At 41.2% G+C, this 288,358-nt stretch overlaps 1 protein-coding gene across 14 annotated transcripts; it reads right to left on the bottom strand.

Annotated features, from left to right (window-relative positions):
* Positions 1-50,650: 50,650 nt before the first annotated feature.
* On the bottom strand, positions 50,651-247,002 carry CCDC85A (coiled-coil domain containing 85A). Of its 14 annotated transcripts, XR_008749107.1 has the most exons (15): positions 241,842-246,999; positions 238,265-239,180; positions 180,986-181,062; positions 108,945-109,118; positions 100,919-100,991; positions 98,318-98,397; positions 95,910-95,970; positions 94,591-94,763; positions 94,225-94,317; positions 92,235-92,427; positions 87,842-87,970; positions 61,482-61,565; positions 56,895-57,681; positions 54,450-54,579; positions 50,651-50,988 (listed from the first exon to the last, which is right to left on the bottom strand). XR_008749107.1 is itself a non-coding variant. In XM_005238581.3 (5 exons), exons 1-5 carry the CDS (start codon positions 242,058-242,060, stop codon positions 163,158-163,160), a joined length of 1,422 nt encoding a protein of 473 aa, XP_005238638.3. In that variant the 5' UTR covers positions 242,061-247,002; the 3' UTR covers positions 161,234-163,157. The 14 variants fall into 14 exon arrangements, 5 of the variants coding, with proteins under 5 accessions (XP_005238638.3, XP_027644216.2, XP_055671902.1 ...); XR_008749106.1 differs by lacking the exon at positions 54,450-54,579; XR_008749111.1 differs by lacking the exons at positions 54,450-54,579; positions 180,986-181,062 and having other exon boundaries at positions 241,842-247,000.
* Between the last annotated feature and the right edge of the window lie 41,356 nt (positions 247,003-288,358).

The raw sequence follows: 288,358 nt of genomic DNA, 5'->3' as shown, positions 1-288,358 counted from the left end.
GGGAAAGATAAGTCCATTCATGGTCAATGCCTAATCAAAGATGAGAGAGGCAAAGCAAGCGTTAAAGGGCAGGTAAATCACAAGGTGAGAACTGAGTCCACACTTTCTACAATTTTGTCAGTTTTTAAATTACGAGGTCACTGTAAGTTTCTAAACAAGAAAGATTTTCATGTTGAGCAGCTAACTCAACTCCATCTCTTTCCATCTAATATTCCGTAATGTTAACAGTGTAAAAGGTTGTCCGTTAATTATGAATGCTGTAAGTCAATCAGGCAGGTAGGCAAAGCATTCTGAATAAATAAAAATTCCTAGCACAGATAAAAGTTAATTTTCATTATGTCAGTGAATGACTGGCGTTAGAATGACCAACTAGTTCTATCTCCGGAGTGAAATATTGGCAGTCAACATATAGAAGTTCTGCCTGTGGACTCCAACATGGAATGGAAGCATAAGCTGGTTGGATTCAATGATCTTAAGGGTCTTTTCAAACCTCAGTGATCCTGAATGATGCTCTGAAATAGGTGGTATACTGAGATGCAGTATTTATGGGGCTAAAAACATTACCATGATTTGTTTCAGTGAACAACAGAACCAACACTTACTCTGACGACATAAAAAGCAGTCTGTCCTAAGCTGATTTTTGTGGCTGTACTCATAAGTTCAAGGAGGGATGTACTAAAGCCTCTGAATCCCACATGAACATAATTCCTGGGAGAATCCCCTGAGGGACAGGAGGCACTGAGGCATATCTTTGCACACAACTTTCCATATTTTGCTCCAGGGTTGGATTTTCAGCATGTATCTGGAAGAACAGCTCTTCAGAGGCTGAACTCTGACTTTAAAGTCAGTGGCTATGTTAAGCAGTCCCTAAGGACAGAGAGAAATCACCTTAATTTTAAAAGGTGATGCTTTACAGCTGTGTAGGTGGGCTTTCACTCAAACATGCTCACAGGCACCTGTCTGATGAAGACTTGTCTGTTGTCCTATAAAGTGCTTGACATGCTAGTGTTTTCTTTCAGTAGCTGTACAGAGAATATCAAAAAGACCTAAGTGGAAGCAGCTGGGATCCTTCTCCCTATGGCGAATGCGTCCAGCCCCATGGCACACGAGAGCTGGCATCCCTTAGGAATTCTGGTGGTGCATATCATGTAGCAGCATTTGTAAAATGAGGGACCCTCACAGATCCTTACTAATCTGTTGAAGTGAATTAGCCTCCTCATTCATAGACCCTTACTAATTATTTCAGCCCTGGGCTTGAGCACAGAGTTCCTATCAATAAAGCTTGATATACAAATGCAATACTTTGACTCTAAGAACAGGGCATCAGTTTTGTGGCTGTGAATTTCATTGACTTTCTAAGCAAAATTGAACTTTTTTTCAGTAATTAATTCAAAGCAAGTAGCCAGTGTATAAATCCTTAGTTCTGTGGGAATGCCTGTGCATACAAAACTAAACGGGCTAAAATCTGTAAGCCTGAGGGTGTTTTGGGTGAGTTTCCAGCCTTTATACTCAGCCTTTCTTCTGATGGTATTAATAAATGTTTGGGATTATTGCAGCTGCACTCCACTCCTGTAACATACTGATTAGTAGTATATTGACAAAAATTGGTCTCTCTGTTAATAAGAAACAACACAATGATTAATAGGTTACATAAGCTATACTGAGTGTACAGCCAGCTATTTCAAGAATATGTGAAACATCCCACACAATCAATAATAATGGGCATCAGAGGAGAGTGCTCTAGCTCAGTCTTGATCGTCTAGCAGGAGGTGATCCTACTGTTTTAGGGAAGCACTAACTTATTTTAATTCTGTTGCTGTTATTGCATGGATTTGCTGAGTGGATTTTCTAGCCTGTAAGCAAGCATCAGGGCAACAGAAGTGGTGTTCTCAGATTGTACTGTCAAGAATTTCTGATTCCAGACAAACCTAGTTTGGCAGAGCAAGCACTGAAACTGCCCCCAGCTCTCTAATATGATTCAACTCAAATCCATGTTTGATGAGACTTCAGCATGACACAGGAGAAGGAAATCTGTTTTAAACATAGGAAAATTACTTCAGAATATATTCCATAAGATAAACTTTATTTATGATGAGTTATAATTTTGGGTGGGTTGGTACTTGTTTTTTTTTTTAATGAGTTCACATGAGAAAGGGATGTTAGTGACACAGGCTATTCTCACACCTTTTTAAATCTGTTGGATAATACCACAAAGTTTGTCTTGCTTAGATTTCCAGTTTGTTTTCTCAATTTGCAGATGTCATTCAGATTAAGAAACTGTTTACAAACATGGGAGTTGAGCCCAATTATTAAACTTGCTCAGTTCCACTCATCTCTTTTTTTTTTTTTTAACTTTCCTTAGCATAGAAAGTATGAGGCAGAATCAACAGAAAGGAGTTAGAGCCCATGCGAGAGAAGGAGAAATGAAGGAATACTTTTTTTTTAGCTGAAACCTTCAGCAAAGCATTTACTTTCTTAACACTAGTTAGCACTGAAAAGATCTATTCATAATAAATTTAGGCCCAGAAAAAGATTTTTTTAACTCTTTGGCTTTTAAGGCCTATTTTTGATCTTCCTTTTGTTCTGTGGCAGTGTGTGTATTCAACCCTTTGCACAGAAGTTTCTCCTGTTCATGATACCATCCTCATGTATGGGTAAGGCACTGAATGGGCATTTTTTTCCCCCAAGACAGAATTAAAAAAAAAAAAAAACCTACAATACAGAGTTCAGCAGTTGAGGCTTGGCATCGCATTGCCAAAACCCTGTATAATTTTTGCTTTCAGTGAGCGATTACATTCATGTGGGTTTCCCCCTAAATCACTGCAAATGCAGCAGCCACAATACTACACATGAGTAAGGGCAGGGAAAACTTCTCTGAGATGGCTCAAGGAAGACAGCTGTATTTCTTCTGAGCCATACTGAAGGACCGAAAAAACTCCCGCTGACTTAAGCAGAGTAGATCAAGGTCTAAGGTTTGTCCCTTGTTCAGGAACTGGTCAGTGACATTTTTTTAAACTAAGGATGGAAAATATTAGCTGTACACTGAATGAGCTTTCTGTATTCAAGGATGAAAGGCAAACAGTGACACAGAGAATGGGTTTGCAACACAAATTGCAAATTGGTTTGAAACCACCATTGCCTTTAGTTTTTATTTTGTGTGGTTTTCTACCAGAAATAGGAGAAAATGCAGAGGAGGCATAAACACCTCTGCCCCTAAATTCATGGTTATTTGGCACATGTGGCTCTATGTGACTTTCATAAACCTATGCTTACTTGTCTCACTTGGTCACAGTCCTGCCCAATCCATTTGGGATATATACATAAGGGACTCCATAAAATCCTTGCAGTGCTTCGTTGATCTTTCCCCCATTTCTATTTAATCACTTCTGTTAACTTATGTGATGACAATTCTCAGATATGGACAATTGCTCCCTACCTGCCATTACTCATTGCAAGGGTATTTGAATGTCTGGTCAGCCTTGAGTGTATGGCTAAGAGGACAGAGTGGTCTTTGGGGCATTCCCGTCTTTCTAGACTCACTGCTTTTCACAGGTACCTTCGTCAGCCTGTGGTTCAGTTGCAGACAAGGGATTGTGTCCTGTATTTGTTGAAGTCAGTTGGTAAATCTTTTGTCTAGAGTGATGTGAAAGACAAATAACACTTGAAGAAGCTCTGTTGGGTCTAAGAGGATACAGCACTGTGTGCATTGTTAGAGCTAATTTTAGTCCACGCCAAACTGGACCAAAGTGGAAATTTGGAATAAAGCAATCCTTTGTTCCCACTCACTAATATTGTGCAACTCCTCTGACATTCACTACAAGGATCATACTATAGAAAACAGAATATTATCTCCTTCATGGTCATAGGAAACAATCAACATAATGGGAATTCTTCACATAGTCTGGATTAAACCAAACATACAAGAGATGGTACAGAGGCTTTATAAAATCACAGTATAAAAACAGGTGAACAAAGCCAAGAGGATGCTGTTTTTTTCTGATTGCCATCCAGCATTTCCAATCAAATAAATCAATTCAGCTGTAGCATAACCCACTAAGAGCACTGCTGAGGCCTGCCCTGGAGCCTCACAGGTGTGATGCCCTGGGTATGCTGATGGGCTGGGTACGGCCTACAGCTGGCAGCCCTCACAGCCAGCCTGCCCTGTCTGGCTGTACTCGCCTGCCAGCAGTCCGGGAGGGCTTTTCTCCAGCCCAGCCCATGGGATATTCCTGTTCTGCACAAACTCTGCTCCTGCATGGCTGTGGGATGGCGGTTGCTCCTCTGTCAGGGCAGGAGCCAGGTAGGGGCCCGTGGGCTGAGCCCTTGTGTGTGTGGCAGGGGTTAGGGAGAGGGTGGGAAAATGGTGCTGTGTCCTTGACTTAGACATGAGAAAAGTTACGTTGACTGCATATGTTTATGTTTTGTGAGGTTTAATTTAACATGCTGGGTGTTGGGATGTGCCAAGTGTTATACCTATGCTATCAGGCTTGTAATTGTTTGATCTGATAAAATATTTAAATCTCTTTAGAGCAGCTATAAAAGACTTTCAGCTGAGCTGCTGTGGTGGTGTTTTAAACCCAAATCAGCATGCTCCAATGAACAACTTGTGTGGAAAAACTTGCATTTTCTTGGAGTACCCCTGAGAAGTGTGGCTTTTTAATGTGTATTAAGGAGGGTGGTGATGGTGTGTGTTTGTTAAGGGTTGTTTGGGTTTTTTTCCCCAAAAAAATGTTCATAATGGTGGACTGAGGGAAAGAGATCGGCTTGCAATGTGAGTTAGCTGTGGTTTGGGCAGAAAGGTCTCGTCTAATTGAATGACTATGGAAGCATTATGGCTCAAAATCCAGCTGTCGGTTATTCTTGGGTTCCATCTGAAGGTTTTTTCCTGCATAGTAACCATAAACAGAATTTGAAGTGGTTTAACTTGCTATTAAAACAAAATATGAACAGCTTGCATCTATCTATTTCTTGTATACTCACAAAAGTACTAGGCAGTAGCAATTATAGCGGAACAAGCTGGGCTAGGTATGATGGTGGATGGGTCTCTAGAGTAAGTTTTTGAATTGTTTTAATGGCTTTCTTGGCAAAATTTTTAAAATCTTCCTAAAATGTTTGTTGTATGTTGTTTGTAAATAAATAGTGAGTAAATAGATATAAGTACTTCTTAACATTTTCTTCTTATGTATGAATTGCTTATGAAACCAACCATTGCTGGTTTATTTTTGCATTCATTTTTAATATGAAAATCATTTCAATAGTCTGAAAATTAACAATAGCTTTAGTGAAGCTGTTTGAATGTGTGTAATGGTTAGTGGGGATCCAAGTCCGAACAACTGAAGCTTTGGTAGAGAAGTAATGCTAATGTGGATTTGTATTAAAACCTTCTTTTAAGACACCTATCAAAAATAACATGTTGTAAAAAGGAATTGGTAGGGGCATGGCTTGGTAAGACTTGAGCTTCAAACTTCAGTTTAACCTATAAAATGGGTCATTCTAATAGTAAACTGAGGTTTCTTTAAGAACAGAGATCTCTTACCATAATAAAAATATTCCTCATTAGTACTTTAACCTTACCTTCCTCCTGTGCTACAGGAATCACAATTCTAAGCTACTTCTGTTTTAAAAAATAAGCAAAGATCAGACTAAAAATACACTCCTAGTACCTTGTGCTAGTTCAAGACCTGTGGTTCTGTTGTTCCCTATTCTTTCCTTTCTGTGAGAATTAATGTAGAGCTTCCTTTTTGTAATTTTTCTTAACATAAATGTCTACCACCTTTTTTTTTTTTTTTTCCCCCCACTGGAGGAGAAGCCAAATGCCAAGCTGATGCGTAATTAAAAATATCCCTCGCAGTATTCCATTAAGACTGTATTTCATAGAAAAAAATCTCAAAATCCCAAAGCTATCACAGCTAATGATGTTTGACGCCTACTGATTGAAATTATGACTAACAGAATAATAACTGTTACATGTACTTATTTAGTTTGTCATCTCACGTAATCAGGTATGAGATATGCATTTAACTTTGACCACAGCAATTCAGTTTCTTGGTGATCGACTGTGTATGTTAGTCTCATGATATTTTGGGAAAAAACATTTGTAACAATCTTCTAAGATTAATTGCCCCATAGCTAATTATTGATTCCTATCCCTTCTTCCCTAGCACCCAGATTGAAAAGATACATAACCAAAGCGCTAAAGAAAAGAAACTAATGTGTATGTATAAGCAAAATAAGTCAAAACTAGTGCTACTTCTCATTTTGTTAATATGTATGAATGAACGTTGAATTTCTCTGGACAGGAGTGTGTCAGAGAAGTTCCCTGCTTCCCTCATGTGCTCAGGGACTTTGTCTCTGGCCCCTCTCAAACTTGACGGTATCCTTCTAATAACTTGCAGTTATTTTACTGTTGAGCCTCACTTAAACTAAAAATAGAGAAAGCTGAGCAAATGGGCAAATAGTGACTATTTGAGCAATACTCTGGGGGAAGGCAAGGTGAGCTTGTGTGGGATGCAGCTGTAGATTTTTCAGCACTTTCAAGAGGTGCAGTGTAAGGAACTGAGGTGTCCCCAACACTTAGTGATCCTGGAAATCCCTGTGATGCCATTTTAGACATCAGTGCTCAAATTCTGCTTAAAACTTACTTTAGTGATAGGTGTTCTACCTGCCTTTTGCTGCATTATGTTGTAAGTACCTCTGCGTTTTGGGATGTTCATGAAGCTTTGGTTGTGTGTGTTTATTTCTCTGCTAGAATTGGGCATTAGAGCACCTACCAAAGCAAGAAGAATGCATCTAGATGCTGACTGCTGTGGTATGAATCATAATAGTTTTGTTATCTGGTTACTAGAGCACCAAATGTTTTGGCTTCTGCCCTAAAATTTTTAATCATTGTTCACGCTTTGCTTTGGATGTCAGAAACGTGCCAGCATGTTAATATAGCCAACTCACTCTGTTAAGGCTTGACAAAGGCTTCTGAACATACCTGGCAAAGGGTGCCAGCCCACTTGCACCAGGAGGTATTTGTTAGAGGGAACCTGCCTGTGGTTCAGTGTTTTGAGTGCACAGAGGAGGGGTACGTGGGACTAAATAGGGATCGCCTGAATTGCTGATCTCAGGCCCTAAAAATTACAGACAACCATGCAGTTGATGTCTGTAATACAGACAGAAGGGCAAATTAATGCTGTGCTTTTTCTTTGCGTTTACATAATTGCTTACAAAAATAGATTCATCTTTGTCTTGATGACCTCTTATGATGGTGAAACAGGGTTAACGCACAAGATCCCACCGCTGCACAGGCACCACTTAAGGATAAAAGAACACTGTAATGAATGGTGGAAATAGCTGAAAGAAGGGGTTGCTAGAGAATAATTTCAAAGGCTGCATTTATTCTGTTTGGTAGGAGACAAGAAACAGTCAAAATGGACAATGCAAAACAATGAAGGTCAGAGAAGAGCATTTTGCTGTATCAGCACCCTTTGATGTTTTAATGAGCATTTTTTGATTATTCATCCAATTATATAATACCTTAAACTGATTTTACTTGCAAATATAGTGCCCATTCCCAAGTCAAATGCGCCAGAGGACTCTGCAGTTCTTCATTTCCACAATATTTCATGACTCTTAATGAAGTCATTATAATAGTGGCCTTTACTTTTACAATAAATCCCAGGCATCAATTATACACTTAGAAATGTAAGAGATATTATTTGTGAATATGGAGATCATAAGACAGACATTTCCCTCCCCCCCTCCAGAAAGAACTTCGTATGCAGGTATGAGTAGTGACTTTCAGAAGACTTAATTAATGAAGTACTTGAATTTCTACTGGATCAGGATCTAGTCTGGTGTTGCCCATTACCCACACGAGATTTAAGGTGTACAAGGAGCTTGCTTTTCCTCAGTGCCCCTGGCATTGCTTGTAGTCAAGCTCAGCATTTCCCAAGTGGGAGCTTGGTTCTTAGCTCATCTTAATTTCTACTACTACCCCCTCATCCCAGGCTTGAGGACGTAACTCTCTTCACACAACGTAAAATGCTGTTCTGCATGAGCTTGGCTAGGCCTTAGATCTGAAGATCCACCTCAGAAATTAAAGAGCATTTGGCACTTGATCTCAGGAATATGCCTGTCTTGAGAGAGGATAAAATGTGCTACTTCTGTCTGGTGTTGATGGTGCTCTGTTTTAACTATATCTGGCAGCTGAAATTCAGCCATCTCTAGTCTCTTTCTTACAAATTAATTCTGGGCTATCGTCCTCGCTGGTATTTTCTTTTTTTAATCCAGAATTACTACCTTGGCTAACATTCTTTCCCAGGTTAGAAAAATCTCAACTAGCCTGATTATCTAGTTGTGTTAATTCTGGGCAGTGTCCTTTGTGCACAGCGAGCAAGAGGGTCATACTGAAGCTCTTTACCTGCAACCCAAAACAAGTCAGTGATTGAGAGCCAGTATCCTTGAAATCAGCCTTTCTGCTCCCTGAAATTGCAGTTTCCACGTTATATGCAGAGATGGAGGAGGCTAGGCCCCTTCAGCATCAATCACACCAGTGATTCAAGACATGGACTTGCAAGTGTAGCTAGTGATCTACATAATCTTTCTTCCTGAAATCATTACTGCTATGTTAGCTTTCTTTGATGGAAGACCAATATTTCGGCTTTCCTTCAGAAATTATTATCAGATAGAAGGAATAAATCACGAGAGAAATTTTTGCATCAAAGCTGGTGGAGCCAGCTGTTATCTGGAATTCAGAGAATATCTACTTCTGTGACATGGCAGCAAAAGCTGTTTGATCCAAATGTGGTGGCAGTTTGGAAAGAATTACAGAGTCATTAGTTCAGATTTTCAGCTGTTTGATTTATTTTTCTAGCAGCCAACACCCTTTTCCTTTTGTGTCACAGGGACAGTGGATTAATCTAGCCTTTATTTTTCCATGTATGGCAATTCTTTTCAGGCAAAATGATTTTAGGATCCTGAAGGTATTAGCTAGTAGACTGCAGTCTGCTATTAACAGTAGCTGCAGTATCTTGTATCCAGTGAGCAAGAACTGTGTATGCAGAGCAAGTTCTGCCAATTTGAGTTTATTATTGGGATTTAATAGAGGTGTCCCCCCCCCAAAAAAAAAAAAGTAGATGTCTTGGGCCTTGCACAGAATCATCCCACGTTTCACAGCGCTAGTCTTAGGCTCTCTAAAGACCTTGTAACCCTACAGAGCAAAACTGATATTGCAAGTCCTTTGTATGGATTGCTTGCTTTCACTGTGCTCCAAGGCTGCAGCCAACAGGTTTCAAGATTGGACCCTGCTGATTTCTTTCCAATTTCATGTGGTACAAATATAGACTTCCAAGTGTAGTAGTATAGGAGGAGGTATAAAAAATGCTGTCAGATTCCTGAAATATCCAAACTAAAGGAGTTAAATATTTCAGAATGAGGACTAAGAATGTTTTTCTTCATTAAACTGTATCCATTGTTGTTCTGTGGTGTAAACCATACCCCTGCATTTTGGTATGTTTAGTGTCAGTGTGTTTGTGTGCTCCTGATGTTTACTTTTGTCCCATCAAGTAAGAGCAGCTATAATCCAAAATATTGAAATATGCTCCCTGTTATCTTTAGCTAGTAGCTCACTTTATAGGGAATTTCTTGATTATGAGTTTAAAATCCATTATTTGGGTGAGTAGTATTAACCTGAGGATTGTGTTTGGGGTAAAAGTCTGTGTAGCAGTTGGCATGTGACTTCAAGTAATTCACTTTAAAATGATACATGGGTGTTTTTGTGGATTCTGTTGAGTGTTTTGTGTCTTATTTGGAGATCTGTATTCTCAGAAAAGTTACAATGCATGTGTTCTGTAGAATAAAATTATATCCACTTTAATGGTGGAAACTACCAGCAATGAGAATGACCCCTTTCCTCCAGCTGATACTAAAAATGTTCTTTGATATGATGGGGATTGCGCAAATACTGTGATTTTTATGAAAGGTTGAAAGTAGGTGAAAATGTTTTGCTGCTGTGGCAGAGAAAATACATTATTTAACTTAAACTATGCCTGGCACCATTAGGAGGGTTGGTTGGCTTGAATGATGTGAATTCTTTGCCATGACAGTTTGTGCTCCTGGTAAGGTGCTATTGGCAGTGAAAGCCATTTTGAAGACTTGCTTTGCCAGCCATTTTGCCTGGCAACGAATAATCCCCTTGGAGCTTGGGGCCACAGGATTGGCCTTTCCCCCTCTTGCGGTGCATGAGACCCTCATTCTGGCAGAAGCTGCAATTACAGAGCTTTGTCTGAAGGAACCCTTACTATACTGTACTTTTACCTCGTGGGTGTGGAATGGGAAGAAAGCCAGTTTGGGAGGAAAATGTATACACACTTTTGTTCTAAAGTTGCTCAGAAGAGGGTTTTTTAACCACCTAGCTTTAAAGCAAATGCAGGAGAAAATAGTATGTATCACGTGATATGTGCCATGCATGCCATGTCATCTTTTCTCCAAACCTGTGCTTCTCCTAGATGCACTCCCATGTGGCACATCCAGCATGTGGGGGTTCATAACCAGAGGCAGGCGTTACTCAGGAGGGATGTGAACCCAGCATTTCTCAGCTGTTTCCCTGAGGAGGGTTGCACAGTACAATGTGGCAGAATGTAGTGTCCTAAAAGAAAAGGATTTTCCCTACACCTCCACTCAGAACACCATGCGAAGAACAGCTAGACATTTAATCATTTGTCAAGCTTGTCTGGTAAGCTGTCACATTTAAATCTTAAATAAGAACTTTTTTTGTTTTTTTTTTATTCCCCCCCCCAACACCAACAAATCTCAGGCTTTGCAAGACAGGGGATATGTGACAGCTGTGCACAGCACTAGCAAAAGCAGCTCTCATTAATGTGAAAGAGAAAGATCTTTGGCATTGGATTACAGCAGCTCCATCACAGTGATCTGTATTACTTGTTATCTGTTTTAATATTCCCTCTGAATGCAGCAGACATGATAACTGAAAAGCAAAATGAGCACAAAGCAGCATCGCACCTGACAACAGCACTACACTGCCCGCAAGCACCAGCCTGAGCCTGCAAGCTGCTGTCTTTCCCTCCTGAGACATTAACATGAACTAACTGCAATGAGTATCAGGTCACTCAGCACCTGGTCATAGGCAGGCCACCTTTCCCCACGTCCCACCACTGTCCCACTGAAACCTGGGACGTGAATGATGCTGCTTGCCTTTCTTTGGGAACACAGACAGGACACAATTTTCAGTGTGTTTTTGTCTTGAGTGGGGCAACTACTTCTCGAGCTCAACTTGTGATGTGATTGGCAGGCTGATTAACTTGCTTCTATTTCTGTGTAAAAGATGTGCATGAACTACCTGGTATAACTAAGGTCTGGAGCATAATGTCTAGACTAAAGAGGCCTTCAGGGTTATTGCAGCTGAGCTTGTAGCATTCAGAGGGTGTTGTGCTGTGTCAGCACCTGAGACTTTACCCCAGCTGGTATCATTTGATTCAGCTACATTTATTTCACCAGGAGTGCAAACCCATACCTGGCCTTAGATATTAAACAAACAAAAATCTCCCTTCTGATCAGGATACGCTGCTGAAGTATTGCTCTAGGTTTGTTGGGGTTTTTTTGTTTTGTTTTGTTTTTAACTCCCACTTCCAATTTCCAAGGGTGTGTTTTCCTTAAAAAAATCTCATGGTAAATTTTCTCTCTACCTTTCTGCCCTTTCATGGAAGCAGGAACTTTATTTTTTATTTTTAAAGGTAGCTATCACATCACCTATATTAAAATGGGTTGATTAAAGAATGCTTTGAAAAAATCACTGTTTTCCTCTAAACAGGAAGCAGATCAAGGAACACGCAACTATTCTGTGCAAAAATCATTCAGCTGAAGTTAATGAACATGTGCACGGGGGGGGGGGGGGGGGGGGGGGGGGGGGGGCAGGGGGAGGGGACTCAATCAGCCATGCACAGTAAATGATACAGAAAGGCATGAACAACTTTCAACTCAGATGGCTGAACAAAGTCAAGCCATAATTTAGTCCCCAAATCTTATCAGATGTTGGTATAGATAAAAGTTGAACTAAATGCATCTATATAATCTGTACTTGAGTGGGGTAAGGTTTACAGCCAAAAACACAGTTTTGAGGTATGTTACAGGGAGGCTCCAAAAAGAGGCCTCTCACCTTCAGCTTTCTGTAGAAACCTTCTCAGTGCAAACTCAGTATCTGTTGAGCTGGAAGCTCAAAACATCTTAGGGCTGGCTGGTTGGTTTTCTCTAGCTAGAAATACCTTCTAGTGTTCCTTAAATCCTGGAAAAATTTAATGTGATTTCCATGGAGCAGAGGGGATTGTGATTAACTCTAGCAGAGACTTGCTTGCCCCTAACCCAAAAGCATTTGCCTTTAGCTTTTTTCCTTCCAAATAGTTGCTCTAAAATAAAATGCCAGATTTGGGTTAGGTTTGTTTTGGGGTTTGTTTGGGTTTGTTTTGGTTTTTTTGTTATGTGGGTTTATTGAGGGTTTTTTTTTTGGTGTGTGGTAAAAATTACTCTGATTTGCTTTGTGAATTGCTTTTAAATTTCTGTTGTTCACATTTTGGCCACATAGTACTAGATTTGAATTAGCATGTGCCCTTTGATAACAACAATAAGGGAAATTTTTATTCCTAGCTGCAAGTCCCTTCAGAAGTGCTTTTTAATTGTGAGGGTCTTCCATTAAAGGGAAGATAGCTGGTATTAATTTCTATGTGGAACAGCTAATCATGTTTAATATTCAACCTTGCCTACCATTCAACTACTGGAACCATCAGGGAGAAACATGTTGTTTAGCTCAGCTGCTTCAGCCAGACCTGGCAACCATTAGAAACCTAAAATAAATCCCCAAAATTAAGGGGGCAAGAACACTTCTACCTCCATAGCCTCTTCCTCAAAATGTAGGTGAAATTTCTGCCTGTGGTACAAAAACAACAATGCGGGCAGTAATCAAACATTGTGAAGCCATGGCTGATTTTCTTCCTAATTGAGGAACAGCAGGACTACAGTCATTTTTCCTAGTCCTGCTTGCCTTAGGCTGGAGGGGTAGAGTGGCTACTTGTTTCCATAGAGATGCTTTTTTAGCAGGAGGACATCAGCCTCGCATGTCTCTGAAACAGCAAAGAGGCCGATGTCCTTCACTGCTTTTGGAAAGACATAGTTGGTAAAGGGGTAGTTTTCATTCTAAAGCTTGGGGGGGAGTTTGGGGTGTTAAAGTCATTAGCAGATTGGGATTTTGCTGTTTAACTCACAGAAGTCAGAAACATCCTTTCGTATTTAAAGCTGAAAAAAAAAATCTAAAGATTTTTCTTGTAACAATCCTGTGGCTTTATAAAACAAGGGAGAAATGCAGCAGATGGGAAAAATCTTACTTGTGTATAATCAAAGCAGCTTGTTGGCTCCGGATTTCTGGGATCGGGTAGTCTTGAAGTCAAGGCCCTTTGCAGAAGAGAGAGAAACAGCAATGTAAAGGGTGGGTAAATTGTAGCAGCTTTTGTTAAAGGCATTGTTCATCTTGAAGTTTTAAGAAAACCTTTAGTCCTTGCATCTTACGAAACTAACAAGGCAATTGTGGCTTGTTAAAATGTGTTTAAACAAAAGGCAGATTTCCCATGTCATCTTTATGAAATACCTGTGGCTGTGATCTTTTTACAGTAAATTATTTCCAGTGAAAGGCTATTCTGGATGTGAGATGACAATATCAGTGAAACTTGAGAGTCTGCTCCCATGGAGATGAATGGAAGTCTCTCTGTGGGCATTAGGAAGAGAAAGATCAGGCTGATGAAACTAATAATTTGCCCTTATGTTTGCAAAATAAAAAAAGAAAAATCAAAGCCAAAATTTGGATGGATTTTTCAAGGGAATAGCATTCTGGATATCCACTGATCCTCAATGTTAAACCTGAAGATCTTTCCCCAAAATAGGTATAAGAGAAGTAAGGGGGGGAAAAATCACATTTATTTTGTTAGAGAAGCTGGGGCAGGGGTTGGAAGCAGTTTATAGTGACTGAGCTCTTTCATTGGCAACAGCTGCTTCCATCTTCCTTAAATATTTCTGATTGCGCTTGAAGCAGAAACTCCATGTGAGAATTTTCAGGCCAAATGGCTTAAATGAGGAAAATAGCAAACGTAGACAAATCTGATACAGCACTTTATCATGCCCGACAGCATTAATAACTGGCAGAAATATCTAGGCAGGGTTCTGTCTAAATATAGCAGCTCTTTAGTGCACGGTTTTCAGTGTCAGGATAAAACTAAACAAAAACTGCCCCCAAAGAAATCAGTTCAATTTCTAAATATTTATTTTACCTCTTGTACTAATTTATGTGGCCATATCTGTGCTGCTTTAAACATAAGTTCACTTTCAGCTCCCGAGTAACTGTCAAAATCCTTAGGTAGCATCTTTTTAAGGAAATTGTAGCAAGAATTAGTACTTTACAATGCTTCAGACTCCATCCACTGTCATCTTTTCTCAAGTAATAAGCCAGGTGTGCTTTCAAGGACCACGCTTCCAAATCTTCCATTTTTTAAAAGTAATTACCAACAGAGAAACTATAGCAGAGACTCATTCTTCATCTTTAATTATTTAGGAGAGAGACTATTATCAGCAGGAGCCTAAGCACAGACCTAGCAAATCACCTAGCAATTGTTAGGTCCAGTATCTACTGTGGTTTGTTCACAGTAAAACAAGGCTTGAACACTATCAATAACAGATGTGTCTGCAGGGTGTTCAGGACAGCTTTTAATAGGATGTGACCCCTTCTTCCTAGGCAATGAAGCTGTTTCAGTTGGCGTTAAGAAGAAAGCCACTCTTGGAATAAGGCATAATTTCCATTTTTCAGATGCAAGAAGCTTATTCTTGGTAGCTCCCTTGCCTTTTCTTTAAGTTCTTGCTAAACTACTTGACTTGTTATCTTTCTTTACAAACTATCCTATCCTGAGTCTCTGATCCCAATGAGGTCGCAAAATTGCAACTGTGATTCATATAGCTATCGAGCTGCAGTCACTTCAGGAGATGAATACACATAGCCCTTGTGGGGACTAACAACCCCAGGAAAAGGAGTGGGGTTTTATAAAAATCATGGCAGAGTTTGTATTTGGAAAACAGGTCAGAAATTTGTGATAAAAGTCTCTAAAAACAAACTATCAGAATGCCCTGATAATCTGAAGCGGCGGGTGAAGGGTGGGTGTTGCAGGTCTAAATTTTGTAATACAGACCAGTATCTAGTTGCTGCAGGGTTAGTAGCGTCAAGATGATATTTGCATTAGCTAGCGATTATTTAATTCATCTACATGTTAAATGTCTGATTTTTATGTTAATCGGGCATATTTCTGGCAATGGAGAAAAAATAACATCTGACAGTCACGTTTAGAGTCATTTGAATCTGGCTAATGTTGATTTCCAATCTTGTGTAGGACAGGCTGAAAAAATATTCAGACTTTACAGTTTGGTAGCGATTCATCCCTCTTCATCCACATCCCACAACCACAGGGCAGCGATGGGCAGAACTCACTTTGTTTCGTCTGGCAGCCCATGCCACCACTGCCTTTCATTCTCTTCTAATGCCTAAAAGATAAAAATACGCTCTTTTTTTTCTCGTCTTCCCCCATGTGCTACATTTTGTTCTCTTGTCAGCTAGAAGGGAAGGATAAAAAAAAAAATTATCAAAAATCCAGCTGTGTAGTTTGCCAAACCCATAACTTAATGATTGTGTTTTTTCTGCGTTATTAGTCTTGGGTTTTACATCACATTATTTTAAAGCAATTCCTCAGCATTTGTTAAAATGTTGATCTCTGAGATCTCAGGAAATAGAACTCCCTGATTTCAATAATTAAATAGCAACAAACCAAATGAAACCATTGCTATTGCTGACACTGTCGTAAGAAGAAAATACCAGATGGCGGCTAGCAAGTAGGTTGGTTGGTTTGCAGGACATGAGCTGCAGAGAAAGATTAGTTAATCTGAAAGCCTGAGACACATCAATGATGAATGCTTTGGTTCAGCAAGGGTGCTTACCCATGTGACTAACCTTAAACACCTTGGACAAAATCATTACTCCACGGAAGTCAATATAATTGAGCTCTGGTTCCTTCAGCACAGGCAGTATATCATCCATTGCACGCACTAGCGTTCCTCCCTGAACAGCAGCCTAAGTGTATCGCATTGGAAGAAGCGTACTTTGTGATGTAAATTGGCATTTACACGAGAGATTTATCTATGCTCTGACCTGTCAGCAGCACTCTCCAAACTATCAAGCTGCAGCAAGGCTTTTTACAACCACATACCAGCATACTTTTCATGCTAGTCCCTCTGTTGCCTTCTCCTCATCTCGCCACATCCAGGGCCCGCTCTCTCTTCCCTTGCTTCTTCCTCAGCTGCTCCCTCTTCATCGGCTCTCAACCTCTTAACAGAACAGCCACAGCTGGACCTTAGCTACATTGGCCAACCCCCACACCCACCCCTGAAGCCACCCCACAGCTGTATATTATCAAATGTTAATTAACCCAGCTTCATTCCTCTACACTGACCTATTGGAAGGGGAAAAAAATTGTAGTTTGATATCTTAGAAAGTTATGAGGAAGAGCTTTTGTACTTAATGATATCTTAGAAGGTTACAAATATTCATTCAGCAAATAGTAGGTACAAGCCTTCGGTACTGTAAATGGGCTTTTGTTCATTGATTTTGATGGGTCTACACCAGTTTGCTGAAGGACTGAGTTTTCCCCTGCCCCTTTATTTCCTATTGTTCCCAAAAGCTACTTGGAGCAATCAGTGGGAACAGTGGAGACTGCATTATGCCTCTGGCATAGAAAAGCAGCACCTGAGCTGCTGACAGCACAGCCCCCAGCCCCAGGGCTGAATAGGAGGGTGATGGTGGTGGTGTCTAAGAACCAAGCAGGGTCTTGGGAGGTCCGCAGACTACTTCTTTCTGTATCAACCAGTGCCACTGACTCAGCCATTGGTATCTTAGTCACAATACCAAGTTGGGCACCTATGTCTCCCGACTTGAAAAACTTGGGTTTCGTGGCAAAGAAGGCTCAAAATGTGTTTGAAATCCAAAGGCATGAGGTGTGTCCTAAGCATGCAAGATGATGCAAATACCAACATTCTTTCCTTAACCAAAAATATGTACTCCAGGAAAAGGATAAATGAAGCCTTACCTTCTCCCAGGTAGAAGTATTTACCTACAGCTTGGCTTAGATGAGTTGGAGAATTACAGTCTAGAGCTATTGCTTCTTAACACCTCATTTGTCTTTCTGGTTGCGGACAATTGGATTACTCTCTTGTGAAAGGGATAATGGCATTGTCTACTTATTATATAAGTAAGCCTAATCTTATTATACAAGTGACCTAAAGGATGCCCTGAGAAAGTGGAAGACTTGAAGCTATCTCTGTTTTTGGCATCTTCCAGAAGTATGACTTACAGGCACCATAATACATCACCTCTTGCCACTGTGCTGCAAGTACGAGAATTAAGAGGGCTGATGAGAAAGCTGGAGTAATACAGGGATGCAACTCTGTATTCCAATGACAAAGGTACTTGCCAGGAGGGAAGCAGTCCTGCATTCTGGGCTCTTCTAACAGTTAGCATTGGCCTAAGTGTACTTACAGAGAAACTTGGGTTAAAACTGGAATGACAGGACTTTTGGTAAAGTTATGTTGATGCTAGCAACTCTGGAAAACCCACCCAAACGTGACATTTGCATTACATGCAAAATATGCATAGTTTGAGACAGCGATTGAGACAACTAAGAAGCTTCACTTTTGAGCCAGCAATTACTGATGGGTTATTGACTGTATCTATACCTCACTGAATAGAGCTCCGGCTAGAATAATTTGTTTGCTATTGACAAATGCTAAGGTTGAAGTAAATTAATTTAGTCAAGGTCATTGATTTTTCACCACTTATGAAGAAGAGAGGTAACATTATCTAGATACTGCAATCACAAAGCTTCTCTCAAAGGGTCAAATTCTACTTTCTCTGAAAGTAATTCAAGAAAGATAGCTGTATGTGTGTTTGCTGACTTATTCCAAAGTGGAGCCAGATCTCACACTGCACTGAAATTAAGGGTGACTTTTCCCGAAAGCTTAAAGCTTTTTGAAAATCAGTGAGATCTAGTCCTGGAAGTCATAGAGATTACATAATTGCAGCAGAATAAACAGTAAGTGTGTAAAACATCAGGAGCAGATACTTTACAGTATCAAAGAGTGCTCGTGTTCTGTCTCTTGCCTAGAAATATGGTGTGATCAGAACTACAGGGTGGGATTAATCTCAACGTGTTTAAGAGAAACACTGCTCATAAATTGTGGCTTGTGATCCTATAATACATTTCTAGTTCGGACGTGCCTCAGGGCTGTAGGAGTTTAGATAAGGTACCTGTGGGTAGACGGGTCCAGCGGAGAAGGGAAATGGCTGGTGCTTCACTGAGTGCCTCTTCCTATGGGGCACTTAGCCTTAATTCTAAGGATGTGATATTCCCATCACTATCGGCTGCCGAATGATGCCACTGCCTCCTGCAGTTCACTTTGATATGCCAGAATAAGTGTCTTTCTGCTGTGATGGTGAAATGCAGTATTTTGTGTAAAGGCAATTGAATTCTCTGAGCAGAGTTCAGTAAATTGTTTTCCTGTTTTATTTATACCCCAGTGCTGCATAGCTGTTGCTCTCAGAAAGCCAGCCTCTTTCCCTCCTTCTACCCTGAAGCCCCCTAGCCAGCCAGTCATGCTGTTGTACTGATAAAATAGACCCGTTATTTAGCTATAGATATCTCAATTACTTTTTTTCTTGATTGGTGTAGTTCTTTTTGTTACTACTCTTCTGAGGGGGGTTAAAATTAGCCAGATATTGAATGGTTCCTGTATCAATAAAGATGGAAATGTATTTACGTACAGAATAAATGCAGCTTTGCCCAAATAATAAATCAGTGGAACAGCAAGTACATGAGAGCCAAGTATGTGTGAGTGGTTATTGCCAAGGACTTAGGGAGCCATTAGGACTGTGAGGGCTAACCCTAAGTGACTTTCTGATTGACATTCACGGATCATAAATAGTCAGTTTAATTTCCACACAATTAATTCAAGCTGATTTTTTTAAAAAAAAAAATGAACTAAAGCAGTTATTTATGTCGTTTGTATGGAACTTTGCTAAGAAAAATCAAACAACTGTAATTTGTACAGAGTATACAGGAAATGGTCTTGTTAATGACTTCATTTTATATTTGAGACATTATAAAAAAACATATGTTGCATCTGGAGAAAGGCCAGTCAGCCATCAGCCCCATTCATATACAAGTGTTTAGTACTTCGTGTGCTTTGTCAGCATTCCTATAGTGCTGGATGGTTTCATATTTTTATGACTACCTATGCCATAGATTTTTTTACATACTCTTTAGCCCTCATCTGTCAAATAAAATGGCCCATCTAGGCAGTCTGGTCATACTTTAATTGACATCATGAATTATTTCAAAAAATACCTCTTGTGAAAAGGGTGATGTAACTGCAATTACCTCTTAGTTAAGTGTTGAAAAGGTGTGATAACTTTAGCTACATGAACAAGTAGAGTTTAACACATAGCTAAAAATTATTACAGTGTGTGGTGTAATTGCAATGTCGTTAAGATGCATGGGTTTCTAATATGAAAAGTACTTCATATATCAAGTGGCAATAATAGATGAGTCAGTCATACTAGCTTTCCGATTTCATTGCCCATACTGTATCAAACCCCGGTGTGCCCAGCATTGTTACTGGTCAGTGCATAGTGCACAGCTTCTCTGTGTGCTCATCTGTTTAAACACAGAGCTCCTGTAGAACAAATGAATACACAGGGACACGAGATGCATTAATAGTTTCAGTGATATACATTTGAGGTGATTTGGGTGCTTCTGATAAAATGGTTATGTAAGAGTTTAGAAGCAAAAATCCCGGCTTCTTTTTTGAACATACCTACCACAGAATATGTACATTGTAATCTTTTTGCAGTTGCTTTCATCTTATGATAAAAGTGTGAATTTCTAGAGAAAACAAAAGCATCGGTCAGCTCAGATTTGTTCAAGGATGTTGTATTTGTGGTACAGAAAAACACAACTTCTACCTGTAGCTTTTGTGGAAGATACTAAGAAATGGTTTCCATTATGGGTGGGTTCAAAATGTTGTATAAGTTTAAATTTTGCAGCTAGGAAAACTAATTTTTTTTCATGAACAAAACCAATTCCCCGCAAGTGTGAAGGAAAAAGAATCCTGTCCTTTGGTGCTGAGGCTGGAAAGGAAATGAAAATGTTCTCCCTTTGCACAAGACAGTAAGCACTGGGTTATTGCCTGGTCTCATTGCTGGTGGGCAATCTTTTCTCTCGGCTCTCTTTGCAGGCTGCCAGTGTCACTGCTGTAGTAGCAAGGTATGGCCGTATTTATCCTGAAGGCAATTCACTCAGGTTGAACTTGACTCGAAGTCGAAGAGTATTGAAAGTTTTAATCTGAGAGCTTGCAGGATTAGGTATAAGGTTTTATATATCTATATATATATAACGCTCTAAGGCCTGGGGCTGGGAGGTGACTGTGCAAGGGACCACACGCATAACCTTCAGGTTTCCCTGAATCATAACTATCTAGGAAGATACATATTACAATTTGTGGTAATGTAGAAGCACTCTTCAGCCACCCTTTCTTCAGGGTTTCAGAGGCATTTTATAAACAAGTGATATCTGCTTGGCTGCCAGCAGTTGTCTTTGAAGTGATACAAAAACAATCAATTTATGCCAAGTTGAATTTGATAGTGTTGAATTTGGAGTACAAGGGCTCCAAATAATCAAGCAAATTAGAACAGTGATTAGAAAACAGACATGAGCAATCAGATCCAAATGCTCTCTGCTCAATGGGCAAAGAGATCAGATCAATAATACCATGCTGCAGGGGAAGAAAAAAAAAAAACCAAAAACAAAAACACCGAAAACTTGCCAGACTAATATTTCTTCATCATTTTTTGTCTGCCTCTGTAGTGGATAGGTACAGGGCAGAGATCCCATACCACAAACACCAATGTGCAGAGACAGGCTGAGAAGTGCACTGAATGGAAGCATGTATACAGAAGGGGAGTTACCCAGGTGTGGATGTCTACCAGAAGCTATGTGTTTTAGAGAGAATTTGTATGCTGTCAGGACCAAGTTCTTTACAGTTTTATTTGGAAAATGGCATGAACTGCTCTGTTCTTGCATTTGTGTTTGTAGATATAAATGTAGTAATCTTAGTCTGCTCCAGAGATTTTTCTGAACCTTAATAATGCTATTAGTTTTCTGGACAACAGCACCACATTCCTTCCATATGTGATGCATATAAATCTTCAAGGAGCTATTAGTGGACCAGTATACTAATTCAGTAGCTGTTGAAAGATGGAATGCGAGTAGTGTAGCTCCCTGCTACTCTAACTGGACATGAGCAGACACATTCCTTTTCCTTGAAGTCCCCATTAATTTCTTGATTTGTTTGGGTTCAACTGTGTCTTTTAGTCTCTAAACATCAGAAGAACTGACCTTTATATACAAAATAGGCACTTCAGTAATTTTTCCTCCTATTTTTCATGGCATGTTGTCATTTGTTGTTCAAAGTCTTTTAAACTTATTATATAAAACTTTAGAGCTCTAGCAAGGAATCAAGAGTAAATGCAATTAAAATACTACAGTATATTTGTTTTCAAAGGTGCATTATGAACTTTGCATTCTGGGGACTGTTGGAGGGATTTTTTGCAGCTTGTTATAACAAATTGTCAGCGCGGCCCAGAGCCGATGTAGTAGAGTCTCATTTTTTTTACTGGCTAAATTTTAGATTGGTGTCATCTTGTTTAGTAGTTGTCTGATTACTAGGTGAATCCAATTTTAAAGTGTTTGATTTTATAAGCTAATCATCCAAATGGGGATCACATATATTTAGAATAACCTTAGCATTGTAGAATATTGTAATTTGAATTTTGTCTGTTACGCTTGGAATAGAAACAAAAGCCATCTGCTTTTTGGCTCTCCAGAAGATACCCAACATCTCACTGGCAATTTTGTTCTATATGCTCCCAGCTGATGTGTTTTATCTCACTAAATTCTCTAGAAAAGCACAAAATCAGTTATGTTTTCTTGTCTTGGAAATAACAACGAGAAGCACAACATGATAGAGCAAAATAAATAAGTATTAAGCAAATAAGAGGGGAAAAACAAAGAAAAATAAACCCGAAGGATCTAGTCAAATTAATATGGTAACTTGAAAAAGCATAACTGTGCAATTCACAGTTATATACAGCTTACAGTAAGAGACTTGAAAACTAAGTTTCATTGCGTAGCAGGATGTGGGATTTTCTTTTTGAAAATCCTGCAAAATAACAAGGAAGATCTCTTCCTAGACAGACTTCCTCAGAGCTACCGAAGGCACTTTCTGTTCTGCATAGTTTGCTGTCAGGTCTAACTAGTCAAAGTGTCAACATTTTGCCTGGCTTGTAATAACACTTTATCATCACATAGCATTTCTTTGCCTTTTATTTCAGCTGTTCAGTTATCACTGTTCTCGATGACCATTTCTGGAGGTGGAAGCATCAGTGTTCGCTTAGATGCAGTTTAGTACATTTCAAAACAAGCGATGATGGGCTTTGCAGGGTGCTCTTATAATCACCCCCTATATCTTTCTTTTCCTTTCCTTTGTGCAGGTCCCCAAAGCTGGTTTCTTTTAAGCTGACCTGGAAACTGAATATCTGCACTTCTCAAATGAGTGCTATAGGATCCTGCCTGTTAACACTCTTGAGGGGTGTGGATGAGGGTAAAACTTGATTTCCATGACGTTCACAAGTTGACATCAGTGCCACGTTGTCCACAAATAACCCTGAGCCGCTTGTCAGTCTTCCCCTTTGATGTTAAACTGACTTGGAGCCCTCTCTCTGCATCACAGGGTTAAAGCCATGTACCCTTCCAGCCTCAACGTGGGCAAGTCTCTGTAGGGCTGTGCCCACGCTGAGGTTCACCTGCCAACTTCAGATCTCTGCCTGCAGAACGAAATAGCCCAGCAGTTAATGGATTGGGATGGGAGTCAGTCTTTCTGTCCAGTGAGAGGTTGTGGTTGTTTTGTTGGGGGGGTTTCCCCCTGGTTCCCCACGTTTTCTTCTATCCTGAATTCCAACAAAAAGCTGTCATCTCCAATACTGTCATAAACTGAAGAGAAAAATGAAAAATGCAGACAGGATCTGTCATTTATTGCTTGCATTTTGCATCTCTAACATCACTTTTAATGGAGTATTTATAAACAAAATGAAGTTCAGATGTTGAAATAAAACATAATTTCAAAGCCCTTTTTGTAAACCGGGCTAAAATATTTCTTATTCATCTATTTTCCTAGAAAAGATTTGAATTTCAGTAAGTTAGCCTCTCTTGACAAAAACAACAACAACAACAAAAAAAAAACCTCCAAAAAATATCTGACCACTTCTGATGGTGCATTTGTCACATACACAAAATTAGGACTATGGGCACACATGAAAGTGCTGCTATGAACTGACAGATTGTGTACAGCATAAATCAGTACATGTTTGCATGCTACACATCTTCAAAAAGTCTGTGACTGAAATTTAATATGTACAAAAGAGTAGATATCAGGATCTGTCTGTGTGCTTGCTGGTGTGGATTGTGGCCAGGGCCAGGCAAGTGATGCATGTAGCTCACAGCCAGCTGCTTGCCAGCTGCTAGCAAAGGTTTCAGATCTCCCTTTTTGGCATCTCCCTTTCTTCCTGGAGAGGAATTAAAGATCCCTTTCTCTGTTGTGAAAGACTATAGTTGCTGCTGTCCCTCGTTGTACGAACCTGTGCTTCTGGTCACCCTGATCCTGATGAGTGAGAGGTACAACCGGGGCACCTCTCCCTTCCAGTTCTGCCTGCAGTATAGGGGAGAAGTCATCCATGGTCAGACTTTGGTCTCGTTTTTTTCTCCTCCCACCCCCCACTCACTATAGTATAGTCAAACTGGTTATAATAGCTGTCTAAAACTGGGTGAGCCAATGCTTCTGAGCCCAATTCTCTTTCATTTGGCATAATTTACAGGGGTTTGTTGGTTGTTTGGAGGGGGGGTTGAGTGACTTGGAAATAAAATATCAGTTTAGAGTGGCATAGATGTGATCGCAATCTGCGTGGCTGGAAATGACCAGGTAAAGTAGCAGGCAGTGTTTTTTAAATGTGTTGATTCTTGGTTTTTTTTATACCTTATGTGATAGTTTAATATAGTAGTAATATATGGCTAATGTATTTTAATGAATGTCTTGGAGCAATAAAGTCACAAAATGGTTTCTATTAAACTTTCCTATTCTCAAACACTCAAAACTCTTCACTGTCAGCATAGATCTTTCTGGTTCTGATCTATGCCCAAAGCAGATTTATTGGTTTTTTTAGCTTAGTTTTATGCATTATTAAAAAAAAAAACAAAAACCAAACCTAAAAAAACCAACCAAAAGTACAACAAAACCCAAACAAACAAAAACACCACAAAAAAAGAAAACTTAGCTTTTCTGAGTCATGACCATCATAAAGATTACACTTTGTAAAGTAACATTGCAGGTTTCATCTTCTCAGCTCTCAGAGAGACCAGTTACCTTTGAACCTCCAGATCTGACACAGAGCCATGTCCTGTCTGTACTTTCATATGTTTTAACCAGCACATGCACTAGCAGAGGTTCTGAGAGCCATGAACCATCTCATCCCATATCTACACCTGTTAGTGATACTACTAAGCAGTGGCTAAGGCTCCCACGGTATTTATCTACTCACAGGATTTATCATCTTGCTCTATGGAAAGACAGGAGTTTGCTTCTGGAAAACTTTGCAGGGTATGAATTGCTTTTTACTGCATTTCTTGTCTATGTATTTATTATTGTTAACTTTCTGTGGAAAGGCAGCTTCATGTTAGTGAAGAGCTTGCCAGTAGGATGAGGATTTGAAGGTCTTACTATGTTTCAAACTCATATAACAATTTTCTGTTTTAATAGCTGCGAAGAATTATATGATCTTGTATATTCCATGTTTTGCTGATCCAGCGTTGTTGAGCGAAGGTGATTGGTTCTCTCTTTTTTCTTTTTCTAAAAAACAAATTGGATAGGATGCTTTTTTAAATAACTTCAGTGGTAGTCTGAAATTAGGTTAATGCTTTTCTTTACGGTGGCTGAAGGGCTGATTTCTCTTGTAGCTGTTTCTGGCCAGTTTATTCCACTTAATGTTAAAAAGATCCATTGTGTGAGACAAGAAAAAAAGTAATCTTAAATGGCATCTTTGAATTAGACAGTAAAATTAAATTTCTAAATGGCTGATATGAAGCTTGAAATGTCCCTTGAATAGAAGACTAGACGCAGTCACATCCTTTATGGAAGAAGCTTTTCTGCTTTTTTTTTCCCCTTAAATTTCCATGCAGCTATTTTATTGTCTAATTGCTGCCAGTAGAAGTTATTTCTTCTAACAGCCATTTCTCCAAGTTGAGCCCTTCTCTACCACAAAAAAACTTCTGCCCTTTTCGTTGCCTGTATTTTAAGCAGACTTAGTGTCTAACCTTTGTTTCCTTTACTGCTTAATTTTCATAATAAATATTGTCTTGAAGTTTAGATCTAATTATTTGAATGACTTGCAAATCTTCAACATACATAAAGGTGGTCAAAACTGCAGTGCTCAGTCTAATGCACAGAAAATACAGTATGTAGGATAGAGGTACCTGTGACATCACCTGACTCATAAAAATCGGCAAATGCTTGAATATTAGGTCTGTCACTTTGCCAGCAACCATGTAGTGAGCGGAGGGGAGTCTGGGAGTATGATCTGAAAAGCTACCTTGCATAGTGCTAATCACTTTATGGTCTTTCCTCACCATGTTTCCAGCGCCTAAGGTATAAATGTAACCTACCTCAGGGCAGTTACCTGTATTTCTTTCAGTATTTTAGCAAGAGGTTTGCCAAGCAACTTGTTCCTCTTAGGACACTAATTCTTGTCTATAGTCTCAGCTCTAATGAATGCACATCTTTATTTTCATGTCTGAGAATGATTATCTACTTTCTGATAATTTTTTTCCATGCTTTATAGTTCGGGATATTCTTTGTTTCTTTAATATACAATTTGATTTATCCTCCAGTTCATTATTAAAGATATTCAATTGTATCAGACAATGTGAGACACAACAATTTTTTGGTTCACACTTAAAGTCTATACACTTCTCCTTTTTAATTAAAAATTTCCAAATGTTTTTTCTACAACTAATACATTGATCAGGTATCATCTTGCCAGGTTTCTTACTTCACAATTTCATGGTTATAAGCAGCTGCCTTAATTTTAGTCAAATTAAGAGCATCTTTCTCCTTCTCCCTCTTTCCTCTCTGCCCCATCGAGCAATTTTTTCCTCATTTGTTTTTTTTTTGCCAAATAAAGCAATTTGGATTGTTGCCACAGTTGCTTCACTTTGAACTTATATTACTCAGAACTGAGCATTCCAAAACACTTCCACAAATATCTGCTGTTATTGATTTATTTGTATACAAATGTTCAGCTTCTGCCAAACACAAGAGGGACTTTAACTGGAACACAGAAGTGTTAGAGGTGGAAGTATCCATGGAAACAAACTTTACTGCAGATGTTCAGATATTTTTCAGCCTCACTAACCTGTCTTTGAAGACACAGCTGAACGTTGCAGCCTTAGCTCTGTTTAATGCCGATCTCTAAGCAAACTATTGGCAGATCCAACAGGTTCCTTTTACAGGACAAAGACTGTAGAATAATTGTGGTAAGCTAATGGATCCAATACCCTGATATTTTCTTTGTAGAAAAGACTAAACTTTTCCTAAAGGTGGTGTTTTCTTGAGTTGCATCATTAGCTCCATTGCCTCCCATTTGGCTATTTTTCTCTTTTTTATTATGTTTTTTTAAAGCAGCTGTGTTTAATACTTTCATTAAACTTCAGCATTTCACCCTCTCTTGAATCTGAGCTAACCCATAGCTGAGACTGCAGCCAAACCCTGTTGCCTGAGGCTTATTTCACAGCGATGTGCACTTAGGAATATCACAGATGGGATTAGATGGACAAACACATGAGAAGGAAGTAGGATTCAGCTGCTCAACATGTTTCTCATAATCCAGGCCTCATGTAATTCTCTCTGGATTTCTGAAAGAGATATGTAAAAGATCTTTTAGGATTTTTTTCTGTTTCCGTTTTTTGGGGTTTTTTTGTTTTTTTTCTTTCCCCTCAGTAGTTTTATTCAGGCATTTAGGATCTAAGCTGATTTGTAAAGATCTAACTGTCTACCAGGTGCCTCTCAGTGCACACTCCTGTGCTGCACTTGCCAGCCTACAAACAATTTCAAGTCCGAGTATTTGTTGTTGTTTTTTAAATCTGGTCAAAACCTAAACTTTTAATCTATCTCTTTGTTATTTTCCTTGTTGCTCTTCAAAATAAACCAACTCTGGAGCTCAGGTAGAGACTTCTCAAGTCGGTAAAAGTTGGCAAAGGGAAATGTGAGCTGTCAGCAGAATTGTTGGCCTGGTGTCCACCCCTTCATCCCATTCTGTGGTTCATTCCTCGTTTTTTGTAGCCAAAACAACCGACTTTTTATGAAGTAAGTTCTTATTTTAATAAGCAATAACCAGGCTACATGTAATTACAGATACAGTAGCTGAAAATAATAGATGCTATATTAAGGAATGTCAGTGTAACTATACTTAAAACTTCAGTTACTTTTTTTTTTTTTTTATAAAGCAATCAAATATGCTAAAGGCTTCTCAGACGATTCATGGGGTGGTGTTTTTTTTTCCTAATTCCCATCTTGTTTGCATCCTTCCTTAGTTTGGTTTTGTGCATAAGTCTAGATGATATGCATTTGTTATACAGTAATAGCCATAAGCTGGGTGAGGGATTCACCAGTGAGGTTCCTGTAATGCCACCAGTGTTTGCTTTTGGACCTCCCTAATTGCGTGTGGGTCGAGGCACAGAGACACATTAAACACCATCGCTTTCCAGCCATGCATTCTTCCAGAATATAATGAGAATTTCTTGGCAATTATAGTTGTTCTTTGTAAATGGGACAGCGAAAATTAATGGGATTTGCTTGACAACAGGTCAAAGATCCTTTTAACTTCTTTCTGTTAGCTTGATAATGCTGGAAATAAAATTATTTAGAGAGGTGTTCTGCATTGTGTCTTAATCTGTGGCAATTAGATCACATACACTGAAATAACTACAAAGAAATGAAGCTTTATTTGCCGTTTACTGAGTAAATATTCATGGTGTCTATCACAGAAACGCTTTTGGCACCAGTCTGAGGAAACAGAATTCTGTATTCACAATTCAGTCTTTTGCATGATGTTTAAAAACAAAACAAATTTTCTTTACAAAAAAAAACAAACCACCAAACAAAAGTGTCAAGACCCTGTTGATGAGTTCAAGGATTTTTTTTTCATTCAGTTTTTAAAATGTAACCACAGGCTTTTTATGCCAAAACTAAAAAACTAAACAACTGTTTTTCTATCGAAGAAGTCAGTCTCCCCCACAAAATTACTTTCATTTCACTTTGGAAATAAAATTGGTTTGGACGTGATCAGTTACAACTCTTTAATATTACTGAGACTACTGTAATCTTGTAATTGTCTTCAGTAATAGTGTCCCTGTTGGCCCTGATCACTCAACTGGTAAAGGAAACGTGCTCATTTCGATGTTGGGCATGAAATTACATTCCTGGGACTTCAGAGAGATTAAAAAAGTGACAACTGTGAGCAGCCAGGGAGTGCTGCACCTTCCTAACCACTTACAGTTGAAAACGAGTGGTATTCCCCTCAGGCGTGAACCTGCCTGGTGTGAGTGTTATGGACACCAGCGATGTGAGCTGTGTGGATTTAATTAGAGCATAGATTGGTACTTGGCGGAACCCAATACATCAGGGAGGGGGGGAGTGATTGCAGACCATGACAAACCCATGATAAACATAACGAATACTTACATGCATTCCTCCAGGACTGATTTAGACAGCTATAAAAATTGTTCCTAGATAATTGACAACAATTCTAGTTTTATTGATTTTCCTATAAATTAGTGGGATTGTGAGCAAGCAGCTTACATTACAAAGGACAGAGAAGTGTGTAGCCACTAGAGTCAATGTAATCATTAGTGATTATTGTAATTAGTAGTAATTTTCTGTACTGATGTATCCCATGTTCCCTTTCAATAAGCTGGGCATGAGATGAGGGTCTATTGGCAAAAAAAGGAAGGAGGAGTGCTCTTTGGTTTAGTTTGCTTATACCCAGCCCTAGAGAGGATAGGGAATTACGGCAGAAAGGAAGCCTCTGACAGACCGGTGATTGCTATCAGTCATTTGTAATTGGTGGTGTTGTTACTGTCTTATTTTTTCAGTACCAGTTGTATAATTGGTTGTCATCATTAGCTAGGAGAAGCTGTCTCTAACCTGCATTTTGTTTGAAGTTTGCAGTTGCTTTATCAGACAGAAGAAAGACTTCTGTTCCCAAAAGCCATATTTGCTAGTCTAATAGGGCCTTAGACTCTGCCTGCAAGCATGTTCATAACGGGAAAATTGATTAAAGAGATTTGTTCATGGGAAAAATCCATTCTACTTCTTTGGAAAGCAAGTATAAAGATGCATGTTTAATTTGCATGAGCTAACGCCTGAGGCCAAAGCAGAGGACAGCCAAATCGGATATCAGTCACATTGACCTGGGAGGGTACTGCCTGAAGTGACCTTCGGAATGTTAGTTTTATGGAAGATAATGCTCAAAGCCCTTAAAAAGGTGGGGCAAGGGGATGTTGAAGGTAGTAACTGCTAAGGTGGGCACAAAGAAGTGCCTGCAAATGCCTTTATAAAACTTAATGTGTTACGTGGTCTTCAGCCTCATCTGCTAGCGTTTTCATGGGTTCTCTAGTGTCAGTGAGAAAACTAACGTCACATCCTGCAAGGGGTTTCTCATGGGCACATGCTTGATGCCAACTGCAAATGCTACAAATGTCTTGTACGACACCCACCTCAAGACCTCCTGCTTTTGAGCAAATGCCTGTGAAGCTTCACCACTTGCATGCTCTGTGGTGTGCTTTCTTAATCATTATCTTACTGAATTAGAGTAGATGTGCTCCTGAAGCAGTAGCTTAGGTAATTCAAAAACCATAATTCATTTGATCTTGACTTCTTAGTTTTATATTCATCCTACCAAAAAAGAGCCAGAGCCTCTTCTCAGTGAATCAGTGTGAACTGTGATGGCACATATACAGAATGGGTTTTCTGAAGAGCTGTACTGTGCAGCAGGTAGGAGGATGCTGACTTCTGAATCATTTATCAGAGCATTAATCAGCCATGCAATAGTTTCCTGTTGCAAGTTCAGCCTTTGTCATCCTGAAATATTAAAACTGGGGAGATTTAAATACTCTGCAAATATATGCCCGGTCATGGAGAAAAATGAAAAATGCCAACCTCTGATTAATGACGTTGAAGGCATTTTGACAGTGTGGAGCTGATGCTCTCACCCTGAACTTTGTGCGTTTCAGTTGTGCTTCCTGGGAGCTGTTAGCAGTGTGCTGCGTTAAGGGACTTGGTGGAACGGCATTTTCAATTTCCTGCTGCTGCAGCTAGCATCCCGTTTAAATGGACTGCTTTTTAAAAGCAGTTAATGAGAGGAGGTTGTGTTTTGGGGGAGATTGGATGGGTTGTTGTTTTGGGGTTTTTTTTTTTTCTTTTAAATTTTTTCCTCTTTTCTTCTTCCTATAGCCCCCCTGGGAGGCCATCCCACAATGCGATTGCTGTAATGCAGCATTTGCTCTCGGGAAGTTTGGTAGCACTCATACTTTACCTTATGGAGCTGTTTTCCTTACCTCGGCCACACTGAGAGCAACTATCCCATTCACTTTTAATTTTGGCTAATCGAGCCACAAGTGTCTCCGTTCCCAGTTTGCTTCTGTTCCCCAATTACCCTGGTAATGCTTTTCAAATCAGTTTTGGTTTCTGACTTTTATACAGCTCTGGTAGCCTTTGTTCAGCATTTCAAATGAGGTAATTAGGCCCCTGTACAGCAGCTTGAATGTTAAAAATAATTCTCATAGTTTAATTTTTTTCCTTTTTTGTCACTGCATGGCAGCTTAAAGTCAGCAATTAGTTTTTCATTTGACAAGCTCACATCAGAAAACTTCGCAACTTCCTGAGCGTGAGTTTGCTTCTCATATTGTTGAGTTTTACCCCATTCTGGTTTCCTTCATCATTTATAAGCTTGGGTTTGCATAAACGAAATTGTAAATGGACTAATGTTAACTAATAAAAGGATTTTGAGAGCAGCTCAGAAAAAAAAAAAAAAGCACAGTTTCGATAATTCAGGGTAGCAAAAATAGATAAAACAGATAAATCTGAGAGTAGATTTTTACATTTGATTTTGAAGAACATTTTTGGTGATTATTTTACACTTATTTTCTGCTACAAAGCAGGGGAGGGGGCAGGACAGAAACCAAACCCCCAAGCTCCTGGACTATTAACCATGCACAAAAAGCCACCTTTCCAAACCGATTTAGGAATAATAATGCTTTGGCTTCTACCCTGCAAATCAACTACTTTAAACATGGTGAAGGTCCCACAAGTTTCTTTTGTAGTGAAGTCAATTACTTGGCATACAATTGTTTACTGCCCTGAATAGACTCTTTACAATCAGCTACTTGTCCAGCCTGATCGGTATAAAATTAACTATACTAAGTAGGACTGCAGAAGGCGTGTAACGAGGGGAGAATTGTTTGGGTGTTTGTGGTGGGTTTGGGGTTTCTCCCTTTGGTTGTTTGGAGTGCATTTTTCTTTCTGTGTTTTGTTTTGTTTGTTTGTTGGGGGTTGGGGTGGGGGTTTGCTCAAAATTAAACCCAAAATGTTTTCTCACATTTCAGCACTTTGGCTGAAATTTGGTATTAGACTTGAATCATCTACATAGTTAAATCCCATAAGCATTATTTCAAAAATAGCAGTGATAACCCTGGTTTCGATCACTCTATTTAATCAAGTAATACTTTGAGATTAGACTCAGAAGGTTGCTATTTTTTCCTGTTCGGGTTTTGGTTTTGCCCCTTTTCTACCAGCCTTGCCTGAGCTCCCCATGGAATTTCCTCTGAGGCAGAATTCATCCCAAAACATAGCCTGCAGATTGAAATAGAGAATTTGCTAGTTACTGCTACAACTCGAACAAGGTCCTCAAAGCAAAATACTTGAACCTGGGTGCTGCTGAGAAGACACCAGACACTTTTACCGTAGCATATACCAGGAAAACTGCATGTCATTAATTTGAATAAAATGTACCTTTTTTTTTTTTATAAATAATTTCCAAACTTGATTTCTTATCACAAAAATATGGAAGTGAGCAGAGTATGGGCAGAGGAAAATCCTGGTATTTATGAGCTACTTAAGCAATATACAATTTACGCTCTATCTGCCAAAACTTTGCTGCTACTTGCATGTCAACAAAATAAAATTAATATGGGAAGAAATAATTCTGCCAAAAAAAGTGGGTGAATTTAATAGGGGGAGCTGAACTTCATGCTTACCACATTATCCAGCAACTGAGGTTCTGTTTACATAAATTAACTTCAGATAAAATAGTGGTAAACCCTATACTCCTGTTTTGACTTCTGCACAGCATAAATGTTGCAGGAGATAACTTCAAATTCAATTTCCAGATGTGCTGTACAGCCAACAGAGTCCAAAAGGGATAACAAGAACTTTGCACTTGACCAAAATACTTTGCTCTATCTGATTTAATAACACAGTAGAGAGAATAAAATTTCCTCCCAGGTTCTGGCCTGGTATAAGTAGACATAAGTGACTTCTGTAGGCTATTTTTACTTAGAGTAGCTGAGACTGTCTCAAAGTTATATTTTTAATTAACTCTTTCTGCCACAAGTACTTTTTAATTGAAAGTGTGACCCTATTTAAAGTGGGGGGGGGGAAAGGCAAAGGTGGGGGGAATGTTTCCATTGTGCAGGGCAGGGGAAAAAAAAACCCACCATAAAACAGCAAACCCTTTCTCTTCCAAACCTTCATCACCTCAGAGGTAATTAACATGATTTTATAAGGAAAAAAGTATTTGTTGAAAAACTGGAGTATTTAAAATCTGTTTTTAACTTTTTCTGGGGGAGGGTGGGGAGATGCTATTACAGAGAGCTCATATAACCTTCTCCTGGTCTCATCCAAAATGTCTTCCACAGGCTAGATAGGATGTAGTATCATTGTCTTGTCCTCCTCACTAATCTCTCGTTCTGTTCTCCACCTCTCCATTTCTCATCCCCACTCCACCCCAGGAGTTCACCAGTACCTGACTCCTGAGCAACAGCAGAATTATAAAACACGGCCCTGAGATTGCTGATGTAAGCTCAGAGCTAAGGAGGAGCATCTACCCGTCAGCAAGGAGCTCTGGCCATGCTTCCCCATAGCACAACTGTTCCAATTCATACACAGCTGAAATTACAATTACACCTCTGAATACAATTTGTTGCTTGTGGTGCCTGAAGACTTTAAGAAAGAAGGTCCTCATAGGCAATGGTGCTGCAAAGACTTACTACTTACCTGGTTACAAATGATGTGTATCTGGATTACAAACCCCAGTATAATTTATGACCTGCCGTTATCAGAATTGGTTGTTCATTTTGGATGACTTTTGACAAGGTTTCCAGGGAGCATTCTGCATGTTAATTGCAATGGAACTTTCTGGATGAAAAAGTCCTCTCTGCATCCATGAGTATGCATTAAATCTAAGCTGTAGCTTTTTAAACAAGAAATACCAAAAATAGGAGCCAGGTCCTCAACTGGGGTTGGGGAAATGGTTAATTTGGAGTAATTTTTGTGAGGAGCCAGATTTTTTTGTCAATTTTTTTCTGGTCAGAGATGCTTCCTGACACGTGAAAAGTCTGTTTTCAAGAGGTCTGCATAACACATTTCACTGTGCTGGCAAATTAATATCTTTGTTTTAACAGTAAGTCTTAGAGCATAATTCTGCTTCACTAATACAGCAACTTTCTTGCGCAACCCACTTCCATCATGCTCAAGCACATAAATGGTGCCCTTGATATTCTGTAATGACTGCTTGTTTTCTGGCAGAGGAAGACGTGTGGCATTAACATGAAGAAATTAATCCTTCCTAATTTTTTATTTATTTTTACCATATTCAGCATAGACAGGATAATTAACATGCAGTGGGGTATGGTCTAGATGACCAATTAACTTCAAATAAATGTGTTCTGGTAATTGCTCCCCATACAGCAATGCATATATTAGATTAACTTTTAGGAGTGAATTTTATGGATCTTTGAGTTTGAGTAATTTAAGATCACGTAAATCGACTGAACTTCACCTGAAGTGTTTTTATAAATCCTCTAGACAGTTATCTTTCCCTTCTGCCTGAACACGGAACTGCACAAGTCAGTGCCACCTGTATGTAATCTGCAATTCCCACACAGAACCTTTTGCTCCTGAATTGCATACAAACCAGGATGAACGTTCAGCTAGACCCGTGTGCCTTTCTGAAGACAGTAGGTTAAGTTTGCTTTGTATTATTTCCACGTCGCATATATATCCGAACAAATACTTCTGAAAATTGTTCAAGGCCATCGAATTAATACTAGAATTGAACAACCTTTAAATTAATAGTGAGTAATTGGATGCATAGCAGACACTAATTAAATCTTTAAACAAAGCTGCACACACCTGCCTGCTGGCATCTGTCACCTAGAGACCACTTTCCACACGCGAGTGGCTGACTGGCTGACAGCACTGTCTCCAAGACCAAAATTTTGTATGAGGCGGCCTCATTTTTCTAGACATCCCTCTGAATTTCTCACGGCCTGAGAACCACCTTTGCCCATGCAAACCAATTAGCTAGACTGTAAGATTTCTGCTCGTACATCATCAGTTTATAAATGGGAAAGTTGATAAGTCTTATGATCCAGTCTGAGGAATAATATAATAGTAAAAGCAGTTGTGATTGTGTGTTCTCCAAGATCTTTACAATCGTGATCTACGAAACTGTTAGCTCCATGGCTCAGGAAATGCATGACCATTTTCCAGCTGGTCAGAGGAATATGAAGAAGGAATGAATAGTTAATTATACCCTTGCAGAGAGACAAGTTCCCAAAGTGCTGGCATGTCAGACTGTACAACTGCAGTAGAGAGAAACATATCTGGAAACCCTATGTAATAGGGCCCCTAACTCATGTAGTTCAGCTGTATGTTTACATTTCTAAGTAACCCCTTTTTAGCTCTGTATTCACTCAATTATTTCCACAGACATTAACTTCTGCATTTGTGGGAACTTAATTTGGGGGGCTGCAAGAAGCAGAGCACCTGAGCTCTGCCTGTGAGCAGATGCTGACCCCCCCATTCCAGCCCCTCACAGCAGGAACGTTGGTTAATAAGCATTGGTTGAGTCAAACGCAGTTTTTTGTAGCAAGTGATCCAACAGTGCAAAGGTGGTTAATCTCAATTACGTATGTTCACCTCTATCCTATGAAGTACACTTAGGCTAATACAAGTTGCTGTTGCAATGAGCTTTTTTTAATGGCACTGAAATTGAAAACTTAACAGGTTTCTGAATGCCGTTTAGGAAACTGTTTGCCTAAATAGCTAATTTAATTTATTTTTTTTCAGTCAAGATAGACACGTGTATGGGAAATTCTAGGTGAATGGATTTAATCCAAGTGACATTATGTAGAGATGTCAAAAAAACTGAACTCCATGAAGAAGGTTGGTTGTAAATTAATTTTGGTACTGAAGACTTGTCTGCATTTCCTCTATATGCTAGAAACTGTTTCATTTCTGAAAGAAAACAGCAGTCTTTCAGACCTCACAAAAGTCACTCAGGATAGGAATATGTCTGTGCTATGCCAGACTTCAGAGCCTGCAACATATCAGTGAAAACTTCTAAAATTAATTTTTCAGAAATTAAAACTTTTTTTAAAATACGGTATCCTATCTCTCAAAAATACCAAAGGATACAGAGGGCTGCCAGAATGTAACAAGCTGTTTTTAGGGGTACCAGCTCTCACCTTTATGCATATATGATGTGATTAAAAGCTGTGCTGAAAAAACTCTTTGATCAAAGAAACATGTTAGTCTTATATCTCTAAGTTTCTGCGTCCAGTTCATCAGTCTGTCATCATGCTCCACTTCCGACACTGTTCTGCTATTCCTGCATGCATCCAGCGTGCTGATCTGAAGCTCCCAAATCAAGTTGCCTATGGACTAGGTACTCTTCTGAAACTCGGGTTATGCTATGGTATTTAAAGGGGGTTTTCTGAAACACATCACAACTATTAAAAAAAAAAAAAAAAAAAAAAAAAAAGGAAATTAAACAACTGCAGAGTGGAATTTTTCCTTCAAACTTTGCAAAGGTTATTTGTTATGTGTGAGGGAAAAATTGCTATAATGAATGTCATGTGCCTATGATTTACCTGCTTGGTTTTAGTCTCTTACTATTGAATTACACCAAGAAAAGTCTGTTCAGGACAGCAAGCAGGAAATGAAGCAGCAACTAGTGATAAAAGAGTCTTTAGGGGAAAATATACCAAAGGCCCTTCATGAAATGAGATATTCTTGCTTAAGAAATGTTTACCTGCCTGGTTCCAGTGAGGTTAACAGCTTTGGTTTCGTTTGGTTTCTTGTGTGTTTTATTTCCCAGCCCCCTACAAGGCTGGAGCCCAGAGCCATCACGTGTCCTAAGCTAGCAGCTCAAGTGCAGCCAGGTTTCACGGAAGTTTGACAGACGTTGATAGGTGATGCCATTTACACAAACCCATGTTAGAAAACTTTGCAGCCCTAATCTTTCATTGATTTGCAGGGCGTTTTTAGATGATGGCATAAGCTCTCATTTTGTAAAGTGCAATTTTGAATCACATGAAGTAAATATAACAAGCAAAGATGCAAAATGTAAATATTTCTGGGTGGACTTAGTTTGCCAATGGCACAGAAATGAGTACAAGAAAATTAATTGCATGAGAAACCTAAAGACTTGGCAGAGGAATTGTGACGGTTGCTAATGATTTGGTGGCTTTCAGTTCATGCTGCATCTGAAGTGCAGCATGAATGGGCACCTTCCAAAAATGTTGAATATTAAGATCCTCAGTGGTTGATTTTAAAAGGATGCTCTATCTATTAAATCGGACCTTTACCTGCAGTGGTCTAAGTCTAGAGCCTCATCACAGCACAAAGGGGACAGCAGCATCTGTGAAGGCAGGATTTGGCCCTGTATGTTAAGAAAATGCTTTCATGTTCCCTGTTCGCAGTCGACCCCAAAATCTGCTGCTTTACAGCTGGGCAATCTCTATGAGCCACAAAGGACTTCAGAGGTGGTCCTTGTAGTTGGGAGCCAGGTCTGCTCTTTGGGACTTACTTTTGATAAGAAAGTGACTTAACAGTGCAGGCCACAGGAGTCAAAGGAGCAAGGGTAGCACCCACCAGCTAAGGACGTGTCCCACTGGGCTAAATTTGTGTGTTGGTTTTATATATGTTCCAGTGGTAACTTGGATGCTGCAGCAGTTGATAGTTCTCTCCCAAAGGTAAATTAGATTTCTCTTTGCACCGTGAAAGTAAATCTGAAGGAGAAAGGATGATGTCCAGGAGTGTTTCTTTGCTTAGTAACAGGTGATGGGGAGAAATGCCAGTTATATTAGCAATTTTGAAGTCTGTGAATCTGACACTTGATCAATGGCCTGTGTGACCACTGCCTGGGTTTCCCCTTCTCCGGTCAAAGATGCACTGACTTTTCTGTGGCATTTGCTTAAATCAGAGCAACCACTTTAAATAACATGCTGGGCGTTTGCATGCAAAGTAAATGATCTGAAGCGGATCAGAGAAGCTACAAAAGGGCAAAGTAGCATATTTCAAAGAGAGCTGGAACAGTAAAAATTTATTTAGTTGGAGCATCTGACTAGCAGATGGTAAGGAATAAATTGAAGAACGTGAAAACCATGTGAATGTGTCAGGGGAGCTAGTTACCAGCAGGTGAAGTGTGGGACTTGTGTAGCATAAACATAATCCAGTCTCCAAAATAGTAATGGTCGTGATGTTCTCATAAACGTGATGGTAATTATGAGCTCTGCAAGCGTGTGGCTACTGGAACCATCAGGACCTCACGCAGCTCTAGCAGCTCTCAGGTTTCCAAGGCTGGTAGGCCTGCAGCAGGGAATAATTGGGGCTTTTCCTATTGATACTCCTAATATATTCATTTTGACAGAGTGAGGAAAATGGTAGAGAAGCCTTGAAAGAAAGGTGCAAATGCATACTTGCTGCAGCTTTTTAAACCAGTCAGCAAGCTAGAACTACACTGAGCTGCAGAAATGGTGGAGATGTTGCACCGATGTGGTCATCCATGCCAGGCCTGGAGCATCCTTCCCCCAAAGTCCTTTCAAAGAGGTTTTGAGAAGTAGCTGGGAGAACAGAGGGTCATCAGTTTTTTTGATGGGAGAACATGCTCATTCTTTTCTTCAGTTCCAGGTAGCTTGGTGCTTTGCAGTCTTGTTCAATAGCTCAGCTGACCTGACTTTAATTCAAATCTGATGGAACTGTGACACTTTAAATGGACTTAAACTGGAGGAATTTATTTTGATTCTTGAAGACACTCTAGCATTTGGTCTTAGAACAGCAGTAGTAGTGACAAGCTTTCTGGCAAATATATATATATTAACCTGATAAGACATGAAAAGTGTGTTTATCATCACCTCCTGTTTAACCCAAGTAAGGTGGAACATAGGGAAACTTGCCGATTTTAGGTCTTACTTCTTCAGTGAACCTCACAGGACTGAGAACAGTGAAAGTGGCTGTAACATTTTTTTTTTTTTGTGAACAGGGGATACATTAACCTCGGGAACTGTGCTTTTATTAGTTTCAAACTGTACTTCCAAGAATGTTAAGAATTAGAGGAAAATTACACGTGCACAAAGTTGACAGCACTGCTTGCAGAGAAAGGAGCTTGTATAACTGGGCTGAGACAACAGAAAGCTGTCGTTAAAATAGAAGTTGCATGTTGCATATATTTTTCAGTAAAAGATGTAAATATATATCCCTCAATTAATGTAGGAGTCATTTTTACCTACTGCAGCTTCTTCAGGAGTTTTATGTGTGTTTCTTATAGACTGGGTGAATAACTTGCAATTAATAGTTTTTTCTGTTTCTGATCAGCCTGCATAGTTCACCACACCCGCATGTAGGCGGTCACCACCACAGGCTATGGAAATCCAGTTTAAGCCATACCTTGAAGCACTCGGTGGCTGCTGGAGTTGCTAGAGCCATTCTGCATCGGGACATCTTGGGAGTCAAGTGTGATGTGAGTGACTCAGCTTCTACTAGGGTAAGTTCAGGTTAATTGGGCTGTGATTGGTGACTTGACCATCTGTGTAATATCACTGTGTTAAGAACTTTAGGCTCAAATGTGGCACGTTCAGCTCATAACAGGAGGGATGTAATTCTTCATTAACCAAACATCACTTTATTTCCTAGGTTGTGGGTTGTTTGGGTTTTTTTATCTTCCCCCACAAACATAACAATCTGTTCTTTGCATGCCACCTGGTGCGACTTGCTGAGCTCCCCAGTCCACCAGCACCTATGCTGATAGCTCACACATACGTTTAGCAGACCTCAGTATGCAAGGAAGGGGTTAAAAAGTCACTTCTGTGAGTGTATATGGGAGGTTTCAGGGTCTTTCTGGCTTTCCACAGAGGAAAAAGAAGGCAGGATTTTAGACATAAGAAAACTTCAGGGAAAAATAAATGTCCAGAGTGCTGTTATAAAGAAGTGCTCCTGAGAATGAGTAAGGTGAGCCTTGGAAGGGAGTGGGCTAAAATGATACCAGCTGGGAAATTTTAGATAATTGTAATAGGAAAAGAAGAGATACTAAAGCCAATTCCAGGAAAAAAAAATAAAATTAGTTTTGTGCTTTAAAGCATGCCTATTATAAGATATATCCTTAGTTGCACTGGTTTTCATGAGACATAATCACACACTTGAAGCTTTTATAGTTTGTTCTTTGAAGTACTGTTCTGTACCAGGCTTTTAAAAAACCCTAACACTCATATTGCTAGATTTCTTTTCCTTCCAGCATTGCAGCATATTACTGTCCCATCCATCCTTAGGCTTTTTACTTACATCTGTGATGTTCTACAAGGATTTCATGGAAGTCAATTAAATTAGTCTGGATTTACACCCACACGGAGAGACTGCAGAACAAGAACTGCTATACCTTATTTCTGTTATCTCTTTTCCAAACACAGGCCTTGCCTTTAAAAGTGTGGGAGTGTCTTTCAGGAGGGTGTAGGCCTGCTGAGGTCCTGTCCAGCCTGAACTTTTCAGTGGATCCATGTTTCTTGCTCAGTGGATGGACTTGGCATTGGGACATTGCTACTTGCAAAAACCCAAATTAATTTCCCAGAGTAACGAGCAAAAGGGGGAATTCTGTCCTGGCACAGCCAGCATTACTAGTCCAACAGCCTTTCTCATCTTTTAGTCTTTCCTAGCTGAGCAATGGCAGCTTGTCTGTCTGGCATTGACTCAATGATTAGCGCAAAATAAATTTATTTCTGGTGTCCTCCAATAACAGTCCATCTCAAAGAAATGTCTGTTCTTACTACTGCAAACACTGAGTAAACAGCGCCTGGCTGGTTTATGAGCAAAAAGCTTTCATTTGCATCTCAGATATAGAAGCCTTGTATTTTTCTCAGTCATCTTTTGGGGAAATTGTCAGAGGAACACCCAAAGCAGCTTTTCTCATTACAATCTGAAAGGGTATTAGACGTGGGCCTACCAATTTAGATATGGGGATTTTATTGTATTGTATGGAGTAGTATTACATGTTCAGGACTAGTGTTGTTGGCTGGGAGAGGACATAAATCAACTTTATAATTCAGGGAGCTCAGGAGGCAGGATAAAAGCCGAGGACCTTTGAGGTGATGTTAAGGAGTGCATGTCTGACGCGGTATAGGAAAGGTGATAGACAGGATTGCTAAAAATATTTTCTTACAGATAAATGTGGAACAGACATCTTGTTAATTATGCATCTTTTAAGCCTGGTTTTCAAATTGACTTAATAGTGTATATAATCATGATTTATTTAAAGACAAATTATCATTTGACTTTGAATTTTCAGTTGGCTAAGTCATCTGTGTTTCCAGTGTGGTATTGTGATGGAGCTCTCATTTGATACTTCATGGTGCTTAGGTCACTAATGTGAGAATTTTGGACAGTTTGTTTGTTTTTTTCCTCTTTTGTAAAAAATTAACCTAAATCATGGTGTTAAATAACATCACTTTCATGCTGGTGAGAATGTTTCACTAATTATTAAAAGTATGTGGCACTTTCCTCTTTCCTTCAGGTACAGCCAGTCTGTTGTTGCTGAGTTTCTGGATTTGTGCCCACAGGGTCTGTATTATTTCCCCACATTGCTCAAGCTAATACGTGTTTGTGGTACAAGCAACTGATGTCAACGCTTTGGTACCAGACAAACTGGGGGTGCAGGGTGTGGAAATCTAACATTCTGAAATACAACTTTTTTCTTTTTTTTTTTTTAAACAAAAAAAACATTGGTTTTGAAAAGCTGAAACAAGTCTTAACTATCTGCTTCCACTGTGATCCATGTTCATTTATATCTCCATTTGCTTTCATGCAAAATATGTTGTAGTTGTAGCTATCAAAATTTCTTGTTAATCAGGCAGTCTCAAAAGACAAGGGTCTTTCAGACTGTCTGGGGAAACTTCGTATACTGACATCTTTAGGTTTTGCATGTTTCCAGTGCCACTTATTCTTAGAAGACAAATGATTATCAAAGATACATAGAACATTGGAATAGGAAAACACTATTATTTTTTTTTTAACCATTTGGAAACTGCATTAAATCCCATGGGTAACTCCTCATCGTTGTTGTGGTGGATTTGTCTGTGATGCTCCTGTAGAATATATACACATGTATGGAAGTCAAACAGTATTGTAGTGCAGAAAAGGTCCCTTGTCATTAGCATTTCCCTGGAAACAGCAGCTATAAGGCTGTAGGGTTGTCTAGGCTATATCTAGCATTAGTTATGGTTCCTTTTACATCTTTATAAACCCAGAGTGACTTTTGAATTACTGGTATACCTGCTGCTGGTTTGCTTATTGTGAAACCCATGGCTTATTCCTGTAAAATCTCCTACAATTTGCAGCAGTGAATTCATGGTACACAGGGCTGTCCTGATGGAAATGCTTTGTCAAATCTTACTCGCTAAGCATAGGTAGTAACCTGAAAAACACGTCCCTTTCTCATCTTTCTGCTTTTATTGTTGTCTTATAACAAGTCAAAGCAATGGCACTGGGTCTTCTCATTTTTACCCAAAACACTATAACAAGTGGAAATAAATTAAAAGCCCCTTTGACTCTTCAGTGAGTGCTACAGACAATGCAAATCCAAAGTACTTCCTTTTAAGCAGAATGCAGTAAATAAGTAAGCATAGGGGAAAACTGACTTTTCAGATCTACCCTTCACTACTGTAAATTGTTTGCAAATGGCTAACCACTGCTATAATGTTATATTGTTCAGAATTACTCACCAAAGACAGACCAAGAATCATATAGAAGGGGCATGTCATTCAGAAGTAGTTCAGCCAAGAATTTCAACAGTCCAGCTGGGTTCCCTGAACGCAGAAGTTACTTGATAGGTTTCCTACATGAACCACATAAATATAAGTCTTCAAACTTCCCTTTCTGGTGCCAGTATATGTTACAACCATGCAAAATGCAATTTTTCTAAATGTGTTCCAATATTTACTTAATGGCCTGGCATGCCTGACAATAAAGCTGCTCTGTTAGAACGCTTACAAGAAGTGAATGCAAAAAGGAGACAAGCTGCGGTGTGGCCATTTAATAATTGAAATGAACTGGTTGGAGCAGGAAAAGCACTTTCTGGGTGTTTTTCTGCTTTATTGTTTGCATGCTGCTACTGCTTCAATTCCACAAAACTTCTAGGATTCTGTGTAGTTACAGTATATGACTCATTGACCTTTTGACACTAAGCTATTTGACACATAAAGATTTTGATTTATACTTCCCTGGAGAAACGTATGTATAGATAAAGGTTACAGAGTGAGGTAAGTGGCCTTCAAATTGTATTACCTTTAAAAGTGAGAGAATGTCTCTTCTCACTTAAAATGTTGAATAATATAGCAATAATGCCAGTTACAGAAGTCTTCAGAGCATGCCACTCTGCAGTTTACATACATCCAGAATGAAGGTGGTGAAAGGTACTGTTTACAAGCTATTTACTTTCCACATAAGCAAAATGTCGGTGAAGCAACCCATATTTCAAAGTGCTTTATTTGTAGCATCTTATTGTAAAATGTGATTCCTGCTTCTCTTCAAATTTGGCTTAGCAAGCAGGTAGGAATATTAAGCAGGGGGATGTGGCCAAACTGTAATGTTCTTCCTTTTTTCCTTCCCTTTTCCAAATATTACTGTGGTGTCTGTGGCTTTCAGACCCCGGCCACTACCTTTTAAGAAGGGTTTGGTATTCATAGTGGTTAGTCTCCACAGCAACATTTAATGGGAAATGCCCCAAATAAATTCACAAATAAATAAGTTGAGCTCAGAGCAAACTCTCCCCAGGCTTTAAACATTCTATAGATTCAAAAATGGGAAAGGCAGGGGAGAAAATCCTGAGGATAACATGGGCACAGTCCCCTATATGTTACTTCTCCTAAGAGCTGCTGTGAAACAGGGAACAATTTTATCTCCTCACCACCCTCAGAAAGCTGACAACATTTCTGCTCTCTGTTTCATTAGCGGAGCACAAAAGGAGCCGCAGAGCTGGGCTGCGTGCAGGTTGTACAGTGGCCATCCTTTTCCTTTAAAGAAATGCATTCAACTGTGCACGATTAATTTTTTCCTCCAGTGCGTTACTTAGAGCCACTGAGAGTATTTTCCCCAGATACACAATACCTACTTTTTTAACTGCAGAAATCAGTGGGTATTTAAACTTCATGAAGCCCAAGTAGCCCACAGAACTTCAAAAGCCCGAAAGCAGTCATTCAGTGTGAAGTCTTTGCTTGTGCTCTTTCTAATACAGTGCACTTTGTATTATTGCACATCAATAGTTTATCTCAAATGGCAAGAAAGATGGTACTGTTCCATCTCTAGAAGAGTTCTGCTGATAGACAGCTAACAGTTTTTCCATTTCTCTCCAGGTGTTTCAAAATTTCAAAATTGCTGTGGAAAAGAATATAATTGTTTGGGCCAGAGATTGCTGAAATTCTGTCAAAATGAGATAATTTACATGAGTATGGAGAGATGGCTGCAGTGCAGTCTATATGAGTAAGTTTTGCTAACCTCAAATGTTTATAAATAGCCTTTTGATAAAGTGGTAGCTTCTCTCAGTTTTGTATTGCAGTTGTCTGTCTGACAGCAAAGAAGATAGTGTTTTGAATTCTAAAGTCATCGTTCTAGTTATCAATTTTTATGGTGAAATGGGATAGAGGAGAAAGGGGAAAGCTTACTGTTGATTCCCGTGGTTGCAAGGCAAGGTTCTATCCATACGTGATACTGAATATAAGGTCTGACCCTGTAGCCCTCAGAGTGAATAACAACATTTTTACCTATCTTGGAGGCACATGATTCAATCTCTAATGCTCAATCTAAAAGCACAGCATCTGGTCCTGCAAGCAAACCCTTCAGAGCAGTCTGACCAGTGTTGCAGTAAGAGCTGTCGGTCCACTCTACATGGGTTGACGTTGGAAACGCCTGATACTGTTCCAGGCACTCAGCAGTGGATGATCCCAGCCATTTTCCAGGTCTTTCTGGAAATTTAGTACCTTGTATGTGCCTCTGACTTTGAATCGCACTATGATCTGAATTTTTAAATCAGAGTGATATGTCTTTCCATGAGCGGGAAAGGAGGGTTGTTTAACATCTTGCTCTTGAAAGGTGGCACTGGGGGAATTTTCAGGAACTTCAGTACGATCATCATCTCTGGTTTAATATTCATTGCATAATGTCTCAGGCAAGAACTAGCTTACGGGTCAGCAGAAATATTTTAAAAGTATATACGTAAACGGATTACTGGATTGCAGTAACTGAGAGAAAAGCATGAGGATATTTCCGCGTACATTCCTACAAATTTGCTACCCATGTGCTGGCAGCAGTGTCTTCCTGGTTAGGTCAGCCTGGCTGACTCATTATCTTCCTTACTTGCTGAGATTTCCTTGGACACAGACAACTTGGCTGCTCTGCCCTGGGTGCTGGTGTCATTTGGTAGGGTTCCCTATTCACTCCTGTCCTCTCGCAGAAGAAGCCCCTGCTCAGTGTTTTGTCCCATCCCCCTGACCTTTGAATTCTTGGATGGGAAGCACAGCTGCCTCAAACTCTTGCAAAGCTTAAATACCTGATGTTGGGTTGCAGATTGTGGTGCACATTTGCCTCTGTATTTTAATTCCCACTGAGGAACTTGTCCAGCAGTGGAAGATCTAAAAAGCATGCCTGATTTTAGAGGACAGTGGCTTAGGGGGCTGATCTTCAGAATCGTTATAAAAAACCAAACTGGTCTGTTGCATCCCTGCACATTTTGTGATCCTAGAGCTTGCAAAGTTGTCAATAAAGTAGTCATGTTTTGGAAGGTGTCATAGGTATGGATTCTCTGGTATTTCCTAATGGTTAGAGCATGGCCCAGAGCATTTGGGCCTTTGGACTTCCATTCCAAACAGTACTATTTCATGCACGTCAGGTTTTGGCCAGGCAAATGTTTCTGATGGGCCTAATGCCATGGGATATGTATCTGACACTAACAGAGGTTTAAAGTCAAGTGTTTCCTCAGTAAGGTGCAAAACAATTTATTACACCCTCTTCAGAGGCTTAGAGAGTCAGAGAAAGCAAGCTAGCCTAGCAGGGCGCTGGAGCCAGAAGATTTATCATTTGTACTTTGTTCTGTTCAACTGCTACATTTTGGACAGGTCAAGCTGCCTCTCCGTGCCTCAGTGTCCCCTTATGGCATGTCTGTGTCACGATAAAGAGGAAGCTCTGGGAAGCATGAGAGCCTTTAGCCTGTCGCTGTGCGATGTGAAATGCAGAGGCGGTGGTATAAAAGGATAACTTACATGTGACATGGAACCTCTTATTTCATTAAATTTTCTGTTCTCTGAGGAAAACCCTTTTTAGAGGTTGGGAAATGGAGGCGGTAAAATGTTCCTAATTATATTTTACTCTAGTGGATGTACTTCAATATGGGCCTCCTTTGTTAGTCTGGAAAAGTTGAAAAGAGCCCACAGTTATTTTGAAATTAATTATCACTCTTCTGAAGTCACGCTGAAAAAGAACAGCTAGGCAAAAACAGGCAATAAAATTACTCGCAGACAAGGCAAAATATACCATATGTCAGCTATACCTTAAAGACAACGGGGTGCCACCTTTGTTTTTCTCAATTTGGTATTTTTGCTGAGGTATTACAGGACACCTTGTGCTTCCCACAGAAGCCCCGACATTTGGTTGGTGTCTGACACAACAGTAACAGTACTGTACTGCCTTTTCCATTTTAGCCTTAATTTCTTATTTAATAATTATTTGCTCAGGCCCTTGCAGAGCTTGATGTTGCAGGGTAAATATTTGAATTTTTATTTTTCATAATTGATTGCCTGACTTTAACATCTGCTGAGTACAGGAGATGCAGGAGCTGATGGAAAAAAAATGTATGGCTGTATCTCAGCAGGGCATTGGCTCAGCTTTCCTCAAATATTTTCTCCTGACTTGTTCAGTGCTGAACATAAGGGTGCTTATTCCCTGGTGACATCGAGCCCGTGGCTGCTGAGTGCTTCAGTATGCTCCAAGTCACTTACACCATTTAGAAAACAGGCAGCAAAGCTTGCTGAGAGCCCCGAGCTATTCTCCTGGCAGAAAACTGATGTGGCTCCAACAGGCACAGGGCAGGTGGAAATTTCCCTTGGGACTTCCCAGGAAAAGGGGATACTCAAAATCAGGCCTGGCACACGCTGTTGTAAATTTGATTGCATGTGTGTGATGGCTGTAGGCAACACTGTCCTCGACCATAATATGCTTAACCAAGAACAAATTACATGAACCGGTAGGGAGAAAAAGTTAATTAAAGTGGGTTTTTTGCCTTTCAGAGAGGAAAAGAATTCTGCCCTAAATCCCTTGGAATAGGGTGACTTGTCATTTTAGAAGCTCTGTTTCTGTTAGCTATTTATGTGATGCTGTCCCAACCGTTACACAAGCTGTTAAATTAAATGTGACATCTCAGGAGTTGCATTGTCTGGGAAGTTGTGTTGTAAAAAGATGCAGGTAAACATTGCAACTCAGCCTATAACCCAGCAATGTAGCTGCTTTAGTAATGACAGGGATATTTCTCTTTTTTCTTCTTTATCTTCTTTGCCCACATGGATAATAAACATAAGAGAAAGCAAACTGTTGCTGCCTCATGCAGATATATGACTTCTAGAAACAGCAAAACCACTTCAGTGTTACTATAGAGTTCTAATAAAATACTTGTTAGTGTTTTTTGCTATTTATGTGTTATATTGGAGTTGCAGTGGGGGTTTCCCTGTTGATCTGTGTTACAAAGAACTGTTTGTACCAGGGATGAGGAGCTAAACTTGTATTTTATAGTCTGGATCAGCAAATCTTTTCAAGTTCATTGATTAAAGCTCGGCAAAAAGTTATTCTTGGATGGCAAGCTAGGCAGTTACGACCTCTCCTTGACTTTGCAGACAAAGCTTAAAGAAACCCAAAGTTTTTGGATGACATAGCACTTCATTTTGTAACAAATGGCAAATGAGGATGGTGTTTTGCCTCCCAGGTAAGGCTGGGATGGCCGGCATGGAGGACACTGGGTAAAACACATCTGGGTGACTATTTCTGGAGCAGACAGATGTGCCTCTGTGTTGTCTGCAGGAACAAGAGGCTCCCAGCACCTCACAGAGGGAGGGAACGTCTCAGCCAGCACAGGCAGTGCTGAAAGGAAGTTCTTTGGCACTCACAGCATGTACTTTCCGGGTGTCTCCTTCCCTTACCCTTCTCCCTTGTCTTCCCTCACCTCTCTAGGGCAATTTCGCATGACTTGGCACTCATCTCAACAAAGACGAGCCAGCAGCCTTTCACGCCGGGCTGCAGTTTCCAGGGGGGCTGGCAGATATTCGATGCCCTTTTCGTCCTTGCCCTTGCTGCAGCTCTGGGTGGAGGGAGCAGCTCCCATACTCTTACTGAACAGACATCAAGACTGACCTTCCCATAACCGAGTATCAGAAGGAGAAACAGGGAGGGAAGTCTGTGCAGGCACCTAGTAGATCTCCCTTTTGCTCTCTTTGAATCCCCTGGGTAAAGAAGTGGTGGTGGGAAAACCCCGTGATTTAATAAATTAGGCTTCATTAGACTCCATGGAGGGTGTGGTCGCTGTGGTAAAAGAGAAACTGGAGTGCCCCTGTAGAAAGGCAGAATTTGTCTGAAATGTGCAGGTGTTAAATGCTGGTGCCAGCTGACACAAAAGTTAGATGCATCGTAAAAAAAATCAGCAAAAGTTGACGATAATGTTTTGAGTAGGAGCTAAGAGAGTAAAACATTTAAACTAAAGATACATTTCTGACACTGATTCTATCTATAAGCTGGAGAGGCAGACAAGGAGAGGGGCAGAGAAGAGGGTGAAAGTATTTTGTCAAGACTGGAAATGCCTTTGTAGAGTGAAGTTGCTCTATTGTTCGGTTCTTGCTTTGAGTAGGGACTCTAGACCATGCCTATTGCAGACCCTCTCTTTAGGATTGTCTCAGTCCAAATAGGATTTATAGCTGCTCTTGAAGTATTTATCTTCTGGCTTCAACTGACAGAGAATATTCTATGTGATTTAGGACATCAACACAATTAATTCGATTCACATAGCAGAAAAAGAAAAATCATGAAACATCACCTGTGATTAAATCAATCTGGTGACGTTATGTTCCACTCACAGACATTCTGCAATCAGAAAAAAAAACCCCTAAAATCTTCAAATAGGTTCTTCGCTGTACAAGCAGCTTGGGCTTTTTTTCACCATGGGGTAAATCAATGTACTGAAAGTGAAACTATGCATCAAAGCCTTAAAGTCAGTATCATTAAAGAAAAAACACAAAAACCACAAAACATCCACCACCTGCCAAGCCCCAAAACCCCACCAAAAAAACCCAGAAGTAATGGTAAATGTATTTTATTGGTGTTCTTAGAGAACTCCCACCTCTAAATGGTACTAGGTGGTGGTACAGAAAGGTTTTTATCATAAGCATCCTGTAAGAATGATTATTTGTCCTCATTTGCTGCCTGGTAAGAGTCCCCTTCCCTACACATTGTCCAGGAGCACGATGCACAGCTCCCTGGTATCAACCAGGGAACTTACTTTTCATTGTATTATTTACAGCACTATTATTTTCCAAAAAAAAAAAAAAAAAAAACCAAAAAACCCGTGGAGACATTTAACAAGATCAGTTACCCTTGAAGGTATTTTAAGATGATCTTCCTGTAGCTAATGAGCAAGTAGACAGGAATCTAAAGATGAAGCTAGTTATCCCAGTGCTCTTGAAAGCTACATGCGAATGACTGTCTAACACTAAAAGTAACTATATTCTATATAATTAACAAAAAAATCTCAAAAAAATGGTATTGATGTTCATAGGAAGACAATTTGGCTATTTATTTATTTGACTCTAGTCAATTTTTACATGGCTGAAGCAGAATCCCATAATAACGCAACTTTAAGTCACTGATTTCTACCTAAGAAGTTTCATTAGCACCACTAGTTTATGGAAATACGCACAGCCTTTGTATAACACAGTATTTGTGATTAATGGAAACAAGAACATTCATTATGTGGTTGCTTTTGTGTTGAAAAGAAATGCAAAGCTTCCGTTCAAAACTGCTGTTTATATACATTGTTAAATACAGTACCCCAAATCCCGAGACAGTTTTTTTCCAATATGTAATACTAGTAGCTACCTTCCAGTCTTTACCTGTTGGAGAAGATGCCTTCTTAGGTGTTTTCTATGCTGTATTAAACTTGGTAAATATTTTCATATTTGATGTCACTCTGTTTGGATGTTTAGAGCCTGTTCAACAACTTCTTGTCATGTGAACTATGGAACTTGCTTGTGACAGAGATCATCCTAATGATGATATCTGCATTTTAGACCAGCTTGATCATGGATTTTGGTTACTCAGCTGCCTCAGCATTGAGCTTTTGGGTAAGATGCTCCTTTTGCTGTGCCCACTGTTTTTTGGGGGTTTTATTGAGATGCTTTTATTGCAGTGGATTAGTTGGCAAGTTGCTATTTACTCGGCCCCTCTTCTTTGCATTGACAATCCTGCCATCTACAAACCAGCCCACAGGAGACTGATTTCTGAGATGAGCTATCCTGCACCAGTAAAATCTCTGATAAACCCCTTAATATTCACCATGTCATCCTGGAGAAGGAACAGGGTGATCCACTGGAACCCGTCCCTTCCTGACCACTGAAGGGCTGTTTCCCAGAAGATGGAGCTCTTTCCCCAAGACTGGTGATGGAGGCCTTGTAAGTTCAGTATTGTGTAAGATTTGGGAATTCTTCCGGATGTCAGTGAATTATTATTCTTAGTTGAGAGAAAGAAGACAAAATAAACATGTTGACCATAGATATTTTATTATAAAAGAAAATTCTTTATTTCTTTTCCCCAGTAAATGATACTTCAGTGAATGATTCATGTGTTATTTAGTTCACGTGAATAATACGTGAAAGTAAATTCAGTTATTAAAGAGTTCAGAGGCCAAACTTTTTTTTTTCCTTCCCTTTGAAGCAACATACAACTCCTTGGCAGACTTTGGTCTATAAAGCTTTGCAATTTTCTTGAGTTTATCATTTGATTAGGAAGATGGTGATTTGTCTTGTTGACAGCAGTCACTCCCTTTTTGCTGGAAGCAAATCCATTAAATACTGTCTGGACACAGAGGAGTATTTATTTCTGGTGTGCTTTGGTTTCCACCTGTGAATGATAAGATTGAGAGGGATTTAAAATTTCCGCATTGAAAACCAAGTGGAAAAGTAAAGTAAAAAATGTGGAAGATTGAAAGAAGAATATGGATGCTGGTTGTTGCTAAAGGAAGCATGGTTTGTGGGAACCCACAGATCATGCAGGTGTCCCTTGTGTTGGGACTGGAGCAACAGAGCCCTTCTGGAGCCAGGTGCTGAAGGAAACAGCAAGCACATCAGAATTTGAACATGATAATAGTACTCCTAGTGTCTGACCTTCTTCCCTAAAAGGCAGTGTTAACCCTCTCCTTCCTTCCTCTCCCTGCTCACCCCCAAATCTGGGATGAGGCTGTTGGTCCCTTTTAAGCCTGGACACGTTGAGGAGCCCCTACAGAAACTGGACAAAATTTTGTTGTTAATGATGCCAAACGACTGTCAGTGTGTCAGCTTCCAATATTTTGGTTTTGATGAGAATTTTATTTTTTTATTTTATTCCTGCAGAACAGATATTCATTTTTTACAGCTCATGTGTGTGTTATCTAAACTGCAAAAAAGATTATGAAGAAGGGAAGTTTTATAAGCACTGACATGGTTGTCATGACTACCTAAGCCACTTTGCTGCTACCCATACAAGTCTTTCACTTTATCTCTAGCTTTTACACAACATTTTTTTGCATAAGAGTCTTAAGAAGCAGGGCTCAAGAAGCATCTGTAAACCTATATTTGTGGGGGTGGGGTGGAGGGGTGTAGCATCCAGGTGAAGCTAACGAGGTAGTGTGCCCCTCCCCCATTAGATAGCATGTGTGAGTTATGTCTTGGACTGTGAGAGACAGGTCAAAGCTATTCTTTACTTTGGACTGAACTGACAAGATCCAAAGCTGTGGCAATCAGGGCTACAAATGATCGTGTGAAGTAAGCTGCTCTGACTTATTGTGAGGTGCAGGTGTCCTCCTCCATGAAGCTGTCAGTGTTATAAAGTTTGGGGTTTTATTTATTTATGGTTCCTGCCCATTTTCCCTATGCACTAATTGCAATATTTGCAAAGCCTCTCCGTCTCGTCAGCATCTGGTTTTCTCACTGGATGTGATGCAGGTGGATCCGCCTTTCTCTTTGGCCAGCTAGAGAAAGGAGGTTAAGGGACCGGAGGGACAGAGAGATCTCTGTGACGGGATAGTATAAAAGTTCCCATGCACATCATTAAAATAAAAAAGAAATCGTGAAACAGTATCAAGCTCCACTCAACAACCATTTCCGTGTCTTTGCACCTCTGTGACTGAAGTGTTTGACTGCACTGTCAGAGTGGCCTGGAAGAACCAGTAACCTAGACCAGAAGAGAGTTTTAGCTGCGTTGGTCCTTCACACGCAACTCGGGCCGGGGCTGTGTGTGTACAGGGCTTTTTGCGAGTCCCATGGTCTAGAGGAGGACCTAGACCACGCTGCTGTTTCCTTGCACAGTGACAGTCAGGCTCTCCTTTGTGTGTCTCTCCCACCTTGGTCACTGAAAGCAGGAGAGGTTGCAAGTTCCCTAGGAGCAAAGGAGCCCTTGTCCTGAGGAAACCAATACTCCAGTATAAAATGGCAGTTTCTAAGCCTCTTTCCACTGGCTCATAAGGTTGGGGCAGCTGGGACATGTGAATGCTCTTTGTGAGGCACTCAGAGTGCAGCTCAACCTCCAGAGCTATTTTTTGGGTTTGTCTGGGGTTGTTTTTTTCTTTTTTTAAGGGAAGGGTTTGCTAAGTGACAGACTTGTGAATCATTTGCAAGGGAACAACCAGAAGTAGGAGTAGTGTGAGTGTAAATGTTAGCATATTCCTGATGCTTTATTTCATGGCAGGGTGGTTGGAACTAGATGACCTCTAAGGTCCCTTGCAATGCAAACCATTCTGTGAGGAACATGGAGCTGATAGATAATCAAAAAGAGAACAAGGAAAGCACTAAGTGTGTTTGAGAAAAAGGAGAGCTGTAACATGTTCTGGGCACTGGGCCTCCAAAACAAGGGTCAGCTTAAGATAAAGTTTTGTTGCTAGGAGACTGTAACCATGGAATAGAAATGCTGATTAGTTGACATACTTGAGAGATGATGAAAAAAAGACGTCTCTGTGTCTGTGTTATGTCAAAATCATAAAACAGCACGGTTATTTTGGAAAAGCTAAATACAATGATACAAATCCAAACAGCAGTAAATCCAACCCAAGTGCAAATAGTCACAGGCTCTGATTCGAAGTTTAATTACAAGAATATGGCTGGAGTTAATCATTGAGATGACCCAGCAGTTAAATCATTTGAGGAGGAGGAAGACAAGAAAAGAGAGGTTAAACATATGCAGCTGTATTATTCTTTTAGCACTGAATCAACTCAAACCTGTTGCTGGAGAGTGTCCTGGGAGCTCAGGTGACAAGAGTTTATCTAACCTGTATGTATGGAGCTTTGTGCTTTCCTAAGGACCCAGAAACCAAACAGAATCGTTACAGTATAAAAGGCATTTTAAGTTCCAGGTGGGCATCAAAGAGAAAAAATTTAGAAGAAAATCTGAAACATTTCAGAAAAATCAGAAAGAAATCTAATTAAAGGAAATAAGGATAGAATTTCAGGAGATACAGGTCTGGTTATCAGGTTTGTTTAATGGTAGCAGGAAAGTAATAACTTGCAGAAAGGAAGCCTTCTGTTAAATATCCTCTTTCATGTTCCTCTGGAAAGGCTGTCATGGTCTGAGGAAAAAAGAATTAAATAGACCATGATGAAGTAGGTTTGAATTCTTCATCATTTTGTTCCTGGCAAAGCTGGCAAATACCAGTGTACAAGAAAGCATCTGCAAAATGCTTCTGTAGCTAGTGGGGATATGAAGGAAGTTTCAAGTTAAACAATTTTCATATGTTCGCAGGCTTTTAAATCGGGTGTGGTGAGAAACTGGTGTTGTGAAAGCTTTTTGAAACTCCTAAAAATTTGTAGACTGTTCAATAATGAAATTATAACAAAATCAATAATTTAAGATAAGCATACTTAAAAAATGAAAAAAATTAATTTTTTTGCTAGGGGGGAAATGGTGAAGAAATGTGCTTGCTTAACTTCAGTTTTGTTATAATTAAGCAAGTTATTTGTTTTCATTAGCAGTAATCGACCAGTAAACATGATAGTAACATTTTCTTTTGGAAAACTCTGCTAGTAAGTCTTTGTAGTTAAGAGCTCTGACCAAAAATACCACGTGGAGTGGATCTCAGATGTATCACCCCTGGGACCAGCCATCCTTAACACAATGTATCCATTACAGATTATCAAGTCCAGGTGCATGTGGGTTGGTGTCTTAATGCTGCATGCTGCAGAGATCCAAGTGTCAGCTTAGAAACGCACCCCCCCCAAGCTGTGCTTAGACATCTTCATAACACCCTGGCAACTGGAGAGGGTTTATTTATGTAAGTCATGTACTAAATTTGAAAAAAAGTAGCGTAGATCATCCTGCTTGCAAGTATCTCTCACCTGTGTCTCTTGAGTCAGCAAGTGCCTAGAGGAAATATTTCTGCTGATAATACCATGAATACAGGTATTAAATGCTTAGAGACATAAATATGTCCAGAGCAGAGATATACAGTCAGCTGCCATAGTGTCCCTTTAAAAAAAAAATAAAAAAAAAATCCGTGGCTTTAATCTTTCTTTACATATAGTTTTGAGAGCTGGCAGTCTACATAGTTCAGCAGCAATGGCAGATGCTTAGCATTCCCCCAATTACTCATTAGAGCTCAAATACTCATCCATACTTAGACACGGTATGGGTAGCAGTCCAGCCCCTTTTGTCTCCTGCCAGTACAGATATAAAATACAGACTCACTTAGAAGCAACACCCCTTATATCCTGAGTGAAAGCAGGTAATGTTATCAAGGAAATGCATTTTTATTGATATTTCTCATATAATCTGTTTTCATCGTGACTTTGGCTGCTCTGCAAGAAACAAAATTGGGTCTGAATCTCTGTTTTCTGTATCTGGGATAGCGAGATTGGAGCGTGTTCCTCAAGATACCAAATGGCTGCATGCAGTGCTTTCCTTCTGGGAGACTTCTGGTGACCTTGCACACAGCATTGCTATTCCCATCACATTGCTGGTACACACAGAAGGGGTATCGGACAAACGGTGTCTAGGAGCAGGAGGCTTCTGGTTCCTGCCCGAGCATCTTGGCTGTTAGGTCCCTCCGATGCTCCAAATTTTGCTCCCCAGCACTGTTCAGTAATGTGTGTGATTAGCTGCTGTGGCTGTTCTATTGATTGGTACCAGGTTAAGGATGACTTTTCAGATTTGGCTGCCTGCAAGAATGTATCTTAGAGGCTGGGTACTACCAGGAACTATTTGTCACTGGGTATTTGCTTATGTAAAAGACTGAGGATACCTGCCTCTTATTCAACTCCTGCAAATACTAAATAAAGTTGCAATTTCACCTGCCTTGGAAGGATCATACCATGTCCTCAAGAGAACCCAGAGGAATCGCTGGGATTGCCTTTACAACTAGGAAAATCCATCCTGTTGCAAAGTCAGTAGGGGGTGCGCAGTCATCTGCAGACCATGAGCAACATAATCAGCTCTGGAGTGACTCAAAGCAGAGAAATACCGCCTCAAAGTCATCAAGCGATTTTAAAACCCAAGAGTTCATAAGAATTGAAGTGGTTTTGTTCATATGCAAATATCAAATAGAGTGCATCTTAGAACATGCTCTGAGTAGCTCACTCCCAGCTAGCTAGGTAGCGAGAAACTATGGACAAAGCAAATTGGGGATACATGCAGTAATATCAAGGAATCACAGCTGTTTCCTTTACTCTCAATTCAGTTGTGTTTTGCCATGAGGAGACTACAGGAAAATAAACAAAATTATCACCCAGGAAGGGACAATGCCAATTGATTAGTACATTATGTTGCAGCAATATCTTCATTGCACAGGTAGATGACAAAAATCTTTCATAATGAGAGTTTTCAGGGAAACAGCATTATTTGCAAACTCAGAAATTACTGATCATTCACATGGTCAACAGATTAGCGATGTTAATGAGCAGCCAACTATCTGCAACAAATAAGTACATTTTCTCAGGATAGAACAGCAAGCTGAGGATTACAAGGACCCACGCTCTTTATCTCTAGACAATCCTCGTTTCAGGTTTCTTGCCTCTTCTTAAAGGCTTGGAATAAATAACATATTGATTTCCCTTAAAACTTAAGAATGTGTTCACTGTTAAACTGTTCATACTGCTTATAAAATAGTAGGGATTATTTTCTTTTAAGCCTTCCTGTACCGATGTGAAGAGATACCTATCCTGCCAAATTTGTCCATGATCTTAAAGATTTCAGACAGGAGTTATATATTTATATGTGTGTGCGTGTATGTATATATATATATATATGTATACTTATTTCTCCTGTTTCTACAGGGATTACTTCTCAGCTACTAACTAGAAGTGAAAATTTATTTGGAAACAGCTTGTTTCCAAATATCACTGTCTGTCAATGCATATGTGTAGATTCAGGGGAATCTACACAGCCCTTAGGTTAGGGTCAGTATAGAAGTTTGCTTGAGCTCTTTTTCCTGCCTAAGCTGCACTTTGAACTCTTTTCTGCTAGCGATACCTCTGAGACCAAAGGATATATCTGTGTGTGAAGGCATATAGCAAAGAGTTTCTCTCTCTCTAGATCATATTATTACGTAGTATGTAGCTTCTTAGTGCTGAACTCACAACCTGTCCATAATATCTTGCTGCATTTAGATGGCTGGCACATAAACTCTCTTTTAAGTGCTCTTTTTCAGCAGAGTCATGAAAGATATTCTCAGGAGCTGACCCGCAGCAAAATGTATCCTGAGAGAACAAAACAGATACAGGTCATCTGCTGGGGATTAACTGATCAAAAATACCTGCTTTACTGGAAGAGGTAGTTGAAGCACTTACCGCTTAGGCTTTGTCTGACTTCGGAGTTGTCTTTCTCTTAAAGCCATATTGCTGATGATCTGCTCCAAATCAGATTTACCTCACCCAGACCAAAGCAGGATGCACTCAGTGGGGAAAAAAGTAAACATTGGAAAGTATCATTAAGAGTATTTATCCTGTAAGTGAGATACTTGGTCTTCACATAGAGATAAGCATGACGCATGCTAATGCCTTGCTAGTTCTAGCATTTTGATTTTCAAAAATTCTCTTCTGCTGCCACATCTAGAGCTCAATTGTTGCTTGTAAGCTGCTTAACTATTAAATGGTTATTGATTTCTTATCCTGGGGAACTCAATAGTTTAAGCCAACTGAAACCTCTGTATAAAAGACTCGGTCCTTGACAAAACTGAAAGTGAAGGGGCTTGAAAAAAGAATATTGTAGAATGGCTTTGGGAGGTGGGAAGGAGGGGAGGAACGAACATTACTGCAATCAAGATGTTGCTTAACGCTAAGCAAAACAGCCTGGGAATCATAGCTTGACTTGGTCTGTATTCTTTTGGGACCAAATGCTGGTCTCACTGGCTGCAGCAGTAGAGGAGTTTGCATGGTTTTTTGTGCAAAAAGAATTTGCTCTACAGATAAGCAATTTGATGGATTTAGAAATAAGGTAGTTTCTAACTCAAAAGCTGGAGATAAAGGATGTTACCTTCTCCTGTGGTTCAGGTTGTCTCTCTTAGTGACTGTTGTACTAGCTGCAAAGGGTTTCCAGGAAAGGTTACGGAGTATTAAGTGCTTAGCCCTTGGAGACCTTCAGGGAAGAGACCAAGGAAGTAAAGCACATATTTCTGCAAATACAGAGTATTATTCTATCCAGCCGCGGCCCTTTGATCTGAAATGTGCAATCTGTCAAGTGTATTTCACAAGTCAACTGAATTGTCATTTGTCTATACTTACAGTGGGTCGGACTCACATACTATCGTTAAAGGAATTTTCCTCTCTGTAATGAGACTCGTGCCACAGCAGTTTATCTGAGCCCAAAGTTTTAAGTACAAGTGTTCAATTTCATTTCAATGGAGAACAGCCCAGTTTGCAAAGCAGATTTGAACTTCTTCAGTCTGAGAAGGGTCTGCTTTGAATTAATGTCACTATATGTTTCAGGTTACAAAAAATATGCTATATACTGTCATTTTCTCACATGACTTCAGTAGGGTCTTGGTTTGATATCACTCTCTAGGCTATATTTTTCCTTTATTTTAAAATGGTCAAATATTTTTAAATCAGCAAGCTCATGATTAATAATTAATTTGTTTTGGCAAACAGATCTTGCTGGGTCATTACCTTCAGCCAATTCTTATTAGTATTCTTACAAGCGCAGGAAGCGTTCTCCCTTTTTGGAGGTTGATGTTACATCTCTTTAGCCACTTATAAAATAAAGATAAGTGAATTAGTATTGATTCCCTTACTTGGAATAACAGGAATGCAACCTAACCACCTCTCCAAATCACCAAGGTATTCCTGACTGAGGATGGAACATACACTCAGCAACACAAAATTCCCATTCTCTCCATAAATGCTGTATCAGATGTGGCAGGCGCCTAGCCAGGCAAGCCCTGCTCCCCGCCTGGTGAATGAGAAATATTTTTAATATTCTAGTTGCTAGATAAAAATATTTTTTTCCTTCATGTTGCATGGTTTCTTGAATTATGTTTCTTTGTTATATTGACAACAAAGATTAATTAATATTTTACAAGTTTCATTCACAGAAGTTCAAAGTCTCGTAGCATTTCCCCCCTGTTTTGGTAAGCATGTCTGTTCACACTTTCATTCTCTTGGAAAGTGTTTCTTTTCTTTCCTTATTCAGCTGAGCAGGTCAGGAAATCAATTAATGTTGTTATGGGCTAAAGGCACTTAAATGCAGATATGTTTGAAGAGAAAGATAGATATAAAATCCTTCAGATTTTCTGAGTAGCTTCTTTCTTTTCCTACCTGAATAGTAATTCCCTCCCTCAGCCTTAAACAGGCTAAAGCCTCCTTTCTTCCTGCAAACAAATATTGAAACTCCAAAGCAGTACAGTATGCTTGCTGGACAATTTGCAGAAGTTATACTGTGCATACTGAAAATCCTCTTGCAAGGGCCTAAATACCTGTGCTGCTGTCAGAAATCAGTACATGAGAGTAGGATTTTTCGTTAAGGAATGCTGACCAGCTTTTCTTGTCAACCTACTTTGCACGCAGTATTTGACTAGCTACAGGAAACTATTCTTAGGTATACTTTTCCTGGTAAAGGTCACAGAAATATTCAAAAAATGTCATGCACAGCTTTTGTAGTGCGTTTAAGACCTAATGAAATTGCACCAAGGAAATTAACTACTTAAAAAGTAGATGAAATTAGTTTTGGAAATGTTTAGCTTAAAATACGGATGTTTACACACAGAGCTGAATTTTGAGAGAGATCTGTTCTTTATTGAGCGTTTCTAAGTACACTTCTTTCATACTTCATTGCCTCAGTTTTGCAAAACTTATGGAAGAATTGCATCTTCAATGTAGGTCGAATCTAATATCACCTGCTGTCTCCAGCATTTGTAAATTGTGTGTCACTCCAGCCGGTATGTGAGGCAGTGTGACACGAAGTGTATTTTCCATTCAGCTAGGCCCTGAGTGCTGCAGAGAACCGTACAGCTCACAGATTAGTGTCATTTACAGATATACTAAACCTCTTAAAAAAACCAACCCTCTATCAAATAATCTTTTTAGTTGCTGTTTGCGTGCAATGGGGTAGAGACAAAAAATTAGAATCTAATGTATTAGAATTTTGTGACTAAGGAATTCTGTAGGGGGACCGCTCTTTCACTAAGCAGTAACAAAGATATATTTCAGAGGACAGAGTGGGGGGAAAAAAAAAAAAAAAAAAGTTATTCAGAAAATCCTTGTATATCTTGAAACGTAATTCTGAAATTTGTGAAAACATTAAACTGATAATAATACAATATCCTTTTTTTTTATCCACAGTTATATGTAATCAACCATCTGTTACATTTTCCAGTGTGGCATTCCCCACCTGCTGTAGATGAGCCCTGAATATTTGCTGGTTTTATTCCAGAGTGCTTTCAAAATACAAGTCAAAACAAATTTATTCAATATTCTTTTTGTTGCTGTTGATTTTGGATGCTGACAAACTCTACAGCAATTTACAGTAAATGCAATGGTAGGTAAATGAATTTTCACAAAAAAAAAAAAACCCCAAGATAAAACAGCAAATTAAAACTAGTGGTCAGGATATAAATTGCTGATGTAGAAAATAGATATCTAAGGAATAGTTTAAACAATCTCAGCATATGTTATCAAAGAGTGATCTAAGAGATACCTGAACCTCAAGAGGGGAGCACCTTCCTGAGCAGGAGATAACTCATGGTATGCTCCTTTGTCTAACAAGAAAAGATCTGTCTAGAAGTTGAAGTCAGCAAACCTGTTCTCAGGGTGAAACTCTACGTTGTGTAGTTAAGAAGAAAGCTAGCTGACTATTGGAAAAGTTTACCATGGGAATACTACAGCTGTTATTTGGGACAAAGGCATGGTTGCTGGAAGTTAAGGGTTTAATGTAACCGTCTGTATTTGAAGTAGATATAAGAATTTTGCAGTCTCTCTGATCTGGAATTTCACTGTTTCCAGTGAAGTTACTGGTGTTGGTATGTAGGTCACACATGCAGTTACACGTAAAGTAACTTTTCATTTCTATATTCTTTCTTCATTGTGATTATGACGTGAAAGAAATTACTTTTAGTCTTAAGATTTATGATAAAACATATTTCACCGTGTACAAGAGCAGTGAAGTCCTTTGGGGCATCTTTATTGAGCATGAATTACTGCTAGGTTGTCTTGGAGGTTAAAAAAAAAGAAACTAACATCATTTTAAAAACCTCATCTTGAAAAGCCCCTTCCCAGCCATTTTTCACTTCAACTTTTGTTCCATTCCTTTTCCTGTCACTCGGTCATTCGTATTTGTTTAATATTCCTAAGTGGCAAATAATTTTTAAAATTAAAATGTTCATATTGTAGGATGAATAGTTACCCATTTAATTGCTGCCATTGCACAACAATAATCACTGACAGGAATTGTGGTACTCTTTAACCAGTGAGAATATGGAGAGGTTCAATTGGGAATATGAAGGTGGTTTTACAAATTCAAAGGGCAATTTGACAGGCCATGGTTCTGGTGATTCATACAAGTGAAAAATAAGAAATATTCCTCAGAAAATAAGAACTTTCTCCAAGTTTTTCATTGTTTTTAACCTGAGCTTCATTCTTCCCAGAGAGCCTTTTGAAAATACATATCTATTTGCCTTTTTCTCATCTGAAAATAACTATTTTCAAACAGAAAGTAATTTCCCTGCTTAATGTTTTCCTTCATTTTAAAGATGCTTTTTTTCCCCTAGAAGTAACAAATTTGTTTACTTCTGGATGTTAACATCACCTGCTAAATGAAATTAAAGCCACTGGACGGGATTCAGGTAAAACCATACTGAGGTCAACACTTCATTCAAGGAAAGGCTTTGATTAGCTAATATTTAAAGTTACTGCAGGGCAGCATTGAAGATAGCGGCCAATCACCCGAAGAGCTAGCTGTTATCGTTTTACAGTATAAACATGTTAAATATTCCAGGGCCATGGTGTGTTGAAGTAAGGTTTCCAATTCTGTAAAGTGGAGAGGTTTGAGTATTAGTAGAGAATGATGTTGCCTGAATTTGATCAGCTTTGACATTAATAATAAACCACAGTGTACCTCATAAAGAGTAAAATCACCTTTTATCTTTCAATTTTGTGTAGTTGCTAATACTTACATGCATTGGAAGATATCAGCAGTCTCTGTGGGCTTAATTACTGGGGGGGGACCTTGCATATTAAACTGAATAATTTTTAATATTAAAAAACCGCTTGAAACTCTTGTGCTACAGCACAGAAAGCTTTTTAGTCTTCATTTTGCTCCTTAATGGAGGATCAAATGCTATCTCTTTACTTGTTCCAGAAACAAATGCAACCAACGGCAACAAAAATATCCTTTATGTATTTTAAATTACGGGGGGAGGGGGGGATCATCACCATTTTATTCTTAATATTTTAAACATATCCACTGAATACATAATTCACTGCAAGCAATAATCTAGCTTGTTGTGTATGAGACTAGCTCTTCTGCTGGCATGAACAGGTGTAGTTTTATCATCATCTGAATTACCTCAGCTGTAAGTGGTTCCAGAAGTGGTGTTAAAAGTATCAGTGTACCCAGGAAACGCTAGAGCTTTGAGCATTTATTTGTTCTTCGATGGGGAAAATGCCATGAAATCTTGGCCATACTGGATCCGGGAATCAAACGTTTGCATGCTCACTAGCACTAGACTGGCATGTTTTTCTTTCCATGTAAATTGCAGAGTTCAGCAGCAACAGGTACCTTCGCTGCCCCGAGGTCCCCGCCTGAGTCCTGGGGCACTGGGCCCACCGGGCTTGGTGGGGGGAATGTCCCCCCTGCACCACCCGCCTGGCCAGCCCTCCAGGGCAGCCAGCACCTAGGCCGGGTTCGCACTGCTGCCCACCGGGCGTGCTGCGTGGTACGGCCCGTGTTGTCTGAATCTGTGACCTGAGACACTCACAGCAAGGATAGAGATGAACGCTGTGGCTAAAAATAATGATCTCTGTCCACAACAGTATCTTTTCGGGTTTTGTTTAGACCAGCTAAGCTGTTGTGATTGAACTGCAGTTATAATATTGACCATTGTAACATCAGTATAATTGACTTGTTCAGATTTTCCTCCTTTTTTTTTCCCTTCTATTAGCTTTCACTTCTTTTTCTCTCTCTTTTTTTTTTTTTTTTTTTTTAAGTAACTTATTCCAGGAACCTCTGTGCACTTCTGTAATTCTCTTTTCACAACTAGACGAACAGTAGGAATGCTTTCTTTCCATAGAGCAGTTTTAGTACTCGCCATGTGTGCTAGTCCTCCTGACCCACACAATTTTTTTCTTTTCTTACTATAGAGAAGGTAGCCAGCAAAGAGTTAGGAAATGGGGGTTGCTGAGCTTTTGTAGCTGATGCTAGGGGATGTAAAAGGAGGCTTTTCTTGCAGTTTGCCACCAATGTTATCTGCAAAAGCCAGGGACACTGGGCTAATTGCAAATGATAGATTATACGTAAAATTAGCTTTCCTTTGGAAAAAAATCCTCCTTTGTGTTGAGTAATGCAAATAATATTTTTCTGGTCAAGCTGAATATATTGATGATTAATATAAAATTAAGATAAATAATTTGTGAAAAGTGCACTATATATGTAGTGAGATCAATCAAGCGTACATCTATTAATCACCAGGTTTCTCTTCCGCCAGCCTGTGTTTTGTTGAGTTCACTGTGTTTTCATCCTTCTGTGCCACAGTCACCAGCCAGAGCCACTTCCGTGCTCACCCCTGAAGTGTCTTGCAACTGTGCAGCTCCTCAGCATCTCCTCATCTCTCAAAGGCTTTTTATTCCACTTGGTGTACCCATTCATGTCTTAGGAAATTAATCCTTATGTATTAAATAGTACGGCACTCTCACAAGGACATTCTGTACTGGAGGTGACAAGATACTCGTGGGTATTCAGAGCTGATTGTATTGCAGGATAATCAGTATTCTGCCCCGAACGTTAGCATGTTCGTTAATGAGCCGTTTACCTGCTGTTTGCATTCACGGCACACAGGCACGAAGGAAATGCTCTATACCATACCAGACTGTTCGCTTCAGTCCCCTCCAAAACTGCCTGCTAAGGCCACCAAGTGTCAGGCTTTGCACTGGACTTGTTGGTGTTCCACAGAACTGAGTGAGTGGGAGGTTCTGCACTCAGCCTGCGTACCACCAGCAGTCACTGGCAAGTTCTTAGCTTGTCTCACAAGACATTTTACCCATTCGTTCTCTGTCCTAAATATCCTCACGAACTTGTAAGCTGGCCTTCGCATAGCCTACTTTCCAGCTGGGTGGCAGCACCGTCCTCCAGGGAGCCCAGGCTGTGGGCTGCCAGTCCTGAAGCTGAAATAGTGGTCATATGGGACATCCACCCGGTGTCCCCTGCTCCAGCTCTGACCTCCTGGGCTGCTCTGCCCCAGGGAGGTGAAAGGACACCGGCAAAGGACCGGGGGGTGGGGGGGTGTTTCTTTTGAGCTGCCTCTGGGGCATGTCTGTGGAGAGAGAGAAAGTAATAGGAAGGGAGAGGAAGAACATTTACAGAATTTCCATCAACTTGTTTAGAGGAAGAACATTTACAGAATTTCCATCAACTTGTTTAGAGGAAGAACATTTACAGAATTTCCATCAACTTGTTTATGAGAACTCTGTGTTTTCCCTTCCATTTTTTATATAGGTTGTCTGTAATGCCCAAACCAGGAACACATGCCCTTGTGCAGCATGACTTTCACAGTTTGGGCTCTTACTTTTTTTGGTGCCAAGTCTGACAAGCTGGTGTTGCTCATTTTGCGTGAGTGACAGTAACCTGGAGATACGGCCCTCTCCACTGCATACATGCTGTCAGCTTGGGTTATTCATGTCCTGTGGTAGTCTTGAATTGCCCTTCTGATGTAGGCAGAAATCTTGTTTGTCTTTGTAGCCGGAGAACTGGCAGAGTTGCTGAAGTTTAACCAGAAGGCCTCTCAGGTCCCTACGGCTGATTCCGTTATGGCTTTTTTTCTTTTTCATTATGTTTGACATTTTGAAGGCTGAGCCTCATTATAGACAGGCAATCTCCAGCACCAGGCTGGGGAAATGAGTTCTCTGAGATGGAGAACATATGAAAAAAATGAAAAAGAATGACCACAAAATTAAAATAAGATTTGAGGCAGATTTTTGTTGTGTGATGTAGTCTTGTGTGATATCTGTTCAAAACAAGGAACGAGAAATGAGAGCAAAAGTGATTCCTCTTTACCAGGCATTCAAGACAGAGAAGTTCACTACGGTGTTTTTCACCTTCAGTGTATAAATACCCTTGCTAATGCAGCAGCATTAATATTTGCAAGGCTAATTCTGCTTTTGTTACTTTATTTTTTTAAAATCCAGCCTTCCTTCTATTTCACCATACTAAGTAAAGGCTTTTTATGCCAATATGAATCAGCTACTACAGCAACAAACCAGCTACCGCAGGCCAAGGGAAGGCTAAAGCAACACGTGGTTCCCATGCTTTAGAAAGCTATACCTCTGCAAAGTCCTAGAGCAAGGAGGCAGATGACACAATGTATTTGCTACTATATTAGCATATCAGTGACAAATCACATTTTGTTTGCAAGCTTGGTTTCTACCTTTCTCTGCCTCTTAATGAAGGTGATATATCTTCTGAGAATGTCAAACTGTGGTTCCAAAATAGAGTAATTTCTTAATAATGTGATCAGATAGTTAAACATTAGCACTTGCTACAATTTTGATAGTAAGTATTCTCATTAAAGTCAGTTTGTCCCTTCTTTATGGCAAATAGGAGTAGAAATGGCAGCAAGATCTGAGTCTCCTTCTTCAAAACCACTCTGTTCCCCAGGTCCAGGTTTTAAATTACCTAGCGATGCTGTAAGGACTTGAGGAAACCAAGCCCATATCTGTAATGGATGGGAGATGCTGTGTCTTGTCTTGATTGAGACTGAGCTGAAGAGTGCTCAGAAGGGTCTGCCACAGGTCAGGGCCTGTTTGTACCAGAAGCAAACAGTCAGCTGGCTTAAGGAAGGGGTACCTGTGTCTAGAAAAACCTGCACCTGAATTGGCTTAGACCATGTTGGGTAGATGGAAGCTGCAGAATAGTCCTTCCAGGCATGGAAAGCTGAGGCACAGAAAATTTTGCCTGCACTAGTGGAGATGTCGGGAAAAGCTGTCTCTATTTCAGCAGCTGGGGAGTTTTGTCACAAGATTGTGTTGCTACCTTGAAGCTTTTCTAAAAAGCAGTTTTCTGTAGGTTACTCTAACTGATGTCCTTGTCATAAACAAAGTCTCATGTATGGCTCTGTAGTTTGTGGGTTTATATTAAAACTTTATATATCGAGTGAAAATGTGAGAAGGGAGATCTTTTTGCCATAGTCAGTTGAGAAGGAGGCTAGAGAAGATCAACAGCAGTATGTAACATTTCTGTAAGGCTAGAGGCAAATCCAGGGATGTGGATTTGAGGATTAGAGGAGCGATTATATTTCCTTCTACTGAAAACTACTCCTCGATGTGAAAAAAAACCAACTTGGTCTCTCACGTGAAATATGGTGGGCCTTAAATCCATGGTTAAGGCTCCACATAATCATAATCATGGTAATGCAAAGATAATAGACATAAAGGAAGAAGACTTACTCGTAATCAGTTTAAAGGCTATGTCTTCATTACTAAAGAATTAGAGGTTATTTAGTCCTCATGTAACAACCACACAGAATTGAGATTTGTATCTGGAAATGTACAAGCTTTTGACTATTTTTTTTCCATTCCAGGAGGAAAAAAGATAATTATCGTCTTTTTGCTTATTCAGGATTATTTTTGAAAGGTTAAAATGTTAAGGAAATAAGGCTATTGAAGGCATGTTCTGAAAAATGAGCTAAAACCATTTTTTTACAAAGGAGTCAAACCTCACAGTGTAAGGTCCGCTCCTAGACTGTGTCAAAGCAAAGCGAGGCAATGCACAGCCTGACAATGCTGTGGCGCACCAGGCTGACCAAAGCTGCAGCGAGGGCATCTGGCAAACTAAAATGAAGTGATTCTACTGAACCTTACCAAAGTGATTTATTTATTTTTTAAAAAAAAATTCCCTATTAGAGAGAAATATTTAGAGGAAATTAAATTTCTCATGGGAAATTGACAGAACTTTAATTTCCCTCTGAAAGATTTCAATGGGAAAACCTCAAAGGAAGAATAGTTAACTTCTGTGGTTACGAACATAATTGCGTTTCCCAGTATATTACACTAGTAGTTACTTCCCCTATAAAAACCTGTCTTGAACGTATCCTGCAAGTAGGATGTAGAAACAATTTTCAGTGGAGAGTAGGTAATATTTTGGCTTAATCAAGAGGATAATTTTAGATGACTTGTAAAATAATTGGCCAGGCTGTAATAAACATAGCTGGGAAAATGACAGATATTTCCTTGGTTTCTCCTCCCCAGTGGTTCAAGGAATAAATCTTCAAAGCAAAACATTCTTCAGAAATATGTGATTGAAATAAAAAGATACCATCTACTGAAGTCTTAGAATGAGGTGAAATAATAGAAGCAGCAGAGGGATGTGATGTCTGAAAGCTTCAGCCTTGTAGGGAGAGAAGAATCATACGAGGGTCTGGTATTTTCATTTTGGAAATTGTCCCAAGTACTGCTGAAAATCTAGCTGGTTAAAGTAGATTTTGTTCCAGCTGTGCACAGCAAACAATGCAATTTCTGGTGTTGGTAGTCCAGTCCCTCTGCTTTGGAGTCTGAAACCCTAAAGCAGAAAGAGTGTAAGATGCCTCGGCCACCCCACCGGCCCCGCGCACGGCCCCCGCGGGAGGCAGCCGCCGCCAGCCCTGCAGTTCAGCTGCCCCCCGCAGCCGGACTCCGACATCCTGCAGAGCCGCTGAGCTGCCGCTCAGCCCCCCTCTTCCCAAGATCATTCCTCAAAAAGCAGCAGAGAAACACATGTGCATTTTGGTTTTCCTTCTCTTTGGTTTTTCTTCCATTGCATAGTCACACTGATCTTTCTTGCTGGATCTGCCTTTATCCGTTTCTTTCTGTTGATGCTTTGGAGAGTGAGTTTCTTGACTTGCCCCATCACAGTTTAATCTGACAGATTGGGAGCTCTCGTGGCTGTGGATCAGAGCTTCCCTGTCAGGGCAAGAGGAGTCTGTACACGCAGAAATCTTAGTTCGGAGGTGTAAACAAGAGAGAAGCAAAGGAAGGAAAAGTACGAGAGGGAGAAAGGAAGCATTCTCTTTAAAACAAACTGGAAGAAGAACCCCTCTTAAAATCAGGCTGCACAGCAAAATGTACTTGTGACTGTGATGGTGAATAAAAGGCCGTTTTGGAAACAATTTTAGTCCCTTTGGGATTTATTAAAAAAAAAAAAAAAGCTATGCCAGTAATGAGTTGTAGCATCCCAGCTTTGCATTGCCTTCACTAATTTGAATTCCAGTAGGTGGGTTTTTTTAATGAGCACTAGCTTTAGAGAAAAAAGTAGTCCAAGTGGCAATTAAGCATTTAATTTGCTGAGATGACCAAAATAAAGGCTGCAAAGTGTTTAAAAGACTGATAGGCTACCTCTTAGAAAAAATTATCCTGGGTGCCATGAGTTTCACTGTGCATACTGCATTCCTCCATCCTTTAATTTAAAATGGATTTTAATAAACACAGTATACATGAATGGATGCATGTATACATTGATGCTTTCTTATAACTTTATATATAATAAATGCTAACAATGCATGGAAGACCTTAAGAGTATTTGCTTTCCTGTGGCTATTTTCAAATGGTTTTGCCATATAAACATTGAGAATGAAGGCAGTTCTGAAAATGTTAGCTAAATACATAAACCTGTATGGATTATTACACTTTTTAATAGCACGTTATCTGTCTCCATTGCAAGAGCTGATCAGTTTCTCTGCAATGCTGAATTAGGCCAAACTGCTCTAACCTAAAAACTCGTTGCATTCTTAGAGGCATGAAAATCAACTGGCTGCTAAATGGGGGAATTGTGCCAGGAATTCAAGAATATGCTGATACCTATTTTTTATTTATTAATTGAACTTAATTCTCCTAAAGTATTTAGGTGGCAAACAGATCATTTTGTAGCTATGATAATTGCTGAATAGGGATAATCTGGCTGTTCCTTCTATTCCCTTCTAGGAATATACATTGAATCGTCTGGTTCACCAAATTTTGATCAGATGCCAGGATGAATTATTGTATAGCTGAATATCTTGCAGGTTAATAAAAAGCATACGTATCCTGCTTCCATGTGCAAAATACTTGCAGTGAAAATGTATGTGAGGAAAAGAAAGTATTGGAAAAATAAAGCCATCTGGTGCATGAACAGCAAAGCTTGTTGAAAAATTGTGTCTGCTCTGAAATGGGCATAAAACAAACAAACAAACCCCCTCCTGATGATACTAATTTCTTCCAGTTGCTTTAGTTCAATAAATATATTCCATTCTTTTCCCCTCTCCTCCACTAAAATGTAGTTTACAAGCTTTAGAAGGAAGAGCTGCTTTGAAATGAATAATTGAGCCATTTAATTTTCATTCCTGTAAGACAGACATAGAGGTTTTTTTCCTAAACGAAACACTTGAGCATAAGTTTTGTCTCCTGTGAAAGTCAAGCATAAAAAAATGCATAAATCTGGAGAAAGTTTAGATTTAGGGACGGCAGCATTTTTCAGTGAAAAACATTAAGTTGGAAAACATTAAATCCAAAAAGTTTCAGCCAGCTTTAGTGAACAGCGTCCAAAGGCAACTTCAGTCAATGTATTACTGAAGAAAAGCCATAAATGGCATAACATAAACCTGAAGTAGAATTTAAATGACAGCCCTAAGGCATGAAGATTGAGTTACAATTATAAAATCAGGCTGTCAATATTTTGATCCTCCAACAATGCAACTTTACCAAAGAAAATTTCGAAATTTCAGTCAGTCTCCAATTTCACACATCACTGGCAACAATAACAAACATAGAGCAGATAAGAAACACTTGGTGAACTAATGCACTAAAACATAAGCTGAAAGGAGCAATGAAACAATTGTCCAAAGTCAACCAAAATTGAGATACTATTATGTGCATGTCTGAGTAATTTTCAGAGCTGTTGATAATGGGCAATAGTCATCTATAAATTTCTATTATCATTAAGACTTCAAAATTTAAATATATTGATTTTTTTTCCACAAAGGCCCACTCTGAAAACAGTGGTTATTACTTTTTTGTACCATTTATGTTGTTTTATTCCAATGTAACATCATTAACATCACTCAAGTTGTTCATCTTCTGCAGAACTGAGAGAAGGATCTGTAAAACCACTTAGATTAATATATCTTCAGTGGGAGTGCTATATTCAGTAGAATACCCAGGGTCACAGGTCAAGAAATATTCCTCTCACAGATCTGAGAGAGGTATTGCAAGCTGCCCTGTGCTGGCCCATCAATTCATGTTGGCTTTGGCTTCATGAATCTGGCAAAGTAATGCGAATGTATGTGTATATATGTATATCTGCTGTCTTGGTTCAGTCTCAAGGGCCATCACGTTGCTGAGGCTGCCAACAAAGAAGTCAGTGCTGATGTGGGTATCTATTTGCTGCCTCATTTCTCTCTGCCTACCACATTTAAGTAATACTTTGAAGAACTGTCATCGTTGCTGACCTTACAGAATTCATACATAAAAGGAGAAAGCTCAGAATCCTGCTACTATTTAGTTCTGTTCTGAATTTTGTGTGTTCAATGTTGGCTCACAAAGTTAGTGAATTAAAGAGCACAAGATTTCCGAAGTAAACCAAAAATTTGACATCCTTTTCCTTTCCAGCTGCCACTATCATTCTATGTACTCCAAATAGCCTTGATTTATTAATGGCAAATCTGGAGGAAGGAAGATTAGAAAGACTGAAATAGCTGGCCAAAACCTGCCTAGATTTGGAAACGTAACTTTAGTTTGAATTTGCCAGTTGGAATGTAGCATGTTTTTGTGAAATAGACGTTGACAATATAAACAAATATTTCTCCTCCTTTAAAAAGCTTTTATTACAATATCCATTCTCATCTTCAGCTATTCAATGCCACATTTTTTGAACATTCACATGAATTGAATTTCAGATTTTATACGTAATATTTGTTTTTTTCCTTTCCTGAAGCGTCTTCCTTGACCTGTGACCCAGCACTGTCTTTACCAAATTGAATTTCCATTGTTTTAGGTAAGGAATGTTGTTACGTCTTATATTACTTGGACTGATAAAAGCTGAGTTCTGTGTTATCTTACAGTCTTTCAACCTATCGGACTGTCGTGTTTTGGACTAGATTGTTGTGTATCTCTGGGAGAGCTCTATAAGGCAACTCTATGAAAAAGTAATACAGCAATGAGCAAGGCTTAGCTGGCTTCCCGGCTGCTGAGCCTTTGCCAGAGACTTTGATCAGATTTAAAAGGATTTTAGTACCCTGTGGACAGGCACAAAGACTTTCACATTCCAAAAACCTGATTTAAAGGGGTTTGGGCTCTTCCCACCCACTTGAAAAGATGTTGACCTGCTGTTGTCCCTGATGACTGGGACCTGACTAGAGTAACAGTGAAATAAAAGAGGGAGGTTTTGAATCAGGTTGCGTATCTCAGGGGGTTGCATGTATGAAAGACTTCTGACCTCTGTAGCTGCAGCAAGTTAATACTCTGCATCCTGCACTGTCCGTGCTAACATGACTTGTAACAAAGTAGTTATTGCAGGTGCTGTAATTGGACAGCAGAATTAGGTATGTGCCTATACATCAGCAGCTTTACTTATCCATATATTATCTTAAACCAATGATTAATGCCAGTTTGCACCAAGTCCCTTGTTTTTTAATTGGCGTGAAGAAAGTGGATAGGTGGGGTAATAACTTTTTAAATTAACACTAACTTTCTAATGAGCTAAAGAAACTAATTTAGAGAGTCATTATAGCTAATATTATACCTACCTTTATTCAGGAAAGCAATTAACCAGTTCAGAGATCAACACGTCCCTAAATGTTCTTCCAAATCCAAGTATAGAAATCATAGAGATTAGTAATCATCATTCTGGGTTAGGTGATGGATTAAAAATTAGAAAAAAAAAAAGATACTTGGTCAGTAGAGTTTTGTCAAAAAAAGGAAATTATCCTATTTGATTGATGCACCCAATTAAAACTGTTTGAAAGACCTCAAATTTAATCACAGACACAGTGAAGTGCTCACAAATATTCTAAAGAGAATAATTGTTCATACAAATTATTTAGAAGAAATTTTGTAGAACAAATGTGCTGGAGAAAATCTAAACTGTGCACGACCAGTTCTGGAGTAGAAACTGCCAAAACTCATTAAATTATTCACTAACCATCATTTGTTCAGCTCGGTGTATTACAAAAGTTATTGATTAGATAGTTTATAGTAGTTGGATGTATTTACGGAAATGTCTCTTCCCTCCTGTAATTTTGTAGTACATTGGGTTTTTTTTTCAAAAAATGCAAAGGGATGAAGTTATGCATTATTTATAGCATATGCTTAGCACTCTGATAGTAAGCTAATGGGGATGGCATAGTTAGAAGAAGTCTCTAACCCTTTCAATATTGCATTTCACTTTTCCAAAATGAACAGCCTTTGCCTGAATAATATATTGTAGATAATGACAGAAAAGCCCAGCAAAATACCAAGTCATAATACATGTGAAAGACTAAAAGCTTTCTGGTGGATATCTATCAAACTCCTTCTTGTTTGAAAAGTGTGATTTATTTTATTTTTCTTCTTTCTCTACTTCAGCACAGCAGAACCTTCCCCAAGTGGTACTCGATAGCTTATTATTCTACAGTAGCACAAATTCTTGACTTCTGAGACTGGTCAGTATTGCATATAACATGTCATAAGTACTTGAAAGTCAGTTTGGCATCTTCAGAGGAATACAATTAGTCATTAATGTATTAATCTCTATAGCAGGTGATCAGAAGATACTTTCCACAGTTAACTGGGAGAGAAAACTATCGTATCAGCTTGAACTTCTAACTGTGAGCTTCAAGTGTTCGGGAGGAAATTTCCTCTAGGGCAGAGCAGGTATACAGACAGCCCCCTTTAACCCCCAGGCTGAGCTGCTGTATGATGCTGAAGGAAGATCTGGCCAGGGTAGCTGCACTAGCATTGCTTTTGAAGCATCACGCTGGGTTTCGCCACAGGGACATCTGCTTCCAGCAACGTAGAAGACAAAATGTAAATCCAGATTTCAAAATGTGCAAAGACGTGGAATTCCTGCAGCACTCGCTGAGATCAAGGAGAGGACAGAAGTGTGGCAAAGAATCTCATCCAACTTGCTTGCAGGTTACACGCTTCTAAGTGAGAGGAAAGAACATTCGGCCTTTAATTGCTCTGAATTGAAATATATTTTTAAATGTTTTGAAAGGAACAGGAGAGATTAAGACTAAAAAGTATTACTGTAATAGTTTAGTGTTACCTGTTTTTTATAAATGCAGGATTAATATTTTTGTGCTGTCTTACCACGTCCAAAATCTCCCTAAGTTTATCATAATGGTATTTCTGGATTTGGCCCACATATGAAATGAAAAGTAGAACCATTCCTTTAGAGTGTGGATGAAAACTCAGACCGTGGGTGCGGATATATAATATCCTTAGCTATGACTGTGATATTAAATATTCAGCAGTAAAGCATTTGTGTGGCTGTGGATCTTCAAGCAAGATGTGCAGACCTAAGTGCTAGACTATACTGTTCCTGACAAACCGTGACTGCTTCCAAATGTATATTGCCATGACAATAATCTGCACAAGAACTGAGACTAATTTCAGTATAACTTCTGGGAGTTTCCTTGTCATCGGCCACATATGTTTGATGCCTAATGCTAACATATGCTAATATAGAAAACGCCTATCGCTTTAATCCTAAAAGATTGTAAAGCTTTTATTTTCTATGGCTACTGCAGCCTGACAAGATACACTGTGGCAGCAAGAGGAGAGTATCAGGGGCTGGTCTAAGGAGACAAAGAGGGGCTGGGGAAAGGTGATGCCGGGAAATGAGGAAGCTCATGGCCCTTTCCAGGGCGAAGGGTTAACGTCCCTTTTCTGGTTGTTTTGTCAGGGCTATTATATTGTAATGCTAAACCCTTTTTCACCGGTGGTTTTAAAGCAACAAATGTTTGAGTATTGCAGATTACTTGGGCAATTGTTTCCTAGTTCAGAATTGTTCAAACACTGGCCACAAGGAAAATGCAAAGTTATGCTCACCCAGCTGGATATGTATCTTGACAGGAGCATCAGATCAACAAGGCTTATGTTTAAGATTTAACGTCTAGAATTTGAGTTGCTTTCAAAGCAGTTGCAGGAATTAAGCAGAAGTGATTTCTAATGAGGAACTTCAATTAGTTCCTTGCTCCCTGGCAAACCAAAGAAGACACAAAATCAATCAAAACTCAGTGTAAATTATTCATCTGACTTTACTATGCGTTTAGCAAAACACCCAACCCGGCAGCAACAAAAGGCCCTCATTGTGAGGGGCAGCAGAGCCCGGCTCAGGAGCCCAGAAAACAGATGGGGCTGTAGGAAGCACTGCTGAGCAGCCTCCTCCCGCTCGTCCCTGGTCCCTTTGTCAGGGCCACATTCCAGCTAGATGGACCTTTGCAGTTTTCCAGGCTCTGCAGGGAATACAGAGGTGGATTTAAACGTGGGGGAAGAGCTAGTGCAGGCAACACCAATATTTCACATCCAGTCTTAAAATCTGAGGTACCGTTTTGGATTAAGAGAATCATGAATCTTTCAGAAAAGCAAATATTCAGATCCTGGGGCAATGTGCTGGCGGGACTACAGGTTTCATGAGCTCTTTAGACGTGGCTCTTCAGCTGGTGTATGTTGGCACAGCTTCAGTGGAGCCCACAAATAACCTGGCCCTGGCATTATATAAATATACACCAATGACCTCTCCCTCTTTTGTTGGGAAGCTTTTATCCTCAAAAGCTGTGTTCCACACAGATTATCTTGATCATTTTTTCTCCTTTTTAAGGTATGGGCTACGGCCTCTATATTTAATTGTAGCACTTTCTATCAGAAAATAAGGCAGTACTTTCTAAAGGTAGCTCATGCATTGAACCCAGCTGTTAAAGCTGCTCATGCTGCCTTGGGTAATTGGCTACTCACAAGTCTTTATCTAAAATATAAAGGTAAATAATGATTAAAAACCCTAACTTAAACTGAAGTAGTAAATTATCCCAAAAATTCCTTTTACTGCTCTGTTTTGCTTGGATTTACTCAGCCTATGAAGCAGAGCTGAACAAGAAGCTTGCAGAATCATGGCCACAAGGATCCTTCTGAGGTCTGTAGCTACAAAAGCTGAAGAGGCTGAACCAGTTACCGCCCGAGCTCTCCTCAGCACACAGTACGCACGCTCGCTCAGTCCTGCCAGCTTCCTCAGTGTTACGTGAAAGGGATTCTGCCTCACTTTTTAAAAACTTGTGTCATTGTTTTGGGTTTCGTTTTTTAAGTGTGGGAGGGGTTTGATGGGTGCCCAGGTTTCTCTGCAGCAAGCAGTGGTTGGAGCAACCGCTCCAACCACAGGAAGGCAGGATTTGGCTTCCTCTTGAGCCTGTGTGGTTTGGACTCACGTGCCCGGAAAAGTGCTGGGAAGCAGGGTTGTAAAAGTAATCCAAATTTCATGGACCAGGAAGAGCAAAGGAAATGATGGCTGAAAGAACTGTGGGGAAATTTCAAGAAATAATCTTTGGGTCAGGGAAAAGGAGGGAGCCTTTCTGGACTGAGCCTCCTAATAAACATTTGCAGGGATCATCCTAGTTCCCAGGCTGTTAAACCTAGGGAAAGCAAACATTTGGGGTTTAAATAATTTGATGCAGCTAAGTTAGTGGTTCTGGCTTTGAAAACTGCTGTTTTACTTTTCCAGTCAGTAAGCTTGGTCCTCACCTATCGTGAATCTGATTAAAATTCATACCCTGGAGTCTGACAAACCAAATGATAAAATCCTGGGGCATCAGGGTTTGCCTTGTAAAGTTAAGTCTAGCTCCTGAGTGTTGCTTCAATCTACAAGGCAGAGGAAACTATGTACTAAAGATTTGCTTGTCTCTGGCCTCCTGTCCTTATGGCCACTGACTAAATGTGTTGGTCTGCTCGTGGAGCTGGGCTGCACAAGTGATGTCATGGGCTATGTTATTTATTTGCCTCTGGGTCCAATTCTCAAATCTGCAGCAGTCCTATAGATGTGTGGCATGGCTTTTGCCTGAATAAAATGCATAAATTTCTTTATCCGAGTACCGTAGAAATGTACAGTACAATACTGCCAAGATTTACAGCACCTAGCTCAACAGCTGGATTGAAGATAGTTGCAAGCAGGAGTAAGTCCTTGTTGGAATATCCCTGCATTTTTAAAATACTGCATTGTGCTTGTTTTCTCCGTTACAGAAGTAGGTCAAGGGGTTTGTTTTCTGGCATTTTCTCCTCTGTACCTATCAGGTATGTCTTTGCAGTCAGACTCTTCTTTAAAGTACACACCAGTTAAAAATTCAGGTCTTTTGTTCTTGTACTACACCAACATTTGGAGAACAGGGGTTTGGGATTAAGTCCTGATTATGTATTTCAATAACATTGCTTGAAGATGAACTTCAGAAAACCCATGTTTTTCTGGACCTGCAGGGCCTTGTTCTTCACAGCTGCTGTTCTGTAAATGCTGGGTTTTTTTTTACTTGTGTCTTGCAGTTAAATAAAACTTTAACATTTATACTAGTAATTAATAGCAGATTCTTAGGTTAATTCACCCATCTTAGCCAACAAACATTTTCTACTACCCACAGAGAGGATAAAATAACTGGATTTTTCACTAGGGTTGGATTTTGCCTCCCAATATTCTAAATATGCTTTCCCCAGAGGGAAGACCATGTTCTAGATTTCAGTGAAATCATGGCACTGGCTCTTTTAAACCTGCCTGACACCAGTTTATAGTCTTTCTTGTTGCAAACCTGGAATGCTCTAGACCGTGGTTTGTAATCTTGGTCACAGTCTCTAAATTCTTCTGTGATGTAGGTAAGTGTTTATTTGTTCATGTGTCTCCCATGTCATATATATGCTGTATAACATATAGTATTACATTAACTTTAAGCATAAATCATGTGAGTTACTATAGCTAAAGCATGAGAAGGAGTAGCTATTATTTAACTTCTTCACATTCCCCTGTCCTAAATGTAGAAAAGCTAAAATGATTTACACACAATCTCCCTGTCTGTCAAGTACTTGTGGCTTAGGTTCTGCATTTTTCCTTTTGTTTGGGTGTTCAATCCCCTCACACACCAAGCCTGTTCAATCTATATGATCTGTTATTTCTGCTAGCTGGACTCCCTAATATGGATTGCTCAGAAATTCTTGAGCAATCCCCTGTAAAAAGCTGATGCCCATCAACATCTGAAACATGTTGCTCTTCTTTCTCGAGTTATAAATACTTCCAAAAGCTACTTTGCCATTTATTTTCCATGTGTGCTTGTTCCGCTGCAGATCTGCTATTTGTCCTCTTCTCCAGGTCACTTCAGGTGGAGCTTTTGCTCTTGCAGCTCAAGTATCAGCAAAGCAGTTGTATCCTGTGGTCTCAGCCTCCAGGTCTGTTACAAATTCCTTTATGGCCTTGGCCAAATCACTTCATCTTTCAGTGTCCCATTTGCAAGCTGAGAACTGGCACCTGACATTTATCATTGTGCTTTTTACCTTTTCCAAACAGTGTGTTACTATTGCTGAATTACGAGCTGGAGTTCATCTGTTTAAAAACAGTAATCGTGGTCTGAAATTGCTTGTGATCATCAGATTCTACTGTATTTCATGCAGTGGGACAGGTCAAAACTACTCATCAGCTTTGTAGAATTTCCTGTAGGTTTAAGTCACATATTCACGTCCTTGGGTTATTTTGATTTTCTTTTCTTTTCCATGAATGACAGAACTAATGCAAGTCATATTGGGGCATTCTGTCTGCCACTGCCACAGTGCTGCAGCTTCGCTGGACGGTGCTGTACGTCTCTGGTCCCCGCCAGTCACCTCGGGGTATTTGTGGTGTGCTGGACAGACCGTGGTGGTGTCAGAAAGAGGTGAGCCATGACCAGCTGTCTGTACCGTGGTTCCTATCTGCAAAGTGAGTAGAAAATTGTTTCTTCCCCCTGTTCTTTGAGAGTATTGCAAATGTTTGAGGTTGGGTGGGGTTTTCTGGGGCATGGGGGTGGTTTGCTTGTGACAGTTTCACAGAGGTTTGTGCCCATACAGGGCTGTAGGAGGACGACTCCCTTACTATGTCTTAATGCCGTCCCTGCTCTAGGGGTTGTTGAAAATCCCTCGTTGCTTTACATCCTATCTAAAACTACTCTTTTTTTTTTTTTTTTTTTTTTTAAGTCCCTTTATGGCAGCAACTGGTGCTATTTGTGGACACCTTACCGTTTTAGCACCCTCTCTTCTGCATTTAAATTGACTTGCCTTTTTTTGGCACATGAGTTTTTTTCAGCAAGCCCTATTTACCTGTCACCCCAGCGCATGTGCTGGGGCAGACCAGGTTCAGCCCCCTGAACAGGGCAGCAGCCGCTGGATGGGCGCGGGAAGTGGTGTGTAGGCTTGGGAGCTCTTGAGGGAGACCTCAGTCTTTACATCAAAGAGAGTCCATCTAGCCTCGCCTGCCTTAAAATAATTAATTTAGTATTTACTACATAGAAAATTTCTAAGCAACTTTTAAATGCTGGTAAGGGTAGGGTGATTGGGTTTTTTCTGTATTTTTTCTGTGGAAGTATCAGGAATACTGTTAGACCCTTTTCCCTGTAAACACGTACTGAGTTGGATGCTGATTTGTGACACTTGATCCCACAGTCACTGCTGAGTTTAAGGAATGCCCACGTGGAAATCACCAGTACAGAAGAGAAAACGTACCCTGGCTCCTCAGATTAAGGTAGAGGCTGGCTCACAAGTAACCACGGCAACCAAGCTGTCACTGTGAACATCAAGACAGTTCTGTACCAAAAAATAAAAAAAGCCCAAACACACTACAACACGTGTTAGCACTCCAGCTCATTTGGAGCGCTGTCCCTTGGTTGCGTTCCTTATGGCTGCTGGCAGCTGTGGCTAGCACATGGAGGCAGGAATATTTTTCCCTGCTCTGTCTGCTGCATCAGCAGAAACAATTGTTCCTGGCGGTAAATGTAATGGCTTCCAACTAAACGGGGATATTTTAACTTAAAGTTGGAGAAACACTGAAGACAATTTTGTATTCACCTTAAAAAGTTTCATCTATCACACACTTCCAGCAGCAGTGTGCTCACATCAATATTTATAATGTTCAGCTCTGTGTTTTCACAAAAGAGCCATTAATACAACATATCAACTCTGGTGACAAGTTACATTTTATTGCTGTCAACAAAGATGTTCTTCCTTTGTCTGAAAACTCCTCTGTTTTTCTTTTTTTAATCGACCATTAGGTTTGAGTTTTGAAGGATACGTGTAGACGTGCTTTCCAGCATTTTCTAGAAGGGTACTAGAGGGGTGACAGCGTAAGCTCATAGGAGCTTACAGATAGCACTGATTAATAGCTTCCTATGAGATTAAATAGAGGCTGGGGGTAGGTTCTTTGCTTGGGATAGAATTACTCCGATTTCTGAACAGGACCAGAGAACCCCCAGTTCAGGAGTAGAAAGTCTGTGAAACAAAGATTTAATTTTGAAAACACCTCAGAATATTGATCACCACACCGTTCTTCTGACTTAAATGAATTTGTACTTTTCACTGCTGTAAAGGGGACGGGGAACAGATCTGATTTGTAATACTTATTCATCTCCTGTCACCCTATTGCATTATGTGATTTAGACACTTCATACCTTCAGTTACCGCTGTCCTGCTCAGGTGAGTGACCTCGACAAGCATCGCCTCCTGAGAGCAGGTCAGCCCTGCTGCAGCCCCTGACACCTCTCTTCACCCCGCACCTCTTGCAGGAGTCCTGTCAAAACCACTGGCAGCACCTCACTGACTTCACAGGCTGGATCCACTGCTTATTTCTCTCCCCATGCTAACTAGCCTCCTGAGAGGGTTAGCGGTGTGTATAGAGGTAAGAAATTTGATATGTGGCTCTACTTATATAGAGCCTTACATACTTATATATACTTCTACTTATATAAATCACTTTTAAAAAAGTTACTCCTGCAGGCTGGAACAAGTAGGCTTCAATCATTTTAGTTAAATTTAAGCAGCTGTAGGAAAAAAACAGAAGTATAAGAATATCTGTATTAAAACCTGTCAGCTCTCCAGCTAGCTAATCAAACTGAGAACTGTGCACTGATCACCTGCTAACAGTCAATTTTTAAAACCACTTAAAATCCAATGACCTATCTGAGTTCCACAAAACTATCTACATTAGTCAGCTCTGCCTTCCTGTTACAGAATTCAATTTTCCAATCCTTGTGTAGCTCTCCAGCTTCGTTCTAGCAGGTCAGATGACCTGCACGCACCTGCCACTATTCCTCGATATCTACCCAGAGGCTCGGTGGGACCGTGGGAAATGCACCTCCAGGACAGACTGTGCCACCACGTTCAGTTATTTTTTTCTGCCAATATTTATTTCTGCGTGCCAAACGAAGGGATGGTTCCTTTGCTTCACCACTCATGTTCCCAAAATGATCATGCTGCTTTTTTCCAGGTTTGTGACTCATGATCCTGGATAGGACAGCAGAATTCGAGTTACGTGATATAATTTCATTTTTGGGTTGAGCCATTTTTTAACCAGGGAGGAACTGAGGGGGAAAAGAATTTTTTTATTCCCCCCCCCCCCCCCCCCCGATCTACCTGTGTGTGCACGCACTGGTTTTGGAGGTGGGCAGGCATGCTGTTTGTCTGGCTGCATACTGCGCCAGCGTGAGACTGGGTTTAAGCTGTTTCTCTGAGTGCTCTCAACAGCTACTGATCACTATTATCAGACGTACAACACATTCTCAGCAGTGTGGATCCTTTTCCCACCAGCAGCCCATCAGAAAAAAGTACTTTCCTTGCATCTCGTTTGTCCTGTTCCAGTAAAGCCAGGGGGACGGCTGCCATGCGCCCTGGTGAAGGCGAGACACAGACTTGTGTTCTTACGGACACAGGTGGGTATCTCTGTATCTTTCTGCTTTAAAATGCAAAGAGGAGGAGGTCCCAAATGTACCCAAGTCCTGTCAGCCCCTGCTCCCACGGCCTTTCATTTTGTGTCCTCTATCTTGCTTTTGAGTATATTTAGAGTGCCTTTCAGACAGGTTACCCTGGACTTATTTCTGGGCCACTATTGATTTTTTGAGCTGGGGGGGGAGGATTTTGTATATTTAAAACTCTCTAAGTTGTAGTTAAGATAAATGCAAGCTGGTCTCCTCCTTGTGGTAAAATAGCTCATGCTTCTCATTTTCTATTAATTTAATTTCCTCCATCATTCTGTCATGTGGTATGTTTCTTGTATCGTTTGGAAAACAAGTGGAGAAATGAAAACGCACATAGGCATCAACAAAACTATTCTGACTACTACACTAATGGGAAAAATAATCACTCTCAGCTGTGCTAGCTCATTTGACTATCTCATCTGAATGTCATCGCTTTGAATCTCTCTGCAAATGATGCACAGTCCTATGACCAAGCTGGGCAGGAAAATAAATCTGGACTAAGATTAAATCTTGAAATCTTTTCATAATATTCAGTAAAACTCCAGATTCAAAAGCTGTCCATGTACGAACTCGGGAGCAGTTGTAATTTGTGTAGCCTGGAGACCTGGCCAAAAGCATAAGCTGTCACTCCGGCTAGCACAGACTGAAGGCATCTCACCAGTTCGACCGTGCAGGGACAACATAATCCAGCTCTGGTTGACTTTAAAGAGGGAGCTGGTGACCTCCCTAACATGCAGTTGAAATCCCAGCTTTACTGAGGTCAATATAATAAGATCTCCCACTGAATTTAAAGGGACTGGGATGGTGTAGCCAGTACCCAATATGTTGAGACTCATGAGTTGGGAAAACAGCAAGGGGAATAGCTTTCAAAATGTTTCCTTCTATACTTTCAGTTTTGCAGAGCAAGCACAGGCAAGGAATGCTGTATTTATGCATCTCAGCTAGAGCTGCCATTGAATATTTTTGCTATCAGTGTGGAAAAAAAAGGAATTTGAAGTAACCTACCAACAAAGTAATTCTGAAGATTTTTTTTGATGTCTTGCTTTGAAAATGAGAGCGGCTTAAGCTTCGATTTAGTTAGCAAGTTCATTTGCATGTCCTGAACAGCAATGCCACCGTGGTAATTAGACCATGAAGGGCAATACTAATTTTAAGGTATATGTGGGTGGAGAAAAATAAGCAGATTGCAATAATCAACACGTAGCATCAGAAGTGAATGCAGTTCCCTTGGCAACTTCTAGTCTGCGGTCTGTGTATCACTGAGAATTTTAGTTGTAAGCAGGTGGATAGTGGTTACTTATTTGAGATTAAAAAGTGCTTTAGAGCGAGACCAGTGAGAAACTTTTGGTCAAATCTCTTTTACATGTGTTTTTTTGTTCTTCCCATTGAACTCATTGAATTCTATGTGCTGTTTTCACTGCCATGAGGTACGTATTGCACAGTTAAGTACTATGGATGCGTTTGCTGCTGCTATTGAAGTCAATCACAACCATTCTATACGATTGCAAGGTGCTGCTCGCTGTGCCTTTGGCAGCAACTGTGTTTCATTCTCTAACTCTTCCCCAATTCGGGAGAACAGGCGAACCAATGGCTGAGCAACTGCGCTGGGACACGTGGGCAGGGAATTCTAGCCCCAAGTGCTCATGCTGTAGCACCTATCGCCAGAATAAGTCTTTAATTTGCCTTCTTTCCTCTGTGGTCTTTTTTTTCCCCTTGGGAAATGGAATGGTCGTTAAATTGTTAGTTGAATAGTTAGAGCGGAAGAGTTTTGGTTAAAAATACTTCCCCACCCCAAAATACACCAAAACCAGTTTAAAAACCAGGTAGAAAAGTACTTCCCTTCTGTGTTTTGGATATAGAAATCCTTAGAACTAGGGTCTGGCTTGATGTCTTCATCACCCTCTTCCAAGCATTAAATAATCATTATCATCATGATTGAAGCATGAAAAGCTCATGAGGCTTTAGGAAACAGTAACTGTAGGGACGTTTAGCTTTTCACATTCATCATTTCAATCTTTGCATGATATCTTCAAAGATTTTCTTTTTAATAAAAATGGAATTGCTCTGCAAGCCCATGATGTGCGATCCCATGGATGGTGCTTTCAGTGAGAAAGTAAAATTGCAAGACATTAAAAATCACAAGAAATGGCAACAATGAGGTCAGGTTAGAGACTTAATCTGCTTTAATTGGAAAATCATCTACTGGAAAAAAACAAATGTGGCTAAACGTACTGCACGTCACATGGAACTTCATGAGGAGAGTGGCTAGTGGTTGTCATGAGATCAGGACAAGAACATGGAGGCGTTTAACCCGAGGGAGTGCAGATGTGTGTGAAATTGAACATGTATGCCTTTTACAGCTCTGCAGACAGAAATAAAATTTTCCCTTGTAAATCTTTTCAGATTTTTCATGCAGTGCTCAGAAAGTCGTAGAACTTCTCCAGACTTTGGGGAGCGCTACTATGTTTTTCTTCAGTGAAGGATGATAGTTCTATGCAAAAAGTATATTATTATGTTTGATTCAGTGTAAACTTCTGCAGGCAGTTGAAGGTTGTAATAGCCACTGCTCTGGGCACAAGGCAGAGCAATCAGCAGGAACAGGTCGAGGACCATCCTTCCAGAAATCTGTGTTTTCTTGATTTATTTTTTTTGTTTAGGGGCTCATTCTGACTTTTTTCAAACAACAGCACAGAAAAAAGACAGAACTGGAAGGAAGGTCATTACTGGGAGAAAAAAAAAATCATTATTGCAATAAAAAATGTTTAAAAAAGCATTCTTTAATGCTAGCACTTTCCTTGCCTTTTCTCTCTCTGCGGTACTTGAAATCAAAATGGAGATAATTCTGTTTCATGTTTGGACACACCGCATGCTGCTTCAGAGTTTGATTTGACCCATTCACAGAAATTGCCTAACTATAAAATGTAAAGCAGAGATAGAAATGAGCTAACCACAGTTCAAGATTTAATTAGATTAAGAGTTTTGGATTTCAACATTCCGTATTTAAAGAGAAGGGAGAGTGGAGAGAAACTATGCTGGCGTGGAAAAGGTAGGTTCACCTTTTAGTGTTTGAAACACTTGAGCCTGAGTCAGTACTGACATTTGCCCCGAGCTAGTCTGCTTAAATGCCTGCGTAGAGGGAACCGCTGCAAAACTGTTGCTAGAGGGATCTGTGGACCAGTATCTCTGTGTACTTCCAGGGGGACAAATGCCCCCCGTAAGGTAACACGGTACACTTCCCACTTCAGCAGGTAGGCTGGTTTCTGACAACTGCAAACTTGGCGTGCGGTTTCAAAAGCACTTTTCTGTTGTGTGTGTTGACAGGTAGCAAAATCTCTGCAGAAACTGGGTGTGATTAAAATCACAATAAATTGTGATCATAGAGAACTATGGATCACGACTTAAAACTACAACGCATCTTTGATGTAAACAAATACACACAAGCAAATGTTAAATGAAGGAGCTTGTGGGGGGGGGGTGTGTTTTAGTTTCGGTACTAATACCAGATCTACTGCTAGCTGCTCATTTTAATATGAATGTTTCATGGTGTGGTAACTCCTAGACTAACCCACTAAAATAGCTAGTTACATTTATACTGTAATTTATATGTGACCTTTGTGATCAGAGTATCTGAGAACACTCAGAGGTTAATGAATTCTGTCTTTTCTCACCAGTGTGAAGTACTGCAGTAATAATCTCTTGTTACAGAAGGAAAAAGAGGGCACACATCATGTCCAATATTTTAGCCTGTGGCAGAGCTGTGAACTAAACCCAGCCCTCCAGAGCCAGGTCCAGTGCTGAAGCAGCTAGGTCATTCTTGCTCTCGCTAGACCATCCCTCGGATGAATTGCAATGTATATTTAAAAAGCATATTCAAGTTGTTTAGGCCAGGTTCAAATTTTCCTTTGCAAAATTTGCCTGTATGGCTCTGACACCAGCTCTCAGGAGTGGCTTTGACATGTTACAATGATTGCCGAAGTTCTGGTTTTGTTGGGGGAAAGTAATGCTTGTGGCACCGACAGCAAATTCTTTTTCTGGCTTGTTCTCTCCTGATCCCGTTTTTGTGTAGTGCTATACAAGAGGAAATGCGTGTCATATGACAGAGACAGTACTGAAACTACTCAGTGTTGAAACACGTTGTACAGCCTTCCCATTAACGCTGTGGCTTTGTTAATTTGTGAGAACATTTGTGAAGATAGAGAAGTTCAAATTATTCCTCTTGCCTGCTCAAAACACATGCTCCTCTTAGGTCACTTGTAACTAGAGTGTCTCCCATGCTGTCATTAGACTGGAGGGATGCAGGACGTACAGGGCTGACAAACCCACTGAACAGCAGTCTTCATCTCCCCTTCTTTCATTTTTCTTTTCCTATTTTTCTTTCCTTTCTTCCCTGCTTCCAGCCATCCTTTCATCCCTCCTTCTGTTCTTCTACCTGTCCTTCCTTCTTCCTTCCCTCCTGTCCATCCATCCTTCCCTCCTTCCATCTTTGCTCCACTCTTTCCACCCTTCCATCCATCTATTCTGTCCTTCCACCCGTCCTTAATTCCTTTTGTACATGCCTTTCATTTCATCTGGCCTTTCTTGCTTCAATCCTTCCTTCAATCTGTCCTTTCCTTCTGTTGTACTCGCCTTCCATTTTTCTGTCCTTCCCTCCACTCTCCATCCTCCCTTTCCTCCTCCTGTCCCTCCTTCCAACCTTCCATTGTTCCCTCCTTCTGTCCTTCCTCCCATTTGTCTGTCTTTCCATCACTGTCCTTCCTTCCATCCTTCTGTCCTCCTATCTCCTCTTCCATCTTTTAATCCACCTTCCCATCTGTCCTTCCACATATTCTGCCTTCCCTCTTTCTGTCCATACTTGATGTCCTTTTCTGTTCTTCCCTCCTTCTGTCCTTCCTTTTTTCTGCCCTTCAATTCTTCCTTCTATCCTCTCCTCTCTATCCTCCCTTCCTTTTCCTTCCAGCCCACCCTTCTGTTCCTCTCTTCTACCAGTATTACTTCCATTTTTTCTGTCCTTCCTTCCATCCTCGCATCCATCAATACCTCCATGCATCCTTCTGTCCTTCTTCATCCATCCATCCATCCCATCTGTCCTTCTTTCCATCTCTCTGTTCTTCCAACCTACCTTCTGTTTGTTCTTCCTTCAGCCTTTGTCTGTCTTTCAGTCTCCTCCATTCATCTTTCCATCTGTCCTACCTTACTTTCATCCGTCTTTGTATTTATGTATATATAAATTTTATGTTAAATATATCTATAAAAAAATATATAAATATGAAGTTTTCCTGGACAAAGCTGATGGCACAGGCCATCACCAGAATATTGCACTGTTCATGCTGTTTGGGTCTCCATTTAGGGGATGTTTAGTAGAGGGATTATGGCATCTTCAGGCAATTAAATTGCCTTTTTCAAAATGCTCTAAATAATATTAGCCATGCCGAATGAGTAATACCAGTCAGTGCTGTGCAAATTACCAACATACAAAGTGCAAATGGAGTAAGAAGGATTTTATTTTCATGCAGAGACAGAAGTTTTGTGCTACAATGAGATGGCCTTTTGCTCATTTCCCATTTAATTTCATATGCAACTCACTAATAGCATCCCAACATCCCTCTCCACATTTCTCCTCTTACAGTGTCTCTAATGCACCTTAAATGATGAGAGCACTACATCAATAGTCTCAATTTAGGCAATGTGTGCTTTTGGCAAAAAAGCAGCAAGTAGTGCTAGCATAAATCTCCCATTACTATAATGACACATTAAAATGGCACAGGGGTTTACAATCTGTGTTGAGAATTATCCATCCACCTGCTCTCTGAAATCATGTTCTATATGTTTATCTTTTCCTTCTTCCATCTTCGTACCAGCCTGACTTACGAAGAAGGAAAAAAAAAAAAAACCCCAACCTGGGCATTTATCAACACCCCACTGTTTTCTGCAGCATTCCAGCGTTTCTGGAATGGATCTGTTTGCATCAGATCCCTAACATCGTTCGTGTGAGATAAACAAGGAGAAAAGAACGTGGGTAACCAGTCAGTAATAGTTAATTGCAACACACACACCCCCCTCCTGCTTTTCCCCAGCCATAAATTGAAAATGACACTGGCAGGAGGAATAGGGTTTGAATCTAGATGAAACAGGTTTGAATGCCTTTTCTGAATTACAGGACGTACATTGATCTGTTCCATTTGGAGTGATAGATCTGCAGAAAACCACTTTTGTTTAATTGAGATATTGTATTTTTCCTGGGTCCTTTAGGAGAGAACTGATTTATGAGGAATGCTCTTTCTGAAACAAAGAGATGCTGCCATACAAAGTCCTGGAAGCAAAGGCCAAACTCAGAGATGGTGTAATACCACTGACTGAAGTCAGTGTGTGCATCTCTGCGAGCCAGCGCTGCTGGCAGCCCCTCTGTGAGGCCCCAACAGACCAAGAGCAGTATTTTTTCCCAAAATGGAAGTATTTAGGCGAGCTGGACACTACCACTTATTCAGAGGTGATGTAGGGCCCAGTGCAACTTACCTCACAGCTGAAGCAGTGTGAGCTACACCGTCTGTTCTGCACTGCTTTCGAAAGAAACTTTTTTTTTTTTTCCCTTTCAGCTCACCCTGACTGATAACTTGAAGCATTTATAGACAGTTTCTGCCCTTGCTTTAGGATACAGCAGTGCAGTGGCCAATCCATATGTTTGCCTCTTAGTGCTAAACATAGTTTCTTCTGCCGGGAAAGGGCAGCCAGCTGGTAGGAGCCAGCTGGTGAGGACACTTCCAGTCTGTAGGCACTGCCCGGCCTCAGGGTAAGGCATTTGTGCGCCAGATGTTTCATTAGCCCCAGCACTCCAGGTAACAGTTCAGGGCTAAGATGGCCTGGGAAATTATGCTGCTCTCCTTGCTGTGCCAACAGCAGAATTTAGCACTTCTAAAGAATTGACACAAAAATCAACTTGCACCATGAAAAGGGGGAAGCACCCATCCGTGCCCCTAAGGGACTACACACTAGGACCAGAAAGGACCGTTTTTGTTTTGCAGGTATTGCTGGTGCCAGCACCTTGGGTTTGTTCTGTGCTGGACTGAAAATGAATGTTTCTGATGTCTGCTCTCAGGTGGCAATCCCAGCACCTTGATTTGGTGAGAGCTTTGAGAAGCTTTTGTTACTGACCTGGACTGCGTTCACAGCTTGAAAATGCTGAAAATCTTGTGCTAAATGTGTCCCAGAGCACTGGTGACATACAGGCCTCGGCACTCTTGGGTTCCATACCTGCTTCTGCAGGTAGAACTTGCTGGTACCCTAAAATAAAAATAAAAAAATTAAACAAATTCAACAAAATATGCTTCATTTAGAACTGTAGCCTATTTCTTCAGGAAATATTGTATCTTTACCTGCACAAACCCATTATTTTGGAAAATATTTGGAACCCTGTTTCCTTAAGTACAAGGAACCTTTAGAGGGTTATGCATTGCCATTGGTGGGCTGCTTGCTGTGGCATGTGCCTGAGTGTGTTGCCTTTTCTGAGAGAATATTTTGGGGAAGGCATGTGGTCGGCATTTTCTCTTTTTTTTTTTTTTTTTTTTTTTTTGTGTCTTAGCCTGGCTGTTGCATTTCTTCCAGGATGGCAGACAACATAATCCTGTTCTGAGTATTATTAGAGCTATTTATGCTGAGCAGTGGATTTGTCTGGAAAAAAGGTATTCTAGCACATTTCTCGCTGTATAATTATTTGGTTTCCCATGTGACTCTGCAGAGGCTTTACACTACCCTCGCTTTTATTCAGGGTTTGCACTAGCATGAAGCAGACCCTTAATCACGTTCAAAGTTAAATCCCAAGGTCTCAAAACCACAGTGTTTTGTTCAGCTATACCTGATATCTTGCACGCATCCAGAGGTCAGCTCCTACCCTCCCTTCGCCACCGCCCCAGGGCACAGCTGACTTCTGGGGCTGTTAAAATAGAAGACTCATGAAGCAGTAGCCTACAAAAACCCACAACCCCAGTGAGCTTTCAGTTAATAACAGCGGTGGTGACTGAATTGCTGCATTGCCTTGATTTACCATCAGGAAGCTTTCTGGCAGTGCCACTTTGTACTGATTGAAGTCCTTGGTGGCACAGGGAGGCCTGTAATCATTTATTCTGGTCATGTTTTAGTGTAGTTTAGCAAGAAGTCTCTCCAGGAGGCAAACCAGTGTGTTCATCCCTGTGCTGAGGTACAGGAAAAAAAGGTCAGGAATTATTCACTGCATGCACTCATCTGAGAGCAGGAGGGTACCAGATCCACCTTGGCAACTCAGCCTGGGGCAAGCTTTGTCTTCCCTGGAAGTGTGAGAGAGGGATGTTTGGAGAATTGGCCCTAGAAAGTATTGGATCTTGGGCAAACAAGCATTAAAGCATGCAGCTCCTTCAACTTAAAGCCTGAGAGAAAGAAAGAAAACAGCACAAAAGAACAAATTCAAGAGCAGAGAGGACAAACCTGGTGGCACTCTCACTGGTTTTGCATAAGCATCTCTCCAGTTCTAGTGCCCAGCTGCACCAACATGGGCTTTTGACCTTTCTCCCATCCACAACTCTATTTCACACCCAGGGGATGGATGCAGTTCGAATGGGAACTCCCTTATGGGTAAACCAGAGCCCAGCTGTAAGTTTGGGGTTGGTTTGCCTTCTCACTTGTTTTACCCCTCGATGAGGACACTGGGGAAAAATACTCATTTCTGTGCTCATACAGTGCTTAATGCAAAGGAGCTACAGCTGACCTCTGGCAGAGGCAGCTACAGCAACAAAAATCAGAAACAGCAATAATGAGGAGATTGTCTGTGATTTTTACAGCAATGTGCAGAGCCTTCTTGAAGCAGCAGCTAATAGGAGTGGGAGCTTTAATCTGTACAACTTTTTTATGTAAGAGTCTACTTTTGTTTTGAGGCAAAAATTTCCTACCTTCCTTATTCTTTGGCTATGTTAAGGAGACAAGGAAAAGATAACTATCACTGCTTTTTCTGTACTGTCACCTCATCCTATAACCACAAGTTTTAATGATCAGCTCCACACACAGGAGACACTGCTAACAAATGGCATGGGATCCACGTTACCCTTAGCCACCACATTGCCAGGGACATATTTTGACTTAAAGAAATCAATTGGACTTAAGGAGAAAAGTCAATAAGAGTTAGAGGTTTATAGAAAGAAAATGTATCCAGAATATTTTTGTTAGTATCTTGTTTGCAAAATAAAGCTGATAAGAAGTGGTATTCAAAGTTAGAGTGGGAGTTCGGCTAGGAAGCAGGGGGTGCCCACGTTCTGTCCCATGCACCCCATACACATGACCAGTTATTTCTGCCACGTAGCTTGCTGATCTTAAATCAGGAGATATCCATCGCAATAAACTAACAATTCAAAAAAATATTACAGCATAGTGTAGCAAAAGAAATATTACAGCATTGGTTCCACGGTGACCTTGTCATTTAGGTGATAATCCAGCTCGCCCAGCTGAATCATGCCTGGGCTGGAGCACAGTGTGGTTTCACCTTCCTTCATAGCAATTTAGACTTGATAGGTTTCCTATATCTGGTCTTCAAAGCGAGGTATTTATTTTTTTTCCAGCATGCAGCAGTAACAACAAATATCTGCTGTGTGCAAGGCAGCAGGGCATATTTTATAAATAGATGATGGATAATAGGCGTTATAGACAGATAGTTAGATGGATAAATACATATATCATATGCAACAGCCCAAGCTGCTGCTGAGGAGCAGAGCTGCTGTTCTGGTGTCGGCACTTTCAGGCTCTCGGCTGCGCTATGTAACCTGTGGCTGGGGGCAGTACAAGGTGTTGTATGCTGTACTACACCCCCACCTACCCTGTTGTAGACAAGACAACTGGTTGATAAAGATTCTGGAGAACATGGTGACAGCCCTCCAGCCCCTTCCTCCCTCCCCTACCCCTCCAAAAAGAGGCTAAGCAAAGCAAGAAAATATTTTTGACTCCATACTCTCAAATTCTGTTTTAAAAACAGTACATAGCGTCTAGAGGAATAATGATTTCTTGACGGATTCTCATAAAGGGACTGTTTCCCCCATTATCTGAAATAATTGGTTCATAGCGACCACAAAATGAACAGCAGGTAGGAAATGAGTTTGCAGTTGCCAAAACATAATGGATCATTTAGTTATTCTCTGAAGGTTTTAACACTTCTTTGGCTATCAGAAGGCCTTCACCTAATTGTACTATTCTTATAAATCTGGCTGTTGGAATGAATTAATTTGCACCACTTCCATATCAGAATAAGGCCCACAGAAAATAAACATGAGAAAATAGACATATTCAAACCGTTCTTACAACTCACAGTTATTCCATCTTCTGTTTAAACTGATGAACATTAATTACAGTCAGGAATGTTCTTTTCCTCCTGTTTTTAGTACTGTCTGATAATGTTCTAGCTAAGGCTTCCACAAGCAGAAAACACAGATACTTAGCACAGCTGTGGCGGTGTGCCCTTCCTTGCACAAGGCCCGAGAGGCGCACCATCAATCCGTCAGTGGAAATGAGCGAAGATTTCAGAGTAACAGATTGAATGACAACACTAACAATGTCACCACAATTCTTATACGTATTTGGAGTTAAAACACTACCGACGAAGATATTTCCAGTGCTCCAAAATGTCTTCTTCCAGGGTTAATTTTTCTGTTTATGGTCTTAACATAAAAGCTGGGCTGTCATTTAACTAACAAGACAAGTAAAACACACAGGTGTGTGCACATTCCTACCCGCAGCCATACACCCAGAGCCCTCTGGCCCCTTCTGACCAATCTTTTCCTTTAAGCACCCTTTTTACACTTTTCTCTTTTATTTCCGCCCCCCCCCATCCATATTTTACATCTTCTTTTAATGTCTCCGACCTTTTTTTTTTATTATTTTTTCCTCAACATCATTTCCAGCCCTTCTTCCCTCAGCTACCAATACTGGCAAAATCCAACCATATAATCCCTTAATATCCCAAAGCCTTGAAGAGTTTTCATCTTTTTGCCATTAAAACCCTTGTGTGAAGCACTGGCTGCATACAGGTCTAGGGGAGACTTGTTTGAGCAGCGCCAGGAGGACATCTGTGGTTTTCCATTGATAAGCTCACGTCTGCCCTGTCAGTCTGTGTTTAGTATTTACTCTGGAATTTATTGGATCCTTTTTTCTCTTCTTTAAATAAAATAGTCCTTTTTTGGTGTGAGGTGTGTTATGAAAAGGACCTAGTCAAGCAATTTAAATATACATTTATTTTTTTTATTGTGTCCTGTAGTAGAAATTATATTCAAATTATACTCTTTGGTCTAGAGCTTTCAAAAGAGAAGTTTGAAAATACTCTAATATTGTGTGAATGTTTTAGTGTACTTACTTATAAAAGAAGATGTAATTAAAACTTAAAGAAAAGTTGTAAGCAGACCATGCCTTATCTTTGAATTGTCATTTCCATCAATTCAGGAAAATTGAATGGATCTAAAAACCTCCATTGCCTTGCGTCACCAGGTACATCCATCCCATAGCTCCCTCCCCACATCCCTGTGCCACCCCCTCATACCTGCATCCAAACGGGGTCCTCCTGCAGTCACAGAAGATCTTCTCCAAGTCTTCACACAAAAAAGGTTTTGGTGCATTTTCAGTCTTTTTTTGTGTGTCTCAGAAGAGTGTGTGATGCTTCTCAGTTCCCCACACAGTGTCTCAGCAAGGCAGGCTGGATCCGTGTATGCCAGTCAAGGTGTTCTTCATTGTGGCTACATAACAAAAAAGGTTAGGACTAGAAGAAACTATTTAGAAAGCATTTGGACTGATTTGTAGATATAACTACTATTTCTGTGAATGCAATCTGGATAATTATGCCCCTAAATAGCCAGACTATTTGTGTGGTGCTTCCTTCACAACTGTAATTACACTTGCGTTTTGCACATCCAATTAAGCCTGCATTGAAATGCTGTGAAAATTGTATGCAACTTTTTGCAATATAATGAAAATTTAGATCCGTTAAAGAAACTAGGGCCACACCTCCTAAAGTGGGCTCCACAGAGCACAGCAAAATATAATAAAATGTAATGAAGAGGTGCTAGATGCTGCCCACCAGAACAAGGGGGCTGCAAAGAGGGAAGGCTGCACTGACCGTGACTCACAGGTGACAACTGAATCCCCCATTGCAAGTAATAGGAGAAAATTTTCCTTTTCAGCAAGGCAGTCATTACAGCTGAGGACCTTCATCAGTTTAACAGGCATCATCTAGAAGAAGGATTACAGGAAAGGGAGTGGAAAATAGCCCAAGTTCAAAATTATACACAGGGCTTTCTAAGCAAAAACCCAAGTGAGTGTTTTTAGAATTGTGTTGGGTTGAGGCCAAGTTCACAATTTTTATTTTGTATAAATGAACAAATCAAGGTAGATCTGAATTTCCAAGCTGCTGCAGAAATAACAGACAGCTGATATTTGGGATCAGTTAAATTTGCTTTCACCTACCTTGCATCTACCTTACTGTCACCCATCCCTGGGTAAAGGCAATGAAGGGACACGTTCGTCCCGTTCAGGTCTCTATTTCAGAGACAGGAAACAGTGAGTCTGTTCTCTGTCACAGTTTGCCAAACAAATGTGTTTTCCTTTCCTTTGATAGTAAAAATCACCTGCACCAGAACCCAAAGCAGGACCCCAGAGCAGGTGAAAAATGGGGCCAAAACTCTGCTTGAAAGTTTCACCAGTTCAAACAGGCTGAGATAATCTCAGGTATGTTGGAAGCGCCATGTTCTAATTTTTGGATTGAGATTATCAGGATGGAAGTAACCAAAGTGTTTGATGTTACAACACATCTAAAGGAAGATTAATTTTTTAAATGATCTATGCCTGGGAGTTATGAATGCAGTACTGCCACTGATGACTGGCTATTTCAAAGAAGAAAAACCCACTGGATTCATTCCCCTGATTTCTGTCATTCTGACACGACGTACTGAGCTTGTGTTACAGAAAAAGTTATTTCTTCACTTTAATGTTTCTAATATTTACTAAAACCTCCCACCTTAACTCTTCAGTTCATCCACTTCGGGCAGATCAATCACAGTGAATGGGAAATTAATGTGTTCTTCTGGACTTACCTCATTTGTGCAATGTTGTTATTATGCAAGTAAAGAGTCAATGCAACATTTTGGGTATCACCAACAACTTTCCAAAAAATATGCAAAAAGAAATGCTCAAAAATTAGATGGGCTTGTAAATACCCTGGGAATTTCCCTGTCGAGAACCTCACACATCTTCATCTCAGTCTCACCAATACTGAGAACGCCAGAGGATGTAATTCTGGTAACTCCACCCAACAAACACTTCGGAGGCTTGCTTGGTAAAGATTTTTTGGTGAACACCTGCAATATTTTTACTCCAAATCCTAGATATTTTGATTAGGAAATGTTCTTACACTGTTTCATACTTGTTTGGCTGCTTCCTGCTCCTGTCCTAGCTAAACCTCATGTAAAATTGGAATGATACACTAATGTCTCCCTCCCTTTCCTAACCTTGGTATGAGCTTTAGGGGTTTTTCCTACCTGGGTAAGGCTTTTCACTCCAGACACACCTGTGGTGGGATGCTGCTTACTGGAGCACTGTGTTCAGCCCAGAACTGGTACCCTGAGGCCTTCCTACATGGGAGAAAGGAAATCATTCAGTCAGTTCACTCCTTTTTAAAATAATATGTCAAACTCTAATCCTCTAAAAATAAATTACTCTATCAAAGCACATGTGTGTTCCAGGAAGAAAAAGCCAATATTTATATTCTAGCTCCCAACTTGCTGTTCAACCACTGCACTAGCTGTAAAACTGAAGATAAACTATAGATAGCACACTTCATAGTTGCTGTAATTTGGGTTTGGATCTCCACTTGAAGCCCAGATGGTGTGGGGAATTATTCTCACCAGAAGCCACTTGCCGGGAGACTCCAGCCAGCACCTTTCACTGAAGAGTCATTGGTGGATGATGATAAGTTTTTTCTTCCCCATCAATGCTGCTCCCACAGTGGATGCCAGCAAGGAAGTAGATCTGGTCCTTCACAAGGCTGCGTGTCGAGTGAGATGAAGTTATGCAGAAGCTGTAAAATAAAACAAATCATAAGGGAAACTGGTGACTAAATTTTTACATTATTGTTTGCTATTACCACTTACGGTCTTAATGCTCTATACGATGATCCACTTCGGTTGCTAAATTAGTTTTTTCAAGGGGGATTTAATTTGTGGAAACCAAAACAAAACAGCAGCCTAACAGATCTTGAGGGCTTAAACATTTTAATGATATAAGCTGGAGTTACCATAGCTTGATATGCACAACTCACAAAGCTTCCAAAATAATTTGCAACAACTGGCAGTAACTATCTCAGATCAAAGGAGGCTTCTAGACTGATGTGAAATTGCATAACACTTTCTATTAAATATTTATATGATAAATAGGAATGCATCCTGGAGGTAGGTGTATACAGACATACATACACACAAACACACACATATATAGCTATTTATACATACATTTGCACATCACACCAAAATATCTACAGCTATATCTCTATGTACACAAACGTGTATGTATGTTTGTACACACAGAAACTTAAAAGTCTTATCAATTTGGGATCAAATTCTACTCGGCAACCAGTTGTTTTTTCCCCCAAGCAATACTGTAAGTATTAACGTGGTTTCTTTTTCCTAAAAGAAAAGACTGGCAACCACTTACAAAAGCTGCTAGCTAATTCAAAGGACAAGAAATGTGGCTTTTGAGGCATTGGTTACTTTCATTCCCATGATTGTCAACAGATAGGTATTGTATGACACACTTATTTCCAAGTCATAAGCCATAATTTTCAGCATACATTTGTTAATGTCAAGTTTCTGTGTTCAGAATATTGACGCTGCGCAGCATAGCAGTGCCGTCCGTGACTTACAACAAGCGACCAAGTTTTATCACAGACAGATTACATTTCAGACACTTAATAGCTACTAGAAATCATTACAAATCGCCATGTAAAGAAAATCAAAATGGGTCATAAACAAAGGTTTATATGCAACAGATATGTAAAGAGAACTTTCTGTTTATTCCAAGTCCTGTTTTAATTAACACTTACTCCTAATCTGGCTTTGTTTTTCATTTTCATCTCCTGCCTGTCATTTATTTGACATCTCTAGTGTGATGGGAGTGATACTTAAAATGAATGGGAAACACAGGAAAAGAAACCATTTCCAATACTCACTCCGGTTGAAAAGATTCTGCTGATTCATATTGGCATCTCTGTGAGGCCACTGGTCAAAATGCTTGACAGGGTGTTAGCCAAGGAACAGACAGGTCATTAGTTTATAATAAGAGACACATTCAAAGCATCTAATTCATCTTTAAATTTGATTCTTGCTACTTTAATTGTACATGTGGAAAGCTGTTGTTAACAGCACTGGACACAGTTTCACGAATTACTTCTGCTCCCCCTGGGCAGCACACACCCACCAGCTGACCCCGACCTTGCCTCAGCCTGTTCTCATCGACCTCCGCAGGGATGGGACCGCACCAGTGCTCCTGCAAAATCTGCTTTCCAGGATCACCAGCTTACATGAACCTTGTCATTAACCATAACAAACAGTACCAGGCTTCACGGGAGACATTTTCAGCACCAAACTGTTTGCATAAGAAAAAAAGGGAAATGAGACATGTACCAGAAAGGATGATGATTTTTCACGGGTGTGGGGTTTTTTTTAATTCTAAATCAGGTAGCCTTAAATGAAGCAGGAAAAAAAAAAAAAAAAAAAAAAAAAGTTGCCTTTCAGATTTGTTAGTCTTTCCAAAAGATGATTGCTAACCTATTGCTTTCCACTTAATCCCAGGCTAATACTATGATTCTAACAGAAATCACAACTTAAAATTTCAAGAAAAACAGCTTTTCCTCTCCACAGCACATTTTCCTATCACACACAGTTAGTTCCTTGGCTGCAAAATCCCTCCAAAATCAGCCTGATGCTGAAGCTTTTGAATTATGATGAAACAGAAAAGTAGGGCAGACAGGGAGAGGAAAGTTTTCACACACAGTCGTGATTGCCGTAAGTCCTGATTCCACTGCAGTCAGTATTGCAATATGCTCCCTTTCCAGTGCTAGCAGAGATGGGCTGCCACCCACCGTCAGAGCCCTGCTTGTTCTGAGCCTCATATGGGTCATCTCAACGCAGGATGGGTCAGCTCATGCAATGTGGAAAGTTGTTACAGATTTCTAAATCAAACATGCTAACAGTAGATGCAGTGACATCCATTTTCTTCATGTTTTCCTTACCTGGAGAATATTACTTCCTATGTAAAGCAAATTGTTAAATCTTGAATTACAAGTGATCTGACCTTAAGTCAGTGCCATGGGTTCACTTTGGGTCTACGCTACGAGACTAAATTTGGCTCCAAGGCTTCTAAGCTGGCCATGTATGCTTTATGGAATAAAAAGTCAACTTCTGCTACAAAATGGTAGATTTTTAAATTTTGTTTGGAATACAGAAGCAGATTGTAAGAACTCCTTTTTTTCTCTGGATTTACTCACTTTTTTCCCTTCAATGTGCTTTATGTCAGTAGACAATTACATTGTCAAATCTGTATGCAAATAGACACAAAGTACACAAAAAACAACAGCTGCTATAAGTTTGCAGTCAAACTGTGCTAATCAGTCCTGGCAGCTGGAAATTACATTTTCCCTGTTATTCAGAGAGGTAAAAAATAGAATTTACATTGTTCCTATTGCTATTCCAGATTCCTTTATAGTTACACCTGCACAGACTTGAGAGAGCAGGAAAAAAATCAAAGACAGACTGATTAAGCCCCAGTCAGTCAGCTCACACAGCAATATTATTTCTTTCAGTGAGTTAAGATGAAGATCTTCCAGCTGAAGAGCATATAGGCCTTCCTGTAAAGACAGTGAAAGACTGCCACTGACCTCCAGAATTTCTGATTTGGCAGATTTTTGTTGCCCGATTGTGCCTGAGGAGATAAGTCCAAATCCCTTGAACAGGCAGCTCCAGGTAGCTCCTAACTTTCAAGATGGATTTCCAGCAAACACGCTTTCCGCCACAACAGCTCCTCCAAGGACAATACCGGGACAGGGACAGGGGGTGACTCCCAGCTGCTTTAACATCCTGCCTGAGGAGGAGGCCAAGCTCCTCCTCAAAAATACAGTCACTTCAGCCAAAAATGTTTGTAACTTGGGGAATGGCTGACACAAATACGTGCTGACTGTCAGGTTCCACGTGAGGCAGAGAATAACTGCAGCTATTCTGATATGCCATCAGTCTATCTTATTACAGGATTGATTTTTGCTATGCCTGACATCCCCACACTTGCTCCTACAAGAGGCATGGTCTTTCTATTTTTAGATATACTGTCAATTTTTTTCCAATATAGTTTCTGCCTGGTTTGATCCTAATTAAGCACCTAAGGTGCACTTTCCAAGTTATGTCAAGGGGAAAATTCCCTTTGATCAATATTTTCTCTCTGCCTATTTTATTCTTGTCTGCAACTGCCAGATTTACCCTGAAATTCAAACAAGCCTCCAGCAACATACCACAATTTGGCATAGTTAGTGCACAGCTACATCCTTTGTGGTCTTCAAGACAGAGATGGTCATGAATTAGGAGTTACCTGGTTGTGGCACCGACAGCTGGCGTCTCCGCTCTTATGAATTATTTAGATCGTTGCATTTACAAAACAACTGCAAGGATCTACATAATGACAAACAAAAAAGCAAATTTGACCTTTTAACGTGTTAAAGTACATCTGCAGGGATGAAAGACACATAAACCATCTCGTGCTGTTAGAAGAAGCTATAATATTTACAGTAAGTGATACTCACTCTTGCAACGTTCACCAGCACTTGTATTTAACTGTGCTGGAGCTTTCATTCTTCTTTACAGAAGCCATGGATTTTTCTGAGATCATTTAAATAACACTTAACAGCTTATCTTGTTTAAAATATTTCCTTTTCCCTACGTGTACTGCACATCAAAAAGAGTTTAAAGCATTTTACTCTGCAACTTAGAGGCTAATTCCTCACTGTCTTGATCACATGCTTTAGTCAAAGGAAAGACTACCAAAATTCAGGGGCAGCCACTCCAGTCTGCCCAGCAGCGGTGTGTAGTAGGCATCAGCACTCGTCAGCCCAGAGGCTGAAAGGTAATAGACTGAAACTGAAAAAATTCAAGGGAGATATTAGGAAAAAAAACTTTTTAATTGTAACAACAGTGAACCACTGAGACAGAGAGCTGTGAAGTCTTTCTGTGTGTCTTTAACAGGCTAGACGGATGTCTGTCAGGATGACACTGCTACCAAGCCTCCCCAGGTCTTGGTAACACCCTGAGGTCTGTTCATACTGGATAGTTCCAAGATTTGTGTCAAAAAGATCAAGCTTACTCAAACTACATCCCTGTAGGAACTGGGATAGGAATTTTCCAACCATTTGGTTCATTCGTGGTAGCGGATAAATTCTTTAATGATCCCAAAAAGCAAGTTCCTGGGTCTCTTTGGTGTTTACTACAGCCTCAGCTATAAGTGCCTTCCTATTTGCAGGGCAGGCAATCCTTTACACTTGGAGCAATCCACCCACTAATAAAATCTGAAGGAGATAAAATTTGTTTGAGAAATGAAGATCGTTTTGCAGTTCCCCTTCATTGTTATGGTACATACAGATTGATATTTGCTTTACCACTTGTAGAGCACATCTTTGGTGATGCGCTTGAAGTATCTCCCACTCCACTCCATTCCTTGTCCCCCATCAGAATAGCGAGGGCCGACTGCTACGACCGTATGCTATTTATATTTTCCTAAGCACGTAGACACAATGCAGTGGAATTTATTCCAATATTTCATGAGCATCAAACAAAATCTTTTGCTTTACATTTCTCCCCTACTGCTTACATTTTCTGTTTTCTAATGACTGTCTCACTACAAACCACTAGCTCCAGGCTCTTTTCAATTGATGATGGGAATGGAAAAGAACCCAGACTCAGACGAGAATATTCTCAAGTATTCATAAATATTCCTCAGTCCTCATCTCCCATTCTGGCTGCCTCTGGCCACTCCATCTCTGCAAACAGCTTCCTGGCTTCCTCTCCAGACAACCTGGCAACTTTATAGATCTAAGCATGAAACAGCAAAAAGTCAAGTGCCATGTTTCTGCTGCAGTCAGGTTTGAGCACACAAAGCATGCAAGAAACACACCGTGACAGCTCTGGTTTGGCTGTTAAAGTGTGTAAAGGTTTAGGTGTGGGGCTATTGGGGTTTTATTTATTCAGAACATTTTTTTACTGTTCTGAAGGGCAAGTCACAGAGCTGGTATTGACATTTCTGTGAATGATCTGAGCATTAGTAACAAGATTGCTGAATCGTTACCAGTTAGTATAATTCAGACTCAGATGTCAAAGCTATCAATTTTTCAAACTAAAGAATGGGAAAAGCTCACATCCATGCAGCGCTATGAGGACTAAGGTGGAAATAGTGCTTTTAACTTTCATTAGGTGACCTCACGGCCAGGGAAAAAGAATTTGAACTGGCCATCCAAAAGACAAAGACCTTCTCAGAGCAGGGAGCTGTCACCATCATTCCAGGTCCGAGTTTTCCAAACCACTGGAAGGGCAGATCTCGAAATAGTTGCAAATGAGTATAACACTGAGGTAACAGGCCTCAGACCTTTGGGGGGTTTTGTCCTTTCTCGAGAATAATCAAATTTGTTCCTGGCATAACACTATGAAAGTCACCCCAGGGAAGAGTTTGGACTGTTGGCTGATCAAGGTTTTAATATAAAATGACATTTTTGCCTTTGAATTTACCATCTGAGACATCACAGTGAAGGGAACAGGCTCAAAAAATGCCAAGACAACAGTACTTAATAAAGGTCTTCCTTTTCCTAACCCAAGTTCTGTTAAAAACAAAGATATTGTAACTAAGTTTTGGAAACGTGTCGTCTATACAGATGGAGTTTTTTCTAGTTCTGCTGCTAAGTATTGTAGTGTCACAGCCCGATAGATCTTCCCCTCACTGAACCACTGCAAACCAGGATGAATCCCTGACCTTGAGATGGAACGCCATTAACTGGTGCTCAGCACCGTTTAAGGCCCTTTGTCCTCCCTGGGGGAAAGGGCATGAAGGCTCACTTGTGCTTTGTAAGGATTGAGGCAATTTTAGCCCTAAACTGAGGGTGGTTTAGATGTACATTATTAAACCAAGTGGTTTGATAGAAAAAAATACCTTAATGAGATTCAGTTGCTTCTTCATCCAACTTTGTTGTGGGTATTCATAATAAATTATGGTAGATGTCATTCTGATGAAGACAAAATGAAAAAACACTCGACATTATCACAAGTGAACAATGTTACCTTAGTCTTAGTCATGGCACCCATTGTTACTTTTCTTTGCTTTTTAACTAGTTCCAAGGTAACTATTCCCTGGTGTTGCTTGTGTTCATACTTTCCAATTTGTATTTTAGTCAGCATGATGCACATTAAATTTGCCAATGGGAAATTGCTGGACTACGATTACACAGCAGGTTAATAATACAGCTTCCATGTGCCTAAATCCATTCCTACTCCATACTCACAGGAACAAAAGTAGCACTGTTCAGTAACTTACTGTGCCAAAGACCGTGACCATTTGATATAGCTATGAAGGAAACAACCTTTCCTTGATGGCTACTTTGTGTGGCTCCTGTGGTATCTGGTAGTTTGCAATGAAATAAATAATTGCAAAAATGATAATGTAAAGTAAGACAGGTAGCAAAAATATTGAAAGCATACGTGTCTGTGTAGAAATATATATAGCAGGAGATCATCCACCAGATCCGGCAGTGCAGACTGTTTCTCATCACGTAGTCCAGTATAATAAGCGTTTGAGAGCCCCTATTGCGAGCAAGTATTTAAAGACTAACATTAAAGGAAGAATAAACCTTTCCAACCAATTGTTAAAGTAAAATCAGCAGTGAAGCAACAACAGAAATGGAAGCACAGCTAGAAGAAAATTAAAAACAGCTACCCCAGAATACCTGTCTTAATTAAATGTTAGCTGGGAATACGTGAATTAAAATAGGAATGACATCTGAATTCATAAAAGAGCAACAAAATAATTCAAGATTATTTTGCTGTGAATGATGGTATAATTTACCGAGATTCAAGGCATGTTTGCTGCCTAGACAGACCAGCTTCACACGGACACTTCCTGAGAACAGCTCTGTATGTAGCTGTAGGTAACGCAGCACCCTTTGTGAGCTGATTTACTTGGTCACACCAGAGTGTCTAACCAAGCTACCAGACACCTGTATGGTTTGGTTGCAAAAAAGAACGTGGATTTTTTTAGGCTGTAAAGAAATGTACAAAATTAATTGCAAGAATGTCTCAGTATCTGGAAAGCCAAAAGAAGATGCTGAAGTGCGTATGGTAGTCTGGAGAGAGGGAGAACCTCAAAAAGCAAAACATTTCTGCGCTGGGGAATTTTTCCAATGTTTTCTCCAATTCCAAGCGTGTGTACAAATTGAACACCTCAAAGCCCCACAAAACAGCAAGATACAGTGAGATGAAATACAATGTAAAAGCTATTTAAAATTATTAGAAAAACTAAAATTACAGATAGGGCCTTAAAAATCAAAGAATCAAGTTTATGTCAACCATATCTTTCCAGAGCTAGACAATTCACTAGAAAAGCGTGGAAAGTACTGCACCGGGCCACAAGTGCTATACCTCACATATGCATTCATTTATATTGCCGTAGCACCTGAGCTCTTTGGCTGCAAGGTGATAAACACAGACTTAGTATTTCTCATAAATATAGACTTAATATTTTTGCCCATGTGCTAATGCATAGTTAAGTGCCATTCACTGATATGTCATGTAAGAATAATGTAGCCCTTCTGGAACCACTTACCGGTTAATATTTCTACCCCTGCCCTCCTGATCCCTTCACACAGCTTTGAAACTACAGGCCCCTCTAAGAAATAGGCTCCAGCACACGCCCAGTGCTCAGTTTTGAATGCCTATTTTTCCTGTGCTGTATCATAGCCTACCTCCTTCAGTCTGTTTTCTGAATACACAACTGGGGTTTTAAGCACCAATTTTTTTTTCTTTTTTCTATACTTTGCTCCACTGGTACCACAAACTCATTTTTCTAAATGGATGTATTTGCTCCTGAGTGCCCCTCTGGGCAAGGCCATGTTTTAGCAGCACTGCAAGAGAAGAAATGCAGCCTGATACTCATTGAAAGTCTGTTGATGGTCTCAGACTCTCCTGGTATTGAAGATTCATCGGTTTCTTTTTCCGTGAGAATGTATTTGAATGCAGTATTTTGAAAGTAGAGCTATAGGTACCAATTATATCCTAGCAAAGTTTGTGTCTGCATACAAAATTTCTGTTGTGGTGAGATGGTATTAAATTCACTGGTACATTGCCAGAATTTGCAAATATTAACTATAAATTCTGACACAGTGACAAAAGCATGTTTTTGCGGTGTGTTGGAGCCTCAGAAGAGGATATTTGCACACTCACTTCTCCTTCATTGCACAGAAGGAAAGCACACCCTGCTCCACAGAACTGCATTTACGCAGGAGAGCTTGGGAACCAGCATTTAAAAACAAAACAAAACAAAACAGAAAACCCCACAAAATACCAAGGGATTTCTTTTTAGGGCTAGCAATACCTACTGCAATGTGTCACACCAAAACCAACTGGCCAGCTTGGACTCGCTCAGCACTGTCTACTTAGGCCCTTAGACCTGCTGCTTTGTCACCATTTCTTCTGATTCTGTGCTGATGTGGCGACAAATCAGGGCATATTTTCAGGCTCACATTAGGTTTTTCAAATGTGGATCATGAGTCTCTGATCTTGCTTAATTTTTAAGAATAATCAAGTACAAGCACCAAAGGCACATACGTGTTACTAACAGTTGAAAGTCAGAGGACTTCAGGCTTCCAAATATCTTCGAACACTGACATGAGCTGGTATATTAAGTCACACGGGCACTTTTAAAAAGTTTATTAGTCATCCTGCTCTTGTACAAATATGCCCTTGGTATCTGCTGCTTTAACATCAACCACCAACATGCTATTGCTTTGCACAAGGCATGGTTTCCCCTGCACTTGCAGCTCACCCACCACCTGGAGAGGAGTGCTGTAAAACAGTGAAGAGAAACACCACACAGAAGTAATAAACTGGGAAGAGCAAATACCTGAGGTGGGTGTGCCATACACCAAAACACGTCTATCAAAATAATAACAGGACACAAGTCAATAAATAAGTGCTGATCTATAATACAGTTCCCAGCTTCCAAATGTAAAGATGTGTGAAATGAATTGCCTGGAGGAGCAGGTTATGGGGAGTGAAAGAAATGGCAATTCATACCATATAACGAGAAAGAACCTGCATTTATTTACTATACGAGGCAGCTGGAGCCTGCAGCCAGCAGATCTGAACTCAAAAAGGAGAATATGAAACTCAGAAAACAGCAGTGTAATGGAGGGTGTTGAGTGAAATAAAATTATTCTGTTAGAGAACAAATAAGAAAAAAGAATAATTAAGGATGAATATTAAATAAAGGCTAGAGAAGTTGAAAAGGGTAAATTTAGCAAAAAAAGGTCGTAAGGATGGAGCAGTACATGGTCTGGTGGAAAGCAAGGACAGCAAGTCCATGCTGGTGCTGTTTCTACATTCTTCATACAGGAAAAAAACCTGGAAGCAAGCCTGAAGTAAAGCAAGAAAAATACTGTGTACAAGAAACAAGGCAAATCCTCTACGTTTAGTTTATTTCAGCATCACAGAGAATTTGCCCTAAAGATCAAAACGCCTGTGCCTTTTAAGGCAACACCAGAGGATAAAGCAATAACAGCAGGAAACAAAACAATAACCATACTAAAGCGACAGTAGAGACAGTTCATCCTCAGCCAAGGGAGGAGATCCACTTTCCTTATGTTACCATCTCTGCAACTCCATGGGTTCAAGCAGATTATTTTCAATTTTGAGCAGCTCTGCCGAGGGCATATTTGCAAGGACAGCAAGACAAGACACAGAGAAGGCGGCCACTTGGTTTTCCCCTCTGACCACTGTGGTCTTGGGTGCTCTCCCAGGCACACATCTTTCATGTTCACCCCTTTCAGTATCTGTAATGGGAACTTCATAAATTGTAGCAGTCCCACCTGATGTCTATGAGCTGGAGAATTTGTCCCTGCCTATTTTTCTAGGCAACTTTGGGGAGAAGGTCATAACTGGAGAGCCAAATACATTGCCCTGAGAAAAAAACGAGGTTAGTTATGGTATTTCAAAGAGAAATATTCAAAGCCTTTGCATATGAAAAATTAATAAGATGACCAAACATTTGAAAGCTGAATAAATAACATTTCCCTAGCAAAAATAATGCTGAATGATCTGAAACAAAATAAGGGCATCCATCCAGCAAGAAGGAAAAGATAAGCTGTTTTCCTCTCTAAACTTCCCCAGCTTTCATTAGAGATCACACAGTTCAAAGAGGATTGAGTTCAAAAAGGACTTTAGCATTTGAGTCCTACCTTGATCACAGCACATTTCCTTGGGAGACAGAAAGCAGGAAATATCAGTTACATTCCAAGATAAGGCGACACATCAGAAAGCACGGGACTCATCCTGCACCTTGGTGCACGAGTTTTTTGCCCAGGACCCTCTGGACTGCCACTCCCCACCCACTGCAGCTTGCGCAGGCAGCTTGCCTTTCCAGCCACCTCCATAATATTCCAAGTGGCAACAAAAATATACGTGATCCCCACCTGTCAATGGGAAATTTCACCTATCCCTTACAAAACTGGCCCTGCTGCTACCTGCACCTTGCAGCAATCTCCCATTTTCTTGCTCACTCTTGAGCAAGTCCTGTTACTCTCCAAGGGAAGGAGGTCTTCCCCTCCTGCCATAAGGTCCTCCTACCTGACCTCTGCTTTAATGTAAACCAACCCAACTGTCACAGTTATGTTTACTATCAAGTGGTTTCCCACATAAGAAGTAAAATAGTCAGAGGAGACGGAAAGACACATCCTACAATTCAGGTAGCTGGAAGTCCTGCCTTAGTGCTTGATTGGGAAGCAGATTTTGAGTTATTTATTCAAATTATTATTTTAATTTGAATTACAATTGAATTTTTCACATAACTGAGCTGAACCTGCACATTTAAGGCTGGAACATTCCTACTGAGTGAGGCCTGTCTATAAAAGCAGTGGATTGAATATTCTTATTAGGTTCTTAGGATACTTTTTTCTCCTGAGTTCAAACAGCAGCAACTTATTATGCGGCAGCTTCTCTCCTGAGCTACTGGAAGAATCTGCCTTTCTTCAGAACACAGTACCACCAGCATGCTCATTTTCCCCACAAAACTCCCTCGTTTCAAAATATCAGCTTGACTCACAACTGCATGCTAGATCTGGAAACTCCTTGTATGGCGATGGTAATGAATATACAATACATGCACAATAACAAACAGCTGATGAGTCATTCCCAAATTTGTCATATATTAACTTCACAGCCAGTCTCCACTGGAAGAGAAAGGTGGTGCTTTACAAGAGCTTTAGAAAAACTCAGGGGACACAATGAACTTTCAGCTTGTTCACCAAAAGGTATGATTTGGCAATATCAACAACGTTCAGAAAATGTCAGGTTAACACATTTAATTTCCTGAGGTTTTCTTTGCCATAGTCAGAAAATACACAGTCCTACCCAGTTTGCAAATAAAACAGTAGCTCAGATATGCCTATATAAAGCTGCCTGCAAAACTACCACAAAAACTGGAGAAGCCTACAGAAGATACTTTTGCAGTGGGTAGCTTTACTGTGATGTCTGATAGTAATAGCACAAACTAATTTTCTTATTCTTTCATTTAAAAAAACTTCTTTGGCCATAGCAAGCTGGCAAGTTGAAACCACTGAGACCGAAAGGGATAGGCAAGGAAGGAGAGGCAGTGGGTAGCCCTATATGTTGGATAGTTTTGATTGTCTATAGCTTAATGATGGTGACAATAGGGTTGACTGTTTATCGGTAAGAATCAGGGGGAAGGCAAACAAGGCAGATATTATGGTGGGAGTCTGTTATAGACCACCCAGCCGGGATGAGGAGGCAAGTAAAAAAATCTATAAGCAACTGGGATAAGTCTCACAATCGCTAGCCCCTGTTCTTGTGGGGGACTTGAACTTTCCAGATGTCTTCTGGAAATACAATACAGCAGAGAGGAAACACTCTGGGAGGTTCTTGGACTATACGGAAGAGAAACTGGCTGCTCATGGCTTGGACAGGTGTATGCTTTGCTGCATAAAAAATGTTTAGATGGCCAAGCCCAAAGAGCAGTGGTGAATGAAGTTACCTCCAGCTGGCAGCTGGGCACAAGTGGTGCTCCCCAGGGCTCAGTACTGGGGCCAGTCCTGTTTGCTCTCTTTATCAATGATCTGGACAAAGGGATCGAGTAAGTTTGTAGGCAACACCAACTTGGGTGGGAGTGTTGATCTGCTGGAGGGCAGGAAGGCTCTACAGAGGGATCTGGACAGGCTGGATCGATGGGCCAAGGCCAAGTGTATGAGGTTCAGCAAGGCTGAGTGCCGGGTCCTGCACCTGGGTCACAGCAACCCCACGCAACCTACAGTCCTGGGGAAGAGTGGCTGGAAGGAAAGCTGCCCCACAGAAAAGCACCTGGGAGTACTGGGCCACAGCCAGCTGAGTACGAGCCAGCAGCGTGCCCAGGTGGCCAAGAAGGCCAGTAGCTTCCTGGCTTGTGTCAGAAAAAGTGTGGCCAGAAGGACTAGGGAAGTGACCAGCCCCCTGCACTCAGCACCGGTGAGGCTGCCCCCCGAATGCCGTGCTCAGCTTTGGGCCCCTCACTGCAGGGCAGACACTGAGCTGCTGCAGCGTGTCCACAGAGCCACAAAGCTGGCGAAGGGGCTGGAGAACATGTCTCATGATGAGCAGCTGAGGGAGCTGGGGGTGTTCAGCCTGCAGAAAAGGAGGCTCAGGGGAGGCCTTATCGCTCGCTACAGCTGCCTGAGGGGAGGCTGTAGCGAGGTGGCAATCAGTCTCTTCTCCAAGTAACAAGTGATAGGGCAAGAGGAAATGGCCTCCAGTTGCACCAGGGGAGGTTTACATTGGTATTGGGGAAAACATCTTCACCAAAAGGCTGGTCAAGCACTGGAACAGGCTGCCCGGGGAGGTGGTCGAATCGCCATCCCTCAAAATATTTAATTAAGATGCATAGACATGGCACCTGGGGACATGGTTTAGTGGTGGATTTGGCAGTGCTAGGTAAATGATTGGACTTGATGATGTTAAAGGTCTTTTCCAACCTAAACAATTCCATGATTCTATGAAATACAGCCTGACAGACTGAATTCCCATATAAGACCCAGGCTTTGATAAAAATCAGAATATTCCCGTAATTCTGTGTGACAGTATTCTGGTTTAATCCTCACTTCCTCCATTGTCTGGGTGTCTGAGTAGGCGTGCACAGAAGTGATAATGACAGTATATTACTATTGCTTCATTTTTAGCCCCTTATCCTAAAGAAATAAAGGTAATGTAAATACATTCCGTGGAAAACTGGCTTATTTATTTTCCTCACCAAATTTTGAGCTCAGTGCTCAGCTTCAACAAAATCTGTCCAAACAGTGGCAGTCTTCAAGGTATCGGTTGCCAGAAGACTGGTAACAGAGAGCCGGCCCCTCCATGGGGCTGCAGGCAGCTAACAAATGCACTGGAAACAAGAAATCCTGTTATTTACATGATTTAATTGTCAGGTTGCTTTGTTCAGGGATGTTTGCAACTATTCCTGCTTTCCACTAGAAAAATGTTTTAACAAAGTAAAAACAGTATTTGACCTGTATCTGAAAGAAATCTGAAAGGAAAGCTTTCCCTTGCCCCCAAACCAGAGAACTGATAATAGCAATTAGTTAGAAATAGAGTTAGTTTATAATGTTTACATTTTTTTATAATTTTATATTATAAATGTTATAATTCTTTTATAATTTTAGTAGTGTTTATTGTTGCTGCTTTTTTTTTTTCCATAGAAACTCACCCATTGCAACTGGGCCTGATATTTACCTATGGGTGCACAGGCTGTCAGTGTGTTCAAACCCACAAAAGCTTCCTAGTGATGCTCCTCTGACTGAACTCATACAGGTTCTCTCATAGATGCTCTAGCAAGAGCCACGCTTTTGCCTTCTATCACCGTGTTTTCACCTTGTAAGTTGGTGTTGGACATGATATAGACTGTTCTTCCCCAAATCTTCCCCACATACCTTCTACCAGTACAGATTGCTGCTCCCTGCTGCATGCAGAAACAGGCCAGGCTCTGACTGCTTCTTGGACCCAGCTTTGAGGCACCAGAACAGGTCCCAGTACTTCTGCGTGTCCACTTTCACGCGGTGGAGCTGCTGCTATCTCCCCCACACAGGCTTCATTTATTCAGTGCCCTAGGATTAAAACAGCTTTATAGAAATAAAGGCTTTTTTTTCTGGAACAATTCAAATTAAGATGCTGGAGCATGTAATTATCCTACATGTGTCTGAAATCAAGGAGAGCCAGTCAGATGCCTATCTGTAATGGTATGTTATTTTCACAGCATGTAATTTTCAGATCACGCACATCAATATTATAATTGGGTTATGGAAGCAGAGGCTATCTTTATTTACATACATTTCTTTTAGCTCAGAGAAGTGCTACAATTTCCCTTCTCCTTGGTAAATATTTTTCTCTCAAAACCTGCATCATGTTATGATGACTGTATGGCTGCATTTTGTTTGAGATGGATGCCCCATGGCTGCGAAACCTCTGCTTGCTGCAGAGGTGATTTACTTGGTAAATTAATTCTAATTGCAGGCATATTTCCTGCAAAGCTGGTGGGACAGTAACCTTGGTAGATTGAAATTTTGTGATTTTGATCAGATAACACTCCAAACCTAAACATTCACAATTCCCAGAAATACAATGAGATTTGCTTAAAAAAACCCGTCTAATTTAAAAAAAAAAAAAAAAAAAAAAGGGAAAACCCACAAGCCTTGCAAAACAACAGCACACATTGTTTCCTGGACCATACCATTTCAAGACCGAATAAAGTTTTGTATCTTGGGGCAGATTAACACAGACATCAGTGGAACCTTTTCCCCAGCTGCACTGATCAAGCTTGCCAGAATAGGATTTTTGGTGTCTAGTACAAGCCCTTATCAGAGTCTTGTATTTGGGTTGAATTTTTTTAGCAGGTTACTGACTTCCATCTGCTTAGCTTCATGAAATTTGTATCAACATAATAATTTGTGGGACTTCTGCTCTTCTTTCTTGTGAGCTTCCATTGTAATTGGCCAATGAGTTTAAAAGTTATAAACCTATGGAGAAGCAGAAGAGAGGCAAAGAGTTTCCTTTAGAGAAAAGGTGACTAAGATAAGTGCACACTATGACTTTGTCCTCCAGTTTCAGAGTCGTTAGAAAGCACTCAGGTGATGTTATCAATTTGTTTTCAACATGAAGACTTTTTTTTTTTTTTTTCCTTGTGAAAAATGCCATCTTAGATCTAAAAGCCTCTGGAGCACGATTTCAAGGAAAACACACGAGAAGCTACAGAATGTTTGAGCTCATTATTAACACTAAAATTGGTATTGTGCTGGTAACAGTTGTGCATACTCTAATATAGCAGCCACTTTCCTAGCTAAAAGGTAAGTTTTATTTCTGGTTTTTTTCATGTCTTAGTGCTATGGAATCTGAGACTGTTAATGTCAGTGTCAGCTGAAATCACGTGCAGTTCTGGTACGATGAATAGTTGTTTATTTGGAACTGGTTTAATACAAAAACGGCCCGAGAAAGCATAATACAAAAAAAGGACAAAAAGTAAAGATCAGCAGAATGGATTTTTTTTTCCTTGGCAAAACAGCTATACTGAGATTTCTGTGTGATTTACTTTAAATATAGAGGGGTTTATAGGCTTGTCTTCAAGTTTTCATTCCAACACCTATGAAAACCACGTGTGCAGAGGAAAATATAATAAATATGAAGTTGGGGTTTCTTTTACAGAGTATCACGATGCATTAGTCACAACTCCAGATGACTCCATTATAGAAGATTTCCTAACCATTTTTTGTTTTTTCAGCTGTTCTGCTGATATTTTCATTGAAGTTTGCTCCTGACTTTTCTGCAATATATTCCTTGCCTAAGGAGCTTTCTGCTTACAGAGTTTTCTACACTGACCTTAGTACTGTCCTTGCCATAATGTGCATCTCACAGAGGAGCCCATTGCTCTGATAATGCCACTAAGTAGAACTGGGGGCTCATAAATTCATGTCTCTTTCACAGTGGGGTAACTCCATGGAAACTTGATCTAAACAAAGCTTTTGAGATTCAACCTATGCAAAGCATCTATTTGTTCACAAATGCAACTGTTTCCTTTCAAGACGTAATGACTAATAATAATAAAGTGAATCAGTGATCTCTGCTGGACTTTGGGAAGCAACATATTTTGGCAAGTTATCTGGTTTGTGCAGAATAAAGGTACTCAAATCATGTCCAGAAGCGTGCTTATAGTGCCAAGTCCCGTGTTGAAAATAAAAGCAAAAAACTCTTTTGAGTAATCTAAACACATCTAACAATGTTCTTAAATAAAGACTTGGATTTGTCTTTCATGTGGCTTTTCACTTAGAAATGTCCATTTTCTTTCCTTTTTAAAAAAATGTTCTTGCAATCAAACTGAGACCTTCCATTTTAGTTTGACTTGAAGCCATTTTTAAAAAATTTTGAAATTATTACTATAACATTCATAACTGCCAGTGAGCTGAAAAATAAGTTTCCAAACAGCTCTGATTCACTTATTGTTATTCTGCAAGTCTGGCTATTACAGATGTTTCAGAATTTTCCGCTGGGAGTCTCTGATCACCAGAATGAAATGATCAATTGCTCTAATTTAGCTTTTAAACTGAACTGAATCAGATTCTCTATGATGTCCTTGTTCATGGGTTTTCAAAACCCAGACTCTTAGAAGAGGAGGGGAAAGGTACTTATATTAAGAGGTGGCTGCAACACAGCAGGCCAATTTCCTGCCATTTAACATCACAATAATGGAGTCACTGCTAATAACAAATTCAATTTATAAATCCATTAAAACAACAAAACAGCCTTATCTGCTATATAAAAAGTAATGGGTTTGTCCTAGAAGAAAAGATGTTTGTTTCAACAAGACAGGAAAGAGAGTTGTTCTTGTGATTACTGTCCTTTTTGCCCTCTTTGCTTATACAATACACAAGATTTGTAAACCTTCTTACTTCAGAGGCCTGTTTCTGCCCTCAGCTGTTCTCATGAAAACCTGCTTAAAGCAAGAACTGAACCAACATCTAATTGAGGGCAGAGGCTGACCCAGATGTGTTCAAGCTGAAAGACTCAGGGGCTCTGCAGGAATTCAAGCAAAAATGGGAATAAGTAGCAAAGGAGGGACTGGCGTTGCTGTGTGCCTTGCACTCCCTGCTTGCCCAAACCCAGAGGGGTTTTGCCCCATCTGAACTGCCAATGCCACAAGCTGCAACCAGCACTGGACACACACAGCTCCCGCAGGTATCTCCACACCAGATTTTATTTATGGTGCCTAACACAGTAGTCCCCATAGGTAGGGCATGTAAATATTACTGCAATGCTGATAGTGGTGCTAATAGTACAACTGGTTAGAGTCAATTACAGCTACAGGTTTTGATTGCGCAGATTCTGTGTTCAAAACATCACAGTAAAGATTGTAAAGGCAAATACCAAAACCCTAGATCATTTTATACATCTTTCAGCAGAAATCTTTGAGCCTTGCCAACAAAATTACAGGAATGAATGATGCAGACATTTGATAGGGTAATTATTCTTAATTAGATTTTGACACCATTTTGGGGAGACAGGCATTTGAGTCATGAAGAGATGTTGTACCAAAATTCACAAAAATGGCAGTTATTGTGTTGAAAAGCCAAATACAGCAGTGTAGCAGTAAGACAGATGTTTCCACACAAGCAAGAGGTAAGGAGTCCTGAAGCCACCTCAGCTCTTTCCATCCCCAGGAGGCCTCTTCTGGCCCCCAAGGGGTACATGCCCAGTGCAGAAGTAGTGCTGTCTTGCAGACTCCTCCTTCCATACCCTCTGCTAAATACCCTACATCTAGATATTTCAGATTCGCATTCCCATTTTTCTCGCAAGCCTGTTTGCTGCTATATGCCCTCCTCATCACAGTTTTTGCCTCCGTCTGTACCTTACTCCACCTTAACAATGGTTGTATTTCCTGACACCAGGAATAAACCAACCCAAGTACTCAATAACATGGATGGAAAGAAGGAATAAGCTCCATAGTTATTCCAGGTGGGTGCCATGCCTTGTGCTGCTGCCCGTCCCACAGGCTGTAAGCTGTCTGCAAGGGCAATTGCCACTATAAAGAGTAGAGAAACCACTGTTGGCATGTAACGAAAAGCCAGCAGGTACTCATTTCTTAGATATGGGCTGACAGAGATGGGGAAAAACCGAAGGAAAAGGCAGATTTTAGTCTGAAAATGAGAATTAAGAAAGGTTTGACGTTTCTTTCCTTGCTGCCTGATGGTGAGGAAGAATTTACCACTTTTTCTTCCACTAAATAGAACCATAATTCTATGGAAACTAAAAATGGGATTTGACCTGTTCTTTGCTCTTTATGACTGCATATTCTAATTTCCAGCTTCCTTCCTTTGTGCCTTTCACTTGAATAATTGCGCAGAGTGGTTGGTGTAATGTGTAGTTTAGAGATGTTTTCTCTTCTTCAAGAAGATCCCTCCCCAGGGAATGCAGCCTCCTCATCTATTGCTTTTTTGGCTTTGAATAGCTGAGAGCCACATTAGCATCCCCTTGACTGGAGCATGGACTGGGGCATTGCTCTGCTGGTTTTCATTTTCTTTCATCTGCCTCCTGAACAGCCTTTGGTAATCCTTCTATTTGAAACTTCCTTTTCAAGTGGCTGAATTTCCCATTAACTCATTTACACTATCTGAGGAAGACTAGCACTGAGGAATCAGCCAGCTTGCTCTTTCTCTCTTTTCTCCTCTCTCCTTTTAGCACTCCTGAGTCTTAAATACCTGTCACTGGGTTTTTTTTACTTCTGAGTATTCCAATGGTGTCCATCACCTTCCTTCCACCTTCTGCACTAAGGAGGTGGCAGATACCTCATAAAACAGCACTTGTGCCATGGTTTTTATTCCAGTAAATGTGCTTTGACCAGACCAGAAGCACCAAACTATAACCCCGCAGTAAAGACAGCTCTAATTGAAAGGCTCCTTTATGCTGGAGAAGACCTGCAAGCAAAGCATACATCCAAAGCTGGGCTTCCCCTAGATCTGAAAGCAGTATAGCTATATGTTCGGAACACAGTTAAGTCAATAATGTGTGATCACTTAGTCCTTCCTTATTTAATAAGAATACACCTCTGTGTGTGTGTGCATGTGTGTATATATGTATTTGTTACCTAATAATTCTGTAGTGACTCCTGTGAGAGGCAAGGCCATCAAACACACAGAAATAGGAAAGAGAAAAGCAGGTCCCTTTGCTCTGCACTTGGTATGTAACAGAGGAAGCAAAAGTGAAATATTTGGAAATCTAGACCTTCACAAAACCAGCTCTGCCAAGGCCGCCTCTTGACGCAGACTGGGGATGGCTGCTTTCCTGAGCCACCTTCAGGCCTCTACCATGCAGCAAGTGCAAATATCCTGCTTGTAGGAAGTATCTGGAATATAAACTATGACCTATGCCTACACACTTAAGCCCTGAAATAAATGAGCCAGTAACCTTTCCATGTCCTGCAGTGAAAGAGGAGAAATTTTATCTCCCGTGATTAAATTAGTGCTTGGCCTGCAAAAAAGATGTAGCGTATGATTTCCCTGGATTACTTCTTTGTGAAATACTTCTCTTATTTTCTCTTTAATTCCTCAGTTACAAATAGATTCCCATTTTTGGAGATGACCATACACACTTACAGATTTCCCTTTGCAGATTACATCACCTCCAAGAGTTTTTAATTCGTTGCAGCTCTTGTATTTTTGTTTCCTAACACATTGTGCTGCTGCTACACCAACATATTAGAAACCAAATTATCAAAGGTAAGTGGCAAAGGGGACAGATTCAAGTGAGTGCATTTGCTCAGTTTCCTCATTTCACAGTAGGAGGTCCAGCAGATACATGCATTTTTCAAGGGATCAATAATCCTATTTTTGTCTACTTGCACCCCCAGTGCAGTACAGTATTTCTGTCTTATCGCCATCACATACAAAAGGTTCAATTCTTATCTAGGTACCACGAAGCAACAGGTGAATGTTTATGCACAGGCTTCAAGGAGGTTTAGAATAAGACAAAACAAACTCTTCTCTGACAGTAAACATGGAAACAATAAATTGTCTTAACACAGACCAGTGGTCATGGCCAGTGGAAAATAATGAGCACCCTTGTCTGGTTTCGAGGGATTCCCTAGGGATGCTATGTAACCAGCAAACATTTTTTTGTCTAACCAAGAAAACTCAAGCTGCAGCCCTGTCAGCCTTTCTTGTAGAATAAATGAGACAGAAATACTGAAATAGCAATTATCAGTAGACCCATGAATTATTTAAACAGCTGAATGTTGGCAAGTGCCCATTCACTGGACTGTTTTGAATGCACTACCTACCACAGCTGCCTCTGCATGTAACACATAGGATGAGCATCTTGATAGAGTCGGCCCGAAACTGCACCCTACACTGCTGCAAATGCAACCAGTCCCCCAGATCCAGTGTACCTGATGGTTGCAGCTGAAAATTGGCCCGTCATATTTAATGGGATTACACGTCTGTGACTGAGACTGCTATATGCAGTGCTAGCCAGGAAAAATGACAGACTCAATGGAGAGCTAGAAAAATTAGACTAATTATAGGGTGTGGTCTTTGAAACTCTGAAATGAAACTGCCCAGTTTAGTGCCAGACTGTCAGAAAGGGGCATAATTTAGCTCTTTCTGACCCATGGGTAAATCTACTGAAGTCATGGCAAGTTCATGAAAAGGCAGTAGCTTGAGAGCAGAGCAAAATCTTGAGGGAGCGGGGCCTGGAAGGAGCCTCATGCTCCCCATTTGTAAAGACCGCTCCAGAGGCAGCCCCTTCAGGTGAGAGCCCTACTGGAGCAGGGGCAAGGCCAGCCTGAGCAGGGCACCTCCCAGCACGCGCTTGCCCCAGAAACACCACACTCTTCTCACAGAGCCTAGTCACTGCTTTATTCTAATGCAATATTCAGATGCAAAACCAAAAGACCCAAACCCCACAACATTTTCCACCTTTGTCATCATGAAAAAAGAGATTCTGAGTGCAGTAGATTCAGAGTTAATAGTAGGACTTTCAACAGGATATAGGATAAGTGTGGCTGCAACTACACATCTAGACACCAGCTTTACCTCATTTCTATGTCCCAAAACTGAGTGCTGTGTCTTCCTGACTGTGCTGGCAAACCCCTGGCATGGCATACGATGCCAGCAGCTGCTTTTTACTGCATGATTGGCAGTTCAAAGGTGTAAAGCACTATTTCTGCACTAACCTGCTTTGTGGCTGGGATGAATTATATAACATTTGCAGATAGATATTCATCAGTGCAGGCTGACAACATTTGATCTTGTTTAATTCCATAGCAGAAACTAATGAGAAATTTATAAAAGAAGATGAAGAAAGAGGAGGAGATAAAAGACAAAAATGTATTGTTTCTTAAAAAAACCCACAATAAACAATAAGCAGAACTAGAAAGTAAAAGAAAGAACATTTTTCTGAAACCCTTCAGCTTTTTTGTTCCCAAGGTATATGTGATGGTATTTGTGTCTCCCCTGAGTTTCCTTACCCTTCTCGCTAACTCTGCATTATCAGTTCCTCTAACTGCAGAGAGAAAAAAACCAGAGTACATTAAATCTGATTTCTCCTTTTAGTCCATTTTCCCAGTATACTTTTGCAGACTGTATTATTTACCATTAAACAATTTTATATTCAACACTTCAGGAGACATTTTCTTCAGTAAGAGTTTTGTTTGTTACTCTAAGATGCAGCTGCTGACTTTAAAGCAGAGGGGATTTTAACAGCAGTCAGCAGAAATGTCACTAGGTATAAGTAACTCTTCCATAATAAATACAGAAAAGTCTATTTAATTGGCATAGCTCTGGTAGAATGGGAGAGGTGGCAGCTAAGGGCTGTTCTCTCCATGTAATACAGGGAACAGGGGAACACGTGGCAGCCAGTGGGAAGTGAAGGGAAGCTGCAGAGTACATGTCACATTGTTAATCTGTTACCCTATTGCACCTGTAACACAGATGGGGTGTGAAGGGCGTTATTGAGTTATTTTTCTAATATATCCTAAAGCTATCATTGAGCAGAGAAGAGAAAGAAGGCCATGTAGTTTTTCAGGTACGTTTCTTATGGTCAAAAGCTCAAGTTAATGATCTCAAATAGCAATACCTCAATATCTTCTGCAAACAAGTCTCATACTCTTGGCTGCACCTGTTTTACCTTTAGTAACCTTTTCTCAGGCTGACTTTAAGATGCAAAATACTGCCTAGTTTTGGCTCCCAGAGGACCAGAATGATAACAGTATCATAGAGAGTGGGAAGAGATCCTACAAGGTCAGTTACTCCCTTCTCTTCCTCAAGGCAGGATCATCTCTGCTAAATCAATTGTGGCACTATTTGTCTAAAGTGTACTGAAAAACCAAACTGCATACATTAAGTTTGCAATGCCAGCGTCTGATCTTTAATAACTCTCCTGTGAACAGCACTTTTCCCTGACCACTCGCTGTGTGCAGCCCCAGCGTTAGCCGAGCAGGACAGCAGTGGACCCCCTTGCAGCAGTAATTTTCATGTGTCTGAGACTTCAAAGCAGGATAACTACACGGTTCCCCTAAATACAGGTTAGAAATGAGGCTAGACATTGAGGACTTACTATTGGCATTCTGTAATTTACTTCCCATACTCTCAGAATGATTTTATCATTTCCCTGCTAAACGAGGAAATGCTTAATCCTTGTGTTAACCTTCTTTTGATATTCCAGGATTCTCATTTATTTCGGTCCCTCACAGCTTAAAGGCAACAGTGAATGAAAGCCCCATGGAATAATCTTAATGAAAGGCTAATGAGTTTAAACAAGCCTCTGTCCTACAAACACAACGTAAACCATAGGATTCATTTAAAATACCACCAGGCATATTCATACCAACAAATGGTTTTGCTTCATGCAACACTTTCACGCTACAACAAAACGTGTTCACATTGCAAAGCCAAAGGCAAGGGCTGACACACTGGAGCGTGAGAATAGTGTGTGCCAACCTCTCCCCTTTTCCACTTCTTGGTTTTCCTATCACAGCTACTAACTTGATTTGGAAAGAACTGAAAAACTCATCTATCCACCACACCACAGCAATGGCTCCTACCAGTGGCTGCACTCACAGAAGGTTTTCAGAGATCCTTAAATCCAAAGAAGACTTAAAGTAACATTAAAAACAGAGAGAAAGGTTCAAGTAATACTTTTCCATTGCTGTGTTACAGCGGTAATAACTATATATCTTCAAGGCTGCTAAAATAACAGCAATGTTTTTTCTTGAAAAAGAGTGGTGTTGAAATTTCATTTAAAATCATCCAAAACACACTCAGCTAGAGGTGATAAGAAGGTTAAAAAGCCAAAGCAGTAAGAAAAAAGCTGATGAAAAATGGAAAATTCAACCAGTTGTTAATAAAACAAATCAGTCATGGTATGTCCATGGACTGAGGAGAAATCTTGTGCACTTTTGAGAGAAATCATAATGTACAAATGTTTATGGACCATTTCAATGCTTTCTATTGCCCCTTTTCAGAGTCACTATGAACCAATGCCTGCCAGAACAGGTCAAATACATTCCTTTGCTCAACAGAAAGAAAAAGCAAAAGTACCAAACAAATTCTTGCTCCCCAGTGTTTACGCATTAAGCTCTTCAGTCACTTGGACATTCATGGATATGTTATCCCACTCTTTTATAACAATATATATTAAATTATCCCGCCTGGCCCTGTAAAGGAGAAAGCTTGGACAGAGGCCAGCAACCAGCTGAGAGGTCTCCTTGCCAAGTCTGTCAAGTAAATTGATTTTTCTCCAAGATCTTTGGGCTCCTTTGAGCAAAAAAAAAAAGGCCCATATTTCATCTCCTTTTTGCTGAAGGTCTTGGAGCAAAAGGACACAAAGTGCCACCCAGGGACCACTGATGACCTACAAAACTTTTGGATGTGGCCTAAGCTTGGGCCATCTTGACAACACATACCACTCACCCAGACAGTTGCACTGTCCTCTGCAGCTGGGCTGAGCTGTGGTATGTTGTCCAGTCACTCAAGGGACCGGAGGTGTCAATCAAAGTCCAAAAACCCAGCCCCTTCCTCAAAAATATAGTCAAGATCCAAAGGGCAGCATATTGCATGGCAGCAAGTCGGGAGCAAGGTGAGTCCCCCCCATGTATGCATCTCCTCATGCTGAAGATAAACTTTGCTATACAGCACCCACATCTGTTGCCCCAGCTGCTATCCAGCCCACTGTAAGCAGCATTTTGGGAATGTCCAGGGCACAGTGTTTGCTCCTGGAGCTGAAAGCTTACATAGACAGCAATGTAGTCTGGCACCAGCGGCAGCCAATGAAAGATCAGCTGTGAAGGATCTCATTCACTTCTGAGATACAAATGCATCGGGCTGCCTGCTTGTTTACTGCAGATATTTTTAAGGTACCGTGCTTGGTGGTTTTTTTATTTTCCTTTCCATCATACAGCTGTTCCTCAGTTCATAAACAGTTCTGGAAATCCATAAAAATTAGTAGGCTTGTAAAAAAGTAAATTGAAGATATTTGTTGCACCAGGGTAAGCTATAACATATCACTCTGGTGCATCATTGCCTCAAGTGAAAATAACTAGGAAAGATTTATTGTGTACCCTCAAGAGCAGTGGAGGAAATAAAATCTGAAGCCAAAGGCTTTCCACTGGAAATACCCACATTTCTGCTTTTGTCCAGGCAGCTCTTATCACTTCTGAGTTCTGCAGAGAAGCGAAGCATAATAAAGACAACAGCTTTCATAACACTAGACATGTCACGTTTCTGGTTTAAAGACATACAACACACCAGTGCTTCCACAAAAGCTGTGGGGAGCTAATGAATGCAATTTCTTTCATGTAATGGCTCTCAGTCCCATGTTTGCAATCACTCCTCACCCTGGCCAGGGAGCGACTCCGTTCCCCAGGTTTCAGCAAAATCCTCGCTCCAGCACAGCCCTTTGCTCAAAACAAGAAGCAGCCTCATAGCAATCCTGTTATTTTTACCATTTCAAAAGGTATTGTGTGCCTAGTCCTGGCACTGCTCAAACCTTGGAATAACCTTTTTAATCCTGAGATTTCACATACAGCTCTTCTTAGTGACTGATTGCTGTGAAAAAAATTTCTTCCTATAGTCTTAATGTCTTTTTAATGGAAGTCAATGCTAAACACATAACGTTTTAGCAGAAATATATCTGCAGCATAAGAAAGGAAGAAAACTAATGTCTGCAAACTGTGGTCAAACTCGAAATGGTTGTGTTTAAAACCTAAATGGTTTTGTTTTAATTACAATTATTGTTGCCAATTTCATTAGGACAATCCCTCTGCCATCCCTGACTTTCATCTTGATTTCCAGAAATGGAAGAAATAAACATATACTTCAGTGAACCACAGCATTTCTGTGGAGCTTTCTTCACTTTACACCGAGTTCTGCCTGAGAACTTCACTCTTGCCTCATTTATGCCAGGAGAATAAGCTACGATATAATTTACTGCACTTTCAATGCTGCCAAGTTTTGGATCCAAGATTTTGGTTTAGTCTATGCTAAAAACCAGCTGTAAAAAGCTAGGTTTGCATCTGGGTTTAAATGTAAATCATCTATAGGGAGAGGAGGGTTAAGTAATTTCTTCTCAGCATTTTATCTTGGATTTCCTACCCCCTCCTGCTAGGTGTGATCAGTGCAATCAAAGTCTTGTTTGGAAGCACTCATGTAAGAACAATCCATCACTCTTTGTGTTAACGGGCTTAAAATATGATAAAATGTATTGTGCCTTAAATATTTCCGTTACTGGTTGTAAACCCAATCCCTCTGACTTTGCCTTGCTAGGGATAGTTCAGAGTGCTTCAGGTCAAACAGTGTAATCGACCTCAGTAGCACGGTTGCTCCTGAACTCCAGCAAGTCCCTCAAAAAAGTGGCAGTGACAATGGTAAGAGAGCATTAGGGACCTATACCTCGGCTCTGCCCTTGCACAAGCACTGGCGAGAGCTGGTCATGCTTTGTGCATGTGTAATTTAGTGCATCGGCTCCCCAGGATTCACCCACTAAATACACTTTCATATAGACACAATATTTTCAGCTTTTCTATGTAAAAGCCAGGCTGATTCTTTACCCCCTCACACTTACATGTCTGTGCATGGTGGGCGTTGGGGAGAGGAGTAAATGGGAATGAATATAGAGAATGAAGATTGAGGAATGAAGATCTTTTTCACAACCACAGAAGGGAAAAAATCCACCGTAAAGGATGGATATAATGTTTCTCACAGCCAGTCAAAGCTCATGCAAATAGCCCTGCACATCCCTTCTGCACAGACACACAGCTCCACCCGGACACTCACCACTGGCTTTGGGCAGTGACTGCAGGCTTCTTTGAAGCCCCGTTCTCGTTCCTGGCCCAATACAGACCCTGGCAGGGAGCAGCAGAACTTGCCAACAGCACTGCTGAATCCATCCTATCTAATTTTGTAATTTTCTGGTTTACCTCTTGTGTTTTCAAAAGCCTTCATCAGAAGGATTTGTTAGCAATTAATATGAAGACACAAGGATGAAGGCCAGCACATTGTTGGTGCAGCCTAACACTCGCTGGTGCCCGCAGAATCTCTCCTTATGAGAAGATGCAGTAGGAGATGAATCTGTGATGCTCGACCACTACATAGAAGCTAAAGTCAATTACCAAAGTGCACAACCACATAAACAAAACTGCAACGTGAGCATTTGGTGGACAAAGCAACTCCAACCCTTCCTCCCACACTTGCGCACTGCTGTCACTCTTCCCAGTGATCTGCAGACCTACAGATCAAAGTGAGGGCAGTCTGAATCTGTTGCAACCATTCAGCTACTAATGAGATGCTTCCCAATTGCACGGTAACAAAGAGTAAGATACTACCAATAAAGCACAACATTTCCAGTCTTTCACATAGGCAAAAAAGGCTGCTAATGAAGCAGCAAAGTGCCATGAATTTTGTCTGTCTGAGAGCAAGAGGCACAACAAGCGTAGTGCATCCAAAAGGGATGAGAAGAAAAACTTAGGAAAAATGGTAAAAAATCCATGGGCCAGATCTGCAGTTAGCAGATGTGGACAGGTTTGTTTCCACCAACATACTTCAATGCACCATTACAACCTCGACAAAAGACGCGATGCACATGGTTGCTGTCTCCATTTTGGGAAACTAGTTGTGGACATAAATTAAAACCAGCACAGATGGAGTTCAGCCACCACCAAGTTCTGAAAAAGTGCCTTTAGGTAGGATTCATTGTGGCTTTCTGTAAACTGAGGGGGCAGGGATTGCATGCGGGGGTTGTGGCTGCTGCTGGCCCCATGTGATGAGCTGGACCGTGTCCCTCCCACCAAGGTAGCCCTGCTGAGCACTGGTGCAGGTCTTGCATCACACTCCAGTCTCCTGGTTTGCATTTTCTGGCATGAGTCTGCTCTGCTGCTGAATCCAGCCAAAGCACTACCTCTAACATATGTGTTGCCAGGTGTGTGGAGATTAACATTTTTTGTGATATGCTCGGTAAAATTAGGCTACATCATTGGGTGCATTTAATCATGTCTCACTTGAAAACAGCCACAGCTTTCACAGACTGTGGTCTATTCCCCAGCCTGGGAATCACCAGCTTTCTGTGCTCTTCTCGGGTAGAAAGCACCATTTCCATAATCACAAGAGTGACAAAGCAGCACGAAAAGCAGAGCACTTACATCTAAAATATAATCATCTGCAGGAAGAACAAATATCAATGGGTGTATCAAGTGATTTCAACCATAAAGGTTGGGTCTTTGCTCCCAGGCATGGCCCTTCCCTTATGGAAGCAAGCGTGTAGTCCCCTCCAAGAGTGTCACTTTAAAGCCACACACCTTGTGCAAGCCCGGCATCACTTCCTAAAACCCACCACACTGCCTGCCAGCAGCTCTGGAGTGTTAAAATCCACATACAAAATGTGGGGTTTGTATGTAGCTCCCTAAAAGACCTTATCAGCTCAGATCATCTCCTAGTTTGTATGTGGAGGGAGTTGACTCTTCCCACCTGAAGACTGGAAAAATCCCCAAATCTCCACTAACCTTATTTTTGTGTTGCATTGGTTGTATCTATCTGAGCACATACATTCATTTAGATGCAAGGCTGATGGCACTGGTTTGCCTTAAAAAAGAGAAGTGCCATAACAAGTCTTAAAAAACAACCATCTGAACTGTGAGAAAAAACTTGGCAGAGATATGGAAAGCTTGGCAGAGCACATTTGTACTCCTTCACAGCTGGAAACTGGGTGTGCTGCTAGCCTCAAATCCACTGGGAGTGTAGGTCAGCACACTGCAAACAGATTTCCTTGATACATCCTCTTTTCACTTGCAAAGGGAGAACATTTCTGCTGAAAAATAGGAGTGACATAATGCAACCAGTCAGGAGCAAGCAGCATCCCTCTCCCGCTGCCCCTTGCAGACACAGATCCAGGCAGAAAGTTGGTATTTACATTCGTCCAAGCTCACTTCCTTGACACGCCAATGCAAGCACAGTATATAACCCTGGTACAGAGATCCCTCTTACGTACACATTTTCCTGGAATCTACTGTTTGCAGTGCTCAAATCCTGAAAGCATGCTGCTGACAGCAAGAATCACAGCAAGACAAATGGTGAGAGAACAGGGACAGAGAGGATGATCCAAAGCCACAGAAATCTGTCGGGAAATCTCTGCTTCCTTCAGTGCACAAAGGGTACTCCAAAGGGGTGTGCAGGTAACACCTCGCTGTAATCCAACCAATCCCTCTACAGCACCTTCACTCTAAAAATGCAACTTCTAAATGACAAAAACGTTTCTGACATTTTAACAAGCGATCCACAAAAACAGGAAGGATTGAGGCAAACAAACCTATTTTATGCCTGCATTTGAATAAACATGCACAAATCTAAAAAGCATCCATTTGCTGGTCTTTAGTGCAAATGTTACATAGCCATTTGGTGGAATATACAAATTTCTTTTGCTTTCCATCTTAAGAAGCACCCTATAGTATACAAAGAAGGAGGTAAAATATTTATAAATCACCATCGATTTAACACTATCCAACAGGGAATGTTTGATTTGATGCAGTTTATAGTTTGCCTCATGGTTATTAAATATGAATATAAATAAATGTTCTTTATTTTCTGTTAGATAACAGCCTCTCTAGGGACAATCTTCATAAATCAAGGCGCAGTTTACCATACCTGGCACTGACATCTCAGTAAAGAATGAGATTTCATGGCCGTTCAAGCTGATGGCTGCACGTTTGCTGTCAGGAAGGCAGGAGCCAGCCCGGACCCACTCCCACCAGCCAGCGCCACACCGCTGACAACCACAGCAGGCACAAGTCTGCCTGGTGCTGGTTTACAAAGCAAAGTTTGCCAGCATGAAACACCAACTCACGGAGAATACCAACCAGCCAAAAGAAAACTTTTCCTTCACCACAGAACTTCACTGACCTCTAAAAATCAACTCCACAAGATAGCAGAGATCAGCAGTTGGTAGAAACAAGAAGTCATTTCATCTGATAGCAGCATCACACATGGACCAAAGCTGCTGCCCTACAGCACAGCACTTCTTCCCTGGAGATAAATAATGCACATATTTATGGGTGTATCAACAACTCATTCATTACATTATGGGTGTATCAACAACTGGCCTCACAGCCTAGGGTTCAAAGTGCCTGCTTGCTGCCATCCAGAAAGGCTGCAAGCAGCGTTTACACAACCATTTGGAGTCAAAAGGCAGATGAGGGAATTGGGCATGGAGGTGCAGAGCAGGGTACGATTGTTGATGCTGTTGTGCTGGTTTTTTGCCTGGTTGCTGTGAATCTGTGCACTGGCCTCAGGTCTCACAGGCACTTTCAGCTCAATGTCTTTCTTAGCTTTGGGGAATTACACAGTCCCATTAAGCAATACGAGGTACAGTACAGAAAAGTATTAAAATCCCAGAGCCAGGCAGCTGCTACCTGTCTGCATTGGTGTTTCTCACGCTGGCAAGTTGCAACATGACTGTGGTACAGCCAAGTTTTACAGAGCTTTCTCTTGAATCACCAGGTATGGCTGGTTTGGGGTGGACACAGCAGTCTGGGATCTGAGGAGGAGAAGGAGCAAGAGGGAAGCATCACGGAGTGGCTGCCATCAAGACTGCAGCCACTTCTTCTCACCCAGACTTGGAAACCAGCCTGTCCATTAGGCCTTCCCAGCTTAGGTAACTGCTTCTCATTTAGCTGTCCTTGCAAAGCCAAGCCCAGTGCAGTTGAAGATGTCTTTTGAACGTACCAAAGCTCCACTGATCTGCCATCCTGACAGCCTGGCATATTGTTCCCACTGCGTTCCCACTCAACAGTGTAGCTTCTACCATAGACTTTCAGCATAAGAGAAAAAGCTGGGCATCAGGTGCCCACCAAGCTGCTCCATCACTCCCTTCCTCAGCAGGACGGGGTCAGTGGGAGAAAATAAGATGGAAAAAAAAAACTTGTGGGTCAAGATAAAGGCAGTTTAATAAAGTATAAAGCAAAGATCATGTGCTCAAGCAAAGGAAAACAAAATATTTATTCTCTATTTCCCATCGGCAGGCCATGGCCAGCCACTTCCCGGGAACGTGTAGCAATTGCTCTGGAAAACAAACGTTGTAATAGCGAATGCGCCCCGGCCCTTTCTCCTATCTTTTATTGTTGAGCAGATATCATTTGGTATGGAATATTGCTTTGGTCAGTTTGGGTCAGCTGTCCCCTCCCAAAATCTTGCCCACCCCCAGCCTACTGGTGAAGGGAAATGCTGGACAGACAGCCCAGAGCACTGCTCACTGGTGTGTTATCAACAGCTTTCTAACTACCAACACAAAGCACAGCAGCTGCAGGAAAAATTAACTCCATCTCAGCTAGACCCAAATACAGTCCAGAAACTGAACTAATTTTTAAGAGGTATACATTTGGCTCGAAATTATTGTTTTATTAATGCACTTAATTTTGCATATCTGTGAGTGCCTAATGCATGTAACCTTTTGTGTTGAACAGTGAGAAAATAAAAAGTATAAAAACTTGAGCTTTGAGAATGCACCAAAAAAAAGTCAGTTGTCAAAACTCTACTCTTAGAGAAAGGTTTATTTTCATAGTCTGTCACTATAATCAGATCAGTTTCTTCATCTCACTGCACTATCCCTACATTTCAGTAGGGATAATCCCTAATCCTTAATCCCTACAACGGTAGTTATAATAATACCACCAGTCAGAAAGACATCAAAGACGACTCAGTGGTACAGCACAGAGTCCATCCCCAGCATACAGCTGTGCCCATCTGCTGCAACTTCAAACTTCCCTGGGAACTCCCGTGGAGGAGTGCCTGACCTACCAAGGCGCACAAACACATTTTAAAAATCTGGGCTTCATCCTGAAGTCCAAAATCCCTGGCTTTTGTGGATTTAGATTACTGACATTATCTTAATGCACTTACTGGTCTTGAAAATGTGTGGGAACCTCCTGAGAACATGGTGCAATGGATTGAATTTCCTTCAGGTGGGCTGTGCCCAGTCTATTCACCTTCTCTTTGGAATACATTGCTTTTCAATGGTTGCTAATATGGTTGTTGCTGCCAGGCCTAAAGTACCACAAAGCAAAAAAACCAGCACAAATAAAGCCAACGTGATACCTAGTGTTCCCGTTAATGGCACTTCAGTGAGGATTGCAAGGGAGGGCAATGCAAAAACACAGGGCACTGATTCCAGCTAAGGCACAAGTGTGTATTGAAACAGGCTCCAAAGTGACAGGTCAGGGTGTTTCTCTAACCTCACAGCTCTCATGCAGAATGACATAAAATCCTCCGGAGAGAAAAAACCCCACATTTCTTGCTCTAAAATACTTGAGCTCCAACAAGGATACCAGAAATAAACACATCAGGATTAGTCCCTTTAAAGTGGTGAGTTGCGGCTCCTCATCCCTGCCAAAAGCTTCACCAAGGAAATGGGCTTTCCAGGGCCAACACAAAAACATTTTGCTGTAAAGGGCCATGTCAAAACATTTTTCAAATCTCTTCCCAGATAAACTTTAACAGGTAGGCTGCAAATACTGCATGAAAAACATGGGCAAAGCTCCACCAGACTGCCAGTAGTGGCAGATCTGCCAGTTAAAGCCCTGGTAAAACACTTGACTAGTCATCAGTTGCAGCACTGCAAGAGGGGAGATTGGAATCAGATCCCATTTAACAAATAGCAAATATCCTTGAAAAGGGGGAAGAGGCCACTTCTTTGTTCACTGATAGCCAGTTGTTCACTAATAGTGAACAAAGTGGGTTTACTTATCAGAGACCCTTAAAAGAGCCATTTCTGTGCACTTCCCTCATACATTATCTTCTGCCTTCCAGGACAGCCAGGGCACACAGCATCTGCTTATACACCCTGGGACAGCTGTGGCCTGTAAGAAAAGAGCAGCCTGTAAATTTATTTTGTTGTTTCCATGAGGACTTCCAAAGAGAAAAAAAACCCCATCCACTCTGTTTTCTTATAAACCCTCCACCATTATAGTAGTTGCTGGCATCCAGCCATCCAGCATGCCTCCGAGAGGTGAAATCCCTATGGACAAGTCTGGAGCCATGCTAGAAGTCCGGTGCAGAGAAAGACTGAATTCCCCCAGCAGAGGATCACCCTGCCCGCCAGCTGTAAAAGCCCATGTTCTTCTGCAAGGTGTGTCCTTATTCTGCAAAGTGCAATAGAAGAATTAGGTCGGTTGTTCACATTTTATTGGCATTTTTTAGCATGCTGTGAGATATGCCTTCCTCTAGAAAGCATCTTCTTTTAAGAAAGACTATTCTCTAGCAGAGCTTTCCTCTGATTCATCATTTTCACCACCGCTTGTGGGTTTATAAAACCCATACTACCCTTTAAACGAACCTTTTGCCACCAGATCCCGAGAGTCTCAATCAATATTCCTCTAAGTCCCTTACACAACTATCTTTTTATTTTTTTAAAGCATAGACCTTGAGAAAAGTTTTTTTAGCTTAATGCCAGAATGGCTTGAGCTTTCCTTCAGCCTGGAGCCAGCTGATTTCCAGTGGCAGCTGGAGGAAACTGGGGAGGATATCAGCTATCCCTGCACTGAAATGAAGCTAACAGAGGCAGAGGTGCAACTCATTTAATCCAGCCTCCTTTCATCAGGGGTATTAAGGATTCATCTTCAAGCACTTATGCTCTTCTGTTTAATCTTCCCTTATCTCCCAAGTGGTCCTAGAGCAGCTTCTTTGAATTAATAGGGCTCACTGCTAATAAGCTCAGGAACAGCTCTGGAGCACACTGTTTTGGAAAGGCCACACAAGACACTCCTCAGCCCTCTCCCAAAGCACCTAATGCAATTGCCTCCCTTCACAATGCAATATCCACAGATTCATCTGCTACACACTCAATCACACTCAGATGATCAGCTGAAAGAAGAGGACAAACCAGCTTTCAGGGTGTGCAAAGGCAGGGAACACTGGTCCCACAGTTGGCCACTGCACCGAATGACAGCGAAGGCAGCACAGTCCGGTGCCAGAGGCTTGCAGGGAGGGAAGAGGCTGGGCGATCATACAAAAGCCAGTGTCTTAAAATGACACAGTTACTGGAGAGATTTTACTGATGCTTTCACTTCCTTCTGTTGCGGGGTGGAGCTGGGCTTGGTAGGGTTTTTTTAGCTCTATGCTTTAGTTAGGCTACAAGGCGGCAATGTTTCTCTGCACTCATGCTGGAGCTCAGAAGGAGATTTCCTGGAGACAAAGCTCTAGTCAAACCAATAAATCTCTCGTGCTGTTTGCTTGCCTCTGTTATTACAAGCCGGCTCTCTTACAGCTTGAGCAGGAGATCCTTTCGGTATTACTAAAGCAATAAAGAGACAGAAGAGAAAGACAAGAAAGGACAATCTGGATTTTTGCAAGGGGAGAAAGCAGGAAGGCAGTGCTGTTCCAGCAGTGCAATGAGACATGGGAGAGTGTCAGAAATGCCACAGAGGGACATTTCGGGTACGTCCTCACTGTGCATCTAGCTCAGGGCTGTGAGCCAGGTTTCATCCCAGTCCTGCCATCCACCTGGACACTCCCTACTGTGGGTTTGGTAGTGCCATGTCAGTGTACAAATATGACACCTGGGTCTGAAACTCTCCTTTTGCTCAGGAAGGGGGAACGTTTTTGTGAGTGGTTTTGTTTTGTTTTTTGCAAGTTAATGTGATTGAGTTGGGCAGGGTCCCGGATCCTTCCCCAGTAAGACACCATTATACCCTCCATCAATGCAACTGACAGAAAGAAGTCATAAATCACAAACAATCACAATGTATACCTCAAAAACTCTCAGACAACTGAAGAAATAGTGAGGACATGATAATTTAGGAAGGATGTTAGTACATTTACACTCACACACAGGCTACCTTCAGCAGTTGATCAGCGTGTCACATAACTGGAAAGAAGCCCTACCCACACACAGTAAAATATATTTATTCTTGGTTTAGGTTTCTACAAAACCTAGCACAAGAGAGTTGTGTTTCATGAGGGCTATTCTGTACTATTGCAAAAGAAGTACTTTAAAATAGATTTAAAACTCACTACCTACAAATAAAGGTGTGCAGAGCTGAGATTCCCAAGCAACACAGCCTTGTGCTCTTAGAAAGCCTTGTTATTCCCCTGAATGCAAATGATAAAGACATCACATAACACAGAAAGGAATGAAAAAAATCCCTTCACAACACAAAAAACCACCCCATCCAGTGACTTACTGGCAGACTCAAGAGATAAGAAACGGAAAAGAAATGAAGGCAAGCACCCCAGTAGTGTTTCGAAGTGTCAAATGCCATACCCAGACTAAAAGAAGAAAATCTATTACACTCCTTAGGAGAAAGAGTCACAGGCTCTCTGTTTTGTTCAAGCATGAAAACAATGAACAATATCTCAAGAAAGGGTTCATACTGCTTAGGAGACAGATGGGAGAGATGTTTTGTCATTTTTTTTGTTGAAATTTTCTCAGCAAAATCACTACTTCACCAATAATTCACTTTTCTCCTAGCATTTGTGCTCTGACCTAATACAAGCAAAGGAATTGTAGAAAATGTGAGAACACAGAGATTCCCTTCAAAAACAATCATGCACCATTTGACTGGGCATTGCATCTGCAAAGATTGCAGTAATAATAAAAATCAATGTAGCCAATGCTTTCTTCAGTGCCTTCCGAATATGTTCCTATACATATTAATGCTCCACGAATATCTCATTTAAGACAAGACTGTTTTAGTAAGTAAAGGTGCTAAGTACTTGTGAAGGGTGTCTGAATTCACTGCTGACCTGAACCACCCAGAGGCAGGGCTGTTCACGAGCCAGTGCAACAGGAAAAGGAAAGAAAAAGCTATCCAAATCTTCATTTTGAGACAAAAGCAATAAGTAAGTCATGTGGCAGAAATCCACAGGCTAGGATGGCCTTTGAACATGCCAAAAAAAAAAAAAAAAAAAAACCACTAAACTGAACCTTCTCCAGAAATATGTTATACTCCATGTCACATTGATTTTCTTAAGCAGAAATGGAAATAAACAGTTGACTAACCTCAGATTTTGTATAGTTTTAGTGAGGCTTCTCAGCCAAATTCCAAGGAAGAGAACCCTCAATCAAATGCCAGAAAATGTGATGGAAAAATTCCCATTACATTGAAAGGTCTATAGATATGGGCCATGTACTGTGCTCTCTTGGCAGAGCTATTCATATTTATACCAGTAAAAATACCCACAATTCGGGAAATACCCTTTTTGTGCCTGTCATACAGTTACCTTGTCCCAGATAGGCTCTAGAAATGCCCCATACTGACCACAAAGCATGTCCCTGAAACTGTAGTCATTTAGGCAAGTAATGTCACCATTTGGAGTCCAGAATAACTTCCTTTATCGGCTCCTTATCTACTCAATGAAGGAATTCACTCTCCAGCAAGTACATTATCACCTGCGTTTCCACATGCACCCTGGGCATTTGAATAGAAACCAATGTCATTCTGTAATTTATTCATCCACAGTACAGCTCATAAATTGGTTGTTTACTTTACAAGTATTTGCAATAAAAGCGCCTAACATTTACTAACAAGGATATCATAACCAACAAAAAATAACCTCCACACAAATACCCTGAAAGCTGGCGCCTTCAGTTGTTCCCATAATTTTTTGATGACCTGATTTTATTACCAGTTGAAATCATCATCCTTGCTGGTATTTATCTCCAAAGTGGAGCCACCAGTTCAGCCCAAGGCCAGCTCGTACACTTGGGACTGTCCTAGAGCTAGGAGAAAAACCTTGTCTCACTAGTGAATATAAGCAATGTCTTGAGCTTTAGGAAAAGAACACAGTGAAACGGGGCCAAAAATACATGATGGTGCCAAAGTAGGGATTCAAGCAGCAGGTTATGGAGAATCAATCTACAAAAGGGACTTTTATTTCACAAGCTATTTGGTAATTATGGCTGAATCAGCACTGAAGAGATGGGCGGTAGCGAGATGGAGCAACACACACAGTTGATTTTTATGACATTTCACCCCTCCTTTTTTGTTAGTTTCAAAATATTGATGAAAATGTCTATACGTTTGATTTTACCTATGGAAGTAGCCCAATATAATTCAGTCTCGTATAAAGTTAAGCACATATATGCAGGATCACTTTATCTTTATATAGGAACAATGTAATTGTCCATTTTTCAACCCAACATTAGATCTTCTCAGAAGATGGTTTCCTGAATGTTCACCACTAGAAAGCATAATATATCTTTATTTTCCTTTTCCCTAAAGAGATTAAATGCAATTATTGCTGGAATTTGTCCTACTTCTCTACTGAACTGTTACAGGAGACAAATAATATTTTCATTAGACTTCATTAAACTTATGTTAATAAGTTATAGTGAAACAAATACAGCAAATATTTTATTATAAGAAAAGATGTTACCTATTTTACTATATTTGCTATACTGTGTATTCACTATATATTTTTATATTTAATTTAAGCAAGAATGTATGGTTATTAAACATGTTCAGTGTATATATAATATGTGCAGCCTATATTATGTACTCTACATAATATAATATGTATAAAATATCTATACATTACATATATGTTAAATGTAAGAACATCAACACTAAGTTACATTGTTTGCCCTTATGGTAGCAAAATAAATTACTTATTAATTTATCATATGGCTAAAACCAATGAGTCAAGACTATTTCTGAAATCCCTGTGCTATCACTGGGTGCCCAGTGCAGCCTGCGCCCAACCACTGATTATTTCTGGCAGCACTCTGAAGGCAACTAAATCAGATTTATTTGAACCCCCTGAAATGTAAGGCCCTATAGAAGTACCACAAATTACTACTAAAAGTACAGCAAATTATTCTTGCTAAGTGATATACCTGGTTTGATCGGGACATGCACAGAATCACTCCCTTCTCAGAATTTGGCCCATTTTTCACCATGTGTACAACAAACATACTGACAGCTGGCAAAACTCTGCCTGGGTTGCAAACATATTTGCTTTTGAAGTCAGTACCTCATGCAGATACCATCTGCTCTGCTGCAAGGAGTAAGCAGCACACAATAAACAGGTCTGGGATAACCAGCCAAGCTCCTTCCCTGTGCCTATTAGCTGTGGTTTGAATTGCTCCTAGAAGCAATACTGTCCCTGGCTTTAAAACCTGGGGTTTTTTGAGCTAGTGTGGTGGCCGAAGGAGCAATCACTCCTCGGTCAGGTTTGTCAGCTCACCCTCCTCTTATCACCCAGGCAGAGAACTGCACATGACTTCTCTCTTTTTTGCATTTGTTTCCATTTGTCCTCCCTGTGTTTCTCCAGGTTCACTCTTCCCACAGTATCAAGATGCAGCTTCCCCCACAGTAAACAGGCACAAAACTTCATTTGCAGCATAGATGTATTTTCCTGGTCAAGCACAACCCACAGGAAGCCAGGTCTGGTTTATACCTTAGTCCAATTAAACACCGCAGGAAAACATGGATTACATGATATTTTATCATTTTGCTGATTTGGCATCACTAGCCATCAAGTTTGTAAGGCTCATTCCAACTCCCGCCCATCACAGGGACCAGTAAAACAAGCTAAAGCAAACACAGCCCTGTGGTATCCTGGTTTGAGGGATTATATTTGAGGCATATATTACACACTATGACAGAGGTGTATTGTCAAGAACATCTATATTGTTTTATTGGACATAAAGGAGAAAATGTGCTGTAATAAATTGTAAAAGTTACACCTTTTAGCATCTGGATGGCCACTTTAGAAATTTAAGACCTCACCTTTAAAAAGCGAAACAACTAAGCTATCATTCATATTTATTTCACTCTTCCACTTCCCCATCAAAGATTTTCACTCCATGTACAACACTTTCCCCCCCCTCACGCCCCGCCAAAGCTGTCAACAACATGAGAGGTTTTTGCCTTGAATGAAAACACACCACCATTTCTTGGTGTCCTAGAAAAACACGTGACCATTTTGTGGTGTCCTAGAAAAACACACAACCATTTTGTGATGTCCCAAGATATAACAGCATACCTTTCAATCCAGACAGGGTTGCAGCAATTATATCTATGCAGATTATATTTCATCAAGGCAGGGAACAATTGTTTTAGAAGCACTAAAGCTCCATTCTGTAAGGTAAATATTCCAGGAAAGACCCAAAGAGCCATCCCACACGTATCTCCTCTGTAAGGCTGAAGCAGCCTCAGGACTAAGCTTACCCACTTCAGCCTTTCCAAAGCATGATTTCACAGTTACAGAGCACACACATGTAGTATCTTATTCAACTAATTTCTGAGCACGCTGTGCTTCGGTTTAACATTGTGTTAATTTTGCCATTTCTATGCTTACATTTTTGGTTCTCCAAGCAGAGGAACATCTGAATTATGGACACCTCGAACCAGCAAAGTCACATTCTCTTGGACCATCCTCAATGCTTTTAATTTCTGCAACAGCTTGCTTTTATTGTGGGTTGGGTGAAAGGTGTTTTCTCACAACTCCGAGTATCCCCATTTCTCTACAGAGCTTATTTTTGTTAGTGCAAAGCAAATCAAAGGCAAGAGTACACGTCCTTCACCCTTCCTTTTTCTGGGAAAGCTGAATAACTTTGCAGTTTCTTCACATTGGATGATGCAATGTGTGTTTCTCCTGCTTCACCGAATTTAACCTCCACAGAAGTTTATTGCAATGTCTATCATGGGGTTTCATTCCTGTAAGCCTGCAAACTCCTGTGAAACGCTGACTGGTACCCATTTCTCCTGAATTAATCCAGAGTCAAGCATATCTTTATAGGAAAATTAAAGCTTTTTAAGACCCCAGCCCTTTGGGTTTTGCCTTGGGTAATGGAAACTGCCAAAGAGAGAATGGGTTTATGCAGTATTTTATGCTTCCTTTACCAATCAATACACTATAAAATACATACTGAGGTATACGCTGAGAGCCAAAGTTCACAAACAGTTACACTTGCACAGCCCCAAATGAGCCTCACAGCATTGAAGCAGAGGCTTTCAGCAGTACTTCAGCTTCCTTCGTGCCTTTTTCCTGCAGAGTTGGTTCCTGTCATGCTCTCAGCTGGAGGACAAAGCTAAGTCATTGCAGAGGGTTGCAAACAAGCGGCTGATTACAGTGCACAATTAAGAGGCAGCGTGCAGGTCCCTGCAGATTGGTGCATCGTGTAACTTTCCATGCTCAAAAGGTCAAAGAAAGTGAACAAGTTGAGAAGTTGCATTCCTGTCACCCAAGAAGGTCACTGTAAGCGGATTCTTGTCTTTTGGGGAATGCATGTATATACATTTAGATTTAATTGCAAACGGCAAACCAGTATGCCAACAAGATGACAGCAAGCTAGTCTACTGCAAGTATATGAGCTTCAGTCACCAGCTCAACCTAGGGGAAAAAACCCATAACCCGGGAAGGTGACAAACTTCTCTGCAAGGGTATAAGGATGTTCCTAAGCTGCAAGTGTGACTTGCATATATTCGTTGCCTTTGAGACATCTGTCTCACAAACACAGCCTTTACGCCATTAGTCTGATGTGGCTTTCACTTACACTACATTTGCAGCCCTTCTCTGCTGAATGTAATAATATTCTACTTTGGGGAAGCAAATCTCTGTGTGAATTTTCAGTTCTATGCAATTTAGGCATGTCCTTCCATATTTTAGATTACTACCTGAAATAGAGGCTTACCAGATTACAGCACTATGCAAGCAAACACAACTGAAGAGAATAAAAGCAAAATGGTGATCACACAGATTTCCCTAACAGAAGCCCAAGTGTATTTTCATTCCACCTGTACACCCCTGGTTCCAGCTATTACCACAAGTATGCACACTGAGGTTGATGCTACAAACCTCACAGGCTATGTTTTGTCACTATAAATAAAACCAGCGGTATTTTTTTCTCTGAACAACTTTTAGCTGCTTGATCTTGCCTCCAGGAATGATATTTCCCTTTCAGAAACCAGTCTGAAGGATAATTCACACAGAACCACTAAATGCCGAGGAAAACCATCAGAGTGCACAGATCCTCTTGTGCCGAGTCTGCCCTGAGAGGTGAACGCTGCTCACTTTGATCTGCAAATCCTTTGGCTACTGGTGAGATCCAACGTAACCTAAAATTTTTGCTCCATTTCTGCAGGAGGCCAGGGTCTGGCTTTTGCTAGATTCGTTGTACATTCACGTAGACTATTCAATGAATAAAGTTATATACAATTTCTATTCTTCCCTGTGTCTTCAAGGGGTCATTTTTCCTGGGTTTGCTGGAGTCTGTGCTGATATTTGGGCCATCTGTTGCCAGATGCTTAAAACTGCAGAGTAACCCACAAATCAGACTAGAAGTGGGTGGGTTTGCACACTGACCAGAGAATGACTGATTCTCTTAAAAATATTTCAGCTCAAACTTTTTCTGTCTCAGAGGAGTAAAGCTTTTTTCAGTACGGTTGAAATCCCCATTCCGTGATGCCTTCACTGCAGGGAACACACTCTCAGACTCCAGAGACAAAAGGTTTTTTTTTTAAAAAAATAATCATGTCTACTTTCAGTCTAATTTCTGTTATGACTCCCTGTCTCTGGCTCTATACCAGGATTTCCTTTGCCTTCTGAAGCAACAGTAAACTCAAGTATTAAATAAAAACTTATCTTTAAAAAGAAGATGACTGAACATTCAGTGTGCGAATGCACACATTTGTTCCAGAAATTTAAACTTAATCTACCATCTCTAACATTTCTATCAAAAAATCATACTGTATAAAACTGGGTTTTTTCCTACTCTCTTTGTCCCAGCTGTGAATAAATACAAAACAAGAGAAAACTAGGTACACACAATATAATAGAGTTATAGCAAGTGAAGAGTTAATACTGAAAAGCTGATTTTCTATTCATTTTCTGAGCCTGAGTTCTTCTCTGAAGCTTAAATATCTGTACTGCACTATTACTTCACAAAAACCAGAAAAGCAGTTGCAAACACCGATCCTTGCGGGGCAGGTAGGCAGGTCCTGTACAAGCACGACACGCTGAGACACCCTTTGGCCCAAACCATACAAAGACTGTTAAAAAGTCAACCTTCAGATTTAACAATGAGAAAATTGGGATCCAAAACAAAAATGAGAAGATTTAGAATGAAAAGATAAGCTGAGGACACAGCACAGCCTTGATCTATAGCTGATCACATGCCCTCAACACTGCTGGAAGCTCTGGAGCACAGCACACATACATATGCCAGTCCCAATTTCATTTACTTTGGCTCCACTGCTAGAAGAGACTTAATACAGAGCAAAAATCTTAGGAACATATTAAAGCCAGCTGAAGTACACCAGGGCAATGGAGATTTCGCCTTAAATACACTCAGATGCAGAGGCTGAGCTCCTTCCAGCCATGCTGAGAGCACTCCATGCCCATGGCAGGGATTTAGGCATAAAAGTAGCAGATCATAGAGGAACAGATACGTTGAAGTGGCCAGTGAGACATGCAACCACGATCAATCACTGTAGCTGCATTGCTGCTAAATCTGTTTAAAGGAGATACTATATCATACCCCATTAATTATTTTTTTTCCTGAAAGTTGCCAATATTGCCATTCATGTTTTGTAAAAATCATAACAACATACTTCCAGCAGGCATTTAAATATATATATATATATATATCTCACCCAGGACTTGTCCCATTTGCTCCTACCAGAATGATGCTCCAAATTCTCCAAGAAATGTATTTCCTTATAAAGCACAAGTGTTATTTTTAAGTGAGCTTAAAATCCCACCAGGACTCACCAGACACACATACGCTCACAGACACAGAGCCACATAACATCAGAGGAAACACCAGAAAGCTTTCCAGTACATTTTTGCTCACAGCATTGTATGCAAAGCCCACAGCCCATTTCCAATGGCACCTGTACAAGTGCGGAGCCCCATTCTCACACCCTTGTCCACAATGTGGCAAGTCTGACTTTAATGGAGTATTTAAGTTACTGCAGAAGCAAAAGCTCAACACCCCTAACAAGCTTCCTTCCAAGGCAGAAATCTGCTGTTATTCCATAAACCACCTTATTTGTTTAGGTAGTAACAAGTCCAGAGCCAAGCCCCCAGCACTGCACAGCCCCAAGAGCAAGGGCATTTTGGGAATACAGGGATATGGCATAAAAATGTAGTAACTTCTAGCTGTGTAATTATAAGCTGCATCATTATGCATGTGCACGGTGGAAGGAGAGGACACACTGAGGTCACCCAGGAAACTTGGATGCTGGCATTTCTTCACCTCCAAGTGTCTGACTTTGCAGCTTTAATAATATTCCTGTCATGAAGGGGTTTTGTTTAATTTATATATAGATTATGGGTTGCTGTCTATTGGCAGACACCTGCAGTATTGGCTGAATGCAGTTTCAGACGGCAAACCCTCCCTCTGTTGAAAACACCTGCTTTAGCTAGAAGACCATTTCATTGCAGGTGTTAACTACACTCTGAATGAAACAGGAGCCTAATTTTGATTCTGTGATATGCCCAGGGATGACAGCATCACTCAATGTATCCATCAAAAGTTACTAACTTGATCATAATTGAATGGGGAACGGTGCATCTGACCTTTCTTTTAAATTACCATCACAGACTTTTAATGGGCTTCTCAGGAGTTATTGTTATAACATGAATATTACAGGAGTGAAATCAGCCCATTAAAGCCAGTAATCACAATGCTTAAACAAAACTGATACCTGCAAATCATCTGCTGAGGTATCAAGAACTGTCTCGTCCCTAAAGAAAGACAAGATTGACACAAATATATTGACTGGTAGAGATAATGATATCAACGAGTTAATCAATTGTTTTACCAAAAGTAATAGAGACAGTGAATTAAACTGAAGTGGGGATATGAAGTTACTTTACAGCATGTCCTGTGGTTAATAGGCATAAACAGATCTTTTGTATCTTCCACACTTTGTTTGTTCATGATGGATATTAGCTGTATGGTGCAGGGTATTGGCCTGTTACATACGCTGCGAATCTGCAATTACCATCATGCAAGGTCCTGCAGCCACGTATTATTCTTATTATTGTCAGATTTGCAGGCAAGGTTAGTGAGCAACACAAAGGAACAAACTCCTAAGCCACTAATGGTAACTGAATCTTTTTGAAGATGCCCCTTTTTATTCTTATATCTAAATTAGGAGTGAATAAACTGTACAGTTATTTAGGAGTAAGTAAAAAAAACTCAATCATATTTAACTCTGTTAGTTTGCTATTAGTCTTTTTTTTTAGTGCTCCCAATCGTCAGGATCGGTGCCCCAACGGGTCTCAGCATCTGCTGTGTATATATATCGCTTTTTTTCCACACTGGAAGAAAAACTGCAGTAGTGGGTCTGCAAGATGTCTGCTTATTCATGGAAGAGGTGTAATACACACAGCAGTGATAAATACTTCCCTAACAATCTTCCCTCAAAGCATGTCTCAGTCCCAGGCCGAAGGGACCAGCTCGAGGTTCAAGACAAGCATTTGTGCTTTGGCCTTTTCTGCTAAGAAAGAGGCTAAGTTTTATGGTATGCAGATTTTTTTTGTAATCACCTCCATTTCTCACAGTCCTAGTAAAAAGTTATCAGATCACTGCCAGTAATGCCTAAGCAAGAACAGAGCCTTGACTGCCCTGTGTGGTCCAACAGCCCTTTATCCGATATTCCTCTTTACTTGATTTAATATGCTAAATGCCACTCTGTAAGCTAAAGTACCATTTACAGAAATCAATGTATAACTAAGTTACTAAGCATGTGAAATTGGCTACAAATAGAAAAGGCATTCTTCCAGTGAAGATTCAGATTTTTTCTACTATGCCATAGTTTCCAGCTATTATTGCCATTTTTAAGTATAATTATATGTAGTTGGTGCTAAACTAAGTTTAGAACCTTCTGTATTTCCCTGTTCTCATTTATTTTTCTGCCCCAACAAGCCTAACTGCCAATAACAGGAAATATCCCCCCCATTTACAAAGAGAAAACCATTATACTTGATTCCACAGATGTATCAACTTAAATACCATAAATTTTAATACTGGGCATTGGAAAAGACGCTTAGCTATGTACTATGCTGTCTACACTGACTTAGTATATGCAATGGCTATGTAATACAAGTCACTAAAGACACCAGAAGCTATTGGAAATGGAGCGTATCTAGACCTGTGAAGCACCATGCCAATAGCTATGTATTATCCGCCTCAGCATCCAGCCTCTTACCTGGCATTTGGCCAAACCCAATAAAACTAATTACCATGAGATTTTTTTTAACAAATGAAAACGATGCAGTTAGATACAATCTGAGTGCTCCACACTGAGCACTGTGCAGCAGGCGAACAAATGACTGCCAATTTTTTTTTTCCTATGGAGAAAGCAGCTATTTGTTCCTGCTCGCTCCAACAGAGAAAGCCATAGCTCTGTTCTCTGGATCTGCTGCTCCTGGGAGCAGCAGCAGAGAGGATCTGCTTTTTACCATTACAAAAATAACAACAACAACAACAAAGACAATTCTCACAGTGGTCTTTACAGAAACAATTACCTGCAGATCCCCTTTTACTATATGCAATTTCTGCTTCCTTTTTGCAGATCACATTTCCACACATCCTTCATAATATTACCACTGCCGAGTTTCATCTAGTCAGGTCCAACACACAGACAAAAAATTTCCTGTTATAGAGAATCCCACAGACTCCTTCAACCCAGCATTTACATAAGAGTTTTCTGATAATCATCTATCCTCTGCAAGAGCTATCAGATTTCACATCATAGCTGATCATATGGCTTACAGTCTCCCTGCAACTTGCGTTTGGCACGTGGCAGGGGGCCGCTAGCATGACGCAGGGTTCCTGGCAGAGGAAGCAGAAGCAAAGCTGCCAAGCAGCTCTGGTGCCTCCAGCCACTGCCCAGAATGGTCTGCAGCCACCACCGCAGCTCATCCCGGTCTCACAGCCAGGATTGTGTTGGCACCAACAAGCTCTGTTGGTATTTACCCTGACCCTCTGAAAAATTAGCAGCAAAGGAAATGAAATAGCAACGAGGAATAAGCGACTCTGTTTACTCAGGGTGACAAAACCAGGAAAGTTATTTGATGAGGAGAGTCTATCCATCTCCTTCACAGCCAGTGATGTTTTACGTGACACCAAGAAGCCATTTTTTGGTCTGTGACTAGAGGCAACACCTTCAGGGTTGTCAGATACAGCTATCCCATCTCAGATCCCACACAACTCACCTTTACACTACCAAAACTGTATGTATGACAGCAAAGTGGCTACATCAAATCCAGTATGCTGCCTCACCCTGTGTCTGAATCCGGCCACATGCTTCAGAGCGTCCTGGGTTTGGACTGGGGCTGCCCACTGCTCACCAAGCCTATCTGCCTCCCTATGGCTTTTGGAGGGGAAGACATCATTTCTTCCTGGGAACACAGGTACATGAAGTTTATCAGGGTCTTTATATTACTTGACAATATTCAATGGAAGGTGCCAACACAAGGAATTTCAGTTTTACACTTATTTTCCTTCATCATTGCTCACATCCTGCGGATCCTGCACTAAGCCCTCTTGACCCATCAGAGATGTGTCATCTCCTCTCGAGACTAGGCCAGGAAACAATGGCTGGTAGATGGCAGAAGCCATCACACAAAGTAAATGGCAAATTAATAGCAGTGTTTAGCGTAAGAACACCACCTAAGGTCCTTCTTGAATGAAAGGATCTCCACCCAAGAATGTGTATCTGGCTGTACAGAGAGAAAAAAATAGTATGGTGTAAGGAAGGACACACAGAAAAGCTCTTAGGAATGTTTTTGCCCCAGAAGGAATCTTTCCCTGAGAGTCTACAATAAACATTTTTTACCTTGCCTGCTGCCCCATTTACTCTGCTGCTGTACAGGTCAAGAGAAGTCAGTTCAGAACGTTCAGGTATGACTGAACGTATTTTTCAATCACCCATCTCCAAAGGAGCATGAGCACCGTGCAGCCATGGACACCTTCAGACCCGGGGGCTCGGAGCAGGAACTGTCACTTCTGCAAAGTTTGAAGGGTGTCCCCTTCTTCTCTCTGCATGGTACAAACAAGCTTGCCTGAGCAGATGACTGCATCATTTTTGAGCACTTTTTCCACTGCTGCGGGCATCTCTGCAGGCTGTGAGTACTTAGTCGAGAGTTTTCACCAAAGTCATATGAATTTTGAAACAGAGTGACTCTGCAGCCTTGGCCAAGGATTTCAACTGCATTCCCCAAGCGTCGTGCTCACTGTGCTAAAAAGCACCTGCAAAGCATTCTTTGTGATATTTACTTTATAAAATTAAAGCACAGGGAGGAAAAAAAAAATTCGTTTCTTCCTGCTATTCCTTAGTTTGCGTAAGCAGTCAATTGTAAATGTCAAACACCGGTGGTGCATTAGAAAAGGATCATACTGAAAAATTCTCTTTCTTAAATGCCAGAGCCCAAACTCCTCACCAGCCCCAACACTGCTCTAATTTCACATACAACATCCTACACTAGGACCATGTACAGCGATGCCTGATTTAGCCATCACAGTGCCAGCAGTGTGGAAGTTAAAGAGACACCAACAGCATGTGTGCAGAGGGTTCGCCCTACGCTAAATTTTAGGCAGTGCCTCTCTGCTTCAGACAGCTCTGTCCAGGTTCGAAGGGGTGAATGGGAATACTGTGAGATCTGAGCTCGTTAGAGGAGCAGGTGGGGCTGTCTGCAACTGAATAAGCAGGTTGCTTTGGGAATAACATGAAACAGATGTCCTGTCTTCTCACTCCCCTGAACATTTTCTTCAAATAAATTGCAAGTGCAGGGTTTAAGGCTGAGTTTGTCATTTATCTCTCTAGCAACTCCTCTTCTGTTTTCTTCTGCCTGTTGTCTTTCAGGGTAGCAAATCTTCTCTGTAAAAGGATGATTGTAGAAGCTAGAGAGCAAAAAATGCTTTTTTGATTGAACAAGGGAAATGAAGTGCTCCCTGCTAAATGAATTTACTGAAGTTTCAGGTGGAGAATATGGGGAGGTGCTCTGCACATGGTCTAAAATAGGCACATATTCAAGCTATGTCAAAGCTCATTGAAGAAAACCACATACTGGGCTTTGCTAAGGGGATTTCCCTTCAAGATATTTTCCCAGCAACATTTATCTTCCAGGCTGGGGAGGGAGTCGGGGTTTTATATGCTAAGTATTGCTTGTAGTCTGTTATTTCAGCACAGCAATGCACTTATTCACATCAAATGTCTGAAATAGGTGAATGGGCACTGGTTACCCAGGTCCTGAGAAATACTCAGGCAGGTCTGTAACCATTTCTAGTTACCACATACAAGCTCTCTTTAAGTAAGAGATTACTTAACATACAAAAGCAAAGGAGACCTGATTCTTCTTCATGCATTAAGATTTTACTTTGAAAAACCAAAGCACCCAGCCTTCTACAAACAGGCAGTGTTTTGGGATGTCTCCATTTTGGAGACACCACTCCAGCCTCTACCAGAAGGTAGCTACCCATCATCAGAAAGTCCCTACCACTCACCATCTAGAAGTGTCTCAAAAGAAGTTCCTTCAGGTTAGACAACCAGCCCCCTTTGTCAGGGTCCAGCATTTATATTTAAAAATACATTGCACAGGTAATATATGAAGGACTAAAACAGGCAACAGACTTCTAAGACTTTTTAGTGGAAAAAATGGGACTTGCAGGTCCACTGTCTTTGCTTATGACTGACAATCCACAGTGATGTAGGAATGCAATTTACTTTCTACTCTACTGCTTATGCTGCCAGGATAACCTTTCCTATATGCAATTCTCTTAATGTGCATAACTCAGAATTGTGCAAAAGAAACTTCTAAAAGTCTGCAGAGAGAATTAGTTCAAGTCTTAAAACAAAAAGGCAATAATTCACCAACTCCACAAGCACTACCAGAAGTTAATGCAAAATAAATTCCATTGGAGATTGCAAAAATGTCAGATGACAATAACACCTTAGTGAGGCAGAGCATATTTTATGCATCCTTTTCATTAGCTGTAAAGCCTGTCTGCGCGACTGTTTTTTCCCATTTGAATTAATCACACTTTATATTATGAAGAGACTTGCTGAGCCCTTTAGTACATAAAGCATTTAAAAAATGTTATTAAAAAGTTATTTGGGAAATTTGCATTTACACACCTATTTTTCCATTTGCATTTATTGCTCCTCTGTCAGTCTGCATCAAGTGAAAGACATCAAAGTCTGTTTACACAGATGGACATTTGGAGCCATTATAGGCAAGCTTACAGAAAGTAACAGTATTATTCCTCTGAAAGGCTATAAATCTTAACATGTAAGTCACAGAGCAGCTGTTTGGCGTAAGTAGATTTGTCAAACTATTTCATGTGAAGTTTATACAGCATCTCAACTTCGATATACAACCCAGTTCCAAAACTGGGAACCCAGAAAATCCATGTTCAAGCTAGGCCATGAATAGTGCCAACAGCCTCAAAGCAATGCCACATACTAAAGCTCCTCTATGTGCAGTATCTCAGTTAGTCTGGAGCCTGAAACAGTTATGGCACAGAAAAAGCCCTTCGCAACTGAATGAACCCAACCACTTGCTTACTGATGTACATCCTCCCGTGAACTAAGTGTCAAACCTGAAAAGATATTCAACTTTTTCCTTCAGCCTTTAAAGGAAGACACTTTTTCTAGCTTGACATTGTTCTCCTATTGATACGACAAATGCAGCCACTTCTAGTTTACCCCTTTTGCTCCAGCACCAGACAGCTCTTCTCCCTGTCTGGTGTTCACCCTTCAGCTATTTACACATAACAGCATAAAAAGTCTAGTCAGCCCTTAAAGTGAGACTTGGGCACTGATTTTTGGGCTACAGCTTTGGTTTTGTGAACAAGTCAGACAAGAATAATTTCTGCACACAGTGGTCTTTACTCCGCTAACATTATTAAAAGCTGGAGAATACCAGGGTATGAATTCCACAGCCCTAAAAATCTGAGGAAATTTGTGAAATACATCAGACAAAGAGGTCAGACACCCATGGACCCGTGTTGGTGAAGACTGACGCAAGGGCAGCAGACCCAAGTGCTAAATGGATAAAATGGCATCCCCAGCATTTTTTTCCTCATTCATTATCAGTGCATTTTTAGAGTCACCACATAACCCTGCCCACCCTTCTCCACAGGGATATCAGTATCAAGTAATTTGTCAGCAGAATATTGTCACATTTTACAATATCACCCTTAAATACAAGAGCCATCAACAGGACAGTGCTGGAGGTTATTGATTTTGAACCACTGATGCAGCAGAGAGCATCCCCCCAGCGGGAAAGATGCCCAAGGTCAAATGCCTTCTTAAAATACACATTTGGCTATCAGAAGTTTCATTAAGTTCAATAAACCATCAGGTATTGACTGGCAGCACTATTTATAAATAATCAGCCTGTACAGTGCTGACCCCTTTTTTATTTAATGAAATTTGTTTTCTCCTGTCAGTGTCAGGTATTTTGAGTTAGCGCAATGCTGTGACCTCTCCCACGCTAAAAATGAAACTGTGTATAAAGACTGTGATAAAAGCCCAGCAGTAGCAACAGCTCCCAGAAATAGCATATATCTATTTAGGTAATACAAACAAGTTGTCAAGTCTTTAAAAGTGTAAGCTGTTAAACCAAGCACCAAACCATGCATAAATGTTTGCATACCACAGAGCAAAAGAGTGTTCTCTCCTTCATTCAGCCTCCATAAAATAAATAATATATTACGCACGAGCAATATTTGTTATTGCAGCAGTGACAACAAGTCATCCTGAATTAAGACATTCAAGAATTAAAGCTCTCCCTCTTTGTGCATTTCCCAAAGGAAAATAATTTCCTTAAGACAATATTTCTTGCCTGGGAGCTGCAATGTCCTGGAGCACTGTGGGCCCAGTTGGAGGGCACCCACTAGGGCTGAGCTTCAGCAGAGCCACCCAGCTCTGAGCTCCTCATGTGGGGCCACCATCCTGCTGTTCTCAAGCCCCCTTGCTTTCTTAGTTCAGCATTGCTTTCTCCTCCTTATGCCAGAACTGGCAGGAGCTTTATGTACCATAGGCTAGTGAAAATTGGTCTTGAATTGATGGTCCTTTATCTCCTTATGGACTTTCCTTATTTCTATTCTTTATGCTGTGGTGGCAGAGGTAGGGCTCCCTCTTCCTCCACCTGTTCCTGAGCTAGTTTGCTCACCTGACCTTTAAATTCTCTAGCACCATCCATAAGGGGGGTGGGGGGTGGGGAATCACAACAAAAAAATCCAGGAAACATAAGTTTATAACTTCAGGCCATACTATATTTAGCAGTTCCCTAGTGTGCTGCTATGCTTTTAATTGCTGTTGTCAGAATGTATGTGGGAAAGGTAGCTGCTGTTTTATGAAATAAGAACACTTTACACCCAGGTGTTAAGTGCGCGGCTGTCACCCGACCCATTAACAGAGCCTGAGCTGTCAGGGTCAAACACAGCACCTAGACCCATTATTTGCCTAAGGCACTGCTCTGCTGTACTTGCCATGAGAGTTGGTTGGTTTTGTTTTCATGCATAGGCACGCCCATGCACACAGAAAGGGGTGCATTTCTGATGTGTGTGTACATATTCATACATACTATGCTGCACCATATTTTGATTTGCAAGCAAGTAGTGGTCAGCGATGCAACATTTGTAATGTATATGGGGGATGGATAGATACAAGGTTATTGCAAGGCAAGATTAAAACTCTTTGGTTGATCTGTATTGATTTTATTTTTCCAGTACTATCTGCCTGATCATACATCTTCCCATTTCCACCTCACTGCTGGGTAGGAGAGGGTGCACGATTCAGCTGAGACTGCAGAGTACTGCATATATCTGCGTAGCAGAGAAAAAGCCGCCGGCATCCTTGAGTGGTTACAAATTACAGACCTCTCACTAGGGGACCAGACTGGAGCCAGGATCCAGCTTTTAGTGTGCCAGAGCCAAATACGCTAAATTACACTCTCATCTGCTTTACCAAACAGCCACTGTGGCAGATGCAGGCTCCGGCAGGTCCTCGCCCCGCGGCTGGGACCACCTTGCGTGGCCATCCACACTGCCACATCCACAGAGCATGGAGGGGCCATGCTGCAGGAGGGAGACCCTGCTTGTGCTCTGTCACACTTAGGTCAAGTTTAGCCCTCGTACAAGTGCATGCACACAATTTACAGCCAAAACCATCTTGCAAAGCAAAAGATAAGTGTTGCACAACGCAAGAGGGGGCACCAACACCTCCATACTCATCAGCCTTTGCTGCTGCACCGGCACAAAACCCGTTTCTTTGCAATCCGATAAAACTGATCAGAGAGCATCTCCTGCATGAGCAACCAGTTCCCACCCCTCCTTACTGACTGAAAAGCAGCAGATTATTTGAAAGCAGGAAGCGAACACACCCACACCTCCTTTTCAACCTTGTTAGCATTTGCTAAGCACCATTTCAGCCCTAACATAGGTATTTAACAGGTCCATACTGGAAGTTTTTGAACCTTGCAATCAATACGACTGAGCCACTGCACAAAATTTACCATTGATCTGTGTTTCACTTCATTAAATGTTAGTTTTACAAGGTTCAAAATGGGTCTGCTTAAAATTGTTTTACAGCCTGTGGTTGCATCATCAGCTCTTAATGGCCACACAAGACTGACTTCAGGCAAACCCGCTGGTCATTTCTTTCTTGCCCTACAACAGTATCACTTCGTCAAACTCACTTTTAAAGTTTGCAACATGTTCAGCAATATTCACTTTAAGCTCAAGTATGCTGACGATACCACTTAACAATAACCCTTTGGGATTCGGGCAAGGCAATGTCACATCCAGCTGCCCCCAATGCATACTCACCTGTAGGTACTGCAAAAGTGATGCTGCAAATATAGATTAATTGCACTCCTGAGAAGCTGCTGCCATACCAACTGCATTTCAGATGTTGCCCCCATATTAAGGAAAAGCCAGTATAAAGATGGGAACATCAAGGCAGCAGCACAGAGAAAGAGGTAGCACGAACAATAAAACTTAAACGGTGGGCACACCTTTTTCTTTGAGTGCTGCTGCTGCCCCAGCTCCGCCACGGCCAAGCTGCTCACCCTGTGGGACCCAAGGAGGGAATCTCTTTAAAATTCTTCTCACTTCAAATATCAATTTTTTTAAAACATACAAGCTCCTCTAGAGTGAGCAGGCACACATGCCATGGCATGTGCCATTAGTGGCTAAAAGAACGTATGATCCTGACATGACTAAGCCATGCAGATCTGCAGCAGTATTAACGTGCACGCTCAGCAAATTAATAATCAATTACAGTTTTACTCTTCTCTTTCTTGATCCACTGAGTTAAGTGTGAAACACAAAATCTTGATTCCTGCTGCACAAGGATGGCTGAGAGCATCTATCAAGTCCTTAGTCCATAGGCAACACTCTGCATGTGATAAACTATAAGGGCTGATAGCAAACAATCACTCTCCTACCACTACTAACAAACACCATTATTTATCTTCTGGACAAGTTTAATATTTTTGTGCAAATGGTTTTATGCACTAGTATTTCCTCATCTCTATGGCCTTAGGTCACCAGCCTCTATATTTTCACTTCCACAGCCAACAGCTAGTAATGGAGAAAAATATTGTACATGCGTTACAGAGGAGGGGGAAAAAAAAAAAAGTTCCACATCAACATGATTCCTTTGTGCTCTGGTTACAAGGTTAGACTTGCCTCTTTATTCTTGTCTCACGTAATTTATTAAACCCTCTGCCGCTATAAAATTAATAGTGAGCCTTGGAGTAGATAAAAATCTATTTATGCAAACAATTGATATACTGCACAAACCATCAGGTAAGAATCAGCATTCTTTAAAATTAAAATATATCTTTTTTTAAAGCATATCAGTTGCTGAGAACTTTGCCACCTACCACCTGCAGGTGCACCGGGGCAGTCAGCCCCTGGCAGGGGCCTCCTTGCTGCCCCCCATCAGGAACCTGATTTTTACAAATGGAAATCTATTCAAGTGTGTTGGAAACTGCTGCTCACTTTTGCTTGTGCTGAGAGCCAAGGCGACAGTCCTGCAGACCGGAGCCGCAACAGTGCCTGGGCATATTGTTCCCCTCGGCGCAGCACTGCAGCCTTAGAGGAAGCACTCCTGTTTAAGTGGGTGTCAGAGAATCAGGTCAGCTCACAGCCCAGGAACAGCAGCTCTCCTGTTCACAAGGCGAGTGATTAGACACTGTGAAAACCGCGGAGAAGTGTTGGATTTAGATTGGTACTGTCTATTACAGAGCTGTGACGTGCCCCATGCCACCATCCCCCAGACGCCGTCCCTGAGGTGTTACACCTCAGTGGTTATGCAGCCCCGTGGCGTTGCTACCACTTTCGGTTGGTACAAGCTCCGTGGCCAGGAGGGGACACGTGCACATATGCTCAGATTCAGAGGGCTGAACTGTGCACACTGATCAAAACCACCCCTGCAATTACATCACAAGGAGTTTCACTAATGTGGCGTTAGCAAAGGCCTTCTGGAAATTCTCCTCCATTGTGTGCTATTCTTCCCCATCCCCCAGTTTTGCTTTGAGCAGAGAAGCCCCGCTAAGCAGAGGCTGGGAAGCAATGCCTTTGATTTACAGCTAAAGCATCATGCAATGCAACCTTTTTATTGTCATCGCCTCCAGGATAAATGGTATTTCTCTGACAGACTGATATTCATACACAAAATAAACAGATACTCCTACAGGATAAAACGAGTGGAGAGCCACTCGGGTCAGAGATCAGCATGATTTTGCAAGGCCCAGCAGCCTCTGCCAATTTGCTTGGCACAGCCACAAAACCAACTCCAGCATCAAGGCAGGAAAGGAGAAGGACTGAAATCAGCTCTCACCCACAAAGTTTTATTCCTCTGAGAAACAACAAAACGCAGATGGTCTTTTTTCTGAGTGAAGACCATTCTGCACCTGGAAAACTCAAGTCTGGAGAAGAGACCAGAAGGTGAAAGGGAGAAATCGGTTTATACAAGCCCTTTGCTTTGCAAACTGAGCCCTACCCCTCTCATCAGCAACAAATGTTCCTGGATGTAACAGTAATATGTGCAAACCAAATGTGGCTCTCAAATAGATGAAGACATTTATTCATGTAGATAAGTAATTTGTATTGACTTTAAAAAACCCCGACAACAGGTTCCTGTTGGAATTTTTAATATAGAGAAAAAAAGCATTAACAATAATGATGCTAATAAGGCTTTTTGGGATCTCCCTTTTTTTTCTGAAATTGTTTTGAAGGAACAGGAATGAAGTCAGAAGTGGATTGGAGGGACCTTCCCTCAGGAGCAAAGTTCAAAAAGCAATATTTTTCTGAGCACTGTTCCCAAAGGCTACCAGGTACTCGCATATATCTTCCAGTGGTACCATAGAAAATGATGTCACATCACATACTAAGATAAACACTACAATAAGACTAAATAAACTAAGCATGCATTTTAGCACCAGGCTCCACAAACCCAGAGTAAACCCCATAAAGACTTACTGATCTCTACCAACGGTTAAGTGCCGCCACTGAGCATATTCACGGGGTTATCCTTCAAGGCATTAACACATCCCATCTGACAGATTCCCCTCTGACAAGTTTTAGCAAAGCATCCCGTGAATCATAGTCCAACATGAAATGAATTTAAGTACTCATGAGCAGAGGAACACCTTGTCCAGACTGGTGTCTTATTCATGTAAAACTATCCCTGTTGTATCTCCACTCTCTCATTGAGCTGCTCTGAGCTGCACAGATTAGTTACACGAGACTGAACGGAAATGGGAGACATCTGATAGATACTGTAAATTCCCTGAAGCCCTTTGAAAAATCTAAGGTTCAAACCAAGAAAAACACCTTTTAAAACTCCTTTAAGCTGATTTTTAATTGCAAAGTATAGCTCACTGCACTTCATCCAGTTGTTTATTTTTTTTTGTTGCAACAGCTGCAATTTGCTGTAATTCAACTAGAACGGTATAGTTTGTCAAGTACCATAGCTGTATCCCTTTGATAAATATCTAGTTGTTCTAATAAGCTCTACTAAAGTTATGAGAGCAAGAGGGCCTGCAAAATACAACCATTTTTGATCACAACAATTAGATTTCTACTGTTTATGGACCAAATTTTCCTAGGAGGTACAGAAGGGAAAATCCACTTGCAGCTGAGGTATATCAAATGGCGTTCAGGAGCTTAGCCAGTGTATTTATCTTTTATTGGAATAGCTTTGTTAAATCCTTTCAACATGCATTATCATTTTTACCATAGTTACAGGTTTATAGCCCCTGGTTCCCTTCCTGGGCCTTAGGCCATTCCCAGCAGTCACTAACAATGGCGATTTACCAATAGTCACAAATGACAGACATGTCATTTCCACCAATTGTGGTCACCATTGCTTAAAGAAAAAAAAAAAAAAAAGGGAAAAAATCTGCTCAGATGTTTTCATAACAAAGGACTTGCAAGGTTAAATTGAATTTTAAACCTTTTTAATTAGCAAATTTGACAATTTCCATGTAATTTGTCTACTCCTCAGGAAATTTCAACAGAGAGACCAAAATGAGAATAGAAAATGCATCATTGTGAGATAATTTTCCAGTCATTTATACCCATGAAATCCCAGTTAACAGGACTGTGTCTGTAAAGAAGCCATAGAAATGTGAAGGGAATCAGGTCCTTTCTTTTAAGTGACTATCCACCCAGCTAAACCAGCACTACCTTTCCTGGTGAAGTTTAAATATTGTACAGAACACTTGGGTAACTGAAAACAGAATAAAAAATAGGTTTTGTATGCAGTTATAGTTCAGCTAATACTCCAGCATTGCAGGGATATTTTTCCTGCTCTTTGGTCATTTTTTACTCTGTAAAGACAGAAAACTTACAGAACACTTCTCAACAGAGACCAAGCCAGAGCGTTATTTTGGATTGGTTATACAGCTCTCTGCTAATACCATCCTTTAGTTTATACAATTTTAGCTCCTCTCATTCAGGCCACCAGAATTCAGAGCCTAATTATGTGTGAAACAGGAATTACAAATGTGGTTAACAGGCAGTTTAGTCAGAAACCTTTTAGGGAACATATTTAATTACTCCTAGGAAAAAAAAATCCAGCCTGCCTAATATTTCCTCCCCATACAAACAAATAGCATGGGATTAGACTAAATGTCTTTCCCTTTTACAGTCACTCCGATTTATGGACTTTACTGTTTATATAGTTTCTATGATGACAGAAAACTAAAATGGAGCAAATACGACTTTGGACATGTATTTTTATAACATACATTCAGAAAGTTGTCCTCAGTCTTTGATACCAATGGCTTCTGAGCATGCACAGTTAACCATCACCGGTAAGCAGAGGAACAAATTATTTATGTAGGTGCCATTCTGCCCAAGGAAAAAGTCTTTTCCCTCTATGACAAGAAACAACTGGAAATCTCAAAATTCCAACCAATTTTTTCCCTTTCAGACTTGCAGAGCTTTGTTGGCAGGGGGACGGGGTCATGCCCTCACACGTGCAAAGTTACAGAGGTCTTAGCGTTTCCCAAATCTTAGCACTACTTTGGAGAGTCTCAAAGAAGGACAGTTCGGGGAGGGGAGAGCTGCCTCTGCCCACAGCAGAGGCTGCAGCAGGGCCAGCCACCACATCCTCCACACCTGCCTTTGAGGGGATGGGGAGGTAGATCAGAGTACCTGGAAAACACAGAGCTGGTAAGACTCCATCTACCCCTAAAAGTGAAAATCAGGTGCAATTTTTTAACATATGAGTACCTGCACTGGGGGTGTGTGCGTGGGCATAGGCTGGGCCGTGAGGCAAGGTGGGGGCTGCCCCAGCCAGGCACAACCGGTTCCTGCTGGTCCCAGTGCAGGCCTCTGCCTCAGGGGAGGCGGCTTCCAGATCAGACAAAATGGCAGCCAGGCAGCTTCCAGAGCAGACAAAATGGCAGCCAGCAGCCAGGTGGCTTTAAGAGCAGAAAAAATGGCGTCCAGGCAGCTTCAAGAGCAGACAAAATGGCGGCCGGGGGCTTCGAAAGCAGACAAAATGTTGGCCAGGTGGCTTCAAGAACAGACAAAATGGCGGCCAGGCAGCTTCGAGAGCAGACAAAATGGCGACCAGGCAGCTTCAAGAGCAGACAAAATGGCAGCCAGGCAGCTTTGAGAGCAGACAAAATGGCGGCCAGCAGGCTTTGAGAGCAGACAAAATGGTGGCCAGCAGCCAGGTGGCTTTGAGAGCAGAAAAAATGGCATCTGGCAGCCTGGTGGCTTTGAAAGCATACAAAATGGCAGCCAGGGGCTTCTAGAGCAGAAAAAATGGTGGCCATGGGGCTTCAAGAGCAGACAAAATGGCAGCCAGGCAGCTTCTTGAGCAGACAAAATGGTGGTCAGGGGGCTTCGAGAGCAGACAAAATGGTGGCCAGCAGCTAGCTGCCTTCGAGAGCAGACAAAATGGCGGCCAGCAGCCAGGTGGCTTCAAGAGCAGACAAAGTGGCGGCCAGGCAGCTTTGAGAGCAGACAAAATGGTGCCCAGCAGCCAGGCCTGAGTGGAAAATATGCGAAGAACAGTCCCATGAGACCAGAGGAGAGCAGACCCAACTCGCCTCGCTGTCCTCTCCAGCTCTGGCATTCAAAGTACAAGAGATAAAACCGAGGGCAGCCACATGAGAGCTAGTACACCAGGGTACATCCCACGGCCACTGGCGACGAGACACAGCCACAGCTTGTCCCAAAACCTCCATGCCGCAGCGCTGACAGAGAGCATGCTGGCAGCTCAGATTGCTGAAAAAGAAATTGCTGATGCAAATTCTTGATTAAGTATTTGAAGTGAGATTTGGCTTCCTGTTGTTTTGCGTTTCTTGGTGTGGTTTTTTTTTTAATGTTGACCCATACATAACTTCCCTGGATTCATAATTTTTTTTTGCATTCTGTTCCGTGAATGTGTCAGAGGGACTACTGTTCAATTATAATTTTCACGCTTATTTCATTTTCCAAAATTAAGTGTTAGACCTTTGTAAGATACATTCTCTCTAAACGGCTAGCGTTGCATAGCAGTTTCATTTTATATGATCTTAATTTGCAGATTATTTTTTTTTTAAATACCTTTTGCAGTTAATGTAGCAGCTTATACAGCGGTGAACTCGGAAGTGCTGTGTTAACAGTTGGACTTGATGATCTTAAAGGTCTTTTCCAACCTAAATGATTCTATGATTCTAAGTGGGAATCCTTGGGGTTTGCTAATGACTCCCTGAGACAGAGATGTGGGCAGGAACAAGCCTCCCGGTCCCTTTGTCAGTGGCACAGGACCAAAACTGACAAGGGAATTTTCAGCTGACACTTGAGCATTGCTGAAGGATGCTGAGCATCAATTATTTAATCAAGATCAAAGATAAAACGTTATCTGCGCTTGTCTCAGCACCACTCAGTAGCCGACCAGATCACTATCTGAATGTTATCAAAGACCATCTTCTATTGTTCCTTCTTCCTGCTAAGGCTGGGATATTAGCAGGGAAAAAGTCAAGTATATAGTCACATGGACTTTTCATCTGAGAAAAGGAAGAGCTTCAAAGGGCTGAGGGAAGCTACTCAATCTGAAGTAGTAACTTTTTGGTTTGGTTTTTTTTTGTTGACGCAACCACTCTTTTTTAATATGAATTTTAATATGAAATTTCTCCAAAATTACCCTAGAGCAGCATGTTTATTGCATGCTGCTGGCACATACCTGCCCTTACATGAATCTGAATTTTCCATTAGCATTTGCAGAAACATTTTGCTGGACACAGTAAAGTTATTACATAACATAAGCACATATGGATTATAGATGCTTTATATGAGTATTCCTGTCATTTACATTCTGTCAGGGTACCGACACAGCTTTTGTCACCATGGTGTTATAAGGCTAATAAAATAGAGCTGAGGGAGGTGATCCTTCCCTTCTGCTTAGCACTGGGGAGACACCTGGAGTGCTGGGTCCAGTTTTGGGCTCCCCAGATGGACATGGTCATACTGCAATAAACCCATGGAGGCCACCAGGATGGCTGGGGACTCAAGCACAAGGTGTGTGCCTCTACCCAGAGGTGCCCAGTAAAAGGATGACAGACAAATGGGAACAGAAAATTCTGTACATATAAGGAAAGCTTTTTCACAACAAGGGTGATCCAACAGGATCAAAACCAGTGCGATGCTGCAGGCGCTGAGGAGTGACCAAGGCCCAGGGATGAGCCCTGCACATCGGGTATGGTCTGGCCCAGAAGTCTGGCCTGCACAGCTTCCCCCTGGCACACAGCCGCTGGCACATTCTCCTGCAGTCGATCAGGCCACTCCTATCCTGTTTACTTGTTATTAATTGTTTCAGCATGTTTTCCAAAGCCTGAATAAATTGTAACTGTTCATCTGTTCACAAGTGACTTGTCAAGGTCCTTAGGTGCGCGACCCCTTTCCTCTGCTGTCACGTGCAGCCAGGCCCCGAACCGCCAGGCAGACCTGCTCTGGCAGACAGCTTCATTATAGCCACATGCTACTGGGGTCAACACAGAATTTAGAGACTGAACTCCAGGTAACATATGGCATAATTTATGATTACAGAACTACACTGGTGCCTTCCTCCCAGTCTACCCAGTTATGCACGGGGCTGCAAAACGTGCAGTACATCAAGATCAAACAGCCCTTTCCAAGCAGGCAAAGGACGATGCCTGCTTTGCCACGGCAAGCCCTCCGTCTGGAGACAAGCTGGCCAGGCCCTCCCCATGGGATACATGAACTATGGGGGTTGCTGGCCCTTCTTGATGGTCCATGGCACCTTCAGATACAGAGTGGCTATTCTCCTGTACAGAAACAAACACTAATGTGCTAATTATGCACCTGTGTCCTTGGAGTTTACTGCCTTCAACATCTATTTCATTCCTCCCCTAATGTTATTAATGAGATTTATGGAGACAAGGTTTCATCATTCATCATAATTTTACTTTTTCTCCCCCCTTTTAAAGTTATTGGCAAAACAAGATGAATATTTTTAGAAAAATTTCTAATTGTAATTAATCTCTAGGAGGCAAAATCTTTTGTTTTGTTTAAGATGTATGCATAATCTATTTACTGTGATTAAATGAAGAAGCTTTTAAGTCCTCTTAGCTACAGGTTACCAAATCTGGACATGATGTGCCCTACCTGTCTGCCGGGAGCAGACCGTCCCAAAGGAGCAGGTTTTACTTATAAGTCACTCATTCAGATGCCACCAAATGCGAAGATATAAATAACCAGTTTTGTTACAGACCTTTTTGGTTTTGATTTTACCTTGGGTTCTCCTTTGAACTGTCTAGTACCCATATCCTGATCAGGAAAGCTAAGAAACTGTGTTGGGAGCCTTACCAAGAGAAATACGCTGCCTTTTGGCAGGCAACAGACTTTGCTCAAAAGAGCGCAAGACCCCGTCCTGCAACACCGTCTAACCGCACCCCGCGCCGGGCCATAAGCTATCCTAAGTCCTGCTTGTTTCAGCGACCTTCAAGTAAAACCTGGTGTATGCCTATGTGTACCTGGCAAGCAGACCCACAGAGCACACCTGAGCACCTGAGTAAAAGGGAGGCTGCACCATGCTACGTATTGATCCTGGCAACTAGGAAACTAACAATACATGCTATTCTGCTACTACACTGTGCATCAATTCAGTAGCAGCTCTTAATTCATGCATCATTATGAAAGGCTTGACAGCTACAATGTGTTTTTTTTAAAAAAAAGTGTTTTCAGCATGAAAAGGCATCTAACATATGCTCTCCCTCCAGCCCTAGTGACCTGTTGGCCATTTAAGGCTCCCAGCAGTTCTGCCAGTGCAGTGTGGTGCCCTGGCACTGTCGCACCAACAGACTAACATTTCTGCAGGAGCTGACGGATGGCAGTGCCAGGAGGCAGCTAAGCAAGGGCAGAGGGGATCGTGGTTCAGCAACACATAAACTGAACCACAAAGCTTGCAATTCAGAGGTCCTTGTGCTATTTGTGGTATCTTGTTCCCTTGGAGAGACGATTTCTTCCCATGCTGTGGAAGATTTGTCTTTCTAGATGGCACCACCCAGAGCAGAAGGCCTCCAAGAAGAAGTTTTTGCAGTTATGCATAATCAAAGCTTCAGTAAAAGAAAGCTAAACCAGAGCAATCACTAGGACCTGTTACAAAACAGTAAGAAACACCCTTTAACCCCAGCCAACTCCTCCTCTGTCTTTTCATCCACTTCCTACAAACTTGGCTGCACACAAGTTCACCATCACTTCCCTTCTCTATTCAGCATGCAACCACCTGCCCTGAACAGCAATGACTCCGGTCCTGCTGCCCGAGTGCAGGGTGGTTAACCACGGCTGAGAATAACTCGCTTCTGGCATTCAGTACCACAACTTCTTCCCTGCTGCCTTGGTTTTATTTGTCCATGGCTACAAATGCTAATGTTCAGCTAAGCTGTTCTGAGACACCACTCACATGCTGCAGAAAAAAAGCATAGGAGGAAAGTAAAACCTCCAGTCAACATTTGGTAGGCTGTTGGCAGCACAAAGCCAGAGTGCCCAAGTGACGCATCCAAGCCCAAAATACCCAGTGCAAGATTCCAGAACCTTTTGTGAGAAGCCAAAGGGATGCTGCAAAATGGACATAACAACAGGCTTGAAAAATAAATACTGAGAGGAAGTGTGAAAGAATGCATTGCTTTAACATCAGTGTAAGGTGAGAACACACGACATCATTCATCTTGCACTTAATTGTAAGCACATGTTCAGGTTCCAGCCTGAAGCAAGGAGTTAATTCTCCAATTATTTCACAGGATTACGACATTTTTTCTTCCCCAGGAAATGTAGTGTTATTGTGAAGCCCATCCAGACATGCTATTTCATAATTAATACTAAATAAAAAGTGAATTCTCTTCTTTGTCTAAATAGTTTGCTTTGGGCTCAGCTAGGAGCCGCAATTAGCAAGACAGCCTCCCCGAATGCATTTGATCTGCCACAGGGTGTCCTGCTGTGTATCAGAAGAACAAACCTGATTTCACACAATCCATGGGGTTTATGCTGGCTAGATGTGCTATAATTAAAATGATCTCCTCCCCCCTGACCACCACCCAGGGGCTTGTGTTTTTTTGTGGAGAGGCACGCACATACCTAATTTAACAGTTTTGTTGATTTACACTTCTGCTCTTTACCAGTTCCCTTTGTAGCATTTACTGTTTGTAGTTTGGTGCAGAAACTGGGACCTGTTATCATTTGTGTTATAGGTTCATTTTATTAGCAGGTATAGAGGAACAGTTCCCATGGAAACATTTCCGTGTTTCATGGCATACTTTTCCTGGGATTTTCAAGGTTGTGTAGGGTGGGCTCTGGGGTGCCCTGGGGTTTTCTAAATGGGCACATGGAGCAGCCTGTGAACACTTCCCCTTCAGCAGGGGGAGAAAAATAATGTATTTTTAGATTGTGTATTTCCTCTCTTATGAAGTCTAACACCTGTGAAAACAGAGCAGCTTGAAAGCCCCACACCAGAGACTGATGTTCAGGCCAATTCCCGCCACTCCGACAACAAACCAAATCCTAGCTTGAAAGGCCACCTCAAAACCCAGGACAGCGTTTCCCTTTCACTCTCCGACCTTTACACTTAAGCCAAGAGTGATTCTGTGGTTAAACAGGGCTTAGCACACTCACCTGAGCCATGTTCCTTGTGTCACTAGGGTCTTTCAAAGCTTCTTGGAAAAAAACCATACCACAACCAAACTCTACACTCTACAGCTGAGGTGCTCAGGCCCAGGGAACACTACTGCTCATGGGCCAACCCTGTCACCTGGCATTCATCAAGAGCAACACTTAAAAGAGTCACATGTGAAAATGTTAGACCACCTTATTTCCTTATTTCTCACAGGCCTCTAGGATTGCCACACACACAGGTGCGCTGCGTAGCAAATGCGTTGTAGCATTAGTCGCCAGAACACAGCAGAGATTCACCTGCAGCCTGGACCCTAGCAAGACGGGTCCCCATCCCCCTTAGCTTTGTCCTCTTCCTTTCCAGAGTCTGGGAATGGGTTCCCAGTTATTTTTTCCTTTACTTTTTCATCTTAAAGCTTTAAAAAAATGATTTATTTACATTTACTTCAACCTATTCACAGTACTGAGGAAACCCTCCCCAAAGAAACGTCAGACTTCAGAGCCACTGAAGAGATAATTATAACAAAATTCAAGTGGAGAATAATTATCATGTTCAAAAAACCATATTAAATAATTCATTATTATTATTTTGGCACTTGTTTCTGAATGAGGTGTGTAGGAAGCCATTCCAGACAGAAGCATGTAATGAAGTCCCTGGGGTCCTCCCCCACCAGCCGGTAGCGTAAGAACCACCACTCACACTTGGACAAGACTGGAGCTACCCAGTCTGGTTCCAGCACAGACATATCAAGATCAGAAGATGCTCTGGTTTTATTTATTTTTCCTCATCCCCAGTGAATATTTCTCAGTTTTCTAATTACTGCCACGGAGGTGTCTGAGCTTTCTCAGTTAAGACAGACTCAAGTAAGGTTTATGAGTCTGGCCCATGTTATCTCTTAAGTTTTTAAAATGTGACAGTATTTTTATTTATGTAAGATTATTTAAAACTTTATTCTCATTTGCTTTACCGTTTCTGGGCTACCTGACTCTCCACCAAACTCAGGAGGAGTGCCCAGGAGCATCCCATGTAGTCTTACTAAGCCTTCCTCTCCTCTCTGATCTTTTTGTGAAGTAAAACCCCATGAAGAGTCTGGAGTCATCAAGGAGGTGGGGAGAGGTTCTTTAAAAAAAAAAAATAAAAAATCAACCACCAACAAAAAAATCACGAACAAAAAAACCACAACCAGAAAAAAAACCCACAGGAACCAAACCCCAGAAGAATCATTACTAGCAAGAAGATAATTTGCTCTTTCCTCCTTTTACAGTTTCTCCCTCCCTCTTGCTTCCAATGCTGCATGTATCAGATGCGAGTTCCCAACTCTGGCAAACACCATCTTGTGATTCACTTCTAGGCCTGACTGCATGTGCTATGAAGTACCAAAACCACGAGGCAGCCCAGCAAGTGCCTGTTCACTAGTTGGCAAAACTATGAAAAACCTCTCTTTATTAAATCCAGGCAGAACTGCTATTAAGTCAGCTGTTCTTACCTTCGGGTTTTGGAATGACCAGAGTCGCAGAGCTACTTGCTGGCTTGGGTATGTTTGTGGTTGGGATCCCTGTGTACATGGTTCACCCGAGCCTGGAAGACACAAGTGTGGAGATATAAGGAGGTCTTGGCATTATATACTGGTATTTGCCAGTCCATTCTGCAGGAACTCAAAGGACAGTCTCATAAAGACTTTTCCCTCTGCTGGTGAGGTCAGTATGAAGAACTCACACCACCCTGTGACTTATTTCAAAAACATATAAAGAATTAACCAGTGCCCTGGCAAGAGGGGTGGTGTTCACTGTGGAGGTACCTGACAGCAACACAGAAAGCTTGTGGGTCATTTGGTGTTTGGGCGGCACGAAGGAGCGTTGGGCTGGGTGCCATCCCCACACCACAGAAGCAGTTTGGGCTGGCTGGGCTCAAAGCACAGTGGCTTCATGCCACCACATTCATAAACATCTCCATCCACAGCAACCTTTGAGGAAACGGGATCTACTGAAACCATTCTCTTGCTGAAAAACAAACTGCCATTCTTTACCTTCTAACCCCTCAGCAAAGCAATCTTCTCCACTCCAGAATGTAAAATCCACTGACTACATATACTGCGCAACGGCTATTTAAAATTCACTCACACAGTGAATTTTATAGCTCATTTATGCTCAGCTTAGAAGCTAGGAATGGCCCCGTAACAACATGTGAAATTTTTTGACTGAACCAGAACTATGCTAAAAACAACTGAATGAGGAGTCCATGAGGCTTGGCACAATGACGTTTCACTGAAAAACACCTAACCATGTGGGCAGAGAGCAGGACAGACAAGATGAAGGCCTGTAACTACTACAGCAATTTTTATTCATTAGTATAGAGACATATCAGCAGGCTACAGGACCTCTCAAGAGCACTGACCTCTTCTCCACACACTGCACACTTTCTCCTCTTAGTAAGCTGTACTTTTAGGAACCTCCACTGGATTTATTAGCTTCAGCTTCAAGATATTGATTGTAATAAGTCTTATTTTCCCTGAAAATGTAGTGCAAATTCTCTGCTCGCTGGCACAAGCAGTAACAAGCAGCCCTTTTCACCGCACCTTCCCCCGACACAGGCAACCCGTGGTGGGATGAGGGAGCCCAGCCCCGGGGCACAGATGCAGTAGGCACCAGAGGCCACCAACACACAACAGGACACAGCCAGCCTCCCCCAGTACCCCAGACGCGCCTGTATCTCTTACCTGAGCAAAGCCGCTCGCAGGAGCGCCATATCACCCCGTCCTCCCCTCAAAGCTGCCCCGTGTGAGGAGCAGGAAGGAAGCGGTGCTGGCTGCCCGTGCGGCACAGCTGGTGAGCTAACACATCGCACCTGGGGCACGCAGCTGGTGGCAAGCTGGAGCTGACTACCTACAACACATACACAGTAGCTACTTCATTTAGCATGAAAGATAGAAGTGAGTTCATGCATCTGTTATTTTTTAAGACAGCAGGAGATAACTAGCAAAAATCCACAACATGCAGCTAATTTCTCAAGCAAACGGGAAACATTTTAACACAGCTCCTTCAAAGCAAACTGCATGTGAGCCCAAGCACCTCGTGGCTTCGGTCATTAAAAGAGAGCAAACAACAGTGAGATTCTATAATTTATTACCATTGCTAAGATGAACACAGATACTTGATATCCAATCATATGCAGAACTGTAAAAAAATAGTTTTAATACAGTATCAAAATTTACACAAGTGTAGTGTCAAAAGACCAGTGTCCCTCAAACTAGCCCCTGCACATACATATGGCAGGCACAAGTACATGTTTTACATTTTTTCATACATACATATAGATATATAGGAATACAACAATTGAAGTTCAACTATGCAAACAATATGTACGGGAGAAAACAACATGTAAAGATAACAGACAACTGTTTGGGCTGGGTTATATATAAGAAATTACGCAAGAGTACAATGTTTCAAAATGGAAGGCTGGATTCTGCATTTCCAACTCGAGGCAGAGTGAACAGGAGTTTTGCCCGAGAAAGCAATGCTGGATCAGAGGCCTCACATCAAATGGTACCAAGTAAAAACAACAACAGAAACCAATATAATTACTGCTGAAAATTAACACGCTTTTTCTGGAGACAGCAGATTTACATCATACTCTTATGCATTCCACTGCAAATAGCCCACAAATACAGCATGTTGCAAGCTCAGAGAAAACAGAGGTTCCGACTTTGGCTCAAATCTTAATAACCAAGGACAAACCAGAAACCCAGGAATTGTTGCATTCCTATTTTTTTTTTTTTTTTAATTTTTATTAGTCTTTTTGATGCTCAGCTATGGTAAAAAGTTAAGCAACAGCATTCAGTCACAAGCCTGTTGCACATTCATACATGAAACTATCTTAGATAGTTTTAGATATACACAGCTGTTTTAGATATACACAAAATACCTATCATTGCAATTCAATACACACAACTAGTATCATACACATAGATAAAAATAAACTAAGCACATCTAGGGCGCCGTCTGGTCAAATCTCTGGCAATCTGAACAAGAGCTTTCTGACTCATAATAATGAATGACATGCTCCAAGTATAATAAAACCTTTTTCTTTGAAAGAATGCTACAGTGGCAAGAAAAGCTTTTTTATAATGCAGTGCAATCTCTTAGATCCTTATAGACTCTTGTTAAATAAACCAGCATGTCTCTAAATTAAACAGTAGAAATTAGCATCCTGACAATTGGAAAATGCTTTCCAAAAAAAACCCCCTCTGATGGAAATTCTGATTTGAGACCTGTAACAGTGATACCTAAGTATTCTGCTCATTAAAGGGCTGCAAGCATCATACACGTCTTCAGAAGATGTGCATCAAAGTGAATCGAAAAGAAAGCTATCTTTACTTTCATTTAGAAAGAAATTGTGTTTCACTACAAGTACTGTAGTTATGCTACACTACTGGCTGGTTAGGAGACTTTATGGTCTTTAGCACCTCCAAAGGCAGGTATTCTACGAAAGCAAAAAAATCACCTGGAAATTGCCTAAGCACCATTAACTGATACTTTATAGACTGAAGTGTGAGTTACTAAGAAGTGACTTTCTCAAAACTGCGGAGACAAAAGGCACAGTTTATCAATGTCTCTCCAGTCTGGTGAAAAACCTCTGTTAAATCCAGTGGAAAATTCGTTCAAACTTACTAGAGGTTCACTGTAACTAACCAAAATAAAACTTATTTCATTTAACTCCTGCAGAATCCCGATTATCTTTTAGTTAGGATGGAAATACCTCAGTGCTTCTAAATGTGGCGTGTTGAAGTGACGATGTGGCGGCAGCGTTTCACTAGCCAGTATACTGAAACAGCAGTATTGAGGAGACACTGACGGCACGGCTCCTCTGAAAGACCTCTGTGCAGAACCTCTACTAGTTTCCAGTGAAGTCTCTTGTAGTGCATACAGACACCCTGTCGTCAGCTGGGAAGTCACTGTGGACGTAGTCAGTTCTTTCTCTCTCATCAGCAGTTCAAACTCTTTCTCTTCAGAAAGGACTTTCTCCGGGCCTTTTACATAGGTCCTTTATACTGATTTCCTGACAAATGTTGTCTAATGCCAGGGCACGACCCTGCAGCATCTCCAAGTTTCCTCCACACAACCTAAAGGGAGGACGGAAAGCGATCTCATTATCACCAGTTAAGATGTACTGGCGTTCACATAGACATGCATCTGGGAACGCCACATCTTCATTACACAGACCATGCAGTACGGTAAGGACAGACGGGAGGTACACACAAGAGGAAAGAACATTTCTCATGGGATACAACACTCCTGAACACAGAAAGCACATGCTTCTAGGTAAAAATGATTAAAAACAGAGACAAATGAACTAGCACGTGCATCATCAGGAGATAATATGCGTCAGATACAAGACTGAGGGCATTTAAAGGCCTCAACTGAAACTTTGTCCAACTACCCAAACCACACCTCTTGAAGAACACAATGCAGAAGCACAAAGCTCAGCTCAGAGGAGCCTAAACGTTTCCAGTTCAAAACGCACAGAGCAGTCCTCTTTTTCAGAGAATTTACTTGCTCTCTTAAAATCAAACAAGGCATTAGAAGTATTTATTTATTTCATTTTTTTCTTCCTTGAGATTAGAGGAATTGTGCACGTAGTCATTGTTCTATACATGCTTGTGTATTTTGTTGAACCACAGCAAAATTGACAATTTAGCAGAGGTTAGCAATTTTTTTTCTCAGCGTGCTCCATACATTATAAAGGTTTCCTTCCTCATATTCAACCATCTACTCCCATTCATGACTGCATAATATCCATGTTACAATTATGGAATTAAAAATACAGAGAAGTTATACCCCAAAACAATTGGGAAAGTATTTTATAATGATTTATAAAAAGATTGACCCATTACAAGCAGGAGACTCAGTAGTAGCTTGTGTTGTACCACCAGGCGTCTCTTCCAGGAACCACCAGGAACAAGGGTGGTGATTATCAACATACTGTGTATTGCAATTTAAGATTATTTCTTTAATAAGTTTAATGATAACCAACTAGCAACCAGCTGAAGTATAACTGCTGCTAACTAAATCACTCATTAATCTCTGAACCCATAGCAATATGACTGTCAAGAAAGGCAACAACTGTTTTCCATTGTCGTTATTTATTATTTGTATTTTAGCAGCGCCCAGGCTGTGTGAACAGAGACTGCATTAGCTCAAACCGAACAGACACAAAGCAGCCGGACCCTGGGAAGTCAACCTCCTGAAAAGACAGTTCCTACAGCTGATGAGCAAAGGCAGAACGACCCCGAGGTTCTGTGCAAGAGGTGGGAATATAACCCCGTTCCTCTGAGCCTTTGCTGAAGAAAACCTGAGTCCAAGCACAAAAAACAGAAATACTCCAAGATTGGAAGTAGTAAGACTACAACACAGGGCCAAGAAAATTAAAGTCCTTAAAAGGAAACTGTCTTTAATGCTAATGGCTGGGCATAACCTAAACCCTGCAAACTTCCCATATGACCAGAATCTTGCTGCCTGAAGTCAGAGGTTATCATGATAAAAATATTAATGTCTTTTAGTTATGTTTGCTGTATTGTGAAACACTGTGCCACAGTGCAAGCATGAAAAATGGGGTTTCAGTGAAACCTTCTGAATCGGCTGTCCACGGCAGAGCCATGGGAAATGGCAGAGGGCTGGGTATGACGAGACAGGTGTTTCTTTCCAATGTTTGGTCACTGATTTTCCTAATTTAATATTATCAGAAAAAGGGGTGTCTAGGATAGCTTTCGTGAGAAGGCACATTGTACCTACATATGCCTTTCAACATTTTTTCTGGTCAATAAACATTAGACAGTATTTACTAAGCAGCTAGTGTTGACACAATAATAAACTAAAAGGTGACACTTGCAGAAGTCCTTTATTTCCAGCTGAACAAATGACCCCTGATTGCCAGGAAGGTTCAAACGCATACAAGAAAAAGCTGACATCTTAAGCAGAATTGACAAGGTGGGGTCAAAAAGGAATACTCATGCCATTTTTATGGGTGGAAATGGAGAAATCTTTATCAGCAACCACTTTTGCTTGTGCATACAGTGCAACAGACACCTGGACCTCAAAGGCATCACAGTAGTTTTATTTGGCTCCTTTTCAGAAACACAGAATGATACAGGATAAACTTCTGCAGATTTATCACCAGACTCTCCTTTTGTGCTGTCATATGTACAGTTCATTGCACGCTCATGGTAACTGTACATACTGCTGCCTTCGCTGCACATAGATATTTGGCCTTCTGCATTGTATATGCATTTTGGTTTTGCACATAGCGTTTTTTTCTTCTCAATTCACTAGTTCAACACTGACTTGTCACAAACAGCACTAAAGGAATTCCTTTGCATTTACAAGCACTCAAAAGAAAATGGAATACTTAAGCATTCCTGAATGTGTTTTAATCAGCTGTGACAGAGTAGAAAGCCCAGTACCAAAAATGTCAATCAGAATTTCAGCAGAAACCTTGACTAAATAAAGGACAGGTATGATGTTCATGATACAATCTTGGCAATTCATTTCTAGTTTACTTCCAACACACCAGAGTGAAAGGCTGGAGAAATCTTCTCCTGGAAGCCAGACGGAAACCTGCACCCTAACTGCAGAGAGCAGCCACATCACTGCCAGCTGTGGTGGTGTTCCAGGCCCATGGTACTTCATGTGCAGCACAAAATACTCACGGAGATCTCCAGGCTCCCTGACCCCTCTTGCCCAGCTTCCCACCAACCCCATATGGCATATCCCAGCTCCCCTTTGGCTGCCAGCCCAGGTGAGCTTGCTGCAGCCCTGTGAACAAAACTTACCGGTAGGCCTGAGGAAAATAATGAACACCCCTTCAGGCTTAATCCAAACATTCCTGTGCTTTGAAATTACCTCTGTGCCCACTAATACATGATTAACTACCTCTAAACCTGCTGCTACATATTGCTATGTTCTCCTAAGACAATGCAAGTATATAAATACAAAGCAAAACCATTCCAAATATGCTGTTGATGAGGTGGTTACCAATACCATATGCACATTCTGAGGAGCAAATTCCCACATCCATTATCTTAATAAAACATCAACATCATCATACAACACCATAAAATTCCTACAACATGAATTATACATCCAAATTGCATTTTGGTACCAATCAAGACTATGCACCAAAATTATAGAGCCCAAAATGAAACTTGTCATCATTCCACTGTTTTCAAAGGCAAAACGATGCCATGGCAAACGTTTCACGTAAAACACCCACAGTGCACAAAGCTGCAGCAAGAGTGAGCTACAAACTGGAAGGAACTGCAATGAGAATGCAAAAGAAAAGAAACATTATAATCAATTCATCACAAATCCACTCTACTCTTAATATGGGCTAGATGAATGCAAAAAAAGTAAAACCAGAAAGGAAAATGCCAAGTATTTTGAAAGTATAATAACACATCAATAGTCAAACCAGACATAGATTATGAAAGTCAGAAGAAAAGGTAGCATTTCAGTGCCAGCAGCAGAGCTTTGAATGGCTAGGGAACAAAGAGACAAGGCAGAATACAAGTATATATTTGGGATTTACAAAAATGAATTGATAATGTTAAATTTAGTATATTAGCATTTTAGAAGTGGCATTACTTACATCACGAGAAGTCTTATGGATTACTATTAAATATGTATTAGTTAGAAACTGCTTTTTTAGCCATAAATTCCAACAGAATAGTGTAGGCAGGAAATTACATAGGTGCCATTGTTCAGATGGGGAAACTGAGGCTGCCAGACTTCATCGTACTTGCTAAATTTTATTCTTCTGAAGTTTGAATTCAGGTCAGCTGAGTCATACAGTACTTTATCCCAGATATATTATCACACATAGATTTTTCCGATCAATACTAACCAACATGTTAAAATTAAACTGTTCCTAATAAAACAGTAATTACATTACAAAACCAGTAATAGACTTAATTTCCATATAATATTTTCAAAGGCATGTTGTCAGCACTTAAACAAAAAGATACTTTGCATCTTCAGGTGTTTCCAGCTCAACATGGAATATCAAGTTAAACACCTCAAACTTATACTGCACATTTCTCCAGCCACAGCTTTTTCTGTCTCATTAAAGGTAGTGGTAAGAGTCTTAAAGAGTCTTTAACAGACTGCTAATTTATATTTTCCTGAGCTTCCAAGACAAACGTATGTTGTTGGTTTTTTTTTTAAAAAAGGAAGTTTTCCTTTACGAATTTGTTTTCCTGCCACTAATACAAGCAGTAGTATATTTAAGCTTTCATAGGTCCTTCCTGAGTGTGGAAGTAGTATATACATATACATATATAACTGACCAATTGCATTTAAAGATAATTAGACTGATTACAGTGCTCTGGATTTCAGGGCAGAAGGGATCATTAAATCTTCTTGCCTGACCTCCTGGGTACCACAGAACACTTACTTTTCTGCAGCAACTCCTATACTTAACCTCAGACCTTGTCTTCCATTAAATATACCTCAATTCAATTTGCAGACGGCATAGTGGAGTTTCCAGTAGGAGACGCTGAACTCAGGATAGGAAAACCCAACGCAAGTTTCACCAGTAAGCTTGTGTCCTTGGTTATTCAGGCAGTCAGACTAAGAAACCACCGTCATTCCATAAACCCTGGTCTGCAAAGCAAACCTATGTGGAATATGCACATCTCCACGCACAAGCATGAAGTTTGGCCATACACAACTTACAAAAAGAAACAAAAGCACCCTGCCATATGGAATAACTACTTATATATCCCCAGTGATACCAGTTGCACTAGGGAATAATCCCATAACCACGGGCAGGGTGGGGAAGATGGCCAAGGCCCAGGCAGGGGCGCGCACACACAGCAATTTCTTCCTTCAGCCACCCTGCGCGATGGATCAGATCATGGAAGAGCCCTTCCCAGACCAGCTGCATGGCAAAGCTCTCCTCTCTCTTTCACCGCTGCCTCCCAGTAGGAGATTCACAGGCAATATATTTTTTTGAACATCTCCTCATCACTCAGGAACAAAACTAGCAGTAACCTCCCTCTGTTTTCTTATGGATCTGTCCCTTTAAAATACATTCCTGCTGTTTAGATTCCTTGCTGTGCAGAAGGGGATTGCACTAACAATGAGGTTTTGTAACAAAGACTATTCCTGTTTTGCAGGAATTCCAAATTGCCAAATTTGTAAAGAAAAGCAGGCTCCTGACGTCGGCTTGTTCTTCCTCCTGCATCTGATTCTGACAAGTGATGCAAGTGGGAGCTCTGCATTCCCCAGAAAGGCAGGATCAAACCCATACGCTTCACCAGGGGAAACAGCAGGGTCTCCTGCCCGGCTGGGAATGGGGAAGTCTCTCTTTAGCTGACAGCTCACTTCCATTCTGAATATAACAGTATCAATTTTATCTATTTCTGCCTGCTGCAATACCTCCTAGCAAACCAAAAGCTGAGCTTTCACATCATATTGAACTAAATTCTGTGAATTTCTTATCAATCCATTTCAGCTACCAAGATATCAGCTGTTGTTCAAATATTTCACTTACTGCAACCAACTATCACAGGTTGTCAAAAGCGTGTTGTTAAATGTCCTTTCAGGGAAATGTCTTTCCCAATGGGTATTTTAAGAGAACTACAAAAGGCTTTTTTTGATAATTATGCATGATCTCTTGACAAAATTACCTGGCATAGCTTTATTTTCTAGGCAACAGCAGGTGAAATATATGGGAAAGTGCAGACAGGACTGCGAGCACTCCTCCACAGCGGGGAATGGTGGTTCATCGCGCCTCTCCTGCACGAGGGCGAGACCAGCGCACTCCAGAGCGCTGCCGAGGGGGATGTGGTCGGGGGGGCCGGTACAGAGGGGACCTGCAATTGCGTGCATGGGGAGAGGGGCTCAAGCACTCTGCTGCTACTTGCCCCCTTCTGATGCCAGTAAAACAGGCGAGGTGGCTGCAGTGAATCCCTGCGCCCAGTTATGTTACAGGAAGGGATCTGATTGCTGTAATTTGTGCACAGTTCACTTGCATAAACCTATTTCCTCAGGCTTCATGGAGGAGAAGTCAATGTCACCCAGCCATGTGGAAGATAATCACCCTGTGCATAAACTCAGATGTCTAGGCAAGTCTACAGCACGACTGAGCTCTTACTGTGCACCGTGCATCGCCACAAAGCTCCAAAACAGAGCAAATGTCTACAAAATTCCCTTGCAGCTCTCTGAATGAGTGCAAACCCATACCCTCCAAGTAACCAGCACGTCCCTGCAACATCTGTATCGGTGGGGAATAATACCCACTAAAACGAATTAATATTAAAGCAGTTTAGCTAATGAGTGAAGTACAGGTGAGATGTGCACAAAGCACCAGAAAACAATCATGTCGGAGCCAGCACTAGGAGACAGGAATAGAGAGTCCCTGCTCTCTGCTCAGCTCAGCATCAGTTCTTAATCCTCCCCAGAGGAGCACGGACACAACTGACGCCCATGCTGCAGTGGGACAGTAAACTCTGCCACTTGTTGATTCAGATCACCTGATAAACCATTGCATCTTGCAACAGCTTTCTAAGTTTCATTAATTGCAAGGGTTTCGCTGATGACATAGGTAAGAACTTGCAAACTTGCCCCTCTGATTGCTGGTGTCAATTGCTGTTTATCAATGCAACACAGGTCTTTGCAATCCAACCCTGACTTCAGAGTAAACCACATCTGCTCTCAGTTTCAACAGTGACCTTGGGATCATGATGCATGAGTCTTCAGCCCAAAGTTCTGCTATTTTTATTACAAATATACCATGTGCATTGGTTTTATCTTTGCATGAAAGTATTTCTCTCTGCATGGGTTACAGGAATCCATTATATTCCACTGAAGAACAAATACGCAACCTAGATAAAGTAGAAAGACTTCCTTGTTCAGAAAAACACCACTTTTCAGCTTCAAAAGAAAAAATGTGCAGATGTAAGTAATTTGGAGAGCAGCTACAGCTGGCATCACCCCCATCATAAGGGCTGATCCCTGCCCCAAGAAACACACAGTCCACAGATGCAATGAGTGACAAACAGAAAAACAATCCCGCTCATGACAGTAACATCCCAGCGGTGTCCACAGGGATGTTGCCAGGACAATACGACATGTGTTGAGTAACAGACACGATGTTTTGCATGGACTGTACCGGAGGAGCGTTACCTTCAGAGCATTTACCACTGAGTCAGACTGCTGAGAGGCTGAGCCATGTCCACTGACGCTAGCTGGCTCGTTTGCAGAGCAGTAACTCCCCTCCGCCCCTCCTGGCATCCTAATGGGATCCTTTGCAAAAAATTAAAAACTATTTAATAAAGAAAAGGGTTGGTAACTAATTAAAACAGATGTCAGTTATTTATTGGTCTTTTTAAAAAGGCTGAGAAGCACTGAAGGCATGTTTTACTCCAAAGCCCCCCTCCTTCTGTGCCACAGTTAACCACGATCCACGTGAGGCAGCTCAAGTGCTACTGTTGAGTGTCACCCAAACACTCTGGCCCTCGAGGGTATCTATCTGGAAAATCAGGACATAAGAATAAAATTTCTTATGTATGTACATTGCCTCAAAAAAGTGCTGCGAGTTTCAGAGAGATGATTTCAACCCCAGAGGAAGGTTTTGAGAATGTATAATTTTATCCCAACAATTCTGCAGGTTGTTCCTTCAACAAAACTCACATTTTAAAATGTCGCTGCAAGGTTTGCAACACCCGCTCAGCCTCAGCTGACCAGGGAAGGAGCCGGGAGCTCCAGGCTGCCAGCTCACTCCTCCTCTGCCTCCAGCTACTCCGGTGCAAGGCCATGTCCTCCTGCTTGCCTGCGAGATGTCAATGTGTACCCAACAGTGACAATCTCAGGGGTTTTTTCCTCCCAGCGAACACCTGGAAGGGTTCTTCAGGACACTGCTAAACAAATGCAATCTACCTAAACTCTTAGAGCTCAGTCACCTCAAACATTGCAAGGATGTAAAGCATCTCCTGGAGCGACTGCAGTGCCGAGGTAACCTGAGCAAGCAGCCTGCTTCTGAGGAGTGCTAAAAATACCCCTGCTGCATTCATGGACAGCAGTGTGATAGCTGCAGCGACACAGACGGCCCAAGAAGACCCGAGGCGCCTTCAACCTGACCTGCTCTCTACTGTCTTTCTTCATGCCCAATTTTGTTTTTTTTAAGAAAGAAAGAGAAATATAAAGAAAACATTTCAAAGATTGAAAGATGACAAGTTCCTTTCTTAAAGAGTAAGAAACACTGTAGGAAAGATTAAGAAAAAAGGTGGCAGTAATTCCTGCTGGAATGTGTGGGAAATGCATTTCTGAAGGAAAAATAATGACAGCGGAAAGAGCCTCTGATCACAATCAGTGCCCTGAGGTGCACTAATTTGCCCCACTGGGCAAGCACATAGCATGTTGCAGTCTTTTGGGGGATGTCTATAATCTAAACAATAGGAAAGATGAAGGTGGGTAAGGGAGAGAAAGGGCACAGAGATGACACGAGGTGAACTTCACAGATCCAGTCTGCCTGAAAACGTTTAATTGAAAAGTACCACAGTCCAAAGCAAGTTTACGTGCTCTGCATGACTCCGTCAGGATGTGCCCAGGCCTTTGTAACCAACGCTGCATGGCTCACAGCGGTGGCAAAGGGGCACATCGCAGAAAGAACCCTTGCAACTACTGAACGTGTTAGACTGGATCCCCGCAATCGTCTGCAGGACTGAGCCTCACATATTCCAAAAAAACCCCTGAAAAACAATTAACAAAAATGAGAATGCAGCACTAAGCTTATGGAAAAGGTACCGTGAATCTGAATGTGAAACTCCATTTGGCACACGAACTCATCTTCCAGTGCCACCCTGCTGCCGAGCAATGGATGCAGTGTAAAAGTGGGCACTGATGGGTCTCATAACTAGGCTGGCAACACCGGCACAGGCTTAGGGCAGCGTGCAGTGTGTCATCCTACGATTCTCCGCAGCAATGGCTATTATCAATTTGCTGTGCTGCATGGAGGGAGGTTGAGGACTTATTTTTCTTTGGGAAGGATTTATAGATCTGTTAGTGACTGGGCAAACTTTATGCTACACTTTGGGAAAGGAAATTAAAGAGGAAGGAAAAGGGGTGATAAAGCAGATTTGAGCAATTCTGGTTTAGAATGAATTCCCTCAGTCAGCTTTGGGGTTTTTTGTAAGTCAAAGTATTCTGCTTCTTTACTGGCTCCACAGCCAGCAAAGATTTTGAATGGTTAAAATATAAATATTGCTATTAAAAAGCTGGGAAAATTAGTGCAGATTGTACATGTAAAGCCTCCTGAATATGAGACAATCTGAAAGTCCTGCAAATTGTACTACCGTCAGAGTTCAGGCCTTCCTCCAGGCAGCTGTCCCCCACAGCTGCTTCTATGCCATACCCAGCACATTTCTGTCCCCCTTCATGAGAATGAGAAGCTTGTTGTGAACACACTGCTTTAAGCTGACAGCTTTCTCAACGCATGTTGGTAGGAGATTGAAAATTAGTATTTCCCCTGTGGACATCCTTCTCCCTCCTCCCTCTGTCCTTGTAAGAGACATAAGCTTTTTTTAAAAAATAAGGCAGGTTTTTTGCAGCCCTGAAGTCCCATACTCCACCTCAGGGACCTCTCACGTCAGGTGAGGACACTCCAGGGAGGCAGTACAGCCTCTGCCTCCTTTGGAGGAAGCTTATTCCAGCAGATGATGGGGATGGGACCAGCCTGAACACGGGTCTCCTGTTCGTCAGCAAGTCCTGTGAGCCTGAAGACACTTCAGCCGCTACTGACTGTGTTACAAGTTTCCAAGGCTGTGAAGCAAAACAAGAGGAAAAGGCACTTTGCCAAAGTGGCAGTGTCTAAACAAGGTGCCTTAGGGGACTAGGAAAGCGTGCTTTTCAGCCCCATCATCACAGCTGCTGCTTGCCAGGGGGGAGCATGGCAATCTTTCACCTTCCACCAAAGCCTGACCTGAGTTTTCTCGCACTGAGTCCCTTCTCTGCCACTGCCCAACCCAGATTACAACTGGATCCTGAGCAGGACCTTGAGAAGGGGAGGAGAAATCCTGCTCCCTTCCTCCTCTTCTCTAACTCCACACACAGCACTTGCGTTCAGCCACTCAAAGCAGGCATCCCATGTGTCCACATGTTTTGGACAGATCTTTTCCTTTATTATCCAGTAACAAAGCTGTGGAAGTGGAACGCAAATCAGACAGAAGTGATGAAGTTGTAGCTCCATAGCGCTGAAAATCTGTATTAACTATAAACATATTGAGGAATTTTGAGTAAACGGTGCTGCACAACGTCAACATCTGAGAAATAATTTACTCTTTTACTCATTCTCCCTTACCAACCTTCCCTCCTGCCCCTGCCCAGGCCTTGTGCCTAAGCTACAGCACAGTTTGCATGTTGGCTCCTCTGAGTCTAACACGTACTCTGTGTGGATTATACCTCTGTAGATAGTGCATTGTCGGAAACAGGTAAAACCCACCTAATAACCCATGCACATTTTGCCACAAAGATAAGAGAGTGCAACCACTAAATATGCAGAGCCATTTTCTGTTGGAAGTAAATCTACAAAATATCTAATGCTAACACACGACTAGTGAATAGAAAGCACAGGCAATCTGTCTGAACCCCCTAATATCACATGACAAAAGAATAAGATGAATGGAAATTTAGCATCTCCCTCACACTGCAAAATGTTAAGGATGCTTGGGCCATTCTCCCACAGCACCAGAGACAAACCCTGCACCTGTACCCTGGTCACGGCCAGAGCAAAGACCCCTGTGTAGAACAGGGTATTCTTTGATGAAGAGAACTGATCATGAGCCTTTCTACTTGAGCCAGTAGAAAACATCATTTTTTCAATCTATACTGTTGATAAGGACAGTCATAAATGAAAACCACTCTAGCGCAAAGCACACTGCATAGCTCAAGTCAGTGGCAGTTTATCTGCCAGCCACTCCAGAGGAAGCATGCCCCGTGCTGCCTGGCTTGTAACCTCCCACAGCACGCAGGGGGAGCTCAGCAGGAAAAACCGTAGACCATCTATGGCCTAAGGATTCTTGCAGTCACCTCAGCAAAAGTTCTGAGAGAACATGGTTTGCCTGTCCACTGCGCACCACCCTTCACTTACCGTCGGAGACCTACCTCAGCAAATGCTTAAGACCTCATTCTCCAGTAGCCTTTTATCCCAGAGGCCATTAGTATACTGGGAAGTATACCCTTCCTGCTGGGCAACTGCCACACCAGTTCAATCGCTACCTGATTTTCAAAGCTTTTTTCTGATTTTCCCCAGCCCTCAATTTCCTTGTTAGCTCAAAGAAAACACAGGCTGTGATTGTCAGCTTTTTTCAAACAGGCAGGAGAAAGAAAAAAACAGAAAGCAATAAACTACGGTATGTTGCTTTGCTGGATTAATAATGCACTAAACAAAACAGCAACAATTTTTTTAGAGAACATTCCTGTCAATTAAAATACACAATTTTAAAATGCTGCAGTTACTCACTGTAATTCCTGTTCTCAAAGACCTCAGCAGAAACCTCTACTTCCACATATTGCTGCCAAAATCCACATATCCTCATAGCATATGTGAAGCACACTCAGATTTCTGAGTGGTCAAAACCATTGCTGGCTACACACCTTCAGAAAAAAACATTTTCAGCAGGCCCTTCATAAACCTCTTTTTCTAATGAATGTCTAAGAGAAAAAGGTCCTGGGCTGTAGCACCTCCAAATCATGGGGGCTATGCACATAAAGACCACCAGTATTTAAAATGTGAAAAACTCAGTGGACTCTACTAGAAAATACTGAGTACAAAGTAACTCCAGACTTTTGGAAATTACTCTGGAATAAATAAATAAATAAACAGATAGATAGATAGACAAATAAATAAACAAATAAATAGATAGATAGATAAATAAATAAATAAATAAATTCTGCCCTTCTCTCTGAACTGTAACTTTTTGTACACCAGTTTTTTGTTGAATTTACATCTTTTTAACATCAAGCCCATAAGCCCTTGCCTTTCAGGCTGCCCATCCAACCAAGGTGGAAGTGCTATGCTTAGGTCACCCTGAGACAAAGACTCTGGTCAGAACCTCAGCTGTCATAAACTGAAGTCGCTCCATTAATGACCTATAAATTTAAACTAGGATGAGAGCACATGGAAGAACCAGGCGAGTGGATGCTGTTGATTTACCTTCAGCAAATATTTGATAACATGATTTGGTAACATGGGTTTGTTCAACGGGGTTTAATCACATTTTTGTTGAAGGATTCCCTGTTCTTCTACACACTAGGGAAGGGAGGAGACAAACAGTATTGAACTGTGAGTCACACAGATTTGACAAAAAAAAGTATTAATCAAACAGTTCCCTTCTTCTAATTAGATTTATAACTAAAACCACGTCATGGAGAGGGAAAATAAAAAACACAGATCTCAGCAAAAAGGTTTCTGAAAGATTTGGAAATGGGTTGAAATAAAACGTGATTATCTAAGGGGAGGGGAAAGAAAGAGGGAAATGGAAAAGCGTTGAAAGTGCTTAAAAATAACTAGTGTGTGCCTAAGGGTCATGCCTGCCATTTCACACTTCAACACACCAGGACTGCAAGAGGCTAGCAAGGATGCAAAAACCCCAAAAAAGTGCCTGAAGCAACAGTGGAAGTGAAAGATACAACAAAAAGAGATGGGAAAGGCCCAAAAGACTTGTAAAGGAAAGAATGAGGAAACAGGGGCAGAAAAGCCCATGTGAGAGGGGGCAGAAGGGCTCCAGATCAGCCCTGCACCACACCTGCCTCTGGCTTAGGTGCTGCACGCTGTGGAAGCCAGGAGCTCAGCTCCCATCATCCAGCCTCCAGCCCCACAGACTCGTGCGGTTTGTTTGCTCAGAAAGCAGCATCCTGGCAATACTTCCTTTCCCCTTCATTAAAAGGTAAAGCTAAACCACAAGGATAAAGAATTAGAAGGGGGAAACGTCTGACAATTTGTGTCAGCCTCTTGCTCCCTCCTCCCATAAAACAAATAAGAACTGAAGCAATTTAAATTGGGTGGCTTGCCAAATATATCTTTTGCAAACGCATTCACTGTCATTATATGACAGATGTCCGCATTTCTATAGCATTTCAGCTGAGCTTATCAGCCCTGAAATACTACCCCTATGAAAATTCAGGGATATCTTCAGTTAATTGACATGAGGATGTCAGATCCTGATCTCACTTCCCTGAGCAAAAGGCGTGGATAGAAGTTATGCACCACATCAAGCCTGGGAGGACAATCCAGTTCTCAGCTGTCCGAAGTTACTCACTGACATAAAAGACCTCCACAACCCAGGAAGCTGTAACTGGGGTCTGAGTCTATCTTTTGGTCCCTACATGTTTTCTTAATTATTGCTGAGTATCTTCAGTACAACATGCACAGAAACGATGTACTGGTGTATTGGGTTTGCGTGACAAGGTTTTAGTCGTGGGGGGCTACAGGGGTGGCTTCTGTCAGAAGGTGCCAGAAGCTTCCCCCATGTCCGATGGAGCCAGTGCTGGCCTGCTCCCAGCCCGACCTGCCGCTGGCCGAGGCCCAGCCTGTCAGCGATGGTGGCAGCCCTCTGGGATAGCATAGTTCAGGGGGGATGGGGGGAGACCTGCACAAGTGCAGCGGGAGACAGGAGTGAGACGATGTGAGAGCAGCAGCCCTGCAGCCCCCCAGGCCAGTGCAGAAGGAGGCAGGAGGGGCTCCAGGTGCTGGCGCAGAGATACTCCAGCAGCCCCCGGCGGGGCGGGCTGTGCCCCCAGCCCACGGAGCGCACAGGGGAGCAGCTCCCCCCCGCAGCGCGGGCAGGGCCCCCCCCGGGGCAGGGGGTGCCCGCAGCGGGCTGTGACCCGCGGGCAGCGGCGCTGGGGCAGCTCCGGGCAGGGCCCGTGGCCCCGCGGGGAGGAGCCCGGGCTGGGGCCGGGCTGGGTCAGGGCTGGGGACCCCCGGCGACCCATGCTGCAGCAGTTCGTGAAGAACTGCAGCCCGTGGGAGGGACCAGCGGTGGAGCAGGTAGTGGAGGTCTGTCTCCCGTGGGAGCGACCCCATGCTGGAGCAGGGGCAGAGTTCGAGGAGCACTCCCACTGAGGCGGGAGCAGCAGAGATGTGTGCTGAGCTGACCACAGCCCCCATTCCAGGTCCCCTGCGCCTCTGGAGGGGAGGAGGGAGAGAAAGTCTGGAGTGAAGTTGAGCCTAGGAAGAAGGGAGGGGTGGGAGGAAGGTGTTTTTAAGATTTTGCTTTTTTATGTCATTACCCTACCCTTATTTGATTCTTAATAAATTAATTTCCCCACATTGAGTCTGTTTTGCCTGTGACTGTAATTGATGAGTGATCTCTCCCTGTCTTTATCTCAACCCAGGAGCCTATTGTTATATTTTTTCTCCCCTGTCCAGCTGAGAAGGGGAGCAACGGAGTGGCTCTGGTGGGTACCTGGCACCCAGCCAGGGTCAACCCACCACGTCTGGCTGGAGCACTGGTCATACTATTATGTTATTTTGGGTTTTTTTTACGTTAGTGGCAAAACTCAATCTGCAGTGATGGTGAGTTTCACATACACTTTGAGGTGGCAGGAGGCATTGCCAAAGCCCACATGCTGTAGAGAATTTTCCTGCCCCAGAGCCAGGGGGGAACTACTCTGGCCTGAAATCCATCCAGCAAAACTGCAATGTTCTTACTCAAATCCTTTGGCCTCTATGCACTGCTGTCATACACCCTTATCTACACAAGCGTTTGAGAAGAACTAGTACAAGCTGCACGCCCCTTGTCTCGGGCGCAGCCGGCACAAGTTTGGCATTCTCCACAGAAGACTCAGCTGCGTACCATAAATCTTGGAAAGTATCTGCTTTCTTGCACAAAAATCCTATTTGCGGCCAGAAATTGAAAGGGTCTACATCATATCTTGTTGCATGTTAATTGAGAGAAGGAAAACAACAACAACAAAGAACAGCTAATTACAGCTCTCACCAACACAGCAAACCTATAACCCACCTATGGCTTCTCATAACTCTTAAACCCACTCTACTATGCTATAAGCTGCCACCAGAACAACTGCAGCACAGGAAGAGACATTAACAGGCTTAAGTGAATATGCGCATTTTTATACCTTTTCTATTACCTGATCAAACTAAAATATTGACTCAGTGGTAGTACTGCATTTCCCCTGACAAAGCTGCCCTTTGGTACAGAAGAGTGGACTAAAACTCAGATTCCATTTGAACACTGATGGCAGCACTTAAAACCATTTTCTCTGGAAATGTTCTTGCCACTAAATATTAATAAAACCTTTGCATTAGAGGTCTGTGGGGTTCTGAAAAGAAAACTAATATGTATGGAGAGAGACAAGCAAAGCAGAAGAGATTGGAAAAGAACCACACCTAAGTGATAGATGAAAGGAGCGATTTATCTGAAGAGGGTGTCAACAAATGTGCCAGTGCATTTTCATGAGTGACACATAAGCAGGAAAGGGTAAAAAGAAAGCATGTTGAAAGCAAAGAGGAAAAAGAAGAAAAGTATGGCAGGAGGAGAGGAAAAAATCCTCAGAAAGCAAGGCAAGGGCTCTTCAGTAAAGACCTAGCAGGGGCGTCACACTCACGAGTGCAAGTCATGACCTCTCTCAAACTAAACGCAGTCCTGCAACTCCCAAACCCTCCCAGTGCTCCAGTACACCATCAAAGATGCGATATGCAAAAAGGAAAGGGCACTCTCTTACTGAAGCACTGGTGAGATTTTAAGGCACAACACTGTAACTGGGTAAGAGCCATGCCAAAAACCTTCATCAGTTGTGGAGCTCCTAATATATTTTCAGCTGATCTGTCAAAAGCACTTGGTTTGGCTTAACGCCCAACAAACTCCCACTCCTCCCATTCAATGGAATCGAAGCAGTGCCAGGAACTTGTGCATTTTCATCCTGCATCCTTGTCTTTGCCATGGGGCCTAATCACCGCTGACAGTGTGTTCAGGGTGTTACAGGAACAACAAACACTCAAAATGAACTTGTGCAAATGCAATGCCAAGGTAACTGAATGCAAAGTCACAATAAGCTTGGTGTCCACATTCCCTTCCTCTCCCCAGAGCAATGACTTTCATCAGGAGGAAAGGTGAGTAAGATATGGCAGGAAACATGAACCTTCCTCACTCATTATTTCTTACAATAAAGTATCCAGAGACATTACGAGGTTTTTCAGTACTCTACTATGGATCCTTGTGCCAACAAAACCAAACACAAGACAAACTGACCTGTGTACTTAAAACAAAATGCAGTTTGCAGGCTTGCTCACCTAGTTCTTCCCCTTCAAAACCCCACAATCAGCATATTTTGTTTCAACTATGTTTGCAACATCTGTGGGCTTAGGTGCTATTTTCACAAGTACTATTTTCTGGGTTTGGCAACCCATCGAAGGTATTTTCAATAAACTTACTGCCCACAATGTGGGTGTTCCAGTCTTTGCCCAGAGCTGGTAATACATTTAATGTGTCTCCACCTGAATGCTTCAAACCCCAGACAAATAAAAACATATGGTCACTTCTAAAGATTCTGCCCACAAAGAATGTCCTGCACAATATATCCCCCAGTGTTGATCCAGACCCAAGACAAAGACAAACCACAACAGTATTTTTCAAGCAGTTTTGTAACATTTGCCCTGAATGCCATTCCTGACAATAAAATAATATTCTTTATCACTGAAGATCAACCTCTTCTCTTTCCTGTTGAAGACTGTATCCATGTTAAAGGACAGACATTTAACCATTCTTGCTGTCTTTTTTCAGATCAAAAAATTAGGGTACAGAAGTCACATAAATTGCTCAAAGATACCTTGCAAGTCAAGAGCTAAACAAGAGCTATATAGGCCCTTCCAATTGTCGTATTATAGGTGTTAAAAAACCCACCACACTTTACTTAAAATCTGCCTTAAGGAAATTGTTAACCTGGGGCTGAGATCTTCTAGCTAACCTCAGGTCATACAAATGAATAAATCTGAGCCAGTGGATTTTACTTCTTACTACATTTCACTATTATCTTGGATTTTATATTCAAATAACAGTGCTAAGTGCAATGAAAAGCACTTTTCTTCTTCAGGCCAATGTCTTCATTTAAACTAGTGTCTGATTTAAACAAAATGCAACTTCTTTTTTCTTCCAGTGGGCAAATTCATTTGGAGACTTGATGAATTTTTTAAGGATTACTTAACAACACATAATAGAAACATGCACTGGTATGTATGTGTATATATAAAAAATTACAAGTGTCTTTGATTCATTCTTAATGAACTTCAAAACTTTCCATTCTTAAAAATATACTGGGAAAACCTTTAACTTCATATTTGCTTATACAATTTAATTTTTTTCTTGCATTTGCATATCCAATATATTCCTCAAATATTAAAAATAACATAATTCATGTATTATTACTTTAAAAATCCACATTTTCATAGCAAAATATTTTGGTTAACTCTAAGAAGTACTTTATATTTTAATAATAAGCTCTTGGAATAAAAACAGAACGTAAAGGGTCAGTTCACTGTGATTTTCAAGCCTTTAATTAATTAATTAATTATAAGTAGCAGCTTATAGTGATTTTTTCTTTAGAAAAGTGCCAACACCTGCAAATGAGAAATATTAATGAAAGTGTTGTCATAGCCTTAAATACCCCACTCAATCACTAGCAAGATGAACAAACAGGTGTGAGTGCCTTTGCTTATCCAAATGATCGGCCTGAGTGTTCAAATGCAGTAACATCAAATGACAATACTGATTTTATCTCAAGCATGAAGACTCGAACATTGCTGTCTAGCTGCCGGCTACTGTTCCCACCAACAGAAGTCACCCACCTGGGGCAGCATGCGATTTTCCTCCTCCAGCTGTCTTACTCTTGCCTCCAGCTGCCTAACATAGGACAAGGTTGATTCTAAAAATCAAAAAGAAAAAAACTCATATTATCCACAGAGATCTGCTTGTGTTTACTAGTGTCAGAGCCTGTGCCACATTCTGACTTGTACTCACAGCAGATTGCCTCTCTCAAATGTCCATTAAACATTCAGCTCTGCTCCTCTCAAGGGCAGCACAAGTAATTCCTTGTTGACTGTGATTCTAAACTGCTGAGCTTTAAGATGGTCCCTTCTCAGACACAAGGTGTCTTACAGAAAGGCAACACAGACGTGAGTTCTTCCAAGCCATCGCCCAAGCTCTGTGAGTGTGTACTGTATTTTGGAAATACTCCACAAGATCAATACGTTACCCCACCAAGTCAGCACTGGAAAGTCCAGAAAGAGAAATCACAGTCAAAGCGGCCCCTCCGCAGCCCCGCAGAGATCTGGTGGCACACACACAGCCTCCCCCTACCAGCCCTGATCTTGCCTGCAGGGAATGCAGCAGCTTACTGGCAGGGAGGCTCAAGCCTCAGCTTCTGCTAGGAACATGCTGTCATGACCAGAGCCTCTGCTAGAAACCAGATGTGTGTCCCCAGGGCCCTGAGAGGGTTTGGAGCCTGGTTGATCCAGCACGACAGCCTGGGGCACAGTGCTGCTCACTGGGCATGCTCCTCACCCCACACGCGCCATGGCAGTACTGTACCGGGACATGCTCTCACAGCGCTGCTTTGCTATGCGGGCTTGGTGGAAAAGCAAATTCCTGCCCACCCAATTCACAAGTAACCTCACTGACCTTCACAGGATAATTTGGTTGATTATGGAGAATATGAGTCACTCCCAGTCTGCTCTGTTCCCAAGAACTTTCTGTAAGAACAGCAGATCCATGATCCATCCCTAAAAGCATCCAAGAGCTTTATCATCACACATTTCTTGGGCCGCAGAGAATTTCTGATGTTAAAGTCCTGTATCTAAGAGAAATACTTGCCTGAAAAAGTAGCACTCGACTGTAAGAGAAAAGATACCTTCTCAGCGCTTCTCAGAAACACTGCTGTGCCTCTTGTGCCTCTTGGATGCAGACGGAGTCCACCATGTACTCTCTCATGACTCAATGATCCACTCAACTTTCTCCAAGATGTCAATACTACCACATAACCAGTAAAATTATCTCTCTCATGGTTAATAGTACAGAATCCACAGGTATTGGGGCAGTACTGTCAGTTGGTATAACCCTGCAAAACTGCATTGACAACTGAGCTGTTCACGGGTTTAAACTGACAGGTGAATTTATGCACCAGTTTCCTTCGATACCTAATCTCCAGGCCTGCCTGCCCATAAAATAAAGGTGATGGAAAATTAGGTGTCACTTACAGCTTTTATAAGACTGCAATAGGCTAAAATATGCATGCAAAGCAATGCGTGGGAATTTACACAACACAAATACGACACAGTAATTTGTCAAAAATTATTAATACACAGCAAGGCACTGGATTAAAAATAGCATTGTACAACAAAAGGGAAAGAGGTAATCTAAGGTTCTGTGCGCTCTGCTGCATAAGGATTTTCATAGCTAGTGATGGGTGCATCTCTGGAGAGTCGCTAAGTCTGGCTCAGATGAGCACTTAGAAGATGAACAGCTTATTCAATTAACTGTATACGACAGGGTCCCTCCCATCAAATCAGCTTCCTTCACAGCAGCAGCACTTTTGGGAGGAGCCACAGAAGCTCCCTCACCATTATGACAGGCAATAGCTCCCAGCACATCTCATCTCTTCTCTCTGTGGTTTTCTATATAAGATGGTTTCTGTGGACTCGCCTTCTCGGAGGCACTGAAGTAGGTGCGTTCTTTGGCACTAGCCACCTCTAAATTCACTGGTTACAAGATCACTGCCATGTTAGCTTGGGCTCAGACTTCATGCTCGGGTCCACCTTCCCAGCTGTGTCCACCAGCCCACTTCATGCAAGCTCCCTTCTGGATTCTCTTCAACTGTGGGTCTTTTGTAATTTTCTAGTTTACCATTTATTAGCTTGTACCTTATATGTTGTATACCTCTTGGCAGAGTTTGCCTCTCGGTTTTATTTCTTCACTTATACGTTGGGAGTCCAGAGCTGAGATGTCCACTGCTTCAACTAACACAACTCTGCTGTCAGTTCATAGCTTCCCAATGCCAGTTCACATCAGCTGAGGAATTGGTCTGAAATCTCTGTGCCTGTTAACCCTTCTAAAGTGTGAAACAGTTATTTAAATCTTTTTTTGTAATATGATTAAAATGGAAAATTAGGTCATCTACCAAAGGCTTGATCTAGCAAATCCTTATTTATATGAGTCTTCTTGACACATAGTCTAGATGCATATATATTTCAGTATCTGTTAATATATTTATGCTGCGATGCTATGAGCTTAGAGGAAAAAATGAGCAGAAAAGCCAGTCAAGGACATAAAAGATGGAGGAACTGAAAATACACAAAATGAAACACTATCATCGATCTTTTTTTTTAAAAAAAAAAAAAAGACCAAAACAGAAAGTTGTATCTTAAGAGTATTTATGAGAAGGTCTATATGATCCATCTATCCTTAATCAGCCTGGAGATCAGCAAAGAGCTCTAAATAAAGAGAGAATCTTAAAATGCCATCCAGAAAACAGTTACCTGATACCACTCCCATTGTCATTCCAGGCAAATTTGCACAAGACAATTAAGCAATTTAAAACTGAAGCAGAATGAGCTGATGATAGTAATGCTTCAGCATGAGTATCTGAGCCGAAAACAAATGTCTCCCAAAGGGAAAGCAGTACAGAAACTTAGCATCACTTCAGTAACATTCCTGTTGTCTCAGAATAAAGCATTTAGTAAGATGCTACAATGTGTCAGGCAAGCACTGCTCTGAAACATAACCTGCACAAACAAGACCACCCCTAGCTCATGTCATTAGTCATAAAACCTTTTTGTTTTATCCTTCCCCAAACAGATTTATCTCACATTGCTCATTTTCACAGAGCTGCAAGCACACAGAAAAGCCCTCCCTTATTTGCAGAATCTTAAATTGGAATTGTAGGCTGCTTATAGATAAACTTCCAAACACAAATATGCTGAGCTTCCTCTGCTGAGAACGCAACCAGGGAAAAACAGGATCTTTATTAATACCATAAAAGCTCAACTACTGTTAACTCAACAAACTATTAACTATGTTGAGATTAAACACATACTCAAACAGACAAACAATTAATTTGGGCCCACATCTAAACAAGATCTGACCTCAGAGACATGACACGGCAGTAGCCAAACTACCAGTTCCATCACTTGTGTGCTTCTTGGCTACACTATTTCTGCTGCTTACTATCTTCCATCACTAGGCACTTCTATGGGAGCCAGAACTTTGAACAATTTCCGTCCTCAGGAATGGATTCCTACTAAGTGAGCTTCCCTACTCGGGCTTCTCATGCTCTTAGCGTCATTCAAATGCAATCACTGTGTGGTGCTTCATTCCAGGGCTGAAACTAAAATTTCTTTCAAAACTAGAGAGACAGTAATATCTTGCTTTTAGGGAAGTTCAGTGACAATCCACCCTTTCTCCACATCCATCACTCTAACATGTTATCAGAGAACATCAATATTTACAGAGCAGATCTTTTTTTCTTTTGATATCCACACTCTTGAAGCTAGTAGGTGTTTTGGGGTTATGTCAAACTTTATCAGACACTTACGTTGCTGCCAAAGGCATTATTCGTGCCTTGCCTTTATCCATTTTTTGTGTGACTGATCTCAGTTTACCAAGTAATTCATAATGTTCTTTAAGTTAGATTATCCTCTGCTATTTTAGAATGGTTGAGGATGTCATGTTAAATTCTGATACTTTCCTTTTTTATTTCTGTGTTTGTTTTTTGCAGACACTGGAGGGTTACAATTCACAGGCAACTGTGGGATTGCACTGTAGAACTCCCTAAAGACTGAGGTCCTCTACCCATCTATTCGCTTCCTGCAAAGTAAACAGATCAGAATCCTACAGAAAGCAAAAACTCAAGGGTTCAACCTACACTTCTACTTGCTCACATGAATTTGAGTAAACAAGCAAAATAAAGCAGGTGGAAGGGATTTTATTTAATGCCCAGAGGAGTACTTGAGGTAAAAAAGAGTAGAAGGTGCAACACCTCTAGTACTGATACAAGCTCAGAAAGTAATGCATAAGAAGTGCTTTAACTCAGTGATTAAAATTCTGCATTTTTCTGCATCTTTGAAGAACACCGATTCCAAATTATAATAGTTGTCTGCAAAAACTGAGCATGGGAATTCCACAGACCTCCTTCTGACTAACTTTAAAGGACAAACCCACCAACGCAAAAGATGGTACTTGCTTCATGGAAGTTAGAAAAAAGTACAGAATCTCTTAACTTTGGAGAAAAATGGTGGATGAGCAAAGCAGGCATCACAGAGGAAGTAGAGCAAAATCCTCCAAGCTGAAAACACTTACAAGTCTGGAGGTATTAGGAGAAAAGAGTAATACTGTTTGCCTTTATCCCTAGCCTTTAACTTATGGCCAGCATGAAGAGAAAATGCTACGCTGGACAGAAGGCTGCTCTGAAGCAGCAGCAGCTCGTGCTTACATCCTTATGGCCAGAAAACAGAAAAACCACGATTTCATGATAATGCAAACATCTCGGTGCTGTTAACATCAACGTTTTCTGCTTCCGCTAGCTCAGCTCTACTTGGTATTCATGTTCCTAAAGGAGGTTGCCAGAATCTGGAAAGCTGTCACATCCCAATATGCATATTTTAAACACGGTATAAATGAGGGACAGTGCCAACAATTTACCTCAGCAAAGAATTTAGCATGTTATGTGCAGTGATACTTTGATGTATGGCAATGAAGGTTCAGTTAAGGTATATTCAACTTCAACGGAGAAAGTAATTTGTTATGCTGCTCTTCCTGCACTCTGTTGGCAGGAATATAATAATTGCATATCAAATCGGATTTTGGTCTTTCAAATCCACACCCAGCATCCCACAATGAAAACTAAATAATCTTTCAATAAATGGCAAATGAAAAACAAGGCTGTGCAAGGGCTACTTTAAACCCTCCTGTAATTAACTGACAGCTCCATACGTCTACGAAACAGTTTCTGTGCTAACTGGGGAACAGATTCAATGACACATGAAGTATCTCCCTGTCCTATAATTCCTAGTCATCGGATTTAATTACCTCAATATTAATATTCATGACTCAAACATGTTATTACTGCAATCCATCCCCTTTCAGCTAACTAATTTGAATTTAAGAAAAAAAAAAAAAAATCACACTGCTGGAATTACACTAACACAAATCTACACCACCTGCATCTCTAAATTGGTGAAGCTGCTCAGTGTTTACACGGGCAGCATCCAGCCTCCTGGCAGCAGGATTAGACGACCTCCAAAGGTCATTTCTAGCCCTGTCTTCTGTGATACTCTGTCATGGTTGCACATCTTACATAATGCTCCTATTGAGTAAGGGATGGAGAACTTCTTATTGAAGTGCAGCCAAATTCCCCTGTAACACAGAGACATTAGGATTAGTGCTATCATGTAGACAGAAAGACATCTGCCTAAGGCAAAATTTTATTAAACTCACCAGAACATTTAGGAGCTATTTACCACTAAGGCACATATTGCTGGAAAGTTTTGGGACAGCAAACACCGCAGCATTAGCATTGAGATAGCGTTAGCATGTCTCAGTATTGCTGTTGTCTGAAATTCTCCCACCCCAAGCTGAGATTCCTTGTGATTATGGATCCAGCACTGCCTGACTTTTCCCTGTGATTAAAAATATAATTAACTAAGCTTAGCTAGTTTACCGAGTATTTCAAAACTGAATCCTAGTGAAGGGAAAAGCTTACATATGCCAATTCAACATCCAGAATGCAATGTTATCCCTGCCACTTAATCCTATTTCTCAGGCAGTGTGTGCCATGCTTCCCCTTTCCAGCACACATTACACACAGACATGTGCAAATTACTTTATCTCTGTAATCACTTATTTCTACACAGATTTCATATAAAAATAATGTTTTCTCAGTTGCAGCAGCTTCTAATCACAAATTATCTCTTTATTACAAGAAAAAAAACCTCCTCATTATCTTGAGGCAGCCCTAACCATGCCTTTAATGATTCATCGATGCTGTCTGCCTCAGACTGCCAATGTGTTTGCATTTGTCAGGACCGAAGTGCCACTGTGGCTTATGCAGTTGTAGTGAGCAGGTCTGGGCTGAGCAGGCTGCCATGCACGCGCTTCCCCATGGTGAGGCACAGGCACTGCTCCGCTGGGGGTTTCACTCTTCCTGAGGTCACCCAAATGCTGCCTGCGACACAACCTACTAGAAGTATAGGGTTGGCTTCCACTTAGGAATTTTACTGATTTAAGATGGCATTTGTTGGAGGTTTTGTTGCATGTTTAGCTTTAGGGTGCAACAAAATTTCCAGTTGAATTAATCTACAAAAAAAAAAAAGCTTTAAAAAGTTTACAAAACTCTCATAAAGGAACAGGATTCAACTACAGGAGTATCTAAAAATTATATCCGATGTCACATGAGATAAGCTTTTGTTTCCTACTTCTCTGAGACTATCTGTAACGCTCTTGCTAACAGCTGGATAACACTGTCACGCTAACGGCCTGCTGTAACACTAACCTTGGTTTGTTTGGGTATTTTGATGCTAGAGGTGACAACAGCAAGGCTTTTCTTCCTGGCCTGCTTGATATCCTATTAGCTCCACTTCAGCCTGCGCTAAACGCATTTGCCACATTACCAATGAAAACTGAGAAAAATCAAACCCATTACACGATTGCAAAAACCTTTTCCACTGGCTGTTAGCTTGTTCTGGTATTGATTTTGTGTGGTTTATGATCAGCAAAATCCTTATTGGCTCTACTTACTTTACTGCCTGGGTTTGTCCCTATGCCATCACACTCTCATTTGCTCCTTAGGAGTGTCCCCCAGCTGCAGGCACATGCCCCCAGCCTGGAAGTGCAGCAGAAGGAGAGGAGGGATGGTTCAGGAGGCTCCTGTGTGAATTCAAATGAAAGACTGGAAAAGGCAAGCCTGAGAATAGCTTTGCTTTGGGAAGGAAGGTAGATGAGAGCACTGGCTCAGGGAGATAAATAAGGGAGGGTTTCACTATTGGCACATGGAAAGAAATCCACAAAAAGACTTTTCAAACTTACACCACTGCCTTCTGATCATGTTGATTTGCATCTGTTAAGTGGTCCCCTTGCTGAAAAGGTCCCAGGTCCCCTGCAAACACATGGCTGGTGTGAAACCAAGCACACCTGCATGTCCCCCTGCATCCACCAGGCAACCTCCAGCTTCTCCCAGTTCTGCTGTGCCCACGTTAAATGACCAGTTGTAGTATAACAATATGAAAACAAAAAAACAACAAAAACCGATAAATGAAAATATAAAGCTTCCCAGAAACTAATATTAGTGCAAAAAGCAGAGGACCCGAGGGCCAAACTGATTGAGGTGCCAAATACATGCTCCAAAGGTCCCTCATCAGCCCTGCAGCTCCCCACAGATGCTCATAGCCACTTTTCTTGTCATGTAGAATTAGGCCCAAATCATCAGACGTTGAATAAATACACTGTAGAAAAGTTAGTTTGGTTGAGCAGCAAGCTCTAATTTATAATTATATTGGTTTCTGCTTGGAAGACTGCAATGTAGGCCAAAACTGGAAACTGCATCTCCAGGAATTCTGAATCAGATCAAACCTATGAATCATTTTTATGGTTATCTGCTGCTTTGTTAGGTGGCAGTTATCCCACCTGTAAACTCCCTTTTCATGGGTTACTACTTGTGTGACTCAAAACCAAATTCAAATGATGTTCCTAAAAAAGCTTTCGCATTACAGAAGCCATTGAAGAACAGAACACACACTTTTTCTTGCTGAAACTACAAAATAGATACCAAAACTCATAACAAAGATCAATAGGCACATGGACACATGGAGGAATGACCAACCCACACTCTTCCTCATTGGTAAGGCATCTCTTTGTGCGAGTGAAACCAACAGTTCATGTTCTGGGTTTACATGAGGTAAGTCTGGATGGAGAGGCAAAGGCTGGGAAGGATCCTGTATCTGCATACACCATTGAATAAAGTGGACACCACAGGCGCAAGCATACAGCAGCAGCCTGCATCCTACTGTCTACAGGCCGCAGACCACAGCACACGGCAAGTTGTGTCAGAGAGTCCTTTCTTGACCCCTTACACCTCTCCCTGCTCAGAGAGGCCTCCAGTAAGGTAGTGTCACCTGGGAGAACCTGGACAACCACCTGATCACAGCTTCAAGAGAGATTCGGGCAGCAGGCAGTGCCATGAAAGCAAGACAGGCAGTAAGGCCACTCTCTCAGGCTCTGTTTCTAGCTCCTTGGCTCATTTCCGATCCTGCTGCCGCTCCATTTCCTGCAATAGAAGCATCCTACAGTGAACTACAGTGTGCAGACAGCAGCCTGAAGCCTTGCATAAGCCCTGCTGGAAAGCCAGCATGGCAACAGCATCTCCCATGTACAGAACAATGGTGGCACACCCAGCCTTCAGGGGAAAAGTATCACGTACTAATAACCCAAGAAGATGGTAGGATTTAATTCAGCTATTATATGTGAGACTGCTGTTTCAGGGGTACAGGAAAAGCTGCTGAGAGGGTCAGGAGTCTTTTATGTTCACTCTTAAACTCAGATTGCCTTTCTAGCTGTGTTAAAAGCTCTGCCAATATACAATTTCATATTGGAATACTGACTTATACTTCATAACGAGCACGAGATCTAATTTTAAATTTCAGACCTGTCCATCAGTCTCCTTGGTGCTACGCACGCCTGCCTCGGCATGAGTGTGCCAGGTAGTACTCGACTGGAAGGCATCACAGAGCTTGTGGCTACATGCAGCACCTGCTGCCGGGAGGACCAGACCTCATCACTGAGTGGAAGCAGCAAAGGGAGACACCCACACCTCTCACCTCTAGAAACAAAGACATCAAAACATCCAGTGTTTCCACATGGTTGCAGGCATCCTCCAGCCCAAGGCAGGCTGCCTGCATGGCCACCCGAGCAGCCGGTCCCTACAGCAATGAGCGCGTGGCAGCAGTGCTGCAACTCCTCCCAGAGGCAGAGCATCAGTAGGAGGCACCAACTACAGCAGGTCACCACCGCAACACCGGGACACTCCACCTACCCAAAAAGAACTGGGAGAATATCCTCCCCACAGTCCTGAGTGTCTTATTACAGGATGGATATTTACTGGGAAACACAGTGGGGGAAACTACAAGAACAGCAGGCTTCCAAGGGAAAGAGAAGCTAGATTTATATAGTTATCCATCCCTATGGATGAGCGATGGAGGAGTGCTCCCATGATCAGGCAAGAGTGGAAGCTGGGGAACTGCCAGAGGACAAGGCTAATGTGGGCGAACACAGTGAAGACTTAAAATTATCAGGACAAAAGGGGGGTTTGGATTAATTTCTCTACACAGAGTGATTAAGCTGTAGGACAGGCTATTAAATGTAGTTAAACATGTTGCAAGATTAAATATGTCCTCAAGACTGCAAACTACCCTCTTGCTTCCCAGAGCCCATAAAAGAGCCATCCTATAATAACACCTTGCTGTCCTTACTAACCGGCTCACAGCTGAAGCAGGAAAGATGACCATTTTGTAAAATTACTCCACTGGCAATCTCAGCACAGAACCTAATTTTGAGAAAAAATTAACTGTGCATTTCATGCTGGCAGCTACATGGTAGCAGAGGAGACGGCTGTCTGTATAGCCTCCATCTCTTCTGGAAGACTTCTTTGGGCTGATTGTGGAGGAAAGTAAGAAAAAAAATGTTTTCAAATGACTTGACTTTTAAGCCAAAAATCTGTCAGTGCAAGTATGTCACTATCCATAGGTGCTCACATCTCCAATACCTTGTCTGCCCGGCCATGTAACGCAAGAGGCTGGGCTTCTTCATCCTCAGCTAGAGCATCCACCTCTCCAGACAAATTCCCTGGGAGGGAAAAGCCCCAAAAGGGGTATCAGAGATCAGGAACCAAAGTGTCCAGCTCTGGCTGGAATCAGCACCTTAATAAACTACTTCAGTATTCTGGAAAACTCTGCAGGTGTCTCCTGCATTTCTAGATACCTCAAACAAGCCTGACCTTAGGGGCATAAAGTAGGCCTGTGCCAGAACAGACCAGACACCCACCTAATGCAGGATCCTGCCCCAGCTTCACCTCCTTATTTCCTTAATTTCTGGAGATCTGATCCAGTATCTCTGGGGTCCTGATATGATGCTGAGATTATGCAGTTATTCCAGTGAGACTCAGCAGCTGTTGTTTCTTCAGAGCCACAGCCAGGGCAGTGACTGCCAGGCAGAGGGGACTTGGGTGCTGCATGATGAACCCTGCCACATTGCGTTTTTAGGCATCCAAGCTCTATCAGGAACAAGGTTTAGGCACTTTTTGCACATTTCCCCATTCATGTGCCAGACATACGGTTCTTTCTACGCTGAGCCTACATTTTCCCCTGCTTCGTTGCCTTTCCTGCCTTTTTTGAGATCCCTATGGCTGTATCCTACACTGTTGCTACAGCTGGGCCTTAGAGCTAATCAAAGACTGGATTTTATTTTGTGAAAGTATACAAACCCACATAATCAAGCGATTCATAACAATAACACTTGTGAGAGGCGTAAAACATGGGAACCTATGTTTTGTCAGGGCTTCAGACGAAACCAAATGTACCATATAAACACAGTTTTCTGGTTTCTCAGTCCCTTTTCACAGTTACTTCACTGTAATCAGCATATGCTGACATTATATGAATATGATGCTGATTAAGACACTAATAATTTGAAAGTAATCTCAAACACAGGTAATAAAACACAGTACATATCATTACTGCTAGGATGCACTATTCACATTTATGTGCTTTAAAGCTATCAACTTAACGACTGTATAATGATATACCTCCCAGACCCAACAAATGGTAGCAGAGTCCCTTGTGCTCTCTTTCCCTTTCTGCTGGTTGTGTATCTGCAATGTCTTTGTAGCAAAACCAGACAAGATTTCCTAAGTCAGCATGTTCAATAACCAGCTACCCATCTCCTGGTCAGTATAAAAGATTTCTCCATCGATCCTCTATAGGTCCCGGGACAGGAGATGTGGCAGCTCCCTCTGGATGCTACTGCCTGCCCTACTGGCAGCCCCTCCACTGACATGGTTTTCACCAGTATTAGTGAAGCTAATCCTTGGGCTTTAATATGATGTGATCATCTTCCTAATTGAAGAGGTTAATGAGGTGCTTTCACTTTACTACATTTCCAAAACATTTAGGAGAAAAATTCAGGTATCTCTCCAAGCAGCCCTAAAGGATGGTAAGTCTTCCACAGAACCAGCTGGTACACCTTGTTGCCAACACGGCCACCAACCACCCAGCAAAGCCATTCCCGAATCCGCACATCTCGCTCTGAGCTGCCTCTAAAACACGTGAAACTATGCCACTGCTGCTGGCTGCCCCCGTGCCGCCTTCTTTTACGTTTCAAGTACCATTTAATTCAACAGGAATTAAATCAGTCAAATTCAGAAAGTACTCCCCTAGAATCTGAAAACAGTGAATCTGAAAACAGTTGCAATAGTTGGCAAGTTTTAAATCATCTGCATTCATCTGCTGGGATATCGTACTTTGTTCAGTTGCACAAGGGGCTTCTACATCCAGGCAAAGCTTAAATGACTCACGGAGCAGTCAAACTTGAGAGCTCTCACAGCTGCTTATCTACATCATCAGAACAAAACAAGTATCTTAAACAAGGTCTCCTCTGTTTATTTCCTGGTTACCTCACCAATAGGAAAGCAATTTACGTATTTCCTCTCCCTAAACACACAAATAATCGAGAAAGGTTTTTGGTTACAAAGGCTGTTGGAAACTGTCACATCCTTCATGCTGAGATTTAGTCAGAGCGCTTCATTAGTAATCCTTCAGCCCCCGGCCCAAGGAGAGGGGCTGCACGACCTCCAGAGGCCCCATCCTGCCCCACTCAGCACCAGGTCCCTCTTAGGCTACACGGCGCACGTAGAATAATGAGACAGAACTCAAAAATCAAGGTTGCACGTTTGTGTGCACATGTGCATGTGAGGTGAGAGTCTTTTCATCCACTGCCTGCCTTGAAGTTATTAGGATTTCATTCTGGCCCCGTTCTGAAGGTTTCTTTGATAGGATTACAAGGACTAAAAATCTGCACCTTCAGCAGGCAGAAAGACAGAAGAGAGATCTTTTGCTCCTTAGCTGAGCATTTCCTGAGCAGGTGGCACAGCAGTCACAGTTATCATGTCTATCTGATTAATACTAATACTGAAACTAAAATATAATAATGTTGTGCAATACAATAAATTCTAGAAAAATAAAAAATACCGACATTTTACTCTTCCAGCAGCTGCCAATTAGGACTGTATCTCCTGAGATTTTAGAGAATGAAGACAAAAAGACATAATTATTCCCAGAGTTCTGGGCAATAAAAGACAGACGTGACTGTAACCACAAACTGAAGGAAAACTACAAGTAAAACAGTCGGGGGGGAATTGCAAATCAGATTATATTACATACATATGACCATCACAAGTCATGTTAAAAAGACAACAAAACCAGACTACCTACTATTTTATTACACAGGGATGAGCTCAGATACTATAGTGCTGTGGGCAAGGAAAGTAGAATAAGTGTATAAATGAGCTGTCAGGGCAACTGCTGTAGCAAAATGCAGACAGCATTCTGAAATTTCTGAAAAAAACTGAGAAATATAGGCAGCCTCAGAGGTTTAAGGCTAGAAAAATGCCATTAAAACAATGCAGTCTGGCTTCCTGCCCTGTGGAGACAAAGGAATTTTGATAATAATTCCAGGAATGCCTGGTTTCCTTTTTTGCTGCTGGAAGTGGATACGGTCAAAAGAAGTCTGTGGGCTTCTTCCTCTACATAAAATTTTGGCAAAAACAACTGGACCAAGATTAAGTTTATGAACAACATTCTTCATGTGACTTAAGACATAAACAAAAGATCTGTACTAATAAATCACTGCAGGAGTGTTATGTTTTCCACTTCTGTGGTTTTTGTGAAGCCCTACAAGCAGTTGCAATCCATCTGCATTACTTCCCGCCATTCATCAGGACAACCCTGCTTTCATGTTCACCTACAGAAACAGCAGGAGAAAATCTCTATCACTTACCCTCTCTCTTCGTTTGCATCACGTTGTGCACAAGAGGGAAACCCATCCACCCCAGCTGGCAAACCTCCTGCCAGAGGGTGTCCCACGATGCTTCCTCCATCCCCCTGCTTCTGCAGGGGTGCCAGAATACGTACCATAGAACCAAGATTTGTCATGCTACAATTAAGTGTTAACAAAGACCCTAAATACAGTGAGAAATCTTACTCAGAAGATGACCCCCTGCAACCCACTGGTATTTCTTAGATGGTAACAGCTGTCTGGCCCCCACCAGAGTTTACCAGAGAACTGTCTTTAGCTAGATCATTGCTCACAAACTCAACAGAAACTTCCAGTCTGAACGAAGACTAACAGAAAGATCTCAAAGAATGAGATTGGAGAGTAAAAGGAATCTGCTTTCCTCCCGTTCTGCTAATAGCAGCAATTACAACATACTGACTCCAGAAACAGTTGACACACAAAACAACTTCTTCCTGGAAACATGCCAGCAGCTCATGAAAATTATAAGCTTGCTTCCCTGTAGCATAAACACATCTCAGTGAGGCTCCACAACAAGAGCAGCAGCAGAATTATCAGGCAGATCAGCCACTAAAGCTACCTGCCTCTCTGCTGACAGCCGCCAGCAACGCTGGGCCGCCTGCACTTTCCAAGGAGAGCGGCATTTTCTCAGACAGCTGAGATAACCTTTTCTGGAGCACTTTGGCTCCAACGCTGGCGGGAACTGAACTCTTCCAGCAGAGTGACAAGTTCCATCATTCTCATCAGACAAACAGAATTTGGTAGACCAAAGCACTTGGGCAGCAAATGGAGCTAGAATAGTAGTAATGGAAAGCACCTGCTTTGTTTGCTGGTTTGGGGGTTGATATTTTCAGAGTTCTGTTGGTCCCACTGTTACAAACAGGCAGAAGTAAAAAAGGCATTTAACACATACTTCATAAGCTGGAAAGTGGCAGCAAGTTGACATTTTTCCCATCTCAGTCTCCTCCTGTTCCCACACCTCCTTGTTACAAGTAGGTCTGTGGATAAATAAGTCATTCCACTTGACTGACTCACAATATTCCTAGGTTTCATTTTCACTCTTTGTTAAGGGAATACTAGCACGGGCAACCAACATAGCTGGCTGAGTTTTGCTGAGAGTATTTGTTATACCATGGCCAGAGGCCTGGCTCCACAGACAGCACACAGGGAAAATTTACACCGTATAGGACAGCAAAAGAAGTGCTACGGTCACAGAACACACATGGTAGCTAGAAGGGGTGACTTAGACTATTAAAAGGCCACAGGCTTTTTCTGCTTTAAATGAAATACTTCCTTAGTAAATAATACAAGGATGCTATGAAGGGTTAACCTCACTGAACAAAGCACCAAACTGGCACTTGATATTGGAGATGGGCAGAAGGATTTGGTTTCTGTATTCCTCACAAAGGGAATTGTTCCCTGTTCTTACAACAGGCAGAGAACACTCTTGATATCACTGTTTCCTTTTGGTTTTCTATAAACTAACTCAAATTGCTCTAAGAGGCAAACTCTGGATTTCCCAGTAATACCTACGCTCCCAGGAACCCTGACTCCAAGGGCTGCTTCCCCTGATCAGAGGAAAAGGGAAAGCCCAAGATTCAACAACAGTGTTACACCAGGCTTACACAGGTGTACAACCTTGGTAACCCTGGTGGAGTTTGTAAGTAAAAAGGAATTAGAGCATCTTGGCAGTATTTTATGAAACAGTTATCATCAGCAGCTAAACATCAAAAGTGTTATCTAAAATCACCTAAACATGACTGAATGCTGTTGCAGTTGAGGGCACCACTTTCAGCTGATCAGAGAAGAGGCACAACACAGAGCAACACTATCTCCATGAAGATTGATCAGCCCCTGAGCTTTGGCTGGTTTTGACCTCACAAAAAACTTCAGCCATGGACACCAAATACAGTGATGATCTTGTGATCAGGACACCGCTCCAGCGCAATAAATGATCAAAGACTGCCGTTCTAACTCAGATTGGTCGCTGAACAGACACAAGCTTTCCTTACAAGTACCACCAATAATGAAAAGAGCCTTTGGTCAACTTCCAGGTTTGGTTGCTGATTACCAGCCTTACTGAGGACATTTTGTGTTTTGATGAAAATGCTTATGCTTGTGTTAAGCACAAACATGCAAGTCATTGCTCTGCATTAGAAGAGTACAAGTTTAAAGGGACAGACTCTTCTCTTAGTTAGAAAAAGATCATGGGATAGACTCACACTTGGATCTGAAGGTTTCAGAAGGGAAAAGAGAAAGAGAGGGAGGCAGAGCTGGAGGAAGGAAACCTGACCTCAATTTGAACTAACAAGTGAGACAAATTTCTTATTGTGGAAGTCAGAGGAATGCAGACCTGCCTGGAAAAGTAAAATCAGAGGAAATAAGTAATACTCAGTAAACTTATTTTCAGAAAATCACCCTATCTTTACTGCCTTATTCTTAACATGAACACAATGTTTCTTATGTTATGTTCAGGAATACCCTGTAAAATTGAAGTGGGTTTTTTTGTGTGTTTTTTTTTTTTTTCTAGATAGTTTTATTCCAGTCATTCATTACCTCCAAAGAAAGACTACAAACCCTTCAGCATCAAAGCATCTGCCACTGACCATATCAAATGTTGGCAATGGCCATTATTTTTTTTTAAGAAATCCTCACCACGCAATGTCAATTCCTACTTTTCTCTACTAGCTCCTGTCAAAGCCCAAATAATATCCACTGCTGGTGCCACCTACCCAGTTTCCTTCCTCAGCTGGCAACTAAGTACTTTTCAGAACCATAAAATAAAACAAATTGAAATAAGTTGAAAATGTCTTTTGTTAAATACTTTTAGGACTACACATTTGTTAAGTACCATACTTACTTGCAACAATAGCTGAAGTAGTACCAAAAGTGATATTTTACTCTCCTTTAGGAAAAATATTTGTCTTAGCACCTAAGATATTTAACAACTCTAGTCAACAGTGTCAAAACCAGAAGTTGGCAACTCTGCTATCATAACTGTATGCTCAAGATGACACACAGAAAACTAAACCAAACCAAACCAAAAATATAACTCTGCAATTGCACAATGCGTTTATAATAAGCATTAACCAGATCTAATCTCTGGCATTTTGATCAATACAGAAATTTCATCTGCAAACCATTTTTCCCTACTTCTATATAAATGTTCATACATATAAGTAAAACGCAGAACTGACTGTTCTAACTGAAAACAAACTGTTTATCTCCGAAGCACATCAGCTAAATGTTCTTCCTCAACTCTATCGCAGTACAGTAACCACAAGCAAACATGCCATAAGGCTACCTGGTGCGACTGTGCTTAGACCTGACATCTGGACATGCAGAAATTTCCATTTCTATGAATTTTGTAAGGGTTCAGCCGACACTTAACCTATTCACATAGTCTTTTATCTTCCTGTTGTAAAAACATTCAATTAAATCTGCTGCTTCAGATAAATGTCTTTACAGGAAAAAGAGTTGTCCTTTGCATTCAGGTTAAGAAAGTATCATGGAAAGCACAAGTTTTCACAAATTATGTAGTAAGTGCTGATATTCTAGGGAAATGTCTTTGCAAGTTATTATTTATTGCTTGGGGATCATATTGGAGGAAATTTCACATGTCACAGAAGAGCTTTCCCACACTGTAAAAAAAGAATTTCCCATACTGTGTATCATGGCTTTTCTTAAGATTAAATTCCTTTTCTTGTTGAAATAATGAATCAAACGCATAGAGCCTGCAGCTCATTTGATGCATTGAGTAGATCACATGTCAAGCCTAAGTCACTTTGATCCTAAAAAAAAGGGGGGGGAAAGCACTTGAATCAGCAGTGTCATACACTAGATTAAATTTGCCACTAATCCAATCAGATACACCATTTACTTTGTCCTACATGTTAAGCACCCCACCCCCCAATCTATTAAAGACCATGTATTTCATTAAATAGTGCCGGTTCATAATTCCCAGTTAATGTCTCAGCACAAATTAAAAGGGAGTTTAAATTCTACTTCCCCTTGCTGATGCGTATCTTTGTGATCAGCTGCTTTGCCACCCCTGGCAGGGTGCATTGCCACTAATCACTTCCCTTTTTACAGTGCAGTAAAATGGGTCATATAACTTCGGAGATGACTGATACCGGAGCAGACACAAACTAAGACACAGCGTTACTAGGCACCAGCCGTGCGGCTGAGCAGCAGTGGGCTTGCCCAGGCTGGCACGGACGATGCCAAGGCAGAAAGGAAGAAGCCAACCAGCGTTGCAACACAGCCAGGGGAACACAGCGCAGCTGGCAAAGGGGGTGTGACGTGCTCAGTTTAGTTGTACTCCTGGGCAGAGATAGATGGATAAATAGTGTATTTATATGCTTTTGATATTTCATATTTTATCTATATTGATACATATGCTTCAGGCAGGCTTTTGCATGCCCTCTCTGCAACCCGGCAGAAGTTCAGCTGCACACTCGCTGACCATACCTTTATGGGTCGCCTAAGACCCAAAGGAGGAGTGACCCTTCATTTGCAGAATTTACATATCAGCCAATTTAAATACCCAGAGTGGGGACCAAAGCTAAAGACAAATTTGGACTCACCACCACCAACCACCCAGCTGCAAAAAAAGCTTCACAGTGTGAGCTGCAGCCTCAGAGCAGGGCTGGGGCAGCTCCCCCAGGACAATCTCCTTTTCCTTTGCCAGCAACCTGGAAGCAATGTTGGTTTGGTATATATTTTCATCATGCTGACAGTTATTTCCCAAACACTAGTCTTTACCTGCTAATTGTTAAATCTACATTTTCACCAGTAACTGTCTTTCACCTGCTGCTCCTGCTGCTACGGACTTTAAGAGACCTTAAACGTTTCTTACCAAGAACTCAGTCTAACAGAGCATGGTGAGCTTCTTCACGCTATAATTAAGTCATCCCAGCCCTGTGAACCACAATATAAAAGTTAATCAAATGAAAAAGAAATTAGGAATGTTGTTACTCAAAACACCAGATTTTTACAGGTCATATTTCTTAACTGTAAGAATATTTCATGTCTGTCATTCATTTGTTCTAGCTTCTCTGTGAAAAGACTGCAGAAAAATTATGCTTATTTGAAATGTCACCTTTACCAATCTTCATACCAATTTTAACCTCAATAAGCACACAGCACATTGAACTGAAAATCTGTTGAATGAAAGATGAGTTTGACTGAACTGAAGTTTTCATAATGTAATAGCACATAATCAAAGGTAAGGTTGCTATCCCCACAGAGCTCTCTCTAGTAAAAAATCTGCTTCACGCTAACAGGATAGGTTAATTACTGTTTCCCCCCAATAAAATGACTGCTATATAGTTTTTTGCTTATTACATTAGAACAAATGATGTATGTACATGTTTAAATACGATTTCTCTCTTCATGAAGGCAATCATAATTAGCAAACTCCTAAGTCTTTTCTCAGTTTTTACTGTGTTTACTTGAAGAAACTCTCACTAAGGATCACAACAGACTTCAGATTTTATCCCATTCATGACAATTTCTAAGACAATTTTATCCCATTGCCTGACAATTTATGAGACTGAGAATTAATAAATAAGTATTTGCCTTACATCTTCATATCATCCATCAACACAACCATTAGCTTGAACACTTAAGAGATAAGCCGACAAAAAGACCTAAAAGCTGACACATGGCTCTATGTCCTTAAAATTTTGCTTCCTATCTTCTTGTCAAACACATCTCTTACATTTGTCAGGTTCATCAGCTGGATAAATATGCACATTGTCAAATTCCACACTCAGAAGCACTATGTTGACCCTGGGGCAGACATTCACAGTGTATATTTTTGCAGCTGGAGAACCCGTAGAAGACAAATATGCTCTGAAAAAGGCAGCAAGATTGAGGCTATATGAATGAAGATTTAAGATTAAGATTTATTTAAGCAAAACAATTTTTTTAAAATAATAACCCACCAACACCCCCAAAATAACATACAAATGAAGTTAGATCCTGTTGCAAAGAAACATCAGAGGATATGTTTCCAAGGCATGAAAAAAGTCCATTTTCAAGTGTGCCGCTTGGGGCCTTTTTCAAAGCGTTAGCATACACACAGAAACTTTGTGAATGCTTATTATAGCATTAAAAAAAAATATGTACCATTTAATATTAGTATGCTGCAGATTTTGTGTTTGCTGTGAGAACATCCTTACTGTCAATCCCTATGAATTAATTCAGCATTTTACAAAAGTATTGGAAGATGAAATATTTGACATTGAATACAAACAGAGATTTCATCAGGACATTTTGAAGATCTGCACAAGATGTTCTTTTATGCCAACCTCAGGCTCACAATACGCAGCTTACCAAGAAGGGCAGCGCTTACAGACAAGTAACACCCATCTGCACACCAGTATTTCCATCCCAGTGTTTTCACAGCACTTTCATTTTCAACCAACAGTTTGCTCTCATACGTAGAACTCGCCACATAGCTGTAAACGTAGGACATTTAAGGGTGGATGAATAATTTTGCTAAAACTAACATAATTTGAGCCAAGACCAATTTGAAGAGCTCCTTTGCATGCCTTTTTATTCTGAAGGCTGATTTTTGCTGCTATTTTTTCAGATTAATACTAGCATTAAAGGGGCTGTATTCAGCCATAACGTGGTTTGTCGCCTCTGTTATCTGTCTGACCTGCCATTTGTACTTCGGCTGTTTTGACTGTTTCTCTGTATCCCCCTTCACAGCCAGGCAGGGACCCAAGAGTTGTTTCTCAGAAACTGAAGTTATGCCCATCTCAGAAGTTTTAGCTTGAAAACCATGTCACTGAGCATTGCACACATGCAGCTTTCAAACACCAACGTCTGTGAGATTTACAGGGGTATTTTCAGCCATTGTCCTCACATGCATCTGCTCCTACTGTGCCTGTTTTATTATAGGAGCAAGTAATAACCCTTCCAAGTGGGAGTCATAAGAACTTGTTGCACTTGGTGTTTTATAGTGTGGAAAGAATAAAAGGAGAATAAAGTCATGAAGGGCCTTCTTACTTTACTGCAGTTCAAGGAACTGGTAATGTCTGCCCGGCCCCACGGCACAGCACGCTGTCCCACAGGCATCATGTGTGTGGGCTAAGCCATAGGCACGGGGACCCAGAACAGATCCTCTCTTTTAAACACTCTTTTCAAAGTGGGAATTGCCCGTATTTATTCCTGGAGTCTCTTTCCACCTCCAGAGAGAAAATATCTAGTTACACAGCTCATTTCAAAGATTATTCACTCACTGACTTACCTCCATGGGAAGAAAGTACTTACGGCATTTTCTTTTAAAGGCTCCTGATTCTGAAAGTGTCATAAATTTAATGAACATTATGATATATATGTTCGTGACATATTTCCTGTAATAAAACAGTCCAAACAATGTCCTCCTCCTAAAGAGCCATGATGGGAAGCTGTATGGATAAGATTATTAATGCATAGGGGCTGAGTGAAAATTTGGTCCTGATTTGTTTACTTGAATTATTCAATGCAAGCAGGTATGAAGAAAAGCATTTTTCCCTAAAAATACAGGACAAGCTCTGTATTCTTTATTCTCTCTCTGGTTTCTGTGTCAGAAAATCATAAAAGCTTTCTAGCTTCCCTTTTAGGAAAAAAAACCCAACAAAACCAAACACAAAAAAACCCCAACATAAAAGCTTCTTTAAATTACAGCAGATGTGAAGTCAGTGACTGAAATGATGGGAGATGTCCACAAAGCTGTCCTAGAGGACATGCTGTCAGCTAAGGATTTAGTTGCAGCTGCACCAAAGTCATCAGCAATGTGAAAACATGCCTTGCCCACAGCCACTGGTCCTCAACAAAACTGGTGGGGCTGCAGCTCTTCCTGAAGGTCTGGACCTCACATCTTCACCCTTCAAATGCCAAGTGATGCTTGTGTGCCTACAACAGTGTGCCTCAACCACCTACGTCTGCTTATTTATGGGCAGGATTTAAGTGGAACTCAGGCTACTATACCCAAAACTGTACTCTTTTCTCTAAGTGCACTGACCTGGGCTCCCTGAGTAGACAGAATGCTGAGAAGTGAATTCCATCAGCACAGAACACAACTGTTTTACACAACATATTTTGTGTAGCCCTGCTTCAGCACATCCACTGCTTTTCTCTGTGGTTCTCTCCACTACCAGAATACGTGTATTCAGCTCAGTGAAAACAGAACAAATTGATTTTCACTTCAAGTAACATAGATACCATACAAAATATATACATGTATTTGCATTTTCCTATACAACTACTGTATTAATAATTGCTCCAGGCACTAGAAGAGGAACTTTAGCTTGTGTCAAGAAGCACGGCCTCACTGAAGCGACAGGAGAGCCAGCCCCAAGCAGAGACCATAAATTGTCAGCAGTATCAGGAAACACGGGTGCTAATCCCAGGCTGAGACACGACTTGCTTTGTAAACCACAGAACCTCTTCATTTCTCTCTTTCTCCCTTTCAGTCAGAGGCAGCCTCTTCAGCAAAAGGGGCTGCCTCGCACTGCATGTTTGCATTCTGCCTACTCCTGCAGAGCTGCAGTAGTGTCTGGGCTGATATACAGACCGAAGGAGCCACATGCCACCAAGACAATTTCCCTAAGAAAGAGCCCACTTTGAGTAGCCAAAACTGAACAGCCTGGCCTTGGCTGGCAGCCAGGCAGTATTCCAGCTGAAGCTAACAGTAACTCTTCCACTTCTGTAATGATTAATCTAATGTGCATATTTATAGTGTAAATGCTGTATATACCCACTGTAACTGCTGACATCCACTGTAAATCCACTGTAAATGCTGACAGTGATTTGTTGTTTAATAAATTATGGGTCTGACTTTTAAAGGCAGCCAAGTGTCAGCTCTGTTGAAGTGCCATTGAAGCCACTAGGAAAGATCCCTCTTGATTTCAGTAGTCAGATGAAAACTCGTGACTTTTAAAAACTCTTAATTATATGGAGATGTAAAAGCTCACCAAAACAAAATGACTATAGAAAAATGTAAGCTGCTTAAGCAATTCTTTAAATTTACATCAGACCAAATTTGCAGTTTGCAGGTATTTCACATCAAAGCCATAACAGATGTGAAAGGCAAAAGGAGTGAGAGAGAGAATTAATTGAGATTCATGACTCTTGTTTCTTAAATCCAGATATAACGCATAATGACTGAGTCTTAACCTTACCCTGAAGCATAACACATGACAGTACAACGTTTCTTACAGAAAAGGTAGCTACAGCTTGTGGCTGTAATATGTAAAATTTAAATGACATGAATAATTAAGACGAGATTAATAGATACTGTAAATAAATAATAAGTTTCATGAAAATAGCATCACTTACATGTTTTAAAACCCTTAACTGAAAGTGTAGTAAACAGTGAAATACTTGCAGGAAATAATTTTTTAATTTTGCCAAACAGTCATCAGTTTATAATGCATTTGCAGCACTAACTACCATATACCCAGAGTCTTCTCAAGGGCAACTTAAAGGAGTTGTTTTGTTAAACGTAATAAGGATCGTATCTGCCACCTTTACTCTTGTGAGCTCATTTTACTCAGGACCTGATTCTGCACATACGTTCAAAGCTGGCATTAAGAGTACAAAGGTTTAGCTGTATATCACAGTTCCCAGGACAAAGTCCACATCCTCAAGAAATCCCAGTTCATTTCAAAAGTATCCCCCATCAAATTGCTAGCACGTGTAATTCTCAGTACTCTAGATACTTAGGTACCTCCAAGAAGCTAGAGCCCATAACATTTAGGTCAATGAGAAAGGTATTTTCAAAAGAAATACCATTGAGAAGAGCAGCCTCTGTCAGGCTCCTGAACCCTTTCAGCACTTAAAAGAGCAGAAATCAGCAGCTGCAGTTCACATAGAACTAATAGGACTTCCTTGCCCTCGAGGCAAAGGTAACAGTTACAAGAATCTAATAAATGATTATTACTAAAATAACTTCTTGCATGAGGTTCTACAGGGGTATTAGGTAAACGTGGAGCACTGAAAATGCAGTAAGACACTTGCTGATTCAGAGTTATGCGGCTGCAGCAATAGCTGTCAGCAACTGCTTCTGCTGTAAATCATGACAAGCTGTTAAAAAACACAGTGGGTAAGCGATGCCATCAGAAAGCAGCCACAGCTTTAAAGTGCACAAGGTGGACAGACATCTCTGCTTTTCAGAAGTTATTCTTCAGACCAGAATACAGAGCCCTCAACAGTCAGAGCATTTCCCATCCATAACTGCATTCTCAGCTGAGATCTTAATGGTGAAAAGGCTGAAAAGCAACAGTATTGCTGGTACACCATTCAACCATCCTCCCCTACTTCTGCCCTATACAAAGATGAATTCAGAGAAGCCACCTCTGAGGAGCTCATACAACCCAAAGAGCAGTTAATGGAATAACAGAACTTCCCTGCCAGGACACCAGAGACCTCACACAGCAGATTTTGCCTGAAAGTAGATGTTTCGATGTCTGAGTTATAAACCTCCAGAAATAGGACCTCAAGATTATAATTTTCATGTTCCCTTGGCTGAGGTGTTACTCCAAAAAGAAACTACTAGAGAGAGCTCTATTACCTGAGGCAAGATTAAAAATAAGGTTTCAGGGCAAGTAAATTCAATGCAGAATGTGTATGTATTTAAGAGATCCATTTATTCCATGCAGTTATATTTCTCCCTGATCTTACTTTTCTTTTCATGAATTACATTTAGAATTAATAGGATTTAGAATTGTATTTAGACTTACATCATCAAAACTGTAGAGCTGTGTCCATCGTTTTAAGATGCTTTCCAAACCAATTTTCTCAAAGATCTCAGCCCTCTGAACTAGATATGGATTTTTTCCCCCATTTTGCTATTTCACTGTATTTACATTAAAAAAAAACCACCAAATAAAATGCTTAAACAAAATTAAGCTTAAAAAAATTACCTGCTACTAACAACCATTTGCTTAATGGTAGTTGTACAGACAGTGCAGTAAGAGATTGCTTATATCCACAAACAGAAACCATTTGTAAAAACTAGTCTTATAAACCACCATGCATAAATCTATAGGAAATCAATTGCAGTGTTTTCTATTAGGAAGCAGTAATGAATTATTACTTATCCAAGAAGTAAAATCAGCTTCCCCCCCACCCCTGTAAAATGCTGAAGGCCAGGATCCAAAGCCCTTAACAGCCAGCAAAGCTCCTCACTGACTTCTGTGGGCTTTGGACGACACCCTTCGCCTGTCCTTAATCTTGTCAACAAATTCTATCATATCCTTTAGAGAAAATCCTGTAGTTGTTTTAAGTATGTCTAATCCATAAGGACAAAGCTTTAATGAGTTTCTAAATTTATACCTTAAGAAGTAAAATACAATAAAATAAAAAACCCCTGTGACCTAGAATCTATACCAGAGCACTGCTCATCTTTTCACAGCCTCTGTGCATGCTCCTGCGGTGAAGTCTCTAGATGCGATTTCTCTCACATACGTGAGCTAACAGGCAGAAAACGGGAAGTAATTCTTGTGCTACACTGAAACAGTTTTCACCATACCCCTCAAAAGACAGCAAAGGGGACACACTGCATACCCACCGTCACCCCAGAGAAGCTACCACCTCATCTCCCTGCAGGCGCGTATGTGTGTGTCTGACATCATTTCTAGATGAGACATGCTAGTTTCAGTAAAAATGAGAAGTCAGATAAATTAGGGATGGAGTAGGCCCCTGGGAACAGTAACAGACTTCTCCTTGATTCTCACTGTCCATCCCTTAAGTGGTTTAATAAAGGGCAGGATATTGTGCATCATAAAATAAAAGAGATAAAATTCAGAACTTTGTGTGTTCCACTGAGTTTTAATTTGGCGGTCCTGTAATTTCAAAGAATTGAACAGTACTTTCCATGCAGACTTTATCAACCTGAGAACAGTAACATCCTGGTTTATTACCTAGGATTTATTACACTTCTAGCAACGTGGCAAATGAAAGCAAACATCAACCTTTCACTTGTTTCTATTCAAGAATTCAAATGGGCCAATTCTGTACCCTACAGGAAAATGCAAGTCAAAATCATTTACTTAGTCCCTTTCTATTTAATTTTTCATTTGAATTTATTCATCTTAAAGTAAATAAAATAAACCAAAGCTGGTAAGCAGCTAGGGGAGTGGAAGATGGGTGGGTGAATTAATGAGAAAAGGAAGTGAATTTGCTCTGTTCAGTCATGCATGCAGGATGCGCAGAAAAATATATGACAATTTATAAACAATAATGTAGTGATCACCGCGCCAATCATTAGAGCTGCCTGGTGTAGCACTCTTCGCATCCCTTTTTTCTCTAATTGTTTATCTAGTGTATATAGTCTTTGTGGAAAGGACAGTATTCCTTTGTGTTTTCACACTGCTAGGCACATTTGGGATGCTGCTGCAGTCTAGCCCAGTGAAGCTACAAGGCTGATGTAAGATACAGCAGGGCGGGCCAAGACAGAAAGCAGCAGAAGGGCAGCAATCAACATCTGCTGCAGCAGATGAAAGTAGAAACCAACTTACTTAGTCTTCTCTGTTCTTGAATTGATTTGGATATTGCTCTTAATGCTTGACCCAGAATAAGTCACAACTACGTCAGAAAAAGAGGGCTGGGATAGCAGAGGGCACAGCTCAAGCAGATGTAACTTGAAGTTATCACACTTTTTGACTCCCAGTGGTGGTAAAATAGTCCCTATTGGTGTTTTGACCTTTTCCCACTTGGTGCCAGGCAGAACGCAGGAAAGACCTGCCTTTTGTAAAAACAGATGGGGCTGTGGACAAGCTATAGAGTGGAGCGGCCAGGCATACAAAAATGCAGAGTGCTCCCCATCACATCGCTGGTGTGCTGAACTGAGGGGAGGGAGCAAGTAAAACCCCAAACCAAGCACCTCTTGTACTGTGCACCTCTTTCTTTTTGGTCCTGTGGATTCTTCTTTGCTTGATCCTGCTAAATATGTAGCAAGCATTGTCTTTTCTCTCATTTGCAGACACTGTTGGAGGGCTTCTCCCTTGTTTCACATTTTTATCTACTCAACCTCTTTCCTAACTGTTCAGCCAAATTTTGATACGGAAGTTTGTGTATAGGTTTAGAATTCACTCTGTATGGTGTTATTTCTGCACATACAGCCTAAACAGAGTTTCTACTTGCAAATTCCCTTAATTGTAACCATCCACTTGCAATAAAATAAGAAACAGTATTTAATGCTCACAGACTTCAAAATCACAGCATCCTCAGGATGAGCTCATTTTGAGAGCAAGCCAAACTATGCATACTAGCTGTACCGAAACTGCAAATACAGGCAGACTCCTCACCAAAGGACCCCTGTCAAACAAGCACATCTCTCTGTATGCTGGAATGATCTATTAAAAAAATAAACAATGCAAACAACTGATGGAATAGGACTTAAGTATGAAATGAAGCTTCAGAATAATACAGCCTTCAAGTGGACAAATCAACTCGCTGTTTCAGCAACACAGGATTTACCACAGTGCCCTGAAGTCACACCAGTCTCATCGTGATTAGTGCAAGATGCTGCAGAGCAACAAGCAAACACCCCACCGTGGGCTGACACAGGTTAATTTGTCCCTCTCAGTAGGAAACACACCCTGTTCTTTAGTAGACAGGAGTAAACAGAATCTTGAAATGTAATTATTGTGGAACACAGTTTGTTCCAATCAATTTTGATGACCCTGAACATTCCCAATATCCACATTTAAATCCTTTTCCAATTATAAATACCTTTTAAGTATCAACCATCTCTTATGGTTGTAAATTTTATTTATATATTTAAACATGTTTGTTTCTTTCATTGGTTTTGAACTTCCTGCTATTGTATTTCATAGAGTATCTCCTACGTTTTCTAGAAGTAAAATAAAGATTCAGCCTGTCTTCTGCAGTTACTCATTGTTTATGTATTTTCAATTTTTTTCTCCTCCTCTTCAGAGGTTAAAGTCTTTTCCAGTTGTGCTTCACCAATTAATTATTTTTTTGTTCCCACGACAGAGATGACTACTTCATTTATTATTTACAATAAAGCTTACACAAAATACACATGCAATACCATGTTCACTGTAGCATTCACAACCACATGTAAGCCAGCATCATCTTTGCTTTTTCTAAGCAATGCTGCCTATGCACAGGACCTCTTCTCAGCCATAACGCCCAGGTTCGATACCAGTATTGACGATGCCATCATTTTAGCAGCTGGAAAAGCACCTTAGTTATTTCACACCCCTATTAAAGTTCTCTGAGCTGGACAGTACGGTGGTCACCCTGGGGCCACAAACAGTGGCCTGTGTGCCTCACAAACACAAGTAACAGGAAACAACACACACCACCAAGGAAAGCATTGTATAAAAATGGAAAACGGTTGCTAGCACTAGCAACACAGGCAAGAAGACAGAGCATCTCTTCTAAAATATTTAGGTTGATAGAATGTGATCACTTTACATCAAATTCTAGTGGAACCAGACAAATTTATGATATTTAAGTGAGATGATGTTGAATGAATTTGTTTTGCTACGGAATGCATCTTGAATAAGTTGGTTTTTCCAGTAATGACTCACACATTAAGCAAACACTACCCACAATGTGTTTTTGCTCCCAAAGACATTTGAACCTTCTTCCAAAAAAGTGACGGAAGAACAAATATTTGAGACCTCCTCTGAGGAAAATCTTGGTTCAATTGCTACTTCAGCTGGGATTTTTTTCCTATTCTCACTCACACCTTGGTTGTGAATTCTGCAAATGCACAACTTGGTTATCAATTCTGCAGATGCTCCCTTTATTCTCTTTCAAATGTCACTCTCTTTTCATGTCCCAACCATTTATTTAAAGGCAGTTTTTCCTAGTCAGTAGAAGGGCATTTGAAGGCATAGCAGTAGTCTAACTTTCAGCTCCAGTCCTATACTGTGTCAATTTAATCTCATCACTTGCCTGGAAGTCTTTTTATTCTTCTTGTTTAGGAACCTACAGACATATGGCAGTAGTCATCTAGAGGCAGAAAGAAGTGACATGTGGCGTGACCTTACAGCAAGCTAAGAAAAACTAACAAGCAAAAGGTAAGGTTTTTCACTAGAGGTGACAGTGTTAAATATAGTACTAAAGTATCCCAAATACAATAGCAGCACTTTCTGCATGAGTGCATACACTATAAATTCCTGATTTCCCGATGGCAATCTGTGGTTGACTCCAGGCGAGGAGTAGCATTTCCCCTCAGCTGAAATGCCAGTGCCTTCTGTAGTTCCACAGTGAAGTTCATGGAAGGCAGCCGATCCCTAGGAGCACGCGTAAGCAAGGTATCAAAACAGCTCCCATATCAAGGTCGATACTTTGTCAATAGCAAAAAGCATTTTCTGTGTGGATTTGTAGGCATGTATTTCCCTGGTTGCTCCTGCACTGGTATAACAAAAGCCAGTGATTCCAAGGAACAAGTGCCAGCTGGGAGACCTGCTCTTGCAGTTTACAGGCCAGCCTTAGGTTAGCAAATAGCAAACTGCAGAATGATGCAATTAAAGGAAAGAAGATTTAGTCTCTACAGGTACAAAGGTACTTGCCTCCTTTTCTTTAACGTAACATGTTCCAAAATGAGAGCGAGGACTATCCCACCAGCAAGGGTATATCCAGGTGCAAATCAAATGCAGAGTAATACAGATGGTGTTTTAAGTAAGAGATAGTTCCTGCCATTTAACCCCACTATGGCATCTGCATCGTGACCTTACCTGTTCTGAAGTTAACAGAAAACTGGTCTTTCCATCCAGACTCCTATGAAGTCCGAGCTGCAGCTGAGAGAGGCTCAAACATAAGCAACACACCTAGCCTACTAGCTGTAAAATGCTGGATATTCTGTTTTAGCCCAGTACTGACAGATCTTCACTGAAATTTTCCTTTATCATTCCCAGGAAATGCTGAAAAAATCTGACATCTTTTAGTGAGCTTTAGCTTTAAACTTTTAAGGAACAAAACTGGAAGTTAATGGTGTTAACATATAAGTGCAATAAAAACAGCAGCTGATAAAAATCCCTGTAAAAATGAAATACAGCTTATTCTTCTTGCAACTTTACATGCAGATTGCATTTCTTCCTAAAGCTTCAGAAAAGGCCAGGAGACAGACTATTTATCAGAAAACCATCAAGCTAGAATTTCAAGTCAAGCTAAAAAGATCCCAGCTGAGCTGCTTGCTTATAAATAAAAGAACCTATCAAGTATGGTATAGAGCTCGATTTCCTTAGCTTTGAACCCCAAAGCTGAATGGTCTAATGCAGAAAACTCTATCCAGTTTAATTCTCCTTATTTTTAAAGTTCTGCTGCAGCATCAATCACCTCTGGATTTGCTATCAGGCCTTCCCTTGTGCATCAGAATATAAAATACACACATGGCCCTGCTTAAACTATCAGCTCATTAAACAGAGTGCATTCAAAGCTACAGCACCATTGAGACACCCACAAAACTAAGTTTTTTGTATAAGCTTCTACAGAGGAGGCAGAAAAAGCAAGAGTTTGGGGGCAATTATGCATACCAGGTGCTACAGTAATGGAATGAAGCAGTTAAAAAGGAAAAAAAAAAAAAAAAAGCATTGGAAATGTAACAAGATCCACGTTACATGGGATTCCTTAAAAAAAGTTCAGCGGTGGCTTGCTTTCAGATGGAGGTTAAGGCAGTTATGCTTCTGACTACAGTGACAGAAGAGATGGATGCGTAACGCCTCACCTTGCAACCCCTGCAGCATGCTTATGTATAACACAGTTTTAGTGAAGTCTGTATCATGAATTACGTACAATATACTGAATAAGCTTACCAGTGAAAATTGACTTTTTTATTTTATTAAGCAGTAAAGTCAGGGTATAGAAAGAAGATATAAAAGAAAAACTTATGCATCACTGGGATGGCCACTATCCAAGTCTTTGCCACTTTCAGAAGAGCTGGCATTATTTGATGTAATGTAAGAAAAGGCTTGAAGATCTGAAATTCTAAGCCAAATTCTCAATCAGTCAGAAGTCTGTTGCACGATGCCACCTTACATTTGCTAAGGATTTGGCATCTCATCCCTTTAAAATTTTAAACTTTAATTTGGTGATTTGGATCACCAACACAAACCGGTACCCATTCCCTATGGCTGCAGGGGCTGGTTGGATGGAGTTACGTTCACAAAGTCCCTCTCTTATTAATGTTAAAGGAAAAAGAGAGATTTAATTTTCACAGCTCCTTAGTCAGGAATAATTTTCTTCCCTCCTCACTGCAGTGTCCTTGCACTTGTTAAACTTCTTTTGTGAGGAAAAGAGAAAGAAAGTGAAAGCAGCAAGATGTATTAAGATGTATAAATAAATGAACAAAAAAACCCTGCTTTCCAGCTATTACTAATTAAGATTAAACTAGGCCCTGTAATCAGACCCACCTCTTATCAGAGAAAGGAGAAGTGAAGAAAAGGCTGAGAGATAAGAACTGGCCTCAAGAAAAGCATCATCATTATTCCCTTTCCATTCCAAAACCTTAAACATACTCAGTCTTACTTGATTTCATCAAGATACTGCCTAGGCAAGTGCAAAGATTCCAAAAATAGTGTCAGCACCACGACTACTTGCACTGCAACATATTCCCGGACACTTTCCTTCTGATCTATCCCTTCTGACATGACATCTAGAACATCACTAAAGCTTAGTATCAGACTGTGGCATTCAGCGTTTGACGTTGCAGCAATTACCGAGTTACTGTGATTGAATGTCTCTCCCTGAGTAATCCCCACGGACTGGTACTCTGGTACTCCTCAGGAGAATCTGACTTTTGAAGAGAACACTGATCTTCTACACTGTGACACAGGATGTGCTTCCAGATCATGCACATTCAGCATAACTCAAAGCAGCCTGATATGAATTTCAACCAGCAGAATAAAGTTCTGCAACCTCAATTTACCTTCAGAAGAGCTACTATTTACGTCTTCCATCTAGACAAAAATCACCCTCAGCGCATTCCAGTGCTTCCTGGCTTTCTCGCCTTTTCTTGGCTCTAGTACAGTATCTTCAGAATTTGACACTAAATCTGCTCATTGTTTTAACCACTCATTGCATTATGTGTAAGGCATACTGCCTATAAACGGTATCTTGCAGTTCTTTACTATCCTTCTGCCCTTCAGAGGCTTTTATGATTCCTGCTGACACTGCCTACCCAGGAAACCTCAGCTCCCGGAAAGGATTTTGTTTTGGTTTCTCTAAGGAAAAGAATATGTAAGAAAAAAAACCAACTCCCATCAAAACAATTGTCTTACCCATTAGTCAGGCGCTTCATGTACAAGAGGTCTATTTCTGTTCTCTCCAGGTTAAGAACCAAAACTTCCACTACAGCATGTGCCAATCTCGGCAGATGCAAGAAGTAGTATGACTTCACTCACACCAATGGAGTTGTCCTGAGTTAGTTCTGGATTTCCAATACAAGACAAACATTCATTCCTTCTTTGCTACATTTTTGCCATTTCTTTGTCATTCAACTGGGAAAAGCTAAGTTAAAGCATACAGTGCAAAGTGGACGCGTGATACAAAGTACAATACATGTCAGGTAGGTATCAAATCCAATTTCTGCCTTGGGACACAAGCATAAAGCTTCTGGCAAGTACCTAAGAGAGGGAGAACTTTGTCAAGATTTAATCGTGATCACGAAGTGGAAGCGTAATGCTCAAGTCATCTGAACTGCCAGAACCAGAAGCTGGAATGATACCTGTGCCTTTTGGAGATACAACACTTCATATGACCCAATGGCTCCAGTCAACCTCCTTTCTCTGCTCTCACAGCCATCTAAAGACCAAGCCATTAGTCCTTCATCGGTTTCTACTCCAAAGCTTCATTCTGTTTCAAGATCATCTCTCATTCCTTGCTGTCTGACAACACTTTTAGCTTTTTAGAAGTTTTAATTCTACTAAGTATTTATATTCCAAAAAGTAACATTTTTGATGCATATGCTGCTCTTGACCAAAGGCTTTTTTACCCCTTTTTCTACCCACGTGGCCTGTGGAAACCATTTTTGTTTTGCTAAAATGCCCAAAGAAGGGACACTTTTACTAGCATTGAAATACGCAGCATCTTTCTTGTCTTATATAAAAATCCAGCCCAACTTGCCATCTGTTCAATCTGTTACATCTAACACTTCCTGCAAGAGACAGCTAGTTTGATCATCACCCATCTAGACTTTGATAGGGTGATCATAGGATCCTGTCTAAAGGATAGTAACAAATTCTAGTGTGTCTTCTGTTCGCAGCCATAAGGTATTTTAAAATTATAGTAAGATTCAGAATTATGCAAATTTCCCCTATTATTCATAATAATAATAATAATAATAATAAGTAATTAAACTATCATTATTATTATTGCTTATGATGTAAAGAAAGTGAGCAGTACACCATGGAGACATCAGGGAAACCGAAGCAGTTATTTGCAAAAGAAAACTAAAACATATTCTACCACTGAGAGCAAAGCCAAGGCTGAGTTGTTCTGAAAAGGTTCATGCCTTGAGCATCCTGAATGATAAGGCAGAACACCTATAGGAAATGTGGGAAGCCTGTACCAGGGGGAACAGCAAACAGATCTCAGATTTGGCCACATTTGTTTTGCTATGTCCACAGTACCATACAGTACGAGTACAGCCAAGTTAGGATCATTTCTGAGAGCTAGGAAAGAGCCCACAGAGGTTTGGCTGCTGAGGAAGACAAATAAAACTATTTTGGACCTAAGATACATTTCTCTAATATAAAAAGATTTTTCCATTACAGAAGTTTGATGACTTCACATTCCAGAAGTCAATGCATTGAAATCATTGTTTTATGACTACACTGAGCATAAAGCCTAGTCATTGAAAACAAACCCATGTCTACTGCAACATCAACAATCATCCACTTTTTACAATTTTTCAAGGGAGAAGACTGAGATGCCAACAGCCCTGTCTCCCTCATATCTACAGTTGTTCATCAGACAGTCAAGCCAGATGTAAGCACGAAAGTCCAAACACTGATCATTCTGACAAATCCAAGATGACAGATAACAAAACAGGAAGACGTAGAAATACTAACCATGATTGATTTTTGCCAAACAGAAAATTCACTGGTTTGTTGCATTGCAGGGCTTGGTATGTGTAACACGTAGCAATCAGTTGTGAGCAGCTCGGAGTCGGGGGGCAGCGCAGTTGTTCTCACGCTATCAGAGTATGGGGGACTGCAGAGTCACCTGATCGTTACTTTTACCAGCCATGAAAGGCAGAAATCTGGCTTAAATATTTTAAAATTCTTTAGCACCTAATTTTCTGGAGATGTGTAGGGAAACATAAGGGAAACAGCATTTCCAAGGGAGAAAACAGGTCAGAGAAGGGATTTTTTTCCCTAGAATGGGAATAATCTCTTCTTGACACGGTCCTGGACTATTTCTATCCTCAGAAGGCATTTTTCCTTATAATTGAACCTGTTTTATCTTCTAAAAATGTAACACTGAAGAGTGGTACGGATAAGGGGCAAAGAGACCACACAAGCCAAAAGATGGTTGTAATAAAGGGAATAAATAGGTGCTGGAATGAGAGAAGAGAAAGTGAATCTGCTTCAGGACTCGAAGGTGAGGGGCACAGCACAGCATTGTACAGTGGTTTCTGAGAACTGGATGATAATGCATTCACCATCAATGTTTGCAGAGAGCCTTGGAAAAACTTTAAAGCTCTTGGTCTTCGGGACTTCAAATAATACACAGAAAGCATCTCAGCTTAATATTTCAACCTTCACTCTCACAGTATTTATGTCTGGCTCAAAAGATGATGTTTTTCCATCACTAACATACCTGTATTCTTTCCAGAGGTTAAAAACCCAGGTAATGACCCAGCTTACAAATGTTGAGAAGTGCTTTCCTTGGAAAAGCACAGCTTCGTTTATTTAATTCTTCATTTACTTGATTCTTCATTTATTTAAATGAAAAGATTGAGTCTAATTCTGTTAGCTAAGACACTGCTGAGCCTTTCTGTCACTCTGGAACTGCACAAGAGCCTATGTATAAAGGAGGATTATGAAACAACCTCTAAACAAAGCAGAGTCATTGGCTTACCTGATCTCTGTAGAGCAAGGACCAAAACCACTAAGCACCTGAAAAATTGCACCGAAATCCAACACTTGGCTGTTACTGCGACTGTCACAGTATACATCCTACCTTGCCTAACTCCATGGATTTATGAAGTGCAGCTGACACTGATGCTTCCACCAGTAGATGTGTACCACCCTAAAGCCTGATGCTGCCAAGCTGTTCAGCAGCTGAGCTGCTCTTCATTCCAGTGGGACTCTAATATGCACTGCTCACCTACAGGATGCAATGCACACAGAATCATGGAATCATTTAGGTTGGAAAAGACCTTTAAGTTCATCAAATCCAACCATTAGCCCAGAACTGCCAAGCCCGCCACTAAACCACGTCCCTAAGCATCACATCCACACATCTTTTAAACATCTCCAGGGACAGCAACTCAGCTGCTTCCCTAGGCAGCCTGTTCCAATGCTTGACAGCCCTTTCAATGAAGATATTTTTCTTCAATCCCCAATAACAAATCTAAACCTCCTCTATTCAAGATTACCAAAATGAGACTTCTAGTACAGGCTAGTTGTATACATTCATGTAGCTCCGATTTTAACAAACCCACTCAGGAAGCAGCATGGGTATTTTCAAATCTTCACAGTGCAAGAGTCTTGTTTGCACCAGGACAAACCCCAGAACTCTGCCATCGGGTGCTTGCCCTCCAGAGAGTTACCACCATACCACATCTGATCATTTTCTTTAAAAGAGGATGTCTCTAAGGTACCTCTCCCCTCTCCATCTTCTGCTGGATGGACTCTCCTCTCAGTTTTCCAGATTTTGCTAATCCCATGCCTAAACAGGTTATGCTCCCCAGAAGTTAAAGGGTAAAATCAGGTACATAACTTATAGCTGACATCTCCCCTAGCTGAGCAAGCCCTTGATGTGGGCATTTCATGATGACTGGTCTCCCACTACCTGGGGTTTCAAATTGAGGCCTGTCAGCCGAGACCAGCCCAGAAACTGCCATGGGCAACAAAGGACCACGCAGAGAGGGATGATCTATACACTTCAGTTTAAGTCAATCCCCTGACAACTTTAAAGAATAAGACCAGTAATTTAATAAGGAACCAGAATAAAGTGAGCTATAAACATCTTTCACAGCATAAATTGCTGCTAGATTAAGGTTTGTAAACCATCTCATGGGGGGAAGGGGGATACTGTTGTGAAAAGCACAATTTTAAAATCTTACATATTTTATATTTTGGTTTTTATTTAAGTTATGTTTATCAATCATACTAGATTCCGGGGATACAAACAAGTGGTAACATAATCTGCTGAAAATTAATTCTGCATGTTGGTTCTACAGTTTTAAAGGTAATAAATCATCAATCACCAGCACAGGACCACAGCATCTATTTCATGCATGAAGCAGCACTTTATCATGGTAAATTTAGTTGTGCCTTATTAAACTGACTGCAGTCTCTGGCCAGCTAGTAGAACCTGAACAGGTCTTCACATTGCATTCCTCAGAGTTCAAAATAAATCAAAAACTCCCAGCTTGCATGTATCTATGTGATTTTTAGAAAATGACTTAACCATTTCAACTACTGAACTAATTGGCAAGCGTGAGGTGAGTCTGAGGACTAAAAGTTCACGAAAAATCTCTCCTCAGCCCCCATGGCTCTGGCATAACAATCATATTACAGATTAAAAAATTAATTTAGGCTCCATACAGTCAAATACACTTTGTTCGTTCATTTCCAGTGAGGCTTTTTTTTTTGAGTTGGGTTTTTTTTTTTTAAGTGTCAGTGAATTAGTCTATACCAACAGAAAAGCATAGCCACAGGCAAACAATGTGGCTACATCCTGTTCCTCTACAAATCAATAGCAGTGCTTCTACAAGAGGATCAAACCACATAGGGCCAATTTCTCATTCAAATTCATCTCTTCTCACCAAAAATGAAATATAAAGCAATTCAAGCATTTTCCAAATCCTTCTGTCCCTTCTCCCCATGGTTTACATGCCTTTTTTTTTTTTTTTTAGGAACATAAATTTTCTCCTGTTTATGTTTTAAAGGATGCATTAGGTAGGTAAGTTCCACTCATATGGCTTTCTTCACATGCCTATTCACAGGCCAACTGTCAGAAACAGGAGTCAACATGAGTCTTTCCACTGACTTTAACCTCACCTAAAGTGATGACAGGAATAACTGAAGCACAGCAGAACCTCATCCAAAGGCTGCATTATCTTTCCCTCCACAACTTCAACCACCATCACCACTGCATTTCCCCATTGAGTTCTGTTTTCCTGAAAAGCAGTGAAATACTTCATGAAATTCCTTGACTTAAGAGGAAAAAGCTCCAAACCACAGCAAAATCAGTAATTCACAGTAATTGTGACTCTTAATGTATCATTGACTAAAATCTGCATTTCCTTAAGGAGAACGGTCATCTTAACAGTCTACCGTTATCGATTTAGCAAGCAAACAGTGCTGGCCCTTAGCTGTCACCAAAGCAATTGACATTTCCTTTTGACAAAGGAAACAGGCAAAAAATTATTTCAATCTCCAGAAATGTAATCACAGTTCATGACATAACAGCTCAAGTGCTACTCACATATAATTCTTCTTTTGAAGCAATAGATATAGCCTGACACACAGCAAGGATGTCTCACAGACTTTCCTAATACTAATTTATTGCAGAAAGCAGGTCTAATTTCCTGCCCTCGCTATAGTAATAGATTAGCAACACTTGTATTAATTCTACTTTGTTATTGTGGAATCTCAAGCAGTATGTACATCTGAATATTGAGCGCCTTTGTATAGCTACAATATAGCCTATCTGTTACACACTCGCACGGCTTCTTGCACGAGACCTATCCTTTTGAAACAGGTTTAGAATTTCCCTCAAATAGTTTCACGTCCTACCTGAAGTTTTGTACAAAAGCATATATACTGCATGGAAGGAGGCGGGGGGTGTGGTGTGTGTGAACGTAACCCACATCTACACATTTTCCTGAGAAGCAATATTACTTCACAATGAAATAGGAAACATGAAAATCCTCTCTGATAAACTTGTCATTTTTTAATATAAATAAAATAAAACAAAACAATTTTAACTTTTCAACAAAAATATGGGATGGCAGTCCCTAGACACCTGCATTGGGCTGCTCTCCGTGCTCTCTGCCTCAGACAGAGGTTACACTTCTTTGAAACAGAAAGGCAATTTCATGTTAGCTCTGTGCAATTAAAAAAAATAAACAATCTATTTCTCTTCTAAGTGAACTTCCAGGGAAAGTTTTCAATCTCGAAGTACCTTTGGTTCATGCTAAATTTATCAGAATTACTGTTTAGACAAACCGAAAAATTTAAGGTACTTAAGGCTATAGTTATGAATAGTCATAAGGCTAAAACTAAGCGTTACAAATTATTCAAGAGAGCTTTCAAACCTACTACCTTTGTAAGACTATTTAGCTAAGTGTCTTGATAATCTTGAAAACAAACAAAAATCCCCACCACCCTGTAATGACTAACCAAAATCTTGTAGTTTAACATGTTAGTCATATAGTGCCGTGTACCTATGTCACACATAATTATATTATTATCAAGCAATACATGGCAGCCTTTGTAACTGAGGTTAATTCATGCTTTTACTTTAATAAATCTGGCATCATATTAAGTATACAGATGGACAGTCACATTTGTCCAGTTGAGCAAACATTTTCTATTTAAAAAGAGACAAGTGGCCCCCTAAATTAATAAATGCTATTGTGTATGGACACACAAAATGCATCATCAGATTCTTCCCCCATTCAGTTAATCTGAGATATTTTTCCCCAAGTCCTAAAGCACAGGCACCTAGAGGAACCTCTTACTGCCATGAACTCCACACTGTCAAATTAATCAGACAACACTCTGTCATTTAAACAGCTGCTAGACAAGGACTAACGAGGAACCAGGAGGAATTCCTACATCTCTGTCTCACTCTGAATAATACATCACCCACTATCAAAAATAAATGAAGGAAACCCAAACATTTTTAGAAGAGTCTTATCTTTTTAGCCACTGGCAGATTTGCAGTGATACACCTCAGTGTTGGTACAGGTGAAAGTCTGCCTTCATGGGAACAGGCACAGTGCTGCTGAAACTACAAAAATTATGTCAGGTCTGGATATGATCCCAAGTTTATTTGACAAGATGTATTATACAGAGGTAGAAAACACATGCACTAATCCTTTACCTATATGCAAAAGAAATTAAGTTTACTTCTTACTACACTGCAGCCAATGTATAAAAGGCAAAAAATATAGCCCAAACAGCAAAGAGTAATTAAGTGCTGCATTAAAGCAGCACTCAGAGGAAAAACACTGTTTTGCAAGAACAGGTAGTACTCTCACACCAGCTCTCAGATAATCTGTCTAAACACCAGCTCTCAGCTGAGTTTGTGATGCATAAGGCAAGGCCAGACCATTCTTCTTTTCGAGGATTCTGGTCAAGGGTATCTATGACTTTAATCTACGTAATGTTTCTTTTGCAATGCCCAAAGCATATTTGCCAAACCTAGATTAAATCTAAGTTTATTTATCAACATGGTTTAACATTAATTGTGCATCAGGCTCCTCAAACCACGTGTACACATGTACCATACCACCAAGTTTAATGAAGAATACTACTTTGCCCCTTAAAAGACCAAGTCCTCAAATCAGCAAATGCTGCTTTTGTACTTAAAATGAGGAACACACAGAAAAGCTTAAAGATGACAACAGCATCACTTCAGCTCATTAGGTTAGAGCTGTTTGTAAACGATCACAATTCAGGGCCAAAGATCCAAAGCTATACCTATCGAAATGTCAACTTCAGTGCATTAAGAAGACAGCAACCAAATGTATCTACTAAGCTATTTTTTTTTTATTTCAGAGTAACATGTATTGTCCCTGGCCTGATGGATCATTTTGATTATGCTTACATACATACTGCTAAGCTTTTAAGCAGCTCTGCAATGCTGAAAGAGCAATGCAGTGAAAGCCATCTGGGTTTTCTACTGAAAGTCTTTATTAGATCCTTCTGTACTGCTGGATTCAACCTCTTCTGCCACTTTTGCCACGCAGCTGAATCTGTTCAATTTCACCACTGAATCTTCAGGCAAATCCCACAAGATTAAAGCAGGTGCAATGGATTTTGCACTTTGAAGAGAGATAGCTGAGAAATTAATTTTAAAAATAGATATTGTTGCAGCAACAAATCCTAACAAATTAAATAGCTAAATTTTTTGAGACTATTTAATAGCAAAACAGAATACAAATAATTGGACTACCGCCATTCTTCACTGCAGATAAGCCTAAACCATGTTTATAAAAAGCAAGAGACCATCTCTGCCGTGTATAACTGATAGAGAAACTAGCACTGTAGTTTTTAACCTCTTGTTGGACTTCTAGTTTCCCTTCCAATGTAATTGCTTTTTCAATAGCTATAATCAAAGGACTCATAGTAATGATGTTCACAAATTGTTAAGATTAATTTAGTAAAAAGCGAAAAAAGATTAGAAAACATATTTTATTTTCTCCTTTTTTAAATAGGAAAGCTCAGATTCAGTAACAGAGTTCGACTAACACAAACCTTTCACCCATGCCATGTAAGCAATCGCTTGAAAAATTAAATATTTCATAATGAAAGATTTCTGCCTTCCAATACGCAGGGGAAGTATCCTGCTTTACAGAAAACTCCGGTAGAGGAGTAGAGTGTATATAAAAAGAAATTCACATTTCTACACTACTAACTGCTAGATTGCTGAAGTAGCTGCAGTCATACTTCTCCATTCTCAATCACAAGAGAACACTTGCAGTAGGCACCTTGAAGTGCTCAAGACACCAAAAGCCATGGGGAGCTCAGAGATGCTAAGGAAGTAAAAATCCCAAGTGCCCATCCCGAGTCGGCCAGGATCAGCACTATCATGATGGCAGCTACACTGTGGCTGGCAGATACTGTAAGAAGTGTCCTGTTTTTCATCTGATACTAGAACAAGGGGGGAGCTATCTGCAAGTGACTAAAAACCTGCACAGTTACTAACAAATCCCTTCAATTACTATATTTATCACCCAGAAAGAAGTGATGTGTAAGTGATCATTACCTACATCATTTCATACCATTCAAGTCTGGAAATGCTGGAACTCTAGTTACCCCTATAATCTAATTCTGCTCCCCCACACCCCTGTTTTTTTGAAGCAGGGATACTGCTAAAAAACAATGCAAATTCATTATAATCCAACTTGGTTTAACTGGATTACAACATTTTCCCTTCTTCAGAGTCTTTCACTTTGACATTTTCTTTTCTTCAGAGTCCTGCACTTTACAACCTACGCACTCTCAATCTGTCTAACCTCATCTACTTTCTTTTCCTTAGAAAAACCTCAGAAACTACAAATTCTCTTCTGAGCAACTTTATCAGCTGTGCTCACTAGGGCACAACTCAAACCTTCAGCATCAAATACAGCCTGCTCCCACTACAGCTGTAAAACTACCTTCACATCCGGGTGATGTTTCCCTAAAGGTGGCAATCAGCTTCTGAACCCAGTTGCAGGAGTGAGGAGAAAGGAGATCCTGTTCAGTTTGTCCTTCTCTTTCCTTTCCGCTTCCAGCAATTGTGCACTTTTCCCCAGATGGATTACAGATGGGGTGACGAGAGCTCTCTGCCCCCAGGCTCCAGCCCCTGAGCATGGCTGGTGGAGCTGCTCTCTCCTTTCCTGGACACTGAAAATGCTTCATCCCTTGTAGTGTTGTATAAGGTAAATGGGCTGTCAAGAGCTCTGTACTTGGTTCAGTGTTTACAGTGCAGCAGAGAGGGAGACTAATGTGCTTCCCCTGCTACTAAAAGCTGTACAGGCAGCTCCTACCATGTCCTTAGTGAGGGCAGGAGCCCAGCCCTGGGGTGATAAACAAAGGCAGCACCCCAGGGAGAGAAAGGCAACAGTGATTTTTTTTGACTGTCTTCAAACCTGGACTGAGAGTCTCCATGTCAAATATCAACCTTATTGAAAGCAGCCTGTGAAAGAATAGAACTTCTTGAAAGATAAAGTGCAAGATTTCCTTCAGGTCAGAACATTGTGGGCAAAGACGGATGGCTGCCTGATTCACCTGGAATAAATTTCTAAGACCCAGCTCTTAGACCCCATTCTCATGACACCACTTGGGGAAAAACAACAACAACAACAACAAAAAACCCTGAAACCAAAACCCACCCTGCTTCTAAAAAGCCTGTGAACCCAGTGGGCACATCCAAGTGTATAAAGCCAGCCACCTGCATAAACAAAAGCAGTGTCAAACACTAAATGATTTCATTAGCTAGATCAGCATCTCAAACAGGACAACACAGCAAGTCATTCTCCTTTGAGAAGCAGCAAGATTACAGCACACACATGCATTTCTATAGCACAGCACGCAAGAGTCTAAACCAGGCAAGCAGTCATTTATTCTAACTAGCAAGAGGTGCTTCAGGTGTTGGTTTAGTACAACCTGCCTGTGCTCCTTCCTAAAAGGCATGCTAGGGTATTTTCTGGCAGCTTGTCTTTCAAAGTTTGCCTAATTCCATCCTTACGTGCACTCCAGCTGCTAGCTCCTGGGTAACATAACTGCTGGGAAGCAACAGGGCAGCCCAAGCGCAAGTCGTCGGTCTGGCGCTGTCCTACACCTCAGAGCATTTCCTAGAGTGGTAGGTAATATGGGTGATGCCCGTCGCATACCCAGATCTCAGCAACTTCACATCAGGAGGACCACATTAATTGGAATCCTTGCTTTCCCACCACTATGTAAGAGTAGTTTTAGATCTGCATCATTCCCTGAGAGAAATATTTTTGATCATTTCTAAAGAGGTTTATTTAACAGGCCAATTAGCCTCCTGCTAATTATCTCTCATGCTGGATAACAGTCAAACAATGTAGACAGAAGTATACAAAAGTATTCTGGTTATTCTTCTCTAACTTTTCAGCTATGCCAAGCTCCTCAGTCTCAGAAACATTTTCAGTTTCCCTTCACTGTATATAGATGAACGTGTTGCTACTTTACATTTTTTAATGCTCATGATTGAACCTTCACATGGCTCAGGCAGGAGAAACACTATCACTTGGGGAGTGTGCTTGCTAGACCAAGGGCAAAACATGAGGTGTAACCAGTCACCGCATGAACATTCTGGACACTGTATTAGAGGATGGCTACTGACTGTCAGAGATACCCCAAGAGTTCAGCCTGAAAATTACTATTTTGACGCTTTCAAAATATCTGGGAAGTGTTTTGATAAACTATATTATTTTTTATGCAACTATCACTACTGCACTTCTTACTAGTGTCTTTGAATTTCTAACTACTTATTGTTCACTTTTCTTATTTGGGGTTCACAGTTTAACTTCTTGACCCACATCCTGTAAAAGTTTACAATGATAAAAAGGTGGTAATCCCATGTTGTAGTTATAAAATTGGTTAAATGCATTAGGAACGTTTATCCAGGAGAAAATGATACGGCTCTGCAGAAAATTCTATAAGCAAAGATATTTAGACAAGTGCTACATCAGAAGTAGCACCATATGTTCCCAAACTCCAGCATGAAAGACAAAATGCCTGTAAAATGAAAAGCAATGAATGTTTTCCAAAAGCTACCACCCTGAGAACTTAAAAATATGCACTCATTTCAAGTACCAAATAATCAGACCAATCTAATGATGAAGGAGATAATTAAAAGACTAACAGGTTGCTAAATTGTGCTCAGGACACACAACCTGGCGTTTTGCTCTCGTTTATAAGTAAGATTAAAATAGTAACAGTACCAATGTCTCTTTAATCTCTGCGCAGTTTTGAAACATTCGATTGCACTCAGACCGCATTTCATCATAAGAAGTGCCATTAAAAACTCACTACTTAGCATGGCAGGAAGCTGCTATAATTACAGTAACTTTCTACTCATAACAAGAACTGTTACTGTAGTCCTGTCATCACATATCACCCACTGGAAATGTTTAGGCTGTCATTATTGAACGTCAAAGCCTGATTCCCCACTGAGTATACATTACTATGGAGGTTTAAAATCCTGGATTGAATTCTGATTGGTGCCATTCATAAACATTTTTAGAAATGACTCTGTTCCAGTTACTTTGTACAGGAAACCTCCACCTTCTGGCAGACAGCGAGAACCTCTAACCAGTCTTTCCTCAAACACAGCCACTGATTCATGTGACTTTGTAAACATTTCAGACCGCAGTATTTGATAGATAGCAGCAGCAACCACCTAGCTGCTAGAAATGAGTCTACCAGCATTCAGCCAAAAAAATCTCAAAATACACTAGTTCACCGAGTTCTTATCATCCACATCTGCCAAGTCACAGGGATGTTCAGACAGAGACTCGTCATGGAGATTTATATCTGCTAAGTACTTACTTCCCCTCCTCCCTAGCATATTCACAAGATGCCACACTATTGATCGATACCAAGGGCCAAATGACCATCTTGCCAAAATAATGGTTCTTTTTTTTTTTTTTTTTAGCATATAAGAGCTTTTACTTTTAAATTTTATTCTGATGAAAGATTGATTTTGACTCATTTTGACTGTATCAGTTAGCAAACTGAATTCCTCAGCTGATAGCAGACCATGCCTCTGTTTCATATCAGCATCTTGATTTTCCAAATGAAAACAACTACAGCTACACAACAATTTGGCAGCATTAAAAAAAGGCCACAAGAAACAAGACAGAAAAATATAGCTTCCTCTAGTGAAGCTATCACAGCACTTCCAAGTTTGGATTCATTGTAAATCACCTTCTCTATGTGCAAGGACACTTTTACCCATCCCTGTAAATGCAAAAGGTACATTAACATCTTCTAATATGCCTGCTGCGCACACACAAAAATAATTAAAGACAGCTTTGCTCCCCACTGGCCAGTTTAGCATAATTCAGGAAATTCAGGAAGGAAGGAAACACTGCTTTAAAAGTTGATTTTGAAAGGAAACACATTGAAAATGTTTTTATCAAGCTAATTGTTCACGAAGGTGTTTTCTAGGTGTGCAAATAACCTCAGCCCCAGTTTTTACACCACACTCAAAACAGACTTAAGAAAAAAGCACTTAGAAAAGCCAGATGATGCAAGAAATAACCAGTAGCTAAACCTCAGAAAACCTGGATTTAAGGTTTAGTTAGTGACTGATTAATCTTATTTAGATTAAACATTTGTTTAGCTCATGGTTCTTCATACACAAGATGATGATCACAGTATTTGCTTCGCTCGTAAATTTTTTTGAGAACTACTGATAAAAAGCTTTAAGTAATAACCTGGCACTACCACCAGGAGTATGCATTTTCTCAAGTTAACAGCACATCCATAGCTCTTTATATACATCAAGGTCTCAACTTCACAAAGCCATGTTTTCCTGACTTTGTGCAACCAGTAGCTTGGCTATAATCAAGGAAGCATTCATGCATGTAAATCAGTGCGAGTTCCGCCACACACTGACACTGTCCCGGTCAACACAAGAGATCTCCAGGACTAGAACTGCCAGTTACTCCAGCTCCAGCTGAAAAGCGGAAGGAAGCTCTCTAGTCAGGGCTGCATGACTGTTAGGAGATAAAGCAAGACTGCTGCACAAGCCTCTGCAGGCTCACACTCCACAGGTAGAAGCTGGAGCAAGGCGAGGACTTTCTGATGGCTTTCCACAGCAACAAAGGGAGCAAAGAAAACCAGCTATGTCCTCCTCTCCTCTAGCTCCCTTGGCTGGTACCACCACTGCTGGTATCAGAGACTTGCTTTGGACCTTTCAGAAGCTCACAGGACTCTCTGAAGCACAGAAGCAGGCTTACACAGCCCAAACCAAAGCAAAAGCTTTTTGCCAACAGATTGGGCCTGAAAAGAACAGACATACTGCAACAGCAATTTCCAGAAGATGCTTCTGTGTCATTAGTCTGACTAACAACATGTTACCGATTCAGTCTTTCCCTCTGCCAGATGTTCATGAATTCAGCAAAATTCAAACATACCACAGACACACAAAATAGGTATCATTGAACATTTATTTTGGTGGCTTTCAGATCTGATACATACTTGGGTTTGGGTTTTCCAGAGTTTGTCTTTGGTTTTGATGGTTAAGTTTTCTGCACAATACACAATAAAAAAACATATGTTCACAAGCAAGATAACAGAATACAAGATCTGACGACACCGCTGCAGCGATGCCATACCAGAAGGTGAAGGAAGCCACCTGAACAGTGAGGAGCACACTTTGGTTTTGAGGAAGGCAGAGGATGCTCCGATCTCTCTGAGAATACTCCCCACCCTGCCAGAACACGCATTAGCATACTTGCATGCAATGAAATTGATACCAAGCCTTCTCTGACTAGCTATCACTAAAATCTCACAACTCCACACAGTCAGCCTCTAGCCCAGCTGACTGGTTTGCAGCTACCAGGCCACATCTTGCATGGTATGGAGGATAAGCACCAACAGAGCTGAAAGCAGACAGGCTCACAGATGAAAGCTTAGTCAGCATCACGCCAAGCCAAGATCTACGATCTCGTCCACCCCTGGAACTCCACAGATCTGCAGCTGGCTTGAGCCCCGAATTAGAAATACATTTGGATTGATAAAGGGATGGGTATACATGCAGAAAGAGAACTGGACCTGCAATCCGTAGGTCAAAGAGCTACTTCTGATTTACACCATTAAACCAGAGAAATCTATTTTTGCTGCAATATGTTTCTCTACATATGCAACAAATGTCTCTGGTTGTGGCTAAAATTGAGAACATTCTCAGCTTTATCCTCTCCAGATTCCCGATAAGACTTCTGAAGCAGTGAAGAAACCATCTCTCAAAGAACCTTTCCCACTGTGTTTCACCAGATATGATGGGACACAAAATTAGTACTTAGTAATTACCATATCAACAGTCATGCTAGTTAGATGAGTAAACCAACTGGCTGGTTTATTCATCATCTAACTAGCATGACTATCCACACTCCTGAGGCATCTGAATACTATCCTGATGGGTAAGACACAGACCAGTGAGGCTCAGTGTTCAGAATTAAGATGCCTCTGTCTCCCTGGGAAACAGAATTTCCTAATAAACAGAATACAAACTTATCTGGATTTTTCTCACTCTGGGCAGTAAAAAAAATCTACTAATCCCTTTACTCTTCCATTACGGATCCTTTCCCACGAGTTTCAAGAGCCTCATGCTTCCTATGCATCATAATGCATTTCTGAGCAGTGCTGCTAAAACAAATAACTTCAAACTTAAAAAGATTTTTGGGGTATTAAAAGCACTTAATCAAAAATGTTAAATTTGAGTGTGTCACCTGACTATCTTTGCAGTCAACACCCTGTTTCTCCTGTAACAGGGACAACGAATAACCAAAGCTCTCACATTAGGTTTAAGAGACACGTAGGATTAATATCTATCATCAATTTACTGGAAAATACATCTGCTAAGTGCACCTCTACCAAACACAAAGGAGACAGAGCCAAGGTCTGCTACATTTGAAGTACAGATGTTTCCGTATTGATAAATTCGACAGGTATTTTGCTCTCAAAGCAAACAGAAATTCTCATTCATTCTTCACTCATCATTCAAATATCCATTTTCCAAGCTGATATTGGAATCAACTCTGTCAATTCTGTTAGTTAAAACCATAAAGTAAAAACTCCATCAAGCAACAGAGGTGGAATAGAATATGTTGCTCAGGAAACCGACTTAGCTTCAGTGCTGGAAGTACATATTTCCAGGTGGCAGTTGGTAAGTGTTGACTTGTCATTTAAGTACAATACACTTGGCTTGATTTGGATTGTTGCCGAGTTTTCACGAAAGAGGGTCAAGCAAGTCTTTTTTGTGCCACATCTCTTTTTGGACTTCCCCAAGTATCTTTTCAGTACTCCATGGGTCTACAACCAGATGTACTTGCAGTAGTGCGACCAATACAAGGAGTGAGCACCATCCAACTCATTCTTGGCAAAATCAGAATGATACAGTGACTTGAGAGTATCAACTCTGAGATCCACAATTCCAAGACAGTCTGATCAGCCACTTCTGTGCTGTCAGGAAATCTAGCAATTCATTTTTATCAGTCTAAATACAACTTTTTGGAACACCCCAAAAGGTTAAGAAATCTTTCCATTTTATTACATTCACTGAGAAGGTAAAATATGCAAATACCAACGCTTTAATACTAAAATTAGGATTTAATAGGTTCAGGATGCTTTTGCCCTCCTAGTTCTCCAAAATATTCGCACATGTTATGGCTGCAGGCAGTCAAAATGTAGCATTCGGCATTATTGATCGGAGTGTAGACCAGGTATCAAGTTCCAACAAGAAGGAATAAATCAAAAAGTTCTTAGCACCTGTACCTGGAGGAGACACAGATTCTGGTATCTTCTGCTCTTTAGTTAAGACTGCAGAGCCTTTGGTCTTGGTGGTTGGAGAGCTGGTTAGGAAAAAAAACATTGTTGGAACACTTTGGTTTCATGTTTCCTTTATGGGCTTAATGATAGTGGAAAAAACCTAAAATTCAAAATTCAACTTCAGGTTACAAAAAATTAAAAAACGGACACAGGCAAGCAACATGAATGATAATAACAACCAAGTGACTTCATTCACAGCACTGCAAAAGCATGGATATTTAAGCATCTTGCTTCTGTCTCTGGGCATCTAATTTCTGTGCAAGTTGGGTGCCAATGAGGAGTGAAGTGCTCAAATATTTCCAAGGCTCTAAGCCAATTTTCAGGTTCTACCTCAAGCATTCATATGCTTGTGCCTGATGTATTTGGCTGCCTTCAGTGAAATGTTCTTTTTCTCTCTCATAATCAAACAGTATTTTGAGAGACCCATCTTAATGTCATTGGTAATATTTTCAGACCACAAAAAAACTGAGATGGATTTTTAACATCATTAAGATTCATTCACTGTAAAACAAAAATAGACTCAGAAACCAAGAGGGGATGCAGGTCACCTATCAATGCTTTTTCTCCAGGCTTATCTGAACTGCACATAAATGTGAGCTACACAGTGACATCAGCCCTGTAAACTTCGCAAAAAGCATATTTTTTTTTTCCTTTGAATCCAAGCTACAAGTACATGCTCCATAAGCCCACAGCAAACGTTTATCAAGGCAAATTTTCACAATTCACAGAAACTTAAAGAGATGCAGTGAAAGCAATCTAGTGAGTTTTGAGGTCAAAGATTTGAAGGAGGCATCTCACTACTGATCAAATTAGAGAAGCTGGCTATTACAGGCATAATAGCTCTGGAATAACTCGGGTAACCTTGAGGAAGTAGTGAAATGGAGACCTTTAAAAGACACTCAATATTGTTGCTTACCACATGGCTCACTGTGCTTTTTCAGCTCTAACGTATCTTTTACTCTTAACCCTGCTTGAACACTACTGTGTTTGATTAATCTAAATAACCACTTAAATTATTATACGGAGTTTTAAAAATCAGTATTAAAAACCTTGTCACCATTTTTCCCCCCTCTCTGTAACCTGACATAATATTCAGTGCAAAGTTTACACAAGTCATGCAAATAAAAAATAAGCACGTACTTGCTGAAGTATACAGGTGCACAACTGCTGGCTTCTTCCTCTCCCCAAGAATGTACATAAACAATGTAAATATGCCAGACGTTTTATAGCAGAATGACAAGTTGAACTAAGACTATTTGTTATTCACAGTCTTCACATAACTGTTCATCTTTAAAGACAGCCTAGCTCAAGATAGCAGCTTTCCCATTCACAATCAATAATTTGCAAACATTTTCATGCTGTGTACCAAATGCTCATGGACAGATCTCAAATCATGATCCTGACTCTTCTGTGTATTTTGCAGAATGAAAAAGCACAAGGAAAAAAATACACTAAAACATTAAACGTGCACAGACTAGTACCATCAGTGTATTTATTCTTTTAAAGACAAATTTGGTATATATCCTTTCCCCTCCATGTTACACTTGGTGTAATTAATTTCCTCTGAAACAGATTACTGTTATTACTGTTACAGTATATCTTGCTGGTTTTCAGTCCCACTGTCCAGGGCCTCTCCCAGGTTAATCCTTCCCTCTTCTCATTTCATCTGGTATCTTTCTGTTATGACACTGTCTGAAAATACCATCAGTGATCACATTTCAAAAGAACTTTAAATAGTACAAAGAGGGTAAAGAGAGAAGGGTGAATTTTTCTCCTCACTTACTTAAATACGCTTTTATATTTCATGATTGTGAGTGCCCCACAGATTCCTGAAGATTCTTAATTCATGTATGTAAAGGATTCGGAGAACATTACTAAAACCCTTCACATTACTTCAACTTTGCACTAACAGTGTAGACGGCATTGTTAAGTTCTTGAGGAATATTTCAAGTCACAGCTGGAGAGCAAGCATGTGGAAAAATTGCATCCATATACAAAGGAACAGTGACCAAAAGAACCACCTCGCAGCAACCAGAAATTGCCACACTGGACCAGACCAATTAGTGTTTTAACTTTCCCCGCCACCCCACCCCCAAACTGGGATCAGGGCCAGCTGTTTTAGAGAGCGACACACAAAACCTTTTGCCATTAACAGCACTGGAACGACACACCGGAGTGAAATTCACCATCATTTTCCATTACTTAGAAGCTGATGTTCACCTTAGACCAAATGAGTGAGACCTCTTCCCCCAAACACCAGGGATTCCCTTATCTTTCATTGTGTATTATCCAAAGGAACATATGATACTTCTCAGGACTTTAACTGTTGTTGGGCTCTGTGCCATTTCACAGCAATGAGGGTCTGGCTAAATCTGCTAGTGTTGCTTAAGAGTTTAGTTACAACTGAGCATCCTATTAAAATACTTCTCCAAATTCCATGGTACACTGCTCTGTCCCTTTTTCTTTACTAAGGCTTAACGCTGCAGTTGTCTGCAGACAGACAAGAACACTGATGCTTACACAGTAGACTATTCTACAGATTCAAGCATACGGTTGTGTTAAAACAGATCATACCACAAGCACTGTATAACTTGGGTTTAATCTTTCACGAGTATGGATATGGTATATTAAGATGTACTTCTTTCTGCATTAAGCAAAATTCAAAGCTCAGCGTTTCATTCCTAGCTGATTCTCTTAAGAGAGCCCACCCTTTTAACTATTCAAGAAGCACATGCAGACAAGATTTATATCAAGATCATGACTTGAAGATAACTCTCAGTCCTCTCTCAGTAACTATATATCTGTGTATATGACAATAAGACCTAAGATAAGCTGTGCTTCAGTCTGCTAATTAAGACATGACTTACTGGCTCAGAAGCCGATGAATTTTCATTGCTAGAGTCATTTTCGTATGTACAAAAAGCTTTATTATACCTCATTAAATACCTTATAATTTGGAATGCCTCACTGTCCTTGACTCCTGTCAAAATCTATGCACTTTGTGTGTGAACAGTAGTACAAAATTTTAACCCCATGCTATATTGACTGCTTCACTCTTCCCTAATTGTCTAACCAATTCAGCTCCAGTCCCTGCACAACCTGCAGCAACACTCCATTGTTAACTTCCTAATAAATAAAGAAACAAACAAATAACAATTAAAAAATCTCATTAATAGATAGAACAGAAGAGACGGGATACTGATTAACATATAAAATATATACCCTACAAGTTCTTAAACAAGCAGCAATTACCAAGAGTTATTGTAGTATTCTAACTCTGCATTATGACTGCCAGAGTTCAGAGGATTTCACAATTTAATCACTGTAATATTTCTAAAAACATATTTTACTATTATAAAATCTAACACTAACTCAGAAAGCTGTGCAAAGGACTATGTTACATGAGGTCCTGTCCTCAGGTTAAAGGTACTCTTGCTAGACAAGGCTTTAACGTAAGGACTCTCTACTCCAGCACTAAAAACCAGAGTAAGATAAAAATCTGCCCACATACCTGAGGCAGGCAACACTAACAGTCGTGCCAGCTCCTGATGAGCTCTCAGAGGTAAAGGCAAGCATCTTGCATCTTGACCCAATATGAAAAATAAATAAGCTTCTCTATTGTGTACATATCAAAACAAACTCCCACTCACTACTCAGAAAATACATTCTTTTAAAAAACATATGATTAAATAAACAAAACAAAAGAAAAATCAGTATGACAGATCCATCCCAGATGTAACACTATTAAAGTCAAGGGATGCACACAACTGCTGGCTTGCAGAGTGTTTGTCAAGACACCATCAATAATGGCACTGTGATACATTGTTAGCCTTTCACTTCTAGAGGTCTGTGGTCAAACGTCAGTGGAGTTCCAACACTCAAAACAAGAGATAGGGCCACACATCTCAAATTAATCTGCCAGCCAGCATGGCTACTAACCTCCACCTCATACTGGTTAAATGTTTGGAAGGGCACCGTTCACAGGTCTGCAGGGAGAGTCACTGCATGGGCTGTATCACCACTTCTGTGTGACTGTGGTACGTCACACGAACTGGGGGATGAGTAACCAACTCACTGGCAGAAGCATTACAGTCAGCACCAATCCCCTCCCATCTTACTAACACACACACACACTCATTACAGACTAACACAGACTTCATTCTAAAAGATACATGGCACACTGGTGATGGTTTAAAGGCAATATATCTATATTCCCTACTTTGATTCTTGCTTCCATCAAAGAAAGACTGAATTAGCATCAAGTCCTTGCTGCAAAACAAAGTCATCTGTGCAGCAGGACAGCAAACTTAAGAGAAAAAGGAAAAAGTACAAAGCTTGAAAAGCAGAAAAAACTTCACAGAAAAAATACGACAAATTAAAGTAGTGACTTCATAGAAAGCACTGTGTATCACATGTGGCTGTGGTGTGTTCATAGTCCTGGTAACAAGGAAGGGTGTTCAGCTGAATCCCTCCTGTACTTCCCACCGTAACATGTAGTGCCACTGCCCGTCTAGCACCAAACAAGACCAAGATAGAAGCAAACCTCTGCGATCAGCACCAGTTTGTTTGCCACTTTGATCACCCACTGAACTTTTCAGTAATCAAGAGGGCTGGAACATCCATACCACCCTTTGAAACTAAAGTTTCTTTATAAGGAGAGGCGTCACTCTTTTCCATTAACGTATCAGCAGTTTTGTTGGGAGGATTATTATAAAACATTCAAACCAAAACTGGCTTTGTCAGTGCCATTGAAGATATCCAAGCATGAACTCTTCCCAAAAGCTATATAACATGAGTTTCTAGTAGGTTCATTGTTTTGATATTACAAGCTACGTTTTCAACCTGAAAAATTCCTCCACAAAGAATGAATTTGGTAATAAATGCAGCATGCTCTAGTCACACACATATTCACATATCATGCCCCAGTTCTCTCAGTGTGTAACAGCTAAAACTAATTTACAAGTTTGACATACAAAAATATCAGTTGAAAAACTCCAGCTGACAAAGTTTCAGAGCTCTACACTTTAAAAAAATACATTTCCGAAATAAATAGTAGACTACTTCATACAGGCAAGCAAAAAATTCTCTCAGCCCTGTAGCCTTTGTTTATACAGCAACAGGTTACTCTCAAGAGCAACTAATGCTGTACCAGGCTCCCAACAGCAGACACACAGTGCTGGGTGCCATCAGGAAAGCTCAAGTCACACACAAAGTATTGTACACCGCTATTAATGACAGGCAAATTATTTCCATTTCAACTTTAAGAAACACATAAGCAAACCTACATTGAACCATGACATCATTTCACTATTTGGCCAGCACGATGTGAGCTATTTCCACAGAGAGGGTATCAGTTAACCCAGTAACACTATTACAAGTTTTTTCTCTCTGAAGTCATACTGCAGTCTCCTCTTTTTACTCAGCACAGTATTTTCTGATTTTATTTTCCTTATAAGAAGCACATTTATAGCAAAAGTTGTTCAGAATTTAAGCTGAGTCTCCATTTAGCCTACAAATACCTTTGTTCATGCAGAGAAGTGCTGTTGCATTTGTTCTGTAAGGATCCTCACACCTCCAGCAGTATATATAGTGTTAGTCAGCAGTTTTACTTCTCTTCATTAATAACCTCAGCAGGAAGCGAAAAGCACATACGAAAGCCTTCTGATACTTGCCTTTCACACAGAAGTCAAAGCCCAGAGTAAAATAAAGGGCTTCTTAAAATAGAAAGTTTACAATAAATTGCTTAGAATAAAAAACACCACTTAGATTGCAAATGCTGAAAGCACATCATTTACGTAGAGGCACTTATACCGCCCATTATTTCTGTCAGAGTTAAACTGCCATGTATTATTCTAGGTTGCGTAAACGTTCTCTTTAAAATGTTTTTACTGTCGGTATTTTCCCTTCTAATTTCAGCAATCTTTCTATCCCATATACCTCTGTGCTCATTACCCAGAACGTTTAGGTGTCTGATCACAGCAAATGATGATTGTGTTTTATTTGGTTAGATCCTTTAAAATGAAATACATGTTTTTAATTAACAAACATCAAGCCAAACGTAGCGCTCGCATCCCATTTTCTGTCACTCCAAAGGTTGAGGATACTCATTTCAGAAAAATATGCAGAAGAACCCTGAAGTTTCGGGGTTTTTTAAAGCTTTATAAATCTTATAAACAAAAGCTGCCGTGTCATACAAGAGAAAAAATACCAAGATCAAACCTTTGAGCATAGAAAATGAGAAGAATTGGGAAAGGAAATGTTACCCCCTCATCTTTTATTCCTTCAGCTCTGCCTATGGACCAAAGACAGCTCTGGACTAAAGCAATTTCCCGCATACCTCATGACAGCTTAAAATATGCATGAGGCCCAAATGATTAATGCATATACCATATCCTGTAAAGCAGACTACAACTACACATCATATTTCTGATAGCATCGCAATATTATACTGTAGCTGCTTTACCTTTAGCTGAAGAGTTTGTCAGAAACCTGCAAATGCTCTGACTCTGTTCCCTGTGTCTTTACATACAGTCGACGTTGTGGTATAGAGAACTGTACACTACCAAACGCATTGCTTTCCTGTGGTCATGCAAGTGCTGACAAGACCAGAACCCCGGGTAAATGGGACCTGTTAGCAGCATATGGAAGCTCTCATTTCAACAGGAACAGCCAGGCTGTTCAAAAATGTGCTTCCTAAATAGGAACAGCAATTTCAGGTAGACAGTGCTGTACTTTTTAGAATGAGGTTTGACATGCAGAGGAATACCTTCTCCTCTCAGACCTGATTCAGGGTCCAGTTAAGACCAAGGAAGATGGGCCAGGCTTATACTGAGTCTGGTAGGTTCTGATTACATAGTTAAAACTTATTATTTTATTCTTGTATTTACAAAGTAGACAAAAAAGATGTTAGTCTTTGCTATTCATCCTTTAAGATCACAAACACTTCACTCCTGCTGCTCAAATGACAGTTCACAAGTACTGCAATAAGATTACAAGTGCCCTGCAAAACAGCCACACAAATGTGCAGTCAAACATCCGCTTAGCTAGATATATTCCAAATCTGCAAATAAAGTAGGTTCCACCAACATGATATAGTATACTTACTACATGATTTTGGGATAAAGAATGGAAAATAGCGCTCCAGGTTTCCGTGCCACTTTCTAACTCACGTTTTCACAATTTCACCATTCCTTGCAACAGATACAAAAGATCAGGATTTTCATTGCAGCTCAATGCACAGTCCCCCATCTATACTCAGTTGGCAGGTTCATGTATACATGTCTACACAGAACATGCAAATTAAGATTTAGACATTACTTTCACAACAATAACAAGTGGTAAGGATCAGCACTTTTACCACTTCCACATTAACTGCTCTTCTCCACAACTTCACAGTAGCTGACAAAAACATAACACAAAAACCCAAAACAATTCAGCCTTGCTGTGAAGACCAAGTATTTTCATGAAGTTTAAGGCCTCTTCCTCAGTGCAAAGCTGTCAGAAGTTTTACCAAGTTTACCAAGCTCAGATGAATGTCAGAATTAAACCTCATGCTTGCATCAAATTATATAAATATGAAAGAAGAGAGGTTTGACAACTCACTGGTGAGAGAAGTCCTTCTGCAGAAATGATTATATAAAGCACAGGAGAGGCAAAGCTCTGAGCAGAGTCAATAAACAGACTCCCAAATCACCAGCTGCCCTCTCCAGCATTTTGTGGCCCGAGTCCAAATTGTAGATAGCTGAAATACTCTGCACAAAGGATACCAGTCAACTCAGGTTTCAAGTAACAACTGCTTTCGCTGCACTGTTAATAATATGGCACAACTCTTAACAAGACTATTTGGACAAAAAAAAAAAAAACCAAAACCCAAAAAAAACGCATCAGAAAGCTCACCATGTTGGGAGCAGAATAAAAACATATCTTTGCGCATGAGTTTTAAAAATACATACTCAAAACGTTAGATCACCTTTCTACATAACCTACAAAATTACTTTCTACATAATCCACGTAATGTCTGGATGATGAACATCATGAGTGCAAGAAAGAAGCCACATTTAGGAAGTGTGGTTCTGTACTTCACACTGCTTACAGCCAGGTCAATTTTAAACAGAAAGAACTGAATGGAGAAATAAATACAGTATTTAATGGAAGATTTTTAAGACTGACTTTCATAACTTATGCATCACACATCTTCATGCAGTTGTCATACACTCATCTTCTTAATCATTTCAAAATCATTAAAAGAGAAGTCCCTACACTTACCACTTTGGGGTTCATCAGCCCTGTCAGGTATATGCATTCCACTGAAAATAATCTGAATTTGCTCCTACAGAGCAGGCTGTCTTAACTGAAGGCATTCTATAAGTTAGTCACAATAGGTAAATGAGAGCGTGATGTGATAAATGATGAGGACAGCAGCCGGCACAGAGCTCACTGTCTCCTCCACCTCACAAGCAGATCCAACTACAAGTGGTCAGTTCCACCAATGTCAACACAACTTCTCCAGCTGCTTACAAAATGGAAACACATAAACTCCATCCAACACAATTTACTAAGGCAAAATCATCGCTTTCCACAGAGTTTGACTTCAAATCTAGGAGTACAGCTCTGAGAAATGAGTTTTCAACTACAATGCTGATTTCCTTCATGAAAATACCTCAAAAGCATACAGAGGAAACAAAACAGACTACAGAAATTCTGCTAAGTCTGTAAAAAACTACTTCTGTAGCACAGTAGAATGTCTGAACTTTGGTTTTAGCAATTGCATTTGCAGTATTTCATTCATTTCAACAGTTGTAGACGCTTGTCTTTCAAAATAACAGAAGACTTAAATTGTGACCATCTTGAAAAGAAGTACTTAATCTCTATCAGTGAGGATAAACAGCTCTTAAAAGCCAGGCATGTTTATTGGGTATCTTTCTAAAATGCAGCAATAACACCACACAAAAAAACCCTTAAGATCTCCTTTAATTTTTAATTTGTTATAATTAAACACATGCAAACTCAAGGCTTTGAAAGGCTTTAAGAGCTATGGGATTCATTTATATTGCACCCAGCTCTTCATCTGAGATCTTTCCCAAAGTTTATGGAAAGGGATATAAGAAGCCTTTCATCAACAAACAGGAAATTTTAAAATCTTTAAAGCTACTGACAGGGTAGATTAAGGAGGTGGAAATGAGATTGGAGACACCTCCATTCTGCTGACTCAGATACAGGTAGGACAAGAAGCATATGCAATTTCTCTCTGATGTAAACAGAAATCTACCCAAGGACAAACAGTTCACACCTACCAAGCACACAGCAGGATCAAAGCCAAGAGTTGCTTCTTGATACCCAACACCAACACTCATGATGTACTTTGCCTCTACTTTTTTAATCCACCCAACACCCACTGGATGGACAAACAGGTATACTCCGATTAAACTGCTTGCTGAAGGAATAATGCTGACTCCAGACTTGTTACCTTTCCTTTCACATGAAACATTATTACTCCTTTTCTAGAAACAGTTGAAATAGCACTGAAACTACCTTAGTAATTTTCAAAGTGAGTTTTCTCTAAATATATTGACCCACCATTCATTCCGTTGTATATACTTCTGTGGTGAGGTGACAGGTCATCTGTTACTTGTCTCCTGAGGGTACCTTCTCTGCTGCCTCCACTGAGATGTTTGAGATGCTCTGGGCTCCCTCCATAGTGTTGTTTGAGATGCTCAGGGCTCGTACCCCTCACTTTGTGGAGATGTTCCGTACTTCCACTCGGCGTGTGCTTTTGAAGATGATCTGGGCTGCCACTGCTGTGCTTTTGATGCTCAGGGCTACTACCAGGCCTCTGCTTTTGAAAGTGTTCAGGGCTACTGCTCAAAACGTGCTTTGGGATAGTTTCTGGACTGCTGCTGCTGTGCTTTTGTTGTTCAGGTGCTTTGACAATGGTTTTGTGATGTTCTGGACTCGGTCCTTTCAGGTGATGATCAGGACTGCCAGAACTCCTAGGCTTCTGCAGGTGCTCTGGGCTGATACTCCTGTGTTTCTGATGCTCAGGGCTTCCTTCACCACGAGCTTTTTGAAGATGTTCTGGACTTGTACTTGGATGATGTTTATGGTGGTCTGGACTGTCTGTACTTCCCGTGCTAGAAGTACTACTCCCATCACCGACATCTCTTATGTAAGTACTCGTCGCAGTTAACTGGCACAGGCTGATTTGGCTGTCAATAGAGCTCCGGCTGCCTGCTCCGCCACTTTTCTCCTCATCCAGCAACACACACAATTCCTTCAGCTCCAGGTTCTCCTTAACCACTTCTTCTTGCCTCACTTCCAGTTCTTTCAGCTTTTGCAAGTATAAAGCAACCTCTTTGTGCATAACACTAGCACTGTATCTGCCCAGTCTCTGCCATTCACGGGACACCTTCTTGCCTTTCTGCCTGTCATCATCCAGAAAGCAGCAAAGGTCTCTCAGTTCCTGGTTATCTTCCTGCAGCTTCTGGTTGATATCCTTTAAAAGAAAGATTATCATGACAGAGAAGTGTCTAAAAGAATTAACATTATACCGTTATGCAAGCCAGTGGATGGTACTGCTATAAACCCACCATCTGAGCACTCAAGTGAGACATAAATAATTGTGTTGGTAGATCTGGCATATTATAACAGCATCATGCTTCAAACAAACAACGCTGCTGTCCAGTAAAAAGTGACTATAACATGGAGCTAATCTTGAAGGGTTCAAAGACTAACTTCTGATACGGCATAAAAGTTTCAGGTGCTTAATTAATTTCATGCTAAATATCAGAATAATATAGCTCCAAAACTAGGCAAAGGTCATCTGTGCTCTCATGATGATCTCATTCCCTTGAGAAACATCCACCTGTGAGTTATTGCTGAATAAAACTGCAAGGTACACCAGAAATTGTAATCCCACTTAAAATAATTATTAACATTTATACTTTCTATTCCCTAAAGCACATTCACATATAAAGATGAACATATTAAAGATTTTTAAAATCTGAGTTTTGTTTGATTTTGTTTCAATTTACATAAAAGAACCTTGTCAGTCATCACTTAATCAGAATTGCTTCAACTACTCTGAAATAAAATAATCTGTCTTAATAGATTTTTCACTTCTAAGAAAACAAAGCAGATGATTCCATGCCCTTCTCTAAGTGAGGAACAGTCTGAAACAAAAATGTTCAAGCAATTACTATAGCAGAATAATATGCCAAAGAAAACTTGTTCAATATTTCATCCTCCTAATTTTACTAAACTGGCTTGCAACCATATTTATCTTTCTCCCATCTAAATATTCATTCCTTTTTAAGTATGAAACTAGAAGTAGAGATCAGCCACTACTGTTAAAAATTTTGCCTTATGGAAAGACCATTTTAGCACTGTTTCTTGAGAAAAGGAAGCTTTTGCAGCTCCACTGGATTTGTGTGCATGCATGCACGCACAAGTTTACCCGATCTTTGTTTCAAAATAACTTTGAACTTGACCACTGTCAACCTATCTTTGAGAAAGGAAAAATCTCAACGAGGCTACGAGGTACCCTTAGCTGGTGAGACATACTTAAAATGATCCCATGGTGGAATACAAAAGGTTGTGGGAGCCCACAGCTCATCAGTCAGAAGCAGGAGGCACCCATCCACCAAAACCAAGGGCAGCTGGCCATTCTTACGCATGGACCGGTTATTTCACACAAGACAAAGAAGGTAGATGACCAGGCACAGGGCTCAAAACCTCATTCTCCCAAACTCCTTTTAAAATTTCCAGCAGAGACATCTGAACAAAAGGTGGAAGTTAAACAGCACTTCAGGGATTCAGAATGGAAAGAGGAATTTGCACTCCTTCCTACACATCTTGGCGTGTTGTGTTTCTTATCTGGAAGATGCATAAATCTGTATGATGTCACAACACCTTTGCATATAACTGGGAGAAAGATTCTGTTGTTGTAATGCAAGTTACATTTAAAATGTAAGCTTTATTCTTACTGAAGTACTATCATGGATGGCTCTTTTTCACCCCCAGACACCACATACAGTCAAAAAGAGGGAGGGAACACACACACTCATACTCTGCAGAACAGGAAAACTTGGGAAACAGGAACAGTGTTCCCCCACATGCTATTTATTTTATGCTATGCTATTATTAAGGACACTTTCTCAATAATTTAGTTGTTTAAAGCTGTTCTACAAATTAAGAACGCCCTTCTAATGTACTCTCACGTAGTACATTAGCTGATTGTTTGTATCTCTAAGCCTACACTGCATCTGTCTCCTCGCCTTCCCTCCAACCTCATCTCACTGAAGGAATTCCCTAAAAACAATGTCCTTTCTCGAAGCAACAAGACAGAAACTGTTTTGCAGTCATGCCTACTTTAAGGTAACTTTCTAGATCTGCAATACACATGTACATGCTACATTAGGGTACTTATCTGTAAACAGTCACACTATCTTCCCAATTCTCAGAACTGGGAGGGAAACACTAGGAACCATGCTTCTCATAAAAGGAAGAGTAAAGAAGGGATAAGTCATTACAGACTTGGTCTGCCTCTGACTGCAGTCTGCACAAGCACACAATCGAAAATGGTTTGACTGGAAATAGGTTAACAGACGTCTTTTTCAGACAATAAACTAGGCATTGGCTCTAATCGTTCCAAAACCGAGCCCAAGGGTTTGCCATCACCTGCATCCTGGAAATGACCAACTCTCTCCAGCAGCCTACCAGCCTGCCCGACAGATTATTATGTCACCTTAAAATAGTGACAGAAAACAGCGTAAGCTACACCAAACCTTTTGAATGTAGTGTGCTCTGCACACTGTTCTTTCACGTGCACTTCTGACAGAACCGTTTAATCTCATCAAAACCCATGAAGTCTAACACAACGGTGACAAGACTTAGGTATTTTTATCAGCCCAAAGCACACTGGGGCAGAGCACAAACCGGCTGTGCTCCACAGCCTGCTGAATAGCTGGCCGTCTCTTAACCGGACACTAGATTTTTAAGCAGGATCGAATGCTATTCTTTCCAGTCCTTGTTCACTTTTCACGCGATTCCCGGTAACAGCTCCTCCCAGATCATCCACCTGATGAGATTGTTGCTGGCAGGACGGGCGGGGGACGCGGCAGAAACTTCAGGGGTCCCACCCTGCCCACCCCGCTACCTTCAAGCCTCGGATTTCGCCGAGGTGGAGCTGGAGGCGGCGGTTCACCTCGCGGATGAGGTTGCTGTGGTCCAGCATCGCGCTCATCTTCTCGGCCTCGGCGCGGCGGAGGCTGCGGATCAGCTCCTCCTTGCTCCACTTGAGCAGCTCCTCGTCCGACACCTTGGACAAGTCCTCGGCCGGCGCCGCCCCGCAACTTTCCGCCGCCACTTTGGCCATGGTGGCGGCGCGGCAGCCCGGGGACCACAGCCCTCCCGGGGCCGCCCCGCCGTGCGCAGGGGAGCGGGCAAGGCCGGGGCCCGCGGGTGGCTGCTGCGGGAGGCCGGGGGTGCCCCCGGCTCCAGCGCTGGCGGCGGCCGGGCCGGCCGGGGGGTTACCGGGGACCAATCACTTCTGGCCCCCGGCAGCGGATCCTGGAAAAAAAGAGGAAGAGGAGGAAAGGGTGTGGAGGAAGCCGGGCCACAGTCTGGGGAGCAAACTTCCCCCGCCGAGAAGAAAAAAAAAAAAAAAGAAAAATGAAAAAAGACCAAGACAAAGGAAACGCCAGGGAGCCCGGCTCCTTCAACAGGTCGGCGGTAGCAGGGTGCGCCTCGTCCCCCGCGCCGCGCCGGGGCTGCCGGGCGCGCTGCCTCTCACGGTAATCGCCGCCCCTGTGCTGCGGGCTGCCGGCGCGCCGCGCGGGGCGGAGGATGCCGAGCCCCGAGCCAGCGCACCATGGCGGGGGCAGGGCGGGCCGGGCCCCGCCGCAGCGGCGGGAGCCGAGCGGGGCGGCGGGAGCGGGGCGGCGGGAGCGGGGCGGGCGCTGCCGGCGCCAGTGGCGGGCGCGGGGCGGCTGGCGGCTTTTCACCGGGGCGCGCGCCACGTGCGGGCCCGCGCGGGCGGCGGGGGGGCGAGGGGCGGCGCGGGCCCCGCGCGGCTCGCGGGCGCCACCTGCCGCGCGCTGCCCGCCGGGGGCCGCCCGGGGCCCGGCCCCGCACGTACGTACGGGTCCCCCCGCCGCGGCCCAGGGTGCCGCCGGGGCTGCCGCGGGCGCACCTGCGTGCAGCACGGCTGGCTGCGGCCCGCCGGCCCCGCCGCCCCGGCCCCGCCTCAGGCCGCACTTCCCTGAGCGGCTTCACCGCTGGCAACGAGGGTACAACGGGCGGCCGCCGCGGCCCAGAGGGACCCCCGGGCGGCTGGGCGGGGGCACGGGGCAGCACCGAACGCGGCCCCGCCGCCGCCCCGCACTCGCGGGGAGAATGGTTGAGCTCAGCAGAGCCCTAATCAGGCGGAACGCGGCACGGCTCCTGACAGCAACTCCGCACCCCGGCTGAAGGTTGCGTGCCGTGAAACGAGCTCCCCGCGGAATTACACCCGGGATATTTGTATTTCTTCCTTGAGAATGTTCAGTCACGGTGTGGCAAGAGGCTTACATTTCCCAATTTGCTAAGAGATACAAAGCCTCTACATAAATCTGCCTTGCAGATGATTTGAAAATGAAACTTGATAATCCATTCATGCTGCTTACAAAGAAAGATGACATATCTCAGTGGCAGAAGTGGATGAACTGAAACTATTAGGTGAATAATTGGTTGAGTTCCCATTTTCAAATCGTCTAGTTCCCCCTGAACAATCCCCTGCAGGCAGAGGAGTGTGCCTCACGTAATAGGCCCTTACTACCTCCAATTTCACAATTTTGTAGTTACTTAGCATTAAAGATGATTCCTGATTCTTGAGGGGAAAATTTCAAGTACTTAGTATCGGCACTGGCAGATGACGAGGTTGTAGCCCCACGACCAGGGCTGGCTCTGCAGAAGGCAGCTGCAGAACATGCGCCCTGCCCACCCCACCATGGCAGTCCCAGCTGTCTCTCTCCGCATCTGGCTGCCTCGGGTGACTCTCTGCCCTGCCTGCTGGAAGACCAGCCAATGCCACAGACCAGAGTAGCCAAGGATTATTTTCTGCTTTGGTCCTATTTAAAAACAGCTACAAGAACAGTTGAATCAAACACTATACCTCTGTTCTTATTCCTGATCTTCTCCTTGAACTATCAGCTGTCACTTGATCATAATAAAAGTTCTCCTGCTCCTATCCATCTTGGGCTACACTTTGCATTTTCACCATGCCAGCAAGTCCTACATGTCTTCCCTGCCCAAGCACGGTTCAGAGATGTTCTTTCAGCCAATCCATTTTTCATGTACCTCCAGTTCCCAGCAACATGCCAGACCCTCTGCTTCCATCCAGCTGTGTCCCAGCATGACCCAGCAAGGGCAGCCCCAGAAGCCCAGACCAGCCTCCCGTTGTAACAGTGACTTGCCAAAGTCCTGGCATGGGAATCACATTGGAGCTGCTACTATGGGTGCAGGCTGCTACTCAGGAGACAGGAGAATTACCCACCACCCCTACTACAACTAGTACCTGTGCCGCAGAGTGAAGCGCAAAAGGATGGGCATGTTTGCTGAGCTGCATCATGAACCCTGAAGTCCATCACTGTCAACAAGAGTTTCAGCAACGCATGGAGCTCTGCCGTCATGAAATCCCATTTTCACATCAGCACTAAGTATTGTGTGAAAATTTTATATTCTCTGAAAGCTCTGTCACTCCCAAATCCTCTGAAATTTTTTCCACTGTAAAGAACAAAGCTTTAGATAAAAGCATCTGACCAGCCACAGCAAAAATACAGTAAAAGGCCATGAAAAGGAGCTGTCATCTTTTATGCCCAAATATATTCCATTTTAATGCAACTAAAAAAGAATAGCTTGGGGGAAAGGCAGCAATAAATAAAGGCTTTTCTTATTCTTCTAATTCAGCAGTATATTAATTGAAAGGTTACATGATGTTAGATTTTTACAGGTTCAATTCTATTTTTTTCCATGAAACAAACAGTTGACTGAAAAATATCTGAAATTTTTTAATCCAAAAGCCTCAAGAAAGAACGTTCACCTGTCTCAACTCAACATTAACGACATTTTCCAGGAGTAGCATTTCATAGCTTTTGATCACGGGGTGCCATGGACAGCACGGATCCAAGATGAACAGCTTCAGGGAACACTGCGTTCCCCACAAATATGAAACACCTCCACATTCATGTCTTCAGGAGGCACAGCTTTATTGTATAGACACAAAATGTGAACGGAGAATTCATGAGGTATGACCATTAGAAATAGTTTAACAAAGTCAAACTTCAAAAGTTTGGGCCAAATGTAGCTCTAGTTAACGGAACCAAAAACCTATCAAGTGAAACTAATCTGGAATGTTTCTATAAGGAGAGGATCTAATTTCACATTCACTCACGCTTGTGTAACAAGATCAAAATGGGAGTGGGAAGTGCGACATAATTATTCCCATCTCCTGGCAATTTTTAAACTTTACTTGCAGATAGTCCACCTTATTGCTCAAATGCTGAGTACTTCCCTACGCCTGGGCTGTCAGCATCACCAGTGATGACAATTGCCCCCAAACACCTTTCACATTAAAGCTGATTTTTTTGCAATACTGTCTTCCTCCCCTGAATAATTCTCATTCACAGGCTGAAGCGGAGAGACCAGGCAACTGAGCTTGAGGATTGCAGTGCTGTGATTGCTGCAGCCTCTGTCCAGCGACAAGGGGGATGGCAGTCCCCCTTCCTTTCAGTTCTTCCACACAGTGCACCAAATGCTAGCAGCAATGTGGACCCGCATCCAATTAAATCTCTGTATTTTTTTGCCAACTCTGTAACATTTTCATTGCCGTGTTGTGCTCACCCCTGGATATGCAGATACGCAGCCATTGTTGCTGGCAAATTCTCTTACAAGTCCTTGAGGGCTAGCACTGGCTTTTCATTGCCACTTGCACACTATCTAGTGCTTCAAGTCTCTGATCACTGGGCAGAGTCACTAAGCATTATTATAACCATAATAATTATACAGTGATTTTAAAAACACTTTTGGACATTTCCAATGAGGCCCTAAAGCTGTTCAACAGCTCTCTGCCAAAAATGTGTCACAGCAAATGAATACTTTCATAGCCGTCATTTTACGCAAAGATGGCTAAACTGTTTTGGTTCAGATTTTCCAAAAATACTTTTCAGAAGAGTTCAGGCTTGAAAAATGTCACTCCCAAATTGGAAGGAAGTGGAAAAAGCTTTAAAAATGATAAGTTCAAGTAATTTTAGTTATGGTTGCTTCTAGATGTTCTACCCATCATTCATGTGTCTGTAGCTGACACCCAACACAGCATCACCCACACTGGCTGCTCTCTAATCCTAGCCTGTTAGTTCTCCCCTGGCTCATCACCCGTCCCTAGGCAGAGCTCCATACCTTCCCACTGCTAACAAAATAACCCATGACTCCCCCTGCTCACCTTCCCATCCTGTCCTTCCTAAAAAGGCTCTATCCATCCATGGCAGCACCCCACTCATGTGAGCTATCCCACCACTGCCTCCATGATCCCGATAAGACTATAGCCCTGCAACTGCACACAGACCTCTAATCCCTCTGGTTTGTTCCCCATGCTGCCTGTATTGGCGTACAGGCATTTCAAAGAGGCACCCAGTTGTGTTGATTTTCCAGGAAAAGCGGGAGAGCTTCCTTTGCAATGCTGTCCTCTTGGCACCTCATCATTTAAGTGCGTATGCTTTAGGAGGACACCCATCAATCCTGTGTATTATTTCTGATGTCTCTCTTGTCCACATCACGCTGCATCCCTTGCTTACCAGTCTGGTCCCCTATTTCCTTATTTGGCTGTTTGTCACCAGCTCTCTCCTGTCCATTCCTAGATTAAAGTTTTCACTGGGTGAATCCTATCTCTTCCTAACAGTCCTTAACACTCAAAGATGGTCCTGTGGCCATAAAAGCCAAACCCCAGCTGCCAACACCAGCTGTGCAAGCATTCATTGACCACAGGATCCATCCTCCCCTCCTCAAGCTCTTCCACCATCACAGACTTCTTCATTTTCCAACCTGAAAAGCACAGACCCTTGCTGCCCCTCCTTTATTCACTATACCAGCATAAATTAGACTAATGCATTCACATAAAAATATTTTACAATACAATATAGAGCAACTTTTCCTAACAGAGTCTCATACCATGTTCATAGAGTGTTAGTACATATAAAAATTAATAGACTGATATTAGGCAGGCCATATATTTTCTACTTCATTGCATACCCACTTCCAAGGAATATTACAGGTAATGCCATCTAGCTAAAGCTTGCCAGAAACAAAATCCTTTGTTACAGACACCTTCGTATTCAATATATTTATTAACAGATAGAAATGTCATCTTTTCCTCCTGACTTTATGACAGGTAAAAGTAAACAGCCAACTCTGAACAAACCCAAACTTCATTATGTTCACAATCCAATGTGAACTATACTCACATTCTCTGGCTTAAACCCATTGCTTAGGAATGTTTTATTTATACTGTATCTCTTAATAAAACTGTAACAGGTATAGATACACCAGCACACTTTTCAATTTTAAAATTGAGACTAAGGACAGTATGTTATGTGAAAGGGAAAGTAACTCATAACATTGGTTGGTTTTCCAAAGCTCTTGTGCCCACGTGCCCTGGGCATTTCAGAATGCCTCAGGATGCCTCTCACCGTTCTCTGCTTTGACAGGGTTTCACTTGTGAACTCCCTCCCAAGCAACACTGCCCACCAAGCACTACACCACAGCAAAGCTGACGCACCAGTAACAGCTGCAGAAAGTGAAAAATGAGCAGAAATAGCAGACTGCAGACCCCTAGGACAAGGCTGGCTACATGCAGGCACATTGTGAGATTCTTAAGCCCTCTTGCTGATGTTTCAGCTTTATTGCAACCTAGATGACAAGCAACTCCACAAATATAATTTCCAGTGCACCTACAAGCATTTTTTTAAACCAGGCAACATGCAGTTTTCTTATCCCAGAAATATTTTTGAGAGAGAAAAAGGTTCATGTATTTCTAACTATGAGAAAATGTAAAAGAAATCTAGAAAAAAAAATTCAAATTAACAATCTGGAAAGGGGAAAAAAGCTCAGCTTGAGTTAATCATTGGACTTTTTAAAACTTCAGATTTCAACTTTAAACTCTTTAATTTATTACCTATGATAAATAGTTTCTATTTATTCTGTAAGGAAAAACAAAACTTTTTTTCTTCTTGAAATTGTTGAAAAGTTTATCTCCTTTTTTCAAACTCAAGAACTTCTCACAAAACAAAGTTTGCTATGAACATCCTCCTACTGCCACCTACACATTTCTCATGATCTAGCTATCATGCAGCCATGTGGTGAGCTGGATAAGCTTCATAAGTCAATGAAAAATAAAATAATAGTAAAAATAAAAATCAACCACTGAAAAATAATGACTGGTTTTCCAGTGGATGACTGCACTGATCTGGCTTACAGCACCTATATTGAATGCAAGAGAGGTGAAGGGAACACACAGCCCAGGGGCTGAGGTGGAGCAAGAACATCCCTGTTGATGGCAGCCTGCATTTTGAGCAGATTAAACACACCATGACAGCAAGCCTTCAGGACAGCCACTAAAGATACCCCAGATGAGAGGAGTAGAGAGCAATTAGCAATTCCTGCTCGAGTTTATGTGGTGAGTTTGACTCAGCCAAACTTGCAGATTTGACTTGGAATCCATAATAGAAAGAAAAATTCTGAAAGGTCTTACGTGGGCACTTTGCTTTTTATTTCAATTGGAAAAGTGATTGGGGACTTTTGTGGTCCTCCTCCAGGACAAACATGGGATCCCCAGGTCATGGATTACTCACAGGAGGTGCCAGGAAAAGATGCTGCCACTCAAACTGACTCAGAAATTGCTTTTGCAGGTCTTGGCCAATACTCCTAAACCCGTTCGGTAATTTCAGTGAGGTACATGTAAAGGAACATGCTTTATAACTGCTCAAGGTTAAACAAGTGGTTAGATAGCTGATCCTTAGAGACAACATAAAACGGAGAAACAGGCACCTTTCCAACTCAGCAGAAAACATACCTGAAACTATAACTTAAAGGCATCCAAAGATGTTAGAATGAAATCGTTAATTACACCGTTTTTATGGGGCTGATTTTATCGTGAAGAGCTTGGCAACTTTTCTGCACAGCTAACAATTTGTTCTGGCTGGGATCCAACATAGATGCATAACCAGAGCATCTGTGGGTTTGTTTTAATTGTACTCCTGTTCATCGTTTGGGTAACACTGGACTTCATTTTGTGCTCATATTTGATTAGTGAGTTAATAAGGGGCCAGATGCTTCTTTTCACTATTGCTGAAAGAAAAGTAGATGACTTTGTGGTGGGAAGTGAGAAAAAGTGCATGCCCTACAGCATCATCCTTTGCTTCCCCCAACCCTGTAAAAGTGGCAAATACTGGCACAGTATCTACAGGGATGAAGATGGAGATCTTCTGTCCTCCTCTGAGACACCAACATAACTTTAGTAAAGTACATCTTTAAGCATTTACAACATACTTAGTAAGTGCAAGCATTGCAATGAGATTAAGGTAGGATGAGTCCTTGGGAAAAAATTTAAGAGTTTTGGAAAGCAAGCAATACTGTACCAGGAAGACAGGCACCATTGTCTGGAAGGAGCAACATGGAAAAATCCTTTTGCCCTGATGAACGCTGCATACTTTACATGAGCTTCCCCCCCTCCACCCCCCGCCCTGGCCCGGCCCCTTCCTTCCCATGTCTTTTTTTTTTTTTTTTTTTTTCTTCCAAGTTTAAGCTCTGATCCCATGAATGAAAACTGACATGAATCGACTGGAGTAGTGGATTACTTGATAACTATACAAAAAAAGAGTATTCATAGACTTCATGTCCACTCACATAAACCATCCTACCAAATAAGCCATGCTTCCCAGGTCTTAGGAACCATGATCCAAACTGGCTAGCTAATGAAATGAAAAGGAAAGCCTCCATACTCTATTGTCATTTCCCCGAATCTGAGACAAAAGACTGTATTTTCAAGCTAAAAGCTTCTTGTTAATCTGTCTCTTCAGTGGCATTATTGTGAAAAATAATAATATTTTTTATGAAAAAGAGATTATTCATTGTATTTTTATAAAGCTACGTATACTTAAATAAAACTAATCTACAACAGCACTATATGGGATGGCTCTCCAATGGTTTGTAACACAGTACTTTTCATTTAGAATCATCTTCATTTATCCCAAAATATTTTAATCAGTCACCCACCGACTGCATAGCTACATGATGGCCTTTTATACCCACCTCCTTCCTTGGTAGGATGTTATTTTGTAAATAGACTCGGCAGTTTCAACAAATCTCCCCAAAATTCAGTTGTTGTCTGCAATAAAGTGGGCTTTTGTGAAATCCTTGGTTATTTATCCACTACGTACCCCTTTGCCAGAGAGATACCAGCAGCCTGTTGCTGAAGCCAATTTCTCCCTCTCTTTTGCTGCTTCACAGTGACAGCTTCCACAATGTAGCTTGGTGGAAAACAACTTCCAGGGACTTCCACCTTATCTTGACTTCCAGTTCTGAGGTGTTTATGTCTTTACTTGGATTACCTATTTAGAGAAGCAAAATAAGATTCTTTTGAAGACAACCCTACACTCACTTCAGATACCAGACTAGTTTAAAAATACAAACAAAAACATTTTTTCCAGACAAGCATTGTTTTTTGAGTACAAAATTGGAAACCAAATAATGAAAGCAAAGCATAAAACCAACAAACCCACACTGAAGACATGTGCACATCAGTCCATATCAGTCTCATGTCCTCACTGCAACCCTGAGTTTATCTACAGCACTTCTCAAGCCAATGGCCAGACCACAGCATCAAGAGTACTGCCTTTCACGCTGGGCCTTCTCAGAGGCCTCGTTTGGGTTCAAGTGCCAAGATAGCAACTCAGGAACAGTTCATTTCCTTATGAGTGTTTTTCAGAGTTAACCTGCAATGTTGCATTGCCAGCCATAAACCCATGCCTCACCTGAGGGGTGCTTTGTTCTGTATAGCTCTTTCTGCAAGACAGAATTCCAAGACAAAAACCCTTCAAGTCTTCTCTAACAAAAAGCAGCAGGAGTAGCACAACCTCTCTAGCAAATGTGGTTGTGATAACATTCACTTCCTTTGTACCAACTACAGCTCTGATAATTCCTGTTTCCTTCTCCCTGTTCTTTAGAACTGAGCTTGTTTCCGATTCCTTTTTAATTAAAAAAAAAAATAAAAATCAACAAACTAAAACAAAAAACAACAAAAAAACCCAAAACAAAACAAAACCCCAAAAACCAACTCAAAAAAACCCACACACAACCAAAAAACAGCCTTCAATATTTGGGTTCCTATGAAGTGAAGCTTTCAGAGCTTATCTAACAGTAAGCGATACTTCCTATTGAATGCACTCCCTGTGTCACTACAGCAGTTTAAAAATTTTTGCTATGTTTTTTAGAGTATGTATCACACACCTCATCAATCCCTCAGTCTCCAGTTCACTGGTAATTCCTCACAGCGACCTGGTCCAACATGCTAATAATATGGATGAAGAAGCTGGCATTCAGAGCCCTCTGGGATTATTTGAAACACTGATTGGGTCACATTTTGTCTAATGAATCCAACACAGAAGAGCAGACTCCTTTTGTCAATTATTTTTTTTAAATGGTTATTCACAGATTATATTTTATGAGAAAAACAAGAAAAGTTGTTGGAGAAGAAAGGAAAATTAATGATATGATATTAAATTTATCATTTAATGATACAATATTAAAGATAATGATAGTCAGTGCAACTATCACAATGCCCAGTGAAGTTGTGAGCTTAAGCTGTAACTATGGCAAGTTAGAAATTACATGAATGTAGAAGGCAGCTCCTGCTAACAGATATACTTTTCACTAGCTCAAGCCTTATGGAGATACCACTGGCTCTAGCAATTCATTAATCAACTCTGACAATGCCATTCAGGATGGAATAAAGTCTGTATTTAGTCACACTATTTATTTATTTGTACTGCAATAGCATCTGAGACCTCTAGCTATGGAGTATGACCCCTTTGAGTTGGAACTATAGAACTACAAAATGAGAAGACTTCCTTAATAAAGTTCAAAAAATAAAAGATAATGCTCCTAGAATTTACAAGCTACGCCTTAGACCTCTGGTTCCTGGAAAGTGCAGGGGAAGGGGCAGAACTAGTTAAATAAGACTGTCACATTTAATGCATAGTCATTTTTCACTGTAAACCTACATACACATTGAAGTAATGAAGGAACTAACCACACTAAAAGGAGTAGCAGAAGTCACAAAGGAGGATTATAAAGTTTGCAATGAGAAGAAAGAAAAATGGATATTAAGAGACAAAGAAGAATTCTAAGGAGTGTGTTAGTGAGAATTATGTCAAACAGTTATAAACCCAGTAATGTAACTTGAAATGATTATGAAGTCCACGATAGCAAAAAGAACACAGCTACCTCAAAATGCCTGTGCAGATGATTTATCATTGTGGACACAAGGCACTGAGCTGTAACAGTCCTCAAAGCGAGGGTGGTCCTGCGAGCATGCCCCAACCTGAGCAGCAACAGGGAGATCTACTGATGTGAAATGGTTAAGAAAGGAACAGCACACCATCTCAAATGACAACAGCCTTTAGGAGTTGAGACCACAGGGTCTGTAGAGATTGTGGGGGAGTAAAGATCACTGTCTTCAAACAGGCAGTGTTCTCAGATTGGTTCACTCAGTCTGGCTGAAGTGATTGTTTAGTGGGTGCAGTGATGCCAGAGATGGCCTTGTCAATGACACTATGCATTGGCCTGGACTTCCCTAACAGCATTTCTGCTGCTTGCAGTAAATGAAGTTTTATAAAACATTTTGAAAGTGTACCATTGGTGAAATATGCAGAGAACAGCCCATGAATGCCATGCTTGCAGGCATCTAATCTGTATCTGTATCACTGGTAAAATCATCTTCACTCCATGTTCTGTTCTGACTCTGAATGTGCTCAAATGATGTATTGGCTTCCAACTATATTGTCAGTTCAGCAAACTGTAATCAACTTACTATTTACCATCATATCATGCAGTAATACTTCAAAATTCTTTACTGGTTTGGGGCTGCTCAAATATGCATATACATATTAATGCATGCAATACCACACTTGGAAGAAAGGTATACAGTAATTGGAAAGGCAGCTCATGAGGTTATTTAATGAACAGCGATCCCCACAGATCACCTTCCTCTGCAACTTTCATCTCCGTGAATGCACTCTTTAGTTATTCTGCTGATTCCTCTCAGCAGGAAAAATCCATTAAATATTTAATTAAGCTGTGTTCAATATATGAGGTAAGTGAACTATTCTATCTAGTGCTAGCTTAACATTACATGCTGTATCATAACGTTCTGCACAAAACAGTGTTGCAGTGATATGCACATTACTGGAGATTTTGTTCTATTTGCTTATGAATAGTAAAAGTAAAAAGAAAATGAACATGCAAATCAGTGTTTCTTATCTAAATGTACTCCTTTTAGCTATTACTATTTAATCAGTTTAGGAGGAGATGAACTCTGGGAACTGCTGGTGCACTAATAGGTGAACATTGAAGTGAGGGGTTTTTTTGCTTGTTTTGCATTTTAAGCAGAGCAGGAATTCACTGGTAGAGAAAATCCCTGTGTATGGCTTGCATAGCCACAGGCATGACAGACCATAGTGGAAATTTTAAACTGAATGAAACAGAGGTAAAACAGAAAGGGGCAAAACTTGGTGACTCTGAGACATAACATTTAACCTAAGTACAGCACAAACCACTGCTTCAGAACTGCCAGCAAAATCTTGCGGACCCTCAGTCGATTCCCAGCCATTAGGGATGACATACACCATAACGTTTGGAATATACAGGGAAAGGAAAGAGAATCAAATTGCTGTACATTTTGTCACAGCTGAGGTATGACAATTGCCAAGGGCAAGCGTTTCTGCTGCAGTTGAAACAATTGCTTCCAGCAAGGAAATATTAGAGACAAAAAAGAATCAAAAACCAACTCCAATCTTCAGAGGACAAGTATTTTCTCTTTGCAACATTAGATAAACAATATGCACAAAGCAAGATCACTGTGTAAGAAATTCTTGCAACTGCAGCATCATGTGAACTAAAAGAGGATCTAATCCAGAAACTTGATTTCCTAAGCTGACATAGCAAACATCCATCAAAGGTTAAATAAAAGATTAAGATTTTAACTTCCTAGTATTTGAAGACAGGGACAATGGGGTTCAGTCCTACAAAGCCTGAAGAACTGTGGATAAGATGCCACTACATAACACCCCAGAACAGACTGATGGAAAGCTATGATTAGAAAAGGGGACAAACCTCAGGTGTTTTTTTTTTTTTAATCAGGAACTCAGTGCTATGGAAACAGGCAACAGTTAAGATGTTTTAGAATTTGTCCCAAAGTTAACTGGCTTCAGTAGGTGACTTCCCATTATTTGAAAGTACTGGATTGCTACCCTGCTCAATTACTTACCCATCTGCCTTATTCCTGATCTCTTATTAGGAGCAGGCTGTCATTTGCACAGAGAAAATGACAGAAAAAATCAGAAGATGGGAACAGCTAATAAAAAAATAATGAAGAAAAGAAATAATTATGAAAAGAAATAAAAATTACATTGTCTACTTTTTTCTCTTGTCAACTGGAATCCCCATACAGTTCAGTAATCTAAGTGGTAAATACTCCCTCACATTGCCAAAAAGGCAAGTCAGCCACATATCATAAAATCCCAGCTGATTTAACTTTAATAAACATCTTTTATAATAAAAGCAAATGTATCCCCTTTTCCACTGTAATGCTTTTTCTTAATGCCTTTTTTTTTTGGGGGGGGGGGGGGGGATTTTTAAGTGGGGGATCTTATAAGCACTAAAACAAAAACATCCTGAAAAAATGCAGAACAGAGCCTTGTTGCAAGCAGACAGGGGAAGATCTGCCAGCTGCTCAATTACTGGTTTTGAAATAAAGCAGGTTCTTGAACTAGACCATCTACAACTTTACACAAACTCAGAAAGTCCCTGATCTTGCAAGGGGGCAGGGAAGGAAGCAATTTGAACCAAATTGAAAGGAAAACCTCCCTAAAGGTTTTCTTCCAAGAGGATCAGATATTGATGCTTCCCTCAAAAGAAGCTATTTTAAATGAATAAATAAATAAGGCTGAATAGAAACAGTTATTTTCCATACATCCTTCTGAACCATAGGCAAGAATGAGGGACAAGGTTGGCAGGTTTCATCTTTATTACACACACAGAAAGAAAAAAGAAAAATCTACAATCAGATACTGTTAAAGATGCTATTGGTTTAAAGCCATCTCCCCTTCTTCAAAGGGTGACAGAAATGTGCTGGCCCCACAGGGAAATTGAGAATCTTCTCATCTTTGTGCTATAATCTTCTTGTTTCTAGTCTTCCAGGGCCATAAATCACTGCTTACCACTGTGACACATCCTTCTGTAGAAATACCATCACTAGGCCAGGCTGAATGTCTCCTAGCCTAGTCTTAGACAAGGATAATTTTAGGGGAGAGGGAAGCCACCAGATGCACGTGTTCATCCAGGACAAATATAAAAAGAGTTATGTATCAAACCACATAAACAAGCTAGTCTTTTTTTTTTTTTTTTTTTTGGGGATGTATGGGCATTGCAGCTGCTCACTTCACCAGGATTCTGATGATAGCATTTGGTCCAAAATCATATTCTCTAAGTTTACATCTCAATAATCCAATTAAAATGTATGAGAACTAATTAAACCTAGTGGATAATGATAATAACAATAGTACATAGTAATTTATAGCATTCTCCATCTTCAATGCACTTTATGGGCATTAACTAATTAATGGGTAACATGAATTTAAAAATCAATGCATGAGCACAGCATATGATTGGAATTAACATTTCAATTACTCTCTCTGACCACTACATTTATAAAATGACTCTTATTCCTTTGCACGTATGTGCAGTAATTAAAAAGGATTTTGTACTACTGATTACCAAGTAATTACAGAGTTTCTGAACCATCCTATACACTCAGTGAGAAATCACATCTGCTCGCCTATTCTCCTCAAAATTCTGCCTTTTTAGTTGATTTCCACAGACCCCTATTATTGTAATCTCTTTTTCTTAAACTTTTCTCGTGTACAGGGGATTCTGTGCAGTAACTTCAATCACAACTTTGATGAAAACTTCAACAGCTACACCACACCAGAAACAAGGTGAAGCTCCTCAGGAAAAGCCATTGCAGCTGCCATGACCCTGGGACCGAAGTGATCAAATGCAGACAGAAAAGCTGGATTTGGGAAGTGCCTGGGACCAAATCCCCATTGCTTCTTCCCATGTGGCAAGTACCCTCACCCATCTCCTAGTGACTGCAGCCTTCACTGATAGACCTCAAAAATCACCACTTTAGTACTGCTAGTGCCACACCCAGAGCAGTACAGAGCTTGCCATAGGCTAACTGCTCTGGAACTGCTTCACAGGCCATTTTTAATTTTTTTTATTATTATTTTTATTTTTAGCCTGAGCCTTCTGATTGCACCACAGCAGATTAAATGCAATGCAAGTGTATCTATGCAGGGGCCAAACATGGAAGTCTTCCACTAGGAGGAATTGAGGCTCTCAGAAACACAAAACAAAGACATGTTTTGGCAACTCATCTTCCCCTGCCGCCAATTTAAATCTTACAGTTTAAAATTACTTCCTTTCAACATCTTTTGGTTTTGTGGCTAACGGATTGACCTTTTTGAGAAGGGAAAAGCTCCTTCTGGGTTTTTTTGCAGGCCACTAGTCTGCAGGGATGTCAGACTGAGTGCCTGGATAACCCACAGTTATTAGATTTTCCCCAATAGTTTTCAAGGGTTTTCAGGTACTAAAACCAAACCAAAACAAAAATCCCCAAAGCCATAAGCATCCATACACACTAGCTGTCATAAACAGCCTACAATAAAAAGAAACCTCCCTCAGCTGACAGGGTAAATCCATTTGCCTTTTCTCCACAACAACAATTTGCAGCACAAGGTCTCCCTGCTAATGCCTTGTACCACTGCCCTCTCCACCTGCAGAGTTTCAGTTTGTCCTCCTGCTGTTTCACACACCTTTTTAATGAAAATTAATTCATATTGCAGCATTTTCCCTGACAGATGTGTGGGCTGAGACTCTCCTTGCTCTGCTGTTCTCTTTCTTTATAGACCAATGCAAATTGCCCAGCTAGAGTTTCCTGTAAGAATCTCTCTTTTCCCCCACATCCCTGCATAATTGTCAAGCATTACATTTGAACTTTTAAGTGTAGAGGGACAAAAGCATTTATCCAGCCTGATACAGTTACCTCTTTCAAATCACTTTTCTGCTCATGCCTTAACTCTTTTTAGCTGGCTGCAGAAGCCTCTGAGCAGCTGGTACCCATTCTAACTTGTCTTTTTCAGTGCTAGTTACCTGTTTCCAATCAATGAAAGCAATAGCACATTTCTCAAGTTTTCCCTATTTCATAAATAAATATAAATCTAATGCTTTCAGCATACAGGTTGAGGTGACAAAAAAAGGGGAGCACAACAGCAAAAGCCAACAGAAACCATGCAAACCCTGCTGAATAAAGTTCTTTCTGGTAATTCAATTATCAGATTCTTTTTTTCATTTATATTAATAAAATACCTTAAAAAGTCTAACAGGAAAAGGCAGCACTGATTTTAATCTTGCTCATTACATCATTTGCTTCTGACTAACAGGGCTGCAAATATCCATTCTTATGTTAATTAATTTTTTTATTATTCTTTAAAATGGAGTTATTTCTTTAATTTAGAAAGAAGCTAACTGGCAAGGTCTATGTAACAATATTTCAAGCTCATTGCATTTTACTTTCAGCCATGAAAAAAATCTGTACAACTATGAAGACAAGTTTCAATCAAAATGCAATTGATCACTTCAGAAAAGCATTTCTGTACACACTGTGGAAGAAAGAACTGTGGTAATAAAATTTTCTAGACCCTGAATGGACATTCTCATTGGTAATTCTCACTAGCAGGATGGTCCTGTACCCTTACTAGGATCTGTGAGGACGATCTTACAATAGCAATAGTGAGGCAAACAGGTTGAAATACCAAAAAAAATCCAGGGTCATTATTGCCACACTGAGACAGAACTCTGAAGCTGAAACATTTGATTGCTATAATGTAGGAATCAGACTTAGTGACAGAATTTTTCAGGCAAACATAAGATGGAAGTGTTCCTGGTACTCCAACATGGAGCCTACCCCAGGAATTCACGTGAATCTACCCACGTGTGCAGCAACTATTGCTGCTACTATCGCTTTGTAATCTCTAAAGAAGATAACAAGGGAAAAACACCCAATTTTTAAAAGCACAGAAAAACATTTTTAGAAGAGCAAGCAAGTTCATACCATCTTGGTAGGCTTGGGAGAGTTGCTGGACAGTAAATAAGGGAGAGGAATAATGCTCTGAGCCTCAGAGATGATTTTTAGACAAGATTCAGGCACTGGCCCAGAGCATGAGGAAATTTCCATTGTTGTTAGTACTGTACGTCATCTGTATAAATAAACTTTCCTAAGCCATCCTCTTCTCATTGCCTTTCAGAAATACTGCACTTAAAAAAAAGTCATTAAAACCTGAAGACTGCAGGAAATGCAAAGTATTTCTCTTTTACAAAAATGTTCTAAAGGAAAGAGGTATCATACGGAGCAAGATTTCATAAGAAATTATAGCCTCATAGCTATCCCATTTTGCTTTTCCATTTACCATTTCTACCCACCTGCTCTCCCACCCACACAAGCCCAGCATTATTAATGCTTATGAAAGACCATAAAGTTCTCATAATAAAGAATGTTTCTGTGCATTATCTAGAGAATAATGTAGCTCATTCAGTATGTTCTCTTGGAGAAAAAAACATTTTGGTCTGCTGTAACTAGATGCTCTTTCTTGGGACAATATATTGCCCTGAACTACTTGATTTTCTTTTGGATTTCTAAGGTTACAAAACTGTTCTGCCTGGAGACAGTGACTTTCATTATGGTGAAGCTCACCTATAGACAGTGTCAGGTGTACTGTTTGTTACATGTCATCATCCTGTACCATGCGTTATGTGCAGAAGGAGGAGATACATCTTTGATCCTAAAAGCTGTTTTCTGGGTTTATCTCACTACTGAAAAAATAGCTGTACTAAGGCCCAGGTTTTTGTACCCAAAACCTACTTCAAGGTTATGCTTTGCTGTCATTTATTGCTAGCTGCTGAAAAGTTCTTTATTAGCCAGACATTTGGTGATGTCACTAAATCATACACTTGCAAAACAACCTAATTAAGCATTTGCTTGTGCTAAGGTTAAGGTCAGACTGCAAATTTGGAAGTCAGTTGTGAAGCCAGAGATTTCAGCTGACGATGCTTTACCCTAATACCCATAAGCTTAACGTTATGGTAAAAACAGCAGAAGCATCTCAGGTAGGCAAGACTGTTTTAGCAGAAGAGGAGAGAGGCAATCCTTGAGGCAGCCAACATTCAGGCACTCCAGTGCTTTCTAAATGAAAACCAAAGTTTTGATCTGCCCACAGCAGTGCAATGACAGCCAGTGCTGAACATGGAAGCATTGGTACAAAGTGCTAGTGTCAGCCTGTAAAATCGGTGGTCATCCTCAGCATTACCTAAAGGGACTGAGCAGTCTTCAAGGGTAAACAGTCCTCTGCTATTCCGCTTCACAGTAATCTAGCCTAGGAACCAGGGTGGGGTAACTATAGCAAGAACTGCATCAAAAAGAAGTTTGCAAAACCCTGCCCCATTGAAGCTGGAAGTACTACACTGAGGTTAAGGCTTGCCATGCAGGAATTCAGGGCTGTTAACAAGAGCATAGAATATTGCAAACTCTTCAACAGGAGCTGACATTATTCCCCATAGTGCCCGCAGTGCTTTTTATTCCTATATGCTCCATCTCCAAACTGAATTCACATCATCATGCTTTAGTAGGGGTTTCCCTCTCCTAGTAGCCTTACAAACACAGGAAAACTAAGGAAATCCAGCTTGCATGTTGCAAAGAACACTGGCTGAAAGCTAGGTGCATGCCAGATAGGATATGGTACTGTTGCTCCCCAAAGCCTCACACACACTGAGCCAGGAAGGCAGCCTAATGATTTACTGGGAGAAAACTGAAATCTAGGTTATGAGAGTCCTCACTGAGTATTTAGCAAGGAGGGGACAGTACCCAAGTATCACGCCCCCAAAATGAAATCAACAATGGCATAGCAGCCTCATCTGTCCATGAGAAGTACTGCATGAGAAGTAGAGAAACAGCAGAGTGCCTTCGGTCAGCCTAGTGAATTTTGTACATTTGTCAGTGAATATTTATTAAAAGAAACAACAAAAACCTGCCACAAACAAACAAAAAAACACAAAACTGAGTTAACTGAATTTTTCGAAGGTAACTCGAACATGAGTTAGCACTGAAATTACAGAAATCATAAACAAAAGAGCAAATAAAACATGATTGCTTTGAGGAGCCAAGAGCTACATTCCTCTCTGCCTTTTACCTACTTAAGTCAAACACTGCCTAAATAAACTTTCTCTATGCCTGGCTTTGATTAGGAATGGTGACCCAGACTTATCTTCCTTCGGTTTTGCCACCTACCTGAATGTGCTTGCATGGAGCCAGTCACTCTGTGCGCTCCACAGGGAGAGGGCGGCTCTGAGAGAAGATGGTTCAGCTCTCCAGACGTCCCCTGGCCATGTCCCAAGCACACGGGCCCTGAGGGGCACCTGAGGGGGCACCTGGCCCATGCCAGCTGTGCCCACGGGGCTAGGGCTGCCCCAAGTTAGATTGGGCAAATCCAGGCCTTTCTTCCATTTTAGGAAGAATATATTGCCATCAGAGAGAATTCAAATACTGTGTGGCTTCCAGCACTGCAAACCAGACACAAAGTCTGTCAGTGCTGGAATTCTGGCCCTGTATGGGATAACAGTGGAGCTGCTAATGGCAAGCAATTCCCTTAAATGAAATCGCTGCCTGTGTTAACACCATTAGAGACAGTGGAAGACAACTAGGCATCACACCTGAGGAGATTTTTCACAGAAAGCTGAGTGGATGGCCTCAGCTAAAATTTTCATCTGGGGCTAGACGCTTGGCTCTCCCTTTAAGAAACTTAAAATATAACGTGGGACTAATATGCGTGATGTGTGAGGCAGCATCGGTCAGATCACCCCATTTCCAAGTACCTTAGGCCTGCGCCCGCCAGCGCCCCTAAGGAACGGCCTTCGCGTTTGCTCCTCTCTCGAATCTCCTCAGGCCTCGCACTCGCGTCCCGCCAAGGGACGGCGGAGGGCGCCGGCGGCACGAGCCCGGGCGGCACCAGGGCGCGCGCTGCCCAGAGGCGCGCCGCCGCCGTCCCGCGCGCGGGCCCTCGCCTCAGGCCGCGCAACGTGCGCGCGCCAGACCCCGCGGCGGCCGCGCGCAGCTGCTCCGCCCGCCCGGCGGCCCCGGACCGCGCGGCGCTCGGCCGGCAGGTGGCGCCCGCACACAGCCGGTACCGGCCGTCACACGGGCACTACCCAGCCGCTACACGGCCCGTACCCAGCCGGTACCTGGCATTACCCAGCTGTTACACAGTTGTTACCCAGCCCTTAAATGGCTGTTACCCCACCGTTACCCAGCCATCACACTGCCATACACAGCCGTTCCATGGCTGTTACCCAGCTGTTACCCTGCCATTACATGGCCACCACCCGTCCATTACCCAGCCGTTACTCAGCCCGTTACACCCCTGCCCAACAGCCTCCCGGCTGCCCGGCCCCTTCTTCCTCCTCCGCTGATCTCTGCAGCACAAGGGGGCTTCACCTCAGGCCCTGTCCTTAACCGCCCCTCAGGCCTTGCAAAAGCTAATGGTGGGCAGTGGCACAGCGCCCATGGGCCTGCCCCAAGCTCCCGTGCCCAGCGCCCTGCAGTGACACTGGCAAGCGGGAATGGCAGCACCGGGGGCAATCCCGCTGCGGCCCATAGCCCTGGTCCTGCTGTGCCCCTTCTGCTCCGGAGAAAGGCCTGTGCCTCCTCCGAAACCAGGCACCTACCACGGCCAGGACGCTTCCATCAGTACCAGGCACGCTTCCCAGGAATCAGCGGCTATTTCACAGGGCTTCTTCCTCACAGGCCCTGCTTCCCCGTATCTGTATGCAGGTATTGCTGACAGCACTTTACCCACCTGAAAAGCTCGAGATTATTGCAGCCTGCAGTTAAAGGATCACTGAAGTGCTCCTTAAATGCAAGTCGCAGCGTACAATATCGTTTGGTGGAGGAAGGAACCTCAGGCATCGCTTACAGGTGGAGAACTGAGGCAAGCATCTGTAAATCTGAACAGAATGGGACCCCTGTTCTGACCGCCTGCGTTACCTACGTGACATCGTTCCTCCCCAGCACCACTGTGGGCCAATGTTATTAGACTTATTTTTCAGACAGAAATCCTTGTGAACATGGGCTCAGAATTGCCTCGAGCAACAGCGAGGCATGGCTGAGGCAAGGAAAGGACAAAAATCCTGACACCCGACTGCTGCTCTAACCATTAGGGGCATCACCATGAAAACATCCACCCGATCTTCCTCTCTCACTCTCTTCCTCTCTTGCACATGTCAGAAAAGTCTGTTCAAATACAATCAAATCAAAATAAAACCACAAACTTAGCGGTTTGCTTATACTGCCCAGTGAAGTGCTCTATGAAGATTACTGGGCAGTAACTCACAGTCACCGCTCTCAAACCGTGCTGAATTAAAACTTAGGGATATTTCATGAAAGGGCCACAGTCCATCCGGGTAGAGCTCGTAAAAGCCTGAAAGCAGCTGATAAAATAAGCAGCAAGAAAGCCAGAATTTGTGTGCTACAGCCATCTCAGCCTCTCCAAAAGCAATTGTGCCTAGAAATGCATTTGGGAAACATCCTTCTCCCCAGATACACTGCCTTCCTTACACAAAGCTAGGAAGAAAATATGCCCCCTTAAGTAATGTATTTTACTAAGGACAGTAGCTAGACTGCGGTAGAATTGGACAATTCACTCTATTGAATAATACTGCCTCACACTATCTGCACAGGGATCTCTGCCAAAGACTGCTGGCAAAGGTACCTGACAGGCTTGTTCATGCTTGTGGGGCTGAGTAAGTTCATTAAGCTTACAAGGAAGAACAAGCTCAAATAAAACTGCACACATCAATGTGCCCTGCCTTAATTAAGATGTACGATCATCAAACAGCTGACACCCAAAACCCTACCAACACAAAAGAAGAACACATGTCTGTCAGTTAATAGTGCTTTATTTTCTGTCAAAAAAATTCAGGCAGGGTTTTTGTTGGGTTTTGGGGGTGGTGGTTTTTTTTTGGGGGGGGGAGTGGGGTAGTTATGGGGGGAAGCAGTGTCTATTCATTGTGCGTAAGAAGCTGCACCGTGTGGAACCAGGTCTCATGAGTTTCTGGATGTGATTCAGAAAGCACTTGAAAAGTCAAGGTTGTAAAGATAACTGGAAAAGATGCGTATTTTCTAGTGATTTGGCAATATTTTTGTGATTAAGATTTTGTGAAATATCGCAGAATTATTGACCATCTTTTCCTCTATTTCCCATTTTTGTAGCTGATTGCCTCACTCCTACAAAAGTAAAAGATCTTCTGGACTTCAGAAAATCCCAGATGATGCTGCTAAAGTTTTCCGCTTGGATTGTCCCCTGCCTGTAGAGCCTCTCCCTCCACACCAGGATACATAAGGGACAACCATTCCCATAATACAAAACCCAGTGGCTTAAAACCTTCCTCAGCATCACAGGCACCCTGTCTTCTCCCCAGCAGTTGTAGCACCAGCACTGATATCTCCCCTTTACCCCCTTCTCCAGCCTACCTGGAGACACAGGGGACTCTGGTCAAGTCTTTGAATGGCGATCATAAAGCCAAAGGAGTGTTGGCATGTGGTTGAGAGAGGATATATGTATATGCACATCTATATCTCAACACAATCAAGACAGAAAAGCAAAGGCAGAACATACTAAACCCACCACTGAGCTGCTAGCTCTTTTGTCTTCCACCTGTTCTCTGAAAGGTCTCTCCTCACAGCACTCAGTTCAGGCTTGATCCTGCAGAGTGGCCTCCAAGCGGGGAAGCACGGAAATTCAGAGTACAGACTGTTTGCAAGATTAGCCCTTTGGGACAAACTGTGTTCAGTGTCGGACACACCTGTGGCACCAAGAACACTTGAGGGAACAGGAACTGAAAAGCTAGTCCAGTGTTTGCTGTGCCTAAGAATTATAGGACAGTTTTAAATTGCAACGCTACATTTACACTTCAGAATGAAATATAAGCATCTGACTAATTACATCGTTTTCTCTTCAGAAAGGGAAAAAAAGATGTCAGTTCTGTGCTGCACTTTTAATATTGCCAGATCTCAAGTAATGAATGTTTGCCATGGGTCTTTCAACACTGCTCTGTCCACTAAGTGTTAGTGAGTATATGATATGCACTTTCTTCTGACAGCTAACTAATTGATTCTCTGAGAGAATCAGCTTTTCAAAGGTGAGCAAAAATGATTTATGCAAAGAAGCATTTTTGTCACAGCAAGCACAGCTGTAGAGGAAATAAAAATTTTACTTGGAATATGATTAAAAAAGCATTTCAGCAAGCATAATTGTGTTGGCTTGTGTTGCTTCTGAGAAGAAAAATGTATTTTTTCCTTTGTTCTATTACTTGTGATATAGAGAGTTTAGATTTAAGGTTATTTTTCCTATGCCCACTTTTATCAACATGATATCTTTTCAATGGTCTTGTTCATTCTGGCTGCAGAAAGTGTGGCATATAATGTTATACCATTTGCAACCCATTATGGCATGTTGTTCCAATGATTTGCAACAGAGTGCAATATAAAGCTGTTTATAAGGCAGCTATTTGTGTATATAGTTTAGCGTAACTTAGATATTGAAAAGAAAGGCTCCCAGAGCCATCATTTTTTTATTTGCTCATAAAACTATTTTGGAACTTTAATATTCAAGTGTAAATTTAAGGCAAATTAATGCGCTGAAATGTTTACTGAGAGTCATATTTTAGGAACAAGTAACTTCAAAAGTATTAAGAAAACAAAAAATAGGATCTGAAAGCATACCTCTGCACAGAACAGCAAAATTCAAACAGTATGGTTTAGCTAGAAAACAGTGCGTTCAGTGAAAGTGAGAAAGCAATGAATAACCCTCTTATAAAGGTGCTTCGTATTGAAAAATCCCACCAAACACAAGAGGCTGAGAGACATGTGGAAGTCCCTTTGAACATCAGGTGAAAAATCTAAATCCACTGTACACACACTCATTAAAGGAGGCAGGGTTCGGTAGGTAAAAATAGTTAAACTTTGCTAATTTCAGTACGGACTTGAAAGTGTTTTGCAAACGATCTGGACTTAGCAGCGCTCCTGGGAAGCAAGGGTGTTATTATGCCCCTTTTATAGAGAACGTGAATTAAGCAAATTTTTGCTATCATGTTTTAAAATATGAACCGTGAGGCAGAAACAATTTTGAAACACAGCTGTCCTTAATGGGGCTTTAGGTCAGCTACGCTGACCACTGCTGCTGGAATGCTGAACTATTAGTCTGATTCAGTACAATGATTTCTGTGTTCCCAAAATTGAGGCAGGAGAGGCTAAAGGCCATCACAAAGAGTACAAAGGCCAGGAAGCAAATTCTTCTATATTACACTGTGAGTAAACACTGTCTGCTTGCTAATAACCCTGCTCCAAAGGGAAGATCCTCTTGTAATGGACATGTGCATGAGCAAACCAGACGCAGATGCTAAGGGGGCCAGCACAGAGTGCAGAGTGGCAGCACACGGTCCTGAAGCTACGCCAGGCAGTGCTCGCCTGGGGCTGGGAGAACACTTGCCCTAGCCGGAGCAGCCCTTTGGGGTACTATCAGAGACTGAACTTTCCGGGAGGGGACAGCAGTTCCCATCGAGGTGCTCTGTGGTGGCATTTGGCAATTTTGCTGCTTTCCACGTCTTTTGCTGTTTTGCATTACTGAAAAAAGGCAGCATAAAGTGGAAAAAGAACATGTTTTCAGAGAGCAGAGAGGCCGTTTCTGACAGTTTATGCAGCATGCCATGCAAGATGGCCCAACTATTTTTCTTTTCCGAAAAAAAGATTCCCCTGAGCAAGCCTTAATTCACCGTTCCAAAATGACTGGCAATTAGGAGTAGATGAGCGCTCCAGATCACGCTCCATCACAATACAGTTACAACTATTTAAAACCCAATTAATTCTCTTTCTAACTTTCCCATCAAGCTGTAAAGTTCCAGTTGGCAAGGCTTTTCACTTTGATTTTGAATTCCTGCTTGGAAGATTAACTGAAAATGGATTTGGCTTGAACAGCTGCACCGAACATATTTTGTTTTATTTTGTTGCCATCTCAAATAACAATACTTAGCACTCTTCATCTTCAAAGCATTATACAAACATTGAGTCACATCCCCTCACAACAATCTCGTGACATCACCTCCTGTGAATAAAATCATTCTCATTGCAAAGAGGTGGAGAATGAGCAAGAGATCCACAATTTATGCAGGGTCACAGGAAGAGCCCTTGGCAGAGGCAGATGTAGAAGCCAGGGGCTCACAGGCCCCTTCTGGTCCTCACTTTATTAATCACCACTTCTGCAGACACACGAGTTATTTTTGGGGTGAGGTTTTCTTCCCTTTTTATGTTGGGTTGTTGGGTTTTTTTGATTGGGGGTTTTTTTGGTGTTTTGGTTGTTGTTTTTCACTCTAGTCATCCGAAGGATGGCAGCTAGTATATGCACGTATTAGCTTGCAGGCCCGTTCCGCTGCTACGTGCTCTGCCACCTGAAGTCGAGCATGCACGGCTGGGTCCACGGTAGGGAGTTCCCTTTTCCATCAGTGACTAAAAGGTATTTTGGGCACGGTTGTACGCAAGTGTGTCTTTGCCCTCCAGTCATTGAGGCCCATGTATCTGGCTACATCCAGCCAGGGAAGATCATCCTTTTCTTTCAGACACACCCAGCTCTGACAGAGCAGTGACCTCCTGAAAAAGCAGTGCCATGGCCAACACTTGATCAGAGTATTGTTTACACAAGGCTAATTCATTGGGCACGTGACTTATGTGCCTAAATTAGGAGGCTCAGGTCACTCTGAATTCAATGGAGAAAGGTGCCTCCTTTCAGGGGGTAATTCAGAGACCTTCATTTAGGCTTTGCTGACTACAGAGAGTGCCTGTGCTCCTAAATTAGAGACCTAAATCAGTAGTCTGTGTGAAGCAGAAGTTGTGTGAATACATCCCTATAAATATATATTCTCTGCAGTGCCAACTCCCATAAAGTGTATTAACGTCAAACATGTAGAGCATACAGTTGTCAGGGCTTCTTCTCCTGACAAAAACTGACAAAGTATGCTATTTGTGTTTCTTTGTACATCTTGTTTTCCTTCCCGCTTTATTTGACTTCATACTATCTATCCAAAGAGGTCTCTCAGACGAAAAGAATCGGATTAATCCCTGTAAAACTATAACATGGCCCAGGCAGCCCTTTTTTTCCAAGACATTCCAAGGCACAAACGAGGTAACCGCTTCTTCTAAGGCATGACAGGTATGTGGAAAATAAAAGTAGAAGGCTTTTTTGAATTTATGCCTCTTTGTGCGGTTTAGTACCTTCGTTTCTGGACTGGAAGGCATTAGGAAGAAATGGCATCACAACCAAGCTCAATCATTCAGCAACCAGGACACTGGCCCAGGGTAATTCCCAGGCCCATCACTACTGCACCACGGCTTTAAACAGGTTATTTCACCTCCATTCTTGTTATGAGGTAGCCTTAATCTCAAGAGGCACCATCAGGTGCTTCCTATAAAGTCCTAGTGCCAGTTTTTGAGTTCACATGACAATTGTCTGTAGAACTCCCAACAGTGATGCCCACGCAGTGGAGCGCAGTGGGCTTGCACTGACACCGCTGCGCTGTTTCCTCTCTCTGGCAAAGCACCAAGCCAGACCCCCCTTAAGCACAAATAGCAACAGCTCTGTCAAAGTCTTACACGAGCTTCTGGCCCATTTCAAAGCAGAGAAATATTTGTAAGAACTCTAGCTTACAGAAAACGATGTGTAAAGAAAGAAACCCCACAAACCAACATGGCCATTTTAATGTGCATTTCATGTTCCGCTTCTGCAAGTAAACTGTAGAATGACAACCTGTCCGATTTAGCCCTCTGTCTCTGTAGCGACAGCTCCGCTGTCAGGACTGCAACAATCTGAGGCATGCAGATCCTCATTGTCAACAACAAACTTTGCCCCCCCAAAATAAGCTGAATTCTTCCTACCTTGACTGGAGTAAATTCCAGCCAGGAAGAAGGTCCTTCAATCGTGAAAGCTGGAGCCAGTGAACCTGAATGCAGAAGGACTAAGGGACCTGTCCAAAACCTCACCTAGAGGCTAGGTCACCCTTGCCACTCCGAAGGTTAACGCTGTTAGCCACACAGACCCAGCCTACAACTTCAGCAGCACTTTCTGGCATTTTAAGTCTCCCACAGAGAGCCGTTTATGGCCTTTCTATCATTGGGGTAGTAGAAGCATGTAAAGACATGAAAAGCATATAAAAAGCTGACAAGAACAGAAGAGGACATAGCTGAAAGAATTTTTGAGAACCTCTTTTCTCTCAGTCCGAACTCCCAGTTGCTGGCTTTTGCTTTATTTTGGATCACCTTCATTCCTTCAGAGAGTGTATTATCCATTTCACATCCAGGGACTGAAATAAACCCATCATCTGGACTACACTGTAGCAAGTGTGTAAAATAATTCATATTTCCATATTTATCATCCATCTCCACATATTCTAGTTGCAGAATGGTAAAACATTACATGATAAACTGCGTAACAGAAGAAGCGGGAACAAAATCTTGTACTTTTCCTCTTGGACACACTTATGTGCAATAAATTAGGAGGTACAGAAGGATGAGTTCAGAACTGGTATTTCTCACTGTGCAATAATGCTACTAAAGTTAAGAGAGTACCAACACTGGAAGCTGAATCAGGTTCAGATTCCCCGCGACATTTCAATGTATGACATTTTAGACCCTCCATTAGCCACCACTGAAGTTTCAGGCACTATTTCACACCAGAACAGTGTTTATATAACCATCACTTCACAGGACCATCACTGTTTTTCAGGTATAATGAAGTGATGAACTGTGGAATAAAAAGGAAGAAAATAGTCAAGGTGACGAGATACCAAAAGACTTATTACTTCAAAGTGAAAACACACAGCAGACTGGGAAGGGAAAACATTCAGTCGAAGTAGTTTCAGCAGAGGAATTTAAAATTATTCACATATTCCTTGGAAATAATCCACAGCACTTTCATCTGGTAATAGTAGTACTATGTTAGGAAACAGCAGTTAGAAAGGCTGAATTAAACCGCTATCTTGTAAAAATCAGGTGGAGGCAATTAGTCCTAGTCATCTATAACCAGAATTAAACCCCTGCAATGATATGCAGCAAAGGGCACATGTTAAGAGGAATAAAAAGTATTACTGATACAAACCAGAAAGGTGGCTGTCATTATTTGTCTTCTCCAAGGGTAAGCCTGGACTGGCTGGTGGTAACATTTGATCTCATACGAAAGAACAGCTGCCTCGCGCCGACTGCTTCATATGCAGTGGGTGTTTACAGACAACAGCTGATACTAGTAAATGGTCAAGAGTGGAAGAGTCCTTGCTTAGATCTACACTTAACCTTTGAGAGTTTAGCAGTTTCTCTATGCTCCTTCACATGCTACAGCATCTCTCAAAGCTCCGTAAAGAGTAATGAATTTGCACACAGAGATGCTGCATGCATTTTATACCTAGGCAGCCTGCAGCACAAAGGTCAAGAGCATCACCCGAGGCCAAGAGGAAAGGAGTTACAATGAGCAACAAAAACACATGCACAGCGAGATCTTCACTTTATCCACAATTCATTGAAATTAGCAGAATTTTACAGTTTCAGACAACTGCCTTTCTCCAGTGCAAAGAAGTGATACTGTTGGGGAAAAAAACACCAAAACCCAAAAATGCATAAGCACAACTATATCTGGGTGAAGATTTCAATAGTAGCATTTCAGGAGGCAATGTTAAGTGCCAGCTCACACACAAGCTTTTACCAGTTTGGTTTGTTTTTTTAAATAATAATCTAGCTAACACTTGATTTTGAATCAGTTGACCCGTCTGAGAGCAAACAAAGCAGCATGGGAAAAACAGGAGAGAAAATACACCCCAACCAGTCCAGGGTTGAGAGGAAGTTTTGTGGACTGTAATAGCACAGATCCCCTCTCCAACTAACAGCTCTTATTCCAAATAGCTCCTGAAAAGCACTTTCAGAAAAATTCCATTGCTGAAAAAATAAACAAGCAGGTAAAACAACCACCATAAATATACAAATAAAGAGTAAAAATAACACACATGTATGTAATATATATGAAAATATAGACAGAGAAGGAAATGTTCTCGGCTAAATCTGAGACACCACACAGAAAATTTGGTGCTTTTGCCAACCCGACGGACAGAAAAAGCCCAGCAACCATGGCTATCAAAGATTTAGAGAAGATTTCTGTAAAAAGCAAGAGGCAAAACCCCAGAAGTCACCAAAGCCCATTTCATTAGACAGGCCAACTTAATTAATTTGTTCAATTTGCTTCTCTTCTATGCATGGGTGTGAATGCAGGTTGCAAAGCAGAAGGCTAGAGGTGATGGGAATGAAGCTCATTAGGAAGCAATAAAGAAGGAAGAGACGCCAGAAAATGAATGCTAGTTCATTGGAAGAATTTTAAAAAATGCCATTTGTCTTCATGACACAGAGGGAGAAGAGCTCAGCAAGCCCATGCATATGGTTAGCTTGCAGGGACCTTTGACTTCTGCTGGCCTTTGACCTCAGCATTTCAATCAAGACAACACTAAGCCGTGCACGGTGCCACCTTTTAGTATCTAGCAACTACAGTTCTTAAAGATTACAAGCTAAATCTAGAATAATAATAATAAAAAAGACAACTAATACAGGATTTCAGCAGAATGTAGATTACCAATGCCAGTGCTGAAAATCTAAAAGTCCAAGAGCAATCGCACGCTACCCTCTGACAACCTAGCCTCCTATACACTAGCATTTCACACCCTCTGGTCCCCTTTGAGCCAAAAGTCCTTTTTGCCATGCTGGGTGTCAGTCCACTGCGCATTAACAAACTAGCAGGCACAAACTGACCTGAGCTTCTCGGGAAATGACAGTTTGCTAGTCTCGTCTCTTTAGCCCATGGCCGGAGGTGGTGCCCCTGTACAAACAGCCTGCTGGTTAAGGGTTTGCCTAGCGTGCCAGACACATTGCTACCATCATTTCTCCTTTTTGCCGTCTTTCAAACCAGTACCTGCCAGATATTAGCCCTATGCCCCTGGGCAGGGAAAAGAACTCAAATGCAGAAGCAAAACCCTAATATCAGGGAGCTAGAGCACTGCCCCAGAGACCAGAAGGTTTGGTCCTTCCTTCTCAGGGTCGCTGAAGAATTTCTTGAGAGCAGCCGGAACCTCACCTGCCCAACAGCAAAGCCCTGCTGTCTTTCTAGCCTAACAGCAAAGCTTTCACTGCAGGGGCAGAGATTACACAGTTCAACCAACGTGTCACAGTGCCCTCCACACCGCTTAGAGAAGAGAGGGAGAAAGAAGGAGCTGCAAGTCCTGCATAGCACCCCACACAGAGCTCCTTCCCACTCCACACCGTGGGACATGCATGAGTATTGCTCTCTGAAGATGCATCCCACACTTCCACACTAGCTTGGACATAAATGCCCTTGAACTGGGACTGTTTCTCCAAGCAAAAATTTTACTTTCTTTTGCATACAAATTCATTTTGCATGAGCAGGAACTTGGAGGAAGGCTGGCTTCCCCTTCTGAAGGGAAGACTGCGGCTGGTGAGCGAAGCTGAGCGTATAGCCGTACCCTGGACTCTGGCTGACAGGGATGCACAGAACCTAAGACCTCTTTTAGACCCAGCCTCTGCAGACAAAATCTAGGAGTCATGCCGACTGCTGACATGCTCTTCTACACTCCTCAAGCTACAACCCCTGCACCTAAACATGACCGCGTGTATCGCATTATGCAACAAACATCAGCTGCTTTCTTAGGTGGTTTCTCATTGCTTTCTCCTTGTCTGCTCAAAACCTTCCTGAAGGGATTTATTCTTTCAGGCTCTTCAAGAAGAGCAGCTGTGGTCATTTCTGCAGCAGAAGACAGTTGTGCACTTAACCTGGCCAGGGATGGCTGACAGCCATCAGTTACCTCTTCTTCCTTGATCTGGGCATTGCGCCAGCAGTCTTCTCAAGGAATCTCTATGAGCTGAGACTGCCGTATCCCACAAATAAGTCAGTCTCAATTATTTTATATCAAAACAATACCTTAGCTTTTAATGAGTGCAACTGCCAATACAGAGAGTCACACATTATGAATCACTATTTTCTCCTTCCTAGCACTTTCTAATTTCCTGCTAAGGAGACAAGCTGGATGGGGTCATTAATCTGAATTAGAAATACCATGACCTGCTCTGCACTTTATCTGCTAACATTTTCTGGCACAGCGATATAGGGTGGGATTTTGTATTTCAGACAACAGTAGGATGTGAGAAATGTAGGTCTTTGTTTTAAATAACCTCAGGAAGAAGTGTATTTTTACTAGCAAACTCTTTATTTTAAATGCAGCACAGGGTTCTCTGTGTTGAAGCATCACAGAAAATATGTTGACCAGACAGCTGATAACATTCTTTAAACAAGCTAGCATGGGGAATTCTCCCCTTTACCTTCCAATTAAATATTGGAATATTTCTGAAATCAGATCACAAGACAACTATGAATAAAACAGTAAGGTATTAAAATATAAAAAAGTATAAATAATAACAATGTTCAGAAAATTAAAAAAAAAGCACTGTACCTAATTTTATTTTCCATTTACAATGCAACTTTCCTCACTTGGGAGTCCAAAGGCCCTGACAAAAGGTAGGTCATGCTGGGTCTACGCTTTTCAAGCAGAATTGCACTCTGATCTCTACAGAGACTTGTTCAAAGACACCAACATGATATAGCCCAAGGGGTCCAGTATCTGAAAACACTTATGCGCTCAAGCCTTGCTTTCTTTTTTTGTTATTACTTTTTATTAGACTAAAATGGAAAGTGCAAGCTCTAGTCATGGGCTACATTCCCATTGTGCGAGGCACAGGACAAATTCAGACCAACAAAAATACATGGTCAGAAATGAGACCTGAGTGCTGCCCAGACTTGTTGCCAGCCGTTTTACAAAGGAATGCACCTCCCTCAAAATAACTTTCCGCAAATGGATAATCCCTGCAAAGTCAGTGGGAGTTTTCCACAGGATTTAAACTGCTCATGGAAACAAGAATTTCCAGCATCCAGCCCAAGGCCCCGATGAGCTCGTATGCAAGGTTGCCCGAGTTTCCATAGCTCCTTTAGCAGGACTGGGCCTAATTCAGAGAATAGCATTTACAAACAACCGTGCCTGGAACAATGAACAGCAGTCACCGGGACTCAGCATCCTGAACAGCAGCAGCACGAAGGGAAGTTTTGGCTGAAGACACTGAAGCAAGTGCCGCACATATGTCTTAACGCAACAGAACGCAGCCAATTCTCACTACAAATTATTTAGTAATTAGTCTCTGTTCCCTATATATATTTGAGAAGCCAAGAAGATTAAAAGCCAGTAGTAAAAACCTTTTCCCCCATGATTTCTTTGGTAAAGTCCTAATTTTCTCCTGCTTACAGCAGTTTTACTATGCCAAAATCCCTCCAGCATTTAATTCTACTTAGTCCTAAGTCACCTTTCCTCTGACCTAGACCTCTGCCTCCCAGGGTGTTAAATTTATTATCAGGTTTTGATACCATGTTAGACAGTTACGTTTCATACTGCAAACATTTTTCAGCTCTGCAAACCTCATTGCTAAGCTTGTATTAAGGCAGACTACAAATTAGAGCCAAGTAAGTTAATTAAGGCAGAAGGTGCAGTTTTTCAGCTGTTCAGATTTCTGTGTTTGTTACTGGTTGGCTATGCCTCTATTCTTCTCAGGAAGGTGACGATCAGCTCATATTTCAGCATCTTCTCAGTCTGGTGACATGACAGAGGATAGGGAGAAATGTTAATGCTGTGCTCCTGAAGTTTCCAGATATTAAGAAATAGATTTTAATATTTCAGGCTAAGATCCTGCCAATTTTTGTACAACAGATTCATCTAAAGATGAGCAGTGCTGCAGTGTCCTCCTCCCTTGTCTTTGGATATCACATGGCAAGAGAACATGAAATAAAATGTTAGTTCTTGAAACAAGATGAGTACTGACAGGTGAGCTGATTTCTTCCCTTATTTGACACAAAGAAGTTCTACATGGATGTCAGAGTCTTCTCTTCAGTGCATACAGATTACAAGTAATGTATGGAACCATTTAAGGTTTTTTGCCCTACTTCTATTAACATGTGACACTCACAACAGACAGGATGGAGCTGGAGAAAATAAAAAAATGCCTGTAGAGCTTCCCACCACTCGCTTTCCTCCTAAGTTTGCCCTCCTCACATCTCCCTTTCTTGTTACCAGAAAATAGAAATTCCCATATATGATGTAACTACTCAAAAAAACATTTTGTGCTGAAAAAAGATTAAAGTGGGCAAAGGGATGAAAGCTCCTGTCTTGATTATTTGGTTTGTATGGTTTTTAATAAACATATACGTTGGCATACAAGCTGAAAAGAGCAAGGTAGCCTTTAAAAGGCTGGGTGTACTTGGAAGTAACCTATCTGTTGTTTAATCAGTCCTGACTTCCTTCTTTTCAAGAGAAAGAATCCAAGCTGCAGTGCTGATGACCTGTGGTTTGACAACTGTTTCAGGATCAGGAAACGACTTGCTCTACAATGGGCCAGTGCTGTTTTGTTTTATTTTTTCCTATTTTCAGCTTTTGACTATAAAAAAAAAAAAAAACCAAAAAAACCCAACTAACTTAATACATTTTGGCAAACAGTTAAGAGTGCAGGAATTGCTGGTCAGCAGTCTTGCTATTTCAGCATCCTGACTTTGCCAGCAGCTTTCAGGAAAGCCATCTTTTTTTTGGTCAAACTTTACAGGTTACTGTTGTCACCAAGGCCCACACAAACACTCGCTCATGGCTGTGCCCCCTTGGCTAAGCACATCAAATAGCCTTTCCTCAACTTTGAAGATGATCCAAACAGTCATCTCATCAGCCTTCTTTATTGCTAACCTTTGAGGAATTTCATTGTTTCTCAAGGAAAACCTTATGATTTTCCACTTACATGTTTCTATTGCTGAGCAGTACTTCTATCCTCACCGTAGGTCACAACACATTAAGAATAATAAAGTCTATCCCCAAATGAATACCTTGTCCAGTTTGAGTTGTGACACCAATAGGTACATCCTAAACTCCCTATTATATCTCCAAATCTCAATAAAGCTGTAATGCATTCTAACACGTTTTTTTTCTCTCCTTACGCTGCCATCCAGTTTTTCCAAAGGAAACACAGCAGTTCTTTTCATGAGCTTTTTGAGAATTTTAGAGGCTGAAACTCAGCCATGCAGTAATTCCTAGAAAAAGTAAAGCAGAACAACTGAACATTTGAACTCCCAGAAATAACCTCCACAATGATTTTCCACATGACCCAGAAGAATTATTTTTAGAACCAGAAAAGTAGCTTTATTCTCTATTTCCATTTAGTCCTTGGGATGTTGGAAAGGACATTCAGTAAGGGTGAGTATTATTATTTCTCCATGATGTGTATTCATTTGGAAAAACTATAATTCCTAGAAGTACCAGCCATGATGAAGACATACTGTTCTAAGCACTGTGTAACTTATGGTAAAAGACAGCTTCTGCCTCCTGAGAATTTACAATCAAAACAGACACAACAGAGAAAACAAAAGGATAAGAAGTCTGTTTCGCAGGCAGGAGATCTTTCCTAGTTTCCAGTTTTGCCACACGGTTTTGCACAAGATAGGACAAGCCATCAACGCTTCTAGACTTTAGACTCTACTACCTGTTCAATCACAAGTGTCTTCTGCCTTGACTGTCTCTCTGTGAACTGAGAGTTTTTGGCAAAAGCACTCAACTGCAGCTTTTCTTAAGGCCAACTAAGATCCAACAGGCAACTTCCCTCTGCCCCTGAGTTTTGTTTTCCTTTTTCCACTTACCAGCACTTGGGGGTATTAGAGGCTCAGCAGTGCAAATCAGACCATCTCATCCCCAGGTTTGACACCCCCACAACTTCAGAGCCCACCAAAATTCATGCTGTTTCTCTGTTCTATTCACTTGTCAGCCAAGACATGTTGCTGAAAACTGCAGCAAATAAAAACTGCGTATGACCACCTTACAGGACCCCACCAGTTCTTGGATTCTATCAAACCTTCAATTATTGTAATACTAAGGGGAAATACACAATGTGCTGTCTTGCACAATATAGAAATACTTCCCACACAAATTTACTTGACTTATTTGCTAATCCCTTACTTATTTCTTACAGCCTGAGGACAATCAACAGCCAATGGCAAATGCTGTGTAAGCAGCTTTTTCTGTATGAAACTATACAGAACTTCAATATGCATGCCACAGTAAATGAAGCCATAAATTCTATTTACTGTAAAAGCCCATCACTATAAATCATATTACAGACTAACACAAACTCTGATGCATGCAACTAAAATGCATTGCAGCAAATAGTTGTGGAGGAGCTATGGAAGCTGGACAGTGTGATACGTTAAGTCACAAGAAAATGCTGCTGCTGTCCACAGATGGGTGATTTTCTTACATAATATTACCTTCGGTGAGAAAGAATAGGGTTTGTGCATTGAAAAATTCCAAGATCAAATATAAAAATACAATAAATACAATTCTGTGATCAAATACAAAAGCTCCTGTAAATACCTCAGCAAATATTTTAATACCTATTTTAGTAGCTAATAGTAAATGTAACCAAAACCTATTTATAAGCCACTCGCTAATACTTTTGAAAAACTTTCTACAATTGGTACACAAGCGTTTAGTTACACCCGTTGCTTTTCTCCCACTTATCCACTAGAGCGATCACGCCAACAGCAAGATGCAAGGAACCTATTTCCATTTTTAAAGAGCTTCCATTTTTATTGCCTTTTTCCTGAAGTCTTAGCTTTTCCAAATGCCACTTCCTTGGGACCTACGAGCTCCACAAGTCCATGAAAACCACAGGGATGCATCAGTTAGTTAAAACAGGGTTGGGGTTTGTGCCTAACTTGCCAGCACAGGTGAACCAGGACCTGGTTCATCTCTGGGCTCTTCCCTAGTATTAAAAGTACATCAAAAGCTCCCATAGCATTTATATTCCTATTTCTCAGAATAAACTAGTCTACACAGACCATTTTTTTTTCTGTGAAACATTGCAGATGAAATACCTTGGCTCAGCAAATGGTTCGCTTCAAAGCTTTCACTTCTGCAGCTTCTCCTTTTTGCGATATCCAGTTGACACATCAATAGCAACGCTGATATAGGTTCAGTATCCATATTTAACACACTTTTGTTTCATGCCCGATTTATTACAGATCTATAGAACTTAGTTATATGCACTCAGTTTGGTACTGACTTTTAAGTCTTGCTTTGTTAATCATGTTGTTTGTTAGTTTGGTGTTGGCTCTTTTTTCTTTGTGAAAAGGTGGCTGAACCTTTTAGAAGTGATTTTTAAGCTAAATAAAGACTCCATGAGAATAAGTACTTTTAAGAAAACACTGAAAAGCTTCTGTGACAACAATACAATTTACAGTTAATCAAAAGGAAAAACTTCAATTACAGATTTTTTTAACTTAGGAATTCTGCACAGGGGATTTTACTTTGTGGTGTCACCCAAATCAGTGTGTAACAGTTCAGAAACTCATAAAATTTTGTATGTCATCTGTCAATTATACGCAGGCACATGACACACCATGCTACTTATTTAAGCAACTTGTATTAATTTGCGTACTACAAAAAGTTATCTTGCTTTTATCCTTATTTTATGGACAGAAACAGTTAAATGATAGACTGTAGGAATGTCACAGGAGAGATCTGTGTCTGCCTCACTAATGTGCAGGGCAGCTCAAGATCTAGGCTTATGCAGAAACTTATTTACCATGAAAACACACCCAGGAATATTCCCAAGATCTAGGCTTATGCAGAAACTTATTTACCATGAAAACACACCCAGGAATATTCCCAGAACACATTTGACAGCCAAGAAAAAACCCACCTTATCCATCCTTCTTCATTTGCCCCTTTCCACAAGCCCTTCTCTGCCCTGTTCTGGAAAAAATTAGATTATCTTTAACACAATGTGTCACGACATTACTGTTGTGTTATCTCAGCAGGGAGCAGGCTGCTGGTGGAAACCGCCACTCGGCAGGGACCAAGCGGTGCTGCAGCTGCACTCTGTGCATTATCCCACCAGGTGCTGCATCGATCTCGGAGGGAAAACTCGCTTTTTTTTTTTCCCCTCTCTGATCCCTTCCACTGGTCATGGTTAGAAGGAACTTGGAGAGATGCTGAGAGTCCAAGGGGAGTGAGAAGGCAAAATAAATCTCGTGGCTGAACTCCAGCACCTGGTAGGTAACGCAATGCAAAGAGGCTGAGCATGTCCCAGCACAGCAGGATTGTGCTGTGCCTGCACGTGCGTGCGGCTGGGCTCTGCGCGACCCCAGCCAGCAGCAGCAGACGGCCAGAGGTTAGCATTTTACCTCCTAATCCAGGCACTGGAGTCCAGCCCAGGGCCACTAAACTCACAAGGACTCTCCCATTGAGTCGACAGCAATTAGACCCCTGCACAGGGAGAATTTTGCACTAGGCATAACATTCTTACTGGTTTGGGGGGGACAGTCTATGAATTTCCTCCTTCCAATGAGATCTAACATAGGGATGGATTTGCATTTTGCTGCTCTTTCAGTTTGGAAATAAACCAATTTAATCTGCATTTTTTAATAGCAAAAATCATAGTCATCATCAACAAGTCAGAATTTAAAGAGGCTTTCTCACCACCCCCACCCCCACCCCAATTTTGTTCCTTTTTGTACCTCAATGAATGAAAACTGTAATTCTGGAGAGCCCAAGAGAAATTTAGCTTAAATTCAAGCAATCGTATCTACGTCTCCATGAGTGTGCAGGGTCAACATGCCAGATTCTGTCTGCTTAGGTGGCTCTCATCATTATCTGATTTCTTTCTCTCCATGGTTAATGGCTATGCTGAGAAGCACATTCCATTTATACAAATAGCATTTTAGTTCTTTAATTAAAATGCAGCATAATCAGAAAGAATTGAACAGACATCACTGAGGCACAAGACAGAACAGCTTCTAACACACAAACCACAGTATTAAGGCCGTAGACAATTTTCATTTGTTTCCTTACCAAGGAACATAAATGAAGCCTTATATTATTTGGAGATACCTAGAGAATATAGGTATGAGCACTTGGTGGGTTAATCACTTCCAGGCAGAAGACTACTGGCAATTTCTTTAATTACAGTACAACTAATCAAACGCAGAAAACTCAAAAGAATTGGCCAGTTCCTATGGATTAGACTGCAGGGGTCCCATCTGATTTCAGTGAATTAACCCTCGATTTCAAGTAATGTATTTCAACTCGGACTCCAGAACAAAAACCAAAGCTGTACAGCAGATGGTGAGGTTACAATACCATTTTCTATATTTTTATTTAATACGGCTACAGCTGAGGTTTGGTGGGAAGAGATTATTAACAACAAAGTAAACTTATCAAATGAAGTCTCTTTCTATGGAGTTAGTGTAATCAGTTTAAACTTGCTGAAAAAACTTAAGTTCATAAACTCTTAAAAGCCAGCTAGCTTCAACCTTTGTTCAAAAGAGGAAATACGAGTGTCAAAGTGAACGCAATCGTACAAACCGCTTCTTTTGTCTGTTTTAAAGCATCACTGTGTCAGATTGGAATTCCTGTTCTCTCTGTTGCTAATTAATTACATTCATTTCAATTTTTTATAATGTGCAAAATAAGTTACTGTCATTAGCTTAATATTTTCCTGAAATGCAATCTAGTTAATCTTCTAATTATTTTTTAGCATGCATTTTTCATATTTTTAAAAGTCTTTTATAAGATTACAATGTTTATACTCGGCTAGTTCTAACACAAAAAAAGAATGAGACTGGTGAATCAGGAATCAACTCGTGCTAGAGAAGACCTAAAGAATCTTAAATGTATTCACAGTGACACACGGAATAATAATTACTTTTACATGGCACTATAATGGAAGAGGTAATAGAGTATATTACAATGCATGAAAATAATACCCTGTCTTTAATCCAACATATGGTTTTCCTGAAAGATGAACTTAAATTACAGAGCAACCAGTGGAGGGGAAAGAAAAAAAAAGAAAGAAAAAAAAAAAAAAAGGAAGGCTAGCGAGTGAACACAGGGACAGACAATTTACTACCTTAATATTAATACAGAAGGAAAAATACCTTTCTGGCAAAACCTATTCACACAAGGATGAAAAATTAAATTTCAGGGAAATTCCCTTCATCAAATACAGCAGTTGGAAAGAATGCAAGCGCGATCCTTTGCACCCCCATCTTAAAACAGAAAGGAACTGCCCAAAGACTTTCAGATACCTCTAGATTTTCATAGCTAGTTTGTAATATGTACCTCTGCATCTCGATTCTCCAGAGAACTTGGTATCCTCATGCTAAATCTCATTTATAGTCCAGTCAATTCTCACCTTGAATTTTCTAGAAGCCTTCTCACCTCAGGTGCAGACAGTTAATTCTTCTGAGTAATTTCTTTTATCCCTCTTTTCAGCTAATTCTAGACAAAGAAGAAAATAAACCTAGTATATCATTAATGAGCAGAGTCAGGAAGTTCACCTAAAGGTTTCCATGAGAGGCCTCTTCAGCTGACCCCAAGGATGTGAGAAAAGAATGGGGGACCTCAGCGCCATCCTCCAGAATGGTCCTGATGCAACAGGACTGGTTACACGCCACCGATGTCCACCCGAGCTGGTCTTGCTCAGCTTCCAGCCAGTGCTATGGGATCCACTCAGGCTCCAACATCTGCAGTAGGACTGCCTACACAGGTCAACGCACATCTCCTGCCTCTGCTTCTTGGAGTATGGCAGCACCTGAGTATGGCTTCCTTCAGTGCCTCACCTCAGCGAGCCCACTGCTGCATAATACTCAGGGTTTAATTCTCTGGCCATCAGTCCTCTGCCCGTTTTCTAGCCTTTGGTGCCACATCCCTCCCTCATATCGCTCCCTCTCCCACACCCTGTTGCTGCAGAGCACTGCCATTTTCCAGATAGCAACCAAATTAAGCTTGCATACAGACAATGCTGCCTTTCCTGCCTGCTGATAATCTTTCACCACTACATATCCGTTAAATATGGATTAGAGAAGCAATCGGAGCATTTGAGAAGCAATTACTGTGTACTGGTTTCTGCAAAGAAACAAGACAAATTAGTTATGAGGTAATTATGGGAGAGATCTTTTCAGGACTTCTGCAGAAGGAACAGCAACAACTGTAATGACTGTTTTCTAACAAGGGTTTCCCGTCCACTCTTCTGCTTTTTCTGACTCTCCGGCTACAATTTTCAAGAAAATAAACAAACACCTGCAGACAAATACCAAGTCAGAATGAAATAGTTTAGCGTCTAGTAAGCACAAGAAAATATATTTCCTATTATAAAAAAGGAAGTTTAAAACCTTCTTGGAGCAAATGAAATGAGGAAGACTACTAGTCTGTGACTGAAGATATGGACTGGGAAATAAACCCCTCTTCCTCTTTGGAGAGTTGTGCAATTTCTCTGAATCCCAATTCTCCAAGAAAAAAAACGGGAAGAATGACACTTCATTATCTCATACAAAGGATATAAAAATAAAGACACTAGTGCCCCAGTGAAAGCGAGAAGCTGTGTAAGTCACAAGCAGATAGCTGAAGACAGACCTGACAGTTAACTCGAAAATTTGCTTTTTCCAGAAATGTTGGGTTAGAGTTATCCAAGTTGTAGTGCTGCATGCGAATGCAGTAAGGCAGACTGTTCTCTGAGGCTGCAAAACCCAGAAGTGATGAATGATTTGCTGCACGTGCATTCATGACAAGCTTTGCTGACTACTGAAAAGTTTAATCAAATACACAGAGGGTTCCCAAAATGTTTGAGCAGATACTTAAGTAGACCATTCCTTCCACTATCTGCACACTTAACCATGTATGCTCCTCGTGCTTTTAAACCAGTCCACTTTGCTTTAGCTCCAGCCAAAGGGGATATGAGAGGAAAGTGGAAGGCAAATTCTGCTGGTCCCAGAGCCCCAGGGAGGACTCCTACTCATTTGTTAAACCGCATCATTAAAAGACCTACTCTCCTGCAATTTCAGAGCTGCAAGTATGTGTCTGCATGAAAGTATTTTCCCCCACCAACCTCCTCCAGTTGGAAGAGGATTGCTCTTCTAGTAAACAGCATCACATGACCGAACTGCACACTGCTGTACTGTTGCAACACGTGAGACATACATTTACTCTTGTAAGTGAAAACTATCATAAAATGCATGTGCTCATGAAGGTTAAGTTGATAGGTAGCTATACTGAGCTAAATGTAGTTTTGCTGCACAAAATGGAGATTATGAAGACTACAAAAAGGCATTATTTTCCACCATGTAAAATTGCTATGGACACATGCACAAAAGCAGATTACCTTAGAGTTTTTAGCATTCATCTAGCTGTCCTTTAATATCACAAATAGGATATTTTTATCTTCAGTGCAATTAAATGATGTTACAAAAGGTGATTTCAGATAAAAAGTAACAGAGAAAGCTGATAAACCCTACAAAAATAAATATTCTGTAAAGACGGAGGATGTTTCTGCTATCGCAGATGTTATACTTACAGCCAGAACAGTGTATAATTAAAACTATTTTACAGAGTTTGCCACGTGGTACCGCAGCAGCCTTAAATATTTCAGCAATCAAAAAAGGTGTCACCTAGTGTCACGGTCAGATTCATTCAGAGATTCAGTCAGACTCATTCAGAGCAAAGTGCTCTTCTGCTTATTAGCTCAAGAACCAAGTAAATGCCATAGTTTGATAGGATTAGAGCTCCAGAGCACATTTTAAGTGAAAAAATTTTATGCCCTGTCTCGAGAAACTCTATTTTTCTCAAGCAGCAATTCAAGTTCTCCAGCACCACTGCAGCTCCACTCTCTTTATATTCTCGTGTTACTATATGCTTGGCTTAAAACCAGGGACTGCTTTAATCAAGGCTTATTTGGCCATTCTACTTTTGGAATTAGGAGATCACCAAAAAACCCAGCTTAGTATAATGACAGTGAGTAGGAATGACTTTGGCTTAACAAGGCAGTATAAATGCTAACTAATGAGGATACATCCCCCTTGCGCCAAGGGGTTAAGAGGTGCTTAGATATAACTTCTCAAATCCAATCTTTTAATTAAAAAAATACCATAAAAATGAAGATGTTTCCCCTGAATCCACAGAAACAGGAAACTTTTCCAGGGAGGAACAAGCCCACAGCCAGCGGCAGACTGCTCGCCCCTTGTGCCTGCTCGCTGCTGGCCAGCTCTGGGGGTCAGAAAGGAAAACGAGCACCTTCTGGCACAGGAGAGGCTTTGGACAGCACTGACATCCACACTCCTCCTGCACTGGATCTGCGGGGCACTTATTCCCCCCCCCCAGCAATAAGCAATGTCCTGTTCACGCGGCACGGTGCTATGCAGCTATTCCAGAGGCACCGCAGTCATTCTGTATGTAGATGTGTATATCCTGGAGGCATAAACTTAGCGACCACTGTTAGGAAATTTGTTGAAGGAGCAGCATTTCCTAGCAAATGCACATTCGTAACTCTCCCTGAAACAAGGGTTCCAGTATAGCTGTGGTCAAAATCTGGTCCAAAGGAAGCTATGCTTATTTATATTCTGGAGACAGATTTGAGCCCTTAGTATCTTGTTTTCCATATTAACTTTAACAAAGCATGCTTTTTCCAAGGCTTGCTAATGAGCCTAGCATACTTAGGGGAAAAATGTAAAATATACAAACAAACTCACTGTCAGATGGGTTTTTCCAAGGCCTGGACTGAAACTCAGAGAAATAAGAAATAAATGTTATGTCCCTCCAAACATCTTACAAACTCTGACGAAGAAAAAAACCCCAACCCTGATTTTCTGGCCAAATCTTCCAGCTGCTTTTGCAATTCATAATGGGTCTGGCTGAAGAGTTGCTTCATTTTTCTAAATCCAGTTCCTTTTCACAAAAATGTTACTTTAATAACATCCGAATTCTGATTATTTTGTGCTTAAAACCAAACTTTGTTAAAAGACAGTGCCTTCTCCTGCAATGCACTTTCACCCAACATATATGAAAACACCTCTGGGTTTCTTTTGGAAAGAGCGTGCCCCTTCCAGAACCAGTGTTGTTACTCAGAGATTAGGATGAGTGCATTTGGGAAGAAAAATAATAAATCAAGATAGAAAGATAGCATCTAAAATCCTGCTGATCAGTAAAACTGTCAAAACATGCAAGACACTAAGTCTTCAGGAGCCACATATGTTCAAAATCCAACTAACTGGTGAACAATCAATGCAAGTTCCAAATTGACAATATCGCTCCAAATGCCAGAATAGACAAATGTCAGTTTTTGAAGGATATATTTCACTGTTCTTCCTATATTTCATCGCTGCTAATGAGCACTGGATTCTCAAGGATTCTTCTGCCTTCTTGCAGGTGTATCATTTTCAAAGATTCACTAGCTAACAAACTTTTCTGGTTTTCTTATAAATTCATGAGTAGCATCTATTTTGTACCTAAACTGTTTTAAGCAGAAAGTAGAAATTTTTTTGTTATATGTGCACACAGTTATTCATGTAATTTTATCACTTTTGTGTGCAAATGTGCACATTGCAAATACATGTGTGTGTTCTAATCTGACTCACCTGAGCATGTTCTCCTCAACAGTAGTTTTTTTCCTGACGAATTACACAAAAATAACCATATAGGGACCAAATGTGTTTCTCAGAAATGCATATGCTAGGCTAGCCACAAAGCCTTTTTCCACTTCCAAGCTCCATTACTCAAAATAGCTGTAGCTCTGAAGCATGTCCAAAAAGCTGGCAAGACACAAAGCAGCTTTCACATACTACTCACAGCCACTTGTTTCTCACCTACTAAGTGACGGTGCAGGGGTCTGGAGAGCTATTGACCAGATTAAACCTTTCCTCCACCATGTGCCCCACAAATCAGTATGAAGCTACTTCTCATAATGTGCTTGTCTTCAGCACAGACACCATACTTAAGAGAAGCAAATGCTGTGACTCCTGACATCTTATAAACTTTTTCTGAAGAACAACACAACAAATGTTAGCCAGGGTATCTCTAGTGCCACTGCATACAAGAAACAGACACTTTCAGCCCTCAAATAAATAGTTCACAGAATTTTGCTTGATGAAACTTTAGTAAACAAGTCAAAATGTATCACACTCAGTCACACCAGCATATGCAGATTGTCCTTCAAAGAAGCAGCCTACCAAGGTCAAAAAACAGTCACCCGAAACAAGATTATCACCAAACAGACTCAGATGGAAATGTCACTTCCTCAGATTAAATTCTCCAGCTAGTCTTTGTTAGGAGGAAAGCACTGCTTGCCGTGCTTCCTGAGCACGTCCTCACTTTCTGCTGTGCAGCACAAGCCACAACCCCCTTCCTGTTCACCTGTGTTAACATTAGACACGAAGCCAGCTGGGTAAAGCAAATCTTCAGAAACTATAGGGAAAACAGAGACAGCACAGACACTGTCATACATCAAACCTTACGAAGTCTCCCAAAGTGTCGTACCATGGTATGATTTGAACTGAGTGCCATCAAGCACACCCAGGCACCCATCACCAAAACAGTGAAACAGCAGCAACCTGCAGCTCAAAAGCTCATGTCTCCTCTCCTCAAAAGTCAGTCTTGTGGTACTTCAGGGAGCAGGGCTCTAAGCTGAGCACCAGCAGACCTATGGGATGATGACTTTGAGAATTCCAGAGTTTGCTGCTCCAAAAATACACTGTGTGACCAGCCTGCTGTCAGAGCCAATTCCTACTAAAACAAACATTTAACATGTGCAAACACTAAAAGCTGAATTTCCTGTTTGAACAGTCAGCACAACAGAATATTGCCAAAAGAATCATTGCAACATCTGTCAACGTAACCAACCAACTACCAGCCAGAAAACAGGACAACCATGATCTGTCATCAAGAGACAGAAAGAATGTCCCAGCAAAGCCTTCCTATATCAAATTCCACCACGGAGACAAATGACTAGCAAGTCAGGGTGCAAGCAAGATGGTTGCGATGATCTCCCACCCTTCCCTTCACATCCAAATAAGCCAATAATCAGCTTAGGAGTGAAAGCACCTTTGGTACTTAGCTCAAGGGATACACAAAAGCACCAAAGGAACCACCCTCTGGGCAGTGACAAGTTTGAGACCCGTTCTGCTCTCCCCAAAACCACACTCAGTTGCTTACGACTGTGGTGCTGCTGTCCTCAGACGTCTCAGTTAACAGAGCTTACAAGCCTGGCCAAACATCTGTAGCAGATACGCAAAGACATTGTAATGATGGCAATGACATGTCATTCATATCAACAAGACTCCATGCTTCAATATTTTTTTAATAAATGTTTCCAAGTTCTTTGCTCATTTTCTAAGCATTCACATATTCACTATCGCTCGCTTTGGATCAACCAATAATATAAAGGCTTAATTTAAGTTCTGAGGGAAAAGGTGTTATTGCTGACACCTCATTGCACACTTCTGCTTAACAGAAGCAGGTGTGTACTGGTACCTGCAGGCACATCACAGTGCTCAATATTTCCTTCTTGCAGGACAGCATGGACTCGCTCTGAAAAGCTGTCTGTATGTGCAGTGGGACTCTCTCATGCCATGAGAGACATCTCTTTATCAGTAGAAACTACACTGATGCAGCTACTGGGGGTTTTAACCTATTTCAGGAACCAAAATTCCTCTAGAGCCTGAGTACTTGAAAACTTAGTATAGTTTTGTGCAGTGAAAGGGTAAATGTTATAAATTTGTTTTAAAAATTATGTTAAAAAGCAGAGATAGCCAAATGAAATCTGGTCTAATTTGACCAGCCAGTTAAAGAACCGAGGAGGAGGTTGCTGGCCATAAATGGCTGGGGGAAAATTTCCATTGTGAACTTGTTGCCAGTGTAAATCTAGTGAACAATTTTCTGAGCCAGTTCTTACTATATTGTGGCATATGGAACATGCCATGGGGGAAAGAAAAGAAAGAAGAAAAAAGAAAAAGGAAGAAAAAAAGAAAACCCAAATGTGTAGCAAAGCAGTTTATAATATCTCAACTAGAATAAGCAGTAGCAGTGCACAGCTGATTTCCAAATGTTCTCCCCCTGGATACCTGCACCGAGCCTGCAGGGAGAAACTGAGCTCGCTGCCATTTCAGCCACAGTTTGCATGCCTGGGATTTGTAAATGTGAACGGGGCCCTTAACCTTTTTCCTGTTTCTATTTTAAACTAAAAGGAGCCACTCAGAACTTGTAGAAGAAGGCATACCCATAAATCTCTCCAGGCTCAGGGCATCTAAAGCGCCAGCATAAAATGTTGCATTTCCAATGTGCTGCAAGTCTGCTGACTGGTATTTATAACATGATAAAATCACAGAAAGTAAAAATGGAAGGGGGGAAAGCAAAAATGGAAGGGGGGAAAGCAATTGCCACCGCTCAGGACTGACACCTGCATTTGTACATCCAACATTTCCAGTGCTTTCCACTGTTTCCAGCTTACTTCCACAGACTGCTGATGGTAGTTTCCCTTGCTTCCTTTGGGAGACCACCCCCAGACATAATCCACCTCATTATCAAGAAGCTCTACTCAACATCCGAGCTCAACATTTTTTCTCCTTAATTTTATCTTACCAGTGTTAATTATGTTTTTTGCCTCATTCTAAATTACTTCTTTATTACTTTGATATTTAATGTTCTCCCTCTCACTGTTAACCAGTGGAACAGTTACTTTCAGAAAAAACCCAAAATGAACACAATTAATTAATGAGCAAATTTTGTAAATCACTGGCTGCATAAATAAAAGCCCCACTTTATAATTAGCCACTTACCATTCCTGCACAATAGCAAAACCTATCTTGCTAGTTTGGATTCAATTATTTGACACAAAGTTTGGACGATAAAGACCCAAATGCATCTTTAAACACAGAGCGTGGCTATAGAGCAGTTTCTTGAAGACAGGACATGCAGTTTGCAGCAGTTAAATCCAGCTGGCTGAGTGATCCATACAGCTGTGGCTTCCCTCAGCTCTTAAATAAAATATTAGGGTGTGTTTCTATTGTTTGTTAGCTGTCATCAGCCCATCTTTCAGCTGACGGAGGTTAAAGGCTATGTAGATTCCTGGGACAGCTGTTTGGTAATTGTCACAGCCAGTTACTTGGTAACCCATGAACCGCAATCTCAGGAGGTAGATTCTTGGTTGCTAAGCGATAAATTCAGGTAAAATAACCTTTTCCTGGATTTTATTGCAACTACAGGCTC

Source organism: Falco peregrinus, chromosome 11, assembly GCF_023634155.1.
Source record: "Falco peregrinus isolate bFalPer1 chromosome 11, bFalPer1.pri, whole genome shotgun sequence".
NCBI lineage: Eukaryota > Metazoa > Chordata > Aves > Falconiformes > Falconidae > Falco > Falco peregrinus.
The sequence above is the reverse complement of the archived record's forward strand: the minus strand, read 5'-3'. Positions and strand labels throughout refer to the sequence as shown.

What these genes read in the sequence shown, in the direction of transcription:
- CCDC85A (XM_005238581.3), bottom strand. Translation starts at nt 242,060, where the DNA reads ATGGCCAAAGTGGCGGCGGAAAGTTGCGGGGCGGCGCCGGCCGAGGAC. An exon ending in TATATACAACGGAATGAATG is followed by an intron (nt 181,063 to 238,264) that starts GTGGGTCAATAT and finishes TTTGATTTTTAG; the next exon opens with AATCAACCTTGTCCTATGTT. An exon ending in AAAATCGCATGCTGCCCCAG is followed by an intron (nt 170,428 to 180,985) that starts GTGGGTGACTTC and finishes TTTTTTGCAAAG; the next exon opens with GATCCCATTAGGATGCCAGG.